The following is a 288,358-nucleotide window of genomic DNA, read 5'->3' as shown; positions in this document are numbered from 1 at the left end:
CTTCGGCAAGAGACATTACTCCCACAATGGCGACAAAGCACAGAATTGGACACAGAGTACACGGTGCGCTGAGATGTTGTCATGGACAGAACATTTTATGCCATGGCTTCCCAACCAAATTAATGTATTTACCTCATCAGTCACCAAGCTATAGCTACATAGGATTGTCTTCTGTTAGACATCTATGAGTCTGTATGTAACGCTACAACACTTGCTCCCGACTGCCTACCCATTCCCCACTAGTCATGTGTGTTTAAGGCAACCAAAACAACATACTCCTGGTGCCTCATGATTGTAAACACCTCTCCTGCAACTGCTACAGCGCAATGAGCGCCCCTAGTGGTGAAAGTTAACCAAATTTGGTATACATGTCAAGGGACCTATGAAGAGTTGTTGTGTCAAGTTTGATCAAGTTTGACCAATCAGAAGCCGAGATATAAATTGTTGCCTTAAAACAGCACCCCCAGTGGCAAAAGGTCACAAAATTTGGGAGAAATGTCAGGTGACCTGTTAAGAGTGTGCGTATCAAGTTTGATCAAGATTCAGTAAATAGAAGATGAGAAATTGATTTTTGAAGAATAAATGTTTTGGTTTTTCCCATGTCAGTAGGTGGCGCTATGCTGTACATGAGCGATTATGAGTTGGAAAAATAAGTGTCTACAACAGCAACGTACTATCACAAGGTAGTGGTGTGAAGGAAAAGCATTATGGAATAATTTACCAAAAACCCTTTTTGGAGCAATTGCATCGGCCAAAAACAGCGCCCCCCATGGACGAAAATTCCCAAAATGTGGTATACATGACATGGGAGGTAGTAAGAGGGTGGCCGTGAAGTTTGACCAAATTTGAGGAAAGACTGGATTTTTTGCCCAAAAATAGCGCCCCCAGTGGCGAAATATCACAGAAATTGGGTAGCATGTCAGAAGCCGAATGCGTGATTTGCCTGTGAAGTATGAGCAGTTTTGAGCAATTAGAAGATTTGTTATGAATTTTTAAGCATGTAAAATTTTGCATTGAAAATTGATTGACGCATAACTTCTGAACGGGTTATCCTACGTGAAACCTATTTAGGAACTTTTGTCAGCCATGTCTGTAGATGATGTCTATCAATTTTGGTGACATTCCTATGAACGGCCTAGGAGGAGTTGCGCCGTCTTCGTGGCCATGCATTTCGCACAAAAGTGAAATAACCTCACTTCCTGTTGGGCGTGGCTAATGCATTGGCATTACATTTTTGTCCGGCTTAGTGAGATACATATGCATACCAAATGGCATGCTACTACTACAAACTACATGGCAACCAGGCACCTTTATGCGGGAGGCCAAAATCACAACGACTTAGGGGGCGCTATAGAGGCCCTGTGGCCCGCCTGGATCTGGGCTTCTGGGTCTCAGTAGTGGTGGCAGTCTAAGAAAAAGGAGCCAAATTTCGTGCTTTGTCGACCATGGCAAGCGCCCCAATAAGGGTCTTGTAAAGAGTTTGCTTGCCAAGTTTGACAAATCAGAAGCTGCAATATCATTTTTGCCATAACCAGCACCCCCAGGGGCGAAAGTGCACAAAATTTGGCGTATATGTCAGGTGAGCTATGAAGAGTTTGTGTATGAAGTTTGATGACAATTGAGTAAATAGAAGATGAGATATAGATTTTTGAAGAATAAATTTTTTGGTTTTTCCCATGTCAGTAGGTGGCGCTATGCTGTACATGAGCGATTATGAGTTGGAAAAATAAGTGTCTACAACAGCAACGTACTATCACAAGGTAGTGGTGTGAAGGAAAAGCATTATGGAATTATTCACCAAAAACCCGTTTTGGAGCAATTGCGTTGGCCAAAAACAGCGCCCCCCATGGACGAAAATTCCCAAAATGTGGTATACATGACATGGGAGGTAGTAAGAGGGTGGCCGTGAAGTTTGACCAAATTTGAGGAAAGACTGGATTTTTTGCCCAAAAATAGCGCCCCCAGTGGCGAAATATCACAGAAATTGGGTAGCATGTCAGAAGCCGAATGCGTGATTTGCCTGTGAAGTATGAGCAGTTTTGAGCAATTAGAAGATTTGTTATGAATTTTTAAGCATGTAAAATTTTGCATTGAAAATTGATTGACGCATAACTTCTGAACGGGTTATCCTACGTGAAACCTATTTAGGAACTTTTGTCAGCCATGTCTGTAGATGATGTGTATCAATTTTGGTGACGTTCCTATGAACGGTCTAGGAGGAGTTGCGCCGTCTTCGTGGCCATGCATTTCGCACAAAAGTGAAATTACCTCACTTCCTGTTGGGCGTGGCTAATGCATTGGCATTACATTTTTGTCCGGCTTAGTGAGATACATATGCCTACCAAATGGCATGCCACTACTACAAACTACACGGCACCCAGGCACCTTAAAGCGGGAGGCCAAAATCACAACGACTTAGGGGGCGCTATAGAGGCCCTGAGCCCCGGCCAAGTTTGGGCTTTTGGTTCTGAGTAGCGGTGGCAATTCTCGGAACTGGTGCCAAATTTGGTGCGTTTTCGCCCATGGCAAGCGCCCCGAAAATGGCCCAACAGCGGAGAAAAATAAAGAAGAAGAAGAAGAAGACGGAAGAATAATAATAGTGAACTCTTACAAGAACAATAGGGCCTTCGCCCTATAGGGCTCGGGCCCTAATTACTCAAATAAAAAAAACTAGCAATCATGTAGAATGTGTAAGATTACCAGGACTACAAAAATGCAGAAAAATAGGCTTTACTTATCCAAATGCACCTGTTGGTTCAAAAGTTAAAGTGCAGAGAACCTCACAGCACAACATGAAGTTACCTTAAAATATAATATAAATGCCTCAGCTTTCATGTAAGAAAAAAAAAAAAAACTATTAATACTAGTACTGTGTGCAGGCAGTCTCTCCTGAAGACTAAATTAAACAATAATTATAAACTAATAAAATAAATGGCTCAGGCTTCATAGAAGAAAAAAAAAACAAATTTGAACAGAATCTCACAGTATGATGCTGAAGCTGCCTAAACAATGGAAAATAAAATACCATTTTGGCAAAAATGTTGGCATCCATTAATTTTTAAGTAAAAAAAAAGTGCACACAGTGCTTCACTGTAAACATAACACACTTTCAGTAACAGAATTTAAGCCTATTCATGCAAATGTTGCCAGATACTGCTGACGTTTTCCAGCCTAAATATGTTCAAAACCCGCCAAAATGCACTTAAAACCGCCCAATCTGGCAACACTGCGCACATGCTGCTTCTCTTGAACATATACACGGAAGTAAGGCGGAAGGTAGTTTGTCGACGTCACCTCAAGACAACGCCAATGATTGGTCAAATTTGCGGGAAAGTTGCGGTGATTGGATAGAATTGCAACACCGCCCTGAATTCACGGGGATTGGTTGAATTTGCGTTGATGTTGCAAATCGCGAAATCCTGGAGGCTCTGAATGTTGTTTGGATAAGCCAGAACGATATGCCATGTGCTTTTGGGTATTTTTAAAACACTTCACACGATTGGTTGAGATACACTGTCTTCCGGTTCAGTGACCAATGATATAATAGTTCACAAAACTGTTTTACCCGCTAAATAAACCATTCGGAATACTTCGGTCCTTTCCGATATTTTCCGATTGGTGTGTAAACAACGCTGTATTTACCGCAGTGCTTGCTAGCGGGTGCTGACAAATTGATACGCACAAGATTCAGTAAAACGCGACTACACGCTCTCTACTTATAAATGCGCGACAAAATGAATAGATACGCGATATCACTCTCGCGCCCAAAAAGTGGATGTGCGACAGACAGATAAAAAAATGCGTATTATCGCGTATTACGCGCCTTAGTTTAGGCTCTGCATTGATGTGTGCAAGGCGACGTTTCTCTTTCTGATGGGGTAAGTTTATTAATCTAAGGTTGTGTGGTTATTTTTGCATGTAACGGAGAGTGTTGTGGTTTGGTTACATGAAACTAGCATTGTGTTATCATCATGCTATCTTTCTTTCTTACGGTGTGAGTAATTTTTCAACCATAAAACGTTAAAGTATACTTTAGGACTTATTTTTGTACTTCAGAATTGTATTGGGCATACTTTGCATGGAAGGAAAATTGACGTGGTGAATCTCTGTTTACGTGAAAGTAGCATCGTGCTAGCTAGTAGGGGGTAGGGCTTTCCTTAATGTCATGCAAATGAGCACCATTATGTGCCCGCCCTGCACCCAGAGTAGCTGAGAAGGAAAACTGAGGGCGATTTTCTCCCTTCCGTTTTAAGAGGCATGCACTTTCAAAAGGCCACACATTCTTCAAAGACTACGTTCAGACTGCACCCTGAAACGACCCATATCCGATTTTTTTGCCCATATGCGACCTGTATCCGATTTGTTATTGACAATCTGAACGACACAGATCCGATTTTTTCACATGCGACCCAGGCCGCTTGGATATGTGGTCCTAATTCCGATGCATATCCGTTATTTTCACATGCGACTGCAGTCTGACCGGACAGGTCGCATTCATGTGACCTACACGTCAACAAGAGACAAATGTCACTATTCTGTGTTGGCTAATCCCGCCTCTTTGGTGGAAAACAACAACATTTGTAAAGTCTTCAGAATTTAAATAGACTTTTATAGACTTGATCAAGCTAATGGTGGATTTGGTAGGGACCTGGATGTTGATCTGTTAGCCTGATTAAATAAAACAGTTTCTATAACTGATTTATAACTTAAACCATCCTGTATTACAAGATTATAAGATTGTTCTGGAAATTTCCAGTAATTTGACACCTTCAGTCTCATTAGTCTGCTGCCCACATTAATCAGATTATTGTGCGAGTTCCGCCGCTGCCACAAAAACCACATCGCCAGGTCTCGCCTCATCTCCATGCTTTACTTGCAAACTTGAAGAGTGCGCTTTTTTTTGTTTGTTTGTTTACGTATTACGTAGATGTGCTTATTACGTGTCAATTTGCGCATGCGGGACACTTTTGGGTCGTTTTCCGTTCATGTTGGAGATCGCATACAAGTCTCACATAATTGGTAATGTGAACGGCCTAACAAAAAAATCGGATTTCACAACAAATCGGATATGGATCGTTTCGGGTTGCAGTCTGAACGTAGTGAAATATTGTCAGATCTCCACATGGAAGGCATCATTGGAAAGCTTAGAAACTGTACTTTCTGAATCTGTCAATAACTCAAAATGCCCCCGGGCAGACATGTGTCCATGGATTCTGTGATACGGCACATAAACTGGTGGATCGTTGTCCAAATCTCAATTATGATGCACAATCTCTCTGTTCAGCACTTAGTGCTTTTTCTTTAGCAGCCAGTGGAATGGATTTAGCCTGGGGCTGGAGCACAAACCTCCAGCTGCTGATTTACTTGTTAGGCTGTGCTCTCAGGATGAGGAAATACATGACGTTTTCCCTTTGCTTTTAAACTCAAGGTGAAGGAAACGAGTACAAAGGAGAATGTGACAGGTAAGGCCCCCGAGTGTGCGCGCACAGAGAGAGAGAGAGAGAGAGAGAGAGAGAGAGAGAGAGAGAGACTAAATAGAGTCAGGCTGCAGGAACGACCTGACCTTCCACATGCCAATAACAGTGTTCCTGCTGGCGCTCATCGCTGACAAACATAATTCATCAGTGATGAAGAAAAAATTACTAGCAGTCGTCACAGTGACAAAGGTATGTGTCATCTTTATCATCATCATAAGTCATCTTTTCTAGAAAAGCCAGAGTGTAAACAACAAGCACATACTTGTGACCAATAAAAAAAAAAAAATCAACTACATAAAGACCAAATGAGCGCCAAGCTTCTGACCAATCACAATGCATCTTAATCAGCCTGGTGTGGTGTTAAGGAATTATCTCTGTGTGAACAAGAACAAGGGCGCAGTCTAAGCTGATTAAGTTTTTTAGGCGGGGCTTATTCAAGCGTTGAAGATGATTTAATGACTGAAACAGGCACAGGAGAGGCACACTCAGAGCCCCAACCATCCCCGAGCACATCGGACAGGGTCAGTTTAAAATAAATAAATAAATAACCCCCACTCAGAGCCCTGACCATCCCTGAGCATAGTGTCAGTAATACAGGGGTCAGTGTTTAAAAAAAAAAAAACACCCACTCCAAGCACATCGGACAGTATCAGTAATACAGGGGTCAGTAATAAACACTCTGAGCCCCAACCATCCCCGAGCACATTGGACAGTGTCAGTAAAAAAAAAAAAAAAAAAACCTGCTCAGAGCCCTGACCGTCCCCGGGCACAGTGTCAGTAATACAGGGGTCCGTGTATTTTAAATAAATAAATAAATAAATAAGACAGACAGACAAATAAATAAATGAATGAATGAATGAATGAATAAAAACCCACCCTCTCCAAGCCCCTACCATCCCCGAGCACATCGGACAGGGTCAGTTAAAAAAAAAAAAAAAAAACAGCACAGTGTCAGTAATACAGGGGTCAGTAATAAACACTCTGAGCCCCGACCATCCCTGAGCACATCGGACAGGGTCAGTAATAAACACTCCGAGCCCCGACCATACCCGAGCACATTGGACAGGGTCAGTAATACAGGGGTCAGTAATAAACACTCCGAGCCCCGACCATCCCCGAGCACATCGGACAGGGTCAGTAATACAGGGGTCAGTAATAAACACTCCGAGCCCCAACCATCCCCGAGCACATCGGACAGGGTCAGTAATACAGGGGTTAGTAATAAACACTCCGAGCACATCGGACAGGGTCAGTAATGAGCAATTCCAGCGTTATGGACGTGACACTTGAACTCAAAATGGTAACAAATGACCCAGTGCATGTTTTATTGTCTCCCAGTATTTAAACAGGTGTTGCATATTTTAAGGCTGTACCATACTGGAGAAGTGATAGAACAAGAACAATTCCCATAGTACATCTAGGGCATGCCAGGAAATGCCAATAAAAGATGCGTTATGGATGTGACAGAAAAAGTATCACTTTTCTTGGGTGACTGTACATTTTTATCAAACTCTCTGAAATTGTAAACCTAATGTCGAAATGGAGATATCCATTTGATAGAGGGGTCCAAGGTGAATATTAAAAAATCTTTGTTTAAAATATTTTGTATTTCATGCAGAGTTTCGGAAGGAAAAGTCAGCGTTATGGATGTGACGAAATTCCGTTATGGATGTGACGCGTCTGAAATAGACATGGCATATGTTTAGAAAATCAGCAATTTAACCACCATAACCCTTTGAAAAACTCTCTAAATATCAGCTAAAACTATCAAAGTTCTTAAATAATATTTAGGATGGCTATTGTTTTGCTGTTTTGTGGATTTTAGCATACATTTCTGTGGCTTGTGGCAATAATATAGAATTGTACATGATCAAAGTTGATTTTAGCTTGGGTTTTACATTATAAGAAAGAAAGACTGACAGTGACACATTAGGTTGGTTAGAAATTGGTTCAACTTATTCACATCTGTAAAATACAGGCCTAGGTGATCTCTCTGGGAGTGGTTTTGATGTATTACATGTTGCTTTATTTTTGCATGGTGAGGTTGACATTTACATGGAATTGCCCAATACAGGGGTCAGTAATAAACACTCCGAGCCCCGACCATCCCCGAGCACATCGGACAGGGTCAGTAATACAGGGGTCAGTAATAAACACTCTGAGCCCCGACCGTCCCCGAGCACATCGGACAGGGTCAGTAATACAGGGGTCAGTAATAAACACTCTGAGCCCCGACCATCCCCGAGCACATCGGACAGGGTCAGTAATACAGGGGTCAGTAATAAACACTCTGAGCCCCGACCGTCCCCGAGCACATCGGACAGGGTCAGTAATACAGGGGTCAGTAATAAACACTCTGAGCCCCGACCGTCCCCGAGCACATCGGACAGGGTCAGTAATACAGGGGTCAGTAATAAACACTCTGAGCCCCGACCGTCCCCGAGCACATCGGACAGGGTCAGTAATACAGGGGTCAGTAATAAACACTCTGAGCCCCGACCGTCCCCGAGCACATCGGACAGGGTCAGTAATAAACACTCCGAGCCCCGACCACATCGGACAGGGTCAGTAATAAACACTCCTAGCCCCGACCATCCCCGAGCACATCGGACAGGGTCAGTAATAAACACTCCGAGCCCCGACCACATCGGACAGGGTCAGTAATAAACACTCCTAGCCCCGACCATCCCCGAGCACATCGGACAGGGTCAGTAATAAACACTCCTAGCCCCGACCATCCCCGAGCACATTGGACAGGGTCAGTAATACAGGGGTCAGTAAAAAACACTGAGCTGTTAAAGACTTTTGACTTTATTTTTCAAGGAAAAAAGACCCCAGAGGGAACGGTGTAATAAGCTTCAATCCATCGGTGTCTTAACGATAAAGCAAAGTGCAATGTGCTGCTCCAAACCAGTTACTTTGACAGTCCTTCTAGCACTCGCACTCCAGGCTGGAAGGGTCTCGTGAAAAATAATCAATGACAAGTTGATTACGCCACAGAGTTACTCATTTTCCTAGAACAGCACATCCTCGAGTGTTCTATTCCTCTTACTCCACAGCAATACGACAACGAGACATCACGTTTCATCGGCTCTTAGTCCTGTATTACAGCAGAACAGGATTTTTAGCACCAGAGCATGGGTCTAATCTACTTCTAATTTTCTTCTAAATGTTATACTGGGCGAATACATGGTCATAACACAGCTTGTGAAACGGGGCCCCCGGGGACCCGACTTTTAAAACTTCATAACTTGGCCACTGAAGGTCCTAGCCCTGCCGAAGTTTACAGGCACTTCCCTCTCCCTGAGCCCTTTCAAACCAGCACAGGCACAGCCCGCTACGACCCCATCTCGGCCCGTTATTTGCTCACGAAGCCCCTGCAACAAGCGCTGCTCACTGAAAACTTTAATCCGAGCCCTGGCTTGAGCCAGCCTTTAAAGATTCATAATTCGCTCAAACCGAATCAAAATTTACAGGCACCTCCCTCTCCCTGAGCCCTTTTGAACCAGCCAAGGCTCAGCCTGATCCGATGTCAGCAGTGAGCACGGCCCGCGGAAAGCTTTAGCACGAGCCCTGTCTCCAGCCGCCCACGCAGCAGGGATTTAACAATTCGTAACTTAGCCACCGATGGTCCGAGCCCCGCCAAAACTGACAGGCACCACCCTCTCCCCGAATGCCACACTTATAAATAAGACAAAACACCACACTCGGGATTCAGTGTTGTTTTTAATTGCACGATGCAGTTGAACTCGTGTTTCAGGGTTGACAGGATCTGACTGATCGTCGGTTGATTAAGAGTTCAGTTGCGGTACAGTATTATGTTAAGTGCCAAACTGCCAATCAATGGTTATGTTATTATTGTGTGCATTTTTTCCCCCCATTCATAATAAGAATGACAATCTCATGCTTTGTAGGATGTAGATTTATATTTCAATAAAGTTTAATAGAATTTTCTTCTATTTTCTAAGTTCAAGTCCAGCAGATTTGCCAAATGATATGACCCTGCCTCATTTTGAGTCATTTTAAGTAATTTTTTTACAAAGTTACTTGGAATTTCGGACTTAAAATGAAAACTTATGTAACAATAGTTGTCTTGTTAATTACTAAATTTCTTATAGACTTATTATAAACATAGTATAAAATGATCACTGCTGACAATGTTTGCGGAGTGTTATTACAGTACCTATATATATATATATATATATATATATATATATATATATATATATATATGAGTACCAGTAAGCTGTAACTAACTGGAACATCCTTGGCCTCCCATACCTTTTTTTTTTTTTTAAGACATGGAACTGACCTGTGTGCGCTACCGTTTTCTTGGGTAGAACTTTAAGCAGGCTTTTCTTGTAAATTAGATTAAATTTGCGGTGTACAACCCCGATTCCAAAAAAAGTTGGGACAAAGTACAAATTGTAAATAAAAACGGAATGCAATGATGTGGAAGTTTCAAAATTCCATATTTTATTCAGAATAGAACATAGATGACATATCAAATGTTTAAACTGAGAAAATGCATCATTTAAAGAGAAAAATTAGGTGATTTTAAATTTCATGACAACAACACATCTCAAAAAAGTTGGGACAAGGCCATGTTTCCCACTGTGAGACATCCCCTTTTCTCTTTACAACAGTCTGTAAACGTCTGGGGACTGAGGAGACAAGTTGCTCAAGTTTAGGGATAGGAATGTTAACCCATTCTTGTCTAATGTAGGATTCTAGTTGCTCAACTGTCTTAGGTCTTTTTTGTCGTATCTTCCGTTTTATGATGCGCCAAATGTTTTCTATGGGTGAAAGATCTGGACTGCAGGCTGGCCAGTTCAGTACCCGGACCCTTCTTCTACGCAGCCATGATGCTGTAATTGATGCAGTATGTGGTTTGGCATTGTCATGTTGGAAAATGCAAGGTCTTCCCTGAAAGATACGTCGTCTGGATGGGAGCATATGTTGCTCTAGAACCTGGATATACCTTTCAGCATTGATGGTGTCTTTCCAGATGTGTAAGCTGCCCATGCCACACGCACTAATGCAACCCCATACCATCAGAGATGCAGGCTTCTGAACTGAGCGCTGATAACTTGGGTCGTCCTTCTCCTCTTTAGTCCGAATGACACGGAGTCCATGATTTCCATAAAGAACTTCAAATTTTGATTCGTCTGACCACAGAACAGTTTTCCACTTTGCCACAGTCCATTTTAAATGAGCCTTGGCCCAGAGAAGACGTCTGCGCTTCTGGATCATGTTTAGATACGGCTTCTTCTTTGAACTATAGAGTTTTAGCTGGCAACGGCGGATGGCACGGTGAATTGTGTTCACAGATAATGTTCTCTGGAAATATTCCTGAGCCCATTTTGTGATTTCCAATACAGAAGCATGCCTGTATGTGATGCAGTGCCGTCTAAGGGCCCGAAGATCACGGGCACCCGGTATGGTTTTCCGGCCTTGACCCTTACGCACAGAGATTCTTCCAGATTCTCTGAATCTTTTGATGATATTATGCACTGTAGATGATGATATGTTCAAACTCTTTGCAACTTTACACTGTCGAACTCCTTTCTGATATTGCTCCACTATTTGTCGGCGCAGAATTAGGGGGATTGGTGATCCTCTTCCCATCTTTACTTCTGAGAGCCGCTGCCACTCCAAGATGCTCTTTTTATACCCAGTCATGTTAATGACCTATTGCCAATTGACCTAATGAGTTGCAATTTGGTCCTCCAGCTGTTCCTTTTTTGTATCTTTAACTTTTCCAGCCTCTTATTGCCCCTGTCCCAACTTTTTTGAGATGTGTTGCTGTCATGAAATTTCAAATGAGCCAATATTTGGCATGGAATTTCAAAATGTCTCACTTTCGACATTTGATATGTTGTCTATGTTCTATTGTGAGTACAATATCAGTTTTTGAGATTTGTAAATTATTGCATTCCGTTTTTATTTACAATTTATACTTTGTCCCAACTTTTTTGGAATCGGGGTTGTAATTAGCAACTAATGTCTAGTGTAATTTGGCCTCTGAAGATCACAAAAATGTGCCTGGAAATAGCCGAGAAGCATCTCCAGGTATCTAAAGCCCTTCAGCTTCGTACCCCCGGCCCGTTATTGCTCCGGGCCTGTGGCTAAAATTTGGACAGACAGACAGACAACATTTCAGACTCGTCTGTCCTGTGACCGTCTGCTTAAAATTCCTTACTTCCCACGCTGTTAAACGCTTTCTTGACATGCGCCACTTTCACTGCAAAAAATAAAAATCTTAGGAAGTTTGTCTGTTTTCAAGTCAAAACATCTAGCCACCCTTATTATAAGACATAATTGCCCAGCAAGCAAAACCTCATTTAGCTAGAAAGGCTAGTTTTTAGACAGTCCATCGTGAAAATCTTGTATAGATAGTTTTCACATGACGTCACAGAGTCGGGGATTCCCTACTGGCGGCCATCTTGCGGGTCAAGCTTACCGTACGGGTGACTGAACACACATTGTAACGCGCGAGTACAAAGTCTTCAAAAGAACCCAAGCAGGCTATTTAAAGCTAGCAATGGTGCACACCTGTTGTATTCAAGGCTGTCTTAATAGGTCAAATGATGAAGTCAAGCGGAGCTTTTATGGAATTCCCACTGTACGGGAGCACGAAGGCGAGCAAACAAAGAAACTCAGCATACAAAGGAGAAATCTATGGCTTGCGAGAATCAACTGCAAGGATTATCAGCCTTCCAAACACAGCAAAGTCTGCGCCGATCATTTTATAAGTAATAAGTTGTTTAAATAAACAATCAATTGTGTTTAAGTTTGTTTTTGGAAACCAAAACATCATGTGAACAATCTCTGGAGAATGCCTAACTGGAACCGCTGAGTGTACGTTTACATTGTAATGTACACTTAATACCGCTCGTTTGTCACGTTTCTATTTGAAACTTGTCACTTCACTCACACAAGGGTCATTTTTGAAAAACATTTTAGGTCTATTCTGTATGATTTAATTTGTGTTTGGGATGCAAACAGCGCGCCTTTTGGCAGATGCCGCCTGAATCGCGCAGATCCGATTTTTTTTTTTAGGGGGGGGCGTTGGAGTGTCTGATTATAATTTCAAAGTAAATTCTGTATTAAAATTACTAAATAAGCAAATCCGTCACAGTCCATGAAACAGGAAGTATAAGGATGAGAAAAAAAAAGTTTAAATCGGAAAGCTGCGCACATTTGCGCAGCCCGAGCGGTGTGCAGGACTGCGCAAATGTGCGCAGCTTTCCGATTTAAACTGTTTTTTTCTCATCCTTATACTTCCTGTTTCATGGACTGTAACAGATTTGCTTATTTAGTAATTTTAATACAGAATTTACTTTGAAATTATAATCAGATACTCCAACGCCCCCCCCTAAAAAAAAAAAAAAATCGGATCTGCGCGATTCAGGCGGCATCCACCAAAAGGCGCACTGTAGAAGTTGTATATATCAGACAGCCTTTAAAGTTTGATGAAGTCAGTTTCAGGCTTTGGAGCAGGCTTTGGCAGTTTCAGGCTTTGGCAGCCCTGCATAGTCACTTGAAAATGCATCTTTGTCCACTTCATAGGGGTCAATTCCCCCAATCAAGGCCAGTTTGGCTGCATACCGTTGTCGTGAGATGTTGTCTAATGTATCTATATACTTCTGTTTGCTTGATTTTGCCAACACTGATCTTTATTTTAGGAAACTGACTATATAACTTCATAAATTCGTCCGAGATAACGTAGCCGATAGTGGCGATGGTCCGTTTTGTTTGCCCTGCAAGATGGCGGCTGGGGGGCATTCCCCGGAATGCCGTGACGTCAGTGAAAACTATCTATAGACAAAATGTCTTGAAAAAGTCTTATTTGGAGCACCTTTGAAAATAAAACAAGTTTTTTTAAAAACTACTAAGTACATTTTGGACATTTGTCAAATGCGGTTCATCTTGTTTCAAGAAAAAAAAAAGTATGCTTGTTTTGGGAATAAATGAACTTTACTGAAATCAGGCACCAAACAAAAAAAAACAAACAAACAAACAAACAAAACAAAACAAAATAGTCAGTGCCCCCAAAATGCACTGTTGCTTTGGCATTGTGTAAGCACTGGAAGTCAAAATGCGTAGACTTTTTTTTTTTTTTGGTGCCTGAGGTCCTGGGGAAGTGGAATCTAATGGCGCATTCACACCTACGTTGTTTGGTCCGGACCAAACGACCAAAATTTCCCTTGGTCCGGACCTTTTGGGTTGGTCTGAATACAAACCACCGAACTCTGGTCCGGACCAAACAAGCGGACCGAGACCGAGCTGCAAGGTCGGACTCGGTCCAGACCAAAGGAACCCTGGTGCGGATCTTTTGGAGGTGTGAAAGCAGACCGGACCTAATCCGACAGTTTTGCTTTTTTGTACCTCGGGAGCTTCCATCGTTTGTCGAGCATTATGGGAAACAGAGTCTTGACACTCCACCGCCAAGTGCAAACACTGTTTCGGTTGTCAAGGGAACCTTACAACAGTCGTTCAGTCATTCAGACCAGTGGTAGGCTAGACTACAGAGTACAAAAAATGAGTAGGGGGCAAACGTGGGCCGAGGAAGAAACGCGTACCCTTGTGGATATATGGGCAGATGTCCACATATCTGAGAGAACACACAAAAATGCCGACGTGTTTGCTGTATTCAGTGAGAAAATGAAGGAGAGGGGGTTCACGCGCTCCCCAGAACAATGTTGGCTAAAAGTGAAGAAACTCCGTCAGACCTACATTAAAATCAGGGACATTCTTTCAAAAAGTGGCGGTACTAGCGACGCAAAAAAGAAATTCATCTATTGCGTAAAGAGCCAGAACTGTCACAACATGATGTGCGCTCATCAGCGTTAGCCGCCTTGCCCTTTGTCGTCGTCGTTGATAAATTACTTGTACAACAGCATAGTAATCGCACAATTGTGAAAAACAGTAAAAACTGGAAAAAACATATAGCTTTGATGACATTAAAAAGAATAACAGCACGGAAAGCCTCCATGACTACTTTTGAACTTAACGCTTTGTGCGCGTGTCGTCTCTGACCAATAGCTGAACGACCTCAGGGCGCGTGGCTTTGTTGACAGATTTTGGTCAGCTTACTAAAATGTACAGTGTGAAAGCGAACCGCACCAAAATGAAAAAATTTAAAAAAAAAAAAAAAAAGCATTTGGTTCGGACCAAAGCAAGTGAACTATCGAACTATCCTGGTCTGAATACACCCTTAAGAGATGTTTTAATGTTTGAATGTTGAAATGGGGAAAAAAAATAAACTTGTTGCAATGCTACATGTGTCGTCAACTTGATTCAAGATAGTCTCTGGTCTCATATCTAGAGTATTTTACTAATTACAGGTCACAAAAGGAGAATCTTTTAAGCTAGCAATGCTTAGTTGTAGAATTTAACAATCCTAATATTAGTATATTTATCTTAAATTCAGTTTTTACTGCTAAGACTTTGTCATGAATTTAAGTGAAATACCCTTAAAATGAAATAAATAATGACTTGAATGGCTAAATGTAAGAAGTACGATCTTGTTATAAGAGCTATTCTGATTATTTTGAGTTAATCAGATCTCGCATAATAAGTTCCCCAATCTTATTTTGGAATTATTTCATCTAAAAACAGGTTAGATTTTTCATCTTACTTTAAGAAATCTTACCAAGTCAAATTTGACTAGTTCCACTGGCAGATTTTTTTCACCTGATTCAAGCAAATATGCTTTGCTTTAATCTTTTATTTCTTATTTTTGAAAGGCCATTTTTTTTGCAGTGTTAGAGGAGAACGCTGCTCTGGGATCCCAACAACGCGTTTCTTATCTAAAGCTCGCAAACGCAAGTGTGTTTTGTCCACAGTGTTCTGAGAGAGAGAGAGAGAGAGAGAGAGAGAGAGAGAGAGAGAGAGTCAGCCATGTTGAGAGTCTCTGGCAGGGGCATCAGAACAGAAACACCACAAATGGAAAAACAAACAGCAGCGCGACAGAAGCAAACCGCTCTGACAGATTATAAGGAACTGAATATCGTCTGAAGGATTTAACGAGTGAGCGGTTAACGTGGGGGGAGGACATTTCACGCAGCAGGCTGAAGCTCGCTCTGCAGAACACACAGACCTCAAAACAAGTTTGTCAAGAACCCGAACGTCCCGTGCTTGGCAGTAAAGGTTTTTGTGTGTGTGTGTGTGTGTGTGTGTGTGTGTGTGTGTGTGACTCACACACTCAAAGGAAAAAGATTGTGTGTGTGAACACGGTGTACCTTCACACAGACATGCAGCTTCACTCTCAAAAGCTCACCTTGTAACATTTGGTAAACTTGGCGTGTTTCAGGAGCACTGGAGCGATCAGAGAAAGAGCTACACACACACACACACACCCCAGCCTCCATCACCCTGTCAGAGTGAGCAAGACAAATGTTTTCTCCACAGCACGGAGTTCTCAAACCAGATTGGTTAGAACGTGTCGATTTGTTTTCCAGAACAGCAGCTCAGAGTGTAGTGCAGCTACAAATCACAGGTTTATATTAATGCGCTTGGACAGTTCTGGTGTTATCATTTCTATACTAACGGCTCACTGACGGGCGCTCGGACGGTGGACGCATCACGTAACCGTGACACTGACAGGCCGATAGTGTGGCGGTGCGACAGGCTGACCGTGAGGCAGAGTAACAGGAATGAGCGACAGTGTGACAAAGCAAGTATGTCACGACAGCGTGACATAGCAACAGTGCAACAGATAGACTGCCAGTGCGACAAGGCAAGTAGCACGGCTCGAAATTCGCGGTGGTCCGGTCGCCCGAGGCGACTTAATTTATCATTTGGCGGGTAATTCCTGTCACTAGCCAACCCGGCTGGCTAGTTCAAAATAAAAAAATATATACGAAGCGAAGATTCAGACACACCGTCAACTAAAGCCACCACATATTAAGCGTGTGCCGTGTCTGTGTTCATCGATGTGTTTATCGGCAGGACGGAAACTACCGAAGAATTCCGAATCATATCGTGTACGAGTCAGGCTGTCGGTTTTTTCACTACTGCGCATGCATATAACGCATCTCATTGAATATCGCGGTAATCACATGATCAAATTCAATAGATGTGGCCACATTATCGCCCATTTAAACACGTGTTTCTGTTGCTGTTTACATCTACATCTGCCAAAGCTACGTTGCGACGTGGAATTTTCTGAAAGGTGTACAGAAACCGCCAGAGACGGGGACAAGGCGACCTCGGTCTGAAGAGGAGAAACGACAAAGGACTTATAAGCAAACGTGGGAGCAGGGTAGGCCTTGGCTGCGATACGATTTTTATGGAATAATTAATTGTTTTCAAGTTGATTCCTGGTCAATATGAAGCTCCTAATGCTTTCTCTCTCATAAATGGTTAAATACAGAAAGCATGTTGGACATATTTTGGGTGCTATAGTCATGATAGTAAGTATATTTGCTTTCAATACTCATACACCAAGTTGCCAAGTTTTCCAATATATTATTATTTGTTGATATTATATTATGGTGCTCTGTGTTGGTCTCATTTATGTATTTAACAACAGTATCAAAATACTCGGGTATTGAAATAAATGCACGTTAGTCATGAACAATGGTAACTACTCTCTTTTGCGTCATTTTTGACAGAAGTAAAATTCATACATGAACAAATTTTGGCGAGTTGATTTTCTGTTTGACGAGTTACTTTGGAAGGGAACTAGTCAGGCTGGCTGGAGAAAAAAAAAATATGAATTTCTAGGGCTGAAGTAGCATACTGATAGAGCGACACAGAGCAACAGATAGACTGTCAGTCCAACAAAGCAAGTGGCATAGAGCGACACAGAGCAACAGATAGAGCGACACAGAGCAACAGATAGACTGTCAGTCCGACAAAGCAAGTGGCATACTGACAGAGCGACACAGAGCAACAGTGTGATGCAGCAACAGCGTCAGAGCGACAAGGCAAGTAACATACCGATAGAGCGACAGCGTGACGTAACGACAGCGCAACAGACAGACTGTCAACTGCGGCAAAGCAAGTGACATACTGACAGAGCGACAGCATGACATAACGTCAGTGCGACAAGGCAAGTAACATACTGAGAGCGACAGATAAATTGTCAGTGCGACAATGCAAGTAACACTGACAGAGCGACACAGAGTAACAGCGTGACATAGCAACAGCACAACAGATGGACTGTTAGTGCGACAAAGCAACAATGCGACAGAGCAACAGTGTGATGTAGCAACAGCGTCAGAGCGACAAGGCAAGTAACATACCGATAGAGATAGACTGTCGGTGTGACAAAGCAAGTGACATACTGACAGAGCGACAGCGTGACGTAACATCAGTGCGACAAGGCAAGTAACATACTGACAGAGCGACAGATAAATTGTCAGTGCGACAATGCAAGTAACACTGACAGTGACACAGAGTAACAGCGTGACATAGCAACAGCACAACAGATAGACTGTTAGTGCGACAAAGCAACAATGCGACAGAGCAACAGTGTGATATAGCAACAGCGTCAGAGCGACAAGGCAAGTAACATACTGACAGAGCGACAGATAAATTGTCAGTGCGACAATGCAAGTAACACTGACAGAGCGACACAGAGTAACAGCGTGACATAGCAACAGCACAACAGATGGACTGTTAGTGCGACAAAGCAACAATGCGACAGAGCAACAGTGTGATGTAGCAACAGCGTCAGAGCGACAAGGCAAGTAACATACCGATAGAGATAGACTGTCGGTGTGACAAAGCAAGTGACATACTGACAGAGCGACAGCGTGACGCAACGTCAGTGCGACAAGGCAAGTAACATACTGAGAGCGACAGATAAATTGTCAGTGCGACAATGCAAGTAACACTGACAGAGCGACACAGAGTAACACCGTGACATAGCAACAGCACAACAGATAGACTGTTAGTGCGACAAAGCAACAATGCGACAGAGCAACAGTGTGATGTAGCAACTAGGCAAGTAACATACAGATAGAGATAGACTGTCGGTTAGGGGTGTGCAAAAATATCGATACGGCGATATATCGCGATACTTTGTCTTCTGATTCAATATCGATACTCAATTTGAATATCGATATTTTTTTCAAATAATAAATCATGTTTCAGACGGGGTTGTAAATCCAGTACGACTTCCGCACCTCCGCTCCGCAAGGTGTCGCTGTGCTGCTCCCTCACTGCAAGGCACTCTTCGTCTTCTCTTTTTTCCCCGGCGGTTGCAGTGAGGAAAAAAAAAAAACAAGCAAGCATGGCTGTTAACGTAAACCTAGAGACGCCGCCGAACTTTAAGGCAGATGTTTGGAGGCACTTTGGATTCCAAAGAAAAGGAGAAAAAAAAAACAGTGAGCCGGTGTTCTGTAAAGTTATCCTACCTCTTGGATTTGTCCTACCAAGCCTACTGCGCATGCGCGAAATCCAGGCGGGTAGGAAAATTCAACAGTAGGTTTTGTCCTACCGATCAGCTGGGCTGATAGAAAATCGGTGAGTATTTCACGCATTTGCCGATTTTTATGTTTTGTGCGTATTGGTCGAGTCAAATAACTTGTAATGCCTTGTTTTGAATAATAAACCGGTCTGTATGAGAACTTGCTAATTCATGTGTTCTGCGCATACGCAGTAGGCTTCGCGCATGCGCAGTAGGAGACTAAGATGCCCACTGCACTTTTCAATGTGTTTCAGACAGTGTGTTGTTCCTGCAAAATAAGCACAAGTTAAATGTTCTCCGGTACGTGTTCTCAAGTTTACAAAGAACAAATTGATATTAGTGTTAGCACTGAAATGTATGTGCAGTCCGCAGTGCAAGTTTTAAGTTTTCATAAAACAATTTGATTCTGCTTGTTAAGCAGCACTGATGTGTCCATGCTTACAGAAAAGTTGATAATACTAGCACAGAAATGGGAATTTTCTGTATGTTGTAGTGAAGCAACTCTTGGTTTTGCCAGCAGTGGAATAGAGACAAATATATGTCTGGCAAGAGTGTGTAGTTATGTATGTGAAATGTAATTTTACAGTGGTCAATAAATTCTGATTTTCTTCAGTGACGCAGATATCGTGATGTGGTTGAAATTTCTTGCAATATATCGATTATCGCAGAATCGCTGTACCGTGATATTATCGTTATCGTGGGCAAAATATCGCCATAGTATCGTATCGTGAGGTATCTGGTGATACCCAGCCTTACTATTGGCGTGAAAAAGCAAGTGACATACTGACAGAGTGACACAGAGCAACAGCCCGACCGTCAGTGCGACAAAGCAAGTGACATTGACAGAGCGACAGCATGACATAGCGACAGCGCAACAGATAGACCGTCAGTGCAACAATGCAAGTAACATACTGACAGAGGGACACAGAGCAACAGCGTGACATAGCAACAGCACAACAGATAGACTGTTATGGCCCTTTTCCACTACCCTTTTTCAGCTCGCTTCAGCCCGACACGGCTCGCGTTTCGACTACCAAAAACCAGCACGACTCAGCTCGCTTCAGCCCCTAAAACTCGCACGGTTTTGGAGTGGGGCTGAAGCGAGCCAAACCGTGCCGAGTGAGGCTGGGGGCGTGAGCAGACACTCCCCTGTGCACTGATTGGTGAGGAGGAGTGTCCTCACATGCCCACACACGCCCCGCGAGCACGCTGGGATCTGTAAACACCGCAAACCCGGAAGGAAAAGAATTACGAATTACGAGAATTTCTGAAGCCTTATGCGCCTCGCCTCATCTATACGCTCTTGCCAGTATCTGTCCGCGTTGTCGGTGACAACAAGCCACAGCACCAAGACCAGCAACACTAACGACTCCATGTCCTCCATGTTTATTGTTTACTATTCGGGTCGTGAGACTACCGCTTAAAAGATCACTGATGTCACTGTTTGCGCTGCTTAACGACATCACGTGACGTCCACCCACTTTCGCTAACTCCACCCAATGTGTCCACCCACTTCCAGCCAGCACGGTTCAGCGCGGTTGTAGTCGAAATGCAACTCCAACAGCCCCGCTCAGCTCGACTCAGCACGGCACGGCTCAGCCCGACTCAGCCGCGTTTGTAGTGGAAAAGCGGCATAAGTGCGACAAAGCAACAATGCAAGCAACACACTGACAGAGCAACAGTGTGATGTAGCAACAGCATCAGAGCAACAAGGCAAGTAACATACCGATAGAGCGACACAGAGCAACAGCACAACAGATAGACTGTCGGTGTGACAAAGCAAGTGACACTGACAGAGCGACAGCGCAACAGATAGACCGTCAGTGCAACAAAGCAACAATGCAAGTAACATACTGACAGAGGGACACAGAGCAACAGCGTGATGTAGCGACAGTGAGCAACATACCGACAGTGCAACAGACTGACAGTGCAACAGAGTGAGCGACATACTGACAGTGTGACAATGACGCAATGACACCGTGACATGCCAAGTGTGACAGTGAGAGCGACAGCGGAACCGAGTTAAACAGACAACCAGATGGTGATAAAACAAACGATGAGGTTGTAATTTAACACCAGAGTTCATCCAAATTATCTAATTAGGAATCTTTCACTAAACCCACCAACTTCACAGAATTTAAATTAAATACCAGCAGTCATAAGATTTATTTTTAATTAATAAATAAATAAAACCCCACCCCACATCCTCATCCATATTAGGAGGGGAGTTCGTCGTCTCCCCCGCCAAAACCATCACCACTCAAAATATTTCACAACCCACCGCTACCATGAGGCATAAACACACTACCAAACAGCACCGATCCGATATCCGGACCAGTAACGGTACATTTCTATTAAGGCTTATTTTTATTCTATTTACACTTTATATCACATTATATTTGCAAGTGTGCTTCAGCTTTAAATAAATGTAAGTTTCAAGGAAAACAATTTGCAGATGAGTATCGAAATCAGCCGAGACTCAACACCACCGCTGACATTGAGCTCAACACCGTCGGAGTTCAGTAATTAAGACTTGCGCAACAGCCTTCGTGCCACCGGTAATAATCACAGCTCCCTTTATCGCCGACCCGCTGCGTTCAGCCCATTATCCCACCTTCGGGAAGCCGTTCAGACTCGCTGCGTCGTGCTCCTGAAATTACAAAAGCACTAAACGAGGAACGGTTCCACGTTATGACCCAGCAAACCCGTACTGCACTGATCAGCACTAATTAGTTTTTATGTTGTGGATTAGCACAGGATGCATGGAATGCTTGGCGCGAACCCGATATGAGCCAGCGCAACGTGAAATGTGACCACGATGAGAGAACATGTTTCTTCAGTGAGGTTTTTCGGAAAGAAAATGTTTCAAAATAAACAGTAGGGAGATTTTTTTCTGAAGCAAAAAAGCAGATGTGCGTTTGGTTGTAGCAGCGTTCGTTCGTTCATTCATTCATGGGGGAGGGGCAAAAACTTCTGCGAAAAAATAAGCTAAATAATATATGAACTGTACGTGGTTGTACAGCTGGTACGAACCGGCGTCCCGTCATATTTAAATGCGTGTTGAGCAAAATACGTTTCACGACATGGAAGGAAAACGACGACAACACGTTGATGCTGTTGAATGTTTTTCATGAGAAAATGAAATAGCTAACCCGAGGCTAACCCTAGGTTTGTGGGCGTGGCCTGTCAAGCATTTATTTTAGCTCCAAAAAGAAACCGCTGACGCCAAAATTAGCATGAAAATCGGTTTTCTTTGACATCTCTCCAAACTTTGCCTTTTTTCTTCTTCGTAGCGTCTCCGTACAATTTTAACGAGAGATCAATAACGAGATAAGATGAAACCATATTCACGAGGGAACTAAAGTCGTCTTGGACCACATGCACCGCAGGACCGGTCAGAAGAATTGTTTGAGCTCGTCACTCGGATTCATCGCTTAACATTCGAACCTAATTTGCATAGAATTGAGAAAATCACAAATGTGCGTGTACACATGTTGAAAATGAAACAAATGTACGTCTGTTGCTACACTGCTCGCTTCTATGTACGTCGAATCGTTCAGGTCATGAATGATGCTTGCATTTGAATTAAATTACGCGTCCGGTTTCTGAAGTTTCATAGCTACCGTAGTGTTGATAAACTGCTTCTCACTTCACGGAAAGGTTTCCTCGTCCCAAAATAATGAGGAACTCTCGACAGGAATCAAAACGTCATCGTTATTTAGGAAGCGTATCCAAGAAAAAGCCTTACGCTCACCACAAAAATGATGCGCGCCCTAACATGCTGATTAACATCCACATTATACCACACCAGGGCTCGAAATTCGCGGTAGTTCGGTCACCCGAGGCGACTTAATTTGTCATTTGGCGGGTAATTCCTGTCACTCGGCAGCCCGGCTGGCTAGTTGAAAACAAAAAATATATATGAAGCGAAGATTCAGACTAGGGCTGTGCGATATATCGAATATACTCGATATATCTCCGAAAATTCTGAGAGAGATACATATAATTATTATATCATAGCTATCGAGTATTTTATGGTCATCTGCCGACTTGCATTTGTTTCGTGTTTGTTGCGTTTGTTTAAAACCTTTTCCGGTGGTTTTCTCCCTGTCCCTCAGGCAGTAAAGTGAGAGGCTGCCTAAGGTGGTGTTTACATTAGACCGTATCCGTCTCGTTTTCGTTGCGGATGCACTGTCCGTGCACATTAAAACGCCGGAAAATGACTCCACAGGCGGAACAGTTTGAATCCGCCAGGGCCCACGTATTCAACCCAGTACGTATCTGATCCGGTGCTGTGTAAACATTGAGGAACGAGGATACGCAGTGCTGAGCTCTAGCTGACGTCGTCATTGGACGACGTCACTGTGACATCCACCTTCCTGATTCGCTGGCGTTGGTCATGCCACGTTGGTCATGTGAATGAGCAATACAGGAAGTGTGTTGGTTACCGTAGCACTAAATAGTAGGGGTGTGCAAAAATATCGATACGGCGATATATCGCGATACTTTGTCTTCCGATTCAATATCGATGCTCAAAATTTGAATATCGATATTTTTTCAAATAATAAATCGTGTTTCAGACGGGTTGTAAATCCAGTACGACTTCCGCACCTCCGCTCCACGAGGTGTCGCTGTGCACATTCAACAAACACTACGTTCAGACTGCAACCTGAAACGATCCATATCCGATTTGTTGTGAAATCCGATTTTTTTGTTAGGCCGTTCACATTACCAATTATATGAGGCTTGTATGCGATCTCCAATATGAACGGAAAACGACCCAAAAGTGTCCCGCATGCAAAAATTGACACATAATAAGCACATCTACGTAATACGTAAAAAAAAAAAAAAAGCGCACTCTTCAAGTTTGCAAGTAAAGCATGGAGATGAGGCGAGACCTGGCGATGTGGTTTTTGTGGCGGCGGCGGAACTCACACAATAATGTGATTAATGTGGGCAGCAGACTAATGAGACCGAAGGTGTCAAATTACCGGAAATTTCCAGAACAATCTTGTAATACAGGATGGTTTAAGTTATTGTGGCAGCGGGGGCATGGCCAAGCAGCAGTCTGTGAATGGAGGGTGGGGTCAGGGAAGGTGTGTGTGTGTGTTTGTTGCAGGTATGGACGCTCAATGTTGGTTTTCTGTTCGCGCATAAACGAGTCTCAAATGGCATTCCATATATAGAGGGGGAGAGGAGAGAAGGCGGCCCCCGACCACAGCACTTGTGGGAATGAGTGAGTGAGCGAGTGCGTGAAAGAAAGAAAACTGGAAAGCTCAATAAAAGTGGGTTTGTGTAAACACGAACTCTCGCCTGCCGTGCTTCTGTGCTCCACCCACATTGGGGATTACTACAGTTATAAATCAGTTATAGAAACTGTTTTATTTAATCAGGCTAACAGATCAACATCCAGGTCCCTACCAAATCCACCATTAGCTTGATCAATTCTATAAAAGTCTATTTAAATTCTGAAAACTGTACAAATCTTGTTGTTTTCCACCAAAGAGGCGGGATTAGCCAACGCAGAATAGTGACGTTTGTCTCTTGTTGATGACGTGTAGGTCGCATGACTGCGACCTGTCCGGTCAGACCGCAGTCGCATGTGAAAATAACGGATATGCATCGGAATTAGGACCACATATCCAAGCGGCCTGGGTCGCATGTGAAAAAAAAAATCGGATCTGTGTCGTTCAGATTGTCAATAACAAATCGGATACAGGTCGCACATGGGCAAAAAAAATCGGATATGAGTCGTTTCAGGGTGCAGTCTGAACGTAGTCTTTGAAGAATGTGTGGCCTTTTGAAAGTGCATGCCTCTTAAAACAAGAAAGGGAGAAAATCGCCCTCAGTTTTCCTTCTCAGCTACTCTGGGTGCAGGGCAGGCACATAATGGTGCTCATTTGCATGACATTAAGGAAAGCCCTACCCCCTACTAGCTAGCACGATGCTACTTTCACGTAAACAGAGATCACCACGTCAATTTTCCTTCCATGCAAAGTAGGGTTGGGCGGTATCCAAATTTTGATACCTTTAAACCGTCTCTGTGTTTTCCCGGGGTATACGGTATTACCGAGAAAAAAATAATATTTTGTTTCGGCCTACTGTGTAACGTGCGCCTATGCCTCAAATGTACTATTTAAAAGCAGCATAGCGAATTGTGTGCATTGTGGTATGGATTAAGCAGCAAAGCGAATTTTGTGCATTGATGAATGGATTAAGAGATTTCAAAGCATCACGCAACTCTTCCTTCATCTTGAAAATAGCATTCAACTGTCGTTTACACATGTCTGCGTTGAAACGCATTTGCAGCACTATTTCACCTACTCCATCAAAAAAAGTACACGATGAGCAGGATCATACCCTTTCAAGCATGGGATAAATACAAATATGGGATAAATAAATACAAAGAAGGAAAACCTGTTTGAGTCGGCCAGAGGTTTGAGACTGGGACGAAGGTTCACGTTCCAGCAGGACAATGACCCTAAACATACTGCTACAGCTACACTGGAGTGGTTTAAAGGGAAACGTTTAAACGTCTTGGAATGGCCTAATCAAAGCCCAGACCTCAATCCAATTGAGAATCTGCGGCATAACTAAAAGACTGCTGTACACCAACGCAACCCATCTAACTTGAAGGGAATTAAAGCAGTTTGCCTTGAGGAATGGGCAAAAATCCCAGGAGGGGGGAGGAATACCTATGCAAGACACTGCACGTCCAATTTTAATCAGCTTGTTATTAATACCGACATATTATTCAGCACTACAAAAGAGCAACTCTTCGCTAATTAAACACATCACAAAGAGAGAGGAGTCTTTAAACGGGTGATTAAAAAGAGACAAGACCCTCGAGGACACCCTGCTCCAGAGTGAGCCGGAGATTTACCTTCCTGCATAGAAAATAAACAAACAGTTGAAATGAAACCTCATTTAAGCTCTTACGAACCTGTACGGCGTCGTTACTCCAAATCCACTGACCACTATGGAGGCGATAAGGACGATTATGTTTGTCCCCCAAATGCAGAGGAGCGCTTTACAGAATCTCACACACACACCAGTGAGTAAGGCCGAGATATTTGAGGTCTGCATTATTTTGACCAAAATGAGTTGTTTTTGTTGGATCGTGTGAGCGCTGTGATTCAGTGAAAAACACAGAAAACCAAACCTCTCCTCAAATGGAGCATCGGAGCTGCTTCTTCTGATTCATCAGCATCGATGACCGTTCTCAGATTACTGACTTTTTAAGTATACGACTGGATCGCGATATATTATACAGACGCGAGTGTTTTACTGGGAAATATGCCACTCATTTTTTTCGCGGTCCGGTTTCCATCAAATCCTGCGCTCTGACTGGCTGGCGAGCGGGTCCGTATCCTACGACACGGACCCCAGTTATGGACCTCTGGCGACTCGCTCGTTCACAGCAACAACAAACATAGTAGCATTTTTGTGTCAACATTTATCCTTTTTTTCAATAAGATTTATTTATAAGGTTATCAAAAATCTTGTAAATTTATGCCAGCATTTCTCAGCATAATAGCATTAATTTTACAGCATGGATAGCGATAACGACAGTGTTCACGGCGAAAGTGAGTTTTACTACCCTGAGGAAGAAGAAATAAAAAAACATTTCAGAAGAAAGCTAAAAACCCGTAACTGTTGCTAACGCTGAGCAGAAACATGGCTGAATCCTGAATGACTCAGTTTTGTATAAATAGGGGACTACATAGGCAGCAAAATGTAGTTTTTTTCTGCCATGGAAGTGCACTTGTATACCGAGGAAGAAGCCATTTGCATTACAGCCATGAATGAGGCTTCAAAATGGTGGCTCGGCTCGGTTTTCCCTTTCGGGCGCTCTCGTTTTCTGTTAGAATTTGGTAAAGAAAAAAAAAAAAATATATATATATATATATATATATATATATATATATATATATATATATATATATATATTAAAAAAAGGGCTGTAACAATATGTGTATCGAAATCGAGATACGCTGAGCCACGATCCGTATCGCAATACAAGAAGGCAGAATCGCGGTACACCCTTTCAAACTTCTCCTCAGCCCAAAAACAGAGGCGCTTCCAAACTTCAATTTATGAATACTTTACTTTTTATTTAAATTACATTTTAAACTTACTTAAATTACTTTTTTTTTTTTTATATCTATTAGTAAGGCGTTTTTTCACCGACCTGCGACAATCTTCTGCGAGTCACGCAACGTCCACACTCGCCACTGGCAGAGCATTCATTTCTTTTAAGCGGTCGCCATTCTGGTTGCGACGCGGGGAGCGAATCTGTAAACAAGCAGCTCATTGGCTGGCTAGGTGTGCCACAAGCCAATCACAATCACTTGACCGGAAAGGCATGCAGTATTGCCAGATTGGGCAGGTTTAGGTGCTTTTTGGCTGGTTTTGAACATATTTTGGGGTGGAAAACGTTAGCAATATCTGGCAACACTGAAGGCATGTCTGCTTGGGCGGAAGCCTTCTGCGGCAGTTACATTTTGACACGCGAGCAATGTTTCACCATAAAAATTCTGTAATTTCCATCTGTTTTCCGCGATCACAGAAAATCATTGGCCCTATGAGAGTGAGACAGTGAGAGAGCCACCCCCCAAAAAAAAAATCTTAACGGATTTACACGATTTGGAAAAATGACTTTTTCAGAACCGAAAAAAACAGAGCTTCCAGCTCAACAGTATTATTTTGAGAAATAAAACAGTCTTTGGATATACATTTGTTCATTTCTGCATACATATTACTCATTCTCTGCAGTGGTCTGAATTATTTGTTATTAAATAGTTAATGTAAGTAAGTAAATAAGTCAAATTTACTACTTTAAAAAAACATTTTAAAAAAAATCGTGGGCGTATCGAATCGTGGGTCAAAAATCGCAATACGAATCGAATCGTGAGTTGGGTGTATCGTTACAGCCCTAATATATATATTATTTACCAGCTTAAGGTCGGTCTGTATGGTGAAATGCCATGACCTCGGCCTTGAATACTGACCTCGGCCCAGATGGCCTCGGCCAGTACTTTCAAGACCTCGGTCACGGTATTTCAACGATACGGACCTCCCAGCTGGTAAATAACATATGTATTTTTCATACAAGCTTCATCCTGGACACGGAGAACCAAAACCGTGACATAAATGTGTCTATAGGTCACTCATGAAGAAATCGATGATAAATTTTTTGATAAATTTGGGGACTTTTTGTTTGCGGAAGTGTCGTTATAATAAAAAGAAAAAAAATTTTTTTTAAAAATCACATGTTGGCTTGAAGATATGAAGTTTATTTTCTAGTTTTGAAAAACTCACATTTTTCAGACAAAATACAATCACCGATCGGAGTGACATATTTAAAATAATACTGGCTGGCACTGAGTGGTATATCAGATATATTCCATTCAGTGAGCATGATAATGAACGAGTCGAAGATGAGTAGCTGAATGGAATATATCTGATATACCACAAAAAAAAAGCCAGCCAATATTATTAATTATTCATCATACACATTCCTTTTGGGTGTTCACCGTGTCTCACTCGTTCAAAATTCTCTCAAAATCTTCCGTATTTTGTAACGAAGCAAACCTGGCGGCCAGGTTTGTTGACAAATTGTCCCAGTTGCTCACTCGCTAGCACGGAAGTTTTAAGTCTCTGACGTGTCTTGACAACTGTGCGATATCGTAAACCATATTCAACGCTTGTTCTCCATTGGGTAGAGTGATGTAATACACGTACGATAAGCGATATGCTAACAAGATTGCATGCTATCAAGCCAAATGAATCAAACCTGCTCGAAGGGAATCGAACATGTGCTTTTATTCCATCACAAAAAAAAAAAAAAAGTGTCCTTTATGGATAATAACTCCTGATAATTTACTCCGATGACTCACTCCCGGTGTTTTCCCGCTGCGTTGTCAAAACGGCGAACCAGTTCAACATTAAACTCCTTTTGATTAACTTGCATTTTTTTGTCCATATAATATAAAGAACGTTACACAGTGGTGCAAAGATATGAAGTTTATCTACTAAAGTTGAAAAATATTTTCACCACCTTAGATTTATTGACGTTCTCAGATGTACCTTTTACCTTAGCCTGGGCCCGCCCATCCTAAGCGTGACGCAACACGAGGGCCTGTTGCGAGATTAGTCTGGCCAGGCAAGCTATCTACAGCTCTTCCAAGCTCCTGAAAAATCGGGAACCAATCAACATTGAGCATCTCCAACGGCCCTGGGTAGAGGCGTGTTCAAGGCAGTGACGTAGTAGAACTGCGACCGGAAGCCATAGATTGTTTACAGAATCTATGCCGGAAGCGCTTCATTCACTAGAAACATTACGAACATGGAGCAAGTTCTCATTGAAAACGGAGCAAAGAGCAGCCCTGGAGGTATTTATTGAAAGGAAGGACGTTTTCGCCTTGCTCCCGACCGGCTTCGGTAAGAGTTTAATCTACCAGTTAGCCCCGTCGCGTCGCATACGTCAGAGGAAAGAGTGATGTGATTGGTTTAAGCTTCGTCACAGCCTTTTCTGGCTTCGACCAGTAGCAAACTGAGGCATTTCAGGGAGGCTGGTCAACCACGGGCTCTGGGAAACGGTTGGGCTTAATATCTTGGCCAGACCAATAGCTCGGAGAGCTTTGAAGTCGCGTTAGCCAGGCTACCTTTACCTTCCACATGAGGGTTTTTTTTTTTAAATAAGTCTTGTATCTCATGTCCCTGATGATATTTCAACCCACAAAGTACTCAAGTGGGGCGTGAGGACAGATCGCAGCACCTCAATCTTCATAACGAACACTTCAGGTTCTTACTGACGGTGATGCGGTTGGATTTCGCCTTCGTTTCGTCACTACTTCAAGACAACAATGCAGCGGCGCTTTAGTACTTTAGTCTGTCCGGCTCCATCGTCTCCTTTCAGCACTTTCGGTCTGGAATTCTCTCCACTGCTTCTATCCAGGATTTCTCGTCAACACGATGATGGAAAGCAGCAGCGAGAAACGACGAACAGCCGTCAAGTTCTCGCGGGAATAACGAAACGCATCACGCATGCTTTAACACGTTTCAGGGTGGAGTTTAACCTGAAGAATGTCGTATCTGAAGCGTGTGGAGAGGCAAGCTGACTGGTGATGTCGTAAAAGGGGTGGAGCAGAAAACAAATCCAAATCAGAGCAACAAAATTAAACTACGGTTCTGCTTCATATTCAGAAAGACATTCGATGATTAACTGTGCACAAAATATATTTTTAAGTCAACTTCACTTTAAATGCACGGACGTCAATCCGAGGCACAGACTTGCAATCTATAACACAAGTTATTATTAGGCAGATCAGACGCTCGCTGGCCGTGCTGCGAAAATTGTGCATGCAGACGCTCAACTAAGTTTCCAAACCTGTCGCTGCTTAACGCTTGAATATTTTCTATCATTAAAAAGCTTATAATCTCTGCTTTCAAAATAAATGTCTCTCATTAAAGCTCATATGCAACAGTTTTAATTTTATGCACATTTGAAACTTTAGATGTAAAAAAAAAAAAAAACCCTCTGTAATTTTCTTCTGGTCCCAAGAAGTATTGTTAATAAGTAATAATTAAATTAAGTTAGTGCGGATTGCGGCGAATTTCTGTTCGGCAATTTTCGTGACCGCTCGGCACGTGACGTCATTTAAAACAAACCGCTTGAGTTGAGTCCACTTCCGTTTACTTGCATTGCCGTTCGGCTTGAGTGCAGACGTGCGTTCAAGAATTTCCAAAGAAAAAACATGCCTTACTGTTGTGCAGTGAACTGTAACAACAGGACCGGTTCAGGAAGAAGTGTTTACCTTTTACCGAGAGAGGAGAAGAGGCGGAGCGAGTGGATTGGCTTTTTCCAGAAGAAGAGAAGAGGCGGAGCGAGAGGGTTGGCTTTTTCCGAAAAAGGAGGAGAACAGGTGGCGTGAAAGGGTTGGCTTTTTCCGAAAAAGGAGAAGAGGTGGAGCAAGAGGGTTGGCTTTTTCCAAAAGAGGAGAAGAGGCGGAGAGAGTGGGTTGGCTTTTTCCGGAAGAGGAGGCGGAGAGTGGATTGTGCGTGTGAAGCCAGAGGGTTGTTTTTCCCGGAAGAGGAGATGAGGTGGAGAGAGTGGATTGTGCGCGTGAAACAAAAATCAAGCAGTCAAAGAAGAAACGGAGCAGCAACGCTCAGGCAAAAAGGAGAAGATTGGAGGTAAACATTTTTACTTTTGCTTGCAATTGACAAGTCAAGTATCCTGAGGGATCCTGTATAACTACCAGGATAAATCGTTTGGGCGCGAGTCTTGTTGAGGTCCGGGGTCACCGCGATCAGAGTCGGCCGAGTCTCTGTCCGATTCCGAGGCCGCACGGTCAAACCAGTCAGCCACATTCACCAATTGCTTCACAACGGCCATAGGTTCAGACATATATGGTTTCACCTCTCACGACCAAAGTCCGTACACGTGTGCTCGGTTCGCAGGTAAACACAGAGCTGCTCCCGGTCTGTTTGGCTTAAATGACGTCATGACGATGCCCCCTGGTGGTGAAAGTGCGCATAAGTGAGATGTAAACAAACCTTCGGAAATTGGGCAAAATAGTATATTTTAAGTGTTTTATTCAATTTTAGGGTGCAAATTAGACACCAGGAAGATTCAATTCGCTTTTTGGGTCGTTCTTCTAGACAATAAAGTTGATATTCTACGTTTCACCTTCAACCGTTACCTATGACCTTTAAGATCTGTTCAGTACTTTGGGAGTAACAGCAGGTTGAAGTCGGTACAACAGAGTTAAAAACACTCTGCTCGCGTGACGTCGGGAAACTGAAAGCGGTCAGGCTCTCTCTCCTGATTGGTTTCCGACTGGATTACTCGTCAATATCAATCAGATAACTTTTATTTATAGGGATGATCTCTGGTTCGGTTCTCTCACGGTTTCTGATGAAGGATTCAAAATTTTCCGTCTGCTAGTTTTGATGTTATGATTCACGCAAGACTTTGAAGCGGGTTTTCGTAGCTTTACCTACTTATTTTTTCAAAATCAAACTGATTCATGTAAATAACTAACTATTTGAGAATATAACTGGAGTTGTTTTAATGAAAAACGTTGATATCTTAGTGGTCGGGATGATATTTTAAAAAAACAGGAAGTCAGAAACAAGCATCAATTTCAGTTCCATTAACGTGAATTGTTTACTGGATGTGGATCAGACAGTTTTCATGGTTTGCCTTGAAAGCTGTGAATATTAATCCAAATCATCATTTATATTCTTTCATATAAAACACTAGTAGGATCTACTTTTGAGAAATACAAAGGCCTACAGAGCACAAAGAGTGGATTAGAAATACTTATTACTTTTATACCCAATTAGCATAATTAGTTTTTACTAATTTTTAAAAACTTTGTATTCAGTATCCAACCATCTATGTTCCTGCCAATTTCCATGTAAATATCCTAAATAAAAAGTTAAATAAAAAATGTTTGATCTCATTGGTTAAAGGAGAACTGAAGGCAATTTTTTATTATCAAAACTATTTCTCATTTTATTAAATACAGGAATGCATTTTTGATCACTATTTTGTCACTGCTGTAGCAAGGTATGAGTGTTTGAAATATGCTCTGTAATACATCAGTCCATATGTCAAAGCAATGACCGTAAACGAGATTCATTGAGACCTGTGCGAGACATCGTAGGACGGAAGTAAAACGGACAGCGGAAATCAAACTCACCAACATCTGCCAACGTTGTCAACAGACGCGCACGCCCGCTTTCGAATGCTGATGTGATCAAGCCAGAAGTTGTGTTTGTTTTGACAGCAATCAGGAAAGTTTGAAAAAAGTAGGCAGTAATCGTCATTTAAACTCGCTTGGAAAACAGTTTTCAAAATGGCGGCGCTGACACCTGGCTGACGCTTCATGTTTCGAAGTCTCGCACAAGTCTCGTGAAGATCACGCGGATAAGTGACGCCTGCTGTGGACCAAACGAACTAAATTCAACACGGCTAAAAACCGAATAGGCCGCTAAGTATAATATTTAATTGTGATTAGTTGCCAATACGAGTCACGATATAAGGTTACTAAAACCGAAAACGTAATTGAATAAACACATTAATTAAGAAATAAAGCAAGTTTAAAAAGGACTTCAGTTCTCCTTTAATGAGGCCCATTTTGGACCATGTGATCCTCATACAGAATATTACGGCAGTTTTCTAAAAATTAAGCCGTTTCTTCAATCTTTGATTTGTAATATCTCAAGAACGGATAAACATATTTTAATTCTGTAAAAAGTCTGTTGTTCCGCAACCAATTAGAGCAGTTTCAAGTTATTTAGATTGAATTTGAAGTTTCACCTGATATGCCGGCTATAACACGGATATAAACAAACATCCACATCGTTCATTTTGTACGTTGAAGCCACCCAAGACAAACAAGTGTACAAAGTTCAAGAAGGATAGTGCAAAAGAGGACAGACATCTCAAGCTGAAGACAAAGAAGAAACGCAGCAGAGCGACGATGCCTTCACAAATAATGAAAAATGTTTGTGTTTTTTCTTTTTTTTAAATATAAAGAGCAATAAAGAGAAAGAAATGAAAAAAAGACGAGATCGAGTGTGAGGACACAAAACAGGTTCAGTCCTTCTGGACACATTGACCATCACACTTGCGTCTTATTTTTGCAGCAAAACCAAACAGCCTTTATTTATTTTTTTGTCTGAAAAGTTAAAGTACTCTCTTCTGTATGCAACATGCTACTTTCTTTACTGACAAACATACATTTCCATCATCATCTCGAGCATTTCATTTTGTGCTGGAAATCTAATGCTTTCATCCTGACTCGACAGCATAGGAGTCGTCGTCAAATAAATATATTATATATATATATATATATATATATATATATGTATATATATATATATATGTATATGTATATGTATGTAAAAAACAGGGGTCTCAAAAGTAGTCGGAGGCGGCAAATTGCCGTCTGTAGGATTAAATGCCATCTATTTCTCCACTGTTTGTACAGCAAACATCTTTAATTGAAAAAAAGCAAAATTTGGTGCACAAGTTTTAATTTTCTTTGGGTTTTCTGAAATCAACCCAGAGTCAAAAATTTACATACGCTCACTTGGATTATTAATTCAGACGTGCTGAAACTTCCAAAATGCCTCTCATCTTGCCAAGGCTGAGGTCTCTTAACTTCCTGTTAGTGATCATGATTGACTACAGCTGGTAGCTTCTCTGTGCCTTCATAAAAAGGGTTTGTTTACAGCACTCACTGGATTGACCAACACACAATACAATGGAAAAGTCCAAGGAGCTCAGTGCAGATCTGAGAAAGAGGATCGCAGATATACACAACTCTGGAATGTCTCTTAGAGCCATTTCTAAACAACTGCAAATTCCAAGATCAGTTCAAACAATTATATGCAAGTTATTGTGAGGTGTAGTCACTTTGCCGAGCCACTTTGCTTCAAGAAAACCCAAACGGCCACCTTCAGCTGAAAGGAAATTAGTCTGGATGGTCAGGAACAACCTGGGAACCACCATGGCACAGCCCTGCCATGAACTGGAAGCTGATGGATCATTGCCTACAGTTCAGATCACCATGGACTAAGAGGCTGCTATCCAAGAAATAACCCCCTGCTCCAAAATTGACACCTTCAAGCTTAAGTAAAGTTTGAAGCTGACCACACAGACAAAGAAAAAGCCTTCTGGAGGATAGCTGTATGGTCAGATGAGACAAAGACTGAGTTGTTTGGCCACAATGACCACCATGTACAAAGGGACACTGTACCTGGTGATAGTGGTGGTAGGATCATCATGCTCTGGGGCTGTTTTACTGCCAGTGGAACTGGTTCACTGCACAAAGTGGACGGAATAATGAAGGAGGACGACCTCAGAATTCTTCAGCATAACCTCAAACCATTGGAAAGTTGAACATGATTGGGAGTTACAACAGGACAATGAACCCAAACACGCATCCGAGCTGGTTGTGGAGGATAAAGCAGGCTAACATTAAGCTTAAAACAAGTCCTGACTTCAACCCTATTGAAAATACAAGTCCATGCCAAGAAAAAAAACAAATTTTATTGAACTCTACCATGAACAATTGTGAAAAATCCAACCAGAATTGGGCCAGAAGCTTGTTCATGGTAAAACAAAAAGTGTTTGGTCAAGATGAATCGCGCAAAGAGACATTTTACCCAAATATTAAGTGTGCTGTATGTATATTTTTGACCCTGTACTGATTTCAGAAAACCCAAAGAAAATTAAAACTTGTGCACCAAATTCTAGTGTTTTTTTTTTTAATTAAAGCTCATAGGCAACAGTTTTAATTCTATGCACATTTGAAACTTTAAAAAACCCTCTGTAATTTTCTTCTGGTCCCAAGAAGTATTGTTAGTAAGTAATAATTAAAATAAGTTAGCGCGGATCGCGGCAAATTTCTGTTCGGCTATTTTCGTGACCACTCAGCGTGTGACGTCATTTAAGCCAAACAAACCGCTTGAGTTGAGTCCACTTCCGTTTACTTACATTGCTGTTTGAGACGTGCATTCAGGAATTTCCAAAGAAAAAACATGCCTTATTGTTGTGCAGTGAACTGTAACAACGGGTCCGGTTCAGGAAGAAGTTTTTTACCTTTTACCGAGAGAGGATAAGAGGCGGAGTGAGAGGGTTGGCTTTTTCCGAAAAAGGAGACGAGGCAGAGAGAGAGTAGATTGTGTGCGTGAAGCCAGAGGGTTGTTTTTTTCTGGAAGAGGAGAACAGGCAGAGAGTGTGGATTGTGCGCGTGAAACAAAATCAAGCACTCAAAGAAGAAACGGAGCAGCAACGCTCAGGCAAAAAGGAGAAGATTTTAGGTAAACATTTTTACTTTTGCTTGCAATTGACAAGTCAAGAATCCTGAAGGATCCTGTACAATCATTATGGAAATGAGACAAAGGGATATTTCCTCACTTAGAGTCGGCTATAAATAGTATAACGCCGCGGATGGCAGGCTAATGTGGCCTACCGGAGCACTGTCCAGTAATCGTTCCCTATATCCGCTAGGGAGGGCGGTTTAATTATTCTTCAAAAGGGCTCTTATTTAGTATTACAACGAAAGTAGGAATTTATCATAACTACCAGGATAAATCATTTGGGCGCGAGTCTTGTTGAGGTCCAGGGTCACCGCGATCAGAGTTGGCCGAGTCGCTGTCCGATTCCGAGGCAGCACGGTCAAACCAGTGAGCCATATTCACCGATTGCTTCACAACGGCCATAGGTTCAGACATATATGGTTTCACCTCTCGATATTCAATTTGGAGAGTTCCTACTTCAAAATCGCTATCGCCTTTCAGACATTTTACACAACCTCTCACAACCAAAGTCCGTCCACGTGTGCTCGGTTTGCAGGTAAACACAGAGCTGCTCCTGGTCTGTTTGGCTTAAATGATGTCATGACGACACCCCCTGGCGGTGAAAGTGCGCATAAGTGAGACGTTAACAAACCTTCGAAAATTGGGCAAAACAGTATATTTTAACCGTTTTATTCAATTTTAGGGTGCAAATTAGACACCAGGAAGATTGGATTCACTTTTTGGGTCATTCTTCTAGACAACAAAGTTGATATTCTACGTTGTACCTTCAACCCTTGCCTATGACCTTTAAAGCTGTATGCCGTACAATCATTCTGCTACAGAAAAAGAACAGTTCAAAGAAAAATCACTGAAAGCCCAAATATTGCCATGACCTTCATATCCAAGATGACATTCACGTCACTGTATGTAAACTTCTGACCGCAACTGTACGCGTTGATACGCATTTGTTTTTGTACAGTTGCTGTTGCAAGAAGTCACTCGTTGTCAGATTCACTTATTATAACTTGTATAGTGCAACGCCAAATGAAAGCACTGTGATTAATTCATGTATTTTTTCAAAATGGCTGAAAAATCTTTTGAACCTCCTTAATATAAAAGGCAATATCACATGCTCGCTCTCTTGTATATATATTTGAATTCATCTGAAGTGAACAGACTTGTGCAAAAGGCAACAAAGCGGTTCCTTGCAAAGAAAAGAAGGATAAGGGAAGATAGAAAGAACACGTGAAGAACCTGAATCAGGTTCAGTACCTGAGATCACTACAGACGCTGTTTAGGATTCGATCAATACTCAGACTGTTCAGAAATTGAATAATGAATCAAAAAGAAATCCGACAATACAAAACTTTATATATTTGATGCTTACAAAATCAAGCTATTGTAACTTACTTGATTTTGTAAACATCAAAAATATATAAAGTTTTTTACTGTCAAATTTCTTTGAGTCATTACTATATGGCAGTTCTGTCAAAGTTTTTAGTACTGACCACCATCTCTATTGTGCTGTTGACAATAAATCGGAAATTCCTCCTGAAATGCCTTGAAACCGTCTCGGATAAACGCAGGTTTCCATTTTTCTCGCCGGTGGTTCGCGGTGAAGGACTTCAGCCTTTTTAATTGTACCGTCCTATTCTCTGTCTCATACCCTTTTATTCCCCTAAACTTTGAGACCACTGACTAAGACACGATTTTCCATCATCTCATCGCATTATCTGTAGCCGCTTTATCCTTCTACAGGGTCGCAGGCAAGCTGGAGCCTATCCCAGCTGACTACGGGCGAAAGGCGGGGTACACCCTGGACAAGTCGCCAGGTCATCACAGGGCTGACACATAGACACAGACAACCATTCACACTCACATTCACACCTACGGTCAATTTAGAGTCACCAGTTAACCTAACCTGCATGTCTTTGGACTGTGGGGGAAACCGGAGCACCCGGAGGAAACCCACGCGGACACGGGGAGAACATGCAAACTCCACACAGAAAGGCCCTCGCCGGCCACGGGGCTCGAACCCGGACCTTCTTGCTGTGAGGCGACAGCGCTAACCACTACACCACCGTGCCGCCCTCTGATGTTTACTTTGCTACAAAAATTTTAAAAAAATACTGCGCAATTATTATATTCCACGTCATGAATTTCAATCGTCAGTCATTTAAATGAGGTAAAAAATGAAACCGGAATCATCTGGAGATGATTTCCTGGAGAACCCTGACTCTGAGTGACGTGTCGACAGTTCGACTCCGAGTCGGCTCTTATGGACAAATTTGAAATTGAAAACGCAAACACTTTGCAACTCGGCACAACTGGATGAGGGTGCGACCGTTCTTTCATTAGTCCGGTTGTCATTGCGATTGGTTTGGGGATCGCTCGAGTCCATCGTTTAAAAGGAGAACCAAAGGCAAATTTTTATCATCAAAATTCTATTTCTCATTTTATTAAATATAGGAATGCATTTTTGATCACTATTTTGTCACTGCTATAGCAAGTTATGAATGTTTGAAATATGTTCTGTAATATATCAGTCCATATGTCAAAGCAATGGCCGTAAACGCGATTCGTTGAGACCTGTGCGAGACATCGTAGGACGGAAGTAAAACGTACAGCGGAAATCAAAGTGACCAACATCTACCAACATTGTCAGAAGACATGTGCGCCCTCTTTCGAATGCTGACACAATAAAGCCAGAAGTTTTGTTTGTTTTGACAGCGATCAGGAAAGTTTGAAAAAAGTAGGCAGCAATCGTCATTTAAACTCGCTTGGAAAACAGTTTTCAAAATGGCGGCGCTGACACCTGGTTGACGCTTCACATTTCGAAGTCTCGCACAAGTCTCGTGAAGATCGCGCGGATAAGCGACGCCTGCCGTGGACCAAACGAACTAAATTCAACATGGCTAAAAACCGAATAGGCCGATAAGTATAATATTTAATTGCGATTAGCTGCCAATACGAGTCACGATATAAGGTTACTAAAACCGAAAACGTAATTGAATAAACACGTTAATTTAGAAATAAAGCAAGTTTAAAAATGACTTCAGTTCTCCTTTAAAAGGTGCCAGTTTTGATAATGTGGCAGCAGGAACAAGTCGCGCCCACGTTCCTTCGTATTTACACGCTCGCTCACACACTCTCCATCGGTTAGACAGGTAAATCAGTGATCAGAAGCGTGCTGTTCACTCGTTTTGTCGTGCTCTCGCTGCTCGTTTCGGTTTAAACTTTAAACGCTCGGTGATTCGGCAGTAAATCCAACTGTCACTTGCAGGAAAACTGATTCACGCCGAGTGATGTCCACAAGCGTCAGTGACCGGTGGTTTTCTCCACCTACGCAGACGGTCTGTGCCGGATACTCGATCACAGGGAGGGGGGGAACGAACTTGCCTTTCAACATTCAAGCGATTTATATCGTCTCCACTGCAAATCATGAAGTTGTCTTTGATTCAGGGCGAGCATGACCGGAAGCGGCGGCATATCTATTGATCTATTCTCGTCCTCTGATTGGCTGAGCCGGACCACGTGACAACACCATAGCGCATGTAGTTATGTTACAGAGCCAGGCAGCGTACTACAGAGAGGAACTGAGAAAGCCAAGCACACACACACACACCTGGACGGAAATTCACTTGCAAAATACATATTTTGTGAGTATTTTACAGGGAAATGGTTAGTAATGTATTAGCAGAGACTGCACTAACTAGAAGCCATGTAAATGTCAAACTTTTCGGGGGGGATTTTTCTGGAGAAGATTTTATGGAGAACCCTGACTCTGAGTGACGTGTTGACAGTTAAGGGAACGATTCAACTCAGAGTCGGTGCTTTTGGATGAATTTGAAATTGAAAACGCAAACGACGCTCTACAACTCGGCACAACTGGATGAGGGTACGACCGTTCTTTCGTTAGTCTGGTTGTCACTGCGATTGGTTTGGGGCTCGCTTGAGGCCATCGTTTAAAGGAGAACTGAAGGCAAATTTTTTTTACCATCAAAATTCTATTTCTCGGGCGGCACAGTGGTGTAGTGGTTAGCGCTGTCGCCTCACAGCAAGAAGGTCCGGGTTTGAGCCCCGTGGCGGACGAGGGCCTTTCTGCACGGAGTTTGCATGTTGTCCATGTGGGTTTCCTCCGGGTGCTCCGGTTTCCCCCACAGTCCAAAGACATGCAGGTTAGGTTAACTGGTGACTCTAAATTGACCGTAGGTGTGAATGTGAGTGTGAATGGTTGTCTGTGTCTATGTGTCAGCCCTGTGATGACCTGGCGACTTGTCCAGGGTGTACCCCGCCTTTCGCCCGTAGTCAGCTGGGATAGGCTCCAGCTTGCCTGCGACCCTGTAGAACAGGATAAAGCGGCTAGAGATAACGAGATGAGATTCTACTTCTCATTTTATTAAATATAGGAATGCATTTTTGATGGCCATTTTGTCGCTGCTATAGCAAGTTATGAGTGTTTGAAATATGCTATGTAATATATCAGTCCGTATGTCAAAGCAATGGCCGTAAACGCAATTCGTTGAGACCTGTGCGAGACATCGTAGGATGGAAGTAAAACATACAGCGGAAATCAAAGCAAGTTTAAAAATGACTTCAGTTTTCCTTTAAAAGGTGGAGAAGCTTGACAAGGAAAAGCACTGGAGAAGAACTGACCTTTGAATTTGACATGAAGCGGTCTTGTCTGGATGATAAATAAGAAGGACTACTTTAGTTATCGCACATACACTTGTGAAACTTGTCTCTGTGTTTAACCCATCTAAAGCAGTGAACACACACTCAGGGGTTAGGTGCCTCGCTCAAGGACACCTCAGCCCATGGCCACCCCTGTGACTGTGGACCGTGCAGACACACGGAGAACACAAAACTCCACACAGAAAGGCCCGCATCAGCCACTGGGCTCGAACCCAGAACCTTCTTACTGTGAGGCGACAGCGTTAACCACGACACCACCGTGTCGAAATGACCCGGATGAACGCTACAGCACATGTTCAAGCCCTCCTACTCGCCAGTGAATGAGCTGAGACAGTAAGTAGGAACAAGTTGTCAGATTGTTCCGGAACAAATTGTGTTTAGATGGACAGTTGTGTAAAAGCAGCTTACAGTGGCGCTTGAAAGTTTGTGAACCCTTTAGAATTTTCTATATTTCTGCATAAATATGACCTAAAACATCATCAGATTTTCACACAAGTCCTAAAAGTAGATAAAGAGAACCCAGTTAAACAAATGAGACAAAAATATGAAACTTGATCTTTTATTTATTGAGGAAAGTGATCCAATATTACATATCTGTGGGTGGCAAAAGTATGTGAACCTCTAGGATTAGCAGTTAATTTGAAAGTGAAATTAGAGTCAGGTGTTTTCAATCAATGGGATGACAATCAGGTGTGAGTGGGCACCCTGTTTTATTTAAAGAACAGGGATCTATCAAAGTCTGATCTTCACAACACATGTTTGTGGAAGTGCATCATGGCACGAACAAAGGAGATTTCTGAGGACCTCAGAAAAAGCGTTGTTGATGCTCATCAGGCTGGAAAAGGTTACAAAACCATCTCTAAAGAGTTTGGACTCCACCAATCCACAGTCAGACAGATTGTGTACAAATGGAGGAAATTCAAGACCATTGTTACCCTCCCCAGGAGTGGTCGACCAACAAAGATCACTCCAAGAGCAAGGCGTGTAATAGTCGGCGAGGTCACAAAGGACTCCAGGGTAACTTCTAAGCAACTGAAGGCCCCTCTCACATTGGCTAATGTTAATGTTCATGAGTCCACCATCAGGAGAACATTGAATAACAGTGGTGTGCATGGCAGGGTTGCAAGGAGAAAGCCACTGCTCTCCAAAAAGAACATTGCTGCTCATCTGCAGTTTGCTAAACATCACGTGGACAAGCCAGAAGGCCATTGGAAAAATGTTTTGTGGACAGATGAGACCAAAATAGAACTTTTTGGTTTAAATGAGAAGCGTTATGTTTGGAGAAAGGAAAACACTGCATTCTGGCATAAGAACCTTATCCCATCTGTGAAACATGGTGGTGGTAGTATCATGGTTTGGGCCTGTTTTGCTGCATCTGGGCCAGGACGGCTTGCCATCATTGATGGAACTATGAATTCTAAATTATACCAGCGAATTCTAAAGGAAAGCGTCAGGACATCTGTCCATGAATCTCAAGAGAAGGTGAGTCATGCAACAAGACAACGACCCTAAGCACACAAAATGTTCTACAAAAGAATGGTTAAAGAAAAGTGCATATCCTGGACCAAATTTTTTTTTTTTACATCAAAGTATGTCTCTTTACACACTCATCCAGAAGGGTAATTTTGCACAAGGCCATCTGTCTACAACAGAAAAAAAAAAATAATAAAATAAAACGAGTCTGGAAAAATCCCAAGGGAGTCTGGAACCAGATTCGTGATGTCACGTGCGGAAGCGCCAGCAGGCTGCGAGAGCTTGCACGGTTTCAGTGCACAGCCTGTGTAGACCAAGTTTAGCAGCTAGCGATTTTGCATTGAAATATGGAATTGTCACCTGAGCGCAATGTGGGAAACGATGAATACTAATCCCATCAAGACTGGTGTTGCTACACCCTCTTACAATACATCTGTTAACCATTTTAATAATTATGTGATAACGTTAAAGAAATTTCCAGAAAACCACCAGGTCGTTTTCTCATAAACAAACCAGCGCTGACGTAGGATTCAGAGGGAGGCGTCCCGCACGTGACGTCACGAAAATCAATGTTTCCCGGGAAATCCAAATGGCAAGTTTTTTCAGAGGCGAACCAATTCGCCTCAAATGGCTTGGTTTCAACGTTATTTTTCTGGTATTGCGCAAGGTAAAAAAAAAAATGCACAAAATTTTACAGACATTTGACCAAAGTTTATAAAATAGGAGAATTACATTGATCTTGCTCCTGAATTCACCCGTGATATGCACTTTAATGTTTTGGAATGGCCAAGTCAAAGTCCTGACCTTAATCCAATCGAAATGTTGTGGAAGGACCTGAAGCGAGCAGTTCATGTGAAGAAACCCACCAACATCCCAGAGTTATGTTTAAAGAAAGGAAAACACTGCATTCCAGCATAAGAACATTATCCCATCTGTGAAACATGGTGGTGGTAGTATCATGGCTTGGGCCTGTTTTGCTGCATCTGGGCCAGGACGGCTTGCCATCATTGATGGAACAATGAATTCTGAATTACACCAGCGAATTCTAAAGGAAAATGTCAGGACATCTGTCCATGAACTGAATCTCAAGAGAAGGTGGGTCACGCAGCAAGACAACGACCCTAAGCACACAAGTCGTTCTACCAAAGAATGGCCAAGTCAAAGTCCAACTGAAATGTTGTGGAAGGACCTGAAGCGAGCAGTTCATGTGAGGAAACCCACCAACATCTCAGAGTTGAAGCTGTTCTGTACAGAGGAATGGGCTAAAATTCCTCAGATCAACAGTTACCGCAAACGTTTAGTTGCAGTTATTGCTGCACAAGGTGGTCACACCAGATACTGAAAGCAAAGCTTCACATACTTTTTTGCGTCTCACACACAATACTGGGTCATTTTCCTTATTCGGTCATATTTCTGCAGAAATATATAGAAAATTCTAAAGCGTTCACAAACTTTCAAGTACCACTGTAAGATCAATACCATTTACCAAATTATTCTATACGTTAGTGTAAACTGTAGGATTAGATACAAATACGAAAGACGCCTTTTGGTACGCCGAGTGAGTGAGAGGACGGCGAATCCGTCCTTCTTGCTGACAAACTGAAAAGGAAGAGAAAAAAAAAAATCGAACATGTTACAGATTTGAGAAACTTCATATTTCTATCATCTGATTTTTTTTTCACATCATATCACTCATACAAGATGTACATGTAGACTAATAGTGTATGGAATTAATTTTGTGCCAAAATGTTCATACAATACTTTTGAAATATCAAACAAAAACAATAAATCAAAATTCAAAAAAAAAAAAAAAAAGTCAATTTTTTTTAGACTGGCAAACAAATTATTCGTGTAATCGTGCAAAATATCAGTCTATTACTCTTCAGAAACCTTTTATTTTTGTTCCGCGTCTTTCTCGGTTTTGTTTGACAATTTATTTTGGTTGCGATTCCAGCTTTCTCGTTTGCGCTCCCTGACTTTTTGCTTGCAGTTTTGGCACAAACTTGACGTGTGGGTGGGCTGTCCAGGAACGCATTCCCATTGGCTAACTTGTGTTTGACTGACAGCTGCGCTCAGCCATTCCCTACTCGGATTTTGGCGGACTGTTTGACGAGTGACTGATCCATTGACGGTAAACAAGGATCGAGTGGACTTCAGTGGCGACTTAGTCTGGCTAACACGACTTCAAAGCTCTGCGAGCATTTGGTCTGGCAAAGATATTAAGCCCAACCGTTTCCCAAAGTGCGTGGTTGACCCGCCTCTCTGAAATGCCTCAGTTTGCTACTGGTCGAAGCCAGAAAAGGCTGTGACGAAGCTTAAACCAATCACATCACTCTTTCCTCTGACGTATGTGACGCGACGGGGCTAACTGGTAGATTAAACTCTTACCGAAGCCGGTCGGGAGCAAGGCGAAAACGTCCTTCCTTTCAATAAATACCTCCAGGGCTGCTCTTTGCTCCGTTTTCAATGAGAACTTGCTCCATGTTCGTAATGTTTCTAGTGAATGAAGCGCTTCCGGCATAGATTCTGTAAACAATCTATGGCTTCCGGTCGCAGTCCTACTACGTCAGTGCCTTGAACACGCCTCTACCCAGGGCCGTTGGAGATGCTCAAAGTTGATTGGTTCCCGATTTTTCGGGAGCTTGGAAGAGCTGTAGATAGCTTGCTTGGCCAGACTAAGCTCGCAACAGGCCCTCGTGTTGCGTCACGCTTAGGATGGGCGGGCCCAGGCTCGTGGCGACTATGATATGGAATTAATTCAACAAAGTGTAAGTACGGGACAAATGTGTTGTATGTGTTGCAGTAGTGCACATTATGCAGGTGTTTTGTGGCAAGTCAAATGTTAGCCTTAGCTCCGCTACCCAATATAATAGCCGTCTTGCTAACGTTAAACACGCCTGCATAACGTGTACTACTGCAACACATTTGTCCCGTACTTACACTTTGTTGAATTAATTCAATATCATAGTCACCACTGAAGTCCACTCGATCCTTGTTTACCGTCAATGGATCGGTCACTCGTCAAACAGTCCGCCAGAATCCGAGTAGGGAATGGCTGAGCGTAGCTGTCAGTCAAACACAAGTTAGCCAATGGGAATGCATTCCTGGACAGCCCACCCACACGTCAAGTTTGTGCCAAAACTGCAAGCAAAAAGTCAGGGAGCGCAAACGAGAAAGCTGGAATCGCAACTAGGGCCGTCACGATTACCGGTGTACACGGTTACCGCGCTAAAATATTTTGACGGTGACCATAACCTTCTGAGTGTCAAAACCGCGATAGCTTCCATTTTCGCGAGACTTTGAACTTTCATGCGAGTTTTCCCGCCGACGCCACTCAAGTTCACTCACTCACTGTCCGAAGTTCAAGCATGGCGGAAGGAGGAGACTGTGGTGGTCATCAAGATGAAGACATCTATCCGCCTTCCAAGCGGATAAAATCGGAAGTGTGGAAATATTTTGGATATTTCAAAAATTCGGAGGGACAACTTGTTGATAACGGTGCTCCTGCATGTAGAGTGTGCAGAAAAAAGGTGTCAGCGAAAGGCAGCAATACATCAAATCTAATGACTCATCTGCGAGACCATCATCAGCATCTGTACAGCAAGTGCAAGGTAGGTTAACGTGTATGTTTTAGCTGAAATGCGCAAAGTAACTTTTGACGAGGGAAGATGAAACAATTATTTCCGACTGTCAATAATGTTAGACCTTGATGATAATCTTTATTGTCGAAAGACGGCCACTGCTAGCAGTTTTAAAATGCATCTAGCACTAGCTGTGGTTAGCGCTATTCTGAGGTAAACATCACCATTCTAAGCTAAGTTACACAGCTAAACTTTCCTTCGCCACAAGACGGTGAAAATGGATCAGTGAAACACACGAAGTAACGTATGACTTCGGGTCGAGGGAAAATACAACAGCTTCTTCCATAACCAGTTTTGCTTTACCATGATGTTGAAAACGGCAGTTTTCATTAGAATTTATTTATTTATTTTACACATTATATAATAAACACTGCACTTTTTAACCCATTGCTGCATGCTCCCTATTTCCACATACTGTACTTGCATCTCCAGGTCAGGATCCACTTGTCCACAGTCCAAACTTGAAAACCTGAACCACGCCCACTCAACCTGAGCCACGCCCACTCAAATAACCGTGATAATACCGTACACCGCGATAATTTTGGTCACAATAACCGTCATGTTAAATTTTCATACCGTGACACCCCTAATCGCAACCAAAATCGAGAAAGACCCGGAACAAAAATAAAAGGTTTCTGAAGAGTAATAGACTGATATTTTGCACGATTACACGAATAATTTGTTTGCCAGTCTAAAAAAAAAAAATTGACTTTTTTTTTTTTTGATTTATCGTTTTTGTTTGATATTTCAAAAGTATTGTATGAACATTTTGGCACAAAATTGATTCCATAATAGTGCAGCTGCTGGAACAGTTTCCAGAAGTTTCTACAGGGAAATATTTGACATTTTTACTGCTTGTTGTACAGAATTTGTACCCATGTATGAAAACTATTATTATTATATATTATTATTATTATGTAATAACACAATAGATCCAATGACAAGAAATTGAGTCTCACACACACAAAAAAAATTACTTGAAGTAAATAATAATAATAATAATAATAATAATAATAATAATAAAGTCCTGTAGTATATAATTTCCTTCTTTAAGTGTGTATTTAAAGAAAAAATGTTGTGTAATTCCCAGAGCCGTGAGCAGTAAAGCCTGAGGGGAGATTAGCATGAAGCTAACTGCAGTGCGTACGTTAAAAAACAAAGCAGCACGTCACCTGAGGTAAAAAAAAAATAAACTTAAAACATTTATAAACCTTCCAGACTTTTTCCAGACGAGCTACACAAGTGCGGTTTGCTATAAATCCGTCATGTGGAAAACTTTTTTCCGTGTCAACTTTTTTTCTCTCTGCACACAGCTAGCTAACGCTAATAGCAAGGGAGAAAACCCCGACAGTTCACTCTCAGGCCTGATAAATACATCGGTTTCTCGATAACAACTGATATTTTTTAAATATCTCGACTGTAAATGTTGTCCTGGCTTGTTTTTGTGTTTGTTTGCTGTTGTTTTTACCGTGTCCGTGTCCGCCGCCGCTCCCCGGGCCGCCTTCCACACCGGAGCCGCCCGAGACCGAGGCTAGTCTCTGTCTCACTCCGAGTCTCCGTGTCAGGGTCAGGGCCGGGCAGGAGGAGGAACTCGGAGCCGGGCCTAAGTGCGCTGAGGACGGCGTAACTTTACTTCAGAGTCCGGTGGTGGAGGTGGAGGTAGTGGGGGGACACCGAGTCCGTCCGTCCGTCCCCCGCTTAATGTTTCACCCACTCAGGGATTTCTTTCCTTTTTTTTCACCCCCCCTTGTTTTTTTTTATTATTATTACTTAACTTCTACACCTCTTCTTATCCTCCTCACGGTTTTATTTTCTCTTTTTTCCCCCCCAGTCTTTTCCCCCCTTTCTCGCTTCCGACACATACGAATCAAAATAACCGTCGCGCAATATGGCGGCCGCACACGCAACTCTCGCGAGACTTCCGTCTTTCTTAAAGGGACGAGAACTAACCAACAGTGGTGCTTGAAAGTTTGTGAACCTTTTAGAATTTTCTATACATTTCTGCATCAGATTTCCACACGAGTAGATAAAAGAGAACCCGGTTAAACAAATTATACTTGGTCATTTATTTATTGAGGAAAATGACCCAATAGTACATATCTGTTTGCTTACTGATCAGTCCTGCACACTGGTTTGGAGCAGTGGCGGCTGGTAGTCTTTCAAACAGGGGAGGCTGGTCGGTTACGATATTTCCAGATTCTCATCTCATTATCTCTAGCCGCTTTATCCTTCTACAGGGTCGCAGGCAAGCTGGAGCCTATCCCAGCTGACTACGGGCGAAAGGCGGGGTACACCCTGGACAAGTCACCAGGTCATCACAGGGCTGACACATAGACACAGACAACCATTCACACTCACATTCACACCTACGGTCAATTTAGAGTCACCAGTTAACCTAACCTGCATGTCTTTGGACTGTGGGGGAAACCGGAGCACCCGGAGGAAACCCATGCGGACACGGGAAGAACATGCAAACTCCACACAGAAAGGCCCTCGCCAGCCCCGGGGCTCGAACCCAGGACCTTCTTGCTGTGAGGCGACAGCACTAACCACTACACCACCGTGCCGCCGGGGGATATTTTAACATTTTATATTTTAAAATTGTGGCATGTTGTTTAAAAATTGACCTCGGCTGTGTTTTTGTTTAAAAATGTTTTCCAAATTGTAGTGGTGTTTAATTCATATCCAGAAAAACATATATTCCAATATAATATACTCAGCATAAACATTTTAAATAGATTCTATATTTTTGGTCCATCCATGACATATTACTAAAGTAGCCTATTTACTGTTGTTGATGTGGGTCACTTGCTGTTAGCCAATTCACTTTCTCGTACCAGGAGAGCTGAAAGGAACGAGTATTATTCCCTACCTTTTTCACCAAGTCAATTTGAGGCGTTGGTCTACCCTGCTCTTTAATTTTAATTTTTTCCTCGAAAGGAAGAGGTCCTCAGAAATCTCCTTTGTTCGTGCCATGATACACTTCCACAAACATGTGTTGTGAAGATCAGACTTTGATAGATCCCTGTTCTTTAAATAAAACAGGGTGCCCACTCACACCTGATTTCAATCAGTGGGATGACAAACACCTGACTCGAATTTCCTGTCGACAGGATTTTGATAGGATTTCTAGTGCTTTTTAAAAATTCTGTTGGAAAGTGTTTAGTGAGAGAGATGCATTTTAGTAGTACTAAGACACTGCAGTATTTATTTAATTGAGTTGTTACTATTTTGGTTAAATCTTATTAAAATTTAATTTATATATGATATTATAGTTCTCTGTATTTTTACATGAGCTTACAGAAGGAAAACACATTTGATGCAATCCAATGATACTTTCATTCACTGTGACTATTTTAAGAAATTATAAACATTCTTCTAAAGCATCACTTGTGTTATTTTCTGTGGGTCTCTGTATGTATACAATATTCAGGCATGAGATTTTTCAGCTAAAAATCTGATTTAAGACTTCCCTTTCATTGTCATTATATTAAAATTCAAGACGAGTACTATTTCAGATTTTTCACTCTGAGCTCTCTCATTCCTAATACATGATCTGTAGGTACAGTCCGTCTAAAGGCCAATTTATGCTGACAACGCAGTCCTCGCAGATGGCGTCGCAGATGGCGTCTGTGTAGCCCCCCCCCTCGCAGACGCTCTGCGCGCACCTCCCAAAAATTGTGACCACCGCAGAAGCCTCGCCGACAGCGTCACAGACAAGAGGGCTCTGATTGGTCCACTCTACATCCGCTGTACACGCACTTCCGCTTCCCTACTTTCCCGGTTTGGTTTGTTTTCACGACCGCCATTTTTAAAAACACGAGCGAAGATGGAGCAGCACGAAGAGCGGTTGATCGAGGAAGTGAGGAAGTACGTACATCTATATGACTCCAGTTCTAGTCATTATAAGTAACCGGAGGATAAACACTCCACTAACCACACCCACCAACTACTCCTAGCGAAGGCTTTCGCAGATAGCTTTTCGCAGACAGTTGTAATTTATCGTTGAGCGGGGAGTAATAGGCATGCGCGATGTTATTCACCACCACAACGCAAGGGGGCGCGAAGTCGCGAAATCGCTAGGAGTAGTTGGTGGGTGTGGTTAGTGGAGTGTTTATCCTCCGGTTACTTATAATGACTAGAACTGGAGTCATATAGATGTACGTACTTCCTCACTTCCTCGATCAACCGCTCTTCGTGCTGCTCCATCTTCGCTCGTGTTTTTAAAAATGGCGGTCGTGAAAACAAACCAAACCGGGAAAGTAGGGAAGCGGAAGTGCGTGTACAGCGGATGTAGAGTGGACCAATCAGAGCCCTCTTGTCTGTGACGCTGTCTGCGAGGCTTCTGCGGTGGTCACAATTTTTGGGAGGTGCGCGCAGAGCGTCTGCGAGGGGGGGGCTACGCAGACGCCATCTGCGACGCCATCTGCGAGGACTGTGTTGTCAGCATAAATTGGCCTTAATTCTTTTGTCTAATTAGCAACCAAAGCTAGCTCACCAGGCCTCACACACAAAAACACATCTTAGCTAGCATTCCTTTGTCTTAGCTAGCGACACAAGGCTAACCAGTGGCTCAACACGTGGCCAGTACATCTCAATTAGCAACCAAAGCTAACTCTCTTGCTGTACTTAGAAACACGTGGTCACCAGGCCCCACACACAAACACATCTTAATTAGCACACAAAGCTAATCTTTTGTCTTCACCACAACACACACACATCACACACACACATCTCACTGTTTGTATATATTTCAACTGACATTATTCATTTTTATCTTTGTTATAAATTCATTTATTATTGAAACTGTGTGTTTATTTGTGTTCCAATATCTTTGAAGTCCCCAATCTCCAAGAATTCAAAGGTGCATATGAGTTATGTAATATGGTAAGTGATCATAATAATTTGGAAGATACCATAATTTAGCTGTTTGGTAATTTATTATTAAGCACCAAAATTAATGGTATTAATAAATGAGACTGATTTAATGATAATATGAGACTGATTCAATGAAAACGATTCAATGAGACTGATTCAATTTAATGATTTAATTATTAACCATCAGATTCAATGAGATTGATCACTCATTTACCAAATGCACCTACAAATCCCATAACCTAGAGTAATTGATAGAACAATATCAACAATTCAAAAACTCTTTAATTGTATAAATTTCAAATGGTTTGCAATTAATTGGGATCCACTGTTTTTATCGTTTCAACCGCGCATCAGACCCTCGTCCAATTGAAAATGTCGTTCACGCACTTTTCTCCCCCAGGAGAATTTTGAAAAGTTGGCAAGTATGGTCCGTGTGTGTGTGTGCGCATGCGCAGGTTTATCTTTGACTGTGCACTGATCATTCCATCATTCTGTCGCTCGCTGACCACTGATATTTATTAATTTGGTCCTGCGTTTCCTTTCCTTCGTATACATGACGTCTTTTCTTTTTCTCGCTTTCCGTTACTGTAGTCGGTCTTTCATGTTTCATTCGCACACTCATGTCCTCAAATTTGTATCCCATAATACCTTGCGTGAACAGGGAAAGCCCACCATGTGATGTGATGCATGACGTAGTGTCCTGAATTGCGTCATGGTGAAGCAGGAAAAAATAGCTGAGAATTTAGGGCCACGTGGAGATAAATTCATTAACTGTTCTATTTTTAAAAAACTAATAAAATTGGAAGTCTGTGATTCGAATTCAGTAGCTTTCGGTCCACTAAACAAAAATAATTGGGTGTCGGGAAAATTCTCTCTTTTTATGACCTTAACTTGAAAAATCTGAAAAAGTAGTCTACCTTTAAAGGCCTCTGCATGCTCTTGCGACAAGGCTTTCGCAGATAGCTTTTCGCAGACAGTTGTAATTTATCGTTGAGCGGGAAGTAATAGGCGTGCGCGATGTTATTCACCGCCACAACGCAAGGGGGCGCGAAGTCACGAAATCGCTAGGAGTAGTTGGTGGGTGTGGTTAGTGGAGTGTTTATCCTCCGGTTACTTATAATGACTAGAACTGGAGTCGTATAGATGTACGTACTTCCTCACTTTCTCGATCAACCGCTCTTCGTGCTGCTCCATCTTCGCTTGTGTTTTTAAAAATGGCGGTCGTGAAAACAAAACAAAAACCGGGAAAGTAGGGAAGCGGAAGTGCGTGTACAGCAGATGTAGAGTGTCAGAGCCCTCTTGTCTGCGGCGCTGTCTGCGAGGCTTCTGCGGTGGTCACAATTTTTGGGAGGTGCGCGCAGAGCGTCTGCGAAGGTGGGGGGGCTACGCAGACACTATCTGCGGCGCCGTCTGCGAGGACTGGGTTGTCAGCATAAATTGGCCTTAAGAGTCATTTCGAGCTTGAACCTTGATAGGTTCTTTGGTTGTCTTTTTGCGGAAACACTTTATCAATCAAAAAGGGGTCAAATTGGAACGCTTGAAGGACCCATTTGTTTATTAAAAGTGTCCTTATAACTGTATTTACCTGTGAATCTTTGTCATTTGATTGAAGTTTACACTCTTAGAAAACTTTGAACCCTTAAATGCACCTTGAAAGGTAGGCTGCCTTTCAGATTTTTCAAGTGTAGGTCATAAAAATAATTTTCCCGATGCCCAATTATTTTTGTTTAGTGGACCGAAAGCTACTGAATTTGAATCACAGACTTCCAATTTTATTAGTTATTTTTTAAAACAGAACAATTAATGAATTTATCTCCATGTGGCTCAAATTCTCCGTTATTTTTTCCTGCTTCACCATGACCCAATACAAGATACTACATCATGCATCACATCACGTGGTGGGCGTTCCTCATTTACACAAGGCATTGTGGGATACAAATTTGAAACCAGAGAGAAAAATGGAGGACGCGAGTGTGCGAATTAAACGTGAAAGACCGACTACAGTAACAGAAAGCGTGAAGAAGAAATATATGTCTGGGAGGTCTTGAAAGTACTGACCGAGGCCCTCTGTGCCGAGGTCATGGTATTTCACCATACGGACCGGCCTTAAACTGGTAAATAATATATTAATTTTTTTCTTTACCAAATTCTAACAGAAAACGAGAGCACCCGAAAGGGAAAACCGAGCCGAGACGCCATTTTGAAGCCTCATTCATGGCTATAATGCAAATTGCTTCCTCCTCGGTATACAAGTGCACTTCCATGGCAGGAAAAAAACTACATTTTGCTGCCTATGTAGTCCCCTATTTATACAAAACTGAGTCATTCAGGATTCAGCCATGATTTTGCTCGGCGTTAGCAGCAGTTACGGGTTTTTAGCTTTCTCCTGAAATGTTTTTTTTATTTCTTCTTCCTCAGGGTAGTAAAACTCGCTTTCGCTGTGAACACTGTCGTTATCGCTATCCATGCTGTAAAATTAATGCTATTACGCTGAGAAATGCTGGCAAAAATGTATAAGATTTTTGATAAATATCTTATAAATAAATCTTATAAAAAAGATAAATGTTGACAAAAATTGCTACTATGTTTGTTGTTGTGAACGAGCGAGTCACCAGAGGTCCGTAACCGGGGTCTGTACCGTAGGATACAGACCTGCTCATCAACCAATCTGAGCGCAGGATTTGATGAAAACCACACCGCGAAAAAAAAGACGTTATGTTATATACGAAGGAAAGGAAACGCAGGACCAAACTAATAAATATCGGTGGTCAGTGAGCACCTCGGTGTGATCAGCAGTTTGTTTAGCGACAGAATGATGGAACTGTCAGTGCACGCTCAAAGGTAAACCTGCACATGTGCGCGCACACACACAGATTTCCTCTGTCTGCTCGAGTGCATGATTTCATGCACATTATTTGCTTAGGAATCCCCTCAAATGAAATAACTTCGCAGCCACAGAATGGCGTGATATTTTGTAAGATATTACAGAAATAAACATTTATCACAATGACCACATTTCAGACGGAACTAAATTTCACAGATTTTATGAAATCGAAAGGCCGTCTAGCTTTAATACCGGGATCAATATTTTTGTCTTTCATGATGGTCAGTATGTCAGATCAGGGAATCATCGTGCCATGAATTCTTGACTAGTTTGACCTCGATCAGTCAGTGTGAAGGGTCGTTGAGGAGGAGGAGCAAGAAACGGTCAATCATGGTTATCGTGGAACACGCTGTCGGAGTTGTCAAACTAGGCAAGAAAATACAATTCATCAGTATTAGTCATGCTAGACTTTTCATCAGGGTGTCATAGGGCGTCCCAGAGGACATGTTACTGTTCTTTGATTATGTCACACTGCAAGACCCGTTCGTCATTCCTGAGCTTCAGACCTGATGCTGGAAATTTGTAAAATCATGTCAAAGTTGTGTCAAGTTTGTGGAGTCTGATCGCAGGATAACATAAGACCACTTAAAGGCCGTCCTTATATGAAGCAATTCGCTCATCGCCCATCACTTTGTCGCTGACGATTGTTCGCTAGTGGACATTCCAGGCTCTGGTTGCCTCTCCCTCTTGTATATAAATGTATAACTCAGTCTTGGTGTCATCTGTCAGTCAACAGTATTCTTCGCTCCCATTGGTAGTCTCTTCAATCGCATCGCCTCAAAGTTGAGATTAGCTTCACTCAGTCTGCTCCCACTTCATGTCCCTATCGGTTATTTCATAGGTCATTGCTACCAGGCTCATCGTACTCGAGTCCGACTCGTACCCTAATTTTAAGGACTCATGACTTGACTTGGATTTGAGCACTGATGACTCGGACTCGTGCATTAACTGCATTCGGACTCATAAACTAGAGACAAGGACTTCGATGTTTTCTTTATTTTTTGTAACATGCCATAATAATTTGGCATAAGATATTTATACAGCGCCCTCCACAATTATTGGCACCCCTGGTTAAGATGTGTTAAAAGCCTTCAAATAAATTCAACTTTTATTGCAGAAGCATAATCTCACACTGGCGGCATGGTGGTGTAGTGGTTAGCGCCGTCACCTCACAGCAAGAAGGTCCGGGTTCGAGCTCCGTGGCCGGCGAGGGCCTTTCTGTGCGGAGTTTGCATGTTCTCCCCGTGTCCGCGTGGGTTTCCTCCGGGTGCTCCGGTTTCCCCCACAGTCCAAAGATATGCAGGTTAGGTTAACTGGTGACTCTAAATTGACCGTAGGTGTGAATGTGAGTGTGAATGGTTGTCTGTGTCTATGTGTCAGCCCTGTGATGACCTGGCGACTTGTCCAGGGTGTACCCCGCCTTTCACCCGTAGTCAGCTGGGATAGGCTCCAGCTTGCCTGCGACCCTGTAGAACAGGATAAAGCGGCTAGAGATAATGAGATGAGATAATCTCACACTGAAAATTGTAGAAAAATGTAACCCTTAACTCAAGTGAATTAAAAAATAATAATCCCTGACTAAGAAATGATTATTTTTCATAAAATCACCTGTTCCACAATTATTGGCGCCCATAACAATTCCTAGAAAATAAATGTAATTGAAGCATTTCTGTCATTTCTACTGTAGTTTATAAAGTTGATCAGAGTATCTCGGAACCTTTAATTAGTAATTCATCACATCCTGTTTCCCTAGGGTATAAATATGATGTGACACAGAGGCCTATTTCTCTTATCCACTCTTCAACATGGGAAAGATGAGAGAACACACCATTCAAGTAAGGCAGATGTGTGTCGACCTTCATAAGTCAGGCAACGGCTACAAGAAAATAGCCGCTTGCCTACACCTGCCCATATCTACAGTCAGAGGAATCATCAAGAAGCTTAAAACAACTGGAACAGTGGCAAACAAGCCTGGACGAGGATGCAAGTTTATCTTGCCACCACGCACAGTGAGGAGGATGGTAAGAGAAGTAAAAAGTTCTCCAAAGCTCACTGTTAGAGAATTGCATCAAAGAGTAGCATCTTGGGGTCACAAAGTCTCCATAATAACCATCAGGCGCTATCTACATGCCAACAAGCTGTTTGGGAGGCATGCATGGAAAAAGCCTTCTCTCACAAGCATAAACGTAAACGTCTGGAGTTCGCTAAGCGGTACTGGGACTTCAACTGGGACCGTGTGCTTTGGTCAGCTGAGACCAAGATAGAGCTTTTTGCCAACAAACACTCTAATACATCACAAAAGATGAGTATGCGGAAAAGCACCTCATGCCCACTGTGAAGTATGGGGGAGGATCGGTGATGCTGTGGGCCTGTTTCACTTCCAAAGGCCCTGGGAACCTTGTTAGGGTGCATGACATCATGAACTCTTTGAAATACCAGGATATTTTAGATCAAAATCTGGTGGCCTCTGCCCGAAAGCTGAAGATGGGTCATCACTGGGTCTTTCAGCAAGATAATGACCCTAAACATGTGGCCAAATCTACACAAAAATGGTTCACCAGACATAAAATCAAGCTCCTCCCATGGCCATCTCAGTCCCCAGACCTCAACCCAACTGAAAACCTGTGGGGTGAGCTGAAGAGGAGAGTGCATAGGAGAGGACCCAGGACTCTGGATGATTTAGAGAGATTGTGCAAAGAGGAATGGTTGAATATCCCTCTCTCTGTATTCTCCCATCTTGTGAAATGTTATAGGAGAATATTAAGTGCTGTCTTGTTGGCGAAAGGGAGTTGTACAAAGTATTAACATCGGGGTGCCAATAATTGTGGCACACATGATTTCATGTCAAAGAATTATTTCTTAATGTGGGATTTTTTTCTCACTGAATAAATGCACTTGAATTAAAGGTTAGATTTTTCTCTTTTTTTGCACTGTTGTCCTATATTATTTAAAAAAAAAAAAGAATTTATGAGAAGCCTAAGAACATATCTTAACGAGGGGTGCCAATAATTGTGGAGGGCGCTGTATCTACATTAATTTTGTACTAATTTTGTGCAAGAATGTCACACCTGCGCACCTTGACGTGTGCATCAGACAGACTCTCGGGCGCGTTCCGGACAGCGTGCACACCAAGCTGACTCTCACGCGCACGCCGTTAACAACTCGCACCTGCACAGGATTAAGGCGCAATCAGCGCGCCAATATAAAAACTGTGAAAACACACTTACTTTGCGAAGTATTGAGTTGCATTGCTGACACATCACCGAGCCTTATTTTCTTGTTTGGGTTCCTGATCCCCGATTTCCTGTTTCCTGTCTTTGAGTCTGCTGAGTCTACGATAGCCTGTTTCACCGTTTTACGATTTTGCCTGCCGTTCTGGATTGTTTATCTGTCTTCACTTATATTAATAAACACACCTTCTGCACTTACATCCGTCTCCCAACCATCTCGGACAGAATACTTTGCACTCCCTGACAAAGAAAAGCACATTCACCTGTTCATACGTCATGTTCAGGAACAAACTAATGTTAATGCCGCTAAAACAGACACCGTCAAATGGTGCGGATGGAGTCTTGTTCTCGGATTCGACTCGAAATTTTTTTAATGACTTGGACTTGACTCAGGACGGTGTAGTGGTCAGCACTGTCGCCTCACAGCAAGAAGGTCCTGGGTTCGAGCCCAGCGGCTGACAAGGGCCTTTCTGTGTGGAGTTTGCATGTTCTCCCCGTGTCCGCGTGGGTTTCCTCCGGGTGCTCCGGTTTCCCCCACAGTCCAAAGACATGCAGGTTAGGTTAACTGGTGACTCTAAATTGACCGTAGGTGTGAATGTGAGTGTGAATGGTTGTCTGTGTCTATGTGTCAGCCCTGTGATGACCTGGTGACTTGTCCAGGGTGTACCCCGCCTTTCGTCCGTAGTCAGCTGGGATAGGCTCCAGCTTGCCTGCAACCCTGTACAGGACAAGTGGCTACAGATGATGGACGGATGGACTTGACTCGGACTTGAACACTGGGGACTCGAGACTGGACTCGGACTCGAGGTTTAGTGACTCGACTATAACACTGATTGCTACAAGTCACAGAATTTCATTGACGTTCCCTGGTCTCTGGTTGCCACATCGTCGCTAGTCTCTTCATTCATTCACGCTAATTCCGGACTGCGTTAAACTGTCGTAACCTTTACTATGATAGGAACAACTTACACCAGAATGCGTTTGAATCTGTTTAGTCAGAAGGCGTGCATTATTTTCATATAATTGGATGTTAGCAGTGATAGGTTAATATTAATTAACGCACTTGTTCTAAGGTGTTACTGTTTCTATAGTAACCACTCATACTGTACACAGATTAGTTGCATCACTGAAATGTGTACACATATCAACACATATTCATCTCTCATCTCATCTCATTATCTCTAGCCGCTTTATCCTGTTCTACAGGGTCGCAGGCAAGCTGGAGCCTATCCCAGCTGACTACGGGCGAAAGGCGGGGTACACCCTGGACAAGTCGCCAGGTCATCACAGGGCTGACACAGACAACCATTCACACTCACATTCACACCTACGGTCAATTTAGAGTCACCAGTTAACCTAACCTGCATGTCTTTGGACTGTGGGGGAAACCGGAGCACCCGGAGGAAACCCACGCGGACATGGGGAGAACATGCAAACTCCGCACAGAAAGGCCCTCGCCGGCCACGGGGCTCGAACCCAGACCTTCTTGCTGTGAGGCGACAGCGCTAACCACTACACCACCGTGCCACCTCAACACATACTGTAGGTTCTCAACCTTGGGGTTCTGACCCCACATGAGATCACCCAAGATCCGAGATGCTATATTATAGTATAATGTTTAGATTGTACGGATTTAAAAAGCCATTCATTAGCCTTCATTGAATTCGGAGCTCCTCTGAAACCCATTTTGCACCACACTGCAGCTCAATGTGGCCTGGATGTCGTCGCTCGCTAACAACTTTCATCTATTATGAGGCACCACTTGGAAAGACCAGCACGCATTTGTTTCTTGGCCAGTTGGGCGCATACTTGGCATTTGGCATTTTGAGTCCAACACACACTCACACAGAAACCCACAGAGACCTTGTGACACACAAAGCATGGGGAAAAAAGAGTCACTGCCCCCCCGCACAAAACCTACCCCCAGCAGATGAGAGGAAAATCTTTCCAGTACCTTTTAGTTGTTTGTCTTATCCATTTACTCAAACACACTCAGCTGCACTGATTCAGCAAAACACAATCCTGAGAATCCTTTACTCACACACTTTCATGTTGACTCCTGGGAACGTGTGTGGGTGGCATGAGTGCCTTCTACTCTTTCTCTTACACATGCTTGTATTTGATGAGTCACGCTCTGGGTTCCCAACAAAGACGCTTTTGAGCGATGGCTTGACCCGTTGTCCAGTACAGGCCGGAACAGTGTGGCTGACACTTTCACAGAACATCTTGCACTTAACAAACGGCTTCTAGCATACATGCCAAACCCAAGGTCTCTCTGTTACACAGTGCAAAACACTTCATAATAATAATCAGCATAATATAACATTGTTAAATGGTATTTAAGGAATACTGTAGTGTGGTAAACGTAATCTAAACCCAAGATTCCCTGTCATGAAAACAAAATTGTTGGATTTAACTTTATGTAAGTCGCATCCATGTGGCACTGGCCGATCAAGGTGGTGTTTTTTTTGTCCTTGTAGATCCGTCTTCACTACGTTCCTCGCAAAATAAATCCCGTACATTGGTGAAACGGGTATTGTTACCACCTCACAGCGTTCGATCCTATCCTGAGCTCGGGTGACTGTCTGAATGTAGGTTTCCTTCAGGTTCCCTGGTTTCCTCCTAGATTGCTAAGCCACATATATGTGAATGTGTGTGTATATACATGGTGCCATGTGACGTACTGGCGTCCCATCCAGGGTGAATTCCTGCCTCGTACCCAGTGTTCCAGACAAGCTCCGGATCCACAGCAACCATCACCAGGATAAAGTGCAAAAGGAAAAGTAATTACCTCCACCAACTTTGTTGGAGGAGGTTATGTTTTCACCTCCATTTGTTTGTTTGTTCCCGACGTAACTCAAAAAGTAGTGAACGGGTTTTGATGAAATTTGGAGGAAAGGTGGATGACGGGCCATAAAATGAGATTTTGATACAAATCTGGATATGTATGTGGATCCAGGGGTTTTTACTTTGTTGTTGTTTTTTTTGCCAATTCCCAACGTAACTCAAAAAGTAGTGAACGGATTTTGATGAAATTTGGAGGAAAGATGGAACATGGGCCACGAAACAACTGATTAGATTTTAATACAAATCTGGAAATGTATGCAGATCCAGTTTTTTTCTTTTTGCCTGTTCCCAACGTAACTCAAAAAGTAGTGAACAGATTTTGATGAAATTTGGAGAAAAGCTTGACCATGGGCCATGAAACAATTGATTAAATTTTGATGCTAATCTGGATATGTGGCTCGGTAGAGGTACGCACTCTAACAAGTGCCCTTCTAGTTTATTATGCGATCTCAGTTCTTTGTAATGTACTGTATGAGCACGATCTGTATGTTTTAAAAGGTAAAATAAAGGACATTTCAAAAAATAATAAGACATTTTTATTTGTAGGTTTCCCCAAACCGTGCATCAGTTCAACTATTCATTCATTAGGTAGCTAATTTGACAGAAATAAATGGTTATATTTAAAATCCATCATTTTATGTTTCAAAGGTTCAGTTTGTAATATGTGCCAGCTTCACATAGTCTCACGTCATTGTTCGTTAATACTAAAATGATGATGATACAGGCTAAAAGGACTCAAGTCAGGCTCTGGGTCAATGTGAATGTGTGTGTGTGTGTGTGTGTGTGTGTGTGTGTGTGAGGAATCTGCTCCCCCTCTAATCCCCGTTAGTGATCGGACACATGAGACAGAACATTCCAGAAGCACAGAAGCTGACACCGACCCTCACAGGATCATGATGGCTCAGTAACGCTAATCCCAATCAGAAGCATTCCTCCACAGACACACTGTTAAAAGTTTATGTTTAATGTCAGTGAGCACTGGTGGTGGTGGTTGTTTTTAAATTATCATCATTACGTTTGATGCTCATTCTGTTTTTATGTGAGATGTTGGAACCAAAGCAGAATATATTTTAGGAGTTAATATAATTCCACTGTCATGGGTAGGTCATATAATTATATTACTGCTGAAACCTGTCCATTTGTTTGAGGACAGAGTGTGCTTCTTTTTATTACTGGTTACATTCCTAATCGTTTATAATACTGGGTTTCACACAGTTGTTCATTTGTTCCTTTCACACTGGGCTTTAAAATACGAGAGATGATGGTTAGATGGCTAATATACAGTGGTGCTTGAAAGTTTGTGAACCCTTTAGAATTTTCTATATTTCTACATAAATAGGACCTAAAACATCATCAGATTTTCACTCAAGTCATAAAAGTAGATAAAGAGAACCCAGTTAAACAAATGAAACAAAAATATTATACTTGGTCATTTATTTATTGAGGAAAATGATCCAATATCACATATCTGTGAGTGGCAAAAGTATGTGAACCTCTAGGATTAGCAGTTAATTTGAAGGTGAAATTAGAGTCAGGTGTTTTCAATCAATGGGATGGCAATCAGGTGTGAGTGGGCACCCTGTTTTATTTAAAGAACAGGGATCTATCAAAGTCTGATCTTCACAACACATGTTTGTGGAAGTGTATCATGGCACGAACAAAGGAGATTTCTGAGGGCTTCAGAAAAAGCGTTGTTGATGCTCATCAGGCTGGAAAAGGTTACAAAACCATCTCTAAAGAGTTTGGACTCCACCAATCCACAGTCAGACAGGTTGTGTACAAATGGAGGAAATTCAAGACCATTGTTATACTCCCCAGGAGTGGTCGACCAACAAAGATCACTCCAAGAGCAAGGTGTGTAATAGCCGGCAAGGTCACAAAGGACCCCAGGGCAACTTCTAAGCAACTGAAGGCCTCTCTCACATTGGCTAATGTTAATGTTCATGAGTCCACCATCAGGAGAACACTGAACAACAATGGTGTGCATGGCAGGGTTGCAAGGAGAAAGCCACTGCTCTCCAAAAGGAACATTGCTGCTCATCTGCAGTTTGCTAAAGATCACAGTGACAAGCCAGAAGGCTATTGGAAATATGTTTTGTGGACAGATAAGACCAAAATAGAACTTTTTGGTTTAAATGAGAAGTGTTATGTCTGGAGAAAGGAAAACACTGCATTCCAGCATAAGAACCTTATCCCATCTGTAAAACATGGTGGTGGTAGTATCATGGTTTGGGCCTGTTTTGCTGGATCTGGGCCAGGATGGCTTGCCGTCATTGCTGGAACAATGAATTCTGAATTATATCAGCAAATTCTAAAGGAAAGTGTCAGGACATCTGTCCATGAACTGAATCTCAAGAGAAGGTGGGTCATGCAGCAAGACAATGACCCTAAGCACACAAGTCGTTCTACCAAAGAATGGTTAAAGAAGAATATTTTGGAATGGCCAAGTCAAAGTCCAATGGAAATGTTGTGGAAGGACCTGAAGCGAGCAGTTCACGTGAGGAAACCCACCAACATCCCAGAGCTGAAGCTGTTCTGTACGGAGGAATGGGCTAAAATTCCTCCAAGCCGGTGTGCAGGACTGATCAACAGTTACCGCAAACGTTTAGTTGCAGTTGTTGCTGCACAAGGGGGTCACACCAGAGACTGAAAGCAAAGGTTCACATACTTTTGCCACTCACATATGTAATATTGGATCATTTTCCTCAACAAATAAATGACCAAGTATAATATTTTTGTCTCATTTGTTTAACTGGGTTCTCTTTATCTACTTTTAGGACTTGTGTGAAAATCTGATGATGTTTTAGGTCATATTTATGCAGAAATATAGAAAATTCTAAAGAGTTCACAAACTTGCAAGCACCACTGTACTCTGACTAACCATAGAAGTTGGCTGCTAATGAAGTTTCAGCTGATTTCTGAGGTAACTTTTTAAAGTTACAGATGCTAGTTGCGAATGCTAATTAGATGGCTCACAAACTTGTCAGGATATTTCAGAAAACGTCTTTAAAATCTTGCTGAAAGTTCAGCTACAAGCAGCCACCTAGCGACAATGAGCTAACATGAGGTAACTTTTTAAAGTTAGTTCTAAATTCCTACGATGTCTTTACTGCTAATGCTATTTAGATGGCTGAAATAAACTCTTCGGTCCTGAATATGAGATGGCGGAAAACCTGAACTAGCACCTTGACTGTTACAAAGTTCTGACACTTTACCGCACATGTAATGGGTTATTACAGAAAACATAACGATATTAGAACGAGCGCATTCAAGTAAACCTGTGATTTGAATCTGCATTACTGTCATAAAGCTTATTAACACCTTCTGAGCAATCAGAATCCCGAATTCAGTAGAACTGTCGAAGTTATTATTTAGCAAGACATAACGACATACCAGCCACTTTATTAGGAACACCCATGCATGCACCTGCAGTTCTGTAATCAGCCGATCCCTTGACAGCAGCACAATGCATCAAATCATGCAGATACAAAGGTGGGGTTTACATTAGACCGTATCGGCGGATCATCAGATTAACGGTTTTAAAACGATTAGTGTGCACACAGCAACGCCAATACACGGATACGCTCGGCTCCGCAGGCATCCTGCACTCCAAATCACTCCGCCCTGAACAGCGAGTGCCCTCTGGAGGGTGTGCACTCCGGCCCTGCGCAGCTCACAGAGCGCGCGAGTGAAGTGCACGAGCAGTGATTTGGGACTGAGCCGCTGTGTGTGTGATCTCAGTGCATGTCGGGCATGCGCGTCACTTACCACTTGCAAGTGGAAGGATGGCAAGCCTAAAGACAATCATAACTACACAATGGGCAGTATATGCATCAGTATTTGCAGTATTTTCATACTTTTATACTCTTTAATGAAAGGTGATACAAGGCGGAAGTCCGCGCTGTTTTTCAGCAGTCGCGTCACATGACCAACGCCAGCGAATCAGGAAGGTGGATGTCACAGTGACGTTGTCCAATGATGACGCCAGCTAGAGCTCAGCGCAGCGTATCTGCGTATCTCAATGTTTACACAGCACCGGACCAGACACGATCTGGATTGAATACGTGGACCCTGGCGGATTCCCGTTTCCCGGCGTTTTAATGTAAACGGACAGTGCATCCGTGAAGAAAATGAGACGGATACGGTCTAATGTAAACTTGGCCAAAACAAGAGCTTCGGTTAATTTTCCACAATGTTCAAACATCAGAATGGGAAAAACTGTGATCTCACACTGAAGTGTGACTTTCTCTCACTGTGGCATGGGTGTTGGTTTGAGCCAGATGGACTGGTTTGAGTATTTCAGAAACTGCTGATCTCTTGCGATTTTCACACACAAAACAGTCTACAGAATGGTGTGAAAAACAAAAAACCTCGAGTGAGTGAGTGAGCGATAGTTCTCTGGGTGGAAACAAACGCCTTGCTGATAAGAGAGGTCAGAGGAAAATGGACAGATTTGAGGTGGTTTGAGCTTTTTTGCCAGGAAGGATATAGTAACTCATATAATCACTCTTTACAACCGTGGTGAGCAGAAAAGCATCTCAGCATGCAACAGCAGAACAGAACACATTGGGTTCCACTCCTGCAGCCAAGAACAGGAATCTTAGAATCAACAACAAGTTCCTATTAAAGTGGCCGGTGAGTGTATATGATAATCAGCAGGTTAGGTAAAAGTCAAAGTTTAGGGGGGGGAAAGGTTTATATTAGAAATTTCTATGAGAAAAAATGGACCATGAGAGAGAGAGAGAGAGAGAGAGAGAGAGAGAGAGAGAGAAAGTGATTTTGTGTGTGTGTGTGTGTGTGTGTGTGTGTGTGTGTACACCAGGGGCAGAGCTGGGGGGTGGGGGGTCCTGGGGTGCCCGTGACCCCCACTTTGTCGGACCAAACATTTTTTCAATAGCTGCATAAGAATATTAGAAAAGCAGCCACTGTAATTTTTCTAACTTTTTTTTTTTAAACTAGATTGTCACCTCAGCCTCATTAGGGTTCCTATAACCTTGTATAGACTTCCTGTGGTTTGGGTGTGAAAAGCCAGTTCTGTGCAAGCGCAACACGATCGCATGGTCAAGCTGCCAGTGTAGCTGCAGTCTTTTTAGTTGCGAATTACGAGTATTTCCTCTTGTGTTAATAATTCGCCATGTCAAAACAAGCGAAACTTTCCTCCTTTCGATGTGAAGAGAGGTAAGCAATTTATTATATATTTTTTTCCATCAAAGTTGCATTTTGTGGCTTCGAAGCTAATGGCCCTTTTCCACTACCCTTTTTCAGCTCACTTCAGCTCGCTTCAGCTCACTTCAGCCCGACACGGCTCGCGTTTCGACTACCAAAAACCAGCACGACTCAGCTCGTTTCAGCCCTGCTTAGCCCCTAAAACTCGCACGGTTTTGGAGTGGGGCTGAAGCGAGCCAAGCCGTGCCGAGTGAGGCTGGGGGCGTGAGCAGACACTCCCCTGTGCACTGATTGGTGAGGAGGAGTGTCCTCACATGCCCACACACGCCCCGCGAGCGCGCTGGGATCTGTAAACACCGCAAACCCGGAAGGAGAAGAATTACGAATTACGAGAATTTCTGAAGCCTTATGCGCCTCGCCTCATCTATACGCTCTTGCCAGTATCTGTCCGCGTTGTCGGTGACAACAAGCCACAGCACCAAGACCAGCAACACTAACGACTCCATGTCCTCCATGTTTATTGTTTACTATCCGGGTTGTGAGACTACCGCTTAAAAGCTCACTGATGTCACTGTTTGCGCTGCTTAACGACATCACCTGACGTCCACCCACTTTCGCTAACTCCACCCAATGTGTCCACCCACTTCCAGCCAGCACGGTTCAGCGCGGTTGTAGTTGAAATGCAACTCCAACAGCCCCGCTCAGCTCGACTCAGCACGGCACGGCTCAGCCCGACTCAGCCGCGTTTGTAGTGGAAAAGCGGCATATGTTTCTAGAACACAACATCAAGAAAACGTGGACGAATACACTATGGCAGAGCGATCGACATTGACAAGATCGCTGACATCTTTGCCATTCGTCAGCGACGACGCCTTTTACTTAGAAACGTTTTGGCCGATGAGCAGTAAGACAACAAGGATCGAGAGATCTGCATTGGTTGACTAGGGTAAGATGTCGAGCCACTATCCATACACTGCCGGATAAAGCTGATTTGTCCGAATCATTGTCCGACATCTCAACAGCTTGCAACATGAGATGAAAGAATGATGCAAAGGCCGCATTATTTTCTAATGTATTTTTTTATTTACAAACCTGCGGGTCTGTACTCAGGCTGCCAGTCAGTGTGTGATCCCCCCTTTGAAAAATCCTAGCTACGCCCCTGTGTACTGTGTTACTTAAGGATGTGAGAGACTCACTGTGGCTGACAGTCAGGTCTTGCTGACCCTGTTCCTACACTCTAACACACACACACACACGGGATTTGATGACCCACTGGCCCGTATCTCAAACGTACTTGATCACAGAGAACATTATCAGTGACACCATGTGGCGGAAAGAGAAATTGTAATTACAGTAAACGAAGACACAAAGATGATCTTATGATAAAAAAAACCCTTTTCTCAACAAACCCCCCCACATATCCATGAATGTAAACTTCCCAATTAAACAAAAGATAAATCCTGTGAGGCTAGCAGCAGCTAGTAAGTTTAAATCATCAACTAATACTGATGAATATTCCTTACACATTCTCACACAAATCCTGTCAGTTTGCTAGCCAGCTAGCTAGTTCGCATTAGCAAAGAGGTTTATGAACAATTCTGAATAGTTCTTAAAATTCTTCTCAGAAATCCTACTAAGTTCGTACGCTAGATAGCTGGCTCGAATTAGCAGGGAAGCGTCGAAACATTTATGAATATTACTTATACATTCACACAGGGGCAGCACGGTGGTGTAGTGGTTAGCGCTGTCGCCTCACAGCAAGAAGGTCCGGGTTCGAGCCCCGGGGCCGGTGAGGGCCTTTCTGTGTGGAGTTTGCATGTTCTCCCCGTGTCCGCGTGGGTTTCCTCCGGGTGCTCCGGTTTCGCCCACAGTCCAAAGACATGCAGGTTAGGTTAACTGGTGACTCTAAATTGACCGTAGGTGTGAATGTGAGTGTGAATGGTTGTCTGTGTCTATGTGTCAGCCCTGTGATGACCTGGCGACTTGTCCAGGGTGTACCCCGCCTTTCGCCCGTAGTCAGCTGGGATAGGCTCCAGCTCGCCTGTGACCCTGTAGAACAGGATAAAGCGGCTACAGATAATGAGATGAGATGAGATAATGAGATGAGACATTCACACAGAAATCCTGTTAAGTTCGCTTATGTCAGCCATCTAGCTAGTATTAGCTAGTTTATTAGCTCATGTTTGCAAGCTGGTTAGCATTAGCTGTAAGAGTTTTAAGCAACCATATATACACGCGTTTTTAATGAAATGTTTCATCACAGCCTCACCCTGAGCCCGACTGAACTAAAATATAAAACATCCTTTTACATGAGCCGTAAAGATGAAATATTACTTACAAATGATCACAGAAAGTTCGCTCATGTTAGACAGCTAGATAGCATTAGCAGTGAAGGCTATAAACATTTATGTTTATAGCGTTAGCAGTGATGTTTACAGATAATTATGAATATGATGTAAAATTCCTCTCAGAAATCCTGTCAGGCTAGCATGTTAGCCAGCTGGCTAGCATTAGTAATGAAGTCTATAAACATTTATGAACATTATTTCCTAGAAAACCTGTTAGGCTAGCATGTTTATTAACATCTATGAATATTACTTGGAAATTCTTTAAAAAAGTTAGCATATGTTCACAACCTAGACAGCATTAGCAAGGATGTTTACAAATAATTCTGAATATGAAGTTAAATTCTTCTCAGAAATCCTGTCAGGCTAGCATGTTAGCTAGATGGCTAACATTAGCAGGGAAGTTTATAAACATTTATGAGTATTATTTAGAGTTTCCTCTCAGGAATCCCGTCAAGTTAGCTTAGGTTTTATAAATATTTATGAATATGATGTAAAACTCCTCTCAGAAATCCTGTCAAGCTAGCATGTTACCTAGATGGCTAGCATTAGCAGTGAAGTCGATAAACATTTATGAACGTTATTTCCTAGAAAACCTGTTAGGCTAGCAATAGCAAGCATGTTTATTAACATCTATGAATATTACTTGGAAATTCTTTAAAAGTTAGCATATGTTAGCCAGCTAGACAGTATTAGCAGTGATGTTTACAAATAATTATTAATATGATGCAAAATTCCTCTCAGAAATCCTGTCAGGCTAGCATGTTAGCTAGATGGCTAGCATTAGCAGAGAAGTTTATAAACATTTATGAGTATTACTTAGAGTTTCCTCTCAGGAATCCCGTCAAGTTAGCTTAGGTTTTATAAATATTTATGAATATGATGTAAAATTCCTCTCAGAAATCCTGTCAAGCTAGCATGTTAGCTAGATGGCTAGCATTAGCAGTGAAGCCGATATACATTTATGAACATTATTTCCTAGAAAACCTGTTAGCATGTTTATTAACATCTATGAATATTACTTGGAAATTTTCTAAAAGTTAGCATATGTTCGCCAGCTAGACAGCATTAGCAAGGATGTTTACAAATAATTATGAATATGAAGTCAAATTCTTCTCGTCAGGCTGTCTGTTGTTGCCTAAATGAGGATGGGTTCCCTTTTGAGTCTGGTTCCTCTCGAGGTTTCTTCCTCATGTCGTCTGAGGGAGTTTTCCTTGCCACCGTCGCCACAGGCTTGCTCATTGGGGATAGATTAGGGATAAAATTAGCTCATGTTTTAAGTCGTTCAAATTCTGTAAAGCTGCTTTGCGACAATGTTTATTGTTAAAAGCGCTGTACAAATAAACTTGATTTGATTCTCATAAATCCCGTCAGGCTAGCATGTTAGCTAGATGGCTAGCATTAGCAGGGAAGTTTATAAACATTTATGAATATTACTTAGATTTTACTCTCCGAAATCCTGTCAAGCTAGCATGTTAGCTAGATGGCTAGCATTAGCAGTGAAGTCGATAAACATTTATGAATGTTATTTCCCAGAAAACCTGTTAGGCTAGCAATAGCAGGCATGTTTATTAACATCTATGAATATTACTTGGAAATTCTTTAAAAGTTAGCATATGTTAGCCAGCTAGACAGTATTAGCAGTGATGTTTATAAATAATTATTAATATGATGTAAAATTCCTCTCATAAATCCCATCAGGCTAGCATGTTAGCTAGATGGCTAGCATTAGCAGGGAAGTTTATAAACATTTATGAATATTATTTAGATTTTCCTCTCCGAAATCCTGTCAAGCTAGCATGTTAGCTAGAAGGCTAGCATTAGCAGTGAAGTTGATATACGTTTTATGAACATTATTTCCTAGAAAACCTGTTATGCTAGCAATAGCGAGCATTTTTATTAACATCTATGAATATTACTTGGAAATTTTTTAAAAGTTAGCATATGTTCACCAGCTAGACAGCATTAGCAAGGATGTTTACAAATAATTATGAATATGATGTAAAAGTTCTCTCGGAAATCCTGTCAAGCTAGCATGTTAGCTAGATGGCTAGCATTAGCAGTGAAGTTTATAAACATTTATGAATATTACTTAGATTTTCCTCTCCGAAATCCTGTCAAGCTAGCATGTTAGCTAGATGGCTAGCATTAGCAGTGAAGTTGATATACATTTTTGAACATTATTTCCTAGAAAACCTGTTATGCTAGCAATAGCGAGCATTTTTATTAACATCTATGAATATTACTTGGAAATTCTTTCAAAGTTAGCATATGTTAGCCAGCTAGACAGTATTAGCAAAGATGTTTACAAATAATTATTAATATGATGTAAAATTCCTCTCAGAAATCCTGTCAGGCTAGCATGTTAGCTAGATGGCTAGCATTAGCAGAGAAGTTTATAAACATTTATAAGTATTACTTAGAGTTTCCTCTCAGGAATCCCATCAAGTTAGCTTAGGTTTTATAAATATTTATGAATATGATGTAAAATTCCTCTCAGAAATCCTGTCAAGCTAGCATGTTAGCTAGATGGCTAGCATTAGCAGTGAAGTTGATAAACATTTATGAACGTTATTTCCTAGAAAACCTGTTAGCATGTTTATTAACATCAATGAATATTACTTGGAAATTTTCTAAAAGTTAGCATATGTTCGCCAGCTAGACAGCATTAGCAAGGATGTTTACAAATAATTATGAATATGAAGTCAAATTCTTCTCATAAATCCCGTCAGGCTAGCATGTTAGCTAGATGGCTAGCATTAGCAGAGAAGTTTATAAACATTTATGAGTATTACTTAGAGTTTCCTCTCAGGAATCCCGTCAAGTTAGCTTAGGTTTTATAAATATTTATGAATATGATGTAAAATTCCTCTCAGAAATCCTGTCAAGCTAGCATGTTAGCTAGATGGCTAGCATTAGCAGTGAAGTTGATAAACATTTATGAATGTTAATTCCCAGAAAACCTGTTAGGCTAGCAATAGCAGGCATGTTTATTAACATCTATGAATATTACTTGGACATTCTTTAAAAGTTAGCATATGTTAGCCAGCTAGACAGTATTAGCAAAGATGTTTACAAATAATTCTGAATATGAAGTCAAATTCTTCTCATAAATCCCGTCAGGCTAGCATGTTAGCTAGATGGCTAACATTAGCAGGGAAGTTTATAAACATTTATGAGTATTACTTAGAGTGTCCTCTCAGGAATCCTGTCAAGTTAGCTTAGGTTTTATAAATATTTATGAATATGATATAAAATTCCTCTCCGAAATCCTGTCAAGCTAGCATGTTAGCTAGATGGCTAGCATTAGCAGTGAAGTCGATATACATTTATGAACATTATTTCCTAGAAAACCTGTTATGCTAGCAATAGCGAGCATTTTTGTTAACATCTATGAATATTACTTGCAAATTTTTTAAAAGTTAGCATATGTTCACCAGCTAGACAGCATTAGCAAGGATGTTTACAAATAATTATGAATATGATGTAAAAGTTCTCTCAGAAATCCTGTCAAGCTAGCATGTTAGCTAGATGGCTAGCATTAGCAGTGAAGTCGATAAACATTTATGAATGTTATTTCCCAGAAAACCTGTTAGGCTAGCAATAGCAGGCATGTTTATTAACATCTATGAATATTACTTGGAAATTCTTTAAAAGTTAGCATATGTTAGCCAGCTAGACAGTATTAGCAAAGATGTTTACAAATAATTATTAATATGATGTAAAATCCCTCTCAGAAATCCTGTCAGGCTAGCATGTTAGCTAGATGGCTAACATTAGCAGAGAAGTTTATAAACATTTATGAGTATTACTTAGAGTTTCCTCTCAGGAATCCCGTCAAGTTAGCTTAGGTTTTATAAATATTTATGGATATGATGTAAAATTCCTCTCAGAAATCCTGTCAAGCTAGCATGTTAGCTAGATGGCTAGCATTAGCAGTGAAGTCGATAAACATTTATGAACGTTATTTCCCAGAAAGCCTGTTAGGCTAGCAATAGCAGGCATGTTTATTAACATCTATGAATATTACTTGGACATTCTTTAAAAGTTAGCATATGTTAGCCAGCTAGACAGTATTAGCAAAGATGTTTACAAATAATTCTGAATATGAAGTCAAATTCTTCTCATAAATCCCGTCAGGCTAGCATGTTAGCTAGATGGCTAACATTAGCAGGGAAGTTTATAAACATTTATGAGTATTACTTAGAGTTTCCTCTCAGGAATCCTGTCAAGTTAGCTTAGGTTTTATAAATATTTCTGGATATGATGTAAAATTCCTCTCAGAAATCCTGTCAAGCTAGCATGTTAGCTAGATGGCTAGCATTAGCAGTAAAGTCGATAAACGTTTATGAACGTTATTTCCCAGAAAACCTGTTAGGCTAGCAATAGCAGGCATGTTTATTAACATCTATGAATATTACTTGGAAATTCTTTAAAAGTTAGCATATGTTCGCCAGCTAGACAGTATTAGCAGTGATGTTTACAAATAATTATTAATATAATGTAAAATTCCTCTCAGAAATCCTGTCAGGCTAGCATGTTAGCTAGATGGCTAGCATTAGCAGAGAAGTTTATAAACATTTATGAGTATTACTTAGTTTCTTCTCAGGAATCCCATCAAGTTAGCTTAGGTTTTATAAATATTTATGAATATGATGTAAAATTCCTCTCAGAAATCCTGTCAAGCTAGCATGTTAGCTAGATGGCTAGCATTAGCAGTGAAGTTGATAAACATTTATGAACGTTATTTCCTAGAAAACCTGTTAGCATGTTTATTAACATCAATGAATATTACTTGGAAATTTTCTAAAAGTTAGCATATGTTCGCCAGCTAGACAGCATTAGCAAGGATGTTTACAAATAATTATGAATATGATGTAAAAGTTCTCTCAGAAATCCTGTCAAGCTAGCATGTTAGCTAGATGGCTAGCATTAGCAGTGAAGTCGATAAACATTTATGAATGTTATTTCCCAGAAAACCTGTTAGGCTAGCAATAGCAGGCATGTTTATTAACATCTATGAATATTACTTGGAAATTCTTTAAAAGTTAGCATATGTTAGCCAGCTAGACAGTATTAGCAAAGATGTTTACAAATAATTATTAATATGATGTAAAATCCCTCTCAGAAATCCTGTCAGGCTAGCATGTTAGCTAGATGGCTAACATTAGCAGAGAAGTTTATAAACATTTATGAGTATTACTTAGAGTTTCCTCTCAGGAATCCCGTCAAGTTAGCTTAGGTTTTATAAATATTTATGGATATGATGTAAAATTCCTCTCAGAAATCCTGTCAAGCTAGCATGTTAGCTAGATGGCTAGCATTAGCAGTGAAGTCGATAAACATTTATGAACGTTATTTCCCAGAAAGCCTGTTAGGCTAGCAATAGCAGGCATGTTTATTAACATCTATGAATATTACTTGGACATTCTTTAAAAGTTAGCATATGTTAGCCAGCTAGACAGTATTAGCAAAGATGTTTACAAATAATTCTGAATATGAAGTCAAATTCTTCTCATAAATCCCGTCAGGCTAGCATGTTAGCTAGATGGCTAACATTAGCAGGGAAGTTTATAAACATTTATGAGTATTACTTAGAGTTTCCTCTCAGGAATCCTGTCAAGTTAGCTTAGGTTTTATAAATATTTCTGGATATGATGTAAAATTCCTCTCAGAAATCCTGTCAAGCTAGCATGTTAGCTAGATGGCTAGCATTAGCAGTAAAGTCGATAAACGTTTATGAACGTTATTTCCCAGAAAACCTGTTAGGCTAGCAATAGCAGGCATGTTTATTAACATCTATGAATATTACTTGGAAATTCTTTAAAAGTTAGCATATGTTCGCCAGCTAGACAGTATTAGCAGTGATGTTTACAAATAATTATTAATATAATGTAAAATTCCTCTCAGAAATCCTGTCAGGCTAGCATGTTAGCTAGATGGCTAGCATTAGCAGAGAAGTTTATAAACATTTATGAGTATTACTTAGTTTCTTCTCAGGAATCCCATCAAGTTAGCTTAGGTTTTATAAATATTTATGAATATGATGTAAAATTCCTCTCAGAAATCCTGTCAAGCTAGCATGTTAGCTAGATGGCTAGCATTAGCAGTGAAGTTGATAAACATTTATGAACGTTATTTCCTAGAAAACCTGTTAGCATGTTTATTAACATCAATGAATATTACTTGGAAATTTTCTAAAAGTTAGCATATGTTCGCCAGCTAGACAGCATTAGCAAGGATGTTTACAAATAATTATGAATATGAAGTCAAATTCTTCTCATAAATCCCGTCAGGCTAGCATGTTAGCTAGATGGCTAGCATTAGCAGAGAAGTTTATAAACATTTATGAGTATTACTTAGAGTTTCCTCTCAGGAATCCCGTCAAGTTAGCTTAGGTTTTATAAATATTTATGAATATGATGTAAAATTCCTCTCAGAAATCCTGTCAAGCTAGCATGTTAGCTAGATGGCTAGCATTAGCAGTGAAGTTGATAAACATTTATGAATGTTAATTCCCAGAAAACCTGTTAGGCTAGCAATAGCAGGCATGTTTATTAACATCTATGAATATTACTTGGACATTCTTTAAAAGTTAGCATATGTTAGCCAGCTAGACAGTATTAGCAAAGATGTTTACAAATAATTCTGAATATGAAGTCAAATTCTTCTCATAAATCCCGTCAGGCTAGCATGTTAGCTAGATGGCTAACATTAGCAGGGAAGTTTATAAACATTTATGAGTATTACTTAGAGTGTCCTCTCAGGAATCCTGTCAAGTTAGCTTAGGTTTTATAAATATTTATGAATATGATATAAAATTCCTCTCCGAAATCCTGTCAAGCTAGCATGTTAGCTAGATGGCTAGCATTAGCAGTGAAGTCGATATACATTTATGAACATTATTTCCTAGAAAACCTGTTATGCTAGCAATAGCGAGCATTTTTGTTAACATCTATGAATATTACTTGCAAATTTTTTAAAAGTTAGCATATGTTCACCAGCTAGACAGCATTAGCAAGGATGTTTACAAATAATTATGAATATGATGTAAAAGTTCTCTCAGAAATCCTGTCAAGCTAGCATGTTAGCTAGATGGCTAGCATTAGCAGTGAAGTCGATAAACATTTATGAATGTTATTTCCCAGAAAACCTGTTAGGCTAGCAATAGCAGGCATGTTTATTAACATCTATGAATATTACTTGGAAATTCTTTAAAAGTTAGCATATGTTAGCCAGCTAGACAGTATTAGCAAAGATGTTTACAAATAATTATTAATATGATGTAAAATCCCTCTCAGAAATCCTGTCAGGCTAGCATGTTAGCTAGATGGCTAACATTAGCAGAGAAGTTTATAAACATTTATGAGTATTACTTAGAGTTTCCTCTCAGGAATCCCGTCAAGTTAGCTTAGGTTTTATAAATATTTATGGATATGATGTAAAATTCCTCTCAGAAATCCTGTCAAGCTAGCATGTTAGCTAGATGGCTAGCATTAGCAGTGAAGTCGATAAACATTTATGAACGTTATTTCCCAGAAAGCCTGTTAGGCTAGCAATAGCAGGCATGTTTATTAACATCTATGAATATTACTTGGACATTCTTTAAAAGTTAGCATATGTTAGCCAGCTAGACAGTATTAGCAAAGATGTTTACAAATAATTCTGAATATGAAGTCAAATTCTTCTCATAAATCCCGTCAGGCTAGCATGTTAGCTAGATGGCTAACATTAGCAGGGAAGTTTATAAACATTTATGAGTATTACTTAGAGTTTCCTCTCAGGAATCCTGTCAAGTTAGCTTAGGTTTTATAAATATTTCTGGATATGATGTAAAATTCCTCTCAGAAATCCTGTCAAGCTAGCATGTTAGCTAGATGGCTAGCATTAGCAGTGAAGTCGATATACATTTATGAACATTATTTCCTAGAAAACCTGTTATGCTAGCAATAGCGAGCATTTTTGTTAACATCTATGAATATTACTTGCAAATTTTTTAAAAGTTAGCATATGTTCACCAGCTAGACAGCATTAGCAAGGATGTTTACAAATAATTATGAATATGATGTAAATGTTCTCTCAGAAATCCTGTCAAGCTAGCATGTTAGCTAGATGGCTAGCATTAGCAGTGAAGTCGATAAACATTTATGAATGTTATTTCCCAGAAAACCTGTTAGGCTAGCAATAGCAGGCATGTTTATTAACATCTATGAATATTACTTGGAAATTCTTTAAAAGTTAGCATATGTTAGCCAGCTAGACAGTATTAGCAAAGATGTTTACAAATAATTATTAATATGATGTAAAATCCCTCTCAGAAATCCTGTCAGGCTAGCATGTTAGCTAGATGGCTAACATTAGCAGAGAAGTTTATAAACATTTATGAGTATTACTTAGAGTTTCCTCTCAGGAATCCCGTCAAGTTAGCTTAGGTTTTATAAATATTTATGGATATGATGTAAAATTCCTCTCAGAAATCCTGTCAAGCTAGCATGTTAGCTAGATGGCTAGCATTAGCAGTGAAGTCGATAAACATTTATGAACGTTATTTCCCAGAAAGCCTGTTAGGCTAGCAATAGCAGGCATGTTTATTAACATCTATGAATATTACTTGGACATTCTTTAAAAGTTAGCATATGTTAGCCAGCTAGACAGTATTAGCAAAGATGTTTACAAATAATTCTGAATATGAAGTCAAATTCTTCTCATAAATCCCGTCAGGCTAGCATGTTAGCTAGATGGCTAACATTAGCAGGGAAGTTTATAAACATTTATGAGTATTACTTAGAGTTTCCTCTCAGGAATCCTGTCAAGTTAGCTTAGGTTTTATAAATATTTCTGGATATGATGTAAAATTCCTCTCAGAAATCCTGTCAAGCTAGCATGTTAGCTAGATGGCTAGCATTAGCAGTAAAGTCGATAAACGTTTATGAACGTTATTTCCCAGAAAACCTGTTAGGCTAGCAATAGCAGGCATGTTTATTAACATCTATGAATATTACTTGGAAATTCTTTAAAAGTTAGCATATGTTCGCCAGCTAGACAGTATTAGCAGTGATGTTTACAAATAATTATTAATATAATGTAAAATTCCTCTCAGAAATCCTGTCAGGCTAGCATGTTAGCTAGATGGCTAGCATTAGCAGAGAAGTTTATAAACATTTATGAGTATTACTTAGTTTCTTCTCAGGAATCCCATCAAGTTAGCTTAGGTTTTATAAATATTTATGAATATGATGTAAAATTCCTCTCAGAAAACCTGTCAGGCTAGCATGTTAGCTAGATGGCTAGCATTAGCAGTGAAGCCAATATACATTTATGAACGTTATTTCCTAGAAAACCTGTTAGCATGTTTATTAACATCTATGAATATTACTTGGAAATTTTCTAAAAGTTAGCATATGTTCGCCAGCTAGACAGCATTAGCAAGGATGTTTACAAATAATTATGAATATGAAGTCAAATTCTTCTCATAAATCCCGTCAGGCTAGCATGTTAGCTAGATGGCTAGCATTAGCAGGGAAGTTTATAAACATTTATGAATATTAGATTTTCCTCTCAGGAATCCTGTCAAGTTAGCTTAGGTTTTATAAATATTTATGAATATGATGTAATATTCCTCTCAGAAATCCTGTAAAGTTAGCTCATGTTAGCTAGCTGCCTCTGAGGCAATATACAGTATTTACACGACCACATATAACAAATCGTGACACAAAACATTTCCCTGATCCCACTTGAACAGACACTGTGAAGCAAAAAGAGATTTTTATTACAATAGAGGATATAAAATAAATATTCATGACATTTTTCTCATTTAACAGTCATTTGTACAGTGAAATAAAGGACGACAAAGCTACTAGCGGCCGGAGTACAAATCAATTTATTATTTTTCCTGCACTGTGCTATTGCCTTAGCTACGTCAGAAGGAAATATATGAGTTGGTAGATGTGTTAAAACAGTGTGTGTGTGTGGTTACAACACAATTACACACGTATAAAACTGCATCAAGACAACTTGTGTGCACATATCTATTAGCACCCCTAACTAAATTAGTCAAAAATACTTGAGCAAAACAGTTAAAATGGACTTGTATTGAAATGCATGGTGGCTTTATTTATTTATTTTTGTAATTTATTAAGATCCAATCAGATTAGTCCACAAGGACAAGCCGTCCATTCAGGATTCAGGCGTGTATGCAGATTGTCTTGGTTAATATAAAGTTATGACACATGTTTGCTTTCATGAATTTGAAATTGGGAAGGGCGGAGTTAATGCATATTCCTTCGGAAATGGTGATCGCATGCGCAAACGAACACGTACGAAAAGCAGGTCTTAAATTTGCCGAAGTCCTTTCCAAGTTTATTCAGGTTTTAATAATGAGAAGGTTTATCGACATTGTGTCACACTATCTCAAATTGATAAAATGTTTCCAGAAATTATGTCTTAATCATTTTAATATTTCACCAAGAATATTTACGTCAGGTCAGGTTCACGCCTCCGCCGATGCTGACAAGATTTAAGATAATTCCAATCTGGGAAAAGGTTTTCATTTGCACGTACCTCTTGAACAAAACAAAAAACATTTTTGATGAATATTTTGGATTAATATTGTAGTTCGTATAATTTTTGACGCAAACTTGCATTCGGCATCATTACGCGTGATCGTGTGGCCAGATTTAGCTTTGGAGATTCGTAGAAATCAGATACCAATAATAAATAGCGCATGAAAAAAAAAAAAAACAGCTAGGCCCTGGTTACACTACAGCTCACGATGGGTTTGCGAAAACTTGGCGATGAAAAATTGGTAGCATCGCCATCAATGGTGTGACGTATGGCGAATGTTCTCCGAGCTTCACAAGTTGCTGTTTGGTGCGTCCTCACCTCGTGAGTGGCCAAAAACGTTGTGAAAAATTTCAGTGCATGCTTCGAAATTTGGTGGCGATGTTCTCGTTGGCAAACTAAGCGAAAAATACTTGCAGATGGGTTTGGGAATACTTCCCCAACCTCAGGGAACCTTCGTCAAGCCTCTTGGGATGGATTTGTCTCAAATCCATATCCGCGATGTTCAAACAAGCTTCGGCAATACAGCGGCAAGGTGTAGCCTAACCTTCAACAAGATCTGAAAAGTGCATTTATATTCGGGGATCCTTCACCGAGGTTCATAATTGGTTGGGCGAAGGGTTCATGAATATTTAGTAAATGTTTGGTGATGCATTTGTGATCATCGCTGATGTCACGCATTGTTGAAATCTATTGAGCAAGGCATCATCGATCCTTCTCCTTCCAGACACTGATACGTAGAAAACCCTCTCGCATGCCTCCTCGGAAACACGCCAGACCTCCTCAAAAGAACATCAGGTGTTCGCGACTTTTAGCTCGCCTGTCCTTCGCCACCAAAACGCCTCATTTTCATCACAAAGCATCGCGAGCTGTAGTGTAACTGTAGCTTAATTGAACTTCACGTGTGGCGTAATTCACACAGGATCAGTAAACGGGATCTCAGTAAATCAGTGCCGCAGTGTGTTTTCAGGGAACGGTTCAGTCCCAAAACTCATATTCTTGCGAAGAATAAAATCAGCTTGCATTAAGCTAACTAGTGCACGATTCTTAGATACAATAACATTTCTGGCTGAAGTGCTTCTTTAAAGCTAGACGGCCTTTCGATTTCATAAAATCGGTGAAATTTAGTTCCGTCTGAAATGTGGTCATTATGATACATGTTTATTTCTGTAATATCTCGCAAAAAAACAGGCCGTTCTGTGGCTGCGAAGTTATTTAATTTGAGGGGATTAAAGCAAATAATGTGCATGAAATCGCGCAATCAGGCAGACAAAGGAAGTGTGTGCACGTGTGCAGGTTTACCTTTGACCGTGCACTGACGGTTCCATCGTTCTGTCGCTAAACGAACAGCTGATCACACCAAGGTGCTCGCTGACTGCCGATATTTATTAGTTTCGTATATAACATAGCATTTTTTCTTCTCGCTTTCCGTTACTGTAGTCGGTCTTTCACGTTTCATTCGTGCACTCACGTCATCCATTTTTCTCTCCTGTTTCAAATTTGTATCCCACAATGCCTTGCGCGAACGGGGAAAGCCCAACACGTGATGTGATGCATGACATAGTATCTTGTATTGGGTCATGGTGAAGCAGGAAAAAATAGCGGACAAGTTAGGGCCACATGGCCTTAAATTAATTAATTGTTCTGTTAAAAAAAAGAATAAAATTGGAAGTCTGTGATTCGAATTCAATAGCTTTCGGTCCACTAAACAAAAATAATTGGGTGTTGGGAAAATTCTCCCTTTTTATGACCTTAACTTGAAAAATCTGAAAGGCCGTCTACCTTCAACGGCCCTTCAAGTCAAAAGCTTTGGAAACAATTTTAATCTCAGAGTTTCTGGCTTGTAAATAAAATCTTTTTTTTTATTTTAACATGATCTCACCCTGAAAAAGGAAAAAATAATGAGTAAAGCTTTATAGACGTGCTTGACCTTCGTTCTTTTCCCAACTTAATTTGGTTCGAGTTCAGAAACGTAGTAATTTCATGAAATTTAATTCTTCTATTTCCGTTAAAAGTAATTTTATATCCTGTATAAACAGCAGATGAGACTAAATTGTCCTTGAGCACTGTGTATATATTTTAAATACAAATTTGAATGGATTTAACCAGGTAAAAGTTGAAACTAATAAAAACATGATATTAGATTTGTAGATTCTGGTTATTTTTTTTAAATATAGTGCCATGATCTCTGAGATTTGTAGCTTTAATTGTTTCGGTAAAAACAACAAATATTAAGTTTCAATATAATCAAGTGAAGATCAAATCCGATAAAATTAAACTTGATTATATGAATAAAAGTGCAAATAAAGATTCACTGATTTATGTTAAACGTTCCTTGAGACACTTTTTTGGGTCTGTAAGTGTCCAAGGTCACGCCTGTTGGATGAATTTTGCATGTTTTTATAAAAGGAAGAAGTTCAGAAGGAAAATATTCAGAACACAAACTCAGTTCCAAAAAATACTGGGACGCCGTGTGAGACGTTAATAAAAACATAACGTGATGACTTGCAAATCACGGAAACTCTATTTCTTTGAAAAATGTCGAAAAACATCGTATCAAATGTTGAAACTGAGAAATCTTTTTTTTTTAAATAAAATATACGCTAATTTTGAATTTATGAAGTGACACAGTCCTGAACATACCCCGTCCTGACTTTTTTGGAAATACGTTGCTGGGATCAAATTCAAAACGAGCATATATAAAAGTCTTAGCCCCCCACTAATGGCGTATTCCATTCCATAAGAGAGCACTTTTCAGATTAAAAAAGAAAACATAATGAAGGCTACTTTTTTTTTGGTGCAAAATTACTGAAGAAGTGAGTGTGACAGTCAAAGTGTCCAGAAGAACCGTGTCCGGTTCTGCAAGATGTTCAGTAAAACCTACAGCTCATTTCCTTATAAAACCGCACTGTTTGGACCTGAGACTACTATTTTTTTTTTTAAAGCAAACGGATTTGCCTCGTCTCACACCAGATATTGACTTTGTGGCATTTATTATGGCTTACTGATTACTGTTTATAGTATTTTTTAATGTTGAAACATTTAGTTTCATTATTTTTAAGCCAAATTTCTCAGTTTCCCCATTTGATATGTTGTCTTTGTCCTATTTTCAATGGCTTGCAAATCATAGCGTTATGTTTTTGTTGACGTGTCACAACTTTTTTAAGACTGGGGTTGGAGATCAGCTAATATTAGTAGTCGACTTAAAGGTAAAAATGTATTAATATTAGACTTATCCTGTCTAATAGTCATCTGTCCATCCATTATGTAGATGCAATAAGGGTCACGGGGAAGCTGGAGCCAATCCCAGCTGACTTTGGGTCAGAGGCGGGGTTCACCGTGAACTCTATCACAGCTACAGGCTAATCTGCATGTCTTGGGACTGTGGGAGGAAACCGGAGAACCCAGAGGGAACCCAAGGAACCACTGCATCACCGTCATGCCCCGAGCATAAAATCGTTTCTGTACGAAAAGAGTTTCAAATGAAGACCTGTGGGATTGAACGTAGACGGAGCTGTGAATTGGGACAGAACCGAACCGCTGAGGGACGCAAATGTCGTGTTGACCGTGCTGTGGGTATTTAAATGAAATCAGTTTTAAAAAGAACACATACATGCATCATCTGTTAAAAACGAAAAAGAAGAAAAAAAAAAGAAAGGGGTGGGGGCAGAATGACACGGCTGAGGCCTATAGGCTCCGCCTGCTTATTTGCATACAACATTCAAAGGCTTTATATTTCTACACATTTACAATAAGAGCTCTGTTAAAGAGCGCTGTCTAGCTTTTACATAACTGCCGTATCTTTAGTGCCTAAACAAGACAATAAAAAACATTAAATACTTTTTTTCATTTACTACTAAATAGTTTAGCAACAACAGTGCATTAAAAGACAAATATCATAGAGTTATGTTTCAGTGAAGAATTCTTATGTACAGTTAAAATTCACACAAAACAGGACATCATTTCAAAATAAAATAATAAAAATAATAAAAAATTAAAAAAAAAACGTGAACATTAGCAGGACTACAAACTGAAGCTCTCAGAATTCCACACAGTGAGTTTTACGAAACGCGTCCTGCTCCGTAAATTGTTAAACACGTGTGCGGAATAAAACAGAACATCCAAAAAAAAAAATCATACAAATGATAAAGGCCAATATAAAAATCTCCAAAAAGGCAAAAGGAAAGAGTGTGTTCTGAAAGCCGTGTGCCGGGTTTAACGAAGGTTCAAACACACAGCCTGAGTTCCAATACTGTTGTCTAACCCCGCCCTGTCCACTTCCTGTCACGATAATCGGAGCTCTTTTCATATCGAAACGTTTATTAAATCAATTCTTCAAGAATAGGAAGGTCCGATTCAACACGACGGTACACTTTAGAAATTTCACGCTCGTATTTGAATTACGAAGTATTATTACATTTTCTGAAACACTGCATCTGGCTTTCCATGTTCACGCTCAATTCAGCTGATGTCACACGTCATGTGACTACTTCACCCACGAAAGGTGGAAAAATTTATCATGAAAAGGTTTTAAAAGTGTAAAAACCTGAGACTATAAAACATCCACATTTTTCGCTACACGTCTTCTTAGTTACGTCGTTTCCATAGTTTCAAAACCTGCACAAGAATCATGATGCTAGCTAAAAAGTGATAATTAGCATGATTGCTGGCTAGTAAGCCAATATAGCTCGATATCCAGTTCAAAGATGATGACGCCAAATAAAACTGTTTAAAAGTGCACAAAAAAAAAATCACAAAAACCGCCACATTCACAAGATCATTTTATCGTTAAAGTTGCAGAACCCAAGCTCAGTTTGACGCAGTAATGCATATTTCCTCAAATCTTTGATCTCAATTATTCTGAAATTTGTTGATACTATTAACGATCAAATGAAACATCATTAAAACTGCGTGTACTGGAAAAAGTGATTATGTTAATGACTTACATTGTTAAGTGATTCCAAATGTGTGCTTTATTACTATAAAAATGTAACATTTCCCAATGCTGTGAGCGTACAGTATATCGCGTGAACAGGAAGCCATTTTGGATTTGTGTTGGAGTGAAATAATGTAATAAAAAAAATAAAAAACAAAGTTTATGCAAAAAAATAAAACAAAAAGTATGCAATAACAGCACATGGTGTTACGTCATGTGTATTAATATCTATATATTTACACAGAGATATAGATATATACACTCGCTGGCCACTTTATTAGGATCACCCTTACATCCACCTGCTGTTTTGCTTGATGTGGTTCTCTAATCAGCCGATCCCTTGACATCAAATCATGCGGATACAAATCGAGAGCTTCGGTTAATGTTCATGATGCTCAAACATCAGAATGGGCTTCCCTACACAGAATGGTGCGAAAAACAAACAAATTAAAAAAAAAAAAGCACTGAGTGAGTGGGCAACAGTTCTGTGTGTAGAAACGTCTTGCTGATAAGAAAATGGCCAGATTGGATCAAGCTTTTTTGCCAGGAAGGATATACAGTTGTGGTCAGAAGTTTACACACAGTGACATGTCATCTTGGATATGAGTGTCATGGCAATATTTGGGCTTTCAGTAATTTCTCTGAACTGTTCTTTTTCTGTGGCGGAATGATTGTACAGCATACATCTTTAATTAAAAAAAAATAGAATTTGGTGCGCAAGTTTTAATTTTCTTTGGGTTTTCTGAAATCAACCCGGAGTCAAAAATTTACATACGCTCACTTAGATTAATTCAGACGTGCTGAAACTTCCAAAATGCCTCTCATCTTGCCAAGGCCGAGGTCTCTTAACTTCCTGTTAGTGATCATGATTGACTACAGCTGGTAGCTTCTCTGTGCCTTCATAAAAAGGGTTTGTTTACAGCACTCACTGGATTGACCAACACACAATACAATGGAAAAGTCCAAGGAGCTCAGTGCAGATCTGAGAAAGAGGATCAAAGATAGACACAACTCTGGAATGTCTCTTAGAGCCATTTCTAAACAACTGCAAATTCCAAGATCAGTTCAAACAATTATATGCAAGTTATTGTGAGGTGTAGTCACTTTGCCGAGCCACTCTGCTTCAAGAAAACCCAAACGGCCACCTTCAGCTGAAAGGAAATTAGTCTGGATGGTCAGGAACAACCTGGGAACCACCATGGCACAGCCCTGCCATGAACTGGAAGCTGGTGGATCACTGTCTACAGTTCAGATCACCGTGGACTAAGAGGCTGCTACCCAAGAAATAACCCCCTGCTCCAAAACTGACACCTTCAAGCTTAAGTGAAGTTTGAAGCTGACCACACGGACAAAGAAAAAGCCTTCTGGAGGAAAGCTGTGTGGTCAGATGAGACAAAGATTGAGTTGTTTGGCCACAATGACCACCATGTACAGAGGGACACTGTACCAGCTGGTGGTGGTGGTAGGATCATCATGCTCTAGGGCTGTTTTGCTGCCAGTGGAACTGGTTCATTACACAAAGTGGATGGAATAATGAAGGAGGACGACCTCAGAATTCTTTAGCATAAACCATCAGAAATTTGAACACGACTTGGGACTTACAACAGGACAATGAGCCCAAACACGCATCAGAGCTGGTTGTGGAGGATAAAGCAGGCTAACATTAAGCTTAAAACAAGTCCTGACTTCAACCCTATTGAAAATATATGGACCGTGCTTATAAGTCAAGCCTATGCCAAGAAAAAAAAACAAACAAATTTAACTGAACTCTACAATGAAGAGTCGTGAAATATCCAACCAGAATTCAGCCAGAAGCTTGTTCATGGTAAACAAAAAATTGAATCAAGATGAATCTTGCAAAGAGACATCTCATCTCATTATCTCTAGCCGCTTTATCCTTCTACAGGGTCGCAAGCAAGCTGGAGCCTATCCCAGCTGACTACGGGCGAAAGGCGGGGTACACCCTGGACAAGTCGCCAGGTCATCACAGGGCTGACACATAGACACAGACAACCATTCACACTCACATTCACACCGACGGTCAATTTATGCTGTGTTCACACTTATACCGGTACGCTAGTGGTATAACTGTATCGATACAAAGTATACCGGTACAGTTTAGTGCATCTGTCCACACTAGCGAGAAATGTTTGCGGTTTTCTTTCACGGTAGTTGAAATGCGCGTGCGTGAAATGTTTCCGTGGTTACCGAGTAACTTCCTTCCGAGAATATATGGCATCCGTTATTTATTTCGAGATCTCGAGAAAACAAAACAATTACTTCATGATCTCAGCTGGATCACTGTATCTCCGTCGGTAGAGACGAAGCCGGGCCAGTCTTCTGCGGAGGTGCCGCGGACTCATTTTGAAATTATCCCTTATTAAAAGACTTAATGCAATCTCTCCCTGTGTCAACCCCTGATCAAAATATTGCCTTATTAGGTGATCGATTATTCCAGACATTCTAATGAGCAAAGTTGCGTCTATACAGAATGAGAAATAGCCCCAAAGTCAGCATATCACAAGTCTCTTGGCGCACCTGAATGAACCATTTCTCAGCTGTTTACTTGAGATCATGAAATAATTGTTTTGTTTTCTTGAGATCACGGAATAATTGTTTTGTTTTCTCGAGATCTCGAAATAACGGTTTTGTTTTCTCGAGATCTCGAATTAGTTGTGTTGTTTTCTCGAGATCCTGAATTAATTATGTCGTTATCTCGGGATAACAAGGTGAATACAAAAAAGGATTATATGAAGGGCCTCTCTCGGCTTCCGTACAGATGAAACAACGTGTGTGTGCTTTTTGTTGTCAGTGTACAGTCTGTATTTCTGGTGGTCATTTATTCAGTCGAATCGTATAAAACGCGCGAGGCAGTTGAGAAAGAAACAAAGAAAACGAATCTCCGTTCTTCACTATTTTATTCAGCGAAGACATCGATTGAGGTGTGTGACTTTGCGCATGCGCATTATATTTGTATCGATACAGAGCCGCTTCATCTGTCCACACTACAGCGAAGCGCTACAGTACCGATACTGTACCGGTACGAAACCCATACATTTGTGGGGTTCATACCGATACAGTTATACCACTACAGTACCGGTATAGTTGCTAGTGTGGACAGGTGTTGCGGTACGAAAGTAGTTTCGTATCGGTACAAAATCCCTAGTGTGGACAGGGTATTAGAGTCACCAGTTAACCTAACTGCAGGTCTTTGGACTGTGGGGGAAACCGGAGCACCTGGAGGAAACCCACACGGACACGGGGAGAACATGCAAACTCTGCACAGAAAGGCCCTCGCCGGCCACGGGGCTCGAACCCGGACCTTCTTGCTGTGAGGCGACAGCGCTAACCACTACACCACCGTGCCGCCCCGCAAAGAGACATTTTACCCAAATATTAGGTGTGCTGTATGTATACTTTTGACCCTGTATTGATTTCAGAAAACCTAAAGAAAATTAAAACTTGTGCACCAAATTCTATTTTTTTTAATTAAAGCTGTATGCCGTACAATCATTCTGCCAGAGAAAAAGAACAGTTCAAAGAAATCACTGAAAGCCCAAATATTGCCATGACTTTCATATCCAAGATGACATTCACGTCACTGTATGTAAACTTCTGACCACAATTGTAGTAACTTATATGATCACTCTTTACAACCGTGGTGAGCAGAATAGCATCTCAGCGTGCAACAGAAAACAGAAGCCCACGCTGGGTTCCGCTCCTGCAGCCAAGAACAGGGATCTTAGAATCAACAACATGTTCCTCTTAAAGTGGCCGGTGAGAGTATTCGGTAATCATTTGGTAAAATGTTAAATCCGACCTCCATGGACGTGAACGAGGGCGTGTTAAAACAGTACTGGAAGGTAGCTTGGATATTTAAAAAAAAAAAAGGCACTGAAATGTTTTAGCTGAAAGAAATAATCGCACACGTATTATTAGTGAACATTTCTAAGCTCAACAGGCACGAAGTCCCTTTAAAAGTACAAACGTCACGCAGCTCCTTCAGCTTTGTAAACTCCAACCTACGAGGAGGACTGGTGCCTTCTGGGAAATGGAGTTCAGTGCATAAATAATCAATCACCACGCCTACTAAGTCAGTGCCTATGTACAACTCTGTATTATAAAGGCTTATGGCGAGCAGATATACCTTCAGACTACATTAGAGAGGAAAATAAAAAGACCTATACAAAGGACCTGAAAACATTGATCTCGTTTTAGTAAAACAGACTCTTCTGACCTCAGATTCAGGCCTGAGACGTATCTAAACATTGATATATTTTATATATGTGACAATAATAAATACGGTTGTGTAGAATTAATTCATATACATGCCACTCTTACAATCGATCTTAATATGTTATAACAATACAGCATACAGTACAAAAAAAAAAAAAAACACCTCGATTACTTCATGTCAGAATTTTTCGATTACAAATCTCATTTTGTTTAAAAAAAAAAAAAAGATTGATAGTAAGAAATATCGTGATATTCACTGCTGTGGTTTGAATTTGAGGCTCCTGCACAAGCGGAAGCTTTTCAGGTAGGGTTTATTAGTTTCGTTTCGTTTTCGTTTCGCTTGCATAGGAAAAAGTGTGAAGGTTTAGTGTCCCACACGGAGAAGACACGGCGACAGGACCACACGACACCGATCACCTCGCTTTAATTTTACAGAAAGACTTCGGCTTAAACTTCCGCTCTACACACCATGCTTTGATATCTCAGCAGGAAGAGAAGATAAAAACGCGCTGTTGAGAAGAGAAGAGAAGAGGGTCGGGGGTTTGGCTGGACTGCTGGTTGTTTTGTTTTTTTTTTTCTGGGCGTGAACTGAAGTGAAAAACCATCAGAGACAAAAAAAAAAAAAAAGGGAGACATCTTGAGCATGTGGTATTTGAGGTTATTTTCCTGTCAAAAGTAATTGTACGTAATTATTTCATGAATCGCACGTTTATAGTCAGATTCCACGTTTCCTGAGTGAAGTCCTCATATCCCAGCTACGAAGCTTTCCGTCTTTGCACATTTACACATCCTGGGTTTTTCACTCGTAATTCATTACTTAAGTTTTCCCCGCTAAAGCTAAAAAACACGAAACGTCCCTATTGTAACATTTTGTGGGGCGGAGCCACACACACACGAATGCATCATGAGAGCTGAGGGGGCGGAGCAGTGCGTTTTTTTTTTTTTAAAACCTATAATTGCTTTTGACAGGAAAGTAAAATAAACATTTCACTCAAAATATGCTAACGTATAATACCGGACACACCGTCTGTCTCTGTTCGGCTCAAATATCACACGACTGTTCCGCTGTTGTCAATATCGTGTTTGTTAATTATCCACTGGTTGAGGTGAGGATGCCGGTTCGACACTCGCAGTATCCTTCTGTTGAGTAAACACTCTCAGAAAAAAAAGTTTACATCCCAAACAATTAAAGCGAGACGGCCTTTCGATTTCATAAAATCGGTGAAATTTAGTTCCGTCTGAAATGTGATCATTGTGATACAGGTTTATTTCTGTAATATCTCACAATATCAGGCTGTTCTGTGGCTGGGAAGTTATTTAATTTGAAGGGATTCCTGAGCAAATAATGTGCATGAAATCGCGCAGTCAAGCAGACAGAGGAAGTCCGTGTGTGTGCGCATGCGCAGGTTCACTTTGAGCGTGCACTGAGCGTTCCATCATTCTGTCGCTAAACGAACAGCTGATCACACCGAGGTGCTCGCTGAGCGCCGATATTTATTAGTTTGGTCCTGCGTTTCCTTTCCTTCGTATATAACATAACGTCTTTTCTTCTCGCTTTCTTTCCGTTACTGTAGTCGGTCTTTCACGCTTCATTCGCACACTCACGTCCTCCATTTTTCTCTCCGGTTTCAAATTTGTATCCCATAATGCCTTGCGCGAACAGGGAACGCCCACCACGTGACGCAAATGACGTAGTATCTTGTGGTGAAAAAATAGCGGAGAATTTAGGGCCACATGGCCTTAAATTCATTAAATCGCTCTGTTTAAAAAAAAATTTAATAAAATTGGAAGTCTGTGATTCGAATTCAGTAGCTTTCGGTCCACTAAACAAAAATAACTGGGTGTCGGGGAAAATTCTTTTTATGACCTACACTCGAAAAATCTGAAAAGTAGTTTAAATTTAAGAGTCATTTCGAGTTTGAACTCTTATGGGTTCTTTGGTTGTCTTTCTGCAGAATTAGAACCCTTGAAGGAACCATTTGTTTATTAAAAGTGTCCTTATAACTGTATTTAACTGTGAATCTTTGTCATTTGATTGACGTTTACACTCTTAGAAAACTTTTGAAAGGTTCTTCGGTTGTCCCTTTGGTGCCCCTTTTCCACAGAGTACCGGTTCCGAGCCGGAGCCTGAGCTCAAACCAGTTCTTTGCGTTTCGATGGCCAGAGAATCAGCTCTCAGCCAGGAAAACTGGTTCCAGAATGGCACTTTGCAAGAATTTGCTGGTCTAGAACCAAGAGCCGCTTACATCAGGAGCTGTGACAGGATTATTGTGACTAACAAGACCAGCTAAAACTTTCTGGCTGCCGTTTAAAAAAAAAAAAACAGCTGGTCAAGCATCTAGTCTGACTAATCCAAAGATAAAGAAGAAAAAAAAATGTAGTCCGGCACTGTTGTTGTGTTTGGCACTAGCAGTGCTACAGTGGTGCGGAGACGTACACGGTGATGTAAAGACGTGGTTCTATGGTGGCTGTGGAAAAGCAAACCAGCTCTTAGAAGGTTAACATCGAACCAGCACTAGCACCAGCCCAGATAGAGCACCTGGTTCGGATCCCCTGCTGGTGGAAAGGGGATATGGAGGAACGTTAAAAAATCCATTCTTTGACTATATCCTGATCAGAATGGGTTCCAGTTAGAACCTTTTTTTTTTTTAAATATGAATGTCTTTCCAACATTCTTAGAGGTTTTGAACCCTCATGGGTTCTTCAGTTGTCCCAGTGCAGGAACCCATTATTATCAGAAAGGGTTCCAATTTTTTGGAACAAGCCCTGAAGAACCTTTCTCTTCTCAAAGTGTGTTTACAGCTGTGTTTAGTCGTGGTTCATTCCCCGCCACCAAGTCTAAGATTTTGTTTGCTTTTTTTGGTTGTTTCTCTAGGGGAACTTTTAACAACTATGTGGAAAACGCTTTCAAAAAGGGTTTGTTTTTTGAAGAAAAACTCATTTTTTTCTCTAAGAATATATAATTGGCTTTAGCGATACTGTGTGCCCACTAACATTATTAGCATATTTGAGTGAAGCTCTCTTTTAAATATTGTGGTTCTAAACTCACGTTCGTCGAAATGAACATGTTCTCTCAGGTCAGTGCAGTTTACTCATCTGATGCGCATCATTCAGGCTTTTGCAGGTCTCAGGTCAGCTACATGCGCCAGTGTCTCCCAAGTCTACTTCACAGCCATTCCTGATGTCTGTTCGTATGGAGTGCAGAAGTGCCATGTAGTTGACGGCTCTGAGAGTCATGCAGTTCTTTCAACCCCCAGTAGATGTCAGTGTTTCCAACATTTTCAGTGCACTTATCAGGTCTGGCCTGTTTCTTCTCGACTCAAGACCACGCTTAGTCTTACTCTGGCTGAGGTCAGGATTTGGCGAACAGGGGAAACAGAGCCTGGAATAGCGTTAAAGGGACAATTTTAGCTCCCTTTTCTCCCAGCTTGAATGACCCGGAGTCTTTTTTTTTGTTGTTGTTGTTTGTTTTTGTACAGTGCTGCGTCAAATGCAAGTCTACACACAGAGTGGTGAGGAACAAACAAATCTAAGCAAACTTCAAAACCAACAATAAAAACAGCAAAAATCCAAAATTATATCCAAAAATATCAAACAGGAGGTAACAGTCACTGGAGCTGCCTCAGACATTGTAACAAAAACACAGACATGTACGTATGCAGTTTCTTTCATACATACAGGGTTGATGCATGTCATCATATCTCATGGCCAAAAACAAATTTCAAATGTGTTTGTCAAACAATAAAAAGGAACTTTGCTTTCCTTTCGCTTTGCTTCATTATTCCTGACAAACCCAGCTGTCATTGATATTTGCCGTTCATCGTCGTGAACGAAATGAGTATCGACAAAAGACTCGTAAAAGTAAAGGGTTTCCTCAGCGGTGTTCAGATATCAGAATTAAATATTTACAAAAGGACAAAAACTAGAAGGTCAAAGCCTCTAGGTCTGTAGCTGAAAAGTCGTAAAGGCGCTCTGCACATGCGTGAAGACGAATCATTGCCCCGATAAGGGACAGCTATCAGTCTTCTATCTTCAAAGTTCTTTGTTCTTCAGGGTCTATATTGTGTACACGGTATTATGTATGCACAGGGTGGACAGGAAGGGAAAAATAGAAAGTGTTACAAACCGAGAGATAGAGGAGGGAAAGGATATTTGGTTTGTATTAGCCGCCATATTGCAGGTGTATAGCCGGTCATTGGACCAAAGCAGACTCAGATGCTTCCACATGGATTCTAGGTCCTGGTTGGTTGGTTCTGTATGGACACTATGGGTCTTAATGGCAGGTTCAATTTAGGACCTCAAATTGTTCCAGAGGGCAGGTTACAGGCAAAGAAACAAAAGTTTGGAGGACTGGAACTGTAGCAGGCTTTGCGGGTTGGTGGATTGGATACTGAAGGTTTACAGGACTTAGTCTCTATTAAGAAGGTTTTGCAGACTTGACAGGTATAGATACAGAAGGTTCTGAGAATTGGCAGGAACAATGACAGTTTTGAGGACTGATTTAGTAGGAATACTGAAAGTTTTGATGACTGCCTGTAGATGGAAACTAAAGGACACTGAAGATTTTGGTGACTGGTTCTAGATGGAAACCACAGGGTCTGGGGTATGGTTCTTGATGAAAGCCAAACGGTGGACCCATAATGATGCTCAGGGTTCTGAAGACTGGTTCTTGATGCAAACCAATGGGTCTGAGGACTGGTTCTGGAAGGAAACTGAGGGATCTGGTGGATGGTTCTGGTTGGAAACCAAGTGTTCTGAGGATGGCTCTAGATGGAAACTGAGGGACCTGGGGACTGGTACTGGTCCTGGAAGGAAACTGAGGGATCTAGGGGATGGTTCTGGTTAGAAACCAAGTATTCTGAGGACTTGTTCTAGACGGAAACATAAAAAAGAAAGGTGTGAAGTATTCCAATTTGGACAGTAGTGTTTCTAAATGGAAACTGCAGGGTTTGGATCATTGGTGTTGTGTGAATACTTCAGGCTCTAGGACTACATGGTGCAGCACATTGGCGCCAAGGATTTTGAGAATGATTCTATTTGTGAGGGTTTTGTAAGGACACTGAAGGCTTTGTTGACTGGTTCTAGATGGAAACCACAGAGGTCTGGAAAATGCTTCTAGATGAAAGCCAAAGGGTGGACCTATAATGATGCTCAGGGTTCTGAAGACTGGTTCTTGATGCAAACCAATGGGTCTGAGGACTGGTTCTGGAAGGAAACTGAGGGATCTGGGGGATGGTTCTGGTTGGAAGCCCAGGGGCTTGGGAAGAGGTTCTGGATGGAAACCCAAGGATAGATTCATAATGACATTAAGGGTTCTGAGGGCTAGTTCTGGGTGGAAAGCAAAAGCCTTGGGGAGTGATTCGTAACAGAACCTCCCAGGGGTTCGGGACTGATCTCTTGAGGGAAACTGAAGGGTGTACCCTTGATGACACCAAGACTTCTGAGGATTGGCTATGGATGGAAAATAAGGGGTCTGGGGGCTTATTCTGGGAGAAACCAAGGAATCTGGGGACTGGTCCTGGTTCTTGAGGGAGTTCTCATGGTTCATATGACTGACTCTAAACGGACACTATGGGGTTTGATGGATTTTAGGGACTTGATTTGCATAAAAACATCATGGATTGACAGTTGGGTCCAAATAGATTCACAGCACTGGACCCGTAATGACACTACAGGTTTCTTTCGGATTGGTTTTGTTTGCCTTGGAGTTATGTACTGACACTGAAGTAATTGTTTAAAGAATTGAGGTTTTTTTTGTGTGAACACTGAAGGTTTTCATGAACTCTGAGAACTGGACTTCTGAAGTAATGCTCATATGGTTGTTAGTTTGAATCCCAGGACTTCCAATCTGCCACCGACAGGCCCTTGAGAAAGGTCCTTCACCCTCAACTGCTTCACTTTGGATAAAAGCCTGTGCCAAATAAATAAATAAATAAATGTAAAATATTTGAAATATATTTCTGAGTACTGGTTTTAACCGAGGGGAAGGACGCTGGTGTTGCTTCTCATCACAGGGTTCATCTGAGCTCCAAGGCTCCTGGGATGTGAAGTTGAGCATGGAAGATGCTGCTTCAGAAATGACATCTTATCTGCTGGTATTGGCAACACTAGTAAGAACAGTAAGAACAGCATACACATCTCATGCTGAAAGCGTAGACGTATAAAGGAAGTGAGAAGAAGAAGAAGAAGAAGAAGAAGGGAGAGGTACACGTAGGAAGGCAGGGAAAGGAAATCTCCACAAGTTTATAAGGAATGGCAGCGAGACCTGCGTTCGCATTCATGAATTAGTGCGAGCCGCCAACGTTTCCACACCTCAGTAGCGGTGAGACTGATGAGAGTACTGGGAGCTTTGCTGAGATGTGGACGAGTATCCCATAGTGCTTTGAGACTGGGTGGTGCCCTGGACGTTGCTTTGGTAACCAAGGCGTGAGCTGGAGTGCTGAAAGAAACAGACAAAGAAAGGGTGAATAATCATCAAGCTATCAGAAGGATCAGAACTGTTTAGCTCGTAGAACGTCATACAGCTCTCAAAGGCTATTATAAAAAAAAAAAAAGATAAAAATAAACAAACAAATACATTAATTACATTAAAAATAATAAATAAATAAATAAGCTTGTCCTCGTTAGTATACTGGACAGTATCTCTGCCTGTCATGCAGAAGACCAGGGTTCGATTCCCCGATGGGGAGTCTATTTGGTGGTGTAGTGGTTAGCACTGTCACCTCACAGCAAGAAGGTTCTGGGTTCGAGCCCAGTGGCCAACAGGGGCCTTTCTGTGTGGAGTTTGCATGTTTTCCCCATGTCTACGTGGGTTTCCTCCGGGTGCTCCGGTTTCCCCCAAAGACATGCAGGTTAGGCTAATACGGTGCAGCCATGGCCTGAGGTTGGGCTGAAGTGCCCTTGAACAAGGACATCTAACCCACAACTGCTCCCTGGGTGCTGTAGCATACTGTAGCTGCCCACTGCTTGGGGTATGTGTGTGCTCATTGCTCACTTCTGTGTGCATGTGTGTGTTCACTGCTTCAGATGGGTTAAATGCAGAGGTTAAATTTCACTGTGTGTGTCTGTGCTTCAGCATACGTGTGACAAATAAAGGCTTCTTGGCTTCCTTCCTTCCTGCCAAAACGGAAGAACAACTAGTGTCTCTCTTTCTCTGTACTATGAGTAGGTAAGGCAGAAGTGTCGTAGATCACTCTGCCATGCTGTCAAGGGTTATCAGTTAACGTCTACACACACACACAGAGAGGGCAAAGTCCATGGCGTAGCACCTCAGTCGTTCCACTACTAATCCGTTTGGGACACGTGCAACCAGCAGATCATTTACTAATCTGTTTACTTACTACAGAAAAAAAAGAGGGTTTTGTAAATATTACATAAAATCCTTATATGATTAGCTTTCTTTCTCTGTCACGCACACACACATTTATGAATTAAGCACATGAACATGATCCGTCGTTTGCGTCCAAAAATGTGATTTTCCTTTGTCCAGCAAACAATTTTTTTTATGCTTGTGCTACGCTACGGCGAGTGGATTCAGCTGGGCTGTTTCACAATTCCAGAGTTACTAGAACAAGTTCCTGAGAAAAATGTTCTCGATAAGTAACAATGCGAAAATAAACGTCTTTATCTTTCATGCTAACCTCAGACACGGGTGGCGAATTCACTGCACAGAAAAGCAGCTGGAGGAATGTGCTTCTCGTGATCATGACGAGGTGGTGTTTTCGACAACGTTTCCAAGACGATAATGGTAGCTTGCGAACATTCCGAACCGTGACCTTCTCCTGACAGACTTCCACATTCCATTTTGCTTATGCATCAAAAGTGCAATTCTGAATACGATCCTCGTGTTTGTGTTGGACATTTCTGGGCATGGAACTGTATTGTGCTGTAATCTATTTGCATGATACAGCTCACTTCAGTGACATCGAGTGTGTGTGCACACACCTGGTAGTCTGTCTGGAGCACGTTGGCCCCGGTGGTGCGGCTCTTCTTGTTGGGGGGCCCCTGGTCCTGCCCTGTGTGCTGCATGGAGGGTCCCGTGGTCCCCCCGGATGTTCCGTTGGTCTGAGCCGAGCTCTGCTGAGACGGAGCCTGCTGCGCCTGCGTTTGCGTCTGCGCCTGCGTCTGCTGGTGTTGCTGCGTCTGGTTCTACATACACACACACAAAACCAGTTTCATAGATTGGATGACGGCTTCCTTTGAACTCGTGGCTGAAGTATCGCTCAACCATCGCTATGATTACAACATCGGATGAGTCTGAACTGCTGAAAAATGATACCCAGGACAGAGTGAATGATCAAACCATGTGCTCAGAATGACAATAAATTCTGAAAGTGTGGTGGAGGAATAAACAGAAATGTTTATTTGTTTTGCAAGATTATGCAAGATTAGGAAGTAATCAGGGCGGCACGGTGGTGTAGTGTCGCCTCACAGCAAGAAGGTCCGGGTTCGAGCCCCGTGGCCGACGAGGGCCTTTCTGTGCGGAGTTTGTATGGTGTCCGCATGGGTTTCCTCCGGGTGCTCCGGTTTCCCCCACAGTCCAAAGACATGCAGGTTAGGTTAACTGGTGACTCTAAATTGACCGTAGGTGTGAATGTGAGTGTGAATGGTTGTCTGTGTCTATGTGTCAGCCCTGTGATGACCTGGCGACTTGTCCAGGGTGTACCCCGCCTTTCACCCATAGTCAGCTGGGATAGGCTCCAGCTTGCCTGCGACCCTGTAGAACAGGATAAAGCGGCTAGAGATAATGAGATGAGATGAGAGGAAGTAGTCACGTTTTATGATTTAAAATAAGCTTGTTTAAATAGCCAGTCATGTCCAATCATGCCTCAGACTTCATGTCCAATTTTCGAGCTGAAACTTTTACTGTTGTGGAGTGCAGAGATGTATAAAGTACTGGAGTAGAGGAGTGGAGTAGAAGTACAAGTACTATATCAAAAAAGTGACTTGAGTAGAAGTTGAAGTGTTCTTTAAACACCATACTTAAGTGGAAGTACTAAAGTATTCAAAATGTTTTGCACTTAAGTATTGCAAGTAGAAGTATTTTAAAAATTACTAAAAAGCAAAAGTACAAGTACTGTGTATATTAAAGAAAGCAGTCAAAAGTTTGAATATCATATTGTTTATATTATTTCAAACATTTAAAGGGTACAATTTCTTTGGCTGAAGCAGCAGTACAAGGACATAAAAGGCCATACAAGTGTTTATGGAAAAAAAAACACTATTAAAACATCTCAAAGGCTAGACTACGGCTAAGTGACAAACCTGGGCAAGTTAAGCCGAATGGTAAACCTTATAATAGAACAGCCTGGAAGCATCCTTCTCACAAAGCCAAAGGGCTCTTCCATCATCAGGTTAACCACTGCCTCCAGGCTAACTTACTCGGGTTTGTCTCTTAATCAACTACTTGGAATACCCCCCGGTAGGCCACATACAAGTGTTTCTTAGGGCTGTGCTCGTTTGCCATCAGTTGCTCACGATATCGTACCATATATATATCGCGATATATCGAGTTAAACGATGTCTTTAATGTATTGTAAGCAGAGGGCGCGAATACGTTTGGCGCCAAAATTATTCAATCAATGAGTCTCGAGACGAGGCCATGGAGACATGGAGGACGTAATTAGCAGCTTGCGGCGTCTGTAGCGGAGCGCACTGAAACTTAATCTACTGATAACAACATACCGATTGAGCCACTTCCAGTTGATATTATCCAAGCAAACTTCAGATTTGGGTCACCAAATGTCTAAAGATGTTATCTACGTCGTCATTTGTTGTGTTTCAATAACAAAAGTCGGACAATAAAGGCACAAATGACAGAGATATTGGATACTAATTAGACAACAAACAGCCATTACGGCATGCTGCTGCCTTAAAGGAACAGTCCACCGTACTTCCATAATGAAATATGCTCTTATCTGAATTGAGACGAGCTGCTCCGTACCTGTCCGAGCTTTGCACGACCTCCCAGTCAGTCAGACGCGCTGTCACTCCTGTTAGCAATGTAGCTAGGCTCAGTATGGCCAATGGTATTTTTTGAACGTAGCGATTTTCTATGCTATGGAAAGTGCGCACTATAATGACAGGCGTACTAACACCTTCTGCGCGCTTCGGCAGCGCATTGATACGGAGCTCAGATATCAATGCGCTATCGAAGCGCGCAGAAGGTGTTAGTACGCCTGTCATTATAGTGCGGACTTTCCATAGCATAGAAAATCGCTACGTTTCAATTTGTGTAACTGAACTTGTTTCATATCACTGGTCATATAAACCTATGTAAACAGGAAAAACGTGGAAGAGTTTGGTCGCATCTAACTACAGCCCCAAAAAATACCATTGGCCATGCTGAGCCTAGCTACATTGCTAACAGGAGTGACAGCGCGTCTGACTGCGTCTGACTGACTGGGAGGTCGCGCAAAGCTCGGACAGGTACGGAGCAGCTCGTCTCAATTCAGATAAGAGCATATTTCATTATGGAAGTACGGTGGACTGTTCCTTTAAGACACTGATTCTGATTGGCTGGCTTATAATACACCAGCCAATCAGAATGAGGGTTTCAAAAAGTAGTTTGGATGAAAAAAAGGCTCATTTCTAGTGCGCATGCCCTGAGTAACTGAAAGCGCCATTTGTAAATAAAAACGTTTTTGGTTGGAACAGGTTGCAAGCATGAATTTCCGTCGATTTCTGGCATGAAACATGCTTTAAATCAAGTGAAAATTGATGACAACCTGCTACAGAACCGGGAGATATGCATGAAATGTGTCATATATGGGATTTTCGATTTTCAAGTGAGTAAACGATATCGTATTGTACCCCCGAAAATCGTGCATGATCGAGTATCGCGAGCTGTGAGCGCAGCCCTAGTATTTCTCATGTAAAAACACACGAGTAGAGCACCTTACAACACCTGAGCTCTTTGTAAACAAAAACACAGCATCCCTCCCTTCTCTTCCCTGCTTGTGCTTTTTTCCCTCTCCACAGTGTATTCCCTTCTTAAACTGGTATGCATACAGCAGTCAGTTAGGGAGTTAGAAATCTTTCGTTTAATCTCAAAAGTAGTTGGTTTTCAAAATTGGAGTCATTCAGTCTCGCTCTTCTTTGGCTAAAGACTAATCCTGCGATACTAAAAAGCCTCTCGCAGGCTGCTGATGCTGGAAGGGGTGTGTTTAACCTAACAGGCATCTTACACACAGCTGGAAAAGACTTGAGCAAGTCCATGTTATCTGCTGAACAGGACAAGCACGCATCTAGCTGTTTGGCGCTGGCTTGTGCCTTTGAACCCCTTATGCCAGAAAAAAAAAAGTCATCTTCATCAGATGAGCTCGACCTGTTGACCTCACCAGACTGCAACGAGAAGTCTTCAATGTGTTGTTTGATATAGTCCATTCCTAAAATATGAGTACATTATAAACAATAATAGTTTCAACCAGTCATGACAGCAACCACAGATTTAACATGACAGCATTGTCAGTAAGAAATAATGATTTTAATGGAAATGACGGCTTTATAGGTGGCACGGTGGTGTAGTGGTTAGCGCTGTCGCCTCACAGCAAGAAGGTCCGGGTTCGAGCCCCGTGGCCGGCGAGGGCCTTTCTGTGTGGAGTTTGCATGTTCTCCCCATGTCCGCGTGGGTTTCCTCCGGGTGCTCCGGTTTCCCCCACAGTCCAAAGACATGCAGGTTAGGTTAACTGGTGACTCTAAATTGAGCGTAGGTGTGAGTGTGAATGGTTGTCTGTGTCTATGTGTCAGCCCTGTGATGACCTGGCGACTTGTCCAGGGTGTACCCCGCCTTTCGCCCGTAGTCAGCTGGGATAGGCTCCAGCTTGCCTGTGACCCTGTAGAACAGGATAAAGCGGCTAGAGATAATGAGATGAGATCTTCCTGTGTCCAATTTGTCCGGAACTTTGGAAGCAGAATAGCAGCGGCCACCAGCTTTGGGTCTTCCATCATAGGGCCAAAGTGATCCTCAATGCCCACCTGCAGAGCATCGACAAGGGGCTTGCAGTATTTTAGCGGTAGCTTGATCCTGTCCAGCTTAATTTTCAGGAGCTTGACGGTTGGGAGCAGCCACCCCACCTGGACATTGGTTTCAGCTTGCAAGATGTTAGTTGCTTGGGCGACTGGAGTCATCACAACAGCAAACTCTGACAGGAATGCAAGTTCAGCTGGATTAAACCTGTGATGAAGACAAGAACATATTTCATTAACACACAGGATTAGGTGTTAGGTGATTAGGTGTAAGAATAAGAGACAAAAAAACCAGCATTGCTACATGATCGGCTCATTGAGCTTGAGAGAAAGAGTACAATATGATTTTTTTTAAACTTACATCGGAACGTTCAAATCTGTGCAGACAACTCTCATGGCTGCCTCTCCCTTCTCTTTGACGAGCCTGAGCAGTCTCTCCACAGCCATGAACACAGAGTTCCATCTTGTTGCAACCGGTCGCACCACAGTTTCAGCTGCTATTGAGGATCTTGACCACTTATTCCAAAGTGCATTGCACTTGCCAAATGTTGAATAGTATAATTTCTTGTACGTGTCATTGGACACTGCCTTGCTGGCATCAGTAGTGGCTATTAGGTTAAGAATGCGGCTTGCACAACGCTGGTGCTTTGGAAGCTGGAACTCAAAACCACCATCCTCATCCAAAAGTGAAGATACGTCAACAAACTCTACCTCCTCCTCATCTTGGTCTGCTTCTTCCTCCTCCTGAACTTGAGCACCAGCATTGTTATTTTCACCTTCAGCGAAGACTTTGAAGGCTTTGATGAAGTTGGAGCCATTGTCCGTGGTTGTTGTGACTATCTTCCCCTGAATTTCAAACTCAGCATGGATATCATCAAGTGCATTTGCCAGAAGGTCAAAAGTGTGAGAGCCTCTTAATCTTTTACAGGCCAGGGCCATAGAGATCCTTTTTAAACTTTCGGGGTCCAGCCAATGGGCCATGACCCCAATGAAACTACGCCGCCTGGCTGACCAGCAGTCAGTGGTTGTTGCGATGTGGTCCACAGTTTTCATGGCCTCAATCATTTTGATCTTCATTTGTTTGGCAGCATCATCAATCCTAGATGTGAGTGCGATTCTTGACATTATTCTGGTATTTGGCACCAGGTCGAACACAAAGTCTCGGAAAGGTTCTTGCTCTACGATGCTGAAAGGCTGAAGTCCTCAGACAACATAATTCACAATGGCCTTGTCAACGGATCTATGGGGTGCGGTCCAGCTCTCTAATAACGTGGGCTGCTTGATGGAGGGGGAGAAAATTGCCATCTTCCTCATTCGTTTAACTGACGTGAGGTCCTCATATCTTTTCAAGTGGCAGTCATGCTTGCTCTGAAACAAGACAAACATGTATAGCTTTACTTTCTCAGAATTATATCATGAGCAACATAGGTGACTGTAGTGACTGCTGTGATACTATTGATAAAAGCAAAATTAATTAAATTTAAAGGGATTTATCGACTATAATTCTACAATAAGAGACTTAAGCAAGCAACCCTATAACCAAAAAAACATCACTGGTACTCTAATAATCTGTCTACTTGCAAAACCCTGTAGTGCTAGGCCTAACCTGATACATCCAACAATGCATCATGAGAAACGGGCGTGCGCGAGGACCACTTGAAATGCAGACGAGTTGAAATGCTTTGTTCGTCATCATTTTGGGTTCATTACCAAAAAAGTCGGAAGAGAAATGGTCATAAATTGACCTAGGCTACATGCATCACAAAATGCCCAAACAAGCCATTAGCCAAATAGCAAATTATAGCAGAGTAACAGAATGTAGCTGCTAGCAGGATAAGGTTCAAGGTCACATTCACGGCATGCCGGGGCATGCTGGTCACGCGAACGGATAACGTCAAGTCAAGAGGCTACATTACAAATAGTAAAAGCAGAAATCCATTAATAGGCCTACTGCCCTGCGTTTACCCGCAGCAACGATCAGTTAAATTCATCTAGCATTAGTTATGCCAGTGCCACAACCATTAACTAACCCTATACACTATAAAATAATGGGCTATGGGCATGTGATTAGGCAGCACGAAAAGAGACATGGTCCACGAGTTATATTTGGCAACAGTAGGCTATATGCCATAAAATAAGAGAAAGCTGACATTAGTGATGTGTCAATAATAACACCATTCAGCGTGGCACAGCTAGTCAGCCAGGCTTGTTCTAGTTAACGTTAGCTGCTACGTGCTAAGTGAACACCGTAGAACTGAACCCCTGTTAGCTAGTTAGCTAGCTGCTAGCGCTTACTGATAGCTCAAGCTGATGTGTCATTATGTTTGTTAGCTATATTTATAACTTACCTTGATACGTTTCTTCAAATTCGACGGTGAATTTTTGAAGGCCGTTATTTCGCAATCTTTCGGGAGGCAGAGTAGGCACTTCATTCGATATGAATTGTCTTTTGGTCCGACAAAGGAAAACATGGACTCTAAGTAGGGCCAGGGGTGGTCGCTTTCATCACCCTCGCCACGACCATTCGAAGTCGAAGAACTTGGTGTTGATGGTGGTGTTCCTGGGTCTTCTTCCATCTCGAAATAGAGCAGTAGACTGATGCTAAGTGTTCCCAATGCATACAGGCAGCAGTGCGAAAGGGGAGCATGCGGTCTTTTTATATACAGCTTGATCGCTTGAATCGCCCAATGATGAGCCAGCTTCATCAAACCTGGTGACAGAGCCATCTACCGCTCTGGCATTGATATTATGGGTTTGATATGAGTCGTAACGTTTTTATAATAGTAACAAGTAACGATTCAGCACATGAAAAATGTATCGGAGTAAAAGTATTAAATTCATTAAAAATATGTAGTGAAGTAAAAGTGGAAGTAGGAGAAAAAAATAATATTCCAAAGTACAGATACTGCATTTTAGTACTTAAGTACAGTACTTAAGTAGTTCCACTTCGCTACTATACATCTCTGGTGGAGTGTCCTTGAAACAAGTTACTTCCTATTATCGCTTACATTATAGCAGCTACATATATGTTTCAGAAGCTGCTGATCTCCTGGGGTTTTCACACACAACAGTCTCTACACAGAACGGTGCGAAAAACAAAAAACATCGAGTGAGTGAGCGAGCGACAGTTCTGTGGGTGGAAACAAACGCCTTGTTGATAAGAGAGGTCAGAGGAAAATGGACAGATTGGTTTGAGCATTTTTTGCCACAAAGGACATACTGTGGTGCTTGAAAGTTTGTGAGCCCTTTAGAATTTTCTATATTTCTGCATGAATATGACCTAAAACATCATCAGATTTTCACACAAGTCCTAAAAGTAGATAAAGAGAACCCAGTTAAACAAATGAGACGAAAATATTATACTTGGTCATTTATTTATTGAGGAAAATGATCCAATATTACATATCTGTGAGTGGCAGATATGTGAATCTTTGCTTTCAGTATCTGGTGTGACCCCCTTGTGCAGCAATAACTGCAACTAAACGTTTGCGGTAACTGTTGATCAGTCCTGCACACCGGCTTGGAGGAATTTTAGCCCATTCCTCCATACAGAACAGCTTCAACTCTGGGATGTCGGTGGGTTTCCTCACATGAACTGCTCGCTTCAGGTCCTTCCACAACATTTTGATTGGATTAAGGTCAGGACTTTGACTTGGCCATTCCAAAACATTAACTTTATTCTTCTTTAACCATTCTTTGGTAGAACGACTTGTGTGCTTAGGGTCGTTGTCTTGCTGCGTGACCCACCTTCTCTTGAGATTCAGTTCATGGACAGATGTCCTGACATTTTCCTTTAGAATTCGCTGGTATAATTCAGAATTCATTGTTCCATCAATGATGGCAAACGGTCCTGGCCCAGATGCAGCAAAACAGGCCCAAACCATGATACTACCACCACCATGTTTCACAGATGGGATAAGGTTCTTATGCCAGAATGCAGTGTTTTCCTTTCTCCAAACATAACGCTTCTCATTTAAACCAGAAAGTTCTATTTTGGTCTCATCCGTCCACAAAACATTTTTCCAGTAGCCTTCTGGATTGTCCACATGATCTTTATCAAACTGCAGATGAGCAGCAATGTTCTTTTTGGAGAGCAGTGGCTTTCTCCTTGCAACCCTGCCATGCACACCATTGTTGTTCAGTGTTCTCCTGATGGTGGACTCATGAACATTAACATTAGCCAATGTGAGAGAGGCCTTCAGTTGCTTAGAAGTTACCCTGGGGTCCTTTGTGACCTCGTCGACTATCACACACCTTGGTCTCGGAGTGATCTTTGTTGGTCGACCACTCCTGGGGAGGGTAATAATGGTCTTGAAATTTCCTCCATTTGTACACAATCTGTCTGACTGTGGATTGGTGGAGTCCAAACTCTTTAGAGATGGTTTTGTAACCTTTTCCAGCCTGATGAGCCTCAAAAATGCTTTTTCTGAGGTCCTCAGAAATCTCCTTTGTTCGTGCCATGATACACTTCCACAAACATGTGTTGTGAAGATCAGACTTTGATAGATCCCTGTTCTTTAAATAAAACAGGTTGCCCACTCACACCTGATTGTCATCCCACTGATTGAAAACACCTGACTCTAATTTCACCTTCAAATTAACTGTTCAGCCTAGAGGTTCACATACTTTTGCCACTCACAGATATGCAATATTGGATCATTTTCCTCAATAAATAAATGGCCAAGTATAATATTTTTGTCTCATTTGTTTAACTGGGTTCTCTTTATCTACTTTTAGGACTTGTGTGAAAATCTGATGTTTTAGGTCATATTTATGCAGAAATACAGAAAATTCTAAAGGGTTCACAAACTTTCAAGCACCACTGTAGCAACTCTTTACAAGCATGGTGAGCAGAAAAGCATCTCAGTATGCAACAGAAAACAGAAGGCCACACTGGCTCCCACTCCTGCAGCCAAGAACAGGGATCTTAGACTCAAGAACAAGTTCCTATTAAAGTGGCCAGTGAGTGTATGTTTTAATCAAGCGCACCTGCTGAAAGAACACACTCTTCACCTTGTCCTGCACTCATGGTGTGTGTGTGTGTGTGTGTGTGTGTGTGTGTGTGTATTCATATGCGGAAATGGGGGGGGCGGAGATTAGCATGTTGAAACATCGCCTTTGTTCAAAGCGCCAGAGGATTTTTTTTTTACATCTGTCAGAAGCACAGTGCTAATCCTCTCCTTCACTAATCACACATGCACACTAATACACACGGTGTACGCTAGGTCACGTTTGTGCTGTCTGACGCCAGGTGGCTCGTTTGTTCATTCTGGAAAAAACAAAACAAAACATCCAAGTCCGTATCCTACATTTCGCGCCTTGTGTAAATTTCCATATAACTGATGATGAGACTTGATACACACTTTGTGGAAATGTTTATTTATTTCAGTTTCACGTACAGGGGGCGGCACGGTGGTGTAGTGGTTAGCGCTGTCGCCTTACAGCAAGAAGGTCCTGGGTTCAAGCCCTGTGGCCGGCGAGGGCTAGTCTGGTTAACACCAGACCATATCACAAGTGAAATATGGTCTGGAATCCGCCTATTGAATTTCTCGTAGGGGAGGTGTGGTTTACGACTGTCAACGGCCGTTTATTGGACGTTGCGAATGTCTATCATTTGGCGTATATGTAGCCCATGGCCAATCATGGCAGTTGTACCCGGTGACGTAGTTAGAGCGACGAAGAAAGACTAACGCCAAACGCTGTTCTTTTTTTAAAACAAACTTTCGCTCTAAACTATTCAGAACAGTGTCTAAAGCTTGATCGAAAGTTTGGTTCGTATCGCTCGCCGCCATGTTAAATGTGATCCGTAAACAGTCCCAAATAAACTACAAGCTTCCGTTTGTCGAGTAGTACGCGTCACCGTCTTTCCACCCCTCCCAACTCTCTGATTGGCTCCCTAACTCAGGCGAGCCTTTAGACCATAGTTTCCATGCTGTCTTTTCAGATCGGAACGATTGTGCAAAGCAGCATGGGATTTCCCAGGCTAGGCAAGGGCCTTTCTGTGCGGAGTTTGCATGTTCTCCCCGTGTCCACGTGGATTTCCTCCGGGTGCTCCGGTTTCCCCCACAGTCCAAAGACATGCAGGTTAGGTTAACTGGTGACTCTAAATTGACCGTAGGTGTGAATGTGAGTGTGAATGGTTGTCTGTGTCTATGTGTCAGCTCTGTGATGACCTGGCGACTTGTCCAGGGTGTACCCCGCCTTTCGCCCGTAGTCAGCTGGGATAGGGTCCAGCTTGCCTGCGACCCTGTAGAACAGGATAAAGCGGCTAGAGATAATGAGATGAGATGAGTTTCGCGTACAGAAAACTTTCGTGAAAACTTTGGGAAACATTTCATATTCATCACTTCAGAGAAAGAAAGCGATCTTCAACAAATCCATCAGTTAAGACGAATGCTGTTCAGTAGAACCTAAAAAAAAACCCCAAAAAAACTAATGGTGTGTGTTTGCAGTAGCTGAGGTGCCGCAATAGCGGGAAGATTTAGCGCACTCCGTGCTTACAAGCTGCTTTTTCACAAATTTAGTCACCGTTTTGTCGTTTTCAGCCGTTATCGGGTTTTGTGGGCGTGGCTACATGTACTGTAAAATGTAAATAAGACCACACCAATTTAATTAGTTGGTTCTCGGATTTTTTTTCAGGAAAAATATGAAGCGAGCGCGCAAAATAAAAATAAAATTAAAAAAATGCTCTGATGGTAAAATTAGCGGTGGAAATAGAGGGCTTTCATAATAGAGAAACAAAACAAAGACAATCCATTATTGTTACACGTTTCATATGGCTCTTTTAATAGCTTATCTTATTTCCACCCATATGCATTAAGGGCTAGCTCTGGCTGCACGTCTTTTATCAGGCAAACCAGTAAACAGAGAGACTAAATAAACAATTGAATTACAGTCAATTGAATATCTACAATGCACAGAAAAAAATATTTGACCAGGAGTAGGCTACTTCTGATGGCTAAATACTTCGAATGATTTTTTTGTTTGCCCCTCACATCAATCAGTGAAATATATAAATCAAACCCACCTCCACAGAGTTGTAGTCCAAGTTGGCACGTCGCAGGGTAACAAGCTCACGGCATCTTGAGTACAACTGTGCAAAGTTTTCCCCCTCTTGAATTTCGACACACCTGTCAAAGATTTTACGCTTCTGTTCGCTGAATATCCTAACAAATCACAAACACAGGCTTTGCAGGATTCCCCTCCACAGGCATGTTTCTTCCACAAGTCTTTATCTAAAGTGAACGGGGAGATTTGATTGGTTTTTGACGTCACGTGACCTCAACCTGCAGTCAATTTCAATTTTTTTTTTTTCCATTTTGCATTTTCTTCAAGCGGTGATTCCGAGAACCAACTAATCGAATTGGTGTGGCCTAAGCTGTACTGTTACTGTGTTTGGTAATTTACGGCTGACTGATTATCTGTATGTACATGAGCACGTGGAAAATCAGTGAGAAACTGAGACCGTTCATGTTGGATCTTTTTTCTACCTGTTGCGTGATACAGCGAGCAACAACATCCAAGTGAAAAACAAACAGAAACGAAAGAGGACGTACAAAAACTTGGGTGCTTCATTGGGCACAGACTTTCATAATGGGCCATGTGACTGGACTGAGAAGTAAACACTCATAATTGAGGACGCAATTCTGTTTAACCTCAAAGAAACATCATGCCACAAAAACCTGCAATTTTAACAGGGGTGTGTAAACTTTTGACAGCATATCCTCTATAAATGAGTGCAGATTTTACCTTCTCTGTCTTCTCCTCAGGCTCATCTTCATTGAGGAACTCGCGTTTGGGGTATGGGATTTGGCAACCTGCAAACACACTGCAAGACACACACACACACACACACACACACACACACACACACACACACTGTGTTTTTTAAGCTACAGATCTAAAACAATAAGGATGCCTTGATAAAAACTGAACGCAATGTCATTAATTACTTTGTGTTGTTCTTATAAATCAGGAGTGGGGCGCTTTATCTTGCTTCATGGGAAACACAACTGGAATGCAGAGAGCGTTTCAGTTCCCTTGAAATGTAGTCAACACTTTACAGCTGACCTCCTTCTCATCAGCACTGTGCTATAATCTTCGATAAACAGCCTTGAGATCGACAAAGAATAATAAAGCTTCAGGCCCTGACACGATTCCCATTAAAACGATCAAAGCAGGAGGTGCGCTCATGATAGATACGTTACTGGATCTTTTCAATCATGCAGAGTGGAACCAGTCTGTGATTTGTCCTATCTTCTAAAACAAGGAAGACTGTAAGGACTACCAGGGAATATCACTCATGAGTCATATTAGGAAGCCATGGCCTAATGGTTAGAGAAACAGCTTTGGGATCAAAAGGTCGCTGGTTTGATTCCCTGGATCAGCAAGAATGGCTGAAGTGCCCTTGAGCAAGGCCCCCAAACCCCCAACTGCTCCCCAGGCTGCTCTGGGTAGGTTGTACGTCGCTCTGGATAAGAGCGTCTGTGAAACACCCATCCATTACCCGTAACCAATTATCCTGTGCAGGGTTGTGAGCAAGCTGGAGCCTATCCCAGCTGACTATGGGTGAGAGGCGGGGTACACCATAGGGCTGACCGAGACAAATAACCATTCAAGCTCACATTCACACCTACAATCAATTTAGAGCCACCAATTAACCTAACCTGCATGTCATTGGACTGTGGAGGAAATCGCAGCACCCGGAGGAAACCCACGCAGACACGGGGAGAACATGCAAACTCCACACAGAAAGGTCCCCGTTGGTCACTGGGCTCGAACCCAGAACCTTCTTGCTGTGAGGCGACAGTGCTAACCACTACACCACCATGCTGCCCTGCGAAACATCATCAATGTAATATTGGAAGGGGCTATGAAAGGATACCCAGGTAGAAAGTACTCTCTCAGAAAGTCAGCGTGGTGGATGAGGGAAAGGAACAATAGACCAGATCGCTGCATTGAGGCTATACCTGGAGAAGAGCTGGGAGCATATCTGCTTCCTAGACCTAGAACTAGAAAAAGGATCCCAAAGGAAAAGATGTGGAAGGTGATAGAAGAGTCTGGAATTAGCAAACGACTACTTGTCCCAATCAAGAGCACATACTGTACAAACATCAAAGAAGTAACCCGCTATGTCGACATCAACATTGGTGTAAGACAAGGAAGTGTCTCATCACCCCGATTGTTCATCATCTACCTCAACCATGTGATCGTTAAAACAGAGCAAGAAGACTACAAAGTTGAACGTTTTGGTTACGCGGACGATATTGCACAAACAGGAGTAAGTGTATCCAGACTCCAAACCATCATGAATCACTGGGATCAAAAACTAACAAGAGTTGGACTAAAACGTAGCTACACTAAAACAGAGTACATGAATGTTGGCAAGCAGCAAGAAGCGAGTGACATCAGCATAAATAGATGTACCTTAAAGGAAACAACCAGCTTCTGTTATCTAGGCAGCAGGCTCACATCAAACAACCTAAATGCACTCCTCTACCCACTCCTCAAAGAAAGCAAGATCCCTAACTGCGTCAAAGTGTGCATATACACCTTCGTATTAAGACCAGTTCTCCTTTATGGAAGTGAAACTTGAACACTGATGCAAAAACCTCTTCCTCTTTCGGCTGCTCCCGTGAGGGGTCACCACAGTGGATCTGTTCTGCATATTTGATTTGGCATAGTTTTTACACCAGATGCCCTTCCTGACACAACCCTCCCCAATCTATCCAGGCTTAGGACCGGCATTAAGTATGCACTGTCTTGTACAACCCCAGTGGCTGGGTATTTTACCAAATCTGCATGTCTTTGAACTGTGGGGGAAACCGGAGCACCCGGAGGAAACCCACCTTCTTGCTGTGAGGCGACAGTGCTAACCACTACACCATCGTGTCGCCCAAGACACTGACGCAAAAACTAAAAAGTAAAACCCAAGCAACGGAAATGACAGTCCTGCGTCTTTATCCACAGGGTGACCCGATGAGACAGGATAAGAAATTAAATAATTCGACAGTCATTCTCAGGAGAATCTGTACTCACAATCATGAAACAAAGCCAGTTAAGATCATACGGACATGTCTTGTGCATGCGAGACACAAGAAACACCAAAAGAATGTATAACTGGAAACTGAAAAAGAAGACGACGAAGAAGAAGAAGCCTTTATTTGGTCACATGTACGTTCAAGCATAGCAAAATTCCTCCTCTGCATTTAACCCATCTGAAGCAGTGAAAACACAAGTGAGATTTGAAATTTTGAGAACCATTCTATTTGTGAGGGTTTTGTAAGGACACAAAGTTTCCTTACAAAGACAGGGGTCTGGGGAATGGCTCTTGATGAAAGCCAAAGGGTGGACCCATAATGCTGCTAAGGGTTCTGAAGATTGGTTCTTGATGCAAACCCATGTTTCTGAGGACTGGTTCTGGAAGGAAACAGGGATCTGGGGGATGGTTCTGGTTGGAAACGAAGTGTTCTGAGGACTAGTTCTAGACAGGAACTGAGGAACCTGGGGACTGGTACTGGTTCTGGAAGGAAACTGAGGGATCAAGGGGATGGTTCTGGTTGGAAACCAAGTGTTCATATAGTGAAAACACAAGTGAGCAATGAGCACACACACATACCCAGAGCAGTGGGCAGCTATGCTACAACACCCAGGGAGCAGTTGGGGGTTAGGCACCTTGCTCAAGGGCACTTCAGCCCAAGGCCACGCCATGTTAACCTAATCTTTGAAATGTGGGGGAAACCAGAGCACCTGGAGGAACCCCACGCAGGCATAGCTTGAACATGCAAACTCCACACAGAAAGGCCCCTGTTGGCCACTGAGCTCGAACCCAGAACCTTCAGCCATGATACAGAGGGAGAGGAAAATGCTGTTTATTCACTCAACTCCCCTCACATTTTTTTGCTGGTCCTGGGAATCGAACCAGCGACTCTTTGGACCCAAGGCTGCTTCTCTAACCTTCAGGCCATGGCTGCCCTCAAAGACCAACTGGAAGGCCCAGAAAATGACGGGAGGACCAGATAAAAGAGATAACTCTTTTAGAGAGAAGAGAAAGACTTTGAGGAAGTCAAGTCTACAGCCCTGGACAGAACTGCCTGGAAGGGACTGATCAAGAGGTTGTCAACTGACAGGCCGACTGGCCTACAGGCATCAGGGTGAGAAAGTGGTTCAGCAGATACAGTTACATGCCTAAAGCATGTCTGTATATTCACCGTGTGTGAGTGTTTGAGCCTTACTCTGATGTAGGTAAGGGGTCTTCCAGGAAATAGGGGTCTTGCAGTGCCTGTTCAGATGTGATCCTTTTGGTGGGGTCCATGGTAAGAAGTTTCTGGAGCTAGATCAAAGTTAAAATGAAGATAATGTTTAGAATATTCAGGATTTTGGGGAATATTTTTCCACGAAGCGGATCAGATGCTCACCAACAAAAAGACTTTGCTGTCCGGTTTTACTTTATGCTTCTCCATGTATTTGATGAGGCTGCTGTTGGCATACCTGGTAAACACAGTGAGATGAGATAAGAGAAGGTTTTAATCACGTCATGACCATTAAAACCGTTTGTTTTGACACTTCGTTGGAGAACTACTGAGTAATTTATCCACTTAGTATTTTACATTTATTACAAATAGGTGTTGCAAAAGTGCATAATTTTCCTACATAATATCCATTTCGTTCAATGCAAGTGTTCAAGCGTTTATAGATTGTCTGGATTCCTCTGTATAAAAAAAAATAAATATTTTTTTTAAAAATCAATTCTCCCTAATCTAATTTTCAGCAATTCCCACCCCCCAGCTAGCTTTCCTGTTGTCTTTGGAAAAAACAAGTCTCTAATCCAAAGAAGTAGGTTAGAAGCATATGTGGTAGCAAGCAGAATGAATAGATTTATTGATGCTTCAGCAACCTGACAGCAAGCGATGTACTGAAAGTTTGATACCCTGATTACAATCAAGCTATAATTTGCTACTTCTTCCTGTCTGAGCGTAAAGCCAGTATCTCACTGGGCTGTAACAGCCTGCGACTAGTTGGAGACACAACAATTACGATAAAATATGTGAATTAGCGACAATTTTCACTTGGAATCACACTGGATTGATATTCGCATATTTTACCGCAATTGTTGTGTCTCCAACTAGTCGCAGGCTGTTGCAGCCCAGTGGGATACTGGCTGAACTCGCACTTCCTGTCTCACGGAAACTGACTTGAGAAGGGTTCGTGACGGCTGTGCGACACCAGCGATGCATTTGCGGCTATTTTGAGAGAAACTCCGTCGCATGAATTTTTTGAACATGTTCAAAATTTCAGCGACGAAGGAGCGACACTTTGCGACTCATGCTAGGAAATTGAGAAGCCCCGCGAATGTTTCAAGACACTTTTGAAACTCTCACGCGAATGACGTTCGCAATTTGTCGCAAGCTGTCGCAGCCCAGTGAGATACTGGCTTAACGCTCATCCGGCTACCACTGGATCTTGTTTGACTGTACACTCCCTTCTCGAGAATACCATTCTAACATACTGTGCTTCTGACACAAAGCATAAATAAAAGTGATAGTGTTAACAAAAAGTGGTCTCATAAATAGAGGATGTTACACGGTTGTGCGAAGATATGAAGTTTCTCTTTGAGTGGTGAATGTATATACAGTGGTGCTTGAAAGTTTGTGAACCCTTTAGAATTTTCTATATTTCTGCATAAATATGACCTAAAACATCATCGGATTTTCACACAAGTCCTAAAAGTAGATAAAGAGAACCCAGTTAAACAAATGAGACAGAAATATTATACTTGCTCATTTATTTATTGAAGAAAATGATCCAATATTACATATCTGTGAGTGGCAAAAGTATGTGAACCTTTGCTTTCAGTATCTGGTGTGACCCCCTTGTGCAGCGATAACTGCAACTAAATGTTTGCGGTAACTGTTGATCAGTCCTGCACACCGGCTTGGAGGAATTTTAGCCCATTCCTCCGTACAGAACAGCTTCAACTCTGGGATGTTGGTGGGTTTCCTCACATGAACTGCGCGCTTCAGGTCCTTCCACAACATTTTGATTGGATTAAAGTCAGGACTTTGACTTGGCCATTCCAAAACATTAACTTTATTCTTCTTTAACCATTCTTTGGTAGAATGACTTGTGTGCTTAGGGCCGTTGTCTTGCTGCATGGCCCACCTTCTCTTGAGATTCAGTTCATGGACAGATGTCCTGACATTTTCCTTTAGAATTCGCTGGTATAATTCAGAATTCATTGTTCCATCAATGATGGCAAGCCATCCTGGCCCAGATGCAGCAAAACAGGCCCAAACCATGATACTACCACCACCATGTTTCACAGATGGGATAAGGTTCTTATGCTGCAATGCAGGGTTTTCCTTTCTCCAAACATAACACTTCTCATTTAAACCAAAAAGTTCTATTTTGGTCTCATCTGTCCACAAAACATTTGTCCAATAGCCTTCTGGCTTGTCCACATGATCTTTAGCAGACTGTAGACAAGCAGCAATGTTCTTTTTGGAGAGCAGTGGCTTTCTCCTTGCAACCCTGCCATGCACACCACTGTTGTTCAGTGTTCTCCTGATGGTGGACTCATGAATATTTACATTAGCCAATGTGAGAGAGGCCTTCAGCTGCTTAGAAGTTACCCTGGGGTCCTTTGTGACCTCGCCGACTATTACATGCCTTGCTCTTGGAGTGATCTTTGTTGGTCGCCCACTCCTGGGGAGGGTAACAATGGTCTTGAGTTTCCTCCATTTGTACACAGTCTGTCTGACTGTGGATTGGTGGAGTCCAAACTCTTTAGAGATGGTTTTGTAATGTTTTCCAGCCTGATGAGCATCAGCAACACTTTTTCTGAGGTCCTCAGAAATCTCCTTTGTTCGTGCCATGATACACTTCCACAAACATGTGTTGTGAAGATCAGACTTTGATAGATCCCTGTTCTTTAAATAAAACAGGGTGCCCACTCACACCTGATTGCCATCCCATTGATTGAAAACACCTGACTCTAATTTCACCTTCAAATTAACTGCTAATCCTAGAGGTTCACATACTTTTGCCACTCACAGATATGTAATATTGGATCATTTTCCTCAATAAATAAATGGCCAAGTATAATATTTTTGTCTCATTTGTTTAACTGGGTTCTCTTTATCTACCTTTAGGACTTGTGTGAAAATCCGATGATGTTTTAGGTCATATTTATGCAGAAATATAGAAAATTCTAAAGGGTTCACAAACTTTCAAGCACCACTGTATTTCATGAGTGAGTGAAGCGATAATGTGCCTCAAGTCAGCAGGAAAACACTGGGAATGACCTCATCAGAGTGAAATATTAGAAATTATTATACACACAGGACACTTTTTTGATGGAATAAAAGCGTGTTCTAGCTCCTTCTAGCGGGTTTCATCCATTTGATTTGATAGCATGCAATAGCGTTAGCATATCGCTTATCCTACGTGTATTACGTCACTCTACCCAATGGAGAACGAGCGTTGAATATGGTTTACGATACTGCACGGTTGCCAAGACAACATGACGTCACACGTTGGAGACGTAAAACTTCCGCGCTAGTGAGCAACTGCGATAATTTGTAAACAAACACGGCCGCCAGGTTTGCTTCGTTACAAAATACGGAAGATTTTGAGAGCATGTTGAAAGAGAAAGACGAGTTGAACATTTGAAAGGAATGTATAATAATATTAGCTGGGTTTTTTTCATGGTCTATCAGATATATTCCATTCAGCTACTCGTCTTCGACTCGTTTATTATCATGCTAGCTGAATGGACTATATACCACTCAACGCCAGCCAATATTATTTAAATATGTCACTCAGATCTGTGATGCATTTCGTCTGAAAAATGCGAGTTTTTCAACACGAGAAGATAAACTTCATATCTTCAAGCCAACGTGTGATTTTCTTTTTATTATATCGACACATTCACAAACAAAAAGTACCCAAATTTATCGAAAGAAAACTCATCATCGATTTCCTCATGAGTGACATATAGACATCTATTTGTCACGGTTTTGGTTCTCCATATCCTAGATGGAGCTCGTATGAAAAATACGAGTGGCGTATTTCCCAGTAAAACGCTTGTGTCCATATAATGTTGCGATATTTATCAGAAAAATATGCAGCTGTACAGATTCCACACCTGTAATGAAAGTCAGGATGCAGCCTGCTTATCAGAAAAAGACGTTCCACTGGGAGTCCGTCCAGAAAACCTGCCGCCTCAAACAATCCACGACTTAAAAGACAGCAGAATCGACAGAGGCCTTACTATCATTACAGTAACGTTAACACAGGATAGAGACGTGAAGCAGCTAGCCGCACCTTTTCAAACTGCTGCGTCACACGGAAAAGAAAGCGCTATCTACCGCCTCCCGCATACATGATCTCAACTCCCTCCCTGAGAGCACGGCCAATTTTGCGCTTTTGGACTCCTGGGTACAGATTGCTCTGGCATCGTCAGAATTTGAACTCGTGATCTTTTTCCGTTATGCCGCTCAGGAGCTCACACGTTCGGCACATAAGGCTGTCTAATGTCAGCTAAGTCAAACATGCTGATAGATTTTCTTTCACATAAAGGAATGTAAAGCGTTTCCTGTGACATAAAGCCATAAAAAAAAAAAAAAAAATCACGCTGAGGCGAGAAAACACTAATGCGAGATGGTGGGAAGGGGACGGGGCTTCCGGGTAATATTGGAAAGTTCAAAACACCTGCGCAGCTCTCAATCGTTCTTGACTGATATGTTAACTGGTATAAAGTTGAGCAAATCTGAAATAAAATATTAAAGATAAAACATTTTATGTCTTATAAGGTCACCTTCCCAATTCAAATGTTGGATAATAAAGAGTAAATGTATTTTTGTTGCCTTTTTTTTTTTGTAAAAGGACATCGTGGTAATCTAGTGAACAGCGATAAAAAGTGAGAATTATTGTGAGTTGAAAATGTAGATTTTTACCAGACAAATCTTTCATCGAAACGTTTAGGCCGCTGTTTGAAGCTGAGCAAGAAAATCTCATATAAAAACTGAGGAAACTTTGATCACAGCGTCTGCTGACCCAGCAAAACACGAGCATCTTTTCCAAGGAAAATTCCACTCACGTTGTTCTTCTGAAGTCTTTCTGCAGGGTCGGATATTCCGGCATCTTCCGGATGTCTTCCCAGTCTTTGTCTGCAAATAATACCCACATGAATAGGATGCCATGATATATCTGGCACCGGTTTAATAACGCTACATGGTCTTTTGAAACGTTGTGGTTAAACACACGCTTGAGGCAATGGAACAACAATCAATGGTGTGTTTGTAACCGGTTTGGCACACAAGTCAAAGTTTTGGAGTTTGGATTACATCTTTAACCCACAGTCTTAACAGCATAGAGCAACAAGCACACTGTAGGAACATCTGAGTTACTGGTTGGAGATACAGAGCAGGGCTTCTGAGACCGTTCCTCTTTACACAATCTCTCCAGATCAACCAGGGTTCTCAACCCCCTCTGGCCAGGACAGAAGCTTGATTCTGTGCTCAGAGAACCATCTTTGTGTTGATTTGGACATCGGATCCATCATCAGAACATCAACGTGGGAAAGATAAGAAAGGGAATGGTTATAAAAAATAGCTATTTGTCTGAAAATGCCTGTTTCTACTGTTAAGGCAATAATAAAAAAGTGGACACCAAATGGAACTGTTCCAAACTCGCCTGGAAGAGGACCCAAGTTTATTTTGCCCCACACGTACAGTAAGGAGGAGGGTAAGAAAGGCAAAAGGATCAGTGTTGGTGAATTACAAGAAAAAGTAAAATCTTGGCGTTTCCAAGTCTCCAAACCCACCGTCAGACTCCACCTCCATGCCAACAGATTATTCGGAAGGTTCCAGAAAAACCTTTTCTCTCAATTAATCACAAACATAAGCGTCTGAAGTTTATGAAACACTACAACAACTTTGATTAGAGCCGTTCTATGTTCTCTGTTCTGATGAAACCAAAATGGAGCTTTTTGGCGATAAACACTCAAGATGGGTTTGGTGTAAAAAGAATGGCTATAATGAAAAGAACCCAATCCCAAGTGTAAAATCTGGTGGAAGTTCTGTGATGTTTACTTTGGGGCTGTTTTTTCCACCAAAGGCCCTGGAAACCTTGTTAGGGTCCATGGCATCATGGACTCCATAAAATCCCAGGACATTTTTAATCAGAATCTCCTCTGCATCACGCCTCTGAGAGGAAACTAAAACTGGGTCATCATTGGATCTTCCAGCAGGACAATGATCCGAAATCCAAATAAACACAAAGATGGTTCTCTGAGCACAGAATCAAGCTTCTGCCCTGGCCAGAGAGGGTCGAGAACCCTGGATGATCTGGAGAGATTGTGTAAAGAGGAACAGTCTTAGTCTCCTCTCAGAGGTGTAATGCAGAGGAGATTCTGATTAAAAACGTCCTGGGATTTCATGGAGTCTATGATGCCATGGACCTTCACAAGGTTTCCAGGGCTTTTGGAGGAAAAACAGCCCCAAAGTAAACATCACAGAACTTTCACCAGATTTTACACTTGGGATCGGGTTCTTTTCATTATAGCTGTCCTTTTTACACCAAACACCCTGCGAGTGTTTATCGCCAAAAAGCTCCATTTTGGTTTCATCAGACCAGAGAACGTAGAACGGCTCTAGTCAAAGTTGTCGTAGTGTTTCGCAAACTTCAGACGCTTATGTTTGTGGTTAACTGACAGAAAAGGCTTTTCTGGAACCTTCTGACTAATCTGTTGACACGGAGGTGGAGTTTGATGGTGGGTTTGGAGACTTGGAAACGCCAAGATTCTACTTTTTCTTGTAATTCACCAACACTGATCCTTTTGCCTCCATTACCCTCCTCCTTACTGTACGTGGGGGGCAAAATAAACTTGGGTCCTCTTCCAGGTGAGTTTGGAACAGTTCCAGTTGGTCTCATCTCATCTCATCATCTCTAGCCGCTTTATCCTGTTCTACAGGGTCGCAGGCAAGCTGGAGCCTATCCCAGCTGACTACGGGCGAAAGGCGGGGTACACCCTGGACAAGTCGCCAGGTCATCACAGGGCTGACACATAGACACAGACAACCATTCACACTCACATTCACACCTACGCTCAATTTAGAGTCACCAGTTAACCTAACCTGCATGTCTTTGGACTGTGGGGGAAACCGGAGCACCCGGAGGAAACCCACGCGGACACGGGGAGAACATGCAAACTCCGCACAGAAAGGCCCTCGCCGGCCACGGGGCTCGAACCCGGACCTTCTTGCTGTGATGCGACAACGCTAACCACTACACCACCGTGCCGAGTTCCAGTTGGTGTCCATTTTTTTATTATTATTGCCCTAACAGGACATAAGAAATGGAGATTTTCAGACAAGTAGCTATTTTTAAATAACCATTCCCTTTCTTATCTTTCCCATGTTAATGTTGAGGGAATTTGGCCTCTGTGTCGCCTCATATTTGCTCCCCAGTTAATCAGGAAGTCATGGATTCAAAGCTGCAGCTTGAAAGTTCCTACACACTCCAATCAACTCAAACATACTGTACAATTTAAATGGGAAACATGCTGCAGGTACTGTACATTATGTTCACTGTAAATTCCAGGGGGACGATAATAGTGGGATGTGCTTTAGTTGCAAATATATTTCCTGATGACGGATTTGTTTTTCTTGGAATTCAAGGTTGGATTTTTCTCATTTTTTCAGCGCAAGATGAAGCGACTTCACCAAAAGGTGGATTTTTTTCTTTTCCTTTTTACTAATCATTATAGGAGGCGTCAATAATTGTAGAGGGCGCTGTGTATGGACACCAGTAATCTAGGCTCTGAAGTTAGAACAGGATGTTTCGGGGGGTGTGGGGGGGTGCTAACAGAAACTATTGAAGGTTTATATGCACTATTAGCTTTCTAGTCTGTTTTTTTTTCTTCTTGATGAACGCCTTCATTTGTTTAAAGATATTTTCCAGGAAACGAGCCGCTGTGATAAGAACAGGATTAAACAGTTGAGATTCGTTTTTCCCGTTTTGGTTTGAAAGCTACTTACCACATAGCTACACTAAGCCCAGAGATATAGGAGGTGAGACTCGGTGAAGTAGCTGCTGGAGTTTACTGTGACAAAGTAGTTTTTTAAGCATCGAGCTCGACATTGGGGAATTCACAGCCCACATTAGTGAGCAAATTATTGAGTACTGCTTATTCTACGACAACGATAAGTCAACAATAAGACCTCGTTTCATTCACACTAACAGACACTTTAGACAGTGCGTGAATGGAGACCTGCAGGGAAGCCCATGACGCTGAAGATGCGGTCCAGCTGGTCGTGGTGGAACGGGTTGCTGGTTTTGATGTCCTCCTGACGGCAGTGGAATATCGGCTCGGACGTCAGCAGCTCCGCGAAGATGCAGCCGATCGCCCAGATATCTAAATACCAAAAATGATAATAATAATAATAATAAAGATGATAAACACCAACACTGCGAAACGATGACAGGTCATTCACATAGACATGTTTTCGGAGATCCTTGAGTTCTTAGATCCATGTGTGTGAAGCTCACCGATTGCTTTGGTGTAGTGTCGAGCTCCCAGGAGCAGTTCAGGTGCTCGGTACCAGAACGTAACCACGACTGGATCCAGATCCGCCAAAGGCTTCAGAGGAGAATTGAAAAGTCGTGCAAAACCCATGTCCGCTACAACACACACACAAACCCCTTTCTTAAAATGTTGGGCATCTCATAGATAATTAACAGCACCGAGAAAGTGGTTTAGTCATCAAAATTTCTGATGACTGTGCTTTACTGAAGATGCCTGTGCGTACAAAACACACAAAAATCCGCGTGTACCGAGTTCGGTCCAGCCCTAGAGGGCAAAATGAGATAAGAGAGAAAATAAAAGGAAAAAAAACCCCACAGGATGACAAAGGGGTCATTAAGATAAATCAGGATCTTAAAAACCGTATGCGCTTGATGGATTGTCCTTTCTTTTTCCAACGTCGCCACACAACCATCTTCGAAGAAACCAAGTGTCACACGGATCTCATTTCCTGTTTGCAGACTTATACTATTTTGTGCCCCTGTGACACTGTTTCCCCAGTGCGCGATCGATCCAAGGATATTCTGAAATGGAGACGAGAGACGGCTGATGAGAATCCGAGAGGAAGTTAAATTAATTTGCTTTCATGCGCAGCAGTTCCCTGAATCCGGTTTATTATCCATCTATTGCTGGGTTTCACGTGACGTCACATCCACCTCATTAGTTATTCCAAACTTTAACTGGTGGTCTACCAAAGCTCAGCTGATGAAGCGTTTGTACGAAGAAGGTTCATTGCTCGCATGAAAAATGCCTTACGCTTGCATTGTTTTAGGTTGATCAAACCGTGAAACTGATAAAAGTTTCTTCAGGGTTCCTTGTGAACTAATAAAAAAAGGGCGAACGAACACAGGACGTCGAGAAAGGTGGCTTTTGAACCTCTCGCTGAAATCGAAGGGAGCAGAGTCGAAGCAGGCTCGAGTTTGCAGTGATCACTTGATGAAAGGTTTGTATTTCCCTCTCAGCTACGTCCTTAGTGTTTTCCAAGGACTTTTCTTGCTAGGTGTCGTTATTTTACAGTACTGTTTTTAGTCACGAAGCGCTAAAGTCCCCAGCTGTTTCTTTGTTTCCTCCTCACAAAGTCCATATGCATGAAGGTCGCGACAAAATTCCCACCCAGCTGTACAGTTACAATGCGCCGTGATCACGTCTCCGTCTTACACTTCAACTTGCAGCGCTTCGTTGTAAAGACGTGAATGAAAGGCTTTAAAAAAACCAAAAAACATACTTACACGGGCAAAAACAATACAGGATTCATTGGGCAGCGACTTGATACTGAGGTCCTTTACCCAGCCACATACAAAAAAGTCGTAAGCCTCCGTACTTTTCCATGCTTTCATCTGTTTTGCGGTGTAGAAGAACGTCTGCAACATCAGATAGTTCGAGATGTCGGGGAACTCGACTGAAGGGTTGTTTTCGAGATCGTATGACAAATCCTTCTTTCCCAGACTGTAGGGGTCGATTCCATTGCACATAGCAATCTTCTGAATATATCTAAAGCCAGCAGTGGCTTCTAGGTTACGAGCGTACTCTGATAACTTATCGTGAGTTGTTTGCACTACGGCAGCCGTTTAGACCACCAGCTATTTCACTTCTGGTAAAACCTTCCGCTAAGAAAAGTCACGTGACTGAAACCCAACAATTTGTATGGGAAAGCAAGAGCAAAATGTAAACACAAAATAATAATAATAGCAATAATGCTTTGATAAGAAGTTATTTACTTATTAACATGCTATATGTTTCGTAAATACATTCAGTCAGTAAACAGGAAGTTAATGTGAGACAGACCAGAAAACAGTATACATGGTATCCAACCCCAAGCTGAAGTTTGGTACCAAGTACCAAGTGGCTATGATTTGTGGTTGCTGAGAAAAAGGGTGTTTCGGACAGACGGAAATACGGAGATCCGGACGGACAGAGGTAAAAACAAACAAAAAAACCATTATAACCCCTCCTTCGGAGCGAGGGTAAAAAAATAAACATGATTCTTTGACACACTGTAACATGAAAATATCTTCTTTGAACTTCTCTGGTTCTCTTGGCAGAACAGGCGATCCTTGTTGAACTCATCTCCGAAACCAGTCAGTCGTCAAAGAATCACAGGATAGATAACTCTTGTGTTTATTAATATGATTTATTTTTTTTTAAGATTTCTATCTCTCCAGCTGGGGCGGCACGGTGGTGTAGTGGTTAGCGCTGTCGCCTCACAGCAAGAAGGTCCGGGTTCGAGCCCCGTGGCCGGCGAGGGCCTTTCTGTGCGGAGTTTGCATGTTCTCCCCGTGTCCGTGTGGGTTTCCTCCGGGTGCTCCGGTTTCCCCCACAGTCCAAAGACATGCAGGTTAGGTTAACTGGTGACTCTAAATTGACCGTAGGTGTGAATGTGAGTGTGAATGGTTGTCTGTGTCTATGTGTCAGCCCTGTGATGACCTGGCGACTTGTCCAGGGTGTACCCCGCCTTTCGCCCGTAGTCAGCTGGGATAGGCTCCAGCTTGCCTGCGACCCTGTAGAACAGGATAAAGCGGCTACAGATAATGAGATGAGATCTCTCCAGCTGAAGGTTCATGTCGTGTGTTAGCCTTGAACAGTTGCGTTGTGTGAGCGAGTCAGCGATTCTCAGATTTAATCAATCCCAGGATGAGTTCCTGATATCACCCTGAAGTTTTGTTGTTGTTATTATCCTATAACAGCAAGTCTTAAAGTGTTTTATTCCTCTTATACAGCAGCAGTTTGTCAACGCTGACAATTTTTACTTATTCAGGAAGGCCAGGTCATCCTTCTTGATCCCCTTATTCAACATTTAACATTGCGGAATGTCCACGAATCACAAGTACGCTCCTGTTGTCGCTTATGTTACAGCAGCGATAAGCAGAGCCGTTCTCAGTCGTAGCTCATGGTGAGCTTTATCGCTACAGGGATATGATACTCGATGATATTTTCCAGTAATCCGATTTAACGTAGTTTTGATTGACCGTTTTAGAATTAACGAGATTAATGCTGCCGTGCAAAGGCAAACTGCAGCATTTGCGTATTTTGTGAAAGTGAGTTTTGTGTATGAAGTTTACGTGCTGTATCTGTTCCATTATATTTGAAAGTTCTGTAGCGCTACCTTGCTCCAGCTTTGAGTCAGTGTTGTAGTCGAGTCAGTCCAGTGTTCAAGTCCAAGTCATTAAAGGAAATTTCGAGTCGAGTCTGACACAAGCCCCGCCCACTATCGGCAGGGCAAATAACATGAGAGAGGGTTAACACTAGCTAGTTCATAGCAGGAAGCAAGCCCCGCCCACTATCAACAGAGCGATGAACATAGCATGTCACTTCCTTCTCTGGGTGTGGTCTTGCCAAATGACGACTTAAGTTCGAGGTTGTCCCCGTCGTCTCCTCGATAGTTCTTCTACATATGGAACACACAGCAGTGCATTTTTCCCACTGCACGAGAAGTCTATAAGCAAAGCAGACAATCCTAGGGGCGTTCTCTCCAGGCATTTCAGCACCATTAACGTTAGTTTGTTCCTGAACATGACGTATGAACAGGTGAATGTGCATTCTCTTGCATGAAATTAGTATAAAAATTCATGTAGATATAAATATCTTGTACGGAATTATTATGGCATGTTACAAAAAATAAAGAAAAAACATCCTTTTCTTTGTTCTGGAGTCCTCGTCTCCAATTTACGAGTCCGAATGCAGGTAACGCACGAGTCCGAGTCATCAGTGCTCAAGTCCAAGTCGAGTCACGAGCTGACTCGAGTACTACAAGCCTGCGTTGAGTTATGAGTGTTTGAAATTTGTAGTAAGTGCAAATTTACCATGTTAGATCAAGGAAAACTGCTATTTCTCCCAATTCGGTGATTCTGTAGATACTGCAGTTTGCTTTTGCATGGCAGAACCAGAGCGTCAGCGACGCAGTAGCTCACACGGCCGTACCAATCACAAAACCAGGGAGTAACTATTGTGCAGACTGATTGGATCTCCCAAACAAAACGATCAGAATCAAAACCCATTGAAAACTCAGGGAGGAGGAGCAATTTTTGTGAATTGTAGACAGACGATGGACGGACGGATGACGGACGCCACGTGATGGCAATAGCTTATCGGCCTCTGGCCGGTGAGCTAATAAATAAAACATGTAGCGTGCAAAAAGCTTGTGATCAGTAGAACACATAGCCATGGATGACTGTTAAGTAATAAATTAGCAACGTGTAAACGAAAATTCAACAACCCCAATAGTAACTTTTGTGAAGACTCCGAATCATCCAAATAAAACAATCCAAATAAAACCCCACAGAGATCTCTGCTAGGAAAGGCAAATTTCCAGAAAGTTCATCACAGTGCATAACTCATTTCCACGCCCCTGAACTAACACTTTGTTCAACCACCTTTCGCTCGTACTGTAATTCAGTCCTCATTCTTTTGGGCTGAGAGCTGACTAACTTCGTCGCACATTTGGCCATTTTATTCCATTCTTCCTTCCAAAAGTGTTTATCAGATTGCAAAGGGAACTCTTCAAATCATTCCACAGGTTGTTGATCGGATGAGCTCTGACAGGACCGTTCCAAAACCTTGGAATCATCTTCCGAAGTCATTTCTTTCTGAACTTGGATTTGCGTCGTCATCATAGAGGAAGCTGTACTACAGAGCCTAATCTAGGAATTTGAAAATAGGGGACAGATCCCTCACTAGTTGTAGAAACAGGGGACAGAAAATATTAACATGGGTAAAAATATCCCTCATTTGTTCCAGTTAGTGGGGACAGAAAAATAAGTAATACAATGGTGCTTGAAAGTTTGTGAACCCTTTAGAATTTTCTATATTTCTGCATAAATATGACCTAAAACATCATCGGATTTTCACACAAGTCCTAAAGGTAGATAAAGAGAACCCAGTTAAACAAATGAGACAAAAATATTATACTTGGTCATTTATTTATTGAGGAAAATGATCCAATATTACATATCTGTGAGTGGCAAGAGTATGTGAACTTCTAGGATTAGCAGTTAATTTGAAGGTGAAATTAGAGTCAGGTGTTTTCAATCAATGGGATGACAATCAGGTGTGAGTGGGCACCCTGTTTTATTTAAAGAACAGGGATCTATCAAAGTCTGATCTTCACAACACATGTTTGTGGAAGTGTATCATGGCACGAACAAAGGAGATTTCTGAGGACCTCAGAAAAAGTGTTGCTGATGCTCATCAGGCTGGAAAACATTACAAAACCATCTCTAAAGAGTTTGGACTCCACCAATCCACAGTCAGACAGATTGTGTACAAATGCAGGAAATTCAAGACCATTGTTACCCTCCCCAGGAGTGGCCAACCAACAAAGATCACTCCAAGAACAAGGCGTATAATAGTCGGTGAGGTCACAAAGGACCCCAGGGTAACTTCTAAGCAACTGAAGGCCTCTCTCACATTGGCTAACGTTAATGTTCATGAGTCCACCATCAGGAGAACACTGAACAACAATGGTGTGCATGGCAGGGTTGCAAGGAGAAAGCCACTGCTCTCCAAAAAGAACATTGCTGCTCATCTGCAGTTTGCTAAAGATCATGTGGACAAGCCAGAAGGCTATTGGACAAATGTTTTGTGGACAGATGAGACCAAAATAGAACTTTTTGGTTTAAATGAGAAGCGTTATGTTTGGAGAAAGGAAAACCCTGCATTGCAGCATAAGAACCTTATCCCATCTGTGAAACATGGTGGTGGTAGTATCATGGTTTGGGCCTGTTTTGCTGCATCTGGGCCAGGATGGCTTGCCATCATTGATGGAACAATGAATTCTGAATTATACCAGCGAATTCTAAAGGAAAATGTCAGGACATCTGTCCATGAACTGAATCTCAAGAGAAGGTGGGTCATGCAGCAAGACAACGGCCCTAAGCACACAAGTCATTCTGCCAAAGAATGGTTAAAGAAGAATAAAGTGAATGTTTTGGAATGGCCAAGTCAAAGTCCTGACTTTAATCCAATCAAAATGTTGTGGAAGGACCTGAAGTGAGCAGTTCATGTGAGGAAACCCACCAACATCCCAGAGTTGAAGCTGTTCTGTATGGAGGAATGGGCTAAAATTCCTCCAAGCCGGTGTGCAGGACTGATCAACAGTTCCCGCAAACATTTAGTTGCAGTTATCGCTGCACAAGGGGGTCACACCAGATACTGAAAGCAAAGGTTCACATACTTTTGCCACTCACAGATATGTAATATTGGACCATTTTCTTCAATAAATAAATGAGCAAGTATAATATTTCTGTCTCATTTGTTTAACTGGGTTCTCTTTCTCTACTTTTAGGACTTGTGTGAAAATCCAATGATGTTTTAGGTCATATTTATGCAGAAATATAGAAAATTCTAAAGGGTTCACAAACTTTCAAGCACCACTGTACATTGGTAGATATTTTCAAGAGTACATCTATAAACAGAACAGTTTTATTAATAAAACTAAATACATAACAAACATTCATATCAGATGTTAATCTACATAATTATAGCACAATACATATCCTTTAATACAGTGATATGAAAACCATATCAGCAAACACTTATCCACAGTTTATAGTATTGCACAAACATTATGATCAGATCCGAACTTTAAAAATGTAAAGATTTTAGATCAAAAACTATATGAAGAATTATATACTGCAAAACCTTACAAATATGACTAGTTTTCTGTTATATGACTAGGTTACTGTTTTACTATAAATCATGTGACTAGCCTATTTTTACCAATTTGACCACCAGTAGTATAATATTGCATTTCAAATATGACTAGGTTAATATTACATCATTTGATATAGTTAAGTCTAAAATCCATGTAGTCTTGCCATTATTACTTAATAATAAGATGAAAAATCTGATTTTCTGAATAAAATAAAATCACTATCAAATATTTAAAAATGCTATCATATTTGTTTTGTTCAGACCACCTTTCATGAAAGTGAAAAACATTAAACAATCTACCTATGTTTAAACTAGATTTTGACATAAAATGACTGGAGATAATCTCAAAATTCAGACTTCCTAAAAAGTATATAATCTCCATCATTTACAATCTTACAGTACCTACAATTACACAAGAACAGATTAAATATATTTCATATTTTTAAATAAAACTTACATAATACCAAACATTATCAAACTAATTGTATATTGGCATTAGGAAAATAATATCAAATTCAAACTTCAAAAACCCTTATCAATCAGAATCAAATGACTTCGTATGTCTTCATACTGTCATATAATTACTCTAAGATCATATTTGTACACAAACTTATACATGTCTTATATATCAACTAAGCACCTTTACTATTTGAATATGATTAATAACATAATACTAAACTGAATTAAACAAATTACTCCCCCCCAAAAAAAAAAACTAGCATTCATGTAGAACTTCTTTAAACTAGTTTTTGACATAGATGACTAGAGATGATCCCAAAATTCAGACTTCCTAAACAGTATATTATCATGATAATCTCTTATTATTTGCAGTAATGTTACAGTACCTACCATTATACAAGAACAGATTAAATCTATTTCATAATATCTTGTATCGGGTTGTGTAATGTCGGCTGGATTAGTATCTGTCACTTCTGTGTCTTCGTTTTGTTTCCTTTTTTCTTCCAAAGGTCTTTCAACGTGACCACGTATTTTGACATTATGTTTGGATGAGACAGAACGATATGCCATGTGCTTTTGGGTATTTTTAAAACACTTCACACGATTGGTTGAGATACACTGTCTTCCGGTTCAGTGACCAATGATATAATAGTTCACAAAACTGTTTTACCCGCTAAATAAACCATTCGGAATACTTCGGTCCTTTCCGATATTTTCCGATTGGTGTGTAAACAACGCTGTATTTACCGCAGTGCTTGCTAGCTGGTGCTGACAAATTGATACGCACAAGATTCAGTAAAACGCGACTACACGCGCTCTACTTATAAATGCGTGACAAAATGAATAGATACAGTGGCATGCAAAAGTTTGGGCACCCTTGTTGAAAATGTCTGTTACTGTGAATAGTTAAGTGAGCGGAAGATGAACTGATCACCAAAAGGCATAAAGGTAAAGACGACACATTTCTTTTCAGCGTTTTATGCAGGATTTGTGTATTATTTTTGTTTTGTACAATTGGAGAGTGAAAAAAGAAAAGGAACACCATGCAAAAGTTTGGGCACCCCAATACATTTAAGTTCTCAGGTAACTTTTACCAAGGTTCCAGACCTTAATTAGCTTATTGAGCTGTGGCTTGTTCAAATTCTTCGTTAGGAAAGGTCAGATGATGCAGATTTCAAAGCTGCATAAATTCTCTGACTCCTCAAACTCGTCCCTAAAATCAACAGCCATGGGCTCCTCTAAGCAACTCCCTCGCATTCTGAATAATAAAATAATTGATGCTAACAAAGCAGGAGAAGGCTACAAGAACGTAGCAAAGTGTTTTCAGGTAGCCGTTTCCTCAGACTGTAATGTTATTAAGAAATGGCAGTTAACAGAAACAGTGGAGATCAAGGTGAGGTCTGGAAGATGAAGAAAACTTTCTGAAAGAACTGCTCGCTGGATTGCTAGAAAGGCAAATAAAAACCCCTGTTTGACTGCAAAAGACCTCCAGAAAGAATTAGCAGACCCTGGAGTGGTGGTGCACTGTTCTACTATGCAGCGACACCTGAACAAATATGACCTTCATGGGAGAGTCATCAGAAGAAAACCTTTCCTGCGTCCTAGCCACAAAATTCAGTGTCTGAAGTTTGCAAATGAACATCTAAATAAGCCTGATGCATTTTGGAAACAAGTCCTGTGGACTGATGAAATCAAAATAGAACTTTTTGGCCACAATGTGCAAAGGTATGTTTGGAGAAAAAAGGGTGCCAAATTCCAGGAAAAGAACACCTCTCCAACTCTGAAGCATGGGTGTGGATCGATCATGCTTTGGGGTTGTGTTGCAGCCAGTGGCACAGGGCACATTTCATTGGTCGAGGGAAGCATGGATTCGAATAAATACCAGCAAACTCTGGAAGCAAACATCATACCATCTGTAAAAAAGTTGAAGTTAAAAAGAGGATGGGTCCTACAATAAGACGATGATCCAAAACACACCTCAAAATCTACAATGGAATACCTCAAGAGGCACAAGCTGAAGGTTTTGCCCTGGCCCTCACAGTCCCCTGACCTAAACATCATTGAAAATCTGTGGATAGATCTCAAAAGAGCAGTGCATGCAAGACAGCCCAAGAAACTTGTAGAACTGGAAGCCTTTTTCAAGGACGAATGCGCGAAAATCCCCCAGGTAAGAACTGAAAGATTATTAGCTGGCTTCAAGCTGTGATACTTGCCAAAGGGGGTGTTACTAAGTACTGACCATGTCAGGTGCTCAAACTTTTGCTTCGGCTCCTTTTTATTTTTTGGTATTTTACACCTGTAAATGATGGAAATAAAAACGTAATCTTGCGGAAAATATTAAAGAAATGTGTCATTTTTACTTTTATGCCTTTTGGTGATCAGTTCATCTTCTGCTCACTTAACTATTCACAGTAACAGACATTTTCAGCAAGGGTGCCCAAACTTTTGCATGCCACTGTATGCGATATCACTCTCGTGCCCAAAAAGTGGATGTGCGACAGACAGATAAAAAAACGCGTATTATCACGTATTACACGCCCTAGATTAGGCTCTGTACTATTATTTAATCTTCAGAGTTCTGCAGGTCTTCTGCCAAAATAGATCAGCATTTCTGGACATCCATGAGCCTCTTTATCATGACTAGAGCCCTGGTTCCAGCAGACGAGAAGCAGCCCTATATACAGTACACTTTTGGCCCTTTTCCACTACCCTTTTTCAGCTCGCTTCAGCTCGCTTCAGCTCACTTCAGCCCGACACGGCTCGCGTTTCGACTACCAAAAACCAGCACGACTCAGCTCGTTTCAGCCCCGCTTAGCCCCTAAAACTCGCACCGTTTTGGGGTAGGGCTGAAGCGAGCCAAACCGTGCCGACTGAGGTTGGGGGCGTGAGCAGACACTCCCCTGTGCACTGATTGGTGAGGAGGCGTGTCCTCACATGCCCACACACGCCCCGCGAGCGCGCTGGGATCTGTAAACACCGCAAACCCGGAAGAAGAATAATTATGAATTACGAGAATTTCTGAAGCCTTATGCGCCTCGCCTCATCTATACGCTCTTGCCAGTATCTGTCCGCGTTGTCGGTGACAACAAGCCACAGCACCGAGACCAGCAACACTAACGACTCCATGTCCTCCATGTTTATTGTTTACTATTCGGGTCGTGAGACTACCGCTTAAAAGCTCACTGAATCAGTGACATACAGAGCATCGTGGACGAGTTCGCGGAGCGCAAGGCTCGTCGTATGCCCTTCAAATAATGCGCGCAGTAGGCTATTGATGTTTTATTATGAGCCATGTACAGTATGTCGCCGAATGTTTTTTTGTTTGAGTTACATGCTCGTTTGAAGGACTTAATGTACAAAATAACATAGTTGCACCCCGTAGTGTTGAAATTGGTAAACACAGTGCATTCAGTGAGGTTTGCACCGCCCTCCTTTTATTTCTGACTCTTCCTGTCAGCGTTGCAACCTCTGAGCGCTCATTCGTATGCCCTTCAAATAATGTGCGCAGTATAGGCTATTGATGTTTTATTATGAGCCATGTACAGTATCCTAATGTTTTTTGTTTCTGAGTTACATGTTCGTTTGAAGGACTTGATGTACTAAATAACATAGTTGCACCCGGTAGTGTTGAAATTGGTAAACACCGCAGTTGCGGACATTTTGTAGCCTAAAATGATGTTATGATAAGCTTTAATAAAGGGCCCGGTCATTTGCCCCGCCCCCGGCCCGGCTCTGACTTGTTCCGCCACTGTCACTGATGTCACTGTTTGCGCTGCTTAACGGCATCACATGACGTCCACCCACTTTCGCTAACTCCACCCAATGTGTCCACCCACTTCCAGCCAGCACGGTTCAGCGCGGTTGTAGTCGAAATGCAACTCCAACAGCCCCGCTCAGCTCGACTCGGCACGGCACGGCTCAGCCGCGTTTGTAGTGGAAAAGCGGCATTTGATGTTCCCACCACCATGCTTCACCGTTAGTCTTGATTTTGTGATTTTCAAACATATTTTTGCACAAAAAGTTGTAACCCTCTTGTGATCAATCCTTCGACAGCTTAATTAGCAATTTCTTAAATGAGAACTCAACAAATGAAATTGTAACTTTTGTGAAGAACAATTAGGCCCTGTCCACACGGCAACGGATTCAGGTGAATCCGATACAATTGTTTACCGTTTCGGCCTGGCGTCCACACGGCACCGGTGTTTTGGGTGCCCCAAAACGCAATCTTTTGAGAACGGGTTCCAGAGTGGAAAGATCTGGCAAAGTTGCCATTGCGAAGTCGTCTGGATGAGTAGAATGGATTTGTTTACGATGACGTCACAACCACATGACTGTGAGTGCTTCATGCCGGGTAGAAGTGTAATGAACTCGATGCGAGTTGTCAACAAATCCTATAACTTGGTTCATGAAACGCGCTTACAAAATATTTTCACTGTGAATATTTATTGTGTAATGGTGCAAAGTGAGAGAGAGAGAGAGAGAGAGAGAGAGAGAGAGAGAGAGAATAGCCCTTAGGGCAGAGTCAATCCCGCCAGCAAAAATAGGGAAAAAAAGGAGCGATCTCACCTCTTCAGATGTTGGTTTAAGTCCTACAATACATTCCTCAAAAAGGGCGTAGAAGAACAAATTAATCCATCAACGTGCAGCATTCAATTTATTCCAGACCATTAAAGACGCCGCCTTCCGCGTAGAATCATACGTCATCCTCACCGCCATATTGGATAGGTCAAAGCGGAGAATAAAGATGCCTCATTCATGTGCTGCGTTTAACTGTACCAACAGGTTTGCCGTCCAAACGAGATCACATGGGATTACCTTTCACAGGTGAGACTGGAAAAATACTTTTCATTGTATTTGGTCATTATAATGTAATTTTATGAACAGATTTTTCTGACTTTGTGGCTAATATGAAGTCTCGCGCATAATAGTTTATGCGCATGCGTCCTTACTTCTTCTATTGTTCTGGTGTCTCCAAAGGGACCGTCTTACAGCGCCCCTAGAGGTGTGGCATGTGTATTGCATCGTTTTCAGCAAGCGTTGCATTGCCATATGGACCTGATATTTTACTGATCGTTGCCCATTTGGACGCGATATTTTTTTAAATAACATCTCGTTGCCATTGTCGTGTGGATGTAGCCTTAGAGCTTCAAAAGAAAACAATCCCAATCAAAATGCATTAAAAACTCGGTAAGGAGGAGCGATTTTCCTGAAAGTTTGTTAATCAGCCTAAATGGTACTTGCTCATGAGAAACCACAAAACCAAAGAGTAACGTTTGTACAGACTGATCAGATCTTCCAAACAAAACAATCAGAATCAAAATCCACTGAAAACTCAGGGAGGAGGAGAGAGTTTTGTGAATAATAAAAATAAAAAAGAAAACGAAAAGAATAATCAGTGAATGCACTCAGTGCATTTCAGTGTCTATTGTAAAGTCATGAAATAAATAATTAATATCTCTTTTTTTTCTGCGCTCAAAGTGCTTTTTTATGTTGTGTGTGATATATTTATTCAAATAAAAAATGATCAAGTATCAGCTAGTCTGAGGCTCGGTATCAACGTTCGACGTTTAAATCAAATTCAAAACAGGCCACTTTGACCCTGAATACTCATCTGAGCATAATATAAGGGGTTAAGACGGTGTCGTATTTCCAGTCGCCCATGCAGGAGTGGCACGGAAAGTGAAATTCCAGCAGAAACCTAACACCCTGCAGCAGAAATAGCTCACCGGTGTGAGCCACTGTCATCAAGCTGAAGTGTTCAATATGGCGTTACGCAACACTAAAGAAGGCCTGTTAAGTCCAAGCACGTTCAGCGCTATCCCACTGTGCTTTACACTCACTGAGAGCGACCTCTTTACAACCACGGCCAGGCTCACAACGTTATTGAGGTCAAACCAGCCATCAAGACGCGGATTTGTCCGTGCATTTTCGCACTCTCCAGTGCATACCAGATCTCTGATCTAATCAAGACGCACTCTACAAATCAATACAGCTCATGTCGGAAGAGTTACATGTATGTGACTTACCGATTTTGACCCGCCCTCGTTCGGGACCCTCCCCCATCACCAGGATATTGGCAGGTTTCTGGAAAGGAAGGAGAGAAAGAGTCAGTCAGCCATGTGGGAAAGAAAAATCCAACATGTTGTTTCCTCTGAGCATGAAGTTAGTGTTAACATCGTTATTCGGCACACGTGACCTCGAAGACTCTCATGGTTACCAAGCAACTGACTATATATAAACGGGACTGTGATCATGATCACTGACCCCATTTACCCCCAAAAAGCAGGACTCTGTGGTACTCCAGGGCAGAAATCCTGATAATTTTAGTCAGTGTCTTCCCAAAATGAAAAAGAAAAAAAGATACTGTGTCATGCTTTTACAGGACAATAATCAATGACAGGTTGGTTGAATGAAGTGCAGTTACTGTTATCAATACAAAGTTGATTGTTTTCCCATAAATACAGCACATCCCAACATTTTATTCCTCTGGGACGACAGTATTCTGACAAATCCTTATTGATTAAAAAGTGTTTGCGATTGTTATATTTTTATCTATCTACAGTTACATTTAAGACAGAAAGAGGAAGCTGTGTGGGTGAACAAAAGCATGGTGTTCCGCAAGGGTCCATTCTCGGTCCTTTGCTCTTCAACCTGTATATTAATGATCTACCATCAGTTTGCAAGACACGTAATGTTGAGACGTATGTCGACGATATCAAGCTTTACGTCTCATTCTCTGACGAAGAGATCAACGGAGGGCTTCATTACCTCAAGCAAGGTCTATTGCAGGTGGCTGCTTGGTGTTGTGAGAACAGTTTGCTGATTAATACTGACAAGACCAAGTTCTGTGTGTTTAGATCGAGCAAGATGCTCAGTCAGATGCCTATTACGCCTATTACGCTCCCGGGGGAAGGAGCTACCCGTCATTCACTTAGGTAGAGACCGTGGCGTTAGTTATAGTCGAGTCACTAAACCTCGAGTCCGAGTCCAGTCTTGAGTCCCCAGTGTTCAAGTCCGAGTCAAGTCCAAGACATTAAAGAAAATTTCGAGTTCGAGTCAAGTCCAAGACTCCAACCACACCATTTGATGGTGGCTGTTGCTGCCTTTATGTGAAAGCGTCTCTGCTACTGTGTTGGACAAACATTACTGCTTGACTGCCCCATTTTAGTTAACAGGCTACAGATAAAAAGCTTGTTCATCGCTCAGCAAGCCCCACCCACTATCAACAGGGCAAATAACATGAGAGAGGGTTAACACTAGCGAGTTCATCACTCAGCAAGCAAGTCCTGCTATCAAGAGAGCAATGAACATAGCGTGTCACTCCCTTCGCTGGGTGTGGTCTTGCCAAATGACAATTGAAATTCGAGATTGTCCCCATCATCTCCTCGATAGTTCTTCTACATATGGAACACACAGCAGTGCATTTTTTCCCACTGCACGAGAAGTCTGTATAAGCAAAGCGGACAATCCTAGGGGCTTCTCTCCAGGCATTTTAGCCCCATTAACGGTAGTTTGTTCCTGAACATGACGTATGAACAGGTGAATGTGCATTCTCTTGCACGAAATTAGCATAAAAATTAATGTAGATATAAATATCTTAGGGCGGCATGGTGGTGTAGTGGTTAGCGCTGTCGCCTCACAGCAAGAAGGTCCGGGTTCGAGCCCCATGGCCGGCGAGGGCCTTTCTGCGTGGAGTTTGCATGTTCTCCCCGTGTCCGCGTGGGTTTCCTCTGGGTGCTCCGGTTTCCCCCACAGTCCAAAGACATGCAGGTTAGGTTAACTGGTGACTCTAAATTGACCGTAGGTGTGAATGTGAGTGTGAATGGTTGTCTGTGTCTATGTGTCAGCCCTGTGATGACCTGGCGACTTGTCCAGGGTGTACCCCGCCTTTCGCCCATAGTCAGCTGGGATAGGCTCCAGCTTGCCTGCGACCCTGTAGAACAGGATAAAGCGGCTAGAGATAATGAGATGAGATGAGATAAATATCTTATGCCAAATTGTTATGGCATGTTACAAAAAATAAAGAAAAAATCCGAGTCCTTGTCTCCAATTTATGAGTCTGAATGCAGTTAACGCACAAGTCTGAGTCATCAGTGCTCAAGTCCAAGTCTAGTCACAAGTCCTTAAAATTAGGGCACGAGTTGGACTCGAGTCTGAGTCCTGGACTCGAATACTACAAGCCTGGTTATAGTCGATAAGAACTTGTCATTCCATTAACATATCAGGACTCTGGTTAGACCACAGATCTCATAAACAAACTAGTAATGATAAGTAGGATCCATCACCTTTTTGACCGACAGACATGCTTTACAATCATTAACTCTAATTTTTACAAAACTTTTTACTGTTCTACTGTCTGGTCAGGTAGCAACAATTCAAATATTCATAAGTTACAGCTAGTCCAGAATTTTGCTGTCCGAATTCTATCTGGGCAGCGCAAAGACGATCACAACACCTACTCTCAAGGAACTGAAGCTTTTGCCTGTATCTTATTTATTAACCATAAGAGATGCCGTACTTATGTCGAAGTGCATGAATAATCTTGCCCCTAATTATCTTACTAGCTTGCTCAGGAAACGCTCCATTATACATCAACATAACATGAGGAACAGTAACAATCTGAATATCCCAAGTGTCATACTGCCAAGGCACGCAACTCATTTGTTTATTGAGTTGTCTCTGTCTGGATCTCACTCCCTGAGGCAATTTTCAAATCTCTATCGGTGTCTATTTTTAAATGTAACTTAAATTTGCATTATTTTGGGAGGTGGTTGCTGCACACCTAGTTCTGATAAGTTTGAGATAACATTTGTAAATAGTACTCTTATTACTGCTGACATGGTTTTCCGTTGGCTTCCTCAGCCGCAGTGACCACCTAACTGGGCCTAATGGACCCAAGCATATACAATGCTAGCTTCCTGCTGTATACACCATTGGCCATGGATGACTCATCCGCCGATACAACTATCCATCACGCTGCTGCCCACGACTTGTAAGGAGTCTGCCTGAGTGGTAACTTTGCCTTATCCCTGGCTTGGGAGGCTAAGGGAGTACTGACGCTTGCCCAAGGCAAGCTCCCAGACTAGCAGAAGGACGGAGTCATCTTACTTCTCCATTGTAGACCGACCTCAGCAGTACTTTTCCCTTGATTCCTTATAATATACAGTCATGGCCAAAAGTTGAGACTGGCACAAATTTTGGTTTTCACAAAGTTTGCTGCTTCAGTGTTTTTAGATCTTTGTCAGATGTTTCTATGGTATACTGAAGTACAATTATAATCATTTCATAAGTTTCAAGGCTTTTATTGACAAATACATCAAGTTTATGCAAAGAGTCAGGATTTACAGTGTTGGCCCTTCTTTTTCAAGATTCCTGCAATTCGCCCTGGCATGCTGGATATCAGCTTCTGGGCCAGATCCTGACTGATGGCAACCCATTCTTGCATATGTGAATCAACCATTTATCAGATCATCAAGAACTTCAAGAAGGGAGGTTCAGTTGCTGTGAAGAAGGCTTCAGGGTGCCCAAGAAAGTCCAGCACGTGCCAGGATTGTCTCCTAAAGAGGATTCAGCTACGGGATCGGGTCACCACCAGTGCAGAGCTTGCTCAGGAATGGCAGCAGGTAGGTGTGACTGCATCTGCACACACAGTGAGGTGAAGACTTTTGGAGGATGGCCTGGTGTCAAGAAAGGCAGCAAAGAAGCCACTTCTCTCCACGAAAAACAAGGACAGACTGACATTCTGCAGGAAGTACAGGGATTGGATTGCAGAGAGCTGGGGTAAAGTTATTTTCTCTGATGAAGCCCCCTTCAGACTGTTTGGGACATCTGGAAAAATGATTGTCCGGAGAAGAAAAGGTGAGCGCTACCATGTTGGCTGTGTCATGCCAACAGTAAAGCATCCTGAGACTATTCCTGTGTGGGGTTGCTTCTCATTCAAAGAAGTGGGCTCACTCACAATTTTGCCTAAGAACACTGCCATGAATAAAGAATGGTATCAAAACATCCTCCAAGAGCAACTTCTCCCAATGACCCAGGAACAATTTGGTGATGAACAATGCTTTTTCCAGCATGATGGAGCACCACGTCACAAGGCAAAAGTGATAACTAAGTGGCTCGGGGAACTCCATTGAAATTTTGGGTCCATAGCCAGGAAACTCCTCAGATCTTAATCCCATTGAGAACCTGTGGTCAACCCTCAAAAAGCAGGTGGACAAACAAAAACCCTAAAAATTGTGATAAACTCCAAGCACTGATTATGTAAGAATGGGTTGCCATCAGTCAGGATTTGGCCCAGAAACTGATCTCCAGTATGCCAGGGCGAATTGCAGGACTCTTGAAAAAGAAGGGTCAACACTGTAAATATTGACTCTTTGCATAAACTTGATGTATTTGTCAATAAAAGCCTTTGAAACTTATAAAATGCTGAAAATTGTACTTCAGCATACCATAGAAACATCTGACAAAAAGATCTATAAACAATGAAGCAGCAAACTTTGTGAAAACCAAAATTTGTGTCAGTCTCAAAAGTTTTGGCCACGACTGTAGTATGACTGCTAGAATGAATGCTATTGGTAGTAACGACGTAAACGGGACCTCTGCTAGGCAAGGTGCCGCGTCCGGCAGGACAGGGAGGGGGGGCCTCTCAGATCGTCATCATGCGAAACCCCCTCCATACGCTGATTCGAACTGGTACATGGAATGTAAGAACAACGTCGAGCCAAGAGAAGTTGGAGAACGTCTCTTGGTCCAACAAAATATGTAATGAGGAAGTACTTTGGCGTGTCGGCTAGAGGAGGTCCATTATATCCATCATCGATGGAAGGCAGAATGCCTGGCTCGCCATACTCTGCGTCATGGGGATATTCTCCCTGTAGTTATAGAGGGGAGAATGGACAGGAGGAGGCCTCCAGGGAGACAATGGATAGGAATGTTAGACAGAATAAAGAATGGTGGCCCCTGCGCATTAGTCAAGCGGAGTGCCATGGAGCAGGGGACTATAGGGAAGGACCTGCCTGCGGGCAGAACACGAGAGCATGAGAGACTCTTATTAGGTTTTGATAATAACTCCTTTCTATACATTTCCATAGAATATTTTCATTTATTTTTATATTATTTGTAATTATAATTATTTATGTTTTTATAAGCATTTGCACATTACGTATGTAGACACCATTTTGGGAACCTAATAAACAGTACTGTATTGTATTTTTTTTTTGTGTGTGTGTGTGTGTGTGTGTGTGTGTGTGTGTGTGTGTGTGTGTGTGTATGTGTGCGTGCATCTGAGCATCTGTGAGCTCACTGCACCCTACCAGAAAGAAAACAGAAATGTGTTGCTATGGGAACCACAGCCTTAATGAATTCTGTTATTCCAAACACAACCGGAGAGCGCATACCGCTTAAGAGTATGTGCGTGTGCTGCTACAGCCGAAGTCACGCACTTTTCCTCATTTCAAATATCTAATATTTGTGTTGTACATATTGTGATTGTACAGTTGTCACGTTGTTTCAACACTACAATAACCACTGTAGATCACGGGCGATTGCTCTAAGACAACGAGGGAGGCTCAGCCTCCTCTAAAAATGACGAACATCGTGTAGGATGAATTGCGCTAGGCTTATGTTATAGCCGACCTTATAACATTGCTATTTCAGATCCAGAATCATAGAAATATATGTGCTCAACCCAACTACAGTGCAAAATCATTCCGTTATAACTTTCCTCAGTTCGCCTAATGTGTGCGTGAGTTTTTCCCCCTCGTGACAGCGCGATGCAGCCCAGCCTCAGTGGATTGGGAGCTATGTGCTTGTCAATCTCAAAATGCAAGACGATTATTGGACAAATACTGCGAAAATGCCCGCCCACAGAGTCCCACGGACTCCCAGCCTCAGTGGACTTCAACGGCATTTGGGAGCTCTGCGCTTTTCAATCTCAAAATGCAAGACGGTTATTGGACAAATACTGCGAAAATGCCCGCCCACGGACTCCGAGCCTCACAGTGGGAGGGACATGGCAGTTTCCGCGAGGAGACTGGTGATTGGTGAAAGCGGCTGGATATTTTTTTTGATTGACAGCTCGTTTCAACTATAGACAGGCAGCGGTACAGTGTTGCCAGATTGGGCGGTTTTAAGTGCATTTTGGCGGGTTTTGAACATATTTTGGGCTGGATAACGTCAGCAGTATCTGGGAACATCAGTTCAGTCCCATGCGGATTCGCAAGTGCTGTGGTGTACTCTAAGAGATCGGCTTACATTTCGATTTCATTCATTACATACGGTTTCTACCAGCTTTTTTAGTTTGTATATATTTTCATTGTAAATAAAGTGTAAATATAGTGTTGTCAAGTTTGCTATCTTAGTTCCAGAAATTTTGTTTATTTGAGTGACTGAACTTGAACTTGTGGGGGCTAGTCAGCTAGCAAGAAAGCTGCGCATGGAGGCCAAGCATTGCTGATTTAATTTTGGCGAAGCCATTTGCCAGTCTTCCTTTCGAGGAAAAAATTAAAATTAAAGAGCAGGGTAGACCAACGCCTCAAATTGACTTGGTGAAAAAGGTAGGGAATAATACTCGTTCCTTTCAGCTCTCCTGGTACGAGAAAGTGAATTGGCTAACAGCAAGTGACCCACATCAACAACAGTAAATAGGCTACTTTAGTAATATGTCATGGATGGACCAAAAATATAGAATCTATTTAAAATGTTTATGCTGAGTATATTATATTGGAATATATGTTTTTCTGGATATGAATTAAACACAGCTACAATTTGGAAAACATTTTTAAACAAAAACACAGCCGAGGTCAATTTTTAAACAACATGCCACAATTTTAAAATATAAAATATTAAAATATAACCCCCCCCCCCCCCCCCCCCAACACCACCATCATGTATATTGGACAGTAGGCTAATGGGCCAAAAGAACCTGTTATTTCACAGTTTGTGACGCTGCCAACAATCAGCCAGATCAGAGGCAAGAGTATGGGCAAAACTGATGTTTTTTCTTTTAAAATCTGGAAATATCATAACCGACCAGCCTCCCCTGTTTGAAAGACTACCAGCCGCCACTGTTGTGGATTTATTTTAATAAGTCGCACACCCGTGATCCAAACCTCGAGCTCGGCTCCTTTCACACACTCTGGATCGAACGTCGTCAGCTATCTGCTTACCACGGTTGTAAAGAGTGATTATATATCCTTCCTGGCAAAAAAGCTTGAACCATTCTGTCCGTTTTCCTCTGTCCTCTCTTATCAACAAGGCGTTTGTTTCCACCCACAGAACTGTCGCTCACTCACTCAGTATTTTTTGTTTATCGCACTGTTCTGTGTTGAGACTGTTGTGTGTGCAAACCCCAGGAGATCAGCAGTTTCTGAAATACTCAAACCTCATACTGGCTCAAACCAACACCCGTGCCACAGTGAAAGAAAGTCACACTTCACTGTGAGATCCCAATTTTTCTCGTTCTGATGTTTGAACATTGTGAACGTTAATTGAAGCTCTTGATTTGGAGCTGCGTGATTTAATACATTGTGCTGATGTATGGGTGTTCCTAATAAAGGGGCCGGTGGGTGTATTTGGTACTGTCGGAAATTTGAGGAATTCCGCTTCAAGAATGTGCAACACCTACGACAATAAACTGAACACAAGTGTGCACATGTAAATGACAAGTGAATTTTTTATTATCTGTGAAATAGGGGCGGTACGGTGGTGTAGTGGTTAGCACTGTCACCTCACAGCAAGAAGGTCCGGGTTTGAGCCCCGTGGCCGGCGAGGGCCTTTCTGTGCGGAGTTTGCATGTTCTCCCCGTGTCCGCGTGGGTTTCCTCCGGGTGCTCCGGTTTCCCCCACAGTCCAAAGACATGCAGGTTAGGTTAACTGGTGACTCTAAATTGACCGTAGGTGTGAATGTGAGTGTGAATGGTTGTCTGTGTCTATGTGTCAGCCCTGTGATGACCTGGCGACTTGTCCAGGGTGTACCCCGCCTTTCGCCCGTAGTTAGCTGCGATAGGCTCCAGCTTGCCTGCGACCCTGTAGAACAGGATAAAGCGGCTACAGATAATGAGATGAGATAAGGTTTAGAATAAGTAGGTCATGTATTTAGATAAATATTTTCGTGAGTTTTTTTCACACAAGCCTGATAAACATATCGAGAGAAACTTTATACTTTACACTTTCCTATGTGCCCACTGCCAAATAATATTATATTTTTTAAATTACCGAAATTATATGAAACATAAAACTTGCCACCTTACTGGAGTCGGAGCGCTGAGCACCCACTTACGCATTCTTAAAAGACTATTCACATGGTAACAACATGATAATCACTTTCACTCTTTTGGTTTCCACTGGTTTTTCTTTCGCGATGGGAACGGTCACCGTGAACAGGATAAAATCTGTAAGCCACAGTTTAGGCTACCGGTTTGGAGGTAAAACTTGTTGCGAGATGGCATGCGGATTTTATGCGCTTCGGATGATTCAGGACAGCGATTCAATTCAGTCTTGAGAACTGCGACACTGATGATGAGCGGTGTCATTTTGAACTTCGACTCGTTCCAGCCGAAGATCAACTCGAGTAAGTGTAAATATTTCATCTATTTCTGATGAGCAGATCAGTTGATATGTGTACGCTGTAGTGCATACACAGGAAAAATGCCTGAGCAGGTTTTCCAGAGTTAAAAATATTTTCTTCAAAAATAGTTAATTTTGCTCCATTTTGAGCTTCGAGAGTAAAATTTGGAGCTGGAGTGGGAGCAAAATTACAGAGTAATTGTGTAATAGAGTAGGTTGTGGCTCTGAACTGAGTAAAATAGTACAAGAGTTCATTTCAAGACACTGAATAGAGTCAAATACCAAAATAAAGTTGAATCACAGATAAATGAAGCTGTTGTAAAAAGCAGTTTTAGAATGGTGTTGGAATGTGTGGGGAAAAAAAACCCCATGACCTTACCCATTGGGACTTAACCTGATGAGATAAAGGGATGGCAGTGGGAGGGGTTTTCACTCTTCTCATTGAATGGAATGGAAATTTTTACTCGTTTCATTGAATACCCCTCCCATTGCACACCCTTTATCCCAAAACAATAATTAATAAATTTTTTTGATGGCCAGTTAATTGTCCAAATCAACAGAGCAGATTTAAGTTTTTGTGCTTGATCCATTCTTAAGACTGAACAGAATCACCTCAAGTGACCAAAACGGTTCGACACAATGGGTAAGGTCATGTTTTTACACACATTCCAAGGCAGTTCTCAGGCATGAAAACGGGTCAGGGGTGAAAAAGGTGAGAAGGGTGCGCGAGTGGTGACGTGGCCTCTGGTGGTGTTTTATTTTGTTTGGGGGGGGGGGGGGGTCCTCCCCCAGAATAAATATTATAGCCTCCTTACTAAGTATACTGTATTGACATTTGCACAAGGACATACAGTACAAATACAAATTCAAATACATGTAGTTATAGTGAAATTATGCCCTGGAAAAAAATGCAAATAATAGAACGAAGAAAGTGGAGAACACACAAGGAATAGTGATAATTTTTTCCTTTTATTTGCCTGGACCACCAGTGTCTCCATGGCCCGCTTTCGCTGAGTTGCCACATGTTTCAGCCTTGCCCACTTCTCTCCTTCAGCAGTCTGTTTCTTGGCCTGCTGAGCACTGCAAGTTGCTTGAGAGCCATACTTGCTCTGCTGCTGCTGCTTTTCCTCCTTGTTCACCCTCTGCTGGTGTTTGTATGTGGCTGCTGCAGAGTTGCACAATGTTCTGTCCACTTCCCCAAACTTCACGTCCTCCCTTCTAAAGAGCTGCATAGCTGTCTTCCCCCTGGACATCAGCGTGTACTTGACCGTCTGTATTGCATTAAATGTTTCCACACTCATGTTGCCACTCCTTTGATCAATTACATCATTCATCAGACTAAATGAGGACTCGACTCTAGGTCCATGAAAGATGGAGAGGCAACACTTAACCAGTGCACCCAGGGAGGGGTACTTGTCTGGTTTGTCGAAGACATGACCCCACCACTCCACGATGCTCTCTCCCTCCTTGAAGCTGGGGATGGTCAGGTCAACACTGAACCACACAAGTTCCCTCTGGATATCCTGGTCTGCTGGCAAGAGGTGCCCCAGCATACCACTCAGCCTGCCAAGATATGGAAGTACCTACAGCTTTCAGTTCTTTTTAAATCAAGGCTGAATACTTTATTCTTTGCTGCTGTCTTTTATTAAATCAAATTTGAGACTTTTAATTTGATTTCTTTCAGCACGGACAGCACTACAAAATGGTGTCTCCACTATACAGTGCCCTATAGTGAGTAGCGAGCAATTTCGAACACAGGGATTGTCAAAAGACGCGCGCGCCCTCTTTCGAATGCTGATGTAATCAAGCCGGAAGTTTTGTTTGTTTTGATAGCAATCAGGAAAGTTTGAAAAAAGTAGGAAATTCAGTCCGATGACTCAATCCAGCTTCCAGTGGTCTGGTCTGCACTCTGACTGATGTGTGCACGCTCTGGCCAGCAGGAGAAGAGGCGCGAAATGATGCTGCTTGCCCTTCGCAGCGAGATGTACTCATCGCTATGGCGTCAATATCAAAGCAGGAGGAGGAGGTGCAAACCGGCACGAACTGTCTATGGGTGTGAAGCGACCTCCTTGCCCTTTGGGTCAATATGAAACCCCCCCCATTTTTTTTTCTCATCGGATCTACACGATTCACGTAGGTCACCCATTTTGGTTTCAAAATGGCAAATTTCGCCGAAAGGTGAGGGATTTTCATGTAGGAGTTCTAAAATTGACAACAAAATCAGAGCATGCCAAAATTATTAGAGTGCCAGAAAATACCCTCAGACCCCAGAGAGTTAAATGTCTTCTCTCTGGGTCTGAGATATTGATCCAGCATACTAATAACAACCTGGACAACATGGCGCTGTAAATTAAAGACAGGGATGATGATAGTAACTTGGTTATGGTGGTGTGTTGCCCTTTAAAAGACAAGAACGTAATGGACACCAGCAGAGTTTAAATAAACACCATGGCAGGAGGAATGAGAGCGCCGTCTTCCGTGACACCAAGTCTCATGATTAAGTGATGACTCAAACACACACACCGCATGAACAAACAGCAGCACAGCTGTCACAAGGGCTTGTGGAATTTATTACACAAAATTATATACATTTCTCACTCACTCACACACACGGTCATAGGCAACGGTCAGAGGTGAAACGTAGAATATCAACTTTATTGTCTCAAAGAACGACCCAGAAAGCAAATTCAAATCTTCCTAGTGTCTAATTTGCACCCTAAAATTGAATAAAACAGTTAAAATATACTGTTTGTATATACTGTTTATACGGTTTGTTTACAACCCCGATTCCAAAAAAGTTGGGACAAAGTACAAATTGTAAATAAAAACGGAATGCAATGATGTGGAAGTTTCAAAATTCCATATTTTATTCAGAATAGAACATAGATGACATATCAAATGTTTAAACTGAGATTTCATGACAACAACACATCTCAAAAAAGTTGGGACAAGGCCATGTTTACCACTGTGAGACATCCCCTTTTCTCTTTACAACAGTCTGTAAACATCTGGGGACTGAGGAGACAAGTTGCTCAAGTTTAGGGATAGGAATGTTAACCCATTCTTGTCTAATGTAGGATTCTAGTTGCTCAACTGTCTTAGGTCTTTTTTGTCGTATCTTCCGTTTTATGATGCGCCAAATGTTTTCTATGGGTGAAAGATCTGGACTGCAGGCTGGCCAGTTCAGTACCCGGACCCTTCTTCTACGCAGCCATGATGCTGTAATTGATGCAGTATGTGGTTTGGCATTGTCATGTTGGAAAATGCAAGGTCTTCCCTGAAAGAGACGTTGTATGGAAGGGAGCATATGTTGCTCTAGAACCTGGATATACCTTTCAGCATTGATGGTGTCTTTCCAGATGTGTAAGCTGCCCATGCCACACGCACTAATGCAACCCCATACCATCAGAGATGCAGGCTTCTGAACTGAGCGCTGATAACAACTTGGGTCGTCCTTCTCCTCTTTAGTCCGAATGACACGGCGTCCCTGATTTCCATAAAGAACTTCAAATTTTGATTCGTCTGACCACAGAACAGTTTTCCACTTTGCCACAGTCCATTTTAAATGAGCCTTGGCCCAGAGAAGACGTCTGCGCTTCTGGATCATGTTTAGATACGGCTTCTTCTTTGAACTATAGAGTTTTAGCTGGCAACGGCGGCTGGCACGGTGAATTGTGTTCACAGATAATGTTCTCTGGAAATATTCCTGAGCCCATTTTGTGATTTCCAATACAGAAGCATGCCTGTATGTGATGCAGTGCCGTCTAAGGGCCCAAAGATCACGGGCACCCAGTATGGTTTTCCGGCCTTGACTCTTACGCACAGAGATTCTTCCAGATTCTCTGAATCTTTTGATGATATTATGCACTGTAGATGATGATATGTTCAAACTCTTTGCAATTTTACACTGTCGAACTCCTTTCTGATATTGCTCCACTATTTGTCGGCACAGAATTAGGGGGATTGGTGATCCTCTTCCCATCTTTACTTCTGAGAGCCGCTGCCACTCCAAGATGCTCTTTTTATACCCAGTCATGTTAATGACCTATTGCCAATTGACCTAATGAGTTGCAATTTGGTTCTCCAGCTGTTCCTTTTTTGTACCTTTAACTTTTCCAGCCTCTTATTGCCCCTGTCCCAACTTTGAGATGTGTTGCTCATCTCATCTCATCTCATCATTGCTAGCCGCTTTATCCTGTTCTACAGGGTCGCAGGCAAGCTGGAGCCTATCCCAGCTGACTACAGGCGAAAGGCGGGGTACACCCTGGACAAGTCGCCAGGTCATCACAGGGCTGACACATAGACACAGACAACCATTCACACTCACATTCACACCTACGCTCAATTTAGAGTCACCAGTTAACCTAACCTGCATGTCTTTGGACTGTGGGAGAAACCGGAGCACCCGGAGGAAACCCCAGGCAGACACGGGGAGAACATGCAAACTCCGCACAGAAAGGCCCTCGCCGGCCACGGGGCTCGAACCCGGACCTTCTTGCTGTGAGGCGACAGCGCTAACCACTACACCACCGTGCCGCCCCGAGATGTGTTGCTGTCATGAAATTTCAAATGAGCCAATATTTGGCATGAAATTCAAAATATCTCACTTTCGACATTTGATATGTTGTCTATGTTCTATTGTGAATACAATGTCAGTTTTTGAGATTTGTAAATTATTGCATTCCGTTTTTATTTACAATTTGTACTTTGTCCCAACTTTTTTGGAATCAGGGTTGTACATCTCACTTGTGCGCACTTTCACCACCAGGGCGCTGTAGTCGTGACGTCACTTAAGCCAAACAGACTGGGAGCAGTTCTGTGTTTACCTGCGAACAGAGCACATGTGGACGAACTTTGGTCGTAAGAGGTTGTGTAAAATGTCTGAAAGCGATAGCGATTTTGAAGTAGGAACTCTCCAAATTGAATATCGAGAGGTGAAACCATATATGTATGAACCTATGGCCGTTGCGAAGCAATCGGTGAATGTGGCTCACTGGTTTGACCGTGCGGCCTCGGAATCGGACAGCGACTCGGCCAACTCTGATCGCGGTGACCCCGGACCTCAACAAGACTCGCGCTCAAACGATTTATCCTGGTAGTTATGATAAATTCCTACTTTCGTCGTAATACTAAATAAGAGCCCTTTTGAAGAATAATTAAACCGCCCTCCCTAGTGGATATAGGGAACGATTACTGGACAGTGCGCCAGTAGGCCACATTAGCCTGCCATCCGCGGCGTTATACTATTTATAGCCGACTCTAAGCGAGGAAATATCCCTTTGTATCATTTCCACAATGATTGTACAGGATCCCTCAGGATTCTTGACTTGTCAATTGCAAGCAAAAGTAAAAATGTTTACCTCCAATCTTCTCCTTTTTGCTTGAGCGTTGCTGCTCCGTTTCTTCTTTGACTGCTTGATTTTGTTTCACGCGCACAATCCACTCTCTCCGCCTCGTCTCCTCTTCCGGAAAAAGCCAACCCTCTGGCTTCACGTGCACAATCCACTCTCTCCGCCTCGTCTCCTCTTTCGGAAAAAGCCAACCCACTCGCTCTGCCTCTTCTCCTTTCTCGGAAAAAGCTAATCCACTCTCTCTGCCTCTTCTCCTCTCTCAGTAAAAGGTAAAAACTTCTTCCTGAACCAGTCCCGTTGTTACAGTTCACTGCACAACAATAAGGCATGGGGGTTTTTCTTTGGAAATTCCCGAATGCACGTCTTATTTTAAATTATTACTTATTAATAATACTTCTTGGGACCAGAAGAAAACTACAGAGGGTTTTTTTTAACATCTAAAGTTTCAAATGTGCATAAAATTAAAACCGTTCCCTATGAGCTTTAACATCGATCAACATCAGGCGTAACATGAGTAAGCACCCATATTCAACACACACATACACACACAACAGCACAATGACTCTCTGATCAGCTTCCTCACCAACATTATCCTGGGTGTTTCTGTGTATTTTACGGACAAAAAGTACTCGTGGCCTCTGTGTTTCTGAATACAGCCTGTCATTGCTTAACTCTTGAATATTTTCTCTCATTAAAAAGCTTATCTCTGCTTTCCAAAGAAATGTCTCTCATTAAGATCTGTTCAGTACTTTGGTAGCAACGGCAGGTTGAAGTCGGTACAACAGAGTAAAAACTCTGCTTGCATGACGTTAGGAAACTGAAAGCGGTCAGGCTCTCTCTCTCTCTCTTCTGATCGGTTTCTGACTGGATTACTCGTCAATATTAATCAGATAACTTTTATTTATAGGGATGTTCTCTGGTTCTGTTCTCTCACTGTTTCTGATGATGACTCGGCAAAATTTTCCGGCTGCTAGTTTTGATGTTACGATTCATGGGAGACTATATGGGTGTTCACACGGCACATATTTGCATCGATGCTGCATCGATGTATTTTGTTGCGATATATCTTACACCGGTGTAAATTTTGTGGAGCGTTCACACGTCACAAACCTGCTTACTAGAGAGAAGCGTGTTAGCACCGGTGCAGCCCCACTTGCGTTCACACGGCAGTTTTTGCGACCGTGCTATACGATAGTAATAATGCGGAAATTAAATATGTGCATGCGTGAAAATTTACTTCCTTTTCTCGGTTGTCATGGCATCACCAAGCGCCGGGAAAACAACGTGGATGAAGACACCAGTGTTGCCAGATACTGCTGACGTTTTCCAGCCCAAAATATGTTCAAATCCGCCAAAATGCACTTAAAACCGCCCAATCTGGCGACACTGGAAGACACGCAGTTCTGTTGTTGTTGATATTCGCCATTTTGGAAGCGCAAAATACCAGGATGCAAATTATGCAATGCCCGTATGTAATCAACTCTCCTCACGCGTAGCGAGTCTACCCCTGTAGCGTTCAGACGTCCCATTTTATAATCGGTGCTGCCCTGCAAACTAGCATTTACTCCGGAGTAAATTTCTTAAACCACCTCCCGAGCAGGGTTAGATTTGCACCGGTTTAAGCAGCTTTCAGGGGCGACACCGGTATAACTTTGTACCATGTGAACGCTCTACCGGGGCAGCCCCGGTGCTACACCGGAGTAAAAGTTGCTGTGTGAACACCCCTTTTGAAGCGAGTTTTCATAGCTTTACCTACTTATTTTTTCAAATCAAACCGATTCCTGTGAATAAATAACTATTTTAGAACATAAATAGAGTTGTTTTGATGAAAAATATTGAGATCTTAGTGGTCGGAATGAGATTTTAAAAAACCCGAAGTCAGAAACGCGAATATCAGTTTCAGTTCGGTTAACGTGAATTGTTTACTGGATGTGGATCAGGCAGTTTTTTCAAGGTTCGCCTTGAAAGCTGTGAATATTAAGCGAAATAATCATTTATATTCTTTCATATAAACACTAGTAGGCACTACTGAGAAATACAAACGCCTACAGAGCACAAAGAGGGGATTAGAAATAATCTTTTATTACTTTTTTTTACCTAATTAGCATAATTAGTTTTTACAAGCTTTTCAAACTTTGTATTCAGTATCCAATAGGCTTGGGCGGTATGGTGAAAATATCGTGTACTGCGGTACGACAAAATACTGGCGATATATTTTTAATACCGTCAAAAATAAATATATTTGTATTTTTATCCAACTTACTCGAAACTAATGTAATTTTAATTTTATTATAGTACAACTGTCTCTGGTACAGCGCGCGCACGCTACTAGATGGCAGTTTGCGGGTCGACAGGCAGCAGCGGCAGTTGGCGCAGTCATAAAGCCCAGTGAGGATGCAAATGATGGCGGTGCAGAATTAGTCAAAAAGGCCAATGCCTCAGCCGTTGTCTGGGAGCATTTTGATTTTCTGCCGAATGATAAAGGTGAGCCGAGCGGAGCGTGCACAGGCCGAACTGTCAGTATACTGTATGCGCAAGAGGACACAATCCATGCTGAAGAAAACCCGCTTGAATGGTGGAAACTGAATGGAACACGTTTGCCAATGATGTCAAAAGTTGCCCGCAAATACCTCTGCATATGCGCGACAAGCACTGCATCTGAGCGCGTATTCAGTACAGCAGGAAATACGGTCACACCACAGCGTTGCCAACTGAAGCCAGATAAAGTAAATATGCTGGTGTTCTTGGCAAAGAATGTTTGATAGAAATTAAGCGTGGTGGTGGTGTAGTGGTTAGCGCTGTCGCCTCACAGCAAGAAGGTCCGGGGTCGAGCCCCGTGGCCGGCGAGGGCCTTTCTGTGCGGAGTTTGCATGTTCTCCCCGTGTCCGCGTGGGTTTCCTCCGGGTGCTCCGGTTTCCCCCACAGTCCAAAGACATGCAGGTTAGGTTAACTGGTGACTCTAAATTGACCGTAGGTGTGAATGTGAGTGTGAATGGTTGTCTGTGTCTATGTGTCAGCCCTGTGATGACCTGGCGACTTGTCCAGGGTGTACCCCGCCTTTCGCCCGTAGTCAGCTGGGATAGGCTCCAGCTTGCCTGCGACCCTGTAGAACAGGATAAAGCGGCTACAGATAATGAGATGAGATGTTCGCGAATTATTTTCATTTAGGCTATTGGGAGCATGGGGCCCCATGTATGGTTTCTGTTCATGTTTGTTGTTTCTGCCTTGGATTGGCTATTGCACTGAATTGCATTATGTTTCGAGTTCTCTCCAATCACTCAGCTAAGGATGCTAACCCGTTCGCTTTGCATAAAGAGGCTTTTAGTGCATTCTTAATTTTCTTCTAAATGGGCACAGCCTACTAGCAGCCCGAAATAGCTTTATTTCATTATTTGTATCGCCTATTTGCCTGTTTGAGTGGAAAAAAGCTACCTGTTATTGCTTGAATTCGGCAAATTATTTTCTTTTGATTTACAAACGATGTGATTTGAACTCACATGCAATGTTTTGTTTTCGGCTGGCTTTGTTGGCGTTTGCACTTCTTATTTTTATTAATGTGTGTTTTTATTTCCAATATTAATATGGGCCTACTTGATTGCTTGGCACTGAGTTCAAAAACATGTCATCCTGGCAGTTTAAATACATGTCTTTAAACATTTCAACTGTTTGTTTTATAATGTCAAATACAGAATATCTAAAACAGAATAGAGAACAAAAAAATAGAATAACAGGGATGTGATTGGCCAAGGACAAAAAAGCAGGAAAATATATAGACCTATAATGCGACACGGCAGCAGTGTGGTGTGGTATAAACAGACAGTTTCAGAGAACTTTACCCATGAGATGTTATAATGACTCAGCACCCCGTTAATGGCCAAATGGAATTCAAGGTGAGCAGTTTAACTCCACACAGAAAGGCCCTTGCCGGCCACGCGGCTCGAACCCAGGACCTTCTTGCTGTGAGGCGACAGTGCTAACCACTACACCACCGTGCAGTCTAATAATAATAATTATTATTATATAATTATATCATATAATTATCATCATGATTATGAACAGGCCAAATCCCAAACGGCTCCTGGTTGAAGACGGAGTGCACTACTGTAGAAGCCTTTTTATACTTTCTATAGGGCGGTTTTGGAGAGAGCTGGGGGGCATTTGGGATTCAGTTAATTATTATTATTATTATTATTATTATTAACAAAAGAGCAGCTAGCTGAGGCTGAATCCCAAATGCCTCCCAGCTCTCTCCAAAACTGCCCTATAGAAAGTATAAAAAGGCTTCTACAGTAGTGCACTCCGTCTCCAACCAGGAGCCGTTTGGGATTCGGCCTGTTCATACGCATGCGTAATAGCGCTCGTTTATAGATGTGTTACTTACTAGCTAGCTAGCTAACTAACTAACTAACTAACTACAATTTCCAGTGAATTCAAACTGGGACACACTTTAAAACTACTACCTGGAAAACAAAACTGTTGATGAATTAACAAACTGATTAATTCCTAACTTCACTCATGTGTACTTATGTAAAGTATTAAATTAGTTTGCAAGCTAACAGTGTAATGTGTTTCTACATCCAGGCTGCTTTAGCGCACACACACACAGCCAACATGGACTGAGAGAGGAAACCCCCCCCCCCCACACACACACACACACACTCAGACACTCACCCAGAAGTTTCTTCACCTCATCTTCACTCATGTAAACGTTGACACTCGGGTGGTTGTTATGGCTGTTGGTGCTGATTATCCCGCTGGGTCTGGCGAGGCACAGGGCCACCTGGAGCAGCAGGAGCAGCACGCAGCCCCCGAGTGTCCTGAGGGCTGGAAGCGGCCGAGCGCGGAACTCCGTCCGGCGACCCTCAGCGCCTCGCGCCGCCTCCTTTTGCCCCAGCATCGCACCTTCACTCTTCCCTCACACTGCTTTAGCAAACCCTCAGGCTCTACCCTCATCCAAAACCTGAGTGGCCTCCGGTGGGTAGCATTCCTATAGTAGGTGTTGAAACGACGCTCACAAAAACTCCGCTCCGTCTCCAGCCTGTTGTCCGGTGCTTCCTGGCCGAGCTAACCGTAATGCTAACGACGCCAGCTAGCTAGCTAACTTTGTTCAAGTCTTCAAGACTCGGGTCACATAAAGGTTACTCTCGCGTTATGCATAATGGGCTTTTTTTAATTATTATTGGTACCGTTTAACCTAGGGTAGGTTATTATGCGCACGCATGGCTCATTGGAGTTGCCTATGGATAATGTGGTAATGTGGTCCTACCCCCCCCCAAAAAAAACGAATTTGCATGATTCACGAGGGTCGCATTTTTATGCCTGAAAATCCGGAATTCCGGAAAAATCCGGAAGAATCACATCCTTGGAATAACAAAGAAACAAATGACTATAGAATGTGAAGAAGATATGAAATAAAGCCGACAATAGTATATATATATATATATATATATATATATATATATATATATATATATATATATATTAAAAAAACACACACAAAAAACATAAAATACCGGCATACCGGGGTATTTAGTCAGCTGGGAGAGGCTCCAGCTTGCCTGCGAACCTGTAGGACAGGATAAAGCAGCTAGAGATAATGAGATGAGATGAGATACCAGGGTATGAAAAAATGGATACCGCCCAAGCCTAGTATCCAACCATCTATGTTCCTGCCAATTTCCATGTAAATATCTTAAAAAATAAAAAGTTATTAAGAAAAAAACATTTGATCTCTTTGGTTAATGAGGCCCATTTTGGACCATGTGATCCTCATACAGAATATTACGGCAGTTTTCTACAAATTAAGCCGTTTCGTCAATCTTCGATTTGTAATATCTCAAGAACAGATAAATATATTTGAATTCTGTAAAAAGTCTGTTGTTCTGAATTCAGCGACAGCAGTTTCAGGTTGAATCGGAAGTTTCACCTGATATGCCTAGTTATGCATTAAATATGGATTACATTGGTATTGACCACAGAAGATTGGAACAAAATTAAACTTCAGATCCACAGCCCTCGGTCTCCTCAGTTCCCAAAGTGTTGTGAAAAGTAAACGCGATGCGACACAGTGGTAAACACGCCCCTGTAATAACATAACATTTTTGGAAACGTGTTGCTGGGATCAAATTCAAAATGAGGGGGGCGTCGTGGCTCAGGTGGATAAGGCGCCATACCATAAATCCGGGGACCCGGGTTCGATTCCGGCCCGAGGTCATTTCCCGATCCCTCCCCGTCTCTCTCTCCCGCTCATTTCCTGTCTCTACACTGTCCTATCCAATAATAAAGGTGAAAAAAAGCCCAAAAATATATCTTAAAAAAAAAAAATTAAAAATGAGAAACTCATTCATCTCATCTCATTATCTCTAGCCGCTTTATCCTTCTACAGGGTCGCAGGCAAGCTGGAGCCTATCCCAGCTGACTACGGGCGAGAGGTGGGGTACACCCTGGACAAGTCGCCAGGTCATCACAGGGCTGACACATAGACACAGACAATCATTCACACTCACATTCACACCTACGGTCAATTTAGAGTCACCAGTTAACCTAACCTGCATGTCTTTGGACTGTGGGGGAAACCGGAGCACCCGGAGGAAACCCACGCGGACACGGGGAGAACATGCAAACTCCACACAGAAAGGCCCTCGCCGGCCACGGGGCTCGAACCCGGACCTTCTTGCTGTGAGGCGACAGCGCTAACCACTACACCACCGTGCCGCCAAAATGAGAAACTTTTTTCAAAAAAAAAAATAAATAAATAAAATTGCCCAGTTTCAACATTTGATATGTTGTCTTTGTACTACTTTCAATGAAGTATAGAGGCTTGCCAATCATCACATTCTGTTTTTATTTACAGTTTACACAGCGTCCCAATTGTTTTGGAATTGAAGGTGTAAAGATAAAAAATACTGCATGCACACTATTATTAAAATACTGCATACTGCACGTATACTCATGTTAGAGACAGAAAACAGCATAGCCTGTGCATAATAGTACTACAACTACACACGACAGAAATGACCAAACTGTGCTGGGGGAGATAGTTGAAGTGTACCACACACACGCACATAGGAAAACTAACTGCAGCGTACATGAAGAAACTACATGTCGAAAACAAAATGAAGAGCGAGTACACAATTGTGTGCGCACACTAGGACTAAATACAGACTGTTAGCGAGTGTAATACACACCATACCTGTCAACCCTCCTGTTTTTCCCGGGAACTCCCTTATTTTGACTTATTTCCTGCTGTCTTCCCGTTTTTTTATTTTCCCGAAAATATCCCGTATTTTGACATTATATAAAAGTCCCGTATTTTCACAATATAAAAAAGTCGGCAGGTCCAGAATTCATGACGCGCCTCTGACGGGAGTTTACAGCAGGAAGTCGGGCTATGAATTCACGTCCCCGCCCTCTCAGGCATCAGTAATTACAGAACTCCGTCCGGAGGCGAGGCTGAACAAGTGATTAGGTCCAGTGTTGCCAGATTGGGCGGTTTCCCACCCAAGTTGGGCGGTTTCAAGTAGGGGTGGGCGGTTTGCACGGTATGATACTGTATGTGGTATTTTTTGACCAACGGTAGAGAGTTTGTGTCATAGCGTGTACCGCGATAGCTCATTGCCTCCTCTAGTTGGCAGTAATGCATAGTTTGAACGCCCGCCTGGCTGCTTCGAAGAAGAAGAACAACAACAACAATGGCGGCGAGTAGTGAAGAGACGGCAGCAGAGGAAGAGCTCGTGAAAAAAGTCGGCGCAACATCAGTAATCTGGACATGGTTTGGATTTAAAGTGACGGATATTAAACAAGAAAATGTTATCTGCAAGATATGCCGGGCGACAGTGATCGCAAGACACGGTAACACAAGTAATCTGTTCAACCACCTCAAGACTAACCACTATGGTTCACTTTATACTTGCCTTGAAGTGTGCTACTAATTGGCACTAAAGCTGTTTAAAAGCTTGGTTCTACATCTCAGTTGATTATTTTTGCACTTAGAAAAGTACTTTACAATTTTGTGTCTATGAGGAATTCGAGGAGTTTATTTGAGGAACTTTACCTATTCTTAGTTTTTTAAAATATAAATATCATTCTTTTTTATATGTCCTGTGTTTTCTGTTTTGCACAATAAATTTCAATATTGCTGAAAACATCCTGATTGAAAGCTTTTACTTTTTGCTATGGTAACCACTAAGAAACTGTTCTGTTGTAATTTATATACAAAACTACAATACCATGATGTATACCGTATACCGTCAGTGGCTCAAATTATACCGTGATATATATTTTTGGCCATACCGCCCACCCCTAGTTTCAAGTGCATTTTGGCGGGTTTTGAACATATTTTGGGCTGGAAAACGTCAGCAGTATCTGGCAACACTGATTAGGTCTGAGGTGAAGATGGCGATGCTAATAGCTAAGAAAAACATTAGCCTCTCTTTCTTTGATGATTTCAACAAGTGCGTGGCTGGAATGTTCCCAGACTCTTCCCTCGCAAAGAAATTTTCCATGGGGAAAACGAAAGCCTCCCAAATAATCAAAGGTAAGCTACACATGTTTACATTAAGTATGTTCTGGCTAAGACCTCATAAATAGCCTAGTGTAAACTAATTGGTGTATTAACTGTTTTATCCACTCATTGTCTATTTTATTTTCTATCTGAAACTTACCCATTTTAAATCACTCTTGGTTTAATATCTTATATTACTGTTTATCTATCTATCTATCTATCTATCTATCTATCTATCTATCTATCTATCTATCTATCTATCTATCTATCTATCTATCTATCGTTCCGACGCCATGATTATGGTAAAACCATAATAAATTGCAATGGAATTGAATTTATTGACTGGTTATATAATGACCTTTCTTATTTTAACATATGTATTTTAGCCCTTAATTTGGGAAATAACTGGTACCACTGAAAGCAAATAAAAATAAATGTATAGTTTATTTCACAAATGCACTCTATAAACCATAAGCATATTGAGTTTGGGTCTTGGCTATCACCAACATGCACCAGAGTACAGGAAATCACAAATACTAGATAGAAAATTGCCCCCCATTCAACTACACACCCACTTTTGGTGAAGGGTATGACTTTCCGAAATTTTCCCTTATTTTGAGTTTAAAATCTGGGAAATATCCCTTTATTTCAAACCTCAAAGTTGACAGGTATGATACACACTCGCAGTAGAACCTGCACGCTCACATTAAATACAGAACATTACTGACACGCGCACCTGTACGAAATACAACTTTACACACACATGAACACGAAATACAGAATATTAGTATTAAAAACAGCTTTCCATACACACTGGTACTTCAGTATTTAATGTTGCGCTCACTCTCTCACACACACACACACACACACACACACACACACACACACACACACAGTAAACCTGCATGTTTGTACTTGTACAAATGTGAGAATTTGCTGTGGGGTGTCAAGAGTTATGCAACTGTAGTCTCTCCCTGTCTCTCTCTCTCTCTCTTTGTCTGTCTGTCTCGTTCTCTGTCTCTCTCTCTCTCTCTTCATCTGTCTCGTGCTCTCAGTCTGCCTCCCTCCCTCTCCATCTGTCTGTCTTGTTCTCTCTCTCTCTCAGTCTGTCTCTCTTTCTCTGTCTCTTTCTCTCAGTCCCTCTCTGTCTGTCTCTCTTTCTTTCTCTGTCTGTCTCTCTCTGTTTGCCTCTCTCTGAGTCTCTCTCTCTCTCTCTGCAAGTGACAGAAGTAAAGGGAAGTTCCATGGTTCACGCTGGAATGTAGAGAGGGGTTGGGTGTGTGTGTGTGCGTGAGAGAGGGAAGGAAAGAGGGAGAGAGAGAGAAACCCTAAACTGTCAGAAAACAGGGCTCTGTACACATTTTAAGGTTTTTATCTTCCTGAAAGCTTTCTACTTGAAACGTCCTCTTAAAGGGAAACACTTGTAGTGTTCTATAGAGAACCTTTCAGGGTCCCTTTGAGTGACAAACACTTCAATCATGTCGTGTATTAGGGCCTCTGCATGCTCTTGCGACAAGGCTTTCGCAGATAGCTTTTCGCAGACAGTTGTAATTTATCGTTGAGCGGGGAGTAATAGGATGTTATTCACCGGCACAACGCAAGGGGGCGCGAAGTCGCTAGGAGTAGTTGGTGGGTGTGGTTAGTGGAGTGTTTATCCTCCGGTTACTTATAATGACTAGAACTGGAGTCGTATAGATGTACGTACTTCCTCACTTCCTCAATCAACCGCTCTTCGTGCTGCTCCATCTTCGCTCGTGTCTTTAAAAATGGCGGTCGTGAAAACAAACCAAACCGGGAAAGTAGGGAAGCGGAAGTGCGTGTACAGCGGATGTACAGTGGACCAATCAGAGCCCTCTTGTCTGCGATGCTGTCTGCGAGGCTGTCTGCGGTGGTCACAATTTTTGGGAGGTGCGCGCAGAGCGTCTGCGAAGGGGGGGGGCTTCGCAGACGCCATCTGCGACGCCATCTGCGAGGACTGGGTTGTCAGCATAAACTGGCCTTTATGCACTCCTCCGCAAAAAAAAAGTCAAACACTAATATTTCTTTGCGCCGCCTTTAGCTTTGATTACGCCACACATTCGCCATTCGACAACCTTCTGCAGGGTCACGGTATTTATTTCCATCCACCGTGATCTTGTCTTGACTACAGGACACTCGAACCACTCTGTAAAGTCTTTTCCATCGACCCAAAGACTTTCAGTGGAGTCCGGATCAGGACTCTGGGCTGTGTGGAAATGATTCCTCATGCTCCCTGAACCACCATCACGGCCCTAAATTGTCATCAGGGAAGAAAAAAAATCCACTGACGTGATGACGACCTGGTCATTCCGGTGGTCAGCTGACTTCATGTTAACGTTCCTGAGCCTCGACCTGACCAACAGATCATCACGCTGCCTCCAGACGCTTGTACAGTGGACATGATGCACGATGGGAGCCTCACTTCATCAGCTTCCCTTCTTACCCTGACACGCCCATTGCTCAGGAAAACGGTCAATCTGGACTCCTCAGATCACATGACCTTTCTCCATCGCTCCAGAGTCCAGTCTTTATGCTTCTTAGCGAACTGAAGCCTTTTCTCCTGATTATCTTCACTAACAAGTGGCTTTCGTCTGGACGCACAGCTGTTTCATCCCAACCCTGTGAGTTCTCGCCACACCGTGAGTGTGGAAATGATCTCAATGTCACTGTTAAACATAGCTGTGAGGTCTACTGTCCATTTTTTATGCTTTGACTTCACTAAGTGTTTCAGTGATCTCTGATCCTGCTCAGTCAGGAGGTTTTTTTTTTCCATGAAGCTGACGGTTCATCGCTATCCTTCAGGGCTTTAATAATGCGCGGGACAGTTCTTAACCCCATTCAAGTCATGCCAGGATTCTCCTTAGATATTTCCTTTGCGTGATCCAGGCCAATAACTTGACCTTCTGAAAAACAGTAACGTCTTTTCCACAACCAACAAAATACGTCTTCCGACATGGTTGTTTAAGAAATGAGAATCTACTCACTGCATCAGTTCGAGTTAAAAGAAAAGAATTGTTGCCAGCTGAAACGTTAATCCCTGCGGTAATTTTCCCATCAAAGGCTCTTAAAGGAGAACTGAAGTCATTTTTAAACTTGCTTTATTTCTTAATTAACGTGTTATTCAATTACATTTTCGGTTTTAGTAACCTTATATCGTGACTCGTATTGGCAGCTAATCGCAATTAAATATTATACTTATCGGCCTATTTGGTTTTTAGCCGTGTTGAATTTAGTTCATTTGGTCCACGGCAGGCATCGCTTATTTGCGCGATCTTCACGAGACTTGTGCGAGACTTCGAAACGTGAAGTGTCAGCGCCGCCATTTTGAAAACTGTTTTCCAAATGAAGTATTGCACAAAAATGAGCTTAAATGACGATTACTGCCGACTTTTTTCAAACTTTCCTGATTTGCTATCAAAACAAACAAACCTTCCGGCTTGATCACATCAGCATTCGAAAGAGGGCGCACGCGTCTTTTGACAACGTTGGCAGATGTTGGTCACTTTGATTTCCGCTGTACGTTTTACTTCTGTCCTACGATGTCTCGCACAGGTCTCAAAGAATCTCGTTTACAGACATTGCTTTGACATATGGACTGATATATTACAGAGCATATTTCAAACACTTATAATGTGCTATAGCAGCGACAAAATAGCGATCAAAAATGCATTCTGATATTTAATAAAATGAGATAAATTTTGATTAAAAAAAAAATTTGCCTTCAGTTCCCCTTTAAGAAATGAGAATCTACTAGGGCTGGGAATCGATCCAGATTTCCTGGATCAATTCGATGCCGATTCATAAGGTCACGATCCGATTCGATCCGCGATTCGATCCGATATCGATCTACAACCCCGATTCCAAAAAAGTTGGGACAAAGTACAAATTGTAAATAAAAACGGAATGCAATGATGTGGAAGTTTCAAAATTCCATATTTTATTCAGAATAGAACATAGATGACATATCAAATGTTTAAACTGAGAAAATGTATCATTTAAAGAGAAAAATTAGGTGATTTTAAATTTCAAGACAACAACACATCTCAAAAAAGTTGGGACAAGGCCATGTTTCCCACTGTGAGACATCCCCTTTTCTCTTTACAACAGTCTGTAAACGTCTGGGGACTGAGGAGACAAGTTGCTCAAGTTTAGGGATAGGAATGTTAACCCATTCTTGTCTAATGTAGGATTCTAGTTGCTCAACTGTCTTAGGTCTTTTTTGTCGTATCTTCCGTTTTATGATGCGCCAAATGTTTTCTATGGGTGAAAGATCTGGACTGCAGGCTGGCCAGTTCAGTACCCGGACCCTTCTTCTACGCAGCCATGATACTGTAATTGATGCAGTATGTGGTTTGGCATTGTCATGTTGGAAAATGCAAGGTCTTCCCTGAAAGAGACGTCGTCTGGATGGGAGCATATGTTGCTCTAGAACCTGGATATACCTTTCAGCATTGATGGTGTCTTTCCAGATGTGTAAGCTGCCCGTGCCACACGCACTAATGCAACCCCATACCATCAGAGATGCAGGCTTCTGAACTGAGCGCTGATAACAACTTGGGTCGTCCTTCTCCTCTTTAGTCCGAATGACACGGCGTCCCTGATTTCCATAAAGAACTTCAAATTTTGATTCGTCTGACCACAGAACAGTTTTCCACTTTGCCACAGTCCATTTTAAATGAGCCTTGGCCCAGAGAAGACGTCTGCGCTTCTGGATCATGTTTAGATAAGGCTTCTTCTTTGAACTATAGAGTTTTAGCTGGCAACGGCGGATGGCACGGTGAATTGTGTTCACAGATAATGTTCTCTGGAAATATTCCTGAGCCCATTTTGTGATTTCCAATACAGAAGCATGCCTGTATGTGATGCAGTGCCGTCTAAGGGCCCGAAGATCACGGGCACCCAGTATGGTTTTCCGGCCTTGACCCTTACGCACAGAGATTCTTCCAGATTCTCTGAATCTTTTGATGATATTATGCACTGTAGATGATGATATGTTCAAACTCTTTGCAATTTTACACTGTCGAACTCCTTTCTGATATTGCTCCACTATTTGTCGGCGCAGAATTAGAAGGATTGGTGATCCTTTTCCCATCTTTACTTCTGAGAGCCGCTGCCACTCCAAGATGCTCTTTTTATACCCAGTCATGTTAATGACCTATTGCCAATTGACCTAATGAGTTGCAATTTGGTCCTCCAGCTGTTCCTTTTTTGTACCTTTAACTTTTCCAGCCTCTTATTGCCCCGTCCCAACTTTTTTGAGATGTGTTGCTGTCATGAAATTTCAAATGAGCCAATGTTTGGCATGAAATTTCAAAATGTCTCACTTTCGACATGTGATATGTTGTCTATGTTCTATTGTGAATACAATATCAGTTTTTGAGATTTGTAAATTATTGCATTCCGTTTTTATTTACAATTTGTACTTTGTCCCAACTTTTTTGGAATCGGGGTTGTACTTAGATATTGCTGGATTGTCACTTTAAAGTAAAAACTGTCCCTATTGACAGGAACAGCCCCATATGTGTTTGTGCATGTATCTGTGTATGTGTAAGAGGGACACACACAGAGAGAGAGGAGTCAAGGATATAAAGGATTTATTTTGGAATGAAAAAAATCCAGGTTTTATTTGAATTCTAAATCAAAACCATGACATTCGGTGGCCCTCTTTTAGTTGAATAACATACCCATGGCAGGGTTTCTGACCACAAAGAAAAAAAAAGCACCTCAGCAACCACAGCAATTGTGTAAGAAATGATGCTTGACTGATAAGTCTCAGAGTGTAACCATGACAGTTGGTGGCCATCTTTTGGTTGATTAACATACCCATGGTAGGATTAAAACAATGACCAGAACTAACCAACAATGACCACAAAGAAAATAAAAAACAGTAGCTCAGCAATCACAGCAAAGTGTAAGAAATTATGCTTGACTGATAAGACTCCTAGTCTTCAGGAATTGTGCAATTTTTCTGGAGGAAAAGGAGCTGGTCTACGTGCTGTGGAGTGAGGCAGCTCCTTTGAGCAGTAACGAATCTAAATATTCCGACACCCTCGGTTATGCTCAAGGCACGCTGAGAATTTGAAGGAAATTTAACACCAAATGCCTTCTCCAGTGCGGTTTGATTCGCCGCAGGTTTAGCTGAAACTGTGTCGGCGTGGTGCCTGCTGGATAAGTGGTTGCGGCGATTGGTTGTATTGCCACTATATTTTACCTCTATGTGGCACAGTTTGCACACTGCTTTTGTTCTGTCGACTTCGTCTCTGTCCTCGTAACCAGCGCTCGAAACTAACGGTGTCCCGACGTCCCGGGGACCATAAAAAATGTCATCGGGACACAAAATTATCATATCTGGGACAATCCCGGGACAATGGAAAAAAATAGATCTAGAAAAAAAAGTTCTACATTAATATTGTTTACAAAGCCGTAACACATACGTAGACATTCACCTAATTTGTCAATTTTAATTTTAAAACGTTAACAGCGAAAAATACGTAGTAGCTACACTTTCGATGCACCTGCATCCGTAGGCTACAGAGCAGCGCATTCTGTTCTAGAATCTTTGACCGGAGTCCGCATTATATGGACTTGGAATGGAATTGCTACCGCACACGCTGCGCCGACTCTTGCCAGAACAAAAATGCTGAAGTGGTTGAAGCGGACCGACCGCGGGGAAGAAACTGAAAGCCCAGACATAACGTCTCCGGGACCTTCAGGATCCAAAGTGTCATCGCCTGGTCTGCAGGCAACGCTAGCAACTGAATGAACTGAATGAACACTGTTAGACACGTTATAAAATACAACAGGAATGATGTGGATGATACTGACGGAAGATCCCGTTCAACAGAATAAGTGAGTTTTCTTGGTGTCTTTCTAGTTCAGAAAGTTTAGTCAGTCAGCAGCACAACTAGGCTCGGACCTGCTGGCACTATGCTGATGTTGCTAACATTTGCACCCACGTTTCGGCAGCGAAAGTTCATAAAATGGATAACGGAAAGTTCATAAAAATGGATAACGGTAATGGATAACGGAAAGTTCATAAAAATGGATAACGGTAATGGTGAAAATGATAAGTTGGCCTTATAAGTGCCAACAGATATTCAAGGTAAAAGTAGATGAAATGAACATAAAAGGGGTCTTATTTTCAGCTAAAGTGTACTGCAGATGTAGGGAGTTGAAACATTTTCTGAATGAGCTAGTTGGCCCCTTTAAATAAACGGGTATCTATTCATACAGTGAGATCGCCAAAGTTTAATAAACTGAAAATGCAATAACTGTAATTTTGAAGTAGATGATGTATAGGACATGTGTCGCTTGTGTCTTGTGACTTATTGTAAAAATGATATAAAGGGTTCAAAATCGCATAGTTACAAATATAATAGTAACTTCATATGATAATATTAACCACTGGTTATTTCAGAGAGGAAAAAAATGGGGACACTATTGCTTCCATTCGGGACAATACAACACAGAATTCGGGACCACTGGGGGACACAAAGAAAAAACGTTAATTTCGAGCCCTGCTCGTAACGTCTGAATCCAAAGTAATGCCATACATCAGCTTTCAGGCCAGGCAGTGATTTTAGCTGTGCAGCTTCAGCCATCTCGCGTTCTTAAGTTTCGGTTTCGTTTGCCGGCACCCGCTTTTTATAGCGGTCCTTGCGCGGTCGAGAAAATAGTGCCTATAGCCACCTGGAAGAGATCGATCCACACATTTTTGAATCGATTTCGTATTTTTTGAACGTGAATCGATATCGGACTGTGGATCGATCTTTTGAACCCAGCCCTAGAATCTACTCACTGCATCAGTTTGAGTTAAAAGAATTGTTGCCAGCTGAAACTCTAATCCTTGCGGTAATTTTCCCATTAGAGGCTCTTAAGTATTTGCTGATTGTTACATAATTCTGGATTTAATTTGAAAATGAACGCATTATTGAAAATAAAACTCGTGTGTGTGTGTGTATACTGACCAAGTCTCGGTGTAGGACCCAGTTAGCGTGGAGGTAGTGGATGCCGTCCAGGATCTGGTAGAGCAGAGACTTCACCATTCCTCTCGGCAGCTGCATTGGCTTCTTATTGGCCTTGGACGCACGGTGGAACTTTATAATGTGCTGCGTATGTATGTGTGTGTGAGAGAGAGAGAAAAAGGGTAGAAATCTTCATCAGTCTAAATAAATAAATAAATAAATAAATAAATTGAAATAATCTTCATAGCCACTGTATAATTCGATATGCTTATTTCACCTAATTAACAATTATTCCATGAAACTGAATCGTCCATGAGCTGATCGCGCTATAATCATGTACGACGAGATTGAGTGGAATAACTGTTTTATTCGATCCACATTCACTGGATTTTGAGAAACAGAGCACTTTTATTTTTTACATTTTTTGCAAATTCGTAGATAAAAACTTGACGCAAAACGTCCAACAAAATCATTCCCGCTTAGAATGTAAACAAACCGGCGAAATGACAGGAGCAATTTGTGAAAAATGCGATAATAATAATAATTCTTGAAAAAAAGACATGTTCTTAGCATCAAATACTTTCATTCCATATTTTCTTGCTTTTCTTTTTTGTATTTTTTAGGGTTTTGTTTTCGAGTCGAGTCTTCATTTCGTCCTCGGTTGGTTCAGCAACACATTTTGTTTTTCTCTACTAACGGTATATGAGCCGATATCCTAGTAGCAGAGTAGCCGATCAGAGCGTGCGATTGCTCGTATCCAGTGAATGTGGAAAGAATAAAGACGTTTATTACGTACCCACAGATCGTGCTCTGCGTAGTCGAAAAGGAGCCACACTTTCCGATCGCTGTGTGACAGAAACACTTTCTGGAGTGCGATGACATTTGGGTGCTTCAGCTCCCTTAGCAACTGTAACACACACACACACACACACACACACACACACACACACACACACACACACTTAATGTTTACACATCGTTTAATATTTTTCAGTTCATCTCCTCACAACAATACGGTCTGAGTAGGTAACATTATACTGTGTATACACACACACACACACACACACACACAGAGGACGGATGGTGGTGTTTGTGAGACTGAACTAATGGTGCTACATTATTCAGCGTGTCTCAGGATTACAGCACAAACACTGACCTCAGGGCACCTAACACACACACACACACACACACACACACACACACACACACACACACACACACACACACACACAGGCTTTCATAATGAATTTCACTCTTCCTGTTCTGTTCACAAATTTACATATTCAAATTAAAAAAAAAAAATCCACATTTAGTCTCAGAGTATTACATCACTTTTTCCCCCCAAAACATTTTGGCTCAACCTCTCATATCATGTGACGTACAACAATTAATGCCTGCATGATATTTATTCTTGTAACGTATGCTTATTTATTCCCGTATCGGTGGTGGCGGCGGCGGGGGGGGGGCATGACACACGACCTTCTGAGAAAAAAGAAAAATAGAACTTTTGATATTAATGTAATATATTTATTAGAAAAAACTTCTTGAAGATTATAAAGTCCATCTCTTGACTGGGAGATAATAATAATAATAATAATTTGTTCAATTTATATAGCACCTTTCTCACACCCAAGGTCGCTTTACAATTAAGGAAAAGGGGGAGGAAAAAAAAAAAAAAGAGTCCACCAAAAGACAGCCAGGATGTAATTCCAATGGTGTAGCTACCCACAGTCCCACCAAGATAAACTCCAAGCCACAGTGACGCCGCCGGGCAACATCGCTCAGAACACCGTGCCAAGCACAGAAGCACCGCCGCACAGAGCGCTGGACAATCCTGATGTTAAAAAGAGCAACAAGCTCACTGTAGCCCATAGCGAGTAGCACAGGCATCACCCATGGCGAATCAAGGCCTGAAGAGAACCGACGCCCAAAACTGGGTCTGGAGCTACACCACAACCGGCAAACAAAACACTCAAGCCAAAAAAAAAAACCTATATAAAACAAAAATAAAAATAAAAAACTCTGGTGAGAAGCGGCAGCCAAAATGTGCATAGCGTACTCTCGACCGGAAAAAAAAAGTCAGGTCGTACAAGTTTATTCAAATTTTAGCTACATAAGTACAATAAATCACACACCCGCCTATAGCTAAGGCCATTATTAAAAAATGTTCCGTTTCCGTTCCACCGGCCGGGTGAGTGCCGTTTGTGCGGTTGAAATTTTTTTTTTTTAACGCCGGTTTTTCGACATTTTTTTCGGGTTCGTAAATCTAAAATCGAACTTGACATTTCCGCATTCCCAGGGCTTTCCACTAAGGCTCATACTAGCCAGCCATGACAAATAAGTAGCCAGCCGGGGGGGGGGGGGGGGGAGTAAACACAAAATAAACTCCTGTGCACGCAGTTCCCAGGATTAAATGTATTTTCCACAGACCATTTATTTATTCACTTTACTCAAATACAAAGTAAAATGGCAGTAAATCTTCTTTCTTTTCTTGCGTATTGCATCATGAGGCGTTCCTGGCTTGTAAATCTCTTATTTTCGGTGCATGACACATTCACGCAGCGGAGCATGCTATGAATTAACAACGACAACGGTCTGCAGTGGGGCGACACAATTACACACTCAGCCAACATTTCTCCATTTGTGTATGAAAATACACTCCAACCGCTCAGTTTGGCTTCATTTACAACCAACGGTGTCTTTTGATGCCAGCACATAATTGAACGAGAGAAGACTGGTTTACCGGAGACAAAATAAGCGTCATCTCTGCTTCTGTCTCCTCCGACACACTACTGCCTCCACCGAGTGCGCGCGCACTCTGAACTGAATCAGCTCTGCGCATGCGCCATGCGGCACAAAAAAACGGCAGCCACCATGAAGGAAGGAGATCCGGAGTTTTCAAACATTTGCTTAAGTGTGAAATCGCAAAATGGTATTCTAGTGAACACCAAAACAGTAAAGATTCAGAAAAACAAATCATTCAGTCATCATTTTAATAGTGTAACTTCATCCGAACTCGGCCTAACGCTCGATTTAGAACTACAAAAAGTCCGTGTGTCGGACATTTTAAGTACCTTTGTAAAAGTTTTGCAAATGTTGCAGTCAGCATTTAAAATGCTAACTTAAAGTTTTTGTACAAGTTTCAGTTGATTAAACCGTCATATTTCATTAAATGTGTCTGCTTTTGTAATAAAGTACTGAAAGAAAAAGCAAAACACAGCATTGCGATTTCTTATCCATCCATCCATATATATATATATATATATATATATATATATATATATATATATATATATATAAATAAAAATCCCTCCCTCCCTCCCGAAAATTTTTTTGCTCACCCGGTGGACAGGAAACGGATTTTTTTTAAGGATGGCCTAAGTAGCTAGTCTAGGCAGGTTTGTAAATACAAATATCTAAAATTAATATATCTAAAACAAAGCCTCAATAGAAAATTTTTTACAAGACGGATTTTCCTTACAAGAAGACCAAGCCTTGACGACAGGCATCGCCCAAATGCCCGATTTGCCCAACCAAGACGTTCGGGCAGAAATATTTTAGCGAGTTAGGCCCGCTCGGGCTCACCTATGGTCGGCTTCTTTAAGCAAAAAATGATTTTCGAGCAAAACAAGACATATTAACTAGTGTTGCACCGATACCGATACCAGTATCGGGCGGGGCCCCGATCTGGCACTAAAATGGTGGTATCGGTATTGGCGAGTAGCAAGAAATAGGGCGCCGATACCATTTACCGATGCTAGTATGACACTTGAACGCAGCCTTCTCTCTCCCGACACTCACTACACTCTGTGTTGTGTGATCACACGTGATCACTGTGCATGCCTGCCAAGCATGCCAAGCAGCTATTGCTATTGACCTGCTCCAGACCAATGAGAGCGGGCCAATAGCCGCTCTTAACCAATACAGGGGCAGCTTTTTCATGCGGAGGAAAAACAAACCACGAGAAGAAAATGTCGGCGGTCTGGATATATTTCAGCATAGAAACTCCGGCGAGTACAATGGCTACATGCAAGATTTGCGGCCTGAAAGTTTCGAGAGGTGGAGTTAAATCGGCCAGTTTCAATACCTCGAACCTGATAAAACATTTGAAGACGAAACATGTGAACGAACACAAAGAGTTTCTACTGGATTCACTTTGTATTAGTCTTTTTCCTGTTTCACAAAGGTAAGCAGCAGCCTGACAAAGCCATGATAGCAATGATTTTACATCCAAGTATGCAGCTCTTCATATATATATATATATATATATATATATATATATATATATATATATATATATATATATATATACACACACACACATTTCAAATGGAGTGGTATTGGTATGGTATCGGTATCGGCCGGTACTGCACAGCCAGGTATAGGTATCGGTATCGGGGCCAAAAAAATGGTATCGGTGCAACATTAATATTAACCAGCATCCTCGCCTCCCCTGTGATTTGTTTTTGATTTGTAAAGGCGATTCTGACTGGCTCGCTTCAGGCATGCTTGTGCTTTTCATCACTACGAGCGGTCGCTGGTGCCCTCTACGTTTTCCCGAGTTGATTTCAGTACGTCCACATGCAGTGTGTAGGTAAAAAAAAGCTCGTGGTAAGTTCATTCAATGAATGGAAGGACATGCTTTTGTGTCTCAAATAGTAAACCATACTTTTGTCTAAATAACTCAATGATACCCCTAGAAAATGTATCAGCATCGCCTTGAACCGTGTACTTGAAAACTTGCCGAAATACCGCAAAATTTTAGGGCAAAAGGAAATTCAAGGGGGGCAAAAATTTTCTGAGGCCATTTAAAGGGGTCAGAAGTGAACGTTGAGGCCTGAACACAAACTCTCCTTCTCTTCCCTTCTTTTCTTTACAAAGACAGATTTTCTACAAAACAAAACAGATTTTACAAGGGACATTTTCCAACAAGACGTAGATTTTTGACAAAATCTAGCTCTATAAATATAAGACGAGTATTTAAAGTATTTATATTATTCAGAACTCAAACAGGTTCTCGAGGTCAACTTTGTATCCTGACTAAAGAGAAGTTGCCTAATATATTTGCAAAAAACCTTTTTAGGCTGTGTTCTAGTATGGTCAGGTCAGGTATTCTGTTCCATATGCGAACACCGATGCGAGAAAAATAATTTTTTGGATGTCTGTTCTTGAATATTGGAAATTGAGATTTTTAGAGGTGGATGACCTTGTTTTATAGGAGTGAACCGAATCAACTAAAGAGAATAAGTTACGAATATTTGAACCAAAGACCATTATCAAAATGGTACCTACTGCCTAGCCATCTGGTGAGGCGCCAGAATACAGATAAGGAGTACGGAGTCAAACTCTCACGGTTACCAGAGGACCGAGCCTCTGACGAGCCGAGAGGTACAGGAAATACACACTTGCCTCCTCATCTCATCTCATTATCTCTAGCCACTTTATCCTGTTCTACAGGGTCGCAGGCAAGCTGGAGTCTATCCCAGCTGACTACGGGCGAAAGGCGGGGTACACCCTGGACAAGTCGCCAGGTCATCACAGGGCCGACACATAGACACAGACAACCATTCACACTCACATTCACACCTACAGTCAATTTAGAGTCACCAGTTAACCTAACCTGCATGTCTTTGGACTGTGGGGGAAACCGGAGCATCCGGAGGAAACCCACACGGACACGGGGAGAACATGCAAACTCCACAGAGAAAGGCCCTTGCCAGCCACGGGGCTCGAACCCAGGACCTTCTTGCTGTGAGGCGACAGCGCTAACCACTACACCACCCCACTTACCTCCTCGATCGTGCAATTATTTCAGAACAAAGTGCTAAGAGATGATTAACTACATTTCTCAGAACACACTGCAGCCTGGAAGCATGTGATTGATTCTCGTGCTTCCTGGATACAACAGGAGATTCATGTATAAACCGCACACGTTTGGTTATCCATTTTTAAACGCCTGAGCCGAGAGTTACAGGAAATGCAGTCTTTCTTTCTTGACTGCACAATATAAAATGTATTTCCATGGAATGAAAACGTGTTCTATTCCCTTCTAGCGGGTTTCATTCATTTGGTTTGATAGCATGCAATATTGTTAGCATATCGCTCATCCTACATGTATTACCGTACATCACTCTACCCAATGGAGAACGAGCATTGAATATAGTTTACGATATTGCATGGTTGTCAAGACATGTCAGAGACGTAAAATTTCCGCGCTAGCAAGTGACTGCGACAATTTGTAAACAAACATGGCTGCCAGGTTTGATTCATTAGAAAAATACGGAAGATTTTGAGAAAGTTTTGAAAGAGAAAGACACGCTGAACACTCAAAAGGAATATGTATGTATAATAATAATAATGGCTTTTTTCATGGTATATCAGATATATTCCATTCAGCTACTCATCTTCGACTCATTCAGTTTCATGCTAGCTGAATAGAATACATTTGATATACCACTCGACGCCAGCCAATATTATTGAAATAACACGCTAAGGTATTTTCAACTACATTTCTCAGAATGCACTGCAGCCAGAAAGCTGGGAAGAAAGCTTGTTTCCTTTGTAAATTTCTCACATCTTAAAGCTATACTGCCTTTCAGGTTTTTCAAGTGAGGGTCATAAAACGAATTTTCCCAACACCCACTTATTTTTGTTTAGTGGACCGAAAGCTACTGAAATCAAATCACAGACTTCCAAGTTTATTCGTTTTTAAAATAGAACAATTGATGAATTTATCTCCACATGGCCCTAAATTCTCCGCTATTTTTTCCTGCTTAACCGTGACGCAATACAAGATACTACGTAATGCATCACATCACATGGTGGGCTTTCCCCGTTCGCACAAGGCATTGTGGGATACAAATTTGAAACAGGAGAGAAAAATGGAGGATGTAAGTGTGCGAATAAAGCGTGAAAGACCGACTACAGTAACGGAAAGCAAGAAGAAGAAAAGACGTTATGTTATATATGAAGGAAAGAAAACGCAGGACCAAACTAATAAATATCGCCGGTCGGCGAGTACCTCGGTGTGATCAACTGTTCGTTTAGCAGACTTCCTCTGTCTGCTTGACTGCGCAATTTCATGCACATTTTTGCTTTAATCCCCTCAAATTAAATAACTACGCAGCCACAGAATGGCCTGATATTTTGTGAGATATTACACAAAAAAATATATCACAAAGACCAAATTTCAGACAGAACTAAATTTCACCAATTTTATGAAACTGGAAGGCCGTCTAGCTTTAATCTGGGAAATTCTGAGCATTTTGTTCAGAATATTCTCCCCAGGCTCAGCTCCACGTTGTAGTATAAAAGTAATACAGTATGCAAAACGTTAATTTTTTTTTTTAACCTCGCCCGGGACGGAGTCCATCAGGGGGCAAGGTATTGTTTTCATTGGGGTTTCACTGTTTGTTAAGAACATTACAGGAAAATGGCTGGACCAATCTTCATGAAACTTTCAGGATACATGGGCATTGGTCTCAGATAGAACCTCCAACATTTTGAGGGTCATCCGCTCAAGGTCACCAAAAAGGTCAAAATTGTTTTTTTTCACGATATCTTCCTTCATATTCATCATATTTACTTCAACCCAATTCCAAAACGTTCATCTTTCAATTCTGCTTCCAGTGATATACTACATGATGGGGCATCTCTCAGTTTTCTTAGCGGTTGGGGGTCAAATGTCAGGGGTGGGGGTCATTGCTAAAATTTGCATATTTTCCATTATAACTCAAAAACAGTTAGAGATAGAGAGATGTTTATCATTGTCAACATATAGGAAGTCATATATGGGCTTTCATTTGGCACCATGACCGTTGACCTTGTTTGTTTGTTTGTTTGTTTGCTTGTCTGTTAACAATCTAGCCTCTAGACCAGGGGTGGGCAAACTTTTTGGCTCAGGGGCCACATTGACTTTTGAAATTTGCCAGGCGGGCCGGGCCAGCACCAAATTCATACATATCGAACATAAACCGGAAAAGCTTTAGCGTTATTGTAAGGCCTTCACTGACAGAGACCCAAATGCAGATCAGATTGACATTTATTTTAGTTCTCAGTCAACAAAGGCAGAGCAGAAAAATGTTTGCAGTTCAATAGATTGCCACTGGATCCATCCAGAAAAGTAATACACACACACACACACACACACACGTGACAGTAAGAAAAGTAGCACACTTAATTCTTAAATTACATCTTTGAGCTGCCAGGATGAGTAGGATGCCAGTGTATTTGTATATTTGTATCATTTTATACATACAACTAAATTGCACATCATTAAATTGAACTAAATTACATATCAGTACATATCATTTTTGTACATTTCACTGAACTCGTAGATTTACACCTGAGTGTTTTTTTTAACCATCCACTTCCAGCCTGCCAGTACAACCAACCACCATTAGTAGGAGAGGTACCACACCATTCCAAAATGTTTGCAGTTCAACAGTTTGGGTACCACACCATGCCAACATATTTTCAGTTCAACGGTTTGGCACTGGATCCATCCAGCCCACAAAATCAAACAGAACAGCTCAAGAAAGCAAAAAACTCCAAACTGGTTTTCAGGTTCAGAGTCACTCACTGAAATATTTCCAGTCCTCAAAAAATCAAAACACAGGTTCCAAACAGGTTATGTTCCAAAAGGCCACTCATGCCCCTTTTCCACCAAAGCAGTTCCGGGGCTGGTTCGGGGCCAGTGCTTAGTTTGGAACCGGGTTTTCTGTTTCCACCGACAAAGAACTGGCTCTGGGGCCAGAAAAACCGGTTCCAGGCTAGCACCAACTCTCTGCTGGGCCAGAGGAAAGAACCGCCTACGTCAGCGGGGGGGTGGAGTTGTTAAGACCAACAACAATAACAAGACCGCGAAAGATCGCCATTTTTAAGCGACGAGAAGCCGCAGCTGTACAAACATGAAGTCATCCATTATAATTATTGTTGTTGCTGCTGCTGCTTCTTCCGTGTTGTTTTTGCTTTGATATTCGCGCCAAGGTTTATGCAAACATAGCGACGTAACTGACGTATACAGCGACGTAATGACGTGGCTCCGCGAGCTAGGGCTGCACAATATATCGAAAAAGTATCGATATCGCGATATCATAGTTTGCAATACACATACCGCAAAAATTACTTAAATTTCGATAAAAGGCGCATTTTTCTGTGCCGTCCAATCACATTTGAATGTCAACAAGTGCTGCGGGATAACTCCGCCCCCTATTGCAAAACAAGTAGAAGCCTCGTGGTGATGGCGGAAGGCGGTAGCAAGTGTGGTGAGACAAACTTGTGTGAGGAGGAACTGGTTTCCAAAAAAAAAAAATGCACGTCTGCTATTTGGAAGTACTTTGGATGCAGGAGGGGTGACGTACTGCAAACTCAGGTACTTTGCAAGACATGTAAAACAGTGGTGGGGTGGCTCACTGGGACAAACACTGATGTACAGCAGCATAAAAACATAAAACCATGCTCTCTCTCACTCTCTCTCACACACACACACACACACACACTACCTCTCACTCTCACACACACATTACCGCTCTCTCACCCGCATGTGTTATTAACAGATTGTGTGAGAGTTTATGGTGAATCTGTGTCGCTCACTTTCATCTCCCGGGAGCCGCTGAAATTGCCATTTTGAATGCTTTATGTTAATGTAATGTAGTTTTCAGTTTTTTGTTTATTTCAACTTAAGACATTTTCTGCTGCGCTCACAAAAATTAAGAGATTTAAAGATGATTGATGGACACCATTGCAGGTGTAGCCATGTTTTTCCAATAAAAAATAATGTTGGAATGGAAGCGATGCATTGGGTGTTTTTTTTTAAATGCTAGATACAGGGCAGAACGGCGAGTAGAGGTAAGAAAAACAGTATATATTTAATTATCGTGATACATATCGATATCGAGATATTCAGTCATGTTATCGAATATCGCATATTTTTCTGATATCGTGCAGCCCTACCGCGAGCTATGGAAAAGCAAACTGGTTCTCAGCTGGCTCGCAAGTTGAACGAGTTGTGAACCAGCACCAGCCCCGAACCAGCCCTGGAACTGATTTGGTGGAAAAGGGGTATCATAGATCAGAATAACCTCCACAGGCAAAAGTCCAGGAACAGATATAAGCAGAAGCAAGGTCAGCTGCTCATAATACACCTATAATAGCAGACAGGGACATAAATGAGGGGTGGAGCAGACACCCAAAAGCACATGGTACTTAAAAACAAACACCAGCACTACAGCAGCCACCCACGACAACCAAAATTACTAAGAGTTATACTTTTAATATTATTATGTCTGTAAACATGTGACTACCATTTTATTACAGCTCCATCATAGTTTTAAAAAGAGAAAGTGTTAATACTCACATTCACTCAGCAACCGCTGAGCTGTATTCGTCCGTGCTTGCGCTGACTGGTTGTTAGCATAATTAGCATGCTTGGAGGAAAAGTGATGTTTGATGTTATATTCCTTTAAAACTGCAACGGTTTCTTTGCAAATAAGGCATACAGCCTTTGATCGGACTTCAACAAAAAAATATTTAGTTGTCCAGGGCTTTCCACAAGCGCCGGCTGACGGCCATACAGCCGACGACACGATTAAGTCCAGCTGGCTACTTTAATGACTATTATTTTTGTAGCCCACAGGCTCTAAATATCAATTTTCAATTTTAATAAAATTAATGTTTATCTAACGGACTGACAATAATGTCAAACTGAACCGCACTCATTTAAGTTGTGATTCGTGCTGTTTGTACCGATAATAACCACAAATTCCCCGCCGACTTCGTTGATCAAGGGAGAGTAACTCATCCGCGGCCCCGACATGCAGTGTGTGTGCACGCGCACTCGGCGGAGGCAGTAGTGTGTCGGAGGGAGCAGAAGCAGAGAGAACGCTTATTTTGTCTCCGGTAAACCAGTCTTCTCTTGTTCAATTACGTGCTGGCATCAAAAGACACCGTTGGTTGTAAATGAAACCAAACTGAGTCGTTGGAGTATATTTTCATACACAAATGGAGAAATGTTCTCTGAGTGTTTAATTGTGTAGCCCATGGGTGTCAAACTCTGGCCCGTGGGCCAAATTTGGCCCGCAGTGTAATTATATTTGGCCCGCGAGGCAATCCCAAATGACTACTTGTCGGATTTGTGTATACAGCGCATTCACTGCTAATACTACAAACCCCATAATGCTCTGCTGTTGTTTTGGCACGTCAATCAGGACAGGACCCAGGAAAAGTACTGAACAGATGTTTCGAGCTGCGTGAGGAAATATGTCAGTTTCTGGAAAGCAAAGGGAAGGACACAGCAGAGCTCCGGGAGCAAAAGTTTCTGTGTGAGCTGGCCTTTCTGTGTGACATCTCGATGCGCTGAACCTGCAGCTTCAGGGGCGGGGGCGCATCATCACAGACATGTATGCTGCAGTGAGGGCTTTTAAAACTAAACCGTGCCTGTGGGAGAATCAGATGCTGCAAGGAAACCTTGGCCATTTTCCCTGCTGCCAAACCATAAAAACGCAGATCTCTACCGCTGTGTTCCCATGCGCACAGTTTACTGAAAAACTCAGTGTACTTGGCGCTGAGTTTAGCCGGCGATTTGCCGACTTTGATGTCCAGAAATGTAGGTTTGAACTGCTCAGTAATCCCTTCGCAGTTGATGTGGAAAACGCACCAACCAACCTCCAAATGGAGCGGATTGAACTCCAGTGTAATGACACGCTGAAGTCAAAGTATGATGCTGTGGGCGCCGCACAGTTTCCACAGTTTACCCAAGCTGCTCAGATGCTCTCCATGTTCGGCAGCACTTATCTCTATGTGAGCAACTTTTCTCCTCAATGAAGATGACCAAAACATCTCACAGGAGACGTCTGACTGATGAACACCTTCGCTCGATACTGAGGATTTCCTCAGCTCAGAGCTTGAGCCCAGACATTGATGAACTAGCATCCAAGAAGAGATGCCAGGTATCTGGCTTGGGCACATCAGATTAGATCAGTGTGTAGCAAACTGAGCAATAATTAACCTTTTCTTTATGCACTTCTTCTTGCTACTCCAAGGCATGGGCTTGAATGGTTGATTGATTTATTATTGTTGTTTTATTTTTAAAATTATTAGCCTGTGGAAAAAGTTTATTTTGATATTTAAATCAGAAGGCTGCAAATAGAAAAGAGGCATATGATTTTTATTTAAATTTCATTTAATAAATTAATGCCATTGATGTGTTTTTTTTTATTTGAAATTCGATTTAGCATGTCTGCACTATTGTTATATATTGTATAGTAATAAGCGTTGCTTGTTCCATATTCAATGTTAAAGCAAAACTTGTTTGGGTCCATATTAAAAAGGTTCATTTGTTCAATGTTGACCCGCGACTTTGTTCAAGTTTTAAATTTTGGCCCACTGTGTATTTGAGTTTGACACCCCTGGTGTAGCCACTAGGGGTGGGTATTGCCAAGGACCTCACGATACGATACGCATCACGATACTTGAGTCACGATACGATACTGCGATATCAAAATTTTGCGCTATATTGCGATATTCTACATAGTTCACTGAAAAATGTAAACTACATTATGCATCTTAAAATCCGAGTTGTATGTACATCAGATGATAGTGATAATTCATGGGACAAACTGGGTCAAAACAATGTAATACAAATTATCCTTGCCATTTTATTGTAACTATACAAGCGCAAGTTAGGCCCTGGTCACACCGCCCGAACTTTGCTGGAGCGTTCCTTGAACGGTGGGGGGGGGGGGGGGGGGGGGGGGGGGGGGGGGGGGAATTTCGACAACGCTCGTCACCGCGCACAAAATGGGAAAAAAATCGAAAACACGGGCGTTGGCTTAGCGGTGCACCGCTGAAGCCGGCATTGCTTTAGCGTTGGTTTAGCGGTAGCGAGCGTTGGTATAGCGGTGTTCTGCGCATGCGGGCTTTGGCTCGGCGGGGGTATAAAGTTGGTTTAGCGGCATACCGCTTGTGACTACGGAGCTGAACGGATCGTTTTGATACAAGTTCTGATAGATTTTTGATAGAAGCTCCACCATCAGCTTGTCATACAGTCCATGTTCAGGCCTTCTCAGTATCCACTGTCTGACCCACACAACTCTGTCTCTCCTTCTTCTCTTTCTTCTCCTTCTTTTTTTTCTAGTTAAAATTCTTATTACTGTTCTGTTGTCTGTATAGCTTTTCCCCTTTTTTCACTGTTGTTTAGTTGATCTTATCATATTTTTATCTATAAAAACGTTTGTTATTAATATTATTATTTATATTACTTTATACTTTTTTATTATCATTCATATTACTTTATTTTTTGTTTATTGTTTGCTGTCAGTCAGATTATTTCTATTTTCATTATGTTTTTGCTGTCTTTTCCTTAATGTTATTATTATTTGCTATTATATTATCTTTATCATTATTTAATCATCATTTAATATTTACTATTAATATATACAACATTTTACTTTATAATTGTTATCCATAGGTACTAGTCATACTTTTTGAAATCAAATTTTATAATCAAATTCCAGTCTAGTCTATACAATGCATTTTCATTGTCTACTAGTCTAGTCAATTTAAGTCAATTTATTATTATTATTATTATTATTATTATTATTATTATTTTATTATTGTGGTTGTTGTTATTATTATTATTATTTTCACCATTTACATAGTACAGTGAGTCAATATTAAGTCAAATCATAACGTTGCCATTGCTGTTTTACGTGTTTTAATGGGACCACAATGGAAATAAGTGCTTGCGCTTTCTTGTGTAATCCTGATTTTAATGTATTTTGTACTTCATTTTACATTATGATCGAATAAAATCAAATCAAATAAAAAATCTGTCAACAGCTTGTTGCAATCTGAGGAGGTTCTGATTCTGCTGCTGGACTAGTGCACCAATCATAGCAAGTCTCGCAGCATCCATGGTGATACAGTTTTACTGTAACTTTGAGCAATTTCGATATAGATGAGGTCTGAACTCAACGGCAGCTCGATTCCAAATGAGCTCCTGGTCCATTTCTCCCCGTATTTATAGCCAAATTCTGGTCCCGCTCCGACACCTCTATACCAACGCCAAACCAAAGTTCATCGCCGCCATGGATAGCTGCTTCAACGCCCGACACCGTTCCAGCAACCCCGTGTCCGCTCGTAAAACGCTTACAACCGCTCCACCGAAGTTTGTGCAATGTTTAATCGCCGCCCGGGCAACGCTGGCGAAGCAGCGGTGGTCCAGCGTTCAAGATTTCTGCGTTGGCCTAGCGGACCCAAGCGTCCACGAACTTGCGTCTAGCGGTGCCAAACTTTGACTGGGCGTTGGTGGAGCGGGGGTGAACTTTGCCGGGGCGGAAACTTGCCCCCTCCTCACCGCTCGCAATATTTTGTGCAGCTCAAAACTTTCGGAGCGGTAGGAGGGCCCCTCGAGAAACATCAGCAGTGGCCGAGCATATACGGCGTTGCTTTAACGGGGGCCAACTTTTGTTAAACGGTGGTGAACAGTTACGAGCGGTGATGAATTTTTTTCACCGTTCCAGGAACGCTCCAGCAAAGTTCGGGCGGTGTGACCGGGGCCTTACAACATATTTGCAGGAACAACACACTGTCTGGAACACAGTGAAAAGTGCAGTGGGCATCTTAGTCTCCCTGAGCACAATTATAAAACAAAGTGCAGTGTGGGTCAGTGTCCACACACTGAAACTGAACTGAAACCTCAGTGAATCATGTTTCTTCTGAACTTTGAGTAAATACTCAAAATAAAACCCAGTGTCTCACACCAGGGATCCCAGACGTCCGCTATTTAGCGGAATTCCGCTATTTTTCTAGCCAAAGTGGTGGTGTTTTTTTTTTTTTTTAAATCTCTTGTATATCCGTTAAAAATATGTTTAAGTAAAATGACCAGCAGAATACGTTCTGATTTGGTTTGCTTGTTTATCGATGTTTTTGTCAGCTTCGTTTGTTCTCGTTGACATTCGGGAACACTCGGAAGTTAAACTGATGTAAATACCGCGAGACTGTACGCGATAGAACGAGAAAACAATATGGCTGCGCCCATTTGCTAGAAAATGTGTTTTAACTCCGTTCGTGCTTTTGTTTCTAATGCGTTGAACTTAATTCAATATGCAGGGCTGTGAAATTTCCGTGGATTCTGTCGCGAAAAATATCATCTTCACAAAACGTCTATTTTTGCATTAAAAATCATTGGGGGGGGGTCTAGTTGGTTTTAATCATAGGTTTTAATCGCCTTGCACGAGACCGGCGGCTCAGCCGGACTCGCGGAGTTTTACGCCAGCTGAGCGTGGAACACGTCTTGACTGCGACTCAGGAGCAGTGTTGCCAGATTGGGCGGTTTCAAGTGCATTTTGGTGGGTTTTGAACATATTTTGGGCTGCAAGATCAGACATAGTTAAGATGCCATCAAAAAGGAAAGCTAAGGAGGTGTTTGAGAGAGATGCAAAGAGGGCTAGAAAAGAACACACAGACAGACTGAAGGAAAAGATGAAAAAGAACAAGTTTGCAAAACTGAAAGAGACGGTGTTAAAGAAAAGAAAATTAAAAGACTTTCATTAGATGCTGTTTGACAGACTATGAGCATTTTGTAAATAGCTTTAATAGAGGAATGCAAATACTATAGAACTAATAACTAATAGCCTTACTGAAAGATGAATTGAAAGAAATAGCTGGGAGTGATGCAAAGAGGAATAGAAGGAGCCAGAAGTAAAAGAAAAGATGTAAATAACAGAAACATTACTTTTTTTTTTAACTTTTGCTCTGTAGACAAGAGACATTGTGACAGATTCTTGGAAAAAGCCAGGACATAATACAAGAATTAAGTGTAATTTGGAAGACAACAGGTATCTCTCACTTAAATATTGAGCATGATTTTTCACAAAGTCATTTTGAAAGGCCCATCAAAAGTTTTCTTTTATTAACATTTCTTTAAATTGTTATTAACACTTTTTTTTAACTTTTATTTTGATTAAGAGATAAAATACATAGGCACTTATTAGATATTTCAAGGTATTTTACATGGATCTTTCATTTTAAAAGAGAAAACTGTTGATAGGTATTTTATATGGCAAAATGAAGACCAAGACAAATATTTACTTGTTGAGATCAATTTTTTACTTGCAGGAAATGCTCAAAATACACCATATAACACCTAAAATGGCTTGGTGTCCGGCTTATGCTGGGGGCTGTGCCCCCCAGACCCCCCCTTTTCCTCGGATTTCTTTTTTACCATTTCACAGCCCTGAATATGTCGTGGAAAAAAAGATATCGTCCATAAAAGAGATAGCGGAACAGTGTCCAGGTTAGAAGTATATTCTTCAAAGCTACATTTTCATCTAATTTTTATAAATAACAATTTTTTTTGCCACTTATGTCATTGATTACAAAATACGGTATCAAATAGATACACATTATTGTTAAATTCTGTTGCTTTTCTATGTTAAATCTATGTAAAAAATGTGTTCTATAGAGATCTTGCAGTCACGTGACCGGAAAGTACACAGCCGCCATCTTGTCGGTAAAAAACACCGCTGAATACTGCTGCACTCGTGTACAGAATGGATCAATTTCAACTGACGGACTACACGGCTCATTTTTCTAATGAACAGATAACTAGATATATGTCTAAAATAAATGATCTACAGATTAGTGACCCTTATGGCTTACCGGACGGAGTTTTCACGACCGTGTCAGTGGATATTGAACTGCCAGCGGAATACCCAGACATGTATAATTACCTCATCAACTTTCCCTCGCTGTTCAGTGGTGAAGCACTGCGTGCTTATAAATCTCTGGACAGTTACCTTTACAGAAATTCAGGATTTGTCAGCAACTCAGATGTGGCATCTTGTAAACAAGAAAATAATCCTCATTGGATGGGTAAGTCACTTAAGTATTACTAGTACTGCACTGACCAGCCGATTATAGAATAGAATAAGGTAATTCCAGCTGTAATTCCAAATCGTCCGTTTTGTTTACCATGGATCTGGCGTTGGAGAGATAGAGGCTTCGCAGTGGAGGTTTGAGTAGCTGTTTTCTGAGCTTAATCAACAGGCCAGCTCTGCAGCCTTGCTTTTGCTTCCGCTCCCGGCGCCGCCTCCTTCGCTTTGCTTCCGATAACAATCCACGGAGACCCCGCTGGTCTCGCTATCTCGTCCGGAATGTTTTTTTTTTTCGTCCGGAATGTTGTGCATGCGATGGAAATCGCTACAAACCGTCATTTTCTGCTGGAAACCCATGTCCAGTAAGTCCATACGGTTGTAGTGGATATTGAAGTCCGGTACAGATGAACAACACGCAAAAATACACACAAAAAACATAAAAAACGTGCACAGGTAGGGAGAGCTTGTAGCCGCAGCCGTTGTAGTAGAATTGTATATAGTAGGGTTTTCCAGAAGAAAAGGTAGAAGTAGAAGCAGAAGGCGGAAATATGGCGTTTGACCGACAAGATGGCGTCTGTCACAATCTGGATCGGCTGTGATGTCACATGCAAGTGCTCCATAGCATCTTTAAACGTTAAAATCTCAACAGCTTCAGGGGGCTTGCAGCGCCCTTGACCCCTGCTGATAGTTTCTTACATTCCTCTATTTTTTTCAATTACTGCTGGGATCCCGGTCACACACACTAAAATTGAAAATGCAAAATAAAGTGCAACTTCTTGCCTTTGGCCTTAAATGACAAAATTAAGTTCACAGTTACAGTACGTCACACATCACTGAAGTAGACGGGAGGACTTTGGCGCTGTCCAGTGTAGTTTGCTTCGGGTCGGGTTTCGGTGGCTCAGGCTGAGCTAATATGTCGGGGTGGTATCGTGCTAAGTAAGTTCGCAAGTTTGTTGTGTTACCTGAGTATCTAATTGGAGCGAAACAGGTTTTGCAAAATGCATACTCTTTGTCCAGCTCACTGTTTTTTCCTCCTTTCCTTTGGAATCCAAAGTGCCTCCAAACATCTGCCTTAAAGTTCGGCGGCGTCTCTAGGTTTACGTTAACAGCCATGCTTGCTTGTTTTTTTTCCTCACTGCAACCACCGGGAAAAAAAAGAGAAGACGAAGAGTGCCTTGCAGTGAGGTAGCGGCACAGCGACACCTTGCGGAGTGGAGGTGCGGAAGTCGTACTGGATTTACAACCCGTCTGAAACATGATTTATTATTTGACAAAATATCGATATTCAAATTTTGAGTATCGATATTGAATCAGAAGACAAAGTGTCGTGATATATTGCTGTATCGATATTTTTGCCCACCCCTAGTAGCCACCACTGCAGACCGTTGTTGTTGATTCATAGCATGCTCAGCTGCGTGAATGTGTCATGCACCGAAAATAAGAGATTTACAAGCCAGGAACGCCTCATGATGCAATACGCAAGAAAAGAAAGAAGATTTACTGCCATTTTACTTTGTATTTGAGTAAAATGAATAAATAAATGGTCTGTGGAAAATACATTTAATCCTGGGAACTGCGTGCACAGGAGTTTATTTTGTGTTTCCTCCCCCCCGGCTGGCTACTTATTTGTCATGGCTGGCTAGTATGAGCCTTAGTGGAAAGCCCTGGTTGTCCACTCTTTATTGAACACCCTGCACTTACTGTCCACTTTTCTTTTTTTAGGACCACTCATTGTAAAGTTTTATCCTGTGTTCTCGAGATCATCAGTGGCACGGGCGCCAGAATGACTTCCATGGCACGCGCTGCACCACTCTGCAAATCTAATCTCGCGTGAATACGACTGACTGGAAAGACGGATCTCTAGAACACCTGTCTACGTGATAACACTGAAGCTTATAGTTTATAGATCTGCTCAATTGCGTTTATATGATTGCCTTCCGCGGGCCAGATTAAAAACGCCAACAGGCCGGATGTGGCCCGCGGGCCGTAGTTTGCTCTAGACGGTTGCATCAATTGACTTCAAATTTTCAGGGTCGGTGGGCAATAGTCCGTAGATTACCTGATTAAATTTTAGGGGTAATCGGGTCAAGGTGAAGGTCAAGGTCACTGGAAAGGTCAACCTTTCGGTCAAAATAACATTTTCCATTATAACTCAAAAGCGGTTGCCGATAGACAAATGTCAAGTTTATTTGTATAGCGCTTTTAACAATAAACACTGTCACAAAGCAGCTTTACGGAATTTGAACGACTTCAAATATGAGCTAATCTATCCCCAATGAGCAAGCCTGTGGCGATGGTGGCAAGGAAAAACTCCCTCAGACGACACGAGGAAGAAACCTCAAGAGAAACCAGACCCAAAAGGGAACCCATCCCCACTTGGGCAACAACAGACAACATGACTATAACATTAACAGTCCTAACATAAAGTCAGCTTTGTTGATACTATAAACCCCCCCACCGACGGAAACCCGAGCGCAAAACCGCCCACGACAACCGCAGTCCTAAAGTCAGCAAGTCAACTGCAGTCCCCAGCCACAAAAGAACCACTGCAAGAGACCAGAGCGTCCTCCAGGTGCGACCCCCAACTGTCCACATGGGGCCGCCCTCCACAGGAGCGATGCAATGAGACTCCAACCAGACACAGGGCACCAGGATGGATCAGGCAGGTCCAAATGTTTACTATTATGAGCATATAGGAACTCCCATATGGCCTTTCACTTGCCATTATGATCTTTGACCTTGAAAGGTCAAACTCAAGGTCACAGATTTTCAGAGGGCTGTAACTTGAAAACAGTTGATGGTAGACAGATATTTACCATTATCAACTTATAGGAAGTACCATATGGGCTTTCATTTGGCAGCATGACCGACCTTGAATGACTGAAATGTCAAGCTCAAGGTCATGGATTTTCATAGGACTATAACCTGACAGCTGATGACTGAGAAATATTACCATTATCAACATATACAGTGGGGCAAAAAAGTATTTAGTCAGTTACCAATTGTGCAAGTTCTCCCACTTAAAAAGATGAGAGAGGCCTGTAATTTTCATCATAGGTATACCTCAACTATGAGAGACAAAATGAGAAAAAAAAATCCAGAAAATCACATTGTCTGATTTTTAAAGAATTTATTTGCAAATTATGGTGGAAAATAAGTATTTGGTCAATAACAAAAATTCATCTCAATACTTTGTTTTTTACCCTTTGTTGGCAATGACAGAGCTCAAATGTTTTCTGTAAGTCTTCACAAGGTTTTCACACACTGTTGCTGGTATTTTGGCCCATTCCTCCATGCAGATCTCCTCTAGAGCAGTGATGTTTTGGGGCTGTCGCTGGGCAACACGGACTTTCAACTCCCTCCAAAGATTTTCTATGGGGTTGAGATCTGGAGACTGGCTAGGCCACTCCAGGACCTTGAAATGCTTCTTATGAAGCCACTCCTTCGTTGCCCGGGCGGTGTTTTTGGGATCATTGTCATGCTGAAAGACCCAGCCACGTTTCATCTTCAATGCCCTTGCTGATGGAAGGAGGTTTTCACTCAAAATCTCATGATACATGGCCCCATTCATTCTTTCCTTTACACGGATCAGTCGTCCTGGTCCCTTTGCAGAAAAACAGCCCCAAAGCATGATGTTTCCACCCCCATGCTTCACAGTAGGTATGGTGTTCTTTGGATGCAACTCAGCATTCTTTCTCCTCCAAACACCACAAGTTGAGTTTTTACCAAAAAGTTCTATTTTGGTTTCATCTGACCATATGACATTCTCCCAATCCTCTTCTGGCTCATCCAAATGCTCTCTAGCAAACTTCAGACGGGCCTGGACATGTACTGGCTTAAGCAGGGGGACACGTCTGGCACTGCAGGATTTGAGTCCCTGGCAGCGTAGTGTGTTACTGATGGTAGCCTTTGTTACTTTGGTCCCAGCTCTCTGCAGGTCATTCACTAGGTCCCCCGTGTGGTTCTGGGATTTTTGCTCACCGTTCTTGTGATCATTTTGACCCCACGGGGTGAGATCTTGCATGGAGCCCCAGATTGAGGGAGATTATCAGTGGTCTTGTATGTCTTCCATTTTCTAATAATTGCTCCCACAGTTGATTTCTTCACACCAAGCTGCTTACCTATTGCAGATTCAGTCTTCCCAGCCTGGTGCAGGTCTACAATTTTGTTTCTGGTGTCCTTTGACAGCTCTTTGGTCTTGGCCATAGTGGAGTTTGGAGTGTGACTGTTTGAGGTTGTGGACAGGTGTCTTATTACTGATAACGAGTTCAAACAGGTGCCATTAATACAGGTAACGAGTGGAGGACAGAGGAGCCTCTTAAAGAAGAAGTTACAGGTCTGTGAGAGCCAGAAATCTTGCTTGTTTGTAGGTGACCAAATACTTATTTTACTGAGGAATTTACCAATTAATTCATTAAAAATCCTACAATGTGATTTCCTGGATTCCTTCCCCCCATTCTGTCTCTCATAGTTGAAGTGTACCTATGATGAAAATTACAGGCCTCTCTCATCTTTTTAAGTGGGAGAACTTGCACAATTGGTGGCTGACTAAATACTTTTTTGCCCCACTGTAGGTATAAAATAAGTGCCGCCGGGCAAGGTTTGTTTTGCCTGGCAACACTTGTTAAATTTGTTGTTGTTTTTTTTAATCAAATGGTATTGAGAAACATGCCACATGAAAATCACATGGCTGATCCCTCCAGCACCATCATCATCTCCACCAACAATCGTAGGCGGCCATGTTGTCATGGGCAACGCAGACAATTTCCTCCGTTTTCAATTTTTCTGAGGTTTTGTTATTAAATTTGAGAAGTACCAAGAAGTTCAATCCCAACATGTGGCTTCTGAAGCCGCTCAGTTTTTCTGTGGCTGAATCTCAAAAGGCGTCTCTTGGACAAATAGCGCACTATGGATCCAGAACACAAATTGATGGTAAAGAAGCAATGTTTTCCGCTTGTTTCTGAGGTTCAGGCCACGCCCACTTCTGACATTTAGACCTCGAAACAGATAGACAAACACTTACTGTCACTGCGTTACGTCCCTACAGGAAAGTTTCTGATAAAAATAGGTTTCATTGCTTAAGAACGCAACAGGACTTTCACCTTTGGTTTTACTGTACATGAACACACACACACACACACACACACACACACTCAAAACACTTCAAACAGCCTCATCCATAAACATTAAGTACCGGGTTCTTCTTGATTCCCAAAGCCACAGGAACAAAAAAAAAAAAAACCCACACATTTCCTTTTTAGTTCTTTAATGTGGTCAAACATCACATTCAGTGTTCTGGGAAATTTATTCGATTCAAAGGGATTATTGTATTAAAGCACGGGATGATTTCTGAAGAACACGTTCTTCCAAAATGAACACACTTGGCATTATTACATTACATTACAACTGACCCAAAAAGCCCAGGGAGATACCACAGAGACAGAAGGAGAAAGTTATTAGAGAACATTTACATTACAATCACAAAAAACAATAAAAAGACTTTTAACACGTTAAGGTCTGCGTTTACTGAGCCGTTATAACGGTTAAAGCTAGACTGCCTTTCAGATTTTTCAAGTTCAGGTTAGGGATGTTAACCGATTAGGGATCGACCGATATGTTTTTTTCAGGGCCGATACCGATACCGATTATTATGGAATTGAAATGCCGATAACCGATATGTGCAACCGATAAATGTAAGCATTATAATTCACATGAAATTAAACATAGCACACTGACACAAACCTTCATATCCATGAAATGTATGTTTAATTGTAAAATTGAACATGAAATTTTGTGCAGGGAGATGCCAGCAGCATTTGTACAATAAAGTCAAACATTAGTTAGAATAAAATGAGAAATAAAATAATAATAAAATAAATATTCACCAATAAAAAAATAAAATCACTCCCTACTATATTACAGCTCACCATTTTCAGTGGAAAATAAATGAAAATACACTCTGGATTCTTTTACACTAAGAACTAAGTAAGACTTACCAACTTCAAGTAGTTTTTAAATAACAAATCAAGTGTAGGGAGCTGCCTGCAGCATTTTTTAAAAAGTAAAATCAAACAAAGTAGGCTATCACTCCCTATTATGTAACAACTTAACAAGTAACCATCTACGGCTCTGCTCCTTTAAAAGTATATCGCTTTCCGAATCAGAAGCGCTAGCGAGGAGAATCACTTGCGCAAGAGTTTAATTGATGTATTTCGTTCATTACCGTTTATCCAAGCAAGTGTGCATCCACGACACAATTAATTACTGAGCCCACAACAAGCGTCCTGACAAACTACCTACAGTATTACACAGCCGACTAGCACCATATCACACCTGGCGTGTTTAAATGTTCAAACAGCGCTTTATAAAGTTACCTAACATATACAAGTGCAATGCGCTTTTTGAGCACGAGTCACGTCATGAAGTTTACTCATCACCATAACAAATAGCCAGTAGGCTTGCGCTAGCCTACAGAGCACAAACACTACGTTTTATTTCGTCTTCTCTTGACCACCTCTCTGTATGGCTGTCATTCTACTGTTAGAGTAGAACTACTGACACATTCACAACGTTTCCAGACGGGGATTTAAAAATGACTGCAGCCTACGTTACATGTAGTTTCAGCGAGACTAGTTGGTTGTAGGCTAATTCAAGTGCTTCCTTCCGTAAGCTAAGTTTGTCTGGCTACACAGATGCAAATGGACAATTTTAACGAGGAGTAGATGAAGAATGTAAACATATAATGATGTTGTGCTTTTGCAACTTGTGTGTTTGTGACTTATTGCGGCAAAAGCAGCGTGTCATTACCTTGAAGTGGGATCTGCTTCTGCCCGAGTGCCCATACGGCCGCCTTGAAACAGTTCACAGCGTTTAGCTACGCGTGTTGATTGGCTGTATCTCTTGTGCCGCTTCTGCCCGAGTGCCCGTACGGCCGCCTTGAAACAGTTCACAACAAATCAGATGTTGTGGTGGGCGGGACCGTGTTCTTGAACTCAGAAAGGCGAGTGCAGGAAAGGACGTGCAGTGACAGTCGCGTTAGGAACGAAATGGCTGCAAAAAGGCATGTTATCGGCATATCGGTGGAAATTATGGCCGATACCGATAACCCTAAAAATGCAGAATATCGGCCCGATATATTGGCCAGGCCGATTATCGGTCGACCCCTATAACCGATGACCGTTTGACCGATGGTTGACCGAATCAACGTCAACCGGTTAATTTTTTTTTGGTTGTCGGTTAAAAAAAAAAATCGTTTTGAAGCTGCCGATTTTGGAGCAGAGAACCTGGAATTCTGTGTTGTAAACGCTTGGGGCATGCCATGCGGTGTAAGGACAACAGGTGACAAATCAGAAACACCCATTCAGTCATGTCCCGCCCTCCCGCCCTAGTTGAAAACAGCTGCCACTCAGCGAAAGAAAAGTCTCAGTGTTGGATTACATTTTACTAAGATGTTAACCAGGTACATAACATCAAGGAAATTCTTGACTATCAAAGAAACAAGAACACGGCGCATGAATGAAATCGATGGTTGATTAGTCTGGTGAATATTAATGTCAACGTAATAATAATATACAAGATCTGAACTAAAACCTGGTTACTCACTGATGTTACTTAGCATCAGACAGTTGCTATATTAGCTTAGTAATGACAGTTGCTATATTAGCATTAGCAATGCATGTTATTGCAGATCATACCGTATCTCTCCACACAAACTAAAGGCGCAGATGCCGCCTTTTGGAGGGAAGGGGAGAGAATGAAATGACAGCGGTGTCTGGACGGGGAGTGACAAACGCAGCTTTTATGTCTGTGAGCCAAGTCGGTGACGGCTTCAGAGCAACTTCAATACCATGCAGTAATGGCGTGTTGATATTGGTAACGGCGTTATAACGATTGTAGCTAATTAATTAGATTACCCGGCGTTATAACAGCCTTTATTTTAATGCCGTTATTCCCATCACTGAATGTTATGTACTTCTTCTAGCACTTGACTTTATTTTCAACGCCATCATGGCCAACTGAAACTGTCTCTAAACTGGAGCCATTTGTCCTCCGCTCCAATACAATACTCGACATCAGTGCCGCGTTTCACTAAATGTTTCACGCTGTAGAAAAGGTAATGTGAGTGGAGGGCAGCGACTGGGACTGAATGTGCGGATGCTCGCGGTTAGATTCTAATAATTCCAATTCTAGAATTTTAAACTCATAGGTTAACCGACTTTAACCGGCTAATGAGGCTCGGTGGTCGGTCAAAATTTTTTTTAGTTTTCGCCATCCCTAGTTCAGGTCATAAAACAAATTTTCCCCGACACCCAATTATTTTTGTTTAGTGGACTGAAAGCTCCTGAATTCGAATCACAGACTTCCAATTTTATTTGTTTTTAAAAAAAAAAAAAAACAACAATTCATGAATTTAAGGCCACATGGCCCTAAATTCTCTGCTATTTTTTTCCTGCTTCACCATGACCCAATACAAGATACTAAGTCATGCATCACATCGCACAGTGGGCTTTCCTCATTTGCGCAAGGCATTGTGGGATACAAATTTGAAACCGGAGGGGAAAAAAAATGGAGGAATCAAACGTGAAAGAGCGACTAGAGTAACAAAGTGAGAAGAAGAAAAGACGTTATATGTTATATACGGAGGAAAGGAAACGCAGGACCAAACTGATAAATATCGGCACTCAGCGAGCACCTTGGTGTGATCAGCTGTTTGTTTAAGCGGACTTCCTCTGTCTGCTTGACTGCGCAATTTCATGCGCATTATTTGCTTGAATCCCCTCAAATTAAATTACTTCCCAGCCACAGAATGGGCTGATATTTTGTGAGATATTACAGAAATAAACATATATCACAATGACCACATTTCAGAGCGAACTAAATTTCAGTGATTTTATGAAATCGAAAGGCTGTCTAGCTTTAATGTCAGTGTTTACTGTTGCATTTCACGGCCCATGATCCAGATCTGTGCTGCTGGTTTTGTTTGCTTGACTTTATCAGCCTTGTCAACAGTGGAGGAAAAAAAAAAAAAGTACGAGGAAACAATAAGGGGCGGTGATTTGACCAAACGGGATCTGAATGTACTGTAAGAGTGAGATTAATCAAAATTACCACATATCAAACACACACAATGCAAACAATAAGGCTATTCCTGAGTGACATTTCTGATTCATGGGCATCTGGCACAAGTGACGATTAATTTTTGTTCAGAACAATTTGAGCATTGTGTTACTTTTTTAATCCAGGAAAAAAAAGAATGAAGAATGAGACTGGAACACAGCGGAGAAGACCGGAGTGAACCAGACGTCTCTATGGTCGAGAAAGCATTGCTGATCTCGCTCACACACACACACACACACACACACACACACACACACACACAGCTGAAGATTGTAGGTTTGCGTGCTCTAAGACATAAGCTTCAATCACACACACACACACACACACACACACACACCTCTCGCTATGGAAACACGGTGTTTCAGGTCCCTGCTTTACAAACACAACCAAACTTTCGCATACAGTGGTGCTTGAAAATTTGTGAACCCTTTAGAATTTTCAGACAGTTTCAGAACCCTTTAGAATTTGCAGTGTTTTAGGGATCATGCGATGTTTCGATAATATCATAATTTCATTGGTTCGAGTGATCCTGGTATATATTTTGTTTTCCTCCTTTCTGTCAGTCACGATACAGACATTCCCTCATTTTTTTTTTTTACTGCCCAGAAATGCAAACGTGGCAGAATCCAGTATTAAAGTTATCTAATGTGGATAAACACCTCCAGCCAACACAGGTCCTGGTAGGTGAAGCTTTGTGTGTAAATTAGTGCTGTCAAAAATGTCGCGTTATTATCGCGTTAACTTGACTCAATTTTAACGGCGATCATTTTTTTATCGCGAGATTAACGCTCTGTGACATGATGTAGGTTTTTCATAAGCTTTTGAAACTGCCAGGAACTTGGAACAGAGACTTTGCTTAGAAAAACGATAGCAGCTAGACTGTAATGCCATGCCCCACACAGCCAGAGTCCTCTGCCCTCCCCCCAAAGAACCAGCGCGGGCAGGGCGCGCTAGCCCCGCGCTTCGGGACGAAGAGCCACGGTGCTCAGCTTAGGTTTCGTTTTCCCATCGGCGGCTCCAGCCCGACTTTGCAGTGGCTGTGACAAGACGTGTTATGCTCTGCAATAAAAAAAAACATTGGTACAAAGCAAGCCCATTCACTTTTTTATGCTGATAAGAGAATTACAATGGTTTTTCATGTGACAAAAATGTGCAATTAAATTGCGATTAATCGCGAGTTAACTATGACAGTCGCGACATTAATCGCGATTAAATATTTTAATTGCTTGACAGCACTAGTGTAAATATTAACTTTGTACCAGCTAGAGTCAAACTTCTACCCAGTGTACCTTTAGTTTGTTTTTTTTTTTTTCCCTGAAGGATGCTTCAGGGTGTAAGATGGAACGACAGTGGTGCTTGGAAGTTTGTGAACCCTTTAGAATTTTCTATATTTCTGCATAAATATGACCTAAAACATCATCAGATTTTCACACAAGTCCTAAAAGTAGATAAAGAGAACCCAGTTAAACAAATGAGACAAAAATATTATACTTGGTCATTTATTTATTGAGGAAAATCATCCAATATTACATATCTGTGAGTGGCAAAAGTATGTGAACCTTTGCTTTCATTATCTGGTGTGACCCCCTTGTGCAGCAGTAACTGCAACTAAACGTTTGCGGTAACTGTTGATCAGTCCTGTACACCGGCTTGGAGGAATTTTAGCCCATTCCTCCGTACAGAACAGCTTCAACTCTGGGATGTTGGTGGGTTTCCTCACATGAACTGCTCGCTTCAGGTCCTTCCACAACATTTCCATTGGATTAAGGTCAGGACTTTGACTTGGCCATTCCAAAACATTAACTTTACTCTTCTTTAACCATTCTTTGGTAGAACAACTTGTGTGCTTAGGGTCGGTGTCTTGCTGCATGACCCACTTTCTCTTGAGATTCAGTTCATGGACAGATTTCCATTTTCCTTTAGAATTCGCTGCTATAATTCAGAATTCATTGTTCCATCAATGATGGCAAGCCGTCCTGGCCCAGATGCAGCAAAACAGGCCCAAACCATGGTACTACCACCACCATGTTTCACAGATGGGATAAGATTCTTATGCTGGAATGCAGTGTTTTCCTTTCTCCAAACATAATGCTTCTCATTTAAACCAAAAAGTTCTATTTTGTCTCATCCGTCCACAAAACATTTTTCCAATAGCCTTCTGGCTTGTCCACGTGATCTATAGCAAACTGCAGACGAGCAGCAATGTTCTTTTTGGAGAGCAGTGGCTTTCTCCTTGCGACCCTGCCATGCACACCATTGTTGTTCAGTGTTCTCCTGATGGTGGACTCATGAACATTAACATTAGCCAATGTGAGAGGGGCCTTCAGTTGCTTAGAAGTTACCCTGGAGTCCATTGTGACCTTGCCAGCTATTACACGCCTTGCTCTCGGAGTGATCTTTGTTGGTTATCCACTCCTGGGGAGGGTAACAATGGTCTTGAATTTCCTCCATTTGTACACAATCTGTCTGACTGTGGATTGGTGGAGTCCAAACTCTTTAGACATGGTTTTGTAACCTTTTCCAGCCTGATGAGCATCAACAACGCTTTTTCTGAGGTCCTCAGAAATCTCCTTTGTTCGTGCCATGATACACTTTTCACAAATGTGTTGTGAAGATCAGACTTTGATAGATCCCTGTTCTTTAAATAAAACAGGGTGCCCACTCACACCTGATTGTCATCCCATTGATTGAAAACACCTGACTCTAATTTCACCTTCAAATTAACTGCTAATCCTAGGGGTTCACATACTTTTGCCACTCACAAATATGTAATACTGGATCATTTTCCTCAATAAATAAATGGCCAAGTATAACATTTTTGTCTCATTTGTTTAACTGGGTTCTCTTTATCTACTTTTAAGACTTGTGTGGAAATCTGATGATGTTTTAGGTCATATTTATGCAGAAATATAGAAAATTCTAAAGGGTTCACAAACTTTCAAGCACCACTGTATCTGCAGACAGACACACACCCTCATATACAACACACAAAAACCACTCTCCTCTCTCTGTTGCAACTCTCAGCATGATTAAACCCTGTGACCTTTACTAAGAACGAACACACACACACACACACACACACACACACACACACACACACACACACACACACACAGAGATCCTATTAGTGTTGATGCAAACCAGACTGATGAGGTGATGAGATTATCTTCTGTACTGTAAAGAAGAAGCCTTCATGAGCAGAAAAAAAAATCAATACACAAAATTCTCTAATGACTGTAAATGTATTCCATAAGTCAGGACATGGTATGAATTTGTGTCGCCCATAAACCCCGTCTCTGAACACTAACGGGATCGAGGCGGCCGTCTTGAACAATGAGGATCATGTTTATTCTCTGCAGGTGATAACGATAATCAAATTAGCACTTTCGTCACATCCGCCTCATTAGTTATTCCAAACTTGAGCTGGTGGTGAAGGTTCATTGCCTTACGGTCGCGTCGTTTTAGGTTGATCAAACCGTGAAATTGATAAAAGTTTCTTCAGGGTTCCTCATGAACTAATAAAAAAGGGTGAACGAACACAGGACGTGGAGAAAGGTGGCTTTCGAACCTCAGTGAAATCGAAGGGAGCCGAGTCGAAGCAGGCTCGAGTTTGCAGTGATCACTTGGTGAAAGGTTTGTATTTCCCTCTCAGCTCTGGCCTTAGTGTTTTCCAAGGACTTTTCTTGCTATGTGTCGTTAGTCACGAAGCGCTAAAGTCCCCAGATGTTTTGTTTCCTCCTCACTCCTCTCAAAGTCCGTATGCATGAAGGTCGCGACAAAATTCTTCCCCAGCCGTACAGTTACAATGCGCCGTGATCACTTCTTCTCCATCTTGTTTAACTAAGATCCAGGTCTTTAAAGGGGTTTCTGATGATCTTTGTGAATGATTTAGCCGAGAGATAAGAGCCAACACAAGTGAGAATCTGTTTGTACACTTCAACTTGCAGCGCTTTGTTGTAAAGATGTGAACGAAAAGCTTAAAAATTTTTTAAAAAACGTACACGGGCAAAACCAACCCAGGATTTATTGGGCAGCGACTTGATCCCGAGGTCCTTTACCCAGCCACATAGAAAAAAAGTCGGAAGCCTCCATACTCTTCCACGCTTTCATGTGTTTTGCGGTGTCGAAGGACATCTGCAACACCAGATAGTTCGAGATGTCGGGGAACTCGACTGGAGGGTAGTTTTCGAGATCGTATGACAAATCCTTCTTTCCCAGACTGTAGGGGTCGATTCCAATGCATATAGCAATCTTCTGAATATATCTAAAGCCAGCAGTGGCTTCTAGATTACGAGCGTACTCTGATAAGTTATCGTGAGTTGTTTGCACTACGGCAGCCGTTTAGACCACCAGCTATTTCACTTCCAGTAAAACCTTCCGCGAAGAAAAGTCACGTGACTGAAACCCAGCAATACATGGAGGATAAGCGATATGATAACAATATTGCATGCTATCAATAAACCCACTAGAAGAGAATTGAACACGTGTTTCTGTTCTATGGAAAAAAGTGTCCTGTATGTATAATATAATATTTAAATAATATTGGCTGGCGTTGAGTGGTATCTCAGATATATTCCATTCAGCAAACGTGATACTGAACGAGTCAAAGACGAGTAGCTGAATGGAATATATCTGATATACCACAAAAAAACCAACCAATATTATTATTATTATTATTATTATACATACACATTTGATGGAATGTCTCATTATCTCTAGCCGCTTTATCCTTCTACGGGGTCGCGGGCAAGCTGGAGCCTATCCCAGCTGACTACGGGCGAAAGGCGGGGTACACCCTGGACAAGTCGCCAGGTCATCACAGGGCTGACACATAGACACAGACAACCATTCACACTCACATTCACACCTACGGTCAATTTAGAGTCACCAGTTAACCTAACCTGCATGTCTTTGGACTGTGGGGGAAACCGGAGCACCCGGAGGAAACCCACGCGGACACGGGGAGAACATGCAAACTCCACACAGAAAGGCCCTCACCGGCCACGGGGCTCGAACCCGGACCTTCTTGCTGTGAGGTGACAGCACTAACCACTACACCACCGTGCCGCCCTACGCCACCGTGCTGCCTTTGATGGAACAATTACAGATTTTACAAAAAGTTAAGAACATGGCGGTAACTTCCGAATATCAAATGCTGATTCTGATCGAATGTAATTCAGTGTTCTGTCGATCCAATGTACTGTACAAAGTTCTAACAATAAAAATGGTACGAGTCCAAAAAGCCTGAACAACAACCCAAATTATATACAAGCTATATACAGGCTGACAGTTCAAGTTCATGGTTACTTTTGGTCGTAGTTAATTGTTCCATTGCAGTTGTTCAAAACAAAAGTGCTTTGCTGAGTGAAGTCCACGAGTGAAGTCCTCTTGTAAAAGTCTCCGTCACATTTCCTCACCTCCAAGTAGAACTTTGGCAATATTTCCGCTATTGCGTTCTCTTCCAGTTTTTCAACATCCGTTGGTATGTTTTTCTCTTGTAAATATGCGTGAAGAATATACAACAAAGTTTTGGTAGCCTTTCGGGTGTTCAGCGCGTCTTTCTCTTTAAATCTTCTGCTTTTAACGAAGCAAACCTGGCGGCCATTTTTGTTTACAAACTGTCACGGTCGCTCGCTTGCACGGAAGTTTTACATCTCCGACGTGTCTCTTTTCCAGTTTTTCAATGTCTGTTGGGATGTTTTTCTCTTGTAAATATGCGTGAAGAATATAAAATGACATTTTGGTAGCCTTTCGGGTGTTCACTGCGTCTTTAGTTTCAGTTTTCAGATTATTTATTTAGTGCTTAAACCTAGCACTGGATTAGCCTCATCTTCTCTCTCTCTCTCCTGGCCAACAAAGAAATGATTGTGAGGCTGCGCAGCAAAAAAGTTGTCATTGGATCTTTGCATGAGCTCTGACATGTGACGTCGTGTTGTCTTGACAACGTGGAATATTATAACAATATTGAGCGCTCGTTCTCCATTGGAGAGAGTGGCGTAATACACAGAGGATAAGCGATATGCTAACAATATTGCATGCTATCAAACCAAATGAATGAAACCCGCTAGAAGGGAATAGAACACGTTTTTATTCCATCGAAAAAAAAGTGTCCGGTCTGTATAATAATTCCCGATATTTCCCTCTGATGACATCACTCCCAGTGTTTTCACAATGACTGGACTAAACTGGTTTAGAATTAAAATTCTTTTGATTAACGTGCGTTTTTTTGTGGATGTGTCCATATAATATAAAGAACATTATATGATGGCATGAAGATATGACGCTTATCTTCACGTGTTGAAAAATATTTTCACTCGTTCACTTCGCTCACTCATGAATTTGTTCACCACTCAAAGATAAACTTCATATCTTCACGCAACCCTGTAATATCCTCTATATATCATTAGCATTATTAGAATTATATCCATCCATCCATCCATGGGTGTATATGTGGACTGCAGTAAATCACATTTTTCTTGGACTCAATAACGTTGATGCGCTCACTGAAGTGACACAAGTTAAATACAGGTAGTCGTCGACTTACAACCTATGCGACTTACGACCGATCGACTTTACGACCGTCTGGTTATGACTGGCAAGTGTTTCCCAGCTGAACTAGCTGAGCGTACGACAGTTTCCGCCCCAGCTCCAGGCACATGCGCAGTCTCTCTCGCGCTCCCTCGCGCACTCCGTCATACAGTTTCCGCCCCAGCTCCTGGTTTATGAAACGAGCAAATCCTCCTGGCAGCCCGAGCGCTGCAACAGCTGATGATGACGTAGACGACCCACAGCCAAGCACCAGTGATGTCAGCGGTCACTAAGTTTTGTATTTTGCTATGTTTTACATTTGTATTTTGGTACATTTCAAACTAAAATGTTTTCTATTTTTCACACCTGTATTTCGTATTTTTTGTTTTGCACATATTAAACGAATTGTACTGTACGCAGTGTAGTATGCAGTGTTTGACTTAAACCAAATAATGAGCCAAGGTAATGAAATAAGAAAATGTGGATAAAATAAGACTTTAAGATGATTACAGTATCATTACACATCACAATATACTTACGTTCATTTAACATAGGCCGACTTACGACCAGATCGGTTTACGACTGGTCAGTCGTAACCAAACGCAGTCGTAAGTCGACGACTACCTGTATTAGAGAAGTGAAGAATTTATAGATGGAAATATTTGTTGATTTTTTTTTGCCTGGATTTAATCATCACTACTGTTTCATTTACTTTTTCAATCAAACCTCAGTATTTTCTTTATTACACAAATAACCCAAACTATATATTTAATCCTTAAATCGATGACATGAATCCCTTGTTTATCCACACTGTCAGCTGACTGAAGAGAAATTCTCAATCCTGATAAAGAAACTCCTTCCACATGCTTAATCGTGCCCTTCTTGTAGAAACGAGGATTAAACAAATCCTGAAATACTTAAAGAATCTGGGCAACACCCAGACTTAAAAGCAGGTACAAGTCTGTTCTTGAAGAATTAATCCACAACTGGCACAAAAAGAGGAACCCAACTCACTGCAGGAAGGACAAACCTCCTCCACTCACCACCTGAGGAGATCAGGGGAGGGGTCAACAACAACAACAGCAGCAGTGTGACAAGTGCACGATAAAACAACGAACACCATCATGAGAACGTCCAGCAGAAATAATTATTCAAGGTTATAAAACAAACTCCGACATGTCAATAAATATACAACGCATGAGTGTCACAACACTAATTTCGCTGGTACTTGTGACTAAGTGACAATAAAGGGTTCATTCATTCATTCACTGAAACCGAATTAATTTCACAGTAATGGTCATTAATACTGGAACACTGATGGTGCAGATATAAAAGAGGATCAGAAAAAAAAAACTAAAGTACACACAACAAGAATATCAACCAATAAAACACAACTACAGGGAAATAAGAGACAAATACAGGAAGTGTGAAACAGAGAGAGAGAGAGAGAGAGAGAGTGTCATGGGGAGAGAGAGTGTCAGGGGAGAGAGAGTGTCAGGGAGAGAGAGAGGGAGAGTCAGGGGGAGAGAGAGGGAGAGTCAGGGTGAGAGAGAGAGAGAGAGAGTCAGAGGAAGAGAGTCAGGGACAGTGAGTCAGAGAGAGAGAGAGAGAGAGAGAGAGAGAGTGTCAGGGAGGGAGAGAGAGAGAGAGGAAGAAAGAGAGAGAGAGAGAGAGAGAGAGAGAGAGAGAGAGAGTATTGTGTATAAAAGAAGCAGCACCAAAGACTCAGTCTTTACAAGCAATGATGGGTCATGACTCACTCCTTTGTGCCAAAATTTGTGAGAGAATTGTTAGTGAATTCAGAAAGACCATTTCTCAACGAAAAATTTTCAGTCTTTCAAAACCTACAGGACAGAATACAGTGAAAAGATTCAGGGAATTCGGAGACATCTCAGTGCGTAATAGGGGTGGGCAAAAATATCGATACGGCGATATATCGCGATACTTTGTCTTCCGATTCAATATCGATACTCGAAATTTGAATATCGATATTTTTTCAAATAATAAATCAAGTTTCAGACGGGTTGTAAATCCAGTACGACTTCCGCACCTCCGCTCCGCAAGGTGTCGCTGTGCCGCTACCTCACTGCAAGGCACACTTCGTCTTCTCTTTTTTCCCGGCGGTTGCAGTGAGGAAAAAAACAAGCAAGCATGGCTGTTAACGTAAACCTAGAGACGCCGCCGAACTTTAAGGCAGATGTTTGGAGGCACTTTGGATTCCAAAGGAAAGGAGAAAAAAAAAAACAGTGAGCTGGACAAAGAGTACGCACTTTGCAAAACCTGTTTCGCTCCAATTAGATATTCAATTTCTACTGCAGGTGACATAATCAGCTCTCAGAGGAGCTGTCTCACCTCTGAGCATGCTGACCAGTTGCTCTTCCTGCAGAAGAACATGCAGTTTTGAAATGTGTGCTCACAGTACAGGTTTGGATTAAACTTTACACAAGTACTAAGCACACGTTAAATGTTCTCCGGTATATGTTCTCAAGTTTACAAAGAACAAATTGATATTAGTGTTAGCACTGAAATGTATGTGCAGTCTGCAGTGCAAGTTTTCATAAAACAATTTGATTCTGCTTGTTAAGCAGCACTGATGTGTCCATGCTTACAGAAAAGCTGATAATACTAGCACAGAAATGGGAATTTTCTGTATGTTGTAGTGAAGCAACTCTTGGTTTTGCCAGCAGTGGAATAGAGACAAATATATGTCTGGCAAGAGTGTGTAGTTATGTATGTGAAATGTCATTTTACAGTGGTCAATAAATTCTGATTTTCTTCAGTGACACAGATATCGTGATGTGGTTGAAATTTCTTGCAATATATCGATTATTGCTGAATCGCTGTACCGTGATATTATCGTTATCGTGGGCAAAATATCGCCATAGTATCGTATCGTGAGGTATCTGGTGATACCCAGCCCTAGTGCGTAAAGGGTGAGGTTGGAAACCACTGCTGAATGTGCGTGACCTTCGAGCCCTCGGGTGGCACTGCCTGAGAAACCGTCATGCTAATGTGACAAATATAGCCACATGGGCTCAGGAGTACTTCGGAAAGCTATCGTCACTTCACACAGTCCACCACTGCATCCAGAAATGCAACCTGAAACTGTATTACACAAAGAGGAAGCCATTCATTAATTATATACAGAAACACCGCTGATTGTCTCTGGGCCTGAACTCATCTCAGATAGACCAGTGGAAATGTGTCCTGTGGTCAATGAGTCCACATTTCAGCTTGGTTTCGGTCGAGTTCTCAGTGTCAAAGGTGAACACGACCATCCAGTTTGTTATTAGAGAAAGGTGAAAAGCCAGCATCTGTGATGGTATGGGGGTGGGCATATATTGGGATTTTAGAGAGACGTGTTCATCAAGGCAACGTCTCTTCCCAGGAAGTCCATGCTTATTTGAGGCCAGGCCTCATTCTGCACAGGCTACAACAGCATGGCTTCGTAGACACAGAGTGTGTACGCTTGACTGGCCTGCTGCCAGTACGAATCTGTCTCCTATTGAGAATGTATGGTGCTTCATGAAGAGGACAGTGGTGACCACGGACTGTTGAGCAGCTGAAGTCTTGTATCAAGCAAGAATGGACAAAAATAACAATTGCAAAACTGCAAAAAATTAGCATCCTCACATCCCATACAATTAAAAAGTGTCATTAAAAGGAAAGGTGATGTAACACAACAGTAATAATGACTCTGTCCCAACTTCTTCTGAGTGTGTTTCAGATATCAAATTCTAACTTCATTTATATTTACAAAATACAATTAAGTTGATCAGTAAAACTACTGAAACACTTCATTTAAAATAAAGGTTCACGTGAATTAACAAATCACAGATTTTTGTTTTTATTGCATTTTGGAAAATATCGCAACTTTTCTGGAAATGGGGTTTGAAGCTAATTTGCGTCATTAGTATTATTAATATCATTAGTGTTATAAGGTTCATATTATTAGTGTTACATTTGCGTAAACGCTAGTCGATTTTGGTGTTTAGATAGAGGCGTACGTTTCCTCCTGAAGCAGAATGAAGTGACTTCAGTGACGCTGGTGAAAGGATGAGGCCATAAAAGCACACAGCGAGTTGAGCTACTGAGCTCATCTTACACACACAGAGAATGACCTCCACACACTCTCGTCCACTGGCTCAGTCCAGTTTCATCCACTGCGGGCCTGCTCTGAGAGTGTGAGAGTGTGTGTGTGTGTGTGTGTGTGTGTGTGAGAGAGAGAGAGAGAACCACATACAGGGTGTACGTGCTGTGTGCCCGCTTCGCCAATGAACAATCACACAATGCTGATGGATTTTTTCTGGAACACGTGCATCCTGTTTCTCCAAACCATACACAATTTGGCATGACGTATACACACACACAAAGAAACCTTTACATAAAATTTAAAGTGTTACATAAGGCGAGTATGTGAGCAGGTTGGTACAGTGAGTGTACAGTAACAAAGAGAATTAGAGATCAGGAGGATTCTGGCAGCGAACTGGAGGAGTTTTGAAAAATGTAACTAAAGACGCAGTGAGTGTTGGGGTCAAAGTTCAAGACTTAACCAGCTGCCCTTAATGCACATAACACATGGCCATGTGCAGCCTGTCTGAACACGAGACAAAAGAAAGAAAGAAAGAAAGAAAGAAAGAAAGAAAGAAAGAAAGAAAGAAAGAAAGAAAGAAAGAAAGAAAGAAAGAAAGCGACAGACAGAAAGACAGAGACAGAGAGAGATTATTGTGAGATGAAGGGAAATGACATGGGCTTCAGTTGAGAATCCAAACATCCGGACACAGCACGATGAACAAACAGCTCTCCTCCTGGTCATCATCGTGCACCATCCTCTTGACTTGTACTGTTCTTTCAATGTTCTTTATCACGTTAGTTCTAAAAGTGACATTTGACATTTATATCCTGTCATTTCTTTGATGTAATAGGTGAAAAAAAAAAGGATCGACACAAACACAACTACGCCAAGCCAAATAACAAAAACACAGAAATAAAGTTCTCATCTCATCTCATTATCTCTAGCCGCTTTATCCTTCTACAGGGTCGCAGGCAAGCTGGAGCCTATCCCAGCTGACTACGGGCGAAAGGCGGGGTACACCCTGGACAAGTCGCCAGGTCATCACAGGGCTGACACATAGACACAGACAACCATTCACACTCACATTCACACCTACGGTCAATTTAGAGTCACCAGTTAACCTAACCTGCATGTCTTTGGACTGTGGGGGAAACCGGAGCACCCGGAGGAAACCCACGCGGACACGGGGAGAACATGCAAACTCCACACAGAAAGGCCCTCGCCGGCCCCGGGGCTCGAACCCAGGACCTTCTTGCTGTGAGGCGACAGCGCTAACCACTACACCACCGTGCCGCCCCAGAAATAAAGTTATTCAGACAAAAATAAACGATCCAGGAAACCACAATCTACCGAGACAAAGTAAATTACTGAGGCTGAAGCCAAATAAAAAACAGACAAGCAAAAGTAACAAAAGTAAACTACCTTCTTCTTCTTCTTCTTCTGGCTGCTCCCGATTAGGGGTCGCCACAGCGGATCTTTCGTCTCCATTGCTCCGTCTTCCGCATTCTTCTCTACCACACCTGCCACTTTCATGTCCTCTCTCACCACATCCATGTATCTCCTCCTTGGCCTTCCTCGTTTCCGTATGCCTGGCAGCTCCATCCTCAACATTCTCCTTCCAACATCTCTTCTCATCTCTCTTAGCTTAATTCCCAAGCTCTCCACATGTGCTGTCCCTCTGATGTGCTCGTTCCTTATCCTGTCCAACCTCCCATCGCAAACCTTAACATCCTCAACTTTGCCTCCTGTCTCTTCATTAAGGGTACGGTCTCCAATCCGTACATCACAGCTGGTCACACTACTGTCTTATACATCTTACCTTTCACTTTTCCTGGGACTTTCCTATCACAAATGACTCCCGAAATCCTTCTCCAACTGCTCCACCCTGCCTGCACTCTCTCTCACCTCACTATCGCAGCCCCCATTTTCCTGCACAGTTGACCCCAGGTACTTGAATTCACCAACTTTCTTTACGTCTGCTTCTTGCATCTTCACTACACTCTCCATCCCCATTCTCATTGATGCACATGTATTCTGTTTTGCTCCTGCTCACCTTCATTCCTCTTCGTTACAGTGCATACCTCCATCTCTCCAAACCTAACACAACTTCCTTTCTACTTTCACCACATATCACAACATCATCCACAAACATGGCGGCACGGTGGTGTAGTGGTTAGCACTGTCGCCTCACAGCAAGAAGGTCCGGGTTCGAGCCCCGTGGCCGGCGAGGGCCTTTCTGTGCGGAGTTTGCATGTTCTCCCCGTGTCCGCGTGGTTTTCCTCCGGGTGCTCCGGTTTCCCCCACAGTCCAAAGACATGCAGGTTAGGTTAACTGGTGACTCTAAATTGACCGTAGGTGTGAATGTGAGTGTGAATGGTTGTCTGTGTCTATGTGTCAGCCCTGTGATGACCTGGCGACTTGTCCAGGGTGTACCCCGCCTTTCGCCCATAGTCAGCTGGGATAGGCTCCAGCTTGCCTGCGACCCTGTAGAACAGGATAAAACGGCTAGAGATCATGAGATGAGATGAGATCCGCAAACATCATATTCCATGGTGACTCTTGCCTCACTTCGTCCGTCAAGCTATCCATCACTATGGCAAACAAGAAAGGACTCAAAGCAGATCCTTGATGGAGTCCCACCTTCACCTTGAACCATTCAGTCATTCCAACTGCACACCTCACTGCTGTTTCACTGTTCTCATACATGTCTTGCACCACTCTAATATACTTCTCATTTCACTCCACTCTTTCTCATACAATACCATAACTCATCTCTCGGCACTCTATCGTATGCCTTCTCCAGGTCTACAAACACACAATGTAGCTTTCTCTGGCCTTCCCTGTACTTCTCCATTAACATCCTTAAAGCAAAAATTGCATCCGACGTGCTCTTCCTTGGCATAAACCCGTACTGCTACCTCTCTTCTCAATCTCGCCTCCAATACCCTTTCCCATAACTTCATGGTGTGGCTCATCAATTTTATCCCTCTGTAGTTACTGCAGCTCTGTACATCTCCCTTATTCTTGTATATTGGGACTAGCGCACTCTTTCTCCATTCATTAGGCATCTTCTCATTTCTCTAGGACCTTATTAAACAATCTCGTTAGGAACTCCACAGCCGTCTCACCCAAACATCTCCAAGCCTCAATCGGGATACCATCTGGTCCAGCTGCTTTCCCAGTCTTCATTCTTTTCATAGCTGCCCTCACCTCATCCTTACTAACCAACTCTGCTTCCTGATTTGCTGTCTCCAATGAATCTGACCTTTTCTCTCGTGGATTCTCCTCATTTAATAAATCCTCAAAGTACTCTTTCCACCTTCTTAATACACTCTCTTTGTTTGTCAGCACATTTCCATTTACATCTTTCATCATTCTTACCTGCTGTACATCCCTCACTTCCCTGTTTCTCTGCCTAGCTCGTCTGTACAGGTCTTTCTCTCCTTCTTTGGTCTCCAGTCTTTCATACAACTCCTGGTATACATCTGAGTTTGCCTTCACTACCGCTATTTTTGCCTTCTGTCTCATCTCTCTGTATAACCGCCTGCTTTCCTCATCTCTCTAATCGTCTCAATTCTTCTTTGCTAGCCTCTTCTCTTTTATAATTTCCTGCACTTATTCCACCACCATGTCTCCTTGTCTTCCTTCCTCTTTCCTGATGATTACCCTAGCACCTTCCTTGCTGCCTCTCTTACTAGTACAGCAGTAGTATCCCAATCTTCTGGTAGACTTCCATTACCACTCAATGCTCGTCTCATTTCTTCCCTAAACTCCTTCTGATGATCAATCTCTTAGTTTCCATCACTTAGTCTTCAGCTCCACTATTTCACGCTTCCTCTTTTTCACTTTCAAGCTCATCCTGCACACGACCACTCGATGTTGTCTAGCTACACTCTCCCCTGCCATCACTTTACAGTGTCCAATCTCCTTCAAGTTACCCCTTCTGCAGAGTCCACCTGTGTAGATCTTCCTCCACTCTTAAACGTCACCCTGTACTGTTCTTTCTTCTCAAAGTATGTATTGACTATTGCCAAATTCATCCTCTTTGAAAAATCAACCACCATTTGCCCTTCCACATTTCTCTCTCTTACACCATATCTGCCCATCACGTCCTCATCTCCTCTGTTTCCCTCGCCAACATGTCCATTGAAATCTGCTCCTATCAGCACGCACTCCTCCCTTGGTATACTTTCTACCACTTCATCCATCTTTTCCCAGAAAGACTCTTTCTCTTCAATCTCACATCCAACCTGGTGGGGCATACGCACACACAACATTGATTACCACTCCTTGAATCTCCAATTTCATGCCTATCACTCTGACACCCTCTTCACATCAATCACACTGTTGACCAACTCTCCCCTCAAAACAATACCAACACCATTTCTCTTTCCATCGACTCCATAATAAAACAACTTGCATCCACCTCCAATGTTCTTGGCCTTGCTTCCCTTCCACCTCGTCTCCTGCACACACAAAATGTCCAACTTCCTTCTTTCCATCATACCTGCTAACTCTCTCACTCTGCCAGTCAATGCTCCCACATTCAATGTTCCTACCCTCGATTCTAAGCTCCTTCCCTTCCATCTTTCATGCTCTCGCCTAACACGCCTCCCCCTTCTCTTTCTCCTTCTCTGTTTTGATGCAACAGACCAACAGTACCGGAGGCGGTCGTTGTTAACCCGGGCCCTGACCGATCCGGTATGATATTTCTCTTTTCAATCCGCATGTTAGATTTGGCACGGTTTTATGCCGGATGCCCTTCCTGACGTAACCCTCTCCCATTTATCCGGGCTTGGGACTGGCACCAAGAGTACGCTTATGCACCCCCAGTGGCTGGATTTGGGGGCTCGTCCGGGATACTAGTAAACTACCAGAAAGAAAAAAATCCAAAACCAATAAACTACACAAACTCAAGGTCCACTGCTGTACACACAAACGGTCGATCTGCAATGCAACGATGGCCAATCCACAATGTAACAATGACCACAAATGGCCAATCTGCAATGCAACAATGAGCACAAACGGTAGACCTGCGATGTCACAATGACCACAAACAGCCGATCTGCGATGCAACGATTAGTAAATAGGCCGATCTGCGATATCACAATGATCACAAATGGCCGATCTGCAATGTAACAATGACAACAAATGACTGATCTATGATCTGACCACTACCGACCTATGTGCGACGTAACAATGAGCACGACTAGCCGATCTGCAACGTAACAATGAGCACAACTGGCTGATCTGCGATGTAACAATGACAACAAATGAGCGATCTGCGTTCTGACCACTAACGACCTATCTGAGATGTAACGTTGAGCACAAACGGCCGATCTGCGACGTAACTATAAGCATGACCGGCCAATCTGCGATGTAACAATGAGCAAAACGGATGAGCTGCGATGTAACAATGAGCACAAACAGTCGAACTGCGATGTAACAACGAGCACAAACGGTCGATCTGCAATGTCATGATGACCACAAACAGTCGATCTATGATGCAACGATGAGCACAAAATGGTCCATCTGCGATGCAACAATGAGTACAAACGGCCGATCTGCGATGTCACAATGAGCAAAACGGTCGATCTGTGATGTCACGATGACCACAAACGGTCGATCTGTTATGCAACGATGAGCACAAATGGTCAATCTGTGACGTAACAATGACCACAAACAGTCAATCTGCAGTGCAACGACGAGCACAAATGGTCAATCTGCGATATAGCAATGAGCACAAATGGGCGATCCGCGATGTAACAATGAGCACAAATGGCCAATCTGTGCCATAACAATGAGCACACCCGGCCGATCCACAATGTAACAATGAGCACAAACGGCCAAGCCGTGATGTAACGATGAGCACAAATGACCAATCTGTGACGTAACAATGACCACAAACGGCTGGTCTGCGATGTAATTAGGGCTGTACCCAACTCAGAACTTTAACGGTTGTGTCATATTTAGCTGTTTTAGTCCTGGATATGACTTTAAACTGCAACTGGTGGTGAGTCTCAGGTCCGGGAGGACTTGGGTACTGGGGAAAGTGGAGTTACCCCTTAATCACCATTGCTCTCAGGTCCACTCTGTCTCAGAGTGGTAGCACCTGCCTGGGTTCCAGCTATGGGTTAAATAGCACATTACCAATAAGGCGCTGGCAGCAGGGTGCTTTTCGGTGCAATGTGGCAGATGAACCCAACAGGGTCAATGGCACACCACCAGATGGCACGTGGAAGAGCCACTCAAATGGCCAATGGATGGCATCACTCAGCAAGTCAGTTGTCACTGCGGGGCAACTTCCATACCTGTCAGGTCTGTGGCACTTTTGTGCACCACTTTGCATCAGGTCTGGAGGTCCAGAGAGACAACACGATGGGGGCACGACATCGTTTGTCTTACCTTACTGTGCAAGGTACTTCGCTAGAAAAGGAGAACAGTATACAAGAGCTCACGGACAGTATATGAGAGACTATACTGTGGGTGACTCTGTTGCAGGTTTCGTGGCCCATCTGTGTTTCTGTGCATCCTAATGAAGCACTCATCACTAGCGATGGACAGCCGCTGCCGCCACCGCCGACGATTTGGCTGTTTAATCTGAAGATTCGACTATTTACTTCAAAATCCACTGGCATAAATTTCAGTGATGATTTCGAGCGCAAAGCCAAATCCAAGAGTCATGAGAACATATTTCTGAGCATTTAAAAATCAATAAAAGATGGCTGCGTGTGATCAAAGATTTGAATTGCAGATGCAAATATAGTCTTATATCAGGCTGCCGTATGGATTTGTCAGAATAATGAACCATGTATTTCTGTTTAAAGGTCATAGGCAATGGTCAGAGGTGAAATGTAGAATGTCAACTTTGTCTAGAAGAATGACCCAAAAAGCGAATTCAATCTTCCTAGTGTCTAATTTGCACCCTAAAATTGAATAAAATGGTTAAAATATACTGTTTTGCCCAATTTCCGAAGGTTTGTTTACATCTCACTTATGCGCACTTTCACCGCCAGGGGACCATCGTCGTGACGTCATTTAAGCCAAACAGACTGGGAGCAGCTCTGTGTTTACCTGCGAACCGAGCACACGTGTACGGACACTGGTCGTGAGAGGTTGTGTGAAAGCGACAGCAATTTTGAAGTAGGAACTCTCCAAATTGAATATCGAGAGGTGAAACCGTATATGTATGAACCGATGGCCGTTGCGAAGCAATCAGTGAATGTGGCTCACTGGTTTGACAGTGCGGCCTCGGAATCTGACAGAGACTCGGGCGACTCTGATCGCGGTGACCCCGGACCTCAACAAGACTCGCGCCCAAACGATTTATCCTGGTAGTTATGATAAATTCCTACTTTCGTCGTCATACTAAATAAGAGCCCTTTTGAAGAATAATTAAACTGCCCTCCCTAGTGGATATAGGCAACGATTACTGGACAGTGCGCCGGTAGGCCACATTAGCCTGCCATCCGCGGCATTATACTATTTATAGCCGACTCTAAGCAAGGAAATATCCCTTTGTCTCATTTCCACAGTGATTGTACAGGATCCCTCAGGATTCTTGACTTGTCAATTGCAAGCAAAAGTAAAAATGTTTACCTCCAATCGTCTCCTTTTTGCTTGAGCGTTGCTGGTCCATTTCTTCTTTGACTGCTTGATTTTGTTTCACGCGCACAATCCACTCTCTCCGCCTCGTCTCTTCCAGAAAAAGCCAACCCACTCTCTCCGCCTCTTCTCCTCTTTCGGAAAAAGCCAACCCACTTGCTCCGCCTCTTATCCTTTTTTGGACAAAGCCAACCCACTCGCTCCGCCTCTTCTTTTTCGGAAAAAGCCAATCCTCCCGCGCCGCCTCTTCTCTTCTGGAAAAAGCCAATCCACTCTCTCTGCCTCTTCTCCTCTCTCGGTAAAAGGTAAAAACTTCTTCCTGAACCGGTCCCGTTGTTACAGTTCACTGCACAACAATAAGGCATGGGGGTTTGTCTTTGGAAATTCCTGAACGTACGTCTGCACTCAAGCCGAACGGCAATGTAAGTAAACGGAAGTGGACTCAACTCAAGCGGTTTGTTTGTCTTAAATGACGTCACGCGCCGAGTGGTCACGAAAATCGCCGAACAGAAATTCGCCGCGATCCATGCTAACTTATTTTAATTATTACTTAACAATACTTCTTGGGACCAGAAGAAAATTACAGAGGGTTTTTTTTTTTTTTACATATAAAGTTTCAAATGTGCATAAAATTAAAACTGTTGCCTATGACCTTTAACTCAAGCTCTTGGAGCTTGATTATTAAACTGTAAACTTTAAAAACAAAATACAAGGGAATAAACGAAACGTTGAAAATAAAATTCACGACATTGCCGGCTATGAATGAGAAGCAAATTCATTTACGCTAGGTCAGGCTTAGAGAATAATTAAATTATTTTAAATGGCATCATAGCTGTGATAATAGATTTGACAATAAAGCCAAATCACTTGGATGATACGACTGGTCACGTTTCAAGCAAAAAGGCCACGAGTCTCATCTCATCTCATTATCTCTAGCCGCTTTATCCTGTTCTACAGGGTCGCAGGCAAGCTGGAGCCTATCCCAGCTGACTATGGGCGAAAGGCGGGGTACACCCTGGACAAGTCGCCAGGTCATCACAGGGCTGACACATAGACACAGACAACCATTCACACTCACATTCACACCTACGGTCAATTTAGAGTCACCAGTTAACCTAACCTGCATGTCTTTGGACTGTGGGGGAAACCGGAGCACCCGGAGGAAACCCACGCGGACACGGGGAGAACATGCAAACTCCACACAGAAAGGCCCTCGCCGGCCACGGGGCTCGAACCTGAACCTTCTTGCTGTGAGGCAACAGCGCTAACCACTACACCACCGTGCCTCCCGGCCACGAATCTACTAAACAAAAACAATTCCTTCTTTGCGACTGGCTGTTTTCCCACATTGTATCTTCATAGTTTTATTGTCAGAGAAACGTTTCAGTTTGATGATACTTTCTGAAAATTTACCGGTACATGATGGTTATGAAGTATAATTTTTCATTATTACTGTTATTATGTGTAATTTTTCATGATGCAAAATGCTGCACAATGGCTTGTTTTTGAGCCAGTCAAATAAGCTAAAGCTGCACCCACATGGCAACACACACACACACACACACACACACACACACGTGCGTAGAAGGTTGAACAGAACTAAAAGGGCTTATTGTTCTCGTCATTCGCTGATCTTTCCTTCATAGTGTTTCCTCTTCCTTACCCTCTGTGTCTGTTAACCGGCAAAGTAATAAAAAAACAACAACAACCTGCATTTATCTCACGCCAGCAGCTTTTATTTTTATTACACACTTAATAACTACACTCAACAGCAACATTTCCTGGTCTCTGGTTTCTAATTCATGTGAAAATTCTTTGCCAGTGATACACTTGGTATGTGTTTGTACGCGTTTTCTGCTATTTAACTCTAATTACACCTCATAAAGTTGCAGTAACTCACCGTAATGAATTGCTTGATGACCCATAAATGGGACGTAACACCAGTGTCACTATTCATAAATCAGCACCTAGTAATTTCCTGATAATCCTACATCAGTGTGATACAAGAGTGCTCCGAGACCACAATATCCCCACTGGCAACTCGGCTATAACTCTGGTAAAATGCTACTGAATTGAACGAAATTGCAATATGCGTATTACCGACCTATAACAAAGAATCCTGTCGAGTTTTGTGAAATTCCTCCAAAAATTGTGAGAGGAGTTGATTTCAAAAGGTGAGTAGCCTTCCCCGGACGGATGGATGGCCATCGCCACGACATAATCCCCCTTCGGGCCTTTCAGCCAGCGGGGGATAATAAAAATTGTGAGACAAGTTGATTTCAGAAAGCAAGCACACCTTGATGAAATTACCAAAGTTTGTTAATAATCAAGGGCATAACTCTGGGAAAATTTGCCCAAATTACACGAAATTTCAATATGCGTATAACTGTCCTATAGCAAAGCCTTTTGCCAAGTTTGGTGAAATTCCTCCACAAATTGTGAGAGGAGTTGATTTCAGAAGAATGTACACCCTCATGAAATTGTCAAAGTACAAGCCATTTTAATCAAGGGTCAAAACTCTGGGAAAAATTTCACAAACAAAATTAAATCGCAATCTGCGTATTACCGTCATATAACAAGGCCTTTTGCCAAGCTTCGAGAAATTCATCCAAAAATTGTGAGAGGAGTTGATGTCAGAAGGCGAGCACACCTTCATGAAATTGTGAAAGTACAAGGTTGTTAACTCTGGTAAAATGCGACCGAATTGAACAAAATTACAATATGCATACTACTGACAAATAACAATGCGTTTTGCCAAGTTTGGTGAAATTCCTCCAAAAATTGTGAGAGGAGTTGATTTCAGAAGGAGAACACACTCATGAAATTGTCAGATTATAATTTTGTTAATAAAGGGCTGGAACTCTGGTAAAATGTGACCGAATTGAACGAAATTACAATATGCGTATTACCGACATAACAAAGAATCCTACCAAGTTTTATGAAATTCCTCCAAAAATTGTGAGAGGAGTTGATTTCAGAAGGTGAGCACCCTTCCTGGGACGGACGGACGTCACCATGACATAATCCCCCTTCGGGCCTTTCGGCCAGCGGGGGATAATAAGCTATTTAAGAGGAAGAAAGTACACTTATGAATGTTGTGCTCATGTTGAAATGAAAGGTTTACAAACTGCAGTAATAAGTGTCTTTGCTTTCAACTTGCACGTTCGCATAATAATAATAATAATAATAATAATAATAATAATAATAATAATAATAATAATAATAAATGCCTTACATTGTATTTTACAATTTAATTGAAGTTTGTTCTAGAATACTGAATGAACAATACGAAATTAAGTACAAAATAAATACACCTTCAAAGGCACAGAGGCCACGCCTCCTTCACTAAGCCTGACGGACACACAGGCCACGCCTTCTACTCCTGGCTCGAGTTAGTCTTATAGTCTACCGGATTTGATGCCCTGAGACAGAATCCTAATAGAGCGTTTATTAGAACTGTTGACGATAAAAAAAAAATTTGCTAACATGTAATTGAAGTCATATGTCGACTGCTTATAGCTGCTAAGAGGAAAGCAACACTTCAGGGCATGTTGTTGCAGGAAAGCAATCAACTTCTGGTTGGTAAGAGGTGGTAACTCGACTTCATCGCATCACTCTGTTGTTGATTATTTTCCCATAACGGCACTGTTGGGTTTTATTCCTTACGTATTGGGGTCACAAACAAATATCAGTAAGCCATTACTGCTCTCAGATGAACATCCGCTGTCTGTACAAGGGTGTTTTGGCTCCACAAACTAAACACGCTTCATTGTTTGATAAGTCAGTTGAAGGTCAATCGTGTTTTGGCGGTGGCCAGGAAACGGGAGTTGATGTTGTGATGTTGTGGCCCAGGTGTATTCCTCTTCTCATCACACAGCTCTAATTAGAAAGAATGAGGTGCTGCTGGCAAACTGGTGTAATCCATAAGGAACGTCGAATTGCTTATAATCATCCCAAGGACATCTGGTGCCTCGTCGCTAATGGGAACAGACTCAGCAGCAACAAGAACAATAACCATGTTTACACACCTCTCTCTGCTAACTAGGTAATAATCGAGAGAAGGGCGTCATCAGAGCTGGCTTTAGCTTTCTCCTCAGACACAGACAGATAAGAGAAAGCCCCTATTGTTATTTACTTCCTTCCTGAAATGAGGATAAATGAGGACTGTGGGCTTTTCTACTTGCAATACCCATTTTGTTTTCGGAAACTGTTCATTACTCAAATGTTACGACCTCATAAATATCTGATAAATAAGTTATACACCTGCTCGGTGATCAATGGGAGTCAATGTCTGTCCAGTATATGAACAAAACACTCATCTCTACGTTGCTCCACAATGACGTCATTAGAACCCTTGATATGACGTGTAAAGATCAGCTTGTGTTGTTCAAGTGGTGGATTAATAGTACAAACTGTCACAACACACTGTTCCAAGAACTTTATGGGAATCATCAGTACTTTAGTACATAGTCTACCTTTAAAAAAGGTTTGATCAATCCTGCCTGCTCCTGCAGAAAATTTGGCCAATCCCACCTGCTCACACAGTTTGTCCAATCCTGTCTGTTTGCACACAAAGTGCGACAACTGGGCAATTCCATGTAAATGTCAACCTCACCATGCAAAAATAAAGCAACATGTAATACATCAAAACCACTCCCAGAGATATCACCTAGGCCTGTATTTTACAGATGTGAATAAGTTGAACCAATTTGTAACCAACCTAATATGTCACTGTCAGTCTTTCTTTCTTATAATGTAAAACCCAAGCTAAAATCAACTTTGATCATGTACAATTCTATATTATTGCCACAAGCCACAGAAATGTATGCTAAAATCCACAAAACAGCAAAACAATAGCCATCCTAAATATTATTTAAGAACTTTGATAGTTTTAGCTGATATTTAGAGAGTTTTTCAAAGGGTTATGGTGGTTAAATTGCTGATTTTCTAAACATATGCCATGTCTATTTCAGACTCGTCACATCCATAACAGAATTATGTCACATCCATAACGCTGATTTTTTCTTCCTAGATTCTGCTTGAAAGGGTATGGTCATGAGCTTTGGGTAATGACAGAAAGAACAAGATCGCGGATACAAGCGGCTGAAATGAGTTTCCTTCGCAGGGTGGCTGGGCGCTCCCTTAGAGATAGGGTGAGAAGCACAGTCACTCGGGAGGAGCTCGGAGTAGAGCCGCTGCTCCTCCACATCGAGAGGAACCAGCTGAGGTGGCTCGGGCATCTTTTTCGGATGCCTCCTGGACGCCTCCCTGGGGAGGTGTTCCAGGCATGTCCCCCCGGGAGGAGGCCCCGGGGAAGACCCAGGACATGCTGGAGGGACTATGTCTCTCGGCTGGCCTGGGAACGCCTCGGTGTTCTTCCCGAGGAGCTGGCCGAGGTGTCTGGGGAAAGGGAAGTTTGGGCTTCCATGCTTAGACTGCTGCCTCCGCGACCCGGTCCCGGATAAGCGGAAGAAGACGAGACGAGACGAGACGAGATTCTGCTTGAAATAGAAAATATTTTAAACAAAGGCTTTTTTTTATTTTCAGCTAAGACTCCTTTATTAAATGCATGCCTGCATTTGGATATTATGTTTGCAATTTCACAGAGTTTGATGAATATGTGTAGTCACCCTGGAAATGGGGTATTTTTTCCATCACATCCATAACGCATGTCTTTTTTGGCATTTTCTAGAGTTCTAAATGTACTATGAGAATTCTTTTTTTTCCCATGACTTCTCCAATATGAGAGGTCTTAAAAATATACAACAAATTTTAAAATACTGGAAAGGAATAAAAATTAACTAGGTCAGTTGTTGCCATTTTGAGTCCAAATGTCACATCCATAACGCTGGAATTGCTCAACTCCTGCCCACTTACAAAGAAAGTTTGACCAACCCCACCCACTCCTCCAGAAATTTCCTCCAATCCTGCCCATTTGCACAGAAGGTCTGACCAGTCCCAACCCACTGACACAGAAGGTTTGACCAATCCCACTCATTCTAACAAAAAGTCTGACTAATCCCAGTCACTCTAATGGAAAGTTTGACCAATCCCAACCCGCTCACAGAGAACATTTGACCAATCCCAGGTCACTTTAATGGAAAGTTTGTCCAACCTCGCCCACTCTAATGGAAAGTTTGACCAACCTCGCCCACTCTAATGGAAAGTTTGACCGATCCCAACCCACTCACGAAGAACGTTTGCCCTATCTCAGCCACTGTCATGGAAAGTCCGTCCAATCCCGGTCACTATAACGGAAAGTTTGTTCAACCCTGCCCACTCTAACAGAAAATTTGCCCAATCCCGTCCATTCAAACCAGAGGTTTGTCCAACCCTGCCCACTCACAAAATGTTTGACCAATCCTGGTCACTCTAATGGAAAGTTTGATCAATCCCACCCATTTGCACAGAAAGTTTGACCAATCCCTCCCACTCACAAAGAAAGTTTGCCAAGTCTTAGCCACTCTAATGGAAACTTTGCTCAATCTGGAAAGTTTGTCCAACCCCGCCCACTCTAGCGGAAATGTTGTCCAATCCCTCCCACTCTAACCAAAAGTTTGTCCAACCTCACCCACTCTAACTGAAAGTTTGACCAATCCCAACCCACTCACAAAGAATGCTTGACCAATCTCAGCCACTCTTACAGATGGTCTGTCCAATCCCGGCCACTCTAACCGAACGTTTGTCCAACCACGCCCACACACACAAAGTTTGACCAATCCCAGTCATTCTAATGGAAAGTCTGTCCAATCCTGCCCACTCTAATGGAAAGTCTGTCCAATCCCTGTCGCTATAACGGAAAGTTTGTTCAACCCCACCCACTCTAATGGAAATTTCATCTAATCCCTCCCACTCTAACTGAAACTTGGGCCGAATCCCATTTCACCCCTTGGACCAACCCCTTGGCCCTTCCCCTCCATTTTGCGCGTTCATGTGAAGGGGTAGGGGTATCCCAATCCCAGTTAACGTGGAGGGGTAGGAGAAGGGGTAGGGCTTCTGTACCCCTCCAAACGGAGATTTTCCTGGAGCTGACTCCGAACGAAGGGGTTTGAGTGATTTCCCACAACAAGGGGTAGAAATTAGAATTGGGATTGGGCCTTTGTCCAACCCTGCCCACTCACAAAAAGTTTGACCAATCCTGGTCACTCTAATGGAAAGTTTGGTCAATCCCACCCATTTGCAGAGAAAGTTTGACCAATCCCTCCTACTCACAAAGAACGTTTGACCAATCTCAGCCCACTCTAGTGGAAATTTTGTCCAATCCTGTCTACTCTAACCAAACGTTTGTCCAAACCTCACCCACTCTAACAGAAAGTTTGACCAATCCTGGTCACTCTAGTGGGAAGTTTGACCAATCCCAACCCTCTCACAAAGAAAGTTTGACCAATCTCAGCAACTCTAATGGAAACTTTGCCCAATCCTGGTCACTATAAGGGAATTTTGTCCAATCCCTTCCACTCTAACTAAACGTTTGTCCAAACCTCACCCACTATAACAAAGTCTGATCAATCCTGGTCACTCTAATGGAAAGTCTGACTAATCCCAGCCCACTCACACAAAGTCTGACTAATCTCAGCCACTTTAATGGAAAGTCTGTCCAATCCTGGTCACTATAATGGAAATTTTGTTCAACCCTGCCCACTCTAATGGAAAGTCTGTCCAATCCCTTTCATTATAACGGAAAGTCTGTGCAACCCCACCCACTCTAATGGAAATTTTATCCAATCCCTTCCCCTCTAACTCAGGGCTCTACAGTGCGCACATTTCACTCGCATTTGCGAGCGAATTTTTCGGCATGCGAACGGCGAAAAAAAAACACGCGCATTCGTGCGAGGGCTTATTGCGGCCGACAATTTAGGAAAGCACTGAGCACAGACACAACGAGTTTAACATTCTAAAATGTATCAAACGTTAAACTGCAAAGTATGTAAATCCAGCGCTGGATAGCCTACCTAATATAGTGTAATGAGTAACGGCCTGTATTGTTGTAAGTGTGTGCATTCAGTGTTGTGTACATGCGTGCGTGCGTGTTCTGCCTGCGCCTTGCTCCCTGTCTGTAGTTGCGTGCATTGCCTCTGTCTTGCACTGCGGTGGTTCCCACGGTAGCCGGGGGGGGGGGGGGGGGGGGGGGGGGGGGGTGTTAGTGAAAAAGTTACTTTTTTTTGCCGTTCTGCCATGCTAGTGCGTTTTACCGGGACATGAGATTTCAGCATTTTTATTCTTCTTGGTCTGTAGCTTGAATAAGTTTAGGCTACTGAATAACACTTTTAAATACTGAATAACACAGTTAAAGTTGAGTCTGGTGCTTTTGTGCTGACGCTACAATAGCCTACTATCACAATAAATATCCCCCGTAACATTTCCTGTTTTCTACTCATCTTTCTGTGATTGCCCCTCTTTCCCACGGTTGTATGTTGTGGGTGTGGCATTAGCTGGGAAAAGTGCTTTTTAGGGATTCATCAGATCATTCAACTGAGAGATAACTGAGAGCTGGTTCGGACCGAGCTGAGAAATATATTCGTTATGCAGAGAATAACGGCGTTTTTTAAAAGCAATGATGGTGGAAACAGGAATAAAAGAACGGACGAGGAAGAAAGTGTAGTGAAGAAAGCTAGAACGACGGGAGAAGGTGCGGGAAAATTATATAATGAGATGGAAAACACACACCCCAGTGCAAACATTTAGATGGGAACATACAACACAGCAGAAAAACAAATTAAAGCCGCAAGCGGCCTCGACGGGCCCTCGCGCCAGCGGCCAAGGGGGGCGGGGGCATGCGTCCCCGCGAAATACCTTCCACAGCTTCTTCGGCAAGAGACATTACTCCCACAATGGCGACAAACCACAGAAATGGACACAAGGCAACAATAGGGTCTCGCACTGAACGGTGCGCGGGGGGCGCTATAGAGGCCCTGAGGCCCGCCAGGATCTGGGCTTCTGGTTCTCAGTAGCGGTGGCAGTCTAAGAAAAAGGAGCCAAAGTTCGTGCGTTGTCGACCATGGCAAGCGCCCCAATAAGGGTCTTGCAAAGAGTTTGCTTGCCAAGTTTGACAAATCAGAAGCTGCAATATCATTTTTGCCATAGCCAGCACCCCCAGGGGCGAAACTGCGCAAAATTTGGCGTATATGTCAGGTGAGCTATGAAGAGTTTGTGTATGAAGTTTGATGACAATTGAGTAAATAGAAGATGAGATATAGATTTTTGAAGAATAAATTTTATGGTTTTTCCCATGTCAGTAGGTGGCGCTATGCTGTACATGAGCGATTATGAGTTGGAAAAATAAGTGTCTACAACAGCAACGTACTACCACAAGGTAGTGGTGTGAAGGAAAAGCATTATGGAATGATGTACCAAAAACCCGTTTTGGAGCAATAGCGTCGGCCAAAAACAGCGCCCCCCATGGACGAAAATTCCCAAAATGTGGTATACATGACATGGGAGGTGGGAAGAGGGTGGCCGTGAAGTTTGACCAAATTTGAGGAAAGATTGGATTTTTTGCCCAAAAATAGCGCCCCCAGTGGCGAAAGTGCACAAAATTTGGCGTATATGTCAGGTGAGCTATGAAGAGTTTGCGTATGAAGTTTGATGACAATTGAGTAAATAGAAGATGAGATATAGATTTTTGAAGAATAAATTTTTTGGTTTTTCCCATGTCAGAAGGTGGCGCTATGCTGTACATGAGCGATGATGAGTTGGAAAAATAAGTGTCTACAACAGCAACGTACTATCACAAGGTAGTGGTGTGAAGGAAAAGCATTATGGAATTATTTACCAAAAACCCGTTTTGGAGCAATTGCGTCGGCCAAAAACAGCGCCCCCCATGGACGAAAATTTCCAAAACGTGGTATACATGACATGGGAGGTAGTAAGAGGGTGGCCGTGAAGTTTGACCAAATTTGAGGAAAGATTGGAATTTTTGCCCAAAAATAGCGCCCCCAGTGGCGAAATATCACAGAAATTGGGTAACATGTCGGAAGCCCAATGAGTGATTTGCGTGTGAAGTATGAGCAGTATTGAGCAATCAGAAGATTTGTTATGAATTTTTAAGCATGTAAAATTTTGCATCGAAAATTGATTGACGTATAACTTCTGAACGGTTTATCCTACGTGAAACGTATTTAGTAACTTTTGTCAGCCATGTCTGAAGATGATGTGTATCAATTTTGGTGACATTCCTATGAACGGTCTAGGAGGAGTTGCGCCGTCTTCGTGGCCATGCATTTCGCACAAAAGTGAAATTACCTCACTTCCTGTTGGGCGTGGCTAATGCATTGGCATTACATTTTTGTCCGGCTTAGTGAGCTACATATGCGTACCAAATGGCATGCCACTACTACAAACTACATGGCACCCAGGCACCATAATGCGGGAGGCCAAAATCACAACGACTTAGGGGGCGCTATAGAGGCCCTGAGCCCCGGCCAAGTTTGGGCTTCTGGTTCTGAGTAGCGGTGGCAATTCTCGGAACTGGTGCCAAATTTCGTGCGTTTTCGCCCATGGCAAGCGCCCCGAAAATGGCCCAACAGCGGAGAAAAATAAAGAAGAAGAAGAAGAAGACGGAAGAAGAAGAAGAAGAAGACGGAAGAATAATAATAGTGAACTCTTACAAGAACAATAGGGCCTTCGCCCTATAGGGCTCGGGCCCTAATAATATACAGTATATACAAATGGTGCATGTCACAACACAGCAGAAAAACAAAGAATATATATACAACTGGGTGTGTTGAGTTGCAGATGTTAATTGCACATTAGTTATAGAAACTCAGTTCAGCTACAAAACTCAGGATATTGCACTGTATTTGGTATTGCATTGTATTGGGTATGGATCAGTGGCGGCTGGTAGTCTTTCAAACAGGGGAGGCTGGTCGGTTACGATATTTCCAGATTTTAAAACAAAAAAGAAAAAACACATCAATTTTGCCCATACTCTTGCCTCTGATCTGGCTGATTGTTGGCAGGGTCACAAACTGTGAAATAACAAGTTCTTTTGGCCCATTAGCCTACTGTCCAATATACATGATGGTGATGTTGGGGGGGGGGTATATTTTAACATTTTATATTTTAAAATTGTGGCATGTTGTTTAAAAATTGATCATTATTGAAAGCAGCTCTTTGTCAGGAACCTCAGCAGTAACAGCAGAGTGTTCTGGAATAGGCACAAGCACTGACCTTGGGGAGCCAAACATAGAGCTGGGTGCCACACATTTCATTCAATGACACTTTCCCTATATTTTACTTATTTTGACTGAGAAATGTTTTATCGACAATTTTGATAACCCTTCACTTTTAATCCAGGTCTGTAGTGTGAAATGTTCTCGGCTGTGTTTTTGTTTAAAAATGTTTTCCAAATTGTAGCTGTGTTTAATTCATATCCACAAAAATATACAGTGGGGCAAAAAAGTATTTAGTCAGCCAGTAATTGTGCAAGTTCTCCCACTTAAAAAGATGAGAGAGGCCTGTAAATTTCATCATAGGTACACTTCAACTATGAGAGACAGAATGGGGGGAAAGAATCCAGGAAATCACATTGTAGGATTTTTAATGAATTAATTGATAAATTCCTCGGTAAAATAAGTATTTGGTCACCTACAAACAAGCAAGATTTCTGGCTCTCACAGACCTGTAACAACTTCTTTAAGAGGCTCCTCTGTCCTCCACTCGTTACCTGTATTAATGGCACCTGTTTGAACTCGTTATCAGTATAAAAGACACCTGTCCACAACCTCAAACAGTCACACTCCAAACTCCACTATGGCCAAGACCAAAGAGCTGTCAAAGGACACCAGAAACAAAATTGTAGACCTGCACCAGGCTGGGAAGACTGAATCTGCAATAGGTAAGCAGCTAGGTGTGAAGAAATCAACTGTGGGAGCAATTATTAGAAAATGGAAGACATACAAGACCACTGATAATCTCCCTCGATCTGGGGCTCCACGCAAGATCTCACCCCATGGGGTCAAAATGATCACAAGAACGGTGAGCAAAAATCCCAGAACCACACGGGGGGACCTAGTGAATGACCTGCAGAGAGCTGGGACCAAAGTAACAAAGGCTACCATCAGTAACACACTACACCGCCAGGGACTCAAATCCTGCAGTGCCAGACGTGTCCCCCTGCTTAAGCCAGTACATGTCCAGGCCCGTCTGAAGTTTGCTAGAGAGCATTTGGATGATCCAGAAGAGGACTGGGAGAATGTCATATGGTCAGATGAAACCAAAATAGAACTTTTTGGTAAAAACTCAACTTGTCATGTTTGGAGGAGAAAGAATGCTGAATTGCATCCAAAGAACACCATACCTACTGTGAAGCATGGGGGTGGAAACATCATGCTTTGGGGCTGTTTTTCTGCAAAGGGACCAGGACGACTGATCCATGTAAAGGAAAGAATGAATGGGGCCATGTATCGTGAGATTTTGAGTGAAAACCTCCTTCCATCAGCAAGGGCATTGAAGATGAAACATGGCTGGGTCCTTCAGCATGACAATGATCCCAAACACACCGCCTGGGCAACGAAGGAGTGGCTTCGTAAGAAGCATTTCAAGGTCCTGGAGTGGCCTAGCCAGTCTCCAGATCTCAACCCCATAGAAAATCTTTGGAGGGAGTTGAAAGTCCGTGTTGCCCAGCGACAGCCCCAAAACATCACTGCTCTAGAGGAGATCTGCATGGAGGAATGGGCCAAAATACCAGCAACAGTGTGTGAAAACCTTGTGAAGACTTACAGAAAACGTTTGACCTCTGTCATTGCCAACAAAGGGTATATAACAAAGTATTGAGATGAACTTTTGTTATTGACCAAATACTTATTTTCCACCATCATTTGCAAATAAATTCTTTAAAAATCAGACAGACAATGTGATTTTCTGGATTTTTTTCCCTCATTTTGTCTCTCATAGTTGAGGTATACCTATGATGAAAATTACAGGCCTCTCATCTTTTTAAGTGGGAGAACTTGCACAATTGGTGACTGACTAAATACTTTTTTGCCCCACTGTATATTCCAATATAATATACTCAGCATAAACATTTTAAATAGATTCTATATTTTTGGTCCATCCATGACATATTACTAAAGTAGCCTATTTACTGTTGTTGATGTGGGTCACTTGCTGTTAGCCAATTCACTTTCTCGTACCAGGAGAGCTGAAAGGAACGAGTATTATTCCCTACCTTTTTCACCAAGTCAATTTGAGGCGTTGGTCTACCCTGCTCTTTAATTTTAATTTTTTCCTCGAAAGGAAGACTGGCAAATGGCTTCGCCAAAATTAAATCAGCAATGCTTGGCATCCGTGTGCAGCTTTCTTGCTAGCTGACTAGCCCTCTCAAGTTCAAGTTCAGTCACTCAAATAAACGAAATTTCTGGAACTAAGATAGCAAACTTGACAACACTATATTTACACTTTATTTACAATGAAAATATATACAAACTAAAAAAGCTGGTAGAAACCGTATGTAATGAATGAAATCGAAATGTAAGCTGATCTCTTACAATACACCACAGTACTTGCGAATCCGCATGGGACTGAACTGAAATTCACCGCTGCCTGTCTATATTTGAAACGAGCTGTCAATCAAAGAAAATATCCGGCCGCTTTCACCAATCACCAGTCTCCTCGCGGAAACTGCCATGTCCCTCCCACTGTGAGGCTGGGAGTCCGGTGGGCGGGAGTTTTCGCAGTATTTGTCCAATAACCGTTTTGCATTTTGATATTGAAAAGCGCATAGCTCCCAAATGCCATTGAAGTCCACTGAGGCTGGGAGTCCGTGAGACTCCGTGGGCGGGCGTTTTCGCAGTATTTGTCCAATACTCGTCTTGCATTTTGATATTGAAAAGCGCAGAGCTCCCAAATGCCATTGAAGTCCACTGAGGCTGGGCTGCATCGCGCTGTCACGAGGTGGAAAAACTCACGCACACATTAGGCGAACTGGGGAAAGTTATAACGGAATGATTTTGCACTGTAGTGGGTTGAGCACATATATTTCTATGATTCTGGATCTGAAATAGCAATGTTATAAGGTCGGCTATAACATAAGCCTAGCGCAATTCATCCTACACGATGTTCGTCATTTTTAGAGGAGGCTGAGCCTCCTTCGTTGTCTTAGAGCAATCGCCTGTGGTATGGATGTAAAAGTGCAGAAATATAAATATAAAATATACAAAAGCTATAAAAACTAAAAAGTTGCTCTGTGAGGTTGCACTGTAATAAGTATTGCACTGAGAATATTGTCCTTTTAGGTCCTTGTTGGTGCATTGTTGCACCTGCCAGAAGTGGCATCAGTCAGTGCATGTAATTAGCCTTTTTCACATTACGTCACTTGCAGAAGAACCTCACATTCGTTTTCAGCCTTTTGAATGGAAGAAGAGGCAGCATGCTAATCTGCTGGCTAACAAGTAGCAACCATAGAAAGTCAGTAAACTTCCTTTTCAAAACATATCTGTGAAGATACTCAGTCATCCAGGTACATAGTAATCTGTGGTTGGTAGAAGAGAGCAACTGGACTTGCTTGAAAAAGTTTTGAAGACGTTTTGCCTCTCGTCCGAAAGGCATCCTCAGTTCTGTCTGTCTAATAGGGAGTATCAAGTATTTATCCTCTCATGGGTCATCATAGAATCCGAATCAGAATGCTGATGGCTGCATTGTAGGTGGCTGATAGATGTCATAGACACCCACCTCTGTTCAGTGATGGTCGTTCCAGGTTGACAAAAATGAACGATCCTCTCTGGCTAAGATGTCTGACAGTTTTCTGGAAGTCCTCTCATACTCCCGCACCAGTCAAAGGGAACTCATCATGTGAAGATACTCCCTTGAGTATAAATACTTGATACTCCCTATTAGACAGACAGAACTGAGGATGCCTTTCGGACGAGAGGCGAAACGTCTTCAAGACTTTTCAAGCAAGTCCAGTTGCTCTCTTCTACCAACCACAGATTACTATGTACTTGGATGACTGAGTATCTTCACAGATATGTTTCTACGCACTTTGGGATGAGTACCCTTTGACTGGTGCGGGAGTATGAGAGGACTTCCAGAAAACTGGCAGACATCTTAGCCAGAGAGGATCGTTCATTTTTGTCAACCTGGAACGACCATCACTGAACAGAGGTGGGTGTCTATGACATCTATCAGCCACCTACAATGCAGCCATCAGTATTCTGATTCGGATTCTATGATGATCCATGAGAGGATAAATACTTGATACTCCCTATTAGACAGACAGAACTGAGGATGCCTTTCAGACGAGAGGCGAAACGTCTTCAAGACTTTTCAAGCAAGTCCAGTTGCTCTCTTCTACCAACCACAGATTCCTTTCCAAAACAAGGCAGATAGGTGACTGGAATGGTCGCTAACAAGACGTAATGATAAACAACAATGCACAATATTATTATCAATCTTATCTGTGAATGACACAGTTTTGTTAACATATGTTGCAGCCGTATACCTCTTCTTCCATTCAAAAGGCTGAAAACGGATACGAGTTCCCCTGCAAGTGACGTAATGTGAAAAAGGCTAATTGTTCAAGGTGGTTATGGCCTGTGGGGAAAAAACTGTTTTTGAGTCTGTTGGTCCTTGCTTTGATGCACCTGTAACGCCTGCCTGAGGGCAGCAAGTCAAAGAACTCCGAGCCAGGGTGGGAGCTGTCCTTGATGATGTTGTTAGCTCTGCTGAGCTCTGCTCTCTGTTTAGCTACTGTTTGTTCATTCATTCAGTTGTTCGTTATTCATTTGTTCGTTCATTCATTCTCAATTGAATTTTGCGTTTTATGTGTTGGTGTGTCTAAGGTTTGCGCTGCAATAAACCTTTAAAATGAAAACCTACTTGTGCTTGTGCCCCCATTTTTTTCCCTGTGCTCCTAAAATTTTTAACTTAGGAGCACGTGTGCTCCTGAAAAAAAAAAAGTTAGTGTAGAGCCCTGCTCTAACTGAAAGTTTGTCCTACTCTGCCCACTCACAAAAAATTTGACCAATCCTGGTCACTCGAATAGAAAGTTTGATTGATCCTGCCCTTTTACACAGAAAGTTTGACCAATCCCTCCCACTCACAAAGAAAGTTTGAACAATCTCAGCCACTCTAATGGAAACTTTGCCCAATCTTGGTCGCTATAACGGAAAATTTTGTCCAATCCCGTCCACTCTAACCAGACGTTTGTCCAACCTCACCCACTCTAACGGAAAGTTTGACCAATCCTGGTTACTCTAATGGCAAGTTTGATCAGTCCCTCCCAATCACAAAGAAAGTTTGACCAATCCCAGCCATTCAAATGGAACCTTTGTCCAATCCCAGTCACTATAACGGCAAGTATGTTCAACTCTACCCACTCTAGAGGAAATTTTGTCCAATACGGCCCACTCTAACTGAAAGTTTGTCCAACCTTGCCCACTCTAACGGAAAGTTTGACCAGTCCTGGTCACTCTAAAGGAAAGTTTGACCAATCCCAACCCACTCACACAAAGTTTGACCAATCTTCCTCATTCTAGCAGAAAGTCTGACTAATCCAGGTCTCTCTACTGGAAAGTTTGATCAATCCTGAACCATTCACAAAGTTTGACCAATCCCACTCACTCTGAATATGAATGAATAAACATTCTAAATGAAATCCCATGCTGTCTAACCAACCCATCCAAAATGCTCCTTAGATGTTAATAAATGTGGCCTTTCTTTGTCCTGTATGTCGTCATTGATCAGCCACAAAGTTTCAACTTTTGTTCTCAGTCCCGATGCACACCTCTACAGTGGTGCTTGAAAGTTTTTGAACCCTTGAGAATTTTCTATATTTCTGCATAAATATGACCTAAAACATGATCAGATTTTCACACAAGTCCTAAAAGTAGATAAAGAGAAGCCAGTGAAACAAATGAGACAAAAATATTATACTTGGTCATTTATTTATCGAGGAAAATGATCCAATATTACATATCTGTGAGTGGCAAAAGTATGTGAACCTTTGCTTTCAGTATCTGGTGTGACCCCCTTGTGCAGCAATAATCACAAATAAACGTTTGCGGTAACTGTTGATCAGTCCTGCACACCAGCTTGGAGGAATTTTAGCCCATTCCTCCGTACAGAACAGCTTCAACTCTGGGATGTTGGTGGGTTTCCTCACATGAACTGCTCACTTCAGGCCCTTCCACAACATTTCCACTGGATTAAGGTCAGGACTTTGACTTGGCCATTCCAAAACATTAACTTTATTCTTCTTTAACCATTCTTTGGTAGAACGACTTGTGTGCTTAGGGTTGTTGTCTTGCTGCATGACCCACCTTCTCTTGAGATTCAGTTCATGGACAGATGTCCGGACATTTTCCTTTAGAATTCGCTGGTATAATTCAGAATTCATTGTTCCATCAATGATGGCAAGCCGTCCTGGCCCAGATGCAGCAAAACAGGCCCAAACCATGACACTACCACCACCACCATGTTTCACAGATGGGATAAGGTTCTTATGCTGGAATGCAGTGTTTTCCTATCTCCAAACATAACGCTTCTCATTTAAACCAAAATTTCTATCTTGGTCTCATCCGTCCACAAAACATTTTTCCAATGGCCTTCTGGCTTGTCCATGTGATCTTTAGCAAACTGCAGACGAGCAGCAATGTTCTTTTTGGAGAGCAGTGGCTTTCTCCTTGAGACCCTGCCATGCACACCATTGTTGTTCAGTGTTCTCCTGATGGTGGACTCATGTAAATTAATATTAGCCAATGTGAGAGAGGCCTTCAGTTGCTTAGAAGTTACCCTGGGGTCCTTTGTGACCTCGCCGACTATTACACGCCTTGCTCTTGGAGTGATCTTTGTTGGTCGACCACTCCTGGGGAGGGTAACAATGGTCTTGAATTTCCTCCATTTGTACACAATCTCTCTGACTGTGGATTGGTGGAGTCCAAACCCTTTAGAGATGGTTTTGTAACCTTTTCCAGCCTGATGAGCATCAACAATGCTTTTTCTGAGGTACTCAGAAATCTCCTTTGTTTGTGCCATGATACACTTCCACAAACATGTGTTGTGAAGATCAGACTTTGATAGATCCCTGTTCTTTAAATAAAACAGGGTGCCCACTCACACCTGATTGTCATCCCACTGACTGAAAACACCTGACTAATTTCACCTTCAAATTAACTGCTAATCTTAGAGGTTCACATACTTTTGCCACTCTCAGATATGTAATATTGGATCATTTTCCTCAATAAATAAATGACCAAGTATAATATTTTTGTCTCATTTCTTTAACTGGGTTCTCTTTATCTACTTTTAGGACTTGTGTGAAAATCTGATGATGTTTTAGGTCATATTTATGCAGAAATATAGAAAATTCTAAACGGTTCACAAACTTCCAAGCACCCTGAAGCATCCTTCAGGGAAAAAAAAAAAAACTAAACTAAAGGTACACTGGGTAGAAGTTTGACTCTAGCTGGTACAAAGTAAATATTTACACACAAAGCTTCATCTACCAGGACCTGTGTTGACTGGAGGTGTTTATCCACATTAGATAACTTTAATACTGGATTCTGCCACGTTTGCATTTCTGGGCAGTAAAAAAAAATGAGGGAATGTCTATATCGTGACTGACAGAAAGGAGGAAAACAAAATATATACCAGGATCACTCGAACCAATGAAATTATGATATTATCGAAACGTCGCATGATCCCTAAAACACTGTGTTCACTCTGCTTCGATAAGCGACTGTCTGCAGTTAGACCTGTTATGGCTCCACAAACTAAATCACGGTTGTTTGGACTGATTAAAGTTACTTAGATGAGTCAAGTGAAGGTCATTCTTGTTTTGGCAGCGGCCAGGAAACAGGAGCCAATGGGTCATTCTTATCAGGAACAAGTAGGTGCTGATGGAGTAAACCTGAAGTAAACTAAGGAACTTCGGCTGTTTATAGGGCCGCTTGGTGCATCGTCGCTAAGTGAAACAGCGTCGATAGCAACAAGAAGAACAGCTAGGTAATGACATTTCGCTGCATGCTCCAGGCTTTAAGAAAGAGTCCTCGAATGTTAGCAAAGAACAGCAAAACGGACCTTTTTACAAATAAATAAATATATAAGATATAATCAGTCGTTATTTGGTCATCCCTGAATGTTAAAAAATATTTTTTCTATGACTGAATCCTTCCAGGGGAATTGATTTAACCTGCTAAAAGTGGGAAAACTGTTTTGAACATGTGATGGGCAAGGGTTATTGCATCATAAAATATAAGAGCCAATCAGATTCAAATATGCAAATGAAGACCGTGCAAGCTGGCCCTACGGAGGCATTTTTCCTTCTGCAAATGTAGCAATAGTACTTTACTACTCAATATAGAAGAAAAAAATCAATACACCATCAACGTATTATATGGTTTAAGGGATTACTGACCACAAAGCATTGCAATAATCAATGATCAATAACAGTGTAGCAAATAACCACTTATTATCAGTCAGGAATTTATGACAGGAAATGTTATAATCGACATTGTGACACGATAACAATAGCTTTTGGGTTTCGTCCTCACCCTCAGTCTAAAATAGTTGACTACTGAATTTGACCCTGGATCTAAAACTATAATGGGATGGAGGTAATTTCTGTTTAATAAGCCTGTCTATGAGGAAAGCTGACTTGGAGGAAAGTGTAGCCCTTTTTCTGGCTCGATAAGCATGTTTGTGTTGTTTGTGATGTTTAAGTAGAGGTGCTCGACTCACCGCGATCTCTCGGCAAGCAGACATGGAGATGCCGGTGCCTTCGATCTGTTTGAGAGCGTACTCTTTCTCGTCCTTCCTGCACACACGGTAAACACACACTGCTTTACTGATCATCAGTAATGATGAAGACAACTCACTGAGAACAGATACAGTACGCCTGTGCCTTCGGAATACACGGTGGATTAAAAATGGAGCGCCTACACCGGGATAAAGAGTGACGATACACCAGTATATTGATTCTGTTAAACTGGTAGCAACAAGATCAACTGTGAGCTACTGCTCCCTTTCGTATCCCCTCCACTCTCGCTTATATCAGAATGCAAGCGTTTGAAGGAATAGGACACTCTGGGGAGAGCCGTGTCTCTCCCCAGGGATTTCAAATAGCATCCTGATAAACTGTCATTTTGAAATAGCATTTTGCTTCTTGAAATAGCATCAAAATCCACCCTATATATTTCGGAAATACATTCAGTCGGTAAACAGGAAGTCGATGTGGGACAGACCTGAAAATGGTATACACGGTCTAGAACCCCAAGCTGAAGCTCGGTACCAAATACCAAGCAGTTGTGATTTATAGTTGCTGAGAAAAGTGTTATGAAAATTTTGTAAATCCATGCTATATGTTTCGTAAATACATTCAGTCAGTAAACAGGAAGTTGATGTGCGACAGACCTGAAAACGGTACACACGGTATAGAACCCCAAGCTGAAGTTCGGTACCAAGTGGCTATGATTTGTGGTTGCTGAGAAAAAGGGTGTTTCGGACGGACAGGGCGGGGGTATAATAAATAATAATAATAATAATAATAATAATAATAATAAATTAAATCACATAAGACATTTTTTGTGATCAAAGGAAGCAAAGAACAATCTTGGGAACAATCCTCCATGTTTTTTCAAAATATTTAAATATAATCAATCCATTTCATAAGCTTCATTTCATTCATCGATCCATTTCACAGTCCCAAGACATGCGGATTAAGTCGACTACTCTAACGTCTATGTGTACCAGCCACCAGATGAGGGTTCGGGTCCCTCTGGTGTGCTATAAAATCACCCAAGAGAATTCCTGGAAGCTACAGCTGATGGCTTCCTGGATTGCCAACCCTCAACTATGAGAATGGCAGACAGACAGACAGACAGACAGACAGACAGACAGACAGACAGACATCTGCTAGCATAATGCTATGGTGGTTTTCTGACATGAACGATGGGCTGAGGTATAATAAAATACTCCACGTGTTGCCGTGATAGAAAAATAATCAACGACTTGCCAACAAATATTTTTACTAATTAAAGACCGAATGAATGATGTTGTGCTTTTTATCCATTTATAGTTACACTTGTGAAACAAGTTAGTGCCTACATATATGTATGTAGGAACTATAAACAGTGCTACATATACCACCATACAGCACCAGACTCTTTATTTTCACTTCCGCTTTAAAAAAAATAATAAAAGCCACTTGTTGTATTACCGAAAAAACGCAAATCATAAACTTCACTGTTCTGAAGATGTCAGAAAACACTGACACTGGAGACTCCGTCCGTAAATGTTCAACACTAAACTGCCACCTCCTTAGAGAAAACTTCATATCGATTACGTCCATTTTTTACAAAACTGGTTCACACGGAGCCATACAAGTCCCCATGAATGAGCTGTTATTCAAGAAACAATAACGGGTCAGAACAAGCGCAGTACACTTCAGAAATTTGCCTTGCAGCCAAAATATACAGTCAGACCTGCGGTTCCAAAAAAAATGAAATCAATACCTTCTGACCAATCAGAATCGAGATTGCAACACCGCTGTGTAAGACAAACAGTAGTTTCACAGAAAAGGTAAACAGCAGCAATAACATTAACATTTTACAGTTTATAGATTCGAACTCATAATGGCTTTAATTTGTAGCTGCGTTAAAAAACGATCGTGATGTTGACGATATCTTCAAAGTATACTGTGGTATCATTGATCACAATAATAACAACAATGCAGTCATATTGCCCAGCCTTATGTTAATAAAAATGTATTGCAGTTAAAGCTGATCTCAATAGGCAATCTTCTTCTTTTGGCTGCTCCTGATTAGGGGTCGCCACAGCGGATCTTTCGTCTCCATTGCTCCCTGTCTTCCGCATCCTTCTCTACCACACCTGCCACTTTCATGTCCTCTCTCACCACATCCATGTATCTCCTCTTTGGCCTTCCTCATTTTCGTGTGCCTGGCAGCTCCATCCTCAACATTCTCCTTCCAACATCTCTTCTCAGGATGTGCCCATACCATCTTAGTCTCATCTCTCTTAGCTTAATTCCCAAGCTCTCTACATGTGCTGTCCCTCTGATGTGCTCGTTCCTTATCCTGTCCAACCTTGTCACTCCCGTCGCAAACCTTAACATCCTCAACTCCGCCACCTCCAACTTTGCCTTCTGTCTCTTCGTTAAGGGTACGGGGTCTCCAATCCATACATCACAGCTGGTCTCACTACGGTCTTATACATCTTATCTTTCACTTTTGCTGGGACTTTCCTATCTCCCGAAATCCTTCTCCAACTGCTCCACCCTGCCTGCACTCTCTCTCACCTCACTATCGCAGCCCCCATTTTCCTGCACAGTTGACCCCAGGTACTTGAATTCACCAACTTTATTTACGTCTACTCCTTGCATCTTCACTACACTCTCATCCCCATTCTCATTGATGCACATGTATTCTGTTTTGCTACTGCTCACCTTCATTCCTCTTCGTTCCAGTGCATACCTCCATCTCTCCAAACCCAACTCAACCTCCTTTCACCACACAGGGAACATCATGTTCCATGGTGACTCTCGACTCACTTCGTCCGTCAAGCTATCCATCACTATGGCAAACAAAAAAGGACTCAAAGCAGATCGTTGATGGAGTCCCACCTTCACCTTGAACCATTCAGTCGTTCCAACTGCACACCTCACTGCTGTTTCACTGTTCTCATACATGTCTTGCACCACTCTAATATACTTCTCATTCACTCCACACTTTCTCATACAATACCATAACTCATCTCTCGGCACTCTATCGTATGCCTTCTCCAGGTCTACAAACACACAATGTAGCTTTCTCTGGCCTTCCCTGTACTTCTCCATTAACATCCTTAAAGCAAAAATTGCATCCGACGTGCTCTTCCTTGGCATAAACCCGTACTGTTGTTCACAGATTGCTACCTCTCTTCTCAATCTCACCTCCAATACTCTTTCCCATAACTTCATGGTGTGGCTCATCAATTTTATCCCTCTGTAGTTACTGCAGCTCTGTACATCTCCCTTATTCTTGTATATTGGGACTAGCGCACTCTTTCTCCATTCATTTGGCATTTTCTCATTTCTCTAGGACCTTATTAAACAATCTCATTAGGAACTCCACAGCCATCTCACCCAAACATCTCCAAGCCTCAATCGGGATACGATCTGGTCCAGCTGCTTTCCCAGTCTTCATTCTTTTCATAGCTGCCCTCACCTCATCCTTACTAACCAACTCTGCTTCCTGATTTGCTGTCTCCAACGGATATCAACAGGCAAATAACATGTAATATTTCTTACTGTATGTAAGAAATGACTGCTTAGGTAACTGTTTCATGACTTATTATACTAAAATAATATAATATTATATAAGCAGCGTTTTAACATTGAGTGTTAGTAGGTCACGGTTTTCCTGCTGGAAGTTTCTCATAGGGTGTTGCTTTGTCAAGACTGTATTATGTTCAGCAATCTTTTTTTTTGACTAAAATATAACAAAAATTCAATAAGAAAATGTACACATTATTACAAATTAGTAATTCCTCTTTATTGTTATGCGCATCCTTAGCAAAGCGTTATTAGCCTAGTGGATCATTTCACTCGCTAGTCAACATGCCAGTGTACTTGCTCAAGCTGTTGTTTTTGCTTACACAAAAAATCTACAGCTAATATTATTTATCCATTTATGGTAACTCCCGTGAGCTGGCTTAGTGGTTTGTGTGTCCGCCTCTCGACCAGGAGATTGCAAGTTCTACTCGTGGTAGGTTCATCTCATCTCATTATCTCTAGCCGCTTTATCCTGTTCTACAGGGTCGCAGGCAAACTGGAGCCTATCCCAGCTGACTACGGGCGAAAGGCGGGGTACACCCTGGACAAGTCGCCAGGTCATCACAGAGTTGACACATAGACACAGACAACCACTCACACTCACATTCACACCTACGGTCAATTTAGAGTCACCAGTTAACCTAACCTGCATGTCTTTGGACTGTGGGGGAAACCGGAGCACCCGGAGGAAACCCACGCGGACACGGGGAGAACATGCAAACTCCGCACAGAAGGGCCCTCGCCGGCCACGGGGCTCGAACCCGGACCTTCTTGCTGTGAGATGACGGCGCTAACCACTACACCACCGTGCCGCCCCCCCCCCCCAAACCTAACATTTAAAAAAACATGATGAAACTTTAATTTGGCAAAGTTCCATGTTGTCATATTGTCCTGCTGGTGTGTGTGTGTGTGTGTGTGTGTCCCCGACCATCAGGCAAGGTTTTAAATGTAATGAGGTGAGACCAGGCAAGAAAGTAGGACACGCACATCTGACACATAGAAGAGAAACCACACAGATAGTGAACTCGCATTTAGCATTCAGAGATGTCAAATAAAATGTTTTTAATATGTAGGATAATAAATGTCATCAGCAGAGAAGCACAGTGATCAGCTATAACATTAAAACCACTGACAGGTGAAGTGAATAACATTGATTATCTCATGACAATGGCACCTGTCAAAGGGTGGGATATATTAGGCAGCAAAAGTCAGTCAGTTCTTGAAGTTGATGTGCTGGAAGCAGGAAAAATGGGCAAGCGTAAAGATCTGAGCAACTCTGACAAGGGCCAAATTGTGATGGCTTGATGACTAGGTCATTTCTCGAAAATGGTACATCTTGTGGGGTGTTCTCAGTATGCAGTCGTTAGTACCTACCAAAAGTGGTCCAAGGAGGGACACCCGGTCAACTGGTGACAGGGTCATGGGTGTCGAAGGCTCACTGATTTGCATGGGGCACGAAAGCTAGCCCATATGGTCCAATCCCACAGAATAGCTACTGTAGCGCAAACTGCTGAAAAAAGTTAATGCTGGCTAAAACAGAAAGGTGTCAGCAGGCTAAAACAGAAGATGAGCCCAGGCTTGGACCAATGGCACAGACACTGGACGGCATGCAGATGAACCTCACAGGAGTCAGTGGATGAAAAAGTTAATGCTGTCATATGTCATAACCAGGCAAGTCAGATGCCACTGCGAGGCAACCTCATGAGCCGGCGAAGCCTGTTACACTCCAGTGCACTGCTTAGCAATGGCTTCTGAGGTCCACAGAGGCTGTATGATGGGGGAATTACACCAACAGCCTACAACACTGTGCAAGGCAAGATGTGAATTTCGATTGCTCAACGCACATCCCGAGTATTCCCAAGTCCTGTGGCGATGGTGCAAATGTGACGGCAGCAGGCCTAAGAAGCTGGAAGCAAGAACTCTGCATACAGGAGGCTCACATGTGACGGTCACCACCTTGGAGAAGATACTGGGCAACTGCGAGGTGGAGGCACCTATGTGAGCAACCAGGCAGCCCTATCTAAAGACAGCACTGCATGAGGAGAGGCCTCAAGAAAAGGTGGGTTAAAAAAGGAAAAAAAAAAAAAAGAAGAAGCTTGCCCAGATTACACCTGCTGGCTACCCATGGCCAGTGGGTCTTCAGTCTAGCGGTAAAAAATACCAGAAAGTGAGACTATCAGTTGTCACATGGAACATGAGGACCATGCTGTACAAGGACACAAGGCTCGAGAGAAGGACTGCTGTAGTTGCCATGGTGTTGGAGCGGTACAACTTTGACATTGCTGCCCTTCAGGAGACTAGAATGGAAGGCCAGGGTCAGATCCAAGAAGACAAGTACACCTAATCCTGGACTGGCAAGACAGATGAGAGAAGGGATGTTGGGAGTGGCCTTCACAATATCCAACAGGACTGCCTCCAGGCTTCCAACGCTACCTGTTGGCAAATCAGAGAGCATCATGAGTCTACGGGTTCCTGTAGGAAAAGGCTGCTTCGTGACCTTTATCAATGTCTATGCACCAACCATGTCACACTCAGAGGGGAAAAAAAAAAAAAAAGAAGGTTTCGACCAGGACTTGGCTGAAGTGACAGAGGGCGTACCCAAAACAGACCACCTAATACTTTTAGGAGACTTCAATGCAAGGGTTTGTAGTGACCACATGACCTATGTAGGTGTCATAGGAAAGTTTGGCAAAGGCAAGAAGAACAGCAATGGTGAGCTCCTTCTAAACTTTTGTGCTCAACAAGATCTGAGCATTACCAACACCTACTTCCACCAACCAGATAAGAATTACTACAATTGGATGCACCGGAGATCAAAGCACTTTCACCTGCTGGACTACGTGATATCTCGCAAGGACAAGCTGTCCAAAGTGCTTTCAACAAAAGTTATGCATGGAGCAGAGTGTTCAACTGACCACTACATCATCACTGCATCACAAGGGAGATTGTCTGGGCATGTGAGAAGGATGCCAGACACCATCCTGCTCAAGATGGTGCGGTATGGTGAACTCAGCCAAGACAAGCACACAGTTGGCGGACAGAAACTACGCTACAAGTATACCCTTGTATCAAGCGCCACAAAAGGACATGGACCCAAAGGGGTGGCGAGCCATCGTGCAGGAGTCAAGAACAAGAATGGAGGACGTCTGGAATATCAGAAAGCCCACCAGAGAAGACATTCGATCCTTGAACATGACAGCTTTGTCTGTGAAGCCTGTGGATGTCGCTGTCGATTATTCAAGCCGACTACTCTGTTTGTCCATTCTGGTCTCCAAATCGATCCATTTTCCTTTGCAAAGCCAAAAGCTTCTCCATGATATTATCCATGTTGCGGTTCAAGTTCTGAATAGCCACAGTCTGAGTGCCGACAGCTCTGCCCACCGCTTCAATCATGTCGGGCAGCTTTATGGGGCTTTGGACAGCGGTCACCGTTTTCTGATTCCCTCGATACACCAGGGCAAAGCCTAATCCAATCAGCAAAAGTCCTGTAATCATGGTTCCGAATAGGTAGATGTCTTCAATGTCCTCCACAGAAAGAACCGCCAGGCACACGACCCGTCACTTCTCCCACGCGTCCATCGTGTAGCCAGCTGCGAACGTTCCGGCAGGGCAGGGCAGACCAGTTCCCCCGAACCCAGGCTTCTCATCGAGAAAATTGTCTCAATTGCATGAAGAGACCAGTTTATCAATTCCATGATTTTTAGTTTGGAGAGCAGTGCGGAGAGAGTCTCTCAAAAGTATAGACAATAGACAGACAAGACAGAGAAGCAGAAGCAGAGAAGATAAGGGAAGGAGAGGCAGAGAAATGCGACCGCCTTCCGTGAGAGCACGGAGAAAGATAATGTGTTCTTAATTTGTACTTGAATGTGACTCATGCGGAAATCTCTCTGAGATCTGAACTGTGTGACTTTCGAGGACAAAACCTTCTTGATAAACTCTAAATTGTCCAATGTACTCAAACCTTTAAGTCATAATTTTCACACTGTTTCATAAAGTTTCCAGTGTCAATATGAATCGCTAGAAAGTTTTAATATTTTTATCCACATCATATTTTTATTTATTCTATTTGTTATTATATATTTGCCATTCGCTTATATTTGTTATGCACAGCTTTCATGCAAATAAGGGTAGGCTTTTGAAACCCTGTGCCTCATAAAATCTATTATTATTATTATTTGCATGCCCAAGAAAAACTCACTTGCAAACAGTTTTCTACTCTGACTCTGCATACTTGCATTTCACATCATTCCTACTCAGCAAAATCCCCAGTGTTGAATTAACACCCTACTGTGTTTATATAGGTCCAATCTGACACAAATTAACTCTGAAAGTGTTAATTCAACACTGAAGAATTTGCTGTGTACAATTATGCCTCAGAAATGTCCCTCAACGCTCATTAAATTCACGTTCAACTCACCTGACTGCATACCATACGTACGGTACATCACTTAAAGGTCCCATGGCATGAAATTTTCACTTTCTGAGGTTTTTTTAACGTTAAAATGAGTTCCTCTGACCTTCTTAAGTCACCCCAGTGGCTAGAAATTTCATAATGTGTAAACCAAACTATGCCCAATATTTGAGAATAGCGCGTCAAAACGGCGCGTTGATAAACTCTTCCCTTGCCTTCGTCAGCAAGGGAGATGATCCCCACGCCCCCCCCCGGATTCCCACCCACTGTATGGATTGCCCGCCCAGCTCAAAAGTTGCCACCAAACATGGAAGTTGCGCTGTACATGGATGTGACAACACAGAAAGGAGTCTGTTTTTACTGCCGACGGGAGAGCCCCTGAAGACGCAGTGGCTTAATTTTATTTACTCCAATAATACGCCGTCGAGTCTACCTAAGACGATGTATGTTTGTCGGAAGCATTTTCCTGATGAATGTTTCCACAACTTGGGACAGTACAGGGCAGGTTTTGCACATCACTGTCACTGAAGCCTGGGTCCGTACCAAGCATCCCTGCCGCATCAGCCACAAACACCGAACAAGTAAGTGTATAACTGTTAAGTCGTTTTGCCGTGTTTTAAAATCGGTGCCATGTTAGCCTTGCAATGGCTACATTAGCTGTGCAGCTAACCGCTTCCTGCAGTTAGCCAGGTACTCTGCGCTACAAAACCAAAAAGCATGCAGCATGCTCTGTTAAACTGAGTTTAGTCTGGAAATTGACTGTAACTTATGAGCTTATGTTTTGCCGTGTTTTAAAATCGGTGCCACGTTAGCCTTGCAATGGCTACATTAGCTGTGCAGCTAACCGCTTCCTGCAGTTAGCCAGGTACTCTGCGCTACAAAACCAAAAAGCATGCAGCATGCCCTGTTATAATAGCCAATCAAAACAGTTTTTACAAAGACACCCACATTCTTTTTTTAAGTCACTCGTTCATTTTATTTGTTTGTTTGTTCAGTAAAAACCCAAACATTTGTTGAATTTATTTTATTTCCTCGCGTCGCACCTTAATGACGTCAGCGCGCGGTATTTTTCCCTTCGCGGTTTGTTCCTTCTCTCTCGCCATAGTAAGACACCCACATCCGCTTGTTCTGACCCACTGGAGGTAGCGGCACAGTGCTGTTAGCCAATCAGAGGTAACACGTTTACATGTCATGAATATTAATGATAAGACCTGCCCCCACCCTCTACCCTTCCCCGCCTCCTGCTTCTCATTAGCAAAACGACGCACTGGGAAAAGCGCTGAAATGGGGCTTTCTCCCAGGAGGCTATATCTACGTGCCGAGGGTTCATTACGAGAAAGGCTGCGGATATAACATCCGGAAACCTCCACGAGCCCGTTTAAAGCATCAACAAACCACCATGCCATGGGACCTTTAATAATTATTCACCAAAGGCAAAGTGAATATCGGTGAATAATAACTGAGACGAAGTCGAGGTGAGCCTGAGGTGGATAACTGTTTTAGTATAAATACACAGGTGATTATTCAAAAAACTCTGTCTTAAAAAAAATTTAGTTCAAACTTCAAAAGCAGCATGCAAATGTAATACCGGTGTGGCACAGACTTGTGTCGCTGATCTACGCTGAGTCTCATAAAATACTTTGTTTTGAAATTGATAAATCACAACTCCACCTTACCTTTGAATGGTTTTAGACCAAACTTCATTTGCATCTTTTAGTGCTTTTCAGGAACAGTATTTTTGTTGATAATGAAGTAATTCTTCCTCACTTATGGTGATGAAGTGATCCTCCGCCGTTTTGCAGAGTCGCTCGAAGCGATTATCGAGAAATAGTCCGAATTTCTTGACCAATCAGCGCATGATTTCCTATAATCACCTGCGTATTTATACTAACCAATTAAGTCTATTGAGAAATTCTGCTATCTGGGCAGTATCTTGTCAAATTCACCAATCATACGTCTTGCCAGAAGGGAAGATTCCAGGATACCCAAAACCATTTTTTTTGGCCTACTTAGCAATGGAAAGAGAGCGGTTAGCAGTGCCAGACTGCAATACAAAGACACTCTAAGGCATGTGATATTAGCCCGGATAGCTGGGAAAGCAGTGCTGAGGTGCATGCGACATGGCGTGACGTGTGCCTGAAGGGTATTTGGACGTTTGAGGAGAACAGAACCAAACTTCTAATCGCCAAGAGGGCCAAGAGGAAGGCTAACTCCGCTGCAGAGAACTCCCCATATATTTGTGATGCTTGTAATCACAGTTGCCAATCAGGTATCAACCTCATGGCACATAAAAGATCGTTAACGGTGTTGCTGGATACTCGTTCGTCATCAACGACGTGAGAATCTGTCGTCATCATCATCATCGTCATCATTTATACTAATACTGTATATAGGATAATAATGTCAAACATCAGGAGAGAAGTATACAATGGTGCTTGAAAGTTTGTGAACCCTTTAGAATTTTCTATATTTCTGCATAAATATGACCTAAAACATCATCAGATTTTCACACAAGTCCTAAAAGTAGACAAAGAAGCCAGTGAAACAAATGAGACAAAAATATTATACTTGCTCATTTATTTATTGAGGAAAATGATCCAATATTACATATCTGTGAGTGGCAAAAGTATGTGAACATTTGCTTTCAGTATCTGGTGTGACCCCCTTGTGCAGCAATAACTGCAACTAAATGTTTGCGGTAACTGTTGATCAGTCCTACACACCGGCTTGGAGGAATTTTAGCCCATTCCTCCGTACAGAACAGCTTCAACTCTGGGATGTTGGTGGGTTTCCTCACATGAACCGCTCGCTTCAGGTCCTTCCACAACATTTCGATTGGATTAAGGTCAGGACTTTGACTTGGCCATTCCAAAACATTAACTTTATTCTTCTTTAACCATTCTTTGGTAGAACGACTTGTGTGCTTAGGGTCATTGTCTTGTCGCATGACCTACCTTCTCTTGAGATTCAGTTCATGGACAGATGTCCGGACATTTTCCTTTAGAATCGCTGCTATAATTCAGAATTCATTGTTCCATCGATGACGGCAAGCCGTCCTGGCCCAGATGCAGCAAAACAGGCCCAAACCATGATACTACCACCACCATGTTTCATGGATGGGATAAGGTTCTTATGCCGGAATGCAGTGTTTTCCTTTCTCCAAACATAACGCTTCTCATTTAAACCAAAAAGTTCTATTTTGGTCTCATCCGCCCACAAAACATTTTTCCAATAGCCTTCTGGCTTGTCCATGTGATCTTTAGCAAACTGCAGACAAGCAGCAGTGTTTTTTTTGGAGAGCAGTGGCCTTCTCCTTGCAACCCTGCCATGCACACCATTGTTGTTCAGTGTTCTCCTGATGGTGGACTCATGTAAATTAACATTAGCCAATGTGAGAGAGGCCTTCGGTTGCTTAGAAGTTACCATGGGGTCCTTTGTGACCTCACCGACTATTACACGCCTTGCTCTTGGAGTGATCTTTGTTGGTCGACCACTCCTGGGGAGGGTAACAATGGTCTTGAATTTCCTCCATTTGTACACAATCTGTCTGACTGTGGATTGGTGGAGTCCAAACTCTTTAGAGATGGTTTTGTAACCTTTTCCAGCCTGATGAGCATCAGCAACGCTTTTTCTGAGGTCTTCAGAAATCTCCTTTGTTTTCCCCATGATACACTTTCACAAACATGTGTTGTGAAGATCAGACTTTGATAGATCCCTGTTCTTTAAATAAAACAGGGTGCCCACTCACACCTGACTGTCATCCCATTGATTGAAAACACCTGACTCTAATTTCACCGTCAAATTAACTGCTAATCCTAGAGGTTCACATACTTTTGCCACTCACAGATATGTAATCTTGGATCATTTTCCTCAATAAATAAATGACCAAGTATAATATTTTTGTCTCATTTGCTTAACTGGGTTCTCTTTATCTACTTTTAGGACTTGTGTGAAAATCTGATGATGCTTTAGGTCATATTTATGCAGAAATATAGAAAATTCTAAAGGGTTCACAAACTTCCAAGCACCACCGTAACTCCAAGCAAGCCACAAGTGGCTGCCCACTGCTCTGAGTGTGTGTGTGTGTGTGTTCACTGCTTCAGATGGGTTAAATGCAGAGGACGAATTTCACTGTGCTTGAAGTGCGCATGTGACGAATAATAAAGGTTTCTTCTTCTTTCTTCTAAAACCACAAGCAGATCTACGAACTGGGATAAATAAAACGCGCTTTGGTATTAAATTAGCATGATTAAATTTAATTTCAGTCACAGAACCACAGAAGTCAGAATTAAGAAATAGTCCATCAAAATTCCGCCTTAGCTAGTGTCTTTGACAAGCCAAAGTTTATCAAAATTATCATCATCGCCTGACATTTGAAAAGGTTTTCTTTCACTTTTACTTTCTTACCAAAATGCAAACTCATGTTTACACTCTTTGCTTTAAAATTCACTTTTTGGTTTGAACAGAAATCGTGATTTGAAGTGTTATGTGAATTTCTGTTTGTTTGTTTCAAAAAAAGTGTGTCATGCTCGACTGGATTGATGGCATGTTTCTTCCAAAAGCCGAACACAGAAAAAAGAAAAACAAGTTGTACCCCATTTGATTGGACAATGTGAAGCTAAAAGTCTCACAAGGTCACAATACCTATTTAAGCACGCCGGCTGTAACGAACAAACAAAAGCAGGAAAAATGTGCGAGGTTAAAACACGATTATGCCTTTTTCTCCCTTTGTCTATCACGATTCGTTTCACATCAAAATGCCTTTTTCCTGTCAAGCTGTGAATCAGAGGCCAAACGGTGCACCTGATACGTTCTCGGAGGATTATGTCCTTTCAAGCAACGAGCAAATCAGTGTAACGGTCACTGTTTTTTAATTTGCAGATTCATTTGACTGGCTGATTTCTAAGTGACAGCAAGTGAGGAAAAGTTTGATTCAGATTAGGTCAAAAAATGACAAACAGTATTCGCAAAAGTAGCAATAATAACAGTAATAATAGCAATACTATAATTAGTATTACAACATTACAGTTAATACTGTATATATAATGCTACGATTAGTATTACAGCAGGAGTAATAGTAGTAATAATAATACATCAGTAGTAGCAAAGACTGAAGCAGTAGTAATAATACAGTAGTCAAGAGAATATGGTAATGAATCGATCTGATTTTGGATGGCTTTTGCGACCGTATGGTTTCCGTACATACAAACGATGTCCGCGTGCCACCACACGGAACCTGATCGTAAGTGCAAGGCAACGTATCCCAAAAACACTTTAACCACCGGACAACGAAATCTGTATCTTTATTTCCATAAGAGAGACGGGTTTTTAATCCAGTTTTTAATTTCTTTTTTAAAATAATAATTTTGGATTATTTGCGAATACATTTTACACTCAAGTGCTCCGCTTTTAGGCAGTGCCTAAATACAATAGTTAGTAGATGTAGGAGTAATAATATTAACAGGAGCAGTGGTGTTAGGAGTAGTAGTAGCAGCAGCAATACTGATAGCACTAACAGTAGTGCTAGCAGTAGTAGTATTATTACTACGAGAGTAGCAGTAATACCATTAGTAGTAGTGGTGGTGTTAGAAGGAATAGTATTAGTACTAAATACTAGTAGTATTACTACTCGAGTAAAAGTAATATTAATAGTAGTAGCGGTAATAGTACTAGTAGTAACAGAAGTAGTAGTATTACCACTTGAGTAGGAGTGATATTGTAAGTAGTAGTATTATTACTACTACAGTACCAGTAATAATACTAGGAGTAATAGCAGTGTTCTCCACTTTTCAAAAATAAAAGGTGGTGGCAGGGGTTCAATCACAGATGCGCAAAATAAAAGACCTAAACTTAACTAATGTGTGTGTGTGTGCCGTTATATGATTACTGTAACTGTGTATGGTCAGAAAAGACGATAGATAAGCGTAACTGTTGCACAATAATACTACAAACACCTGCAAAGTTATTTAGCTGCTGGCTAGCTGCAGCTTGTAGCTTCCAGCGTTACTGTGTGTCAGTATAGTGTAATGTGGTGTAGTGTAATGCAGGGAGAGACCTCAATCTGCAGAGCTCTGGGTCACAATCTGTAATAGTACTCCTACTCCTCCTAACACCACAATAGTGGTGTTAGGAGTAGTAGTACTAGTAACAACAGCAGTCATAGTAGAAGTAGTAGTAATAATAATAGTAAAACTATGAACAGTCGCAGTAATAATACTACGAGCAACAGTAGTAGTAGTACTACTTGAGTAGGAGTAATCGTAATACTATTAATAGTAGTTGTACTGGTGGTGTTAGGAGTAGTATTAGTCATAGTACTAGTAGTAATAGTAATACTATTAGTAGTGGTTGTAGTGGTGGTGTCAGGAGTAGTAGTATTAGTAGTAGTACTAGTAGTAGTAATACTATTAAAAGTAGCAGTGGTGTTAGGAGAAGTAGTAGTATTACTACTGAAGTTGGAGTAATGGTAATACTATTTGTAGTTGTAGTAGTAGCAGTAACCATAGCAGTGGTATTACTACTTGAGTCGGAGTAATGGTAATACTATTAGTAGTAATAGTGGTGTTAGGAGTAGTAATAGTAGTAGTACTAATAGTAACAGCAGTCATAGTAGTAGTAGTAATAATAATAATAATAAAAATAATAATACTGTTAAAACTAGCAGTGGTGTTAGATGTAGTATTATTACTACTAGACTAGGAGTAATAGTAATACTATTAGTGGTAGTTGTAGTGCTGGTGTTAGGAGTAGTAGTAGGAATACTATTAACAGTTGCAGTGGTGTTAGGAGAAGCAGTATTATTACTACTAGAGTAGCAGTAATAGTAGTAACAGTAGTAGTGGTGGGGCAGTAATAATAATAATAATAATAATAATAATAATAATAATAAATATACTGGTTTTAGTTACAGTACTAAAAGGTGTTTTATGAGGTAACAATAATAAAAGTGGTGGGAGTAGTATTGTCTCATTGTATTGCCAAATATCGAATTGTTGCCTGCGGTTTCGCCCCTGAGGCTGACTCAGGCACCAGTGGACACCATCAGAGCATTTACGCTGACCATTATACTTTAATCATAAACAAAAAAAGTGCCGTTTGAATGACGTCATTTCCGTGATGGTGTCTGGCGGTAGTTGAGCATGACTGACTGAAAATGCGCCACAACAGTAAACAAAAACAAAACGGTTGTCTATGAAACATGTGTGATGATGAAATGAAAACAATCAACACAGGATGTTTTATCGTCGAGTTGGTCTTAACTTTTCATTTGAAACAGAAGAAGAAACTAAAGAGAGTGATGTGAGAGTGAGAGTGATGTGAAAGTGAGACTGATGTGAGAGTTATGTGAGAATGAGAGTGATGTGAGAGTGATGTAAGAGTGATGGTGATGTGAGAGTGATGCGAGAGTGACGTGTGTGAGAGTGATGTAAGAGAGATGTGATGCGTGTGAGAGTGCTGCGTGTGAGAGTGAGGTGATGTGAGTGGGGCGATGTGAGAGTGAGGCGTGTGATGTGTGAGAGTGATATGTGTGAGAGTGATGCGTGTGATGTGTGAGAGTGATGAGTGAGTGATGTGAGAGAGAGTGATGTGAGAGAGAGTGATGCATGTGATGTGTGTGAGAGTGATAAGTGAGAGTGGTGTGAGAGAGAGTGGTGTGAGAGTGATGCGTGTGATGTGTGTGAGAGTGATGAGTGAGAGTGATGTGAGAGAGAGTAATGTGAGTGTGATGCGTGTGAGAGTGATGCGTGTGCTGTGTGAGAGAGTGAGGTGATGTGAGAGTGATGCATGTGATGTGTGTGAGTGATGTGAGAGAGTGATGCGTGTGAGAGTGATGCGTGTGATGTGTGTGAGAGTGAGGTGATGTGAGAGTGATGCGTGTGGTGTGTGAGAGTGAGGTGATGTGAGAGTGATGCATGTGATGTGTGAGAGTGAGGTGATGTGAGAGTGATGCATGTGATGTGTGTGAGTGATGTGAGAGAAAGTGATGTGTGTGAGAGAGATGTGAGAGAGATGTGTGTGAGAGAGTGAAGAGAGTGGTGTGTGAGAGTGATGTATGTGAGAGTGATGTGTGAATGAGAGTGATGTATGTGAGAGTGAGAGTGATGTGTGTGAGTGATGTGAGAGTGATGTGTGTGAGAGTGATGTGAGAGATGTGTGTGAGAGAGTGAAGAGAAAGAGTGGTGTGTGAGAGTGATGTGTGTGAGAGTTATGTGTGTGAGAGTGATGAGAGAGTGATGTGTGTGAGAGTGATGTGTGAGAGAGTGATGTGTGAGAGAGTGATGTGAGATGTGTGTGTGAGAGAGATGTGAGAGAGTGAAGAGAGAGAGTGGTGTGTGAGAGTGATGTGTGTGAGAGTGACGAGAGAGTGATGTGTGTGAGAGTGACGAGAGAGTGATGTGTGAGAGAATGATGTGTGAGAGAGTGATGTGTGAGAGATGTGTGTGAGAGAGTGAAGAGAGAGAGTGGTGTGTGAGAGTGATGTGTGTGAGGGTGATGAGAGAGTGATGTGTGAGAGTGATGTGTGAGAGAGTGAGAGTGATGTGTGAGTGAGAGTGATGTGTGAGAGATGTGTGTGTGAGAGTGATGTATGTGAGAGTGATGTGTGAATGAGAGTGATGTATGTGAGAGTGATGTGTGTGAGAGTGATGTGAGAGAGATGTGTGTGAGAGAGTGAAGAGAGAGAGTGGTGTGTGAGAGTGATGTGTGTGAGAGTTAGGTGTGTGAGAGTGATGAGAGAGTGATGTGAGAGTGATGTGTGAGAGAGTGAGAGTGATGTGTGAGAGAGTGATGTGTGAGAGAGTGAGAGTGATGTGTGAGAGAGTGATGTGTGAGAGAGTGAGAGTGATGTGTGAGAGAGTGAGAGTGATGTGTGAGAGAGTGAGAGTGATGTGTGAGAGAGTGAGAGTGATGTGTGAGAGAGTGAGGGTGATGTGTGAGAGAGTGAGGGTGATGTGTGAGAGAGTGAGGGTGATGTGTGAGAGAGTGAGGGTGATGTGTGAGAGGGTGATGTGTGAGAGAGTGATGTGAGTGAGAGTGATGTGTGAGAGAGTGATGTGAGAGAGAGTGATGTGAGAGAGATGTGTGTGTGAGTGATGTATGTGAGAGTGATGTGTGTGAGAGTGATGTGAGAGAGATGTGTGTGAGAGAGTGAAGAGAGAGAGTGGTGTGTGAGAGTGATGTGTGTGAGAGTTAGGTGTGTGAGAGTTATGAGAGAGTGATGTGTGTGAGAGTGATGAGAGAGTGATGTGAGAGTGATGTGTGAGAGAGTGAGAGTGATGTGTGAGAGAGTGATGTGTGAGAGAGTGAGAGTGATGTGTGAGAGAGTGAGAGTGATGTGTGAGAGAGTGATGTGTGTGAGAGTGATGTGAGAGAGATGTGTGTGTGAGAGAGTGATGTGAGAGAGTGAAGAGAGAGAGTGGTGTGTGAAAGTGATGTGTGTGAGAGTGACGAGAGAGTGATGTGTGTGAGAGTGATGAGAGAGTGATGTGTGAGAGAGTGATGTGTGAGAGTGATGTGTGTGAGAGTGATGTGTGTGAGAGAGTGAAGAGAGAGAGTGGTGTGTGAGAGTGATGTGTGAGAGTGATGAGAGAGTGATGTGTGAGAGTGATGTGTGAGAGAGTGAGAGTGATGTGTGAGAGTGATGTGTGAGAGAGTGAGAGTGATGTGTGAGTGAGAGTGATGTGTGAGAGAGTGATGTGAGAGAGATGTGTGTGAGAGTGATGTATGTGAGAGTGATGTATGTGTGAATGAGAGTGATGTGTGAGTGAGAGTGATGTATGTGAGAGTGAGAGTGATGTGTGTGAGAGTGATGTATGTGAGAGTGAGAGTGATGTGTGTGAGAGTGATGTGTGTGAGAGAGTGAAGAGAGAGAGTGGTGTGTGAGAGTTATGTGTGTGAGAGTTATGAGAGAGTGATGAGTGATGAGAGAGTGATGTGAGAGTGATGTGTGAGAGAGTAAGAGTGATGTGTGAGAGAGTGATGTGTGAGAGAGTGAGAGTGATGTGTGAGAGAGTGATGTGTGTGAGAGTGATGTGTGTGTGAGAGTGATGTGAGAGAGTGAAGAGAGAGAGTGGTGTGTGAGAGTGATGTGTGTGAGAGTGACGAGAGAGTGATGTGTGTGAGAGTGATGTGTGAGAGAATGATGTGTGAGAGAGTGATGTGTGAGAGATGTGTGTGAGAGTGGAGAGAGAGTGGTGTGTGAGATAGTGAAGAGAGAGAGTGGTGTGTGAGAGTGATGTGTGTGAGAGTGACGAGAGAGTGATGTGTGTGAGAGTGACGAGAGAGTGATGTGTGAGAGTGATGTGTGAGAATGAGAGTGATGTGTGAGAGAGTGAGAGTGATGTGTGTGAGAGTGATGAGAGAGTGATGTGTGAGAGTGATGTGTGAGAGTGATGTTTGTGAGAATGAGAGTGATGTGTGAGAGAGATGTGTGAGAGAGATGTTTGTGAGAATGAGAGTGATGTGTGAGAGAGTGATGTGTGTGAGAGTGATGTTTGTGAGAATGAGAGTGATGTATGTGAGAGTGAGAGTGATGTGTGTGAGAGTGATGTATGTGAGAGAGTGAAGAGAGAGAGTGGTGTGTGAGAGTTATGTGTGTGAGAGTTATGAGAGAGTGATGAGTGATGAGAGTGATGTGAGAGTGATGTGTGAGAGAGTAAGAGTGATGTGAGAGTGATGTGTGAGAGAGTGATGTGTGAGAGAGTGATGTGTGAGAGAGTGATGTGTGAGAGAGTGATGTGTGAGAGAGTGACGAGAGAGTGATGTGTGTGAGAGTGATGAGAGAGTGATGTGTGAGAGTGATGTGTGAGAGAGTGATGTGAGAGAGTGGAGAGAGAGTGGTGTGTGAGATAGTGAAGAGAGAGAGTGATGTGTGTGAGAGTGATGTGTGTGAGAGTGACGAGAGAGTGATGTGTGTGAGAGTGATGTGTGAGAGAGTGAGAGTGATGTATGTGAGAGTGATGTGTGAGAGAGTGAGAGTGATGTGTGTGAGAGTGATGAGAGAGTGATGTGTGAGAGTGATGTGTGAGAGTGATGTTTGTGAGAATGAGAGTGATGTGTGAGAGAGATGTGTGAGAGAGATGTTTGTGAGAATGAGAGTGATGTGTGAGAGAGTGATGTGTGTGAGAGTGATGTTTGTGAGAATGAGAGTGATGTATGTGAGAGTGAGAGTGATGTGTGTGAGAGTGATGTATGTGAGAGAGTGAAGAGAGAGAGTGGTGTGTGAGAGTTATGTGTGTGAGAGTTATGAGAGAGTGATGAGTGATGAGAGTGATGTGAGAGTGATGTGTGAGAGAGTAAGAGTGATGTGAGAGTGATGTGTGAGAGAGTGATGTGTGAGAGAGTGATGTGTGAGAGAGTGATGTGTGAGAGAGTGATGAGAGAGAGTGGTGTGTGAGAGTGATGTGTGTGAGAGTGACGAGAGAGTGATGTGTGTGAGAGTGATGAGAGAGTGATGTGTGAGAGTGATGTGTGAGAGAGTGATGTGAGAGAGAGTGATGTGAGAGAGTGGAGAGAGAGTGGTGTGTGAGATAGTGAAGAGAGAGAGTGATGTGTGTGAGAGTGATGTGTGTGAGAGTGACGAGAGAGTGATGTGTGTGAGAGTGATGTGTGAGAGAGTGAGAGTGATGTATGTGAGAGTGATGTGTGAGAGAGTGAGAGTGATGTGTGTGAGAGTGATGAGAGAGTGATGTGTGAGAGTGATGTGTGAGAGTGATGTTTGTGAGAATGAGAGTGATGTGTGAGAGAGTGATGTATGTGAGAGTGATGTGTGTGAGAGTGAAAGTGATGTGAGAGTGAAAGTGATGTGAGAGTGATGTGTGTGAGAGTGAAAGTGATGTGAGAGTGATGTGTGTGTGAGAGTGAAAGTGATGTGAGAGTGATGTGTGTGTGAGAGTGAAAGTGATGTGAGAGTGATGTGTGTGTGAGAGTGAAAGTGATGTGAGAGTGATGTGTGTGTGAGAGTGAAAGTGATGTGAGAGTGATGTGTGTGTGAGAGTGAAAGTGATGTGAGAGTGATGTGTGTGTGAGAGTGATGTGTGTGTGAGAGTGAAAGTGATGTGAGAGTGATGTGTGTGTGAGTGAAAGTGATGTGAGAGTGATGTGTGTGCGAGAGTGAAAGTGATGTGAGAGTGATGTGTGTGAAAGTGATGTGAGAGTGATGTGTGTGTGAGAGTGAAAGTGATGTGAGAGTGATGTGTGTGTGAGAGTGATGTGTGTGTGTGAGAGTGAAAGTGATGAGAGTGATGTGTGTGTGAGAGTGATGTGTGTGTGTGAGAGTGAAAGTGATGTGAGAGTGATGTGTGTGTGAGAGTGATGTGTGTGTGAGAGTGAAAGTGATGTGAGAGTGATGTGTGTGTGAGTGAAAGTGATGTGAGAGTGATGTGTGTGCGAGAGTGAAAGTGATGTGAGAGTGATGTGTGTGTGAAAGTGATGTGAGAGTGATGTGTGTGTGAAAGTGATGTGAGAGTGATGTGTGTGTGAGAGTGAAAGTGATGTGAGAGTGATGTGTGTGTGAGAGTGAAAGTGATGTGAGAGTGATGTGTGTGTGAGAGTGATGTGTGTGTGTGAGAGTGAAAGTGATGTGAGAGTGATGTGTGTGTGAGAGTGATGTGTGTGTGTGAGAGTGAAAGTGATGTGAGAGTGATGTGTGTGTGAGAGTGATGTGTGTGTGTGAGAGTGAAAGTGATGTGAGAGTGATGTGTGTGTGAGAGTGATGTGTGTGTGAGAGTGAAAGTGATGTGAGAGTGATGTGTGTGTGAGTGAAAGTGATGTGAGAGTGATGTGTGTGCGAGAGTGAAAGTGATGTGAGAGTGATGTGTGTGTGAAAGTGATGTGAGAGTGATGTGTGTGTGAGAGTGAAAGTGATGTGAGAGTGATGTGTGTGTGAGAGTGAAAGTGATGTGAGAGTGATGTGTGTGTGAGAGTGAAAGTGATGTGAGAGTGATGTGTGTGTGAGAGTGATGTGTGTGTGTGAGAGTGAAAGTGATGTGAGAGTGATGTGTGTGTGAGAGTGATGTGTGTGTGTGAGAGTGAAAGTGATGTGAGAGTGATGTGTGTGTGAGAGTGATGTGTGTGTGAGAGTGAAAGTGATGTGAGAGTGATGTGTGTGTGAGTGAAAGTGATGTGAGAGTGATGTGTGTGCGAGAGTGAAAGTGATGTGAGAGTGATGTGTGTGTGAAAGTGATGTGAGAGTGATGTGTGTGTGAGAGTGAAAGTGATGTGAGAGTGATGTGTGTGTGAGAGTGAAAGTGATGTGAGAGTGATGTGTGTGTGAGAGTGATGTGTGTGTGTGAGAGTGAAAGTGATGTGAGAGTGATGTGTGTGTGAGAGTGATGTGTGTGTGAGAGTGAAAGTGATGTGAGAGTGATGTGTGTGTGAGTGAAAGTGATGTGAGAGTGATGTGTGTGCGAGAGTGAAAGTGATGTGAGAGTGATGTGTGTGTGAAAGTGATGTGAGAGTGATGTGTGTGTGAGAGTGAAAGTGATGTGAGAGTGATGTGTGTGTGAGAGTGAAAGTGATGTGAGAGTGATGTGTGTGTGAGAGTGATGTGTGTGTGTGAGAGTGAAAGTGATGTGAGAGTGATGTGTGTGTGAGAGTGGCGGTTGGTCTGTGCTTCGGCTCGCGCGCGTTAAAATAAAAACATCAGCGCGCGAGCCGTCGGTTGTTTTGAAGGGAGGAGGAGGAACAGTGTGTGTGTGTGTGTGTGTGAGAAAACAAAAACAGTGACAGCCAGAGCTCGGAAACACGCACACACACATACATACACAAACACATACACACATGTAGGCTACACACACCCTGCACGCGCAGTAAGAAAAGAACACGGTGTGTGTGTGTTTTCTCCCGCTTTTTTCTTTCCTTACCCATCTTTGCGCTTGGCTTTATAAACATGCCCGTAGGTGCCGCGACCCACTTTGCAACCTTCATATTCGAACAGATCTTCCACTCTCTCCCTTTCGGCCGCCAGCTTGGTTTTGAAGTCGTAATCCATTTTTGTTTAACCCATAAATATTCCCTTAATTGACGATCCAATCAAATATTAATTGTGACACGCATTAATTAAATAATCGGATGGTTGTTATTTTTCCCCCCACCATTTCCTTGTTTGGGATTTTTGGTCCGCTCCGCTCAACGTTCACTGGCTCGTTGACGTGTTTTCATCGGCGCGCAAAGCATTCTGGGTAATTGTAGTTTTCTCACACTGAGGCATCGCGTCCGCGTCCGTGTTAGCGCAGGGCTACAGGAACTACAAATCCGCACAGCATTTGCGTATCGCCATATTCGCTCTCAAATACGACAATCAATAAATCACGATATACAGAGCTGATATTGAAAACTGTTTGTTTGTAAAATTGGAAGAATTTTTTTGCTTTTGTTTTTATTGAAACACATTGTATGGATAATTCGTTATGTTGTTTTTATTAAATTAAAATTGTGAAGAAAAAAACGCACATTTATTTGTACATATCTTTTAGTGAAAACTCTTGTGTGTATTTTAATAATGTCTAAACAAACCCGCTCAGCCTCGATACAGATTACGCAACTGTTTTTTTTGTTTTTTTTTAAGATTGACAGCACAGAAAGCCAATCCGAAGTTAAAATCAGGCGGGACCTTGATGTCGGTTGGCTCACGCCCTATTAACACAGCCGCGTTGATTCAGCGACCAATAAGAAGAAGAAAAGGGCGGGTTCTCGATTGTGATTGGTTCAAGGTCAAGCCAGGCATGCTCGTGAATAGTATAAAAGCACGGCGCAGGAGAAGCTCGTTGCTCTACACAGTATGGCCGGCGATATTAGCTAGCACTCGCTCACGGTTATTCTCTGTAAAAGGGGAAAAGTCGGTGAAAAGACGTTTAACGAAATAATCGAGAACACCTCATTAAAACATACAACACCAGGGCCCAAGACTGAAAGACTGTTCTTTAGCTTGAGAAGGCGAAAGGGCTTGATTTGGGGCTGAAATCAAAAAAAATTTTTTTTTTGATTTCTGTTTTTGTTGTGTCACCATGGAAGAGAACAGTGCTCACTTCTTCGAGGGGACCGAGAAGCTGCTGGAGGTTTGGTTCTCTCGGCAGGACGACAGCAAAGGTACCGGGGACCTACGAAGCATCCCGAGGTTAGTTTGGGGGGTAATATGTCTCTAACGGCGATTTTTCTGTGCCCGAGTCCCAAATACTATCATATTGGATAAGTAGGGCACTAGATAGGGGGCGGGGACACGTTTACCTTGTGTACTACGTAGTGCGCCTGTATAGGGAACAAGGCACTATTTGGGACTCTTTTTCGTGTATTTTAATTAAGCCTTGCGCACTTTCTCTCAGTATCGTGCTGTGAAACTAGCATTATGCTATTTATGTTGGAATATTTTTCTTGAATTGCTGTAGTGAGATTTTTTTTTTCTGACGCAAGAGGAGACAAATAGCTGAGTGGTGACATGGTCGGTCGGTTGGTATGTTTGCTCAGTAACTCTCACACACCCTCCCCCTCCCTCCTAGTCATTCATTTATAGCGTACTAGGCCAAAGTCTTGATTCAAAATAGCTTAAATATTTAACTTTTCTGGAAGTTTTCTCGTCATAAAGTTGACATTTTTATCGTTTTGAGGCGATATCTGTAGTCTAACCGAGAGCTTTTCTCTCAATTTTTTTTCCCTCTGTCAGATTCGTCACGGCACTCGTGTTTTCTATTTTTATTTATTTTGGCGGGGTGTAAAGAAGTGCTCAGATATCTTTCAATTCTAAAAAAAAACCAAAAACCACTTTTTTAAGTTAGCATGTAATGATGTACTTTCGCAGATTCGTCACATTACATCACCCCGGTTTAACGCAAATACTCTACGCGGCTAATTTGCATATTTAAATTCTTTCTGTTCGGGTTAGGTTGTCGCTGTCTCGTGAGGGTTCCGAACACGTGACTCGTTTTGCGTTCGAGAACGCAGGCGCGCACGCACGTGCGCAGGGTCTGGCCTGGTTCGGTTCCTGTTTGTCTCGCGCGCACGATTTACAGCACACTGCAGTGCGCGCGAGCGATGTATCTCTCTCTCTCTCTCTCTCTCATATCTGCGCATGCTCGTTAAAATGCTTGCAGGGTCAGGAGCAGTGCACGCGCTTGTATGTATATAATGCTTGTGACGTCACTTAGCCTCTTGCCTGCGCCATAAGCAGATTGAATGACGTGTTTGGGGAAATATCTTCAGTGCAAAAGTTAGTATCTCATGAGCTTATTCAGACAGGAATAGTTTTTTGCATGAAGTTTTCTTACAATCAGGGTATGCAAGCTAAAAATCACGTTTAACACCTATTATTTTCAATATCAAAAGGCTTGACTATTGGCCCTTTTCCACTACCCTTTTTCAGCTCACTTCAGCCCGACACGGCTCGCGTTTCGACTACCTCAGAGCAGCACGACTCGGCTCGCTTCAGCCTTGCTTAGCACCCAAAACTCTTACGGTTTTGGAGTGGGGCTGAAGCGAGCCGAGTGGGGCTAGGGGCGTGAGGAGACACTCCCCTGTGCACTGATTGGTGAGGTCCTCACATGCCCCGCGAGCACGCTGGGATTTGTAAACCCGGAAGAATTATGAGAATTTCTGAAGCCTTATGCGCCTCGCCTCATCTATACGCTCTTGCCAGTATCTGTTGGCGTTGTCGGTGACAACAAGCCACAGCACCAAGACCAGCAACACTAACGACTCCATGTTTATTGTTTACTATCCGGGTCGTGAGACTACTGCTTAAAAGGTCACTGTCACTGTGCTGCCTAACATCATGTGACGTCCACCCACTTTTGCTAACTCCACCCAATGTGTCCACCCACTTCCAGCCAGCACGGTTCAGCGCGGTTGTAGTCGAAATGCAACTCCAACAGCCCCACTCAGCCCAACTCAGCACAGCACGACTCAGCCGCGTTGGTAGTGGAAAAGCAGCATTGATAAACTTGGTTGCTTATTGTAGCCCTGTGATAGCTCTATTTAGCAAAATCAGGTTTATGTCTAAACCAGGCAACAGGGGTGCTGCGCCCTCAAGGCCAATTTCTGCTGACAACCCAGTCCTCGCAGATGGCGTCTGCGTAGCCCCCCCCCCCGTAGACACTCTGCGCGCACCTCCCAAAAACTGTGACCACTGCAGAAGCCTCGCAGACAAGAGGGCTCGGATTGGTCCACTCTACATCCGCTGTACACGCACTTCCGCTTCCCTACTTTCCCAGTTTGGTTTGTTTTCACAACCGCCATTTTTAAAGACACGAGCGAAGATAGAGCAGCACGAAGAGCGGTTGATCGAAGAAGTGAGGAAGTATGTCTATCTATACGCCTCCAGTTCTAGTCATTATAAGTAGAGGATAAACACTCCACTAACCACACCCACCAACTACTCCTAGCGACTTCGTGCCCCCTTGCGTTGTGGCGGTGAATAACATCGCACACGCCTATTACTCCCCGCTCAACGATAAATTACAACTGTCTGCGAAAAGTAATGGAGTAATTAATGGATTTAAGGTGACATGGTCTTAAATTCTCTATTTTTTCCTGCTTCACCATGACTCAATGCAAGATACATTATGCATGGCATCACATGGTGGGCTTTGTTTGTGCAAGGCAGTGCAGGATACTAATTTGAAACTGACGTGAGCATGTGAATGACTAGTTATGGAAAGTGAGAACGTATACAAAGGAAAAGAAACGCAGGACCAAACTTAAAAATATCAACGAGCACCTTGGTGTGATCAGCTGTTCATTTAGTGACTATGATGGAACTGTCAAAGGTAAACCTGCAGACTTCCTGTCTGCTTGACTGTGCGAAACGAGTGACTAAAGCAAAATGTGCATGAAATCCCTTCAAATTAAATAACTTTCCAGCCACAGAATGGCCTGATTTCTGTAATATCTCACAAAATAAACATCACAATGACCAAACTTCAGACCGAACTAAATTTCACTGATTTTTATGAAATTGAAAGGTTGTCTACTTTTAGAATGCATATTCTGGACCAAATTTTTTTTTAATGAAAGTATGGCCCTTTACAAACTTGTCCAGAAAGGTAATTTTGCACAAGGCCATCTGTCTACAGCAGGAAAATAAAATAAAACATGTCTGGAAACCGCATTCCAGCATAACCTTATCCCACCTGTAAAACATGGTGGTGGTAGTATCATGGTTTGGGCCTGTTTTGCTGCATCTGGGCCAAAAAACATGGCTGAATCCTGAATGACTCCTGTTTGTATAAATAGGGCACTACATAGGCAGCAGTGGTAGTTTCTTTTTCCCTGCCATGGAAGCGCACTTGTATACTGAGGAGGAAAGCAATGATATATATTGGTCATGAGCCAGTATATACCATCATGCATTGTGGTCACGTTGGGGGTGGTGAATGGCCGGAGGAGGAAACGCGACATAAATGGACATTCAAGTACAATTAAAATTGGTAAGAATAGAATGATGGATAAAATACGAGAGCAGGTTGGCACAGAGCGAGGAATTGATCAAAGGCTTTTTTTTCTTAAGTATTCAGCCTTGATTTTTTTTTTTTTTAAAAACTGAAAGATGCAGCAGACACAAAGTACTCTGTATTTATCAGGCCTCAATGTTAACGTGACTCCTTTTGACCTGCAGGGTCAATCTTTGCCCTAAAAATTGTGGTGTTTAAGTACAAGGGTTAAGGTGACACTGGGGTAGAATTAAGTTATTTAGACTACGTTCAGACTGCACCCTGAAACGACCCATATCCGTTTTTTTTTTCCTCGCCCATATGCGGCCTGTATCCGATTTGTTATTGACAATCTGAACGACACAGATCCGATTTTTTCACATGCGACCCAGGCCGCTTGGATATGTGGTACTAATTCCGATGCATATGTTATTTTCACATGCGACTGCAGTCTGACTGGACAGGTCGCATTCATGCGACCTACACGTCATCAACAAGAGACAAACGTCACTATTCTGCGTTGGCTAATCCCACCTCTTTGGTGGAAAACATTTATACAGTTTTCAGAATTTAAATAGACTTTTATAGAATTGATCAAGCTAATGGTGGATTTGGTAGGGACCTGGATGTTAAACCATCCATGTTCTGGAAATTTCCAGTAATTTGACACCTTCGGTCTCGTTAGTCTGCTGCCCACATTAATCAGATTATTGTGCGAGTTCCGCCGCCACCACAAAAACCACATCGCCAGGTCTCGCCTCATCTCCATAGCAAACTGCACTGGTGTTTCTGCACCTTGAGCCAGCGCTGAGAGAAGTTGCAGAATTCAGCTGGCTATAAACAATCTAAATAAATATTTATAAAAATGTAGAAAGTTTAATAAGACAAAATAAATATGTGCAAATTATTAAGCCTGAATTAAGAGTTTGGTAATACAGCGGCCGTATCCCAAATGACTGCCTACTGAAGCTCGAGTGCACTATATAGTTTAAAAATCCATTACTTCCTAGTAACATGTAGTGCACTTGTATAGAAATTTGAGACATTTGGGAGTCAACCCTCGTTACCAGGCTACACGTTTTCATTTCAGTTCAGAAACGAACACACATGAGACCTCACACTTTAACACTAACCAGATAATTAAACAAACAAAAAACATGAGTGCTTTTTTGTTTACGTATTAGGTAGATGTGCTTATGACGTGTCAATTTGCACATGCGGGACACTTTTGGGTCGTTTTCCGTTCATGTTGGAGATCGCATACAAGCCTCATATAATTGGTAATGTGAACGGCCTAACAAGAAAATCGGATTTCACAAATTGGATATGGGTCGTTTCAGGTTGCAGTCTGAACGTAGTGTTCGACAAAAGGACTTGGGTATTTTTTATTTTTTTAAAAAGACTTCAAGCATGAATCGATATTGTAGGACGACATGCTTTGACTGACAATATTGTAAAGATGAATTATAAAACTCAAAACGAGTACTGTTTTGTCATTCAGTTTGCTGGTGCATTTAGGAGGAAACTAAACCTGTCCTTATTTTCACATGCATGATGGGCCAAAGTCCATGATGAACAGGATAATTCACTATAAATGATGTGAATTACTGTAGAGGGTGTGGTTTACGATTTGAGGCACACAAGCATAAAGGGTGCCGATAGCTGTGTAACTAGATGTCGTCGGGGTTGTTGAGATGGAGGTGGTCACCATTGAAGTTGGAGCCCTTTGAGAGTAAAAGCTTTGGCTTTCCCAGCATTCTGTTCCTAAAAGCTGATTGAGTTTTTACACAAACTTGTATGTTTTTTAACTCTCAGGACTCTTTGGGGGAATTTATATTGACATGTAGCTAATGCTAACACTAGGCCACAAATCTGTCCTGTCACTCCAGTAGTTTTTGAGGAATCTTGTATGGCTCAAAACTGCTAATAAAGTCTAACTTCCATCTTTAGCTTCCTTCTGATTAGGGATGTTAACTGATGACCGTTTGACCGGTGGTTGACCGAATCAACGTTAACCGGTTAATTTTCTTTTGGTTGTCTGTGAAAAAAAATCAATCATTTTGGAGCTGAGAACCTGGAATTCTGTGTTAAAGCTTGGGGCATGCCATGCGGTGTAAGGACAACAGCTGACAAATCAGAAACACCCATTCAGTCATGTCCCACCCCAGTTGAACACAGCTGCCACCAGTGTTGCCAGATTGGGTGGTTTCCTGCCCATTTGAGTGGTTTTAAGTGGATTTTGGGGGGTTTTGAACATTTTGGGCTGGAAAACGTCAGCAATATCTGGCAACATTGGCTGCCACTTGGTGAAAGAAAAGTGTAGACAGGCTTTTTAGCTTACAAATTATTTTTTTAATTATTATTATTAGAAGGCACATTGAGTTTAGTCCTGCCTTGGCCAGTGCATTCTGAAAGTATGTTTCGGTCTGTAGCCAACAATGCATGTTATTGCAGATCATATCTCTCCACACAAACTAAAGGCGCAGATGCCGACTTTTTCACGGACTGTAATGGCATTTGCTTATGTCATTTTAATACAGAATTTACTCTGAAATGATTCACTCCAACGCGCGCCGTTTGCATCCCTGTTTGCTCATAGGTTAACCGACTTTAACCGGCTAATGAGGCTCGGTGGTCGGTCAAGATTTTTTTGTTTTCTCCATCCCTACTTCTGACTCAGATTATCCAAGCACAAACGTGCATGTGTACCTGAATCGAGCCAATCAGAATTGCTGTTACAAATTAGGAAGGGGCAGGGCTCAACATTAATGGTTGTCCACTTGTCCGGGACAAGTGATCCTTTATGTCGGACAAGTTCATTGTGTCAGTTACTTGTCCGATCGGTCGATATTGGGGTTACATATCAAATATCAATTTATTCACATGATTTCCAAAGCATCTCACTTGACATTGTTTTGATGAATCGCTGGCTGCTTCTCTTCGGAAAGAGCGATGTGCGCATGTGCAATATTCCACTTGCGAAACCGGCCAATACCGCTTTGTGTATTTGAGCTGAAAAGTAAGCAGTCATTTAGCAGACCCTTCAGGATTTCAAGATGTTGCGATTTGCAACTTCAACGCAAATTCAACCAATCCCCGTGAATTCAGGGGGGTGCTGCAATTATATCCAATCACTGCAACTTTCCTGCAAATTTGACCAATTGTTGGTGTCGTCTTGAGGTGACGTCGACAAACTACCTTCCGCCTTACTTCCGTGTTTCCGTTCAAGAGAAGCAGCATGTGCGCAGTGTTGCCAGATTGGGCGGTTAAGTGCATTTTGGCGGGTTTTGAACATATTTTGGGCTGGAAAACATCAGCAACGCTGTGCAAGTCAGTGTTTATATAGGCTTAAATTCTGTTACTGAAAGTGTGTTATGTTTACAGTGAAGGACTGTGTGCACTTTTTTTACTTAATACAAGAAATTAATGGATGCCAACATTTTTGCCAAAATGGTATTTTATTTTCCATTGTTTAGGCAGCTTCAGCTTTATACTGTGAGATTCTGTTCAAATTGTTTTTTCTTACGTCACAGCTGAGGCATTTATATTATATTTTAAGGTAACTTCATGTTGTGCTGTGAGGTTCTCTGCACTTTAACTTTTGAACCAACAGGAGCATTTGGATAAGTAAAGCCTATTTTTCTGCATTTTTGTAGTCCTGGTAAACCTTTTATATTGATAAGTTGTTTATAGGACCATTTCTGTCTTTTTTTTTTTTTTTAATCAATAGTTTTTCAGTAATAACTGAATATTTAACGTCACTCAATTTTAATCACAAAGAGAAAATCACAACAATTTCTCGCAACTTTCACTTCCTCCCGCAATGTAATCACAACAAAAACCTAAACACCGCAACTTTCACTTCCTCCTGCAATGTAATCACAACAAAAACCTAAACACCGCAACTTGCATCGCAACCATTAAATACCATACAGGAGCCACAATGAATAATTAAACAATTAATCAGTGGAGGATATATATTCAAAGTTAATAATTTAAAAATGAAAATGTACTGTAACTTTAATTTTCTGGTTTTCAATTTCTCAAATTGGACTCCAATCAATTTTTTTTCTGCAGTGAATAGACAAAGTAATTCTGGTGAAATTAGTTTATTACAAATAGTTTGTGGGTTTTTTCTCATTTTTCTTCAGTCAACTTCACATTCGGACAAGGACAGAACTAATGTCTGGAGTTCATAAGTTGACTTTTTTTTTTTTTTTTTGAAGATGGTGTTATAGCTGGAGTCTCATCTTTAACCTCATGTGACTGCAACTCCTGGTATGAGGGGAATAAAACACTGGTGGATTTCTTTATTTTGAAAATGATCCACTATGGAGTGGTAAGAGTTAGGGATCGACCGATATGTTTTTTTTTTTTTTTTTTTTCAGGGCCGATACCGATTATTATGGAAGTGGGATGCCGATAACCGATATGTGCAACCGATAAATGTAAACATTTATAATTCACATGAAATTAAACATAGCACACACTGACACAGACCTTCATATCCATGAAATGTATGTTTAATTGTAAAATTGAACATGAAGTTTTGTGCAGGGAGATGCCAGCAGCATTTGTACAATAAAGTCAAACATTAGTTAGAATAAAATAAATATTCACCAATAAAAAAATAATCACTCCCTACTATATTACAGCTCACCATTTTCAGTGGAAAATAAATGAAAATACACTCTGGATTCTTTTACACCAAGAACTAAGACTTACCAACTTCAAGTAGTTTTTAAATAACAAACCAAGTGTAGGGAGCTGCCTGCAGCATTTTTTAAAAAGTGAAATCAAACGTACAGTAAAGTAGGCCATCACTCCCTATTAGGAGCAGCTGCTCCTTTAAGAGTATATCGCTTTCCGAATCAAGGCCAATTTATGCCGACAACCCAGTCCTTGCAGATAGCGTCGCAGACAGTGTCTGCGTAGCCCCCCCACCTTCGCAGACGCTCTGCGCGCACCTCCCAAAAATTGTGACCACCGCAGCAGCCTCGCAGACAGCGCCGCAGACAAGAGGGCTCTGATTGGTCCACTCTACCCGCTGTACACGCACTTCCGCTTCCCTACTTTCCCGGTTTGGTTTGTTTTCACGACCGGCATTTTTAAAAACACGAGCGAAGATGGAGCAGCACGAAGAGCGGTTGATTGAGGAAGTACGGACATCTATACGACTCCAGTTCTAGTCATTATAAGTAACCGGAGGATAAACACTCCACTAACCACACCCACCAACTACTCCTAGCGACTTCGCGCCCCCTTGCGTTGTGCCGGTGAATAACATCGCACACGCCTATAACTCCCAGCTCAACAATAAATTACAACTGTCTGCGAAAGCCTTGTTGCACGAGCATGCAGAGGCCTTCAGAAGCGCTAGCAAGGAGAATCACTTGCGCAAGAATTATAAATACTAGTCACACCTGGTTTGTTTAAATGTTCAAACAGCGCTTTATAAAGTTGCCTTGACCACCTCGCTGAATGGCTGTCATTCTACTGTTCGAGTAGAACTACTGACACATTCACAACGTTTCCAGACGGGGATTTAAAAAAATGACTGCAGCCTATGTTATGCTGTTTCAGCGAGACTAGTTGGTTGTAGGCTAATTCAAGTGCTTCCTTCCGCTAAGTTTGCCTGGCTACACAGATGCAAATGGACAATTTTAATGAGTAGTAGATGAAGATTGTAAACATATAATGTGCTTTTGTGACTTATTGCGGCGAAAGCAGCGTGTCCTTACCTTGATACGGGCGCCTTGAAACAGTTCAGTGTTTAGCTGCGTGTGTCGATTGGCTATATCTCTTGTGCCAAACAAATCAGATGTTGTGGTGGGCGGGACCGTGTTCTTGAACTCGGAGGCGAGTGCAGGAAAGGACGTGCAGTGACAGTTGCGTTAGGAACGAAATGGCTGCAAAAAGGCATGTTATCGGCATATCGGTGGAAATTATGGCTGATACCGATAACCCTAAAAATGCAGAATATCGGCCCGATATATCGGCCAGGCCGATTATCGGTCGACCCCTAGTAAGAGTTGCTTTGCTTCTCTTATGGATTAATTTCCTCTGATTCTTGGTGTTTAAACCAGTCAGCACTTCTAAAGGTAGCTTTTAGAAGTGGTGTTTCAGTAGTCAGTCCTGGTCTGGTCTGATGCCAATTTAAAAAAAGGTGGCTTGGATATTTCCTGGTGCTTGAGGCATCAGGAAATTGAACCTGCTTTCATGTGGTGTGTTGAGAAACGCAGGGTCTCCTGCAGCTGGAGGAGACGCGTGTTCATTTCAGGTTGTTCAACGGCTTAATTTAGCTCCTGTGATCTGTTTTTTCCAAGCTCCTCCTGGCAATGACCTGGGGTTCATCTCGGGTTCTGCACGTGTCACTACCTACAGTGGCTGAAACTTGTGTACTTTGTCCTCTGTCCTGATGGCGCTTATGTGATTTAGGGGCAAGTGCTGACCTGGAGATATGGGATGATGGATCCGTCCTACCATAATGAGGGAATCTGGATTATACCAAAATTTTGTCCTGGAATTGTAATTACCCCACTGTTAATCCCAGGAACGCCTAAGTTTCTTGGCACTGGAACCTGATAACTGTGGTTATGGCTTCCCAGGAGGTCAGTGAGTGAGCAGTGTTGGCTTGCGATTAGAAAGGATTAAACCATTTGCTGAGGTACAGGGAAGCAGCTCACTGGTGCTGGAGCTCAGCCAATGGCCAAATAAGTCCACAAGGGCATCTGATTCACAAATCTACACACCTCACTGAACAGCAAAACAGTATGGTGTTCTACACCACTTGAATACCACATGCATCATGTACCCCTTTTCCACCGAATCAGTTCCAGGGCTGGTTCGGGGCTGGGGCCAGTGCTGGTTCACAACTCGTTCAACTTGTGAGCCAGCTGAGAACCAGTTTGCTTTTCCATAGCTTGCGGTGCTAAGGGAAGTTACGTCGCTACGTTTGCATGAACCTTGGCGCAAATATTGAAGCAAAAACAACATGGAAGAAGCAGCAGCAACAATAATAATGGATGACTTCACGTTTGTACAGCTGATGCTTCTTGTTGCTTAAAAATGGCGATCTTTCGTGGTCTTATTGTTGGTCTTAAACCCCCCCCCACTGACGTAAGCGGTTCTTTCCTCTGGCCCAACAGAGTTGGTGCTAGCCTGGAACCGGTTTTTCTGGCCCCAGAGCCAGTTCTTTGTCAGTGGAAACAGAAAACCCAGTTCCAAACTAAGCACTGGCCCCGAACCCGCCCTGGAACTGCTTTGGTGGAAAAGGGGCATAAGAGACAATTGAAGATGCTTCTGTGCAACTGCTTGTAAATGCATCAAATCTAAGTACTTGATGTATCTGAGGTATTCTGCAAGACATGGGATAGAAGATATTTGGAAACGTTTGGTGCAGTAGCTCGTGATGCTCACTGGTTAAGTTTCATGAGGTGTCTTGGGGTTTTGAGTCCAGACAACACTGCACCTGAGGTTTTTAGTTCCTGTTTCATTCTCAAGTCTTGGGAATCCCCAAGATGGATGAACATTCTTGATTGGCAAATTCCACTGAACCAGCAACATTTGGGTTCATGTTGGACAACATGACTTGTAAAACTAGCCATGCCTGTTTAATGAGGTGTGTTTTTTTGAATAGTTGTTTAAGCTTGAACAGATGACCTGGATAGATTTGTGGTTACTGTGGGCACCTGAGGGCAAAAAGGAAGTGGCCTAGTTCTTGTTCCTCGTCACTTCTGAACTTTCGATTTGTCATCTAGCAGCAGAGAAGGGCTCCCTTTTTCCTTTTACATACCATCTTCTGATAAGCTCCTGGGTGGATGGATGGAAAGCTTGGTTTGGCTTTTGGGGTGAGCTCTGATGGCCATGTTGAAAATTATACACCATAAATTAGGTGCAGTCTCTCGTGCCACTTTTAGCTTGTCGACACTCCAAGCTAGATACTAGACACAATCTTGGGCTAAAGTTGGCACTGTTCTCCAGAAATGGCACTGAGGAGCAAGTGAGGAGGGGGTTGAGTTGCAGTGTCCTAAAATACCCCTCATGGTGAGCTTTCTTCTAAGAGCACTGATGGTTAAAGAAGTCTATTGCATTGATTTATAATGTCTTGGTCTGGTCCTTAAAGCAGATACACTCTTCTTTTTAAATTCAAGTGGATAGTATCTCCATCCTTGACTCTTGTATGCTGCATAAATGGGGGGAGAAAAAGTTAAAATTGACTGCGGAGTTGGCATTCATTGAGCCAGTCAGCCCTGAGCACATGATATCACTGTGGTAACCGGTTTTAAGGCCGAGGCCTTTCACAGCTATAGACTAGTCGTATAAATAAAAATTTATGGTGAAAGTAAGAAATACCGTTACTGACTTGCTTAACTCAGACTGATTTGACTTAATTGATTTGTGGATTGACTCTGACTGGATGGGTGTTTAACTTGTATGCATTTTCACTGATAAAATGTAAAAGGCAAATTAAATAATCCGATGAACTGACACAATCTCATTCTGAAGCAAATTAAGTAATCTTATACCGATAAACAGAAGTTGCAGGGAAATGTAGTTTCTATCAAATGAGTCAGAGCTTACCGGTCTGTGGTGTTGCTTCTTGAAGGCTGATCTCTTGGCCAATTGTTTTGAAATGAACTGAACTGGAAGTCAGACTTCTGTTCATTCGCTTCCATGTACGGGTGAGATGGCAACAATATCCAGTTTAGAAATGAGCTGGCTGATCCACTCGTTCTCCATATTGAGTACTCCGCTATTACTGCTCCACTCGGACATTTACTAAAACCTGGGATGGAACGGGATGTCACTGGTTTTAGCAACTATGGGAGATCACTGCCTGAGCGGTCTGTCCTGGGTTTTGGCAACAACTCTCGGCTCACACTCCAGGAGGACTGGTGTAACTGAACTCCCTTGGGGGGGGGGGGAAAGGTTCTTTAATTGTTGGTACTGCACCTTCTTTCAATACAGGCTTGTAGCAGAGCCTAATCTAGGGCACGTAATGCGCGTTTTTGTCTGTTGCACATCCACTTCTTGGGCACGAGAGTGATCTCATGTATCTATTCATTTTGTCGCGTGTTTATAAGTGGAGTGTGTAGTCGTGTTTTACTGAATCTTGTGCGTATCAATTTGTCAGCACCAGCTAGCAAGCGCTGCAGTAAATATAGCGTTGTTTACACACCAATCGGAAAGGACCGAAGTATTCCGAATGGCTTATTTAGCAGGTAAAACAGGTTTGTGAAGTGTTTTAAAAATACCCAAAAGCACATTGCATATCATTCTGTCTCATCCAAACAAGTGTGTACAAATATGATCTTAGAGTAATTATCAGTGTGAAGACATACTAGTCATTAGATTCTGATTAATGGTTTTTGAAGTTTGAATTTGATATTTTCCTAATGCCAATATACACTTAGTTTGATAATGTTTGGTATTATGCAAGTTTTATTTAAAAATATTATGAAATATATCTTTAATCTGTTGTGTAATTGTAGGTACTGTAAGATTGTAAATGATAATTATATACTTTTTAGGAAGTCTGAATTGAGATTATCTCCAGTCCAGGCTTTCGTCTAAACGGGGGAACAGGGGCGCTGCGCCCTCTTACTCTCGGCGTGCGCTACTTACCGACTCTGTGAAAACATCCCAGCAACACCACGTGACAGTGTCTGATCATCAAATATGCTATAATTGCTCCACAAATATTCCAATGATAGTAGATACACCGCCAGACGGTGCAAAAACAATCCGAATTGGCGTTTTCCAGACTGAGGCGCCATGTTTACTTGTCGCGGCTGCTCTCGCGAGATTTGACATGGGTTACATACAAGGTCAGCTGACTTGTAGAGCGAGATTTCTCGAGACTGAATGACCTTTCACCCACCGGCACGGGAGCTTTTGACGGAGTTGTTTTTGTTGACACTTGGGCATTTAAAGATGTCATCCCGCGGCACGAAACGGAAGAAAGCCAAAGACTGTCCGGGGCAGAAGATTATTACTTTTTCAATGTTGACAGACAATTTTGTTACAACTTCCATCTCAGATAGCCTCAGAGCATTTTTCAAAGGCTTTGTGGGGGGGGGACAACTGGCACCATATTTCCCCCCCCCCGCTTCGCTCCCTCGCCATGGTGAGTGCCCTCATACTAAATTTTTTTCTAGAAAAAACCCTGCAGTCATTTATGTCAATCTAGTTAAAACATGGGTAGATTGTTTTTCACTTTCATGAAAGGTGGTCTGAACAAAACAAATGATAGCATTTTTAAATATTTGATAGTGATTTTATTTTATTCAGTCAGATTTTTCATATTAATTAATAGTGGCAAGACTACATGGATTTTAGACTTGACTATAGACCCCTTCGCATGTTTGTAAACAAACCGACCGTTGCCAGGATGCGCGCGCAGCCTGGACTCAAACAATGGCGCTGCCCATAGACCGGCATTATGAGCTGTCAGATTATGCCAAACAATTGTCGATACAAGATCGAGAATGCTACATACCGTAAAATACCAAATAATAGCCCGGGCGATTATTTGTCTCGATCACGTAAGAGACCCGGCGCGTATTAGAGACTAGGCGGCTATTTGGAACAGGTGATTAATTCCTTCTTCACAAACACCTTCCCCAAAATCTACCTCAAAACGGGGAAAAAAATCATTCTCAGATAGGCCTACTTTTAACCAGTATAACTTAGTTTGTTTAGAGTTAGATTACAGATAGCACGGTGCCGACTTCGGGGAATTTTGAAGACGCAGAATGCATCTTCGCATGGCACAGTCGGGGTGGATAAAGGATAAATCGCACACCTTTTCCTGTTAATGACTAGTTAAGCGCATGCTTTACAAAATAATCAAGAAACCACACCATTGTCTGTGCGCAGCACTGTGATTTAATTACTCTGCAAAGTTATGGTCACTTGCTATCACCCTCACCCATGCAGCCTCCGCCCTTTGCGCTTCGCGATGTCTGTCAATCTGAAATTGCATGGAGGGCGCGACGTTGAAGCAACATAATTAGGGTGCGAAGTGTCAAACCAAAGGGTTTTTTCTTATGCTGAAAAATAAGTGACCTGCAGTGGCTACGTACTGTCATCTTGCATTCTCACGTTTCTCTCCAAGACGTCTCCCTATTTGGCCGATATGAGCCTATTCCCCGAGTGAGTTGGTACGGTGGCTCGACCCCGTAGAAAACTTAAAGTTGGGATGAAAGTTAGTTGAATAGGTTACTGACTTGTAGGCCTACATGTTGCCTGCCTGACGCGTGCTTCTGCCCAACTTGCACGACAGATTACTTGTTGAAAAGGCCCCTTGGATTAGATTGGCCGCGAGCAGACTGAAATGCATGTTAGAACGCTCTCACCTTTTTTGTAAAGCGTCTTCCAGATCCGAATGGGTAAGGGCAAGTGAAATGGTATAAGGTCTTTAATAAAACTCGGTGTGTGCTTTGACGCATGCATTCGGCAATTTAGGTCGTTTAACAGAAGCAGCAGTCCAACCTTGGAAACCCGCAGTCCTCAATGTCACCACACACGCTGGCTTTCGTTGGGTATACCCAAAGGGGTGGCTAAGACATCTGTCAAAAGTTACGGAGTTGCATTCCTCAAGAAATATTACGGTAGACCAAGATTATAACATTGAAATGGCATGTTTATTATCACGTAACAAAATGTTGTAAACAGTATTATAGAAATAATTTCATTCATATTGTTTCGGTAGAAAACTATGCAATGCAAAATTGTTTAAACACCAGAAAACCAGAAAAGTGCTGGGCCTCAAGATTCTAGATAGAACGTTCGGATGCTTTTTTTTTTTTTTTTTTTTTTTTTTTTTAAGACCCCGGCGAGTATTCGGAACCGGCCTTTGTCACAACACACGCATACACCCGGCCGTTAAAGGGAACTCGGCGGTTAATTGGAACTTGGCTATTTGGTATTTTACGGTAAGTTAACTCTAACAAGTGGACATCGCCTACCAGATCCGCATTTAATTAAAGAGTGGACGGACGATGTTAGTAAGTTCCCTGGTATACAATGGCCAGATATATATATATATATATATATATATATATATATATATATATATATATATATATATATATATATATATACACACTCTCGTACCTTACTGACAAGACTTCAGTGTACACCCACGAAAAACTTTGTGCCTACAAGTCTTTAGACGCACATGATTGTGCGGGCATGTACAACTTGATTAACAAAATTCATATTCATTTTGTTTTAATCAAATTATGCCAGTGATGTGATGGCAATGTGGCTTTAGCTTCAACAGTAAATCCCAACACTAAACAGCAATGTGCAGGAGGTAATGGCATGAAAGGAATGATGGTGTAAAGAGTGCAGCTAAGAGAAATCAGAGCTGCGTAAAAAGCGAGAGGCAGAGAGCAGAAATGAAACTGAACGGGGCGGGAGCTACAGTAGGTTAGAGCAGTCAACGCAAGTTGGCATTTAGAGTGAGGGCACACAATTTTACCTTTCCATCCTTGCTTTAAAATTGTGATTTTTGGCATACACAAATAACAATGGCACAATCTGGACTGCTTGAGTCAAGCGAGAGCTCTCCTACAAACAAAATTGCATGCAAAGCTAAGTTAACATGCTAACAATATTCATTACATTGTGTAACTATGACCCAGCTAATCAGACAAACGTTACCAAAGTATTTTGCTACATCAATAAACGAAGACTAGAAAGAATAAAAAAGAGAGATTTAATAAATAGCCTGATCTTACCTGTGATGAAGTGGGTGCTGCAAACCCACGCATTTTTGATGGTGCTTTCATCCCGGTCTACACGTTTGATGGCTTGTAGCCATAGACGTCGGCGGTTTTTTTTTTTTTGGAATGGGTGAGATCCTGCTGGAATTCTGTACATTTTAACCCCATCACTGCTACGATTCTGACACCCGACAACACAACTAGGCATTTTTGGGTCCAGGCTGCACACAATTTTCACTTGCGTATGAATGACATGACATTTACTGCGAAGGGGTCTATATCAAATGATGTAATATTAACCTAGTCATATTTGAAATGCAACATTATACTACTGGTGGTCAAATTGGTAAAAATGGGCTAGTCACATGATTTATAGTAAAACAGTAACCTAGTCATATTTGTAAGGTTTTGCTGTATATAATTAGTTTTTGGTCTAAAATCTTTACATTTTTAAAGTTCAGATCTGATCATAATGTTTGTGCAATACTGTAAACTGTGGATAAGTGTTTGCTGATATGGTTTTCATATCACTGTATTAAAGGATATGTATAGTGCCATAATTATATTATATAGATTAACATCTGATATGAGTGTTTGTTACATGTATTTAGTTTTATTAATGAAACTGTTCTGTTTATAGATGTACTCTTAAATATCTACCAATGTATTACTTATTTTTCTGTCCCCGCTAACTGGAACAAATGAGGGATATTTTTACCCATGCTAATATTTTCTGTCCCCTATTTTCAAATTCCTAGATTAGGCTCTGCTTGTAGCTAACACTCAACAGATCGGAGGTCTTGTATAAGTCTTCAGTAAAATGTGCAGAGGAGAGACCACTTCATAGGCGCCCAACGTGCCTGTCAACCGGGTCTATCTTTGCAGTTTGAACTTTCTTGGACCATGAATGCAACATGAATCCACCTGTCATGTTGCTGCACTGGCCAGCAACAGCTGTACATGGCATGGTGATGCATTAGCTCAAAATGGAGGGTCGGCTTTGTGTTTTAGTATAGCGGAAGTGATGAGACCAATAGACTTCCTGTTATGACGTGACAGACATCAAGGTCATTCACCCAGACCTCTACCTATATACACTTTCTATATTTATTCACACTTAAAGCTATTCCTGAGGTCTCAAGGCATTTAAACAATGGTTCCGCATATCTAAGTGACATGTCGAGGCATGTTTGTTTTGCCGGAGTATTTTACTTCCCACACCATTACTTTAAACCTGTTCCTTTTAAGAAGTGCATCTTGTGTGTGAAAAAAAAAAATCTTGTAATGTTGTCCAGAAACAGACTTGATCACTTGTTATAAAGCTCTGACACCAGTGTAAGCAAGAACAATGACTCTCCCTCTGGCCAATCAGAGCAGGGTATGTTCAGTATTTGTGAAATTCATGTGTGATGTGTGTTTCAGGTTTGAGTGGGACAAACTTCTGGAGAATGTGCATTGTTTGATCATAAGTGTGACAAAGACTGACAAGCAGGAAGCTTATATACTCAGGTAGGTCTGTGTCCTTATTGACCTTTGTGTGACTCTCACTTGCTGGCTGGGTAACTAAAGGCGGCTTAGTAATGGAGTTTAGAGCAGTGCTTCCCAACCACGGTGCCGTGGCGCATTAGTCATGGATGCAAACGGTGCACCTTTTGGCAGATGCCACCTTTTTCACAGCTGTCTGGGGGACTTGTGTGCATTTGTGCAGTTTTTTTTTTTTTTTGGGGGGGGGGCAATGCCATTACAGTCCATGAGACATAGGAAGTATTGGCCCTTTTCCACTACCCTTTTTCAGCTCACTTCAGCCCGACACAGCTCCCGTTTCGACTATCTCAGAGCAGCACGACTCAGCTCGCTTCAGCCCTGCTTAGCACCCAAAACTCGCACCGTTTTGGATTGGGGCTAGGGGCGTGAGGAGACACTCCCCTGTGCACTGGTTGGTGAGGAGGAGTGTCCACACATGCCCCGCAAGCACACTGGGATCTGTAAACCTGGAAGAATTACGAGAATTATGAAGCCTTATGCGCCTCGCCTCATCTATACGCTCTTGCCAGTATCTGTTGGCGTTGTCGGTGACAAGCCACAGCACCAAGACCAGCAACACTAACGACTCCATGTCCTCCATGTTTGTTTACTATCCGGGTCGTGAGACTACCACTTAAAAGCTCACTGATGTCACGGTTTGTGCCGCCTAACGACATCACGTGACGTCCACCCACTTTCGCTAACTCCACCCAATGTGTCCACCCACTTCCAGCCAGCACGGTTCAGCGCAGTTGTAGTCGAAATGCAACTCCAACAGCCCCGCTCAGCCCGACTCAGCCGCGTTGGTAGTGGAAAAGTGGCATATGAGAAGAAAACAGTAAAGCCAGTTAGCTGTGCGCCATTATCTGCTGCTGGCTGCACTTCACTGCACGTGCAAGGATTTCCATCAGTCCAACGCAAGTTACGTAATTGGCTTTACGTACGCAGCTTTCTGATTTACTGTTTTCTTCTCATACTTCCTATGTTTCATGGACTGTAACAGCATTTGCTTATTTAGTAATTTTAATACAGAATTTACTTTGATGAAATTATAATCACACTCTCCAACGCCCCCCCCCCCCCCCCCCCCCCCCAAAAAAAAAAAAAAAAACAACTCATCAGATCTGCACGATTCACACAAGTCCCCCGGACAGCCGTGAAAAAGGCAGCATCCGCCAAAAGGCGCGCCGTTTGTATCCATGATTGGTGTACTGTGGGACGTTATCCAATTTCACTTAATTGTTCTGAAAATTATTTACTGCAAATTTGTCTTCGTTCATCTATGCCAGTGAGATACCGTATAGTGACCGGCAGAACAATTAAATACTCTTCCAATAGATGGCAGCAGGTAGCTAATTAACCTGTGGATCTACCTGTTGCCATTCAAACAATAGAATTAGTAATGCTTCGGGTGTGACAGCGGTGATGGCGATAGCAGGGATGAGTTTCCCGCTTTTTCTGAGTAAAAATCGACCTTTTTATATTATACCAAATCTAAGGGTTTTTTTTTTTCATTTATTGAGGGGGGTTGGGGTATGTTCCTTCATGATACTCAAGCGTAATTCATTCCTATAATGTGTTTACATTTGCGCCATCTTTAGTCTCGCAGTAGAATATGCGTTATCTACAGTGTAATTGGCCAAAGCATCGATGGCGAGAGCATGATAGCCAATCATAACAGTTCTTACAAAAGAGAGGACCGACAAGCTCGTCTTTGGCCAAAAAGCTGAAGAAGTCGAAATGATCAAATGAAAATGAGAAGTGACTGAACTATAAATAATTGTATAAAGTGTACATAGACATTATCCCATAAACTCAGCATTCGTTTGATTTAATACGTTGAACATGTATATATGATAGTCAGTAAATCTGAATTAATGCTGAGTTTTGAAAACTTTTCTTCAAAAAGTCTTTTGAAATAATCATATGCAACTAATGAGGACATGTAGAGAAAAGGTCAGTCACCCTAGAAGTTTTATTTAATATATGAACATTTTGATAATGAATAGAACTTAAGTTGAATGTGAATTTAGTTTGTCATTTTTGTTAAATTATAACCATACCCTTGAATGTAGAATTTATTTTTTTAATTCAAGCAATACTCCTATTGATTTGAAACATATTTTCATGTAAATGTATAAGATTTTTTTTTTTTATCTACTACAGCTCCGATTGCAGGAAAGGTTGGGAAACACTGGTTTAGAGCAATGAACGATGCACTTTTTTTGACCCCTCAATCCAGTTCCTTTCAGTTATATGCTGTGTGTTAATATTACTCAACATTACATCATGACCAGGAAGACGTGTTTTCTTCCAGTTGCTTTTGAATTGCACAGACGTGATCTGTGAGTTTACGAGCCTTGCTCAGTATCTGAAATCGCACTACTCGCTTTAGTGAGTTAACAATTTTGTAGTGCTGTGAGAATTATTACACCTGATCTACTGGACTCGTATCACACCATGCATTGTGAAAAGTAGTGAATGGACAGGAAGAAACTCTGTAAATAAAAATGGGAGGAGAGTAGAAAAGCTAAAGTAGAATAAGACATAAAATACAAGAGTAAGCTACAGGACCGAGTGAGGAATTGATCAAAATTGGATTTTTAATAAAGGGTGGCAGCAGTAATGAAGTGTTCAGCCTTGATTTAAGAGCACTATATACAAATTTTTTTTTTTTTTTTTTTGGAAACCCACCAGCTGACTGATCGCCCACATTTTAATTAACAGTAATGATGCAAATAAGTGTGGCAGAGTGGTGTCGGAATCAGTGAGCTCATGCTAGTCCTTTATCTAGAATTCCTGAATGGTGAGAAGGGAGTAGCGAGTGAGTGACTTCAGACAAGTGTGTGGTACAGACTCCAAACTTGTGGTCATTATCTCCAAACTTATTAATATCTAGAACCTGTTAATTAATGCACATTTTGAAAAATTTATTTCAAGGCCTCCCCCACTGCTTTCTGTCGCTCTGACTACATCAGTCACTGTTGCGCTGATTGGTCAGAGCGTTGGCCTATACGCACAGACAGTTTGAAAGACAGCGGTTTGTTCCTCCTACCTGTTTCAGAAATGTCTACGGATCGAGGCCAGACTAAATATTCACGTTTAGTCTGGCTTGCCAGGCTACTGTATTGCAGCTGTAGGTGCCATTTTTATGATGGTGTTTGGTACAAGTAGAACTCGCAATCTCCTGATCGAGAGGCAGACTTGCTAACCACTAGGCCAACTCGTGGTTTAGTAGTGAGATTTCAGATACAGCTTTGGAATAAAGTAGGTGGGAGGTGCTCGCCTGAGAATTTTCTCAAGTGACAAACATGTCTTGATGGGTTCCTATGAGCAGATCTGGTCATGATGAAGAGCTGCTTGGTGAAGGTGCTTCCGGTTTCTTTCGGCTCGTTGAAGCTGAGGTCGTTCTGTTTTTCTCCCCTGCAGCGAGAGTAGCATGTTTGTCTCCAAGAGACGTTTCATTTTGAAGACATGCGGAACCACCCTCTTACTGCAAGCGCTGGTGCCCCTGCTGCAGCTGGCGCGCGAGTACTGCGGCTTTGACGCCATCGAGGTGAGGCCACACTCGGGCTAAAGAATGTGAAGCTGTTCATGATTAGATCAGTTATTTAACTTTTTTGAAGCTGTGAGTGATTCAGTTTAAATTGTTAAACCTCTCTGGTGCTGTAAGTAACTTGTTCATGTTTTCACCATGTCTATAACTGACCTTGGTTTTAAAAAAAAAAAAAAATGGCTGAGGTGAGGCCATCCTTAAAGTTTCCTGTCCACCGGGTGAGCAAAAAAGTTTTCGGGAGCGAGGGATTTTTTTTTTTGTAATTTCTTCTTTTTATTTGCTACAGACAGTTAATTCTGCCCAGCTAACCTGCATTAGTTCCGTAACCCACCTTTTTTTGTTCAGTTCCGTTCTCATTTTGAATAGATCTATTAGGTTCTCCTACAGATCTGTCAGGGTCATTAACAAAGTAGGTAATGAATTTTGCATAAAACTCAAAAGCCGCTTGTAACGTCTCGGATGGCTCAAGATCAAACGAATTTTCCAGTAACGGTTTGTGATGGTCTGACACGGACTTTTTGTAGTTCTAAATCGACCGTTAGGCCTAGTTCGGATGAAATTACAATAATTTGTTTTTCTGAGTCTTTACTATTTTGTTTGCTAGAATACCATTTTGCAATTTCACACTTAAGCAAATGTTTGAAAACTCCAGCTCTCCTTCCTTCATGGTGGCTGCCTTTTTTTTTTTTTTTTTTTTTTGTGCCGCACGACGCATGTGCAGAGCTTATTGGATTCTATATTCTGCACGGAATGCGGAGATGTCAAGTTCGATTTTAGATTTACGAACCTGAAAAAAGTCAACTGGCGTTAAATTTCAAACGGCACTCACCCGGCTGGTGGACCGGAAACAGAACATTTTTTTAATAATGGCCTGGTGAACTCTGCCTGGATGTTGTTCCAGTCTGGAGCAGTTAACTAATCACTTGGAATGCATGGAAGGTTTTTCCCAAACAGTAGCACGTTGTTCTGGGTCCGACTGTACAGTTTGGACTCCAAACAAAACAACCCATGCACACTCCAGTGGTTGATGGGTCATGGATTACGGAAAATAATAGATACAAGTGGTTACAGATGCTAATCATTTCCAGATTAGTCATGGATGTTAGACTGGCTAGATTTCATATGGATGACTGATTAAGTTTAAAACAAATGTTTAGGCTGCCAAAGTTCATAAACAAGTACCTGTTATCAGATCCAGTCCAGGCCTGGAAAAATTGGTCCAGAAGCAATCTTGCATGAGGAACCCAGTCCTGGGTTATTGGTTTGGTGTGACCACAAACTGCAGAGGACTTTTTTTTTTTTTTAATTTCTAGTGGTCAGTATTGTGGGACCAGGCTTTTAAAGCTTGCCTTGGTGGCAAGTTTATACCATTTTCACCCTTAGAACATGTTTACAAGAAGACAAGGTGTCCTGTCATTATGGGATGTACACAGGGTAGTAAAGAGTTAAAACGGCATAAGTCTGGAATGATTGACTGTTGCTGAGGTGAAGTAAATCTCCTGGAAGCTCCACCCTTTACTGCCGTCTTTCATTACTTAATCTCGTGTCTGCTGAAAGTTTACTGGCTTGAGACGGGCGTGTCCAATCCAATGAGGAAGCAAGCTGACCTTCAAGGCTGTCTGGTGTTAATATTCCCCTCCCCCCTCTCAATCACACAGAACTTCTTCTACTCTCGTAAGAACTTCATGAAGCCCACCCATCAGGAGTTCCCCCACCGAAACTTTGAGGAGGAAGTGGGATTTCTCAGCCAGATCTTCCCAAGTATGCTTCACCACATCCCAGTACTCTTCCCTTTCATTTTCAAACACTCAACGCTAGATCGTAAGCTTTTTTTTCTTCTCCACAGATGGAGCAGCATATTGTATGGGACGTCTGAACTCTGACTGCTGGTACGTTATTTATAAATCGCAGTGTTTCATTAGCATTTAACATGCACTGTTCAGATGTTAACCTTTTTTCCTTCCCACATCCTCTGTCAGGTACTTGTTTACTCTGGAGCTGCCGGAGTACTGGGAGAACAAGCAGGCAGACCAGACGCTGGAGGTTCTGATGAGCGATCTCGACCCAGCTGTGATGGACCAGTTCTACATGAAAGACGGTGTTTCCGCTAATGATGTCACTCGTGTATGTTTTTTTTTTTTAAGGTCTATGAATTAAGAACTTATCAGGTTTATCCAGGGGCTCATTGTAAGGTGCCTTAAGACTGTAATTCAGTGGGTGTCAATGTCTCTCTGACCTGGGGATGTTAACCCTTTGATGCAAAACATATGCACACCCCTTCTAATGCACAACATGGGTCAAAAATTACCTGCTTATTTTCCAGGTTTTCATGCTGACGGAGTTTTTCTTTGCCCTGTCTTTTGAAATCAATTTATTTTGTGATCTTTATCTTGTTTTTAATTACCACAAATTAGTTTAATTTTCCTACTTTGTGACCAAATACTTTTTGAATGAATGAACCCTTTGTCATTGTTACCAGTGAAATTGACCAACCTGTCCTTACAGAAGGGGAACAGGCCAGGAAGACAGGGATAAGAGAGAAACACAGTAACATGAGGACACCCCCCCCCCCCCCCCCCCCCCCCATGCTCCTATCAGGAGTACAGTGTGGGAGCATTTAAAAACCTCTGCTCAAGCACACAATAACACAAATACACTTTAAAACACAAGACTTGAGGGGAGGAGGTAGAGGTAACCCAGCGCAAGCAAGCAGCTGTCTGCTCCTGCAGCCATGCATGCAGCACTGGTCACACCTGCTTGTCACACTGGAGGTGAAAATTGGGGAAGGAATGCAAAGAAGGCAAGAGTGTCTCCCAGCAGTGACCTTCTGGGGGAAATGTTGTCCCAGCAATGGCCTTGATCAAGGCCAGTGCTGTTCAGGGAGCTGAATGTCGATAAGAGATTGTTTGGTCTTTTGAACAGATGCAGTCTTTACACCTCCACACCACTTGTCAATTTTCTATTCAATTCCATTTGGTCTCCAAAATACTTATTCCTTGCAAAGCTGCAAGCATCTCCAGATGACAACCATGTTGTGGTTCAAGTTCTATAGCCACAGTCTGAGTGCCGACAGCTTCAATCATATCAGGCAGCTTTGTGCGGCTTTGAACAGCTGTCACCGTTGTCTGATTCCCTTGATATACCAGGGCAATGCCTAATCCAATCAGTAAAAGTCTGGTAATCATGGTTCCGAATAGGTAGATATCTCCAATGTCCTCCACAGACATTCTGGCAGGACAGGTGGGTTTCCCCAAACCCAGAAACTGTTTTCATTAGACCAGTTTATCAAATCCATGCTTTTTTTTTTTTAAGTTTAGAAATTCAATCCAGAAAGAGTCTCTCAAAAGTATAGGCAGACGACATGAAATGGAGCACAAGCAGGAAAAAAAAAGGAGAGCAGAGAAATGCGACCGCCTTCCATGAGAGCATGGAGAAAAATTACATTACTACACATGGGTCATCCAAGTGTGACTTAAAATTAAATGTCTTTAATTTGTTTCAAGTAATTACTTTAGCAGTGAATGGGGCTAGTTATTTATTAGCTAACTAAAGTAGAATATGTCAACAGCTCGGTAGCTAATAGTAATTACTTGTAACTTTCTGACAAGTAATCTACTCACTCTCAAGGTAACCTAAACATAATTTTTTTTTTTCTAAGGTAATGTTAGAACAATTGAAAAACATTGCTTCCATGTATTAGATGGGCAAAGGGCGCTGTGCTGAGCTGTGAAATGTCTGACACAAGCACAATTCACAGTTCCCACCAAACGCATGCAGGTCGTTTCTGACCCCTGTGTGTAAACTTGATGTAGAATTACAAAAGCTGTGCTTGTTCATAACTTACGAAAGGAAAAATAATGATTTTGTGCTAAACAAAAATGAGATTTACTGCATATTTGGAAAAGTAAATGACAAAATGAATGTATTTCAAAAGTATATTATAGAAACACTCAGCCATACATGAAATAACCTGGAAAATGAATGCAGGTTGTTTTTGACCCATTAGAAGGGTAGTGATACAAAAAGGGTTTTTATTCAAAAGGTAAGAAAGGGAAAAAATAAAATAAGGATGTATGATGAAAAACAAGTTAATTGAGGAATATCTTGAATGATGGAATTAATTTATTGCAAAGATATAGAAGATGAAAAACTCAGCCAGGTCACTTTTGACCCATGTTTTGCATCAAAGGGTTAATGGAAAAGGAGAGGGAATAAGATTTTCTGGCACGCAGGAAGCCTGAATAAGTGTGGCAAAAAAAAAAAAATCATCCTTTAGCATTTAGATTACAATAAACTAAACCTTCAACCTGTTTCATGATGCACGTTTTAAGCAACCTGACTGAGATGACTGGTATTAACAGTAGAAATGGTCAAAGGCAGCCGTGATTCATCACACTGATGCCTTCTGGTATCCTTGCTTGTACTTCCTGTATCCAGAAGGCAGCAGTTGTATAGATGCTCATATTTGAAGTCTATGAGAAGCTTGTAGAAGTTCTCCACAAAACCCACACTTCATGTTCATGATGAAGCACTATTGCTGGGTTTCATGGAATGTCACATCCGCCCCATTAGTTATTCCAAACTTTAGCTGGTGGTGAAGGTTCATTGCTTGCATGAAAAATGCCTTCACATTTTCGGGTGAACAAACACTGGCTTTCAAACCTCAGTGAAATCAAAGGCAGTCGAAGCAGGTTTGTATTTTCCCCCTCAGCTCTGTCCTTCGTGGTTTTCTTGCATGTCGTTATTTTGCAGAACTGCTTTTAGTCACAAAGTACTAAAGTCCCCAGCGGTTTTGTTTCCTCCTCACACCTCAGTCCATATACGTGAATTCTTCCCCAGCCGTACAGTTACAATGCACCATGATCACTTGTTTAACTAAGATCCAGGTCTTTAAAGGGCTTCTGATCTTTGTGAATTATTTAACTGAGGAACCAACACAAGTGAGAATCAAGCCAACTGTTTGTGGTGCTTTGTTGTAACCATGTGAACAAAAAGCTTAAACTTGCAGGGGGGGGGCAAGCCAGGATTCGTTCAGCAGCACCTTGATCCCTGGGTCCTTTACCCAGCCACATGGGGGAGGGGGGTTGTAAGCCTCGATACTCTTCCACACTTTCTTCTGTTTTCAGGGCTGTGAAAAATCCGCAGAATTCCGCGAATTTGGCTGCCAAAAATATTTTAGTAAATCATCTAATTTTGCAATAAAAATTGGGGGGGTTCTTTTGCGACAATGACAGACCGGTTTACGGCATTTGCGCCATGCTTACAAACCATGGCATGAATCTTGTGCTCTTTAAACACGCTTTTGATATCGACGGTTTTGAAAAGGAGAATTTCGCGGTATGTCCGTGTCACGGAGGGACATCGTTCAGAGGGAGGACGGGGAGACCGATGTCAAACATTTGACAAGGAAAACGGCATCAAAAATCCATGGAACTGGCAATGGCTGGAGTTTAAAGTCGGTAGTGAATGAGCACATACGGAAGATAAAAGAACCAGGGAACGCTTGCTGCATCTTGCGCCATCAGGATGTGAAGTACGGTTCTGGTGGAAGAACGCGTTTGGTTGACCATGTTAAAGGGAAAAAAAACATGCGGAATTGGTGAAATTGAAGCTGTCGAACTGTAGATTACCAGGTAGACCATCTTGTTCACATTTTATATATTCAATTTATAATAAACAGTTCAAATTAAATGGCATGGTTGAGAAAGTATTTGCTTTCAGGAGATGCTTCAAATCGATCAATATACACAATTTGTTCAGCTTCTGGGGCCCTGTGGGCCCCTGGCTCCTGGGGGGCTGCTCCTCCCAGACCCCATGCTAAAATTGTTTCCTCGGATTTTGTCACTTCTATTTCACAGCCCTGTGTTTTGCAGTGTAGAAGGACGTCTGCAACACAAGAGTTTGAGATGTTGGTAAACTTGACTGAAGGGTAGTTTAAGCCCATGTTTACACTAGACCGTATCAGCGGATCATCAGATTAACGTTTTTAAAACGATTAGCGTGCACACAGCAACACCAATATACGGATACGCTCGGCTCCGCAGGCATCCTGCGCTCCAAATCACTCCGCCCTGAACAGCAAGTGCCCTCTGGAGGGTGCGCACTCCGGCCCTGCGCAGCTCACAGAGCGCGTGAGTGAAGTGATTCGGGACTGAGCCACTGTGTGTGTGATCCCAGCGCAGATCACTTACCACTTGCAAGTGGAAGGATGGCAAGCCTAAAGACAATCATAACTACACAATGGGCAGTATTTGCATCAGTATTTGCAGTATTTTCATACTTTTATACTCTTTAATGAAAGGTGATACAAGGCGGAAGTCTGTGCCGTTTTTCAGCAGTCGCGTCACATGACCAACGCCAGCGAATCAGGAAGGTGGATGTCAGTGACGTTGTCCAATGAGACGCCAGCTAGAGCTCAGCACAGCGTATCCGCGTATTCTCAATGTTTACACAGCACCGGACCAGACACGATCTAGATTGAATACGTGGACGCTGGCGGATTCCCGTTTCCAGGCGATTTAATGTAAACGGACAGTGCATCCGCGAAGAAAACGAGACAGATACGGTCTAATGTAAACGTAGCCTAAGATCGTATGACAAATCTGCCTTTCCCAGACTGTCGGGCTCGATTCTGTTGCACATGGCAATCTTCTGGATATATCTAAAGCCAGCAGTGGCTTCTAGATTACGAGTGTACTCCAAGTTATCGCTAGTTGTTTGTACTACAGCAGGGGTTTTCAAAGTGTGGGAGAGTGAGGGCCCCCCCCCCCCCCCCCCCCAGAGCAAATAAACAGCGCCCCCTTACAATTTTTGTTGCTATACTTAATGTTCCATTTGTTTTTAAATAAAATGGTGGTACACTTTTTTTTTTTTTTTTTTTCTTTTACACATTTTAAACATCTGCTTTTTGGAAACATCTTGAATGTTTTAAATGGTTTTTTTTTTTAAACATCTTGTTTTACATGTCTTAAACATCTCATAGCATCGTTAGCTAGCACCTCTTGGCAGACAGCACACTGTGGCAGTGGAGCATCTTCAGATCCAGTCCATGAAAATCCAAACTTTAAATAATTGTGGTCATACTTCCTTCTTTTTTTGCTTGGCCCAGACTCTGTCTCCTCACTCACTGTAGCTTTAGGTACGAAAAATCGATCCATTTTTGTCTGGCAAAGGCTAGCTGGAGTTCGCTAAACGTCCACAATAGTAACTTCTGGTTTATTTTTCCTCACGTTGCCCCCCGAAGAACTCTGGCGCCCCCTGGGGAGGTGTGCCCCACACTTTGAAAAGCCCTGTACCACAGCAGCTAAGAAGTCATGTGATTGAAACCCAGCAATAAATTAGACAATGCATCACAATTCTAGTCGTAAAGCTGAGGCATGATTGCCCTGGTGTGCCATCTGTCAGTAATTCAGTTGCTTCTCCATGGGTTCTTTTGTTTGAAAGCACTCCTCACTCTGCACACCCTGGCCATTTTGTCAAATTTCTTGCTCATAATTTAAGAATTGGGCCCAATTTTCCAGGCCTCATTAGAATGTCATCCAGTTCTGATCATGTCTCAGTGAATCTCCTGAGAAACACAACTTGGTGGTTTCCAGTTCAACTTGGCGGAGATCTCGCATTTGAAAGAACTAGACCTTCTGCACAACATGTTTATTTTATTAGCATGACTATATTAGGTTAACTTGTAATTCTAGTCAGAAGAGAACTTCATTTTATCATGTGACTTCAGTTCTGGTAGATCTTCCTTCAGGAACAACTTGGTCCTTTGTTTTTTCCTGGTGTAAACAACTTGAGGACATTCAGTCCTGGTGGTTTGGATGGCAGGCCAGATGAGCTGCTACATCCTTGATTTTCTGGTTAAAGCTCCTTGTTGGAAACACCCCGGATTAGCAGTGCAGCAGTGATTCATTAACACAACCTGTGCTGTTTTTTGTTCCATAGATGAGTGGAATTTGTGACCTGATTCCAGGTTCTGTGATCGACGCCACAATGTTCAACCCTTGTGGCTACTCCATGAATGGAATGAAGACGGATGTATGTACTTCAAGGCACTTTGTTAATCTTAGCTAGTCTATACTCTAAAGCAGGGATGCCACGGTGAAATTGATTTAGGGGGCCAGGTTTTTTTTTTTTTTTTTTTTTTTAAGTGGGACCTCGGGGGCCGAATTACACCGTAGGTAACTCAACACAATGGATATACTGTTTTTAAAATGATGCCAACAACACATCGAAGAGGAATTGTATTGGCACCACAATAGCCTCACAATGAGACGTACAATTACATAGCACATATTTAGCCTTTGAAAATGTGACAGACATATCCATACAAGTAGTCCACATTGAGAAATGCAACAAAATAGACTAGGTGCCAATGCCAACACATTTTCTACAAATAACACAAGAGTAAACTGTAAATTATTTTGATCATGTCTATTGAAGGCTTGCACATAAAAGCATTGTTAGGCCAATTTAAAAAAAGTCAAGGCCAAACACTCCTAAATAAGTGCCAGAACAAAGCAATCCAAAAAATAAGCAAAGTGACTTAATATTCAGTAGAAAAACGTACGGTTCTTGAAAAAAGCCAGATATGACCTCACATTACATTGGCTCAACAACAGACGGCACGTTTCCTTTGCCAGTCATACATCTCCAACCCACATTTTCACAAACCCATGCCTATGGCATTAGCCTACTGTACAGCATACATCAGTAAAATCTAGGGCTGTAACGATACACCCAACTCACAATTCGATTCGTATCGCGATTTTTGACCCACGATTCGATACGCCCACGATTTTTTTTTTTTTTTAAATGTCTTTTTAAAGTAGTAAATTTGACTTAACACTTACTTGCATTAACTATTTAATAACAAATAATTCAGACCACTGCAGAGAATGAGTAATATGTATGCAAAAATGAACAAATGTATATCCAAAGACTGTTTTATTTCTCTAATACTGTTGAGCCGGAAGCTCTGTTTTTTTCGGTTCTGAAAGTCATTTTTCCAAATCGTGTAAATCCGTTAAGATTTTTTTTTTTTGGGGGGGGGGTGGCTGTCTCACTCATAGGGCCAATGATTTTCTGTGATCGCGGAAAACAGACGGAAATTACGGAATTTTTATGGTGAAACATTGCTCACGTGTCAAAATGTAACTGCCGCAGAAGGCTTCCGCCCAAGCAGACATGCCTTCAGTGTTGCCAGATATTGCTAACGTTTTCCACCCCAAAATATGTTAGCACCTAAACCTGCCCAATCTGGCAACACTGCATACCTTTCCGGTCAAGTGATTGTGATTGGCTTGTGGCACACCTAGCCAGCCAATGAGCTGCTTGTTTACAGATTCGCTCCCCGCGTCACAACCAGAATGGCGACCGCTTAAAAGAAATGAATGCTCTGCCAGTGGCGAGTGTGGACGTTGCGTGACTCGCAGAAGATTGTCGCAGGCCGGCGGAAAAACGACTTACTAATAGATATAAAAAAAAAAAAAGTAATTTAAGTTTAAAATGTAATTTTAAATAAGAAGTAAAGTATTTCATAAATTGAAGTTTGGAAGCGCCTCTGTTTTTGGGCTGAGGAGAAGTTTGAAAGGGTGTACCGCGATTCTGCCTTGTATCGCGATACGGATCGTGGCTCTGTGTATCGCGATTTCGATACGCATATCGTTACAGCCCTAGTAAAATCCAACCCATTTTATTCCCTCCCAACCATATCACACAGGAATGGGAAGACAAACCTACTTCAGCTACATTTTACTTGTTGAAGCTAGCCACCTTTTAACTTTCACTAGCTTGTCAACATTGGGGGACGGGTTCTGGGCCGTGGCTATTTTCATAACGTCATTGAGATGTTCGTGTGTCAGGTGATTACGCGGTTTCGATTTATTAATATTCATCACAAAAGGCCTGCTCACATAAATATGTTGTCCCGAACATGTACACAATATTTTGCCTGCAAATGCTGTCATAACTGGGTACTCTGGCGGCAAGTATTTGTAGAATGATTCGATTGCAACAGATGTGTACTTATCCTTCAACGGCACGCAACACTGCAGGCTAACATCATGCAGCAGCAAAAGACAAACTGAAATTCCACGAAAATTGAATAAAAATAAAACGTCAGATTGATTTTTTTTTAAAGGATGTGATGTCCAATCGGGCCACTTCCAGCCCGTGGGCCGTAACCATGGCATCCCTGCTCTAAAGCATGTAGAACTAAGACTTGGTAATTAAATGGACTTAATGATGACCCGTGTTCTCCAGGGAACTTACTGGACTATTCACATCACCCCTGAGCCAGAGTTCTCATACGTTAGTTTCGAAACCAATCTCTCCCAGTCGTCCTATGACGACCTCATCAGGAAAGTTGTGGACATCTTCAAGCCAGGGAAATTTGTGACTACGCTTTTTGTTAATCAGGTAAGTAGATGAGACGTGCTTGAACCGTGCATCGTTTTGGTTCTGTATACTGAAGGATGTTTTTCGTGTGTGTAAAACAGAGCTCCAAGTGTCGCAGCGTGTTCTCGTCTGCGCAGAAACTCGACGGCTACAGGCGCCTGGATCGCCAGCTGGCCCACTTCAACGACTACAACTTCGTCTTTACCAGTTACGCCAAGAAGCCGCAGCAGAGCTAAAGATGAGAAAACGCAGAAAGAAAGCAGCCGCGGTGCTCTGCTGCGCCGAGCTGTATTACTGTAGCTGTATCGCGAGTTTATCTTGTAAACGTCCTCGTACCCGATCCGTAGATATGTTGCATGAAAGCTCTTGTGTCGATGTAGATATTCTAGCTCACTCTTGCTGTGATCTTGAAGTGCATGTAGAGTTGAGGAGCCTCCCTTTCCTGCAGGTGTCCCCCCTCATCCTCCACAGACAGGGTTTCCGTGCCCACTGAGCAGGGACCCTGGCATGCTCAGATCGATGGGCCTGTTTTAATCCCCTGCCTGATCTTGAAATACAGCAAAGATTAATTTATAGAAATTGAATAAATGTGTATAAAACCCTGACTCTCCATGACTGGTTCCTAATAAAGTACACAAACCAGGTCTTTTTGGGGAGGAGGAGGGAATGTGCACACACGAAGTGCACCAAAGCATCTTGCTTTAAGCTACAACTTTATCATTCCACGCCTCTGAATGGAGAGTCGGTGAATGTAGATGTAATGGCTCTGTACACACATGAATGCTTGGGTTTCCCATCATTGTTCAGGCTGCCAAAACAATGCATATCCCTGGATCTGAGCATGTCAGGGTTCTCCTCGATCATTCCACACTTAACAGTTGCATCAACTGTGCTGCTTTTTTTTTTTTTTTTTTCTTTTTTGGGGGGTAGGGTGCAAAACAGTGCGATGATCGAGCAAACATGACTCCAATGCTACCACCTCCCCTCCAGACTGAATGTGGTTATGACCTTCGTCCATCTGTTCCCTCTTTGACTCAACTTAGACCTTTTCTCATGGGGATGGGAGATGCTAAACGGTCATTAACCCCATCAAGTAAGGGGTCATCTGTAATTTATCATTAGCATGAGTCTACAAAGAGTAGACTTTTAAGCACACCCCCCCAGTGTACAGTAGCGGACAAAAAAATGGATCTACGTGGAATAGGAATTCAAAATAAAACCATGTCTTGTATTACTTTTTATTAAAATCGGATGACAGGACAATACAAAGATACACAAGGCGGGTCCAGAAGTTTTCATAGAAAGCAAGCGATTCATTTTTGAAAATTAGGGACGGTCTTTTGGCTCATGAACAATAGGAAATCCATCCCTTAAAAGTGTCGCTGTTTTTACCTCTAGATTAAATGTTGAAAATAAATAAAACACATTTTGGAGCTAGGGCTGGTCGTGCAGGACATTTCATTCTGAAATGGAAGAAAAGACTGACTGCTGACGCAAGTACGAAATACCCCTACGATATCCTACATACCGTTTTTACGAGAGAAATAATCCCGAATTGTAAAAGTCGACTTGATTTTTTTTTCCATCCAGGCGATCGCGTGCCAGCACAGCTCACTTTGCTTTGAAATGTTCGTTTTTGATTCTTTCCAAGCAGCCTGTCCTGCCCTAACTGCCTCCTGCCGCTTCTCAGATGAATGCAGGAAACGGCAAACGTTTAAAAACTGCTCGTACTCGTCTGAAGGAGTCTTGTGAATAGCGATTTGTAAATGCGGTCAAAATCTGGGTCAGCCATCGTCGTATTGAAGAAAGAAAGCGTGTAGAGCTAGCTGGCAACACCGATGTGGCGCGAAATTTTTAACATGGCGGCCGCCGATTCGCACGTTGACGGCTCGTTTTTAAAGAAGTGTACGCCTGGTCATTAACCCCCTCCCCCTGCGTAGGGTTTGTATGCTCGTGATAATGATAAATTATGGATGACCCCTAACCAGTCTTTGCCAAAGCACCTTTTTCTCTCTAGCTCAAAGTTTCTCAGCTCAAGCCTCGGTCACCTATAAAAGATGCTAAACGTTAGCATTTACCTCTTTTTCCGTAAAATTTTCAGACAGGGAGAAAATGACCGCATCAGTAAGATTATGAACTGTGCGTGGTAAGAGAGAGCAACTGGACTTGCTTGAAGATTCTTGATGTTTCACCTCTTACCTGAAGGGCTTCTTCAGTTCTGTTTGACGAATGGGGAGTATCGGGTAACAAAACAACCGCTTCACAGGCGCATGGCTCAACACAGGAGAGCCAGGTCCTCAGGCCAGAACTCTGCTGTCTATCTTCATCTTAACAAAGGACACTCGGTTCGGCCAGACAGGAGCGTTGGTATGAGCGAGGAGCCATTTTTGTCAACATGGAACGGCCATCGCTGAACAGAGGTGGTGGTCTAAGACATCATTTATCAGCCACCTACGATGCAGTCCTTGGCACACTTCCCAGACAACTGCATGCACACCCAAACCCAGCTGTTTTCACTGACTCACAGGAGGACTTGTACCCTGTCCACACTAGGGATTTTGTACCGATACGATACTAGGCCATTATTAAAAAATGTTCCATTTCCGGTCCACTGGCCGGGTGAGTGCCGTTTGTACGGGTGAAATTTTTTTTTTAACGCCGGTTTTTCGACATTTTTTTCGGGTTCGTAAATCTAAAATCGAACTTGACATTTCCGCATTCCCAGGGCTTTCCACTAAGGCTCATACTAGCCAGCCATGACAAATAAATAGCACAAAATAAACTCCTGTGCACGCAGTTCCCAGGATTAAATGCATTTTCCACAGACCATTTATTTATTCACTTTACTCAAATACAAAGTAAAACGGCAGTAAATCATCTTTCTTTTCTTGCGTATTGCATCATGAGGCGTTCCTGGCTTGTAAATCTCTTAATTTCGGTGCATGACACATTCACGCAGCTGAGTGCGCGCGGATGAGTTACTCTCCCTTGATCAACGGTTCAGTTTGACATTATTGTCAGTCCGTTAGATAAACGTTTAATATTTAGAGCCTGTGGGCTACAAAAATAGTCATTAAAGTAGCCGGCTGGACTTAATTGTGTGGCCGGCGCTTGTGGAAAGCCCTGTCGAATCAGCTCTGCGCATGCGCCGTGCGGCACAAAAAAACGGCAGCCACCATGAAGGAAGGAGATCCGGAGTCTTCAAACATTTGCTTAAGTGTGAAATCGCAAAATGGTATTCTAGCGAACAACAAAATAGTAAAGATTCAGAAAAACAAATCATTCAGTGATCATTTTAATAGTGTAATTTCATCCGAACTAGGTCGATTTAGAACTACAAAAAGTCCGTGTGTCGGACATTTTAAGTACCTTTGTAAAAGTTTTGCAAATGTTGCAGTCAGCATTTAAAATGCTAACTTAAAGTTTTTGTACAAGTTTCAGTTGATTAAACTGTCATTTTATTAAATGTGTCTGCTTTTGTAATAAAAAAGTACTGAAAGAAAAAGCAAACACAGCATTGCGATTTCTTATCCATCCATATATAATTAAAAAAAAAATCCCTTCCTCCCGACTGAAATTTTTTTTGCCCACCCGGTGGACAGGAAACGGATTTTTTTTTTTTTTTAAGGATGGCCCTACTTTCATAGTATCGAAAGTAGTAAACACACTAGCGCTTCGCTGTAGTGTGGACAGATGAAGCGGTTCTGTATCGATACAAATATAATGCGCAAAATCACACGCCTCAATCGATGTCTTCGCTGAATAAAGTAGCGAAGAACGGAGATTCATTTCTTTCTCAACTACCTCGCGTGTTTTATACGATTCGACTGAATAAATAATCATATAAATGACTTTATATGATTCGACTGACCACCAGAAATACAGACTGTACATTGACAACAAGAAGCGCACACGTTTCATCCGCCATATTCTCGGAAGGAAGTTACTCGGTAACCATGGAAACATTTCACACACACGCACATTTCTCGCTAGTATGGACCGATGCACTAAACTGTACCGGTATACTTTGTATTGATACAGTTATACCACTATCGTACGTGTGGTATCGTAAGTGTGAGCACAGCTTTAGTCAGACGGAACTGAAGAAGCCTTTCGGATGAGAGACGAAACATCTTCAAGAATCTCCAAGCAAGTCCAGTTGCTCTCTCTTACCACCCACAGTTTACTCTGAGCTGGATGACCAAGCATCTTCACAAATTATGAAGCCTCTCCAGCTGCTAAACATGAAATAAGGTGGTGTACTAATCTGCACCGGGTTTCCCAAAAGCCTCAACACGAAGAGCGGCTTAACTAGGAGTACGTGTTCTCAGTGTGATGCTTTTGAGAACAGGTTTTCCGACCTGTCTAAACCCTCTTATATCTACTGGTGCCATCAGGGAAAGGTAGCTTCCCATGTGGACCATTTAACAAGTAGTAGTTTTTTTTTTTTTCCTCTAAACCTTGGGGCATTCCTTTTTTTTTTTTAACTTGCATATTTTTTTGTACTTTTTCTATATCGTGGACCAAGTGCATTTTTGTTTGGCTGGTATTTTTCTTCTCCCAATCAATTCTGAGGTGGATGAATTCAGGGTGGGTTCCCCCTCCTGCTCTCTGAGGATGAGGATGGCTGCTCTGGATGGGAAGGGAAACTTTGCTATTCTGGTTCTCTTGCTATTTCCTTGGTTGATCAAGATGTGCTAAATATCTGTACTGAGCTTGATGCGTTAAAGACAAATAAAACGTCAGCAACTTTAAAGGTTTCTTTTCTTGGTGTCCTGGAGCCACACTGTGAGAGGGAGTTTCACACAAATCCAAGCCATCAAACTGAACATACTGGAGTTGCGGTTTCTTTTTATTTAAAAAAAAAAAAACGCTATTAAGTCACAGAACATTGAGTACCTTTTACAATAACGTGAATACATACAAACTTGCATCAGCTTCTAAAAAAAAAAAACCTTAATCTTGCCCTTGACAAGTTTTTTTTTTTTTTAAATCCTCCTTAATTAAATCCTGATTTTATTGGATTACAAAAGCAACAGGGTTCTCTACAGGACCCATTTCTAGACTTTCTACCCACTGGCATTTATAAACGTCGCCCTGAAGGTGCTTTGTGGTTTGGTTTCCGCAACTAACAACATTACACTTCCCCATTGTTATACTTCACCCCTCCCTCCTCCCCACGCTGCCATTTTGAAGAGCCCTGGCTGTGAAAATAAATATACATCATTCGTAATTACCAAATTGAATTAATAAAGCAGGGGTGGAAATTAATATTAAGCACAAAACTAAACTGATAAATTGTGGAGCCCGGAAAAAGGCGGCCTTGCCTCAGGACGAATGGAGCCCTGGTTCATCGGACTCCGTGCTTGCTGAAATTGGATAATGTTGATGGAATCTTACCCCAAAGAACGCTGTGAAAGTGCCGAGTTGCGTCTGGACGTTCAGTTCATGAACTTCCGAGATATGACACTAAAGCAACAGTGGGTGAGGTTTGTGCAAACGAAGCAGGCAGATTTCGTGTCGCCTAGGGTGGTCCCAATTTTTTTTTTTTAGGATTTTGTTACAACCACCTTACCTTTTTTTTTTTTACATTAAGATTGAACAATGTTTAGAGGTGCCACAAAGCCATTAAAGTTTTCACTCAAGACACAATATAAAATAAATGTGGCTTATTAACTGTTTCATATTAATACAAACAATACAGTAATAGAACTTCCTGTGTTCAAAGTAACAATAGCTATTACTTGTCTGTGATTTTCTAAACCCTTCGGTATTATGGTATCTTGTGGAGATAAAAGAACACACTAAGGCAGGGGTGGGCAATTATTTTTTCCATGGGGCCACATGAGAAACAGAAAATTTAGTGGAGGGCCGGACCAAAAGGCTGAACTAAATTCTGCATAATATTAATTGTATTTCTTTATATAAAGCAGTAAATAACATTGTTTTTACAAGCTGCTAAGACTGGTAAGAGTATGGAAAAAACGAGGTTGCCTTACAAAAAATGTCATTTATTCAATCAAATTTCCCAAAACAATGGTTAACAAAATGTGAACGTTTGTACCATTTTTTTTCAGTCACATTCACCCCAAAACACAATAAAGACATCACAATATTGTCTTTCTACTCCAAATATCAAGCAAGATTCATCAGATTATAATAATGATGCCCGCATTTGTTGTCTAATCACCCCATTTGGTGTTTTTCAGTTTTTTATTTGTTCAGTGAGAGAAATCTAGTCTTTGTTGGTCTTTAATGAGTGCATCAGAGTCAGGTTGAATGTCTGAGGTGGAGATGTGAAGCACAGCTGACATGATCATCAGTGAGAGAGGATCTATACCTGGATTTGTTAAACTTCATCACTGAAAATGTTTGTTCACATAAACATACTTAGCAGTCCATGTTTTGTTGAAAGCCCTGCATTCAGCATCTACCTTTCTTCATTTTGGGGGCTAAAGTCTTCTTGTGACCTGCTCGCAACAACGTCGATTCGGTGTAGAAATCAGATCTACAGATCGGCTCGGGCTCCGGTACCTGCTGGTGACGTCACCCTATGTGATTGGCTGGACCGTTTGAAGGATGACGTACAAGTTTGTGGTTGGTCTGGACAAATTACGGAAGTAGTTATCGTGGGATTAGGTTTCGGGGGATTTCATGTCATGTTCGTGTCGCGCGCATTGCGTTTTTGTTGAACACAACTTCAAAATAAAACAGGGATGTGATTTTTCCGCGAATTCGCGGAATTCCGCTTTTTTCACCTCAAAACTTGAAAAAAAAATGTTTCCGATTTTCCCCTCAAATCCACATTCGTATCCTATTCGTTCCGACTTTGTTTGAAAGATGGCAGCCTCGGATTTGCATCTTTATGCCTCGATCACGGAGGCTGCCATCTTTCAACTGTTTGTTTGAAGCGAGCGCGTTCATTGGTTGTTACAGAACGATGGGCCAATCACGTACCTCGTTTCATCTCATTGACGTAATTACGTCATTTACGCAATTACGTCATTGAGATGAAACGAGCTACGTGACTGGCCCATCGCTCTGTAACAACCAATGAACGCGCTTGTTAGATAGCTGTACGTAAGCTCGCTTCAAACAAAGAGTTGAAAGATGGCAGCCTCCGTGATCGAGCGTAAAGATGCAAATCGAGTTAAAGAAATCGACAGAATAGTGAAAAACAAGTTCCGCTGGGAATGGTTGGAGAAAGAGGTTGCTACAGACGTTGGACATGAGACTGTGAGACATTTGTTCAGCGATTTCGTTCTTTGGGGAGAGGGCAGAGGTCTCTGGCTGTCAAGTTTGGGGATACTGGGACCTCCCCTGTCCGAGCTACGAGCGTCCAAAGTTGGGCTGGAGCCCGGGATAGAAACGAAACCTAAGCGGAGCGCCGCGGCTCGCCTCGGGGCGAATTACGTCCCAAGGCGCGGGGCTAGCGGGCCCTGCTCGCGCTGGTTCTTTGGGGGGGGGTGAGTGAGTGAGAGAGAGAGAGTGTGAGTTAGTGAGTGAGTGTGTGAGAGAGTGAGTGTGTGTGTTAGAGTTGCATGTTGACCATTAAATTGGCTTGAATTTGTTAATCATGACAAGTTTTTTCTTGTGTGTTTTGCTTGCCATTTTAGTACAATTAAGTCAGAAAACCCCAAAACCCAGGAGCTTCGGGGGGCTTCCCCCCTTGTCCCCCCACCAGGGCGCTGCCCTGGACCAGCTGGGGGCCTGCGGCCCCCAGACCCCCACCTAAAATTTTCAGATAATTTCACCAGCCCCAAATCACATCCCTGATAAAAGCAATGCACATTCAGTTCATGCATGAGGTAAAATTAGAAAATGCGTTTATTTTGTAATTTCTAATTAACCTTACGCGGGCCGGTCAGAATGAACCAAAGGGCCAGATGCGGCCCGCGGGCCGTAAAATGCCCAGGTCTGCACTAAGGACTTCCCTAGCAGAAGGAAGCTTTCTCCCAGACAGTTCCTTGGAAGTGGGACCAATTAACCAAACATAATTGTCCTTTCTGGTTTTGTGCTTTGCACCACCGGTACTACTTGTATTACTGTTGCTAGCCGTCTGAAAAACATCCACAACTTCATCAGCATATTACAGAGATACCGACCACTACGAAATTTTCGTATTTTATACGATTTTCTGCCACTTTTGCACCACTACGACCAGTTAATTCGAAACTACG

The 288,358-nt window shown here is 42.1% G+C and overlaps 3 protein-coding genes across 4 annotated transcripts in view; 1 reads left to right on the top strand and 2 right to left on the bottom strand.

Moving 5' to 3' along the window:
• tab2 (TGF-beta activated kinase 1 (MAP3K7) binding protein 2) overlaps positions 1–47,382 on the bottom strand; it is a 110,985-nt gene extending 63,603 nt beyond the window's left edge. The window contains exon 1 of the mRNA XM_060913902.1: positions 46,999–47,382. The gene's annotated coding sequence lies outside the window, so the exon portion shown is untranslated. The remainder of the gene's footprint in view (positions 1–46,998) is intronic.
• A 38,575-nt stretch (positions 47,383–85,957) lies between these two features.
• cdk19 (cyclin dependent kinase 19) lies at positions 85,958–247,681 on the bottom strand. Of its 2 annotated transcripts, none has more exons than XM_060913901.1 (13): positions 247,413–247,681; positions 225,551–225,626; positions 162,468–162,578; positions 161,675–161,815; positions 131,298–131,355; positions 118,131–118,262; positions 117,853–117,996; positions 114,679–114,748; positions 109,997–110,069; positions 109,814–109,911; positions 106,329–106,407; positions 94,557–94,760; positions 85,958–93,051 (listed from the first exon to the last, which is right to left on the bottom strand). In XM_060913901.1, the coding sequence occupies exons 1-13, from the start codon at positions 247,538–247,540 to the stop codon at positions 92,926–92,928; spliced, it is 1,440 nt and encodes a 479-aa protein (XP_060769884.1). In that variant the 5' UTR covers positions 247,541–247,681; the 3' UTR covers positions 85,958–92,925. The 2 variants fall into 2 exon arrangements, 1 of the variants encoding a protein (XP_060769884.1); XR_009654042.1 differs by lacking the exons at positions 85,958–93,051; positions 94,557–94,760 and adding exons at positions 97,103–98,787; positions 98,941–99,947.
• Positions 247,682–248,332: 651 nt separating this feature from the next.
• amd1 (adenosylmethionine decarboxylase 1) lies at positions 248,333–284,934 on the top strand. The gene is made up of 9 exons (XM_060913899.1): positions 248,333–248,665; positions 266,126–266,212; positions 269,657–269,783; positions 271,442–271,544; positions 271,630–271,672; positions 271,763–271,907; positions 277,725–277,817; positions 280,044–280,199; positions 280,280–284,934. The coding sequence occupies exons 1-9, from the start codon at positions 248,556–248,558 to the stop codon at positions 280,412–280,414; spliced, it is 999 nt and encodes a 332-aa protein (XP_060769882.1). The 5' UTR covers positions 248,333–248,555; the 3' UTR covers positions 280,415–284,934.
• The last annotated feature ends 3,424 nt before the right edge of the window (positions 284,935–288,358 follow it).

The sequence above is a fragment of the Neoarius graeffei genome, chromosome 2, assembly GCF_027579695.1.
Source record: "Neoarius graeffei isolate fNeoGra1 chromosome 2, fNeoGra1.pri, whole genome shotgun sequence".
In the NCBI taxonomy this organism is placed as follows: Eukaryota; Metazoa; Chordata; class Actinopteri; order Siluriformes; family Ariidae; genus Neoarius; species Neoarius graeffei.
The sequence above is the reverse complement of the archived record's forward strand: the minus strand, read 5'-3'. Positions and strand labels throughout refer to the sequence as shown.

Coding starts and splice junctions, on each gene's coding strand:
- cdk19 (XM_060913901.1), bottom strand. CDS start 247,540: ATGGATTACGACTTCAAAACCAAGCTGGCGGCCGAAAGGGAGAGAGTG. Junction 110,070..114,678: donor AAAGACTTCAGAAGAACAAC/GTGAGTGGAATT, acceptor TGTGTTTACCAG/GTATGCCAACAGCAGCCTCA. Junction 93,052..94,556: donor TGCTCCAGACAGACTACCAG/GTGTGTGCACAC, acceptor TGTTTCTTTCAG/CACTCCAGCTCACGCCTTGG.
- amd1 (XM_060913899.1), top strand. CDS start 248,556: ATGGAAGAGAACAGTGCTCACTTCTTCGAGGGGACCGAGAAGCTGCTG. Junction 248,666..266,125: donor GACCTACGAAGCATCCCGAG/GTTAGTTTGGGG, acceptor TGTGTGTTTCAG/GTTTGAGTGGGACAAACTTC. Junction 271,545..271,629: donor TCTCAGCCAGATCTTCCCAA/GTATGCTTCACC, acceptor TCTTCTCCACAG/ATGGAGCAGCATATTGTATG.